Source organism: Equus przewalskii, chromosome 7 (genome assembly GCF_037783145.1).
Source record: "Equus przewalskii isolate Varuska chromosome 7, EquPr2, whole genome shotgun sequence".
Taxonomy (NCBI): domain Eukaryota; kingdom Metazoa; phylum Chordata; class Mammalia; order Perissodactyla; family Equidae; genus Equus; species Equus przewalskii.
Genome location: NC_091837.1, coordinates 45,020,738 through 45,309,095, shown reverse-complemented (window position 1 = coordinate 45,309,095; position 288,358 = coordinate 45,020,738). Strand labels below are relative to the sequence as shown.

The 288,358-nt window shown below is 39.2% G+C and overlaps 3 protein-coding genes and 2 long non-coding RNA genes across 20 annotated transcripts; 2 read left to right on the top strand and 3 right to left on the bottom strand.

Annotated features, from left to right (window-relative positions):
- Positions 1 to 2,509: 2,509 nt before the first annotated feature.
- On the bottom strand, positions 2,510 to 32,355 carry LOC139084831 (uncharacterized). Its single transcript, XR_011542619.1, has 5 exons — positions 31,374 to 32,355; positions 27,457 to 27,549; positions 11,844 to 12,040; positions 5,805 to 5,988; positions 2,510 to 5,214 (listed from the first exon to the last, which is right to left on the bottom strand). It is a non-coding gene; the product is annotated as an uncharacterized lncRNA (long non-coding RNA).
- Positions 32,356 to 66,493: 34,138 nt separating this feature from the next.
- Positions 66,494 to 85,340, bottom strand: LOC103559953 (myosin regulatory light chain 12B). The gene is made up of 4 exons (XM_008533793.2): positions 84,861 to 85,340; positions 73,461 to 73,656; positions 70,078 to 70,239; positions 66,494 to 69,196 (listed from the first exon to the last, which is right to left on the bottom strand). Exons 2-4 carry the CDS (start codon positions 73,639 to 73,641, stop codon positions 69,024 to 69,026), a joined length of 516 nt encoding a protein of 171 aa, XP_008532015.1. The 5' UTR covers positions 73,642 to 73,656; positions 84,861 to 85,340; the 3' UTR covers positions 66,494 to 69,023.
- A 4,761-nt stretch (positions 85,341 to 90,101) lies between these two features.
- LOC103559954 (myosin regulatory light polypeptide 9) lies at positions 90,102 to 99,252 on the bottom strand. Of its 2 annotated transcripts, none has more exons than XM_008533798.2 (4): positions 98,954 to 99,252; positions 93,755 to 93,953; positions 93,121 to 93,282; positions 90,102 to 90,595 (listed from the first exon to the last, which is right to left on the bottom strand). In XM_008533798.2, the coding sequence occupies exons 2-4, from the start codon at positions 93,936 to 93,938 to the stop codon at positions 90,423 to 90,425; spliced, it is 519 nt and encodes a 172-aa protein (XP_008532020.1). In that variant the 5' UTR covers positions 93,939 to 93,953; positions 98,954 to 99,252; the 3' UTR covers positions 90,102 to 90,422. The 2 variants fall into 2 exon arrangements, with proteins under 2 accessions (XP_008532020.1, XP_008532019.1); XM_008533797.2 differs by lacking the exon at positions 98,954 to 99,252 and adding an exon at positions 95,020 to 95,195.
- Positions 99,253 to 99,348: 96 nt separating this feature from the next.
- On the top strand, positions 99,349 to 258,092 carry MYOM1 (myomesin 1). Of its 15 annotated transcripts, none has more exons than XM_070629757.1 (41): positions 99,349 to 100,242; positions 108,225 to 108,319; positions 108,463 to 108,566; positions 128,895 to 128,945; positions 132,835 to 133,160; positions 150,919 to 151,059; positions 155,252 to 155,609; positions 156,066 to 156,223; positions 164,037 to 164,129; positions 165,751 to 165,839; positions 165,948 to 166,010; positions 169,631 to 169,795; positions 171,805 to 171,966; positions 178,424 to 178,565; positions 181,234 to 181,433; positions 183,221 to 183,277; positions 187,968 to 188,092; positions 193,559 to 193,742; positions 194,258 to 194,432; positions 196,495 to 196,616; positions 197,800 to 198,087; positions 200,001 to 200,197; positions 209,322 to 209,448; positions 213,009 to 213,193; positions 218,195 to 218,309; positions 227,944 to 228,100; positions 229,559 to 229,665; positions 229,789 to 229,833; positions 235,108 to 235,244; positions 237,385 to 237,529; positions 238,281 to 238,340; positions 238,633 to 238,700; positions 244,776 to 244,889; positions 245,589 to 245,676; positions 246,687 to 246,725; positions 246,816 to 246,921; positions 250,127 to 250,290; positions 252,497 to 252,533; positions 252,782 to 252,804; positions 254,368 to 254,423; positions 257,269 to 258,092. In XM_070629757.1, exons 3-41 carry the CDS (start codon positions 108,519 to 108,521, stop codon positions 257,557 to 257,559), a joined length of 5,208 nt encoding a protein of 1,735 aa, XP_070485858.1. In that variant the 5' UTR covers positions 99,349 to 100,242; positions 108,225 to 108,319; positions 108,463 to 108,518; the 3' UTR covers positions 257,560 to 258,092. The 15 variants fall into 15 exon arrangements, with proteins under 15 accessions (XP_070485858.1, XP_070485859.1, XP_070485861.1 ...); XM_070629758.1 differs by having other exon boundaries at positions 108,435 to 108,566; XM_070629759.1 differs by having other exon boundaries at positions 99,419 to 100,350.
- A 15,812-nt stretch (positions 258,093 to 273,904) lies between these two features.
- On the top strand, positions 273,905 to 281,572 carry LOC139084510 (uncharacterized). Its single transcript, XR_011541945.1, has 3 exons — positions 273,905 to 274,010; positions 278,717 to 278,864; positions 281,201 to 281,572. It is a non-coding gene; the product is annotated as an uncharacterized lncRNA (long non-coding RNA).
- Positions 281,573 to 288,358: the final 6,786 nt, after the last annotated feature.

Here is a 288,358-nt window from a genome sequence, read left to right as displayed (position 1 = left end):
CCACTTCAGCAAAAAGGCCCCCAGCAGTGAGCGCAGAGGAAAGACTAAGGCACTCAGGCCGGATGGTGGAGAAAGCCATTTATGGCTTAGGCCCTATCTAGACAGTTCTCCCCACTTCAAGAAGACTGTAGAAACCTCCGTCCTATTATACTTTGGGGCGGAGCTCAGAAATAGCCAAGGGAGTTCTGCGAGGGGCCAAGAGCCGTGGGGCAGGAAGCAGAGACTAGCTAGTTCCAAGGCAGGTAGTGAGGAATGTGGGCATTCATCAAAATCTTCACCAGAGTGAAGGTGAAACCTCCGTCTTAAAATCTACACTTTGAGCAGTTGTAAACAGGGATGGAGAATTGGTGACATAAGGAAACTATTTTTTATGAGTGGAGAGTAGGACACTGTGAAATAATAGAAAATATAAGTGTATTGGTCTCTGCTCCAAGTTCCTGGCACAGAGTTCCTAAAGTCTTGCAATTTCCTAAATGATAAGAGCAACAGGAGCATCTTTTGTCTTCATGTTTGGTCTTTAACCTGGTTCCTGACCCAGAGCTCCTAAATCCTTTGGAATTTCCTGTGGTGACAGAAGTGTCTTTTGTTCTAATGAGGCAACTCTTGATGGACTCCTGGATAGTTTCAGGACGGGGGCTGGTCACCAGAAAGACCAAGCCAAGATTAGAAGCCTGGAACTTTCAGCCCCACCACGCATCATCCAGGAAGGGGAGAGGAACTGGAGATGAAGTTAATGATAGAGCATGTCTAAGTGATGAGGCTTCCACAAAAATCCCAAAAATATGGGGTTGAGAGAACTTCCAGATTGGTGAACGCATCTACATGCCTAGAGGGTGACACCCCTAACTCGAAAGGGGTAGAAGCTCCTTGCTCAGAACCCTTCCAGATCTCACCCTTGTACCTCTTCATCTGGCTGTTCTTTTGTATCTTTTGAAATATTCTGGATAATAAATCGGCAGTAGTAAGTAAACTGTTTTCCTGGGTTCTGTGAGCCACTCCAGCAAATTATTGAACCCTAGGAGGGGGTCATGGGTACCTCTGATTTGTAGGCAAGTGAGACAGAGGGTGTGAGTAACCTGGAGACCTACTACTTGCAATTGGCATTGGAAGTGGGGGCAGTCTTGTAGGACTGAACCCTTAACCTCTGGGGTCTGTGCTAACTCCATTTAGTGTCAGAATCGAATTGAATGGTAGGATATCCAGCTGGTGTCAGAGAATTCATCGGTGTGGGAAAAAACCCACACATCTGGAGTAAGAAGTATTGTCTGTGAGAGTAAAGGAAAACACAATGTGTTTTTCCTAGACAGACACAACGAAGTAGCTCAACAGAAGAAAAATAAAAGGATAAAGGACCCGGGAGCTGTAGGAGAAAAAAGACAACTCTCCTGCGTTAGTTCCGGTGAAGACAAATTGGAAGTTGGCATAAGAAATTGCCTCTATTATCTGCAGTGTATTGCTTGTTTATATTAACTATATAGTAAGCTGTGGATAGTGCCGATTCCTTGGTGTGCATTCACTCCTGAGTAACTCCTTTTGTTGCTTTATTAAGTTCTGATTTAAAATCCCCTCCAGATATTTAATCTAGATAACTCTTTGGATCAAATGGCTCCCTCCCACTGTGAGAGCCAAGAAGATAGTTTCAAGAGTGGGAGGTGTAAGCAGTTCCTCTTACATTCTGCTGAGTTAGCCGTGTTTCTTTCTTTTCTGTGGACCATATGAGGTGCATGGTTGGAAGGATGGGTAGGCTTAGGAGCAGGTCTGCCGGTGTTGGGACAAGTTCACGAGCACGCCAGGCATCGTAAGGGTTGGGAATCCTTGAGAAGGGGATCACCACATTCAAATGTTATTGTGAAACCATTGAAAGAGAGCTGGCCTGTCAGTGAGAAGGCTGGAAATTAAAGCCTTGTTCTTTCACTTACTGAGTAGGTGACATTGGGCAGATTAAGCCTTCATAGACACAGGTATAGAAGCACCCTTCCTGACTTCCTCAAGGGGGAGGTGAGCCTGCACATGTTTGGAAACCATAAGCCCCATCTAAGCGCAATGCGTTGTTAAATAAGCCCACTCACAGGAGTGTATACTGTTTAGGGTTAGCTTGCCCTGGAAGTTGTATTTATTACGTAGTTTCCAAGAGCAAGGACCCATTCTCTGCTATGTGACACTCACGTGTACCATGTATGAATTAGCTGGAAATGATTCTATAATTGTTACCCCCAAAGGACAAATGCTATAGGTGAATTTTGTAAAACAAACTTTAAGCTTGTCATCTCAAACATTCTTATTTGGGTAAATAGAGAGAGGCTTACACAGGTTTACAAAGGATTTCACCATACAGTCGGTGCCAGCATCCAAAAAGATCTTTGCTGTCTTTACAAAGTGCTGTAGGCATTAGACTCTGCCAAAAGGAGGGTTCCCCTTACAGCATCACAGAGCTGGCAGCTCTCTGTCCAGTCTGAGGCCCGTTCTTTGCAGAGTCATGATGTTGTCAGGGCATCCAGAGGTGCATGGTTTCTCAGATCTGACTCACACTAATAAAATCACAAAAGATAGGTGCACAAAATGAAATATCAATTAATATTAATTGATTAATTAAAATAGAATATCAATTAATTGATAGAAATAACAGTGGGACAGATTCTCATGTTTGCTGATTGGCACATTCATTCCCTGAAGGCAAAACTATGAAGAAAGCTCCTTAAAGTCCTGAGCCTCCTTGCAGAGCAGAGAATCGGAACGAAGCAGGGGGGAGGCTGTGACTAGCGCCACTGAGCTGGGACAGCCGGCAATATCCACTTCCAGCTTGGGGTAACTCCATCACACCCATGGCGGGCCCCTCCCCCCTCCCTCTGAGGTGGCTAAATGAGTAGAGTAGGTCAGGGCCAGAATGTTTTTTAAAAGAAAATAGAAGATAAAAATTCCAGAATGCATTGTGTCTAGCAAGAGTAAGATTTGTTTCATGAAACTTTTGTTTCAATTACATAGATAGGTGGAAGGAAGGAAGAAAAGAAAGAAAGAGAAAAGAAAGAACTGGGTCCTATGTGAAAAAAATAATGTGTTTCTTACAGTAATTACTTTCCAAACAATGTATGAATGTTGCTTTGATGGAGACCCTGCCATCTTTTATTTATTTAATGAATATTTATTGGGTGCCTACTCTCTACCAACAACTCTTCTCATAGAGATTTCAGTGAGGGGGAAGATTCTGGGAGAAATAAAAGACAGGCAATAAATAAAAAAGCCAGGAGAGATAAGACAGCCACTAAATAAATAAAGTACCCATTGGTTTGCCCTTTTTTCTAGTCCCAATGTATCTGATGACACAGTCACTCTTCATATAGACAGCTTCAGAGAGGCTCATCCATTCCACCGTCCTGGCGCTGTGCCTGGCCTTCGAGCTGGCCTGCTCACTGACTCCTCGCCTCTGAGACAGATCCTTTGCACAGACGGCTGCTTTCAGCCACTGCCTGTCCTGTTTCCTATTCTATCTCTTTCAGCTCCTTAGGGTGCATACTGCCCACCTACATTCTTCAAATAGCCCTATCATTCTTTTCTCTAGTAGGATATCTAAAGATAATGAGGCAAAATATCGCATAAATGTACAACTTCAGGGCCTGAATGAAGAAAACTACAGAATGTGATAGCTGGAAGAAATCCTGGAAACTATCTTTTTCAACTCCCTTATTTTTGGGTGAAGAAATTGAGATCCAAGAAAACTGTGACTTGTTTAAGGTCGAAGTCATTCAATAACAGATCTGATAGTGAGAACCTAGATCTTAGCCCCCCATCCAGTCTTAGGGACTCTGTGTGTGCTCTGTCATTCTGTCATGCAGCCTGTCTTATGGACTGAATGCTTTGTCCCTACAAAAGTCATATGTTGATGCCCTAAACCCAATGTGATAGCATTTGGAGGTGGGGCCTTTGGAGGTAATTAGGGTTAGATGAAGTCAGGAGGGTGAGGTCCCCATGATAGGATTAGTGTCCTTACAAGAAGAGAAAGATCTCTCTCTCTCTCCTTCTCTCCCTCTCCCCTCATATGCATGCCTGAGGAAAGGCCATGTGAGCACAGCAAAAAGATGGCCATCTACAGGCCAGGAAGAGCGCTTTCACCAGGAATGAATAAGCCAGCACCTTATTCTTGAACTTCCTCTAGACCTATGAGAAATAAATTTCTGTTGTTATGACACCTAGGCTATGGTATTTTGTAATGGCAGCTCGAGCAGACTAAGACACTGTCTAAAAGAAAGTCTGACTGAAGAGAACACAGAGACTCCTTCTTTGTCAGGTTGTTAGATGCATCATCATTCCATTAGTTTATGGTTCCCTATCATAACAGGTGTGGGGGAAATTGATTAAGACCTTTTCATGATGAAAGAATGATGGACTTCTTATTATTCATTGGGATAAAATTTTTAAAGCATTCACACATAGTTTTAATAGAGTTTCCAATCTAGTAACTGATTTCCTTCCTTCCTTTCTTCCTTCTTTCCTTCCTTCCTTCATCCGTCTATTCACTGAACACTTACTGAGCCCTACTATGAACCAGCAGTGTTCTAAGTGATAGATCAGTGATTATTAGAAAATAAATCCCTGCCCTCATGGAGCTTCATTACAGCAGGAAATGATATGCAAAAGGCGTGTAAAGTGAGGGTGGGAATGATACAGGTCCATCATGTAGGGATGTTTCACAAACAAGGAGGTGGGTTGATTGTTCTGGTTAGAAGTTGTGAGGTAAGAGATCTACGGAGGGAAAAAAGAACATAGATTATATGAACAAGAAAAAAAGAACAAATCTAAACACATTGCTTTATATTTTGTTGAACCAGTCTCCCAGTCCTGAACATTTACCAAAGGGTATTTCTATGGAAACAATAAGAAAAATAAATATTAATTGTTGGAGCAGACTATAAACTCAGTTTTTGAGTCCAGAGTGCAGCCAGTCAAGAAGATTTCTAGTTGTGCTCAAAGCATCTTTAGACGGTGGAGTGAGGACAGCAGTGGCAATTTGATGGATTTTCTGATTTACAGTTTGAATGTTTTCTGGTGATGGTGTAGACATCAGAGCCACAGTCATGATTATTTCCCACAGCAGAACATGGAAGACACAGTCCAAACTGTTGTGGTGATGAGTCCTTTGAAGTTTACATCAGGTCTCCCAGCTTTGCAGGGCTTCGGAAGAAGGGCAGCTTCGAGACAACCTTAGATACCAACAAGGATCTGGGCAGTCGGGTTTTAGTTTTTGGTGACACCAAGTCAGGACGGTAGGAGAAAAATTGGAAATGTTAATTTGGAAGATTGCAGATATTGAAGGAAATTAGAAGAATTGAGATTTTGGTAAGGACTGACAAAATGTGCAAGATGGCAAGATCCAGCCCAGTTTACAGGTAGATAATAAAACTTCAAGGACAAGGAAGAGGACTCGAATCTGATAACCCACAAGGGTGGTTTATAGTTTCCCAGTGAAACATAAAATTTACCTCTATGGTCACCCCGCCACCCTTTTGATCAAGAATAATCAAAGAGAGATTATTTTTGTTTGCAAAATAAATCTAGTCTCATTGAGTTTGGCCTGATTATCTCCATAAATACGGCAAGAAGGGTAATTGGCCACATAGGCCTTTTTAAGTTTGCTTTGCTAGAGCTTTTCATTAGGAATCTCAGATTGGACTTTTAAAAGCCTCTCAAGCGTAGGAAGCCAAGCCAAGAACTTTCAATACTTATGGATTTGGGTGAATTCCTCTCTTCTTGAGGTCTCCAAAATATCCTAAGTTTCCTGGGCCCGCCCAGAGGTGACCTTCCTTACTCACCTGTAAGACTGGGTACTTCATAAGCCAGGCTGGTTTTTCCAAGAGGAATTTGTAGGCATTGACTCCATAAAGTCACCTTAGTTCCTTAAAACTGTCTGGATGTATTTGATTCCATGCACATCATTCTCAAATACGCCATTCCAGGCAAAGTCTTGGTTCTATGTCCCATGTTTCCAGTTATGTCCTGTTGTAGGGAGGAAGAGTCTTGCTCAACTTATGCAAATAATTATATTTCCATGAAAATAAGAATACTCAGAGTTTCTGAATTCTGGAGTAAATCAGGCAAAGAGAAAGATAAATGTTTCATTTCTGTTTACAAAGGTATAATCTGTTAAATTGTTATGTTACAGATAAGAGGAAAGAGAAAGAGATTCCTTAAATCCAGAAAACAGAACATTAAAGAAAACAGCAATGTTCCAAACAAAAGCCATAATTCTCCTTCGCCAGTTCATTTAGTCCCATGTAATTATTCCTTGTTCTGCTTGATCCTGGGTTGGTGGTTTCATGAACCCATCAGCCTGTCCACTAGAGTTCTGGCAATTCCTACTCAGGTCAGTGGTGTGATCACAAAGTCATTTAAGCAATGCCATCAGAAGCCTGTACCTCCAGCATAGTCCTTTTTATGGATCTCCCAGACAGCCCTCTTTAGTCAATGATAAGCATACCAGCCTATAGCTGATTGCAAAGGCTTTCAGGAAGCGTGAGAGTAAAACAATAACTCTTTGCAAATGACAAAAGACTTAAAATGGTCACAGGTAAAGATCTGATGAGAGTTCATTATAAAAAATCATGCATTTTGACAAGGAAATTTGGTTGCTTTGTGACATACAACATTTTAAATAATAACTGGAGATGTGGCTGATAAGGTTATACTGTTATTGTTTTTCTAATATCAGTCAAGGCAGTACCAGGACATGTCATAGACAGGATATTGACAAATTTCTAGGAATATTGTATAATTCTGAACTATTTATATTAATAATATTTACCCATTCAAATATAACCTAGGGAAGGTTAAGCTTCTCTTCATATTTGACGATGCTTTCATGCAATTAAATATATCAAATAAACCCAATTATTTTGAACATTTCTCTTTTAACAAGGTGAAAGAACAAACTCTTTAAAATTTTCCAGGAGGCCTCTGGGAAATTGCAAAGTCAATTTGAGATCAAGATTTCACGTAGGATCTGATTTTGGGAAGCAAAATATCAAAAGTTGTCAAAATGCCTAAAGGTTTGAAGACTTGATTAAATAGGATTGTAGGTCCCTGTGAAGCAACACTCAGTTACGTATTTAACCAATGAGATGATAAAAATCTCAAAAGTAAATATAGGAGGTAACATGATTATAAGAAGAACCTTAGCTCTTTTAAAAGCAAGAAATCTTGATTCTCTTAAATAATCAAAGACATGATAAAGACAACAGAGGGAATTATTCTAAGACACAGAAGCTTTGTTTCCCAGGTGGATTACTTAAAAGGTAAAGAAAACCCTTTTATGATCTCTTATTAAGAACAGGCCAATAATCCAAGGAAACTTTGCCATTTTAACAGAGAGAGAAAACTAAACTCTAGTTCTGTATTTGGGTGCTATTAATACTAAAGCTCATTCGTAAAAATCTTATAAATAAACCCATCCAACCTTAGGCAGCTTTGACCACCCAACATAAAATTGTTTTACAGAAACTTTCTACAACTTTTTATACCTCTTCAAGCTTTCTCTACTCTTCCATTCTCTCTCATTCTGGAACAACCAGTCATTTTATTTTAAAACAAAATCACTCTGTTTTTTTCCTTAACAAAAGCACATCCTGTATTCCTTGTGTACTTTTCATATGAACTTGCTTCCCTTTACTCTTATTATTTCCAGTAGTTTCATTTATATATATTGATTATAATTAATTTTTATCATTAGTAACTTTTCTTTTACAAAGAAAACTAAGTAGACAATTGTGAATTATATGTCGTATATCAGTATTCTGTAGCAGACCAGCAAGGTTTATGAATATACCATCTCAAATTTTATTCATCCTCATAATACAATTCTTCAATGTGGCAAAAAGAACATGCTTAGGGGCCCGCCCCGTGGCCGAGTAGTTAAGTTCGCATGCTCTGCTTCGGTGGCCCAGGGTTTCGCCAGTTCGAATCCTGGGTGTAGACATGGCACTGCTCATCAAACCATGCTGAGGCTCCATCCCACATGGCACAACTAGAAGGACCCACAACTAAAAATACACAACTATGTACTGGGGGCCTTTGGGAGAAAAAGGAAAAATAAAATCTTTAAAAAAAAAAAAGAACAAGTTATTACACCCAAATATCTTTAGTTTCTCTGTAAAAAAAAGAAACCAAAATTATGTAAACTTAAACTTATGTTGAATAATGAATATTTCAGGAGTTTCTTGCATAGAAATGATCTAGATTTTTAATGACTATCTATTTTTCTTAAGGTATGCTTTTTGCTGAGGAAGATTCATCCTGAGCTAACATCTGTTGCCAATCTTCCTCTTTCTTTTTTTTCTCCCCAAAGCCCCAGTACATAGTTGTGTATCCTAGTTGTAGGTCATTCTAGTTCTTTTGTGTGGGATGCTGCCACAGCATGGCTTGATGAGTGGTGCATAGGTCCACACCCAGGATCCAAACGGGCAAACCCTGGGCCACCAAAGTGGAATGGATGAATTTAATCACTCAGCCATGGGGTCAGCCCTTAATGAATATTAATTACTTGACTTAGTCTAACTCTAAGTTTGCAAGTCACTAAAAAGATTTTGGAAACTATTTTAAGGCATATGTGTTATAAAACAGAATTATTCTTGAAAAGTTCATGTATAAAACTGTTATCCCATTTATATTAACTTAGTACCTGTATTCTTAACAATCATGCTTGGAGTATTTATGAAAATTTCATAAGACATTAAACAAAGGTAGCCATCATCTCAAGTTATTTTCCTGTTAACTAATCTTCAACACATGCATTTAGGCAAGTATCAAAAAATCACAAAAGCAAAGAACCTAAAAAAGTTAAATACATGTTTGTTTTTTGTTGTGTTTAATATACATGAGATCAGGTATATCAAACAACTCATTTTTTATTGAATCTTTACTTGTGCTTTGTTCTTTTTTTTTTCTGGTGAGGAACGTTGGCCCTGAGCTAATATTTGCGGCCGATCTTCCTCTTTTTGCTTGAGGAAGATTGTCGCTGAGCTAACATCTGTGCCAATCTTCCTCTATTTTGTATGTGAGATGCCTCCACAGCATTGCTTGATGAGTGGTGCCTAGGTCTGTGCCCGGGATTCAAATCTGTGAACCCCAGGCCACTGAAGCAGTGCGCATGAACTTAATCACTATGCCACAGGACCGGCCCCTGTACTTTGCTCTTTAAGTTGAATTTATAATTTTGTAATCTTAAACATCTAGCAGATATAAATTTATTTGACTAGCAAACCCAAGTAGGATAAAATGTATGCTTGTGCTATGCTTAATGCTGATAACTCAGAAGACATACCTTTTTTATTAAACCAACTCATGTGAATTAAGGCTGCCCCAGGGAGAGAAGCCCAGGGCATCCTCACCTACATGCAAATCTGTATAACCAGATTTGTATCTAAAGTTATACGACCGCACAATAACCAGACCCCATCTGCACTGAAATCATTTAATGACTTTTTACATCATCTTTTCTTTTTCCCGTAAAAATAAGTCACGTACCCATGCCTTATAAATTTAGCCCTAACCCTCAATTCAGGGCAGCAGCTCCTCTTGCCTGTGGGTCCTGTCCCCATGCTATTCCGTACTATTCTCTAAATAAAAGAGCACTACTGCCAGACCTCGAGAGTCCAAGAAATCTTTCTTTCGACTCTTCGGCTCGCCGTCCCCGCATCACCAACAATATCAAAATAGTCTTATTTACCAAAGATTACCCAAATCACATGAACTTGAAAAACATTTGGGTTAGTCCTGATACTTCTGGGAGCATTAAGAATATTTAAATTTATATGGGTGTTGTTAGCTCTCTAAGCCAATTAGAACGGAGCTCCTTTAAGGGATTTTATAACTCAATTTGGCAATACCACCCACAGGTGGGAAAATATCACCTATATATAAACATACAGACAGATGCAAATAGAGATCTTATGGCTTTCAGTCTAAAATTTTAGCCATGAGTTAGGCATAAACACAGTAATACAAAATTCATCAGTTTACCTACGAATTGATTCTTGTCTTTGCTCCACTTTACATTTTTATCTGAATATGTTTCTGGAAGACGGGACAACTTGAGGTTACCTGCTCAATATGAGTGTCAAAACTCCCTGTCAGGGGCCGGCCCCATGACCGAGTGGTTAAGTTAGCACACGCTGCTTCGGTGGCCCAGAGTTTCGCTGGTTTGGATCCTGGGTGCGGACATGGCACTGCACGTCAGGCCATGCTGAGGCGGTGTTCCATATGCCCCAAGCAGAAGGACTCACAACTAAAATATACGACTATGTACTGGGGGGACTTGGGAAGAAAAAAAAAAAAAGAAGATTGGCAACAGTTGTTAGCTCAGGTGCCAATCTTTAAAACAAACAAACAAAAAAACTTCCTGTCAATATTTATGGGGGAGACTTAAGATTTTCTTTTGCCCAATTTGTAATCTTATGGAGGCTGTGGACCAAGTTTTAGGCAAGGGACTGAGGATACATCAAGCAGCTGTCTGAATGTTTCTGAAACTCATCCAAGTGGATAAAGTATCCAGTCTGTTTCTAATTAGTCTTTTTAGCTTCAAGTGGTTGCTTTTGGGGGTCCCTGAGTCCCTCAAGAGCTCCTGATATGGGGTAGGGCCTAAAGCTTGAGTGACTACAGGGAGATGAAGGGCTGGAGTAGGAAGGCAAAGGTCTGGCAGTGGTGAGCAGAGCGATGAAGGAGGTGAGAGTTTGAAGGCGGATGTATCGAAGGAGCTGAAGGGAAGATCAAAAGTGGTCAAAGGAGGAGGGGAGACAATAAGAAGGGAGAGATCTTAGAGGAGCCAATTGGGAGAGATCTTGTTTCTCAATGGTATCATTGAAGTTCCAAATTATCCTTAGTAAAATCATGCCAATAGGAATAGAAGAGGATAGCTAGCACCACAGTGGTGGGGCACGTAGTCAGCAGGGGTTGGAGAAGGGGGGAGGCTTTCAGTCAACTGAGAACTTTCCCCTAGAGGCAAGTAGGGAGAACAGAGAGGTCACCAAAAAAAGTTCAGGAAGGACTTGCAGCCCAAGAAGTATATTCCAAACAAAGAATCCTGGGCTCTAACTCAACTTCAGAGAGCACACTCATTCCAAATGTGACTTAAACCAAAAAGCTTCCTTATGGCTTAAACATGGACACAAGACATGTCCCCAAAGAGGGCACAGAAGATGCAGCTGCCATATCTAAAGACAGAAAGAAAGCAAGGACTCTCATTGCCACAGTAGTAAGAAGGGTGTTTAGGTATTTGTGTCTCCAATCTCCTACAAAGATGAGACATCTCCAGTCACAGACCCACTAACCCATGACACTGAGATGGGAATTCTTGGCACTACAAAGGCAATGAGGAAAGAGACAACAAGGATCCTTATGGGCTGAGATTATGTAGGATTAGGCATAAAATGAACCTCCTGAGAGCAACAATCTGTCGTGCCACACGGCAGGTGGAAAACTGGAGAGACTGGCCTCTCTGAATCCAAGCCAAGCTCTCAGGACACAAAGTCAGGTTGGAAGGAGAATCTCATCCAGTTTTCTTGGTGACCCACAGCAAAGTTTGTCTAAGTGGACACCAGTCTGACGAGAACTGTAAACTCGGTAGTCTGTGAGGCTGGCTCAAACAACAGACTTAGACGACCTGTGCCTGTGTTCTCCCCTGGGACTCTCCTCCTCCTGACAAGCAACAGCACAAAAGACTGAGACAAATGGGCAGGACACAATGGCTATCTATAACAAGCGTCATAATACCCAAACGTCTAGTTCTAACCAAAAAGTTTTCTCCTGTAAATCTAAAGTTTGAAAAGGCCCTTTTAGAAAAGGCAAGCAGAGTCTCTTACCACCCTCACTCGACTGGACCCTCAGCAGAGATCCTGGTGTTTGGTGAAAAGTGTGCCTTTGCCAGCTTGGTCAGAGGTCCTGGGATTTCAGCTGCAGTCTCTGGAGCAAGCAGGAGTCCCGACCATCCCATCCTCATCACCAACATGGCTGGAAGGAAAACTTTTCCTCTACCACTGAAGTTCAAATAGTCGTGGGCCTGAGAATTAATTGACAATAAACAGATTAACAGGAGAAAAGACAAGGTTATTTATATATGCACATGGGAGAGCTCATGAGGAGTAACCCACTAAACAGCCCGAGGTAAAGGTTTATATACCAACTGAGCGAAAAAGGGGAGGTTTCGGTTTCAATGGGAAAGTATGGAAGGTTCTATCAGACTTTTTGATGCTAATGGTAGCTGGATTTGCACTTCCCTGTGCTAAGGGTCAGTCTTCTCCCAAACTGGAAACTGTTTCAGAGGGGGCTCAATGGCAGTTGTATTTTTCAGAGGCTCTACTTAAGTTTAGATAATGTTTCTTTCTGTGGCTGCAATTGTTTAGATGTTTTAAGTTTAAAGTAATTTTCATACCACTTTGGTGGGTACTAACTCCTTCATTGGCTAGCTTTGTGAGTTGTATGATTGTTCTCTAAACAGGAACAAGAGTCATAGGCCACAGAGAGCTTGCTCTGAGAGAAGAGAACTCCTAGAGTTGAGAGCCCAACCACATGATTTCCAGGCAACTTGTCTAGCATAAATCATGTCAGTTGAGTTACCTTGGAAGTTGTAAACCAATAGCCAGATAAACACAGAATTCAAATAGATATAATCTCTTTAATTGCTTTTTCTCCCCAAATCCCCCCAGTACATAGTTGTATATTTTAATTGTGAGTCCTTCTAGTTGTGTCATGTGGGAAGCTGCCTCAACATGACCTGATGAGTGGTGCCATGTCCACGCCCAGGATCCGAACCCTGGGCCACCGAAGCGGAGCACATGAACTTAACCACTCTGCCACAGGGCCGGCCCCTCAAATGAATATCATTTTAATACCTTACAAGAGTTATGAGATCCTAAGAATAAGAAAGAATGTAGGAGTCTGGGGCTGGCCCCATGACTAGTGGTTAAGTTTGGCATGCTCTGCTTCAGCAGCCAGGTTCACAGGTTCGGATCCCAGGCACAGACCTACACCACTGGTCAGCCATGTTGTGGCAGCAACCCACATACAAAATAGAGGAAGATTGGCACAGATCTTAGTTCAGGGTGAATCTTCCTCAAGCAGAAAGAGGAAGATTGGCAACAGATGTTAACTCAGGGTGAATCTTCTTCAACAACAGAAACAACAACAACAAAAATAAATAAAAACTAGACAAAAAGAAAAGAATGTAGGAATCAAGCAAATTCAAAGTTCTTTGGAGAGTTAAGGAAAATACAATTACATATCTTAAGAGCCAAGGAAATGCACAAACCAATCAAGTGATGTGGGAGGGGTAGACTCCTCTAAGGCAAGAATCAGAAGTCTTGGTCTTGGGGGCTGGCCCCATGGCCGAGTGGTTAAGTTCGTACACTCCACTTCTGTGGTCCAGGGTTTCACACATTCAGATCCTGGGCACGGACATGGCACCGCTCATCAGGCCATGCTGAGTTGGTGTCCCATATAGCACAACCAGAAGGACCTATAACTAGAATATACAACTATGTACTGGGGGGCTTTGGGGAGAAGAATAAATTAAAAAAAGAAAATAAGATTGGCAATAGTTGTTAGCTCAGGTGCCAATCTTTAAAAAAAAAGTCTGGGCCTTGGGCTATTTGACCCATGCTCTCCCGAAATTAAGGCATGACTGACATAGCAACTGCAAATAGAATTCTGTTCCTCACTGAGAATTTAGTTAGCATCCTGGCTGAAATATTTGGTGATTATGCAACCTCAAGCAATAATTACATGGGAAAATCATAGCTTGAGTGGGAAATGCCTTGTAACCCCAAGAGCATTTAAGGGAACTAAACTCATGGTATTCGTATTGTTGTCTTAAAGAATATGTACATATTTGGTGTTTTATATGCTTGTTATGTTTTAAGATGATTGAATATTAGAGTAACTGCCTTGTAAATCCAATTTAAAAGTGCAAATGCCTAATTGACTCAGACTTGCGATTAAGTTTAAATCTAGAACTCAATTATTTCAGAGAACTTTACATTCAACATATTATAAGTTTAATTTAACATATCATATTTATAAGAATCATTTAGTGCTCAGGAAGGTTTTATTTATTGAGTCAGACAATTATTTAATGAAATCAAATGTATATTAAATTTATAAGTGCAGTATAAAAGATCCTAAAATATTTCATTATGTTTATAAATAGGACCATTTAAATCAAAAGTCTCTTTAAAGTAATTGACAAATTTGTTAGAGTTATAAAAATAGAATTTATAAGCTAGACTTAAAAGCCTAAGGAAGGGGGCGTCCCCCAGCTGCCGTTGCCCGCCCCGTGGGACTAGGGATTGCCGGAGATCTCGGAGAGGACCGAGGCGGGGGAACTTTCAAAGGCGGGTCCGGCGACCCGGAGGGGAAGCGCCGGAGCTCCGCCAGGCAGCAGACAAAACTCTCTGTCTGCCGGTAGCAGAGGGGCCACGCTGAGCATTCAGAGCTCCCGGCAGAGGCCCGGAGAGAAGCCCAGAGGGCGGGGCGACCCCCAGCTGCCGTTGCCCACCCAGTGAGGCTAGGGATTGCCGGAGATCTCGGAGAGGACTGGGGCTGGAGAGAGTTCCAGAGACCCAGCTTAGTAGCCTAGGGGGAAACCCTAAAGGCTCACAGAAGCCTTAGGGAAAGCCTCTGCACAGCACCAGTAGAAGGCACCCAGCCGCCAGCCACAAGGCTGGAAGACCCCAGGGCAAAAGCAGCATAGCTAGGTGTACTAACCACAGACTGTAGAAGATGCCAATAGCTCTCCTGCGACCCATAGAGGACAAGTGAGATTTGGTGGGTGCCGACAGCAACCGAGCGACAAATAAAAGTGATCCCACCCCTGGCCGCTGGAAAAGCCCATAACACCGTTGCAGACCCCAAGGAGAGAGCGCATCTAGGTGGGCAACAACAGTAGGCACCTGCAGCCTGAAGCCCCCCGTGACGGCCCCCACGGCAGAGGAGGGAATCCAAAGGGCCACTGTGGCTACGAAGAGGGGCCCAGGCCCAGTTAGCAACTACGGACAGGGTTCCTGGTTGGTGAAGTATAAACAGCTGCTCCCCCCACTGCAGCAGCTGAAACAAGTGAAAGGAGCAACTAAACTCTATCTCCATGCGGAGGCACAAATCAACATCATCAAGCAATATGAAAAAATACATTAAATCTCCAGAACAGAAAGAAAGTAACAAATACACAGAAAACAATCCCAAAGAAAATGAGATATATAACCTAAATGATGATGACTTCAAAACAGCCATCATTAAAATACTCACTGAGTTAAGAGAGAATTCTGACCGACAACTCAACGAGTTCAGGAGCTATGTCACAAAAGAGTTTGATACGATAAAGAAGAACCAAACAGAAATACTGGAAATGAAGAACACAATAGAGGAGATTAAGAAAAATCTAGATGCTCTGAACAGTAGGGCCGATAATATGGAGGAAAGAATTAGCAATTTGGAAGATGGCAATATAGAATTGTTGCAGGCAGAGGAGGAGAGAGAAGCAAGACTTAAAAGAAATGAAGAAACTCTCCGAGAATTATCAGACACAATTAGGAGATGCAACGTAAGGATTATAGGTATACCAGAGGGAGAAGAGAAGGAGAAAGGGGCAGAAAACCTATTCAAAGAAATAATGGCTGAGAACTTCCCAAATCTGGTGAGGGAGATGGATCTTCAGGTGACAGAAGCCAATAGATCTCCAAACTTTATCAATGCAAGAAGACCAACTCCACGGCATATAGTAGTGAAGCTAGCAAAAGTCAACGACAAGGAGAAAATATTAAGGACAGCCAGGCAAAAGAAACTAACCTACAAAGGAACCCCCATCAGGCTATCAGCAGATTTCTCAGCAGAAACTTTACAGGCTAGAAGAGAGTGGAATGATATATTCAAAAATCTGAAGGACAAAAACCTACAGCCGAGAATTCTCTACCCAGCGAAAATATCCTTCAAATACGATGGAGAAATAAAAACTTTCCCAGATAAACAAAAATTAAGGGAGTTCATTGCCACAAAACCTCCTCTTCAGGAAATCCTCAGGAAAACCCTCATTCCTGAAAAATCCAAAAAAGGAAAGGGGCTACAAAACCAAGAGCAGAGGAGATAAGTAGAAGGACAACAACAGAGAGTAGCAGCTCTACATCAGAACAGATTAAACCATGGGACGAGAAACAAAGGAAACTGAAGAAAACCGGAAAACAAGACACAAAATGGTAGTGGTAGGCCCCCACGTCTCAATAATCACTCTAAATGTAAACGGATTGAACTCCCCAATCAAAAGACACAGAGTGGCAGGATGGATCAAAGAACAAGATCCAACAATATGCTGCCTCCAGGAAACACACCTCAGCCCCAAAGACAAACACAGACTCAGAGTGAAGGGATGGAGAACAATACTCCAAGCTAATAATGAACAAAAGAAAGCAGGTGTCGCTATACTAATATCAGACAAGGTAGATTTCAAAGCAAAACAGATAAAGAAAGACAAAGAGGGACAGTATATAATGATAAAAGGGACTCTCCACCAAGAAGACATAACACTTATAAATATATACGCACCCAACACAGGAGCACCAAAATTTGTAAAGCAACTCTTAATAGAACTAAAAGAAGACATCAACAACAATACAATAATAGTAGGGGACCTCAACACACCATTAACACCAATGGACAGAACATCCAGACAGAAAATCAACAAGGAAATAATAGAATTAAATGAAAAATTAGACCAGATGGACTTAATAGATATATATAGAACACTTCATCCAAAAACAGCAGGTTACACATTCTTCTCAAGTGCACATGGAACATTCTCAAGGATTGACCATATTTTGGGAACCAAAGCAAACATCAATAAATACAAGAGAGTTGAAATAATATCAAGCATCTTTTCTGATCATAACGCTATTAAACTAGAAATCAACTACAAGAAAAAAGCAGAGAAAGGTGCAAAAATGTGGAGACTAAACAACACGCTTCTCAACAAACAATGGATCATTGAAGAAATTAAAGAAGAAATCAAATATTATCTGGAGACAAATGAAAATGAGAACACGACATACCAAATCATTTGGGATGCAGCAAAAGCAGTCCTAAGAGGGAAATTCATCGCAATACAGGCTCACCTCACTAAACAAGAAAAAGCTCACGTAAGCAACTTCAAACGACACCTAACAGAACTAGAAAAAGAAGAAGAAACAAGGCCCAGAGTCAGTAGAAGGAGGGAAATAATAAAAATAAGAGCAGAAATAAACGATATTGAAACAAAAAAGACAATAGAAAGGATCAATGAAACAAAGAGTTGGTTCTTCGAAAGAATTAACAAAATTGACAAACCCCTAGCCAGACTCACCAAGAAAAGAAGAGAGAAATCGCAAATTAATAAAATCAGGAATGACAGAGGAGAAATCACAACAGATACCAATGAAATACAAGAGATCATAAGAGAATACTATGAAAAACTATATGCCAACAAATTGAACAACCTGGAAGAAATGGACAAATTCCTAGACTCCTACAATCTCCCCAAACTGAATCAGGAAGAAATGGAGAATCTGAATAGACCAATCACAAGTAAGGAAATAGAAACGGTAATCAAAAACCTCCCCAAAAACAAGAGTCCAGGACCAGACGGCTTCTCTGGAGAATTCTACCAAACATTCAAAGAAGACTTAATACCTATTCTCCTCAAACTGTTCCAGAAAATTGAGAAAGATGGAGAACTCCCTAACACATTCTATGAAGCCAACATCACTCTGATCCCCAAACCTGACAAGGACAACACAAAGAAGGAGAACTACAGGCCGATATCACTGATGAACATAGATGCAAAAATCCTCAACAAAATTTTGGCAAACCGATTACAGCGATACATCAAAAAGATTATACACCATGATCAAGTGGGATTTATACCAGGGACACAGGGATGGTTCAACATCCACAAGTCAATCAACGTGATACACTACATTAACAAAATGAAAACCAAAAACCACATGATCATCTCAATAGATGCAGAGAAAGCATTCGACAAGATCCAACACCCATTTATGATAAAAACCCTCAGTAAAATGGGTATAGATGGAAAGTACCTCAACATAATAAAGGCCATATATGATAGACCCACAGCCAACATCATACTCAATGGACAAAAGCTGAAAGCCATCCCTCTGAGGACAGGAACAAGACAAGGGTGCCCACTTTCACCACTCCTATTCAACATAGTTCTGGAGGTGCTGGCCAGAGCAATTCGGCAGGAAAAAGAAATAAAAGGAATCCAAATAGGTAACGAAGAAGTAAAACTCTCGTTGTTTGCAGACGACATGATCTTATACATAGAAAACCCCAAAGAATCCACAGAAAAACTATTAGAAATAATCAACAACTACAGCAAAGTAGCAGGGTATAAAATTAACGTGCATAAATCAGTAGCATTTCTATACACTAACAATAAACTAACAGAAAAAGAACTCAAGCACTCTATCCCATTCACAATCGCAACGAAAAGAATAAAATACCTTGGGATAAACTTAACCAAGGAAGTGAAGGATCTATACAATGAAAACTACAAGACTCTCTTGAAAGAAATAGGCGATGACATAAAGAGATGGAAAGACATCCCTTGCACATGGATTGGAAGAATAAACATAGTTAAAATGTCCATACTACCTAAAGCAATATACAGATTCAATGCTATCCCAATCAGAATCCCAAGAACATTCTTCACAGAAATTGAACAAACAATCCTAAAATTCATATGGGGCAACAAAAGACCGCGAATTGCTAAAGCAATCCTGAGCAAGAAAAACAAAGCCGGCGGAATCACAATCCCCGATTTCAAAACATACTACAAAGCTACAGTGATCAAAACAGCATGGTACTGGTACAAAAACAGGTCCACAGATCAATGGAACAGAATTGAAAGCCCAGAGATAAAACCACACATCTATGGACAGCTAATCTTCGACAAAGGAGCAGAGGGCCTACAATGGAGAAAAGAAAGTCTCTTCAACAAATGGTGCTGGGAAAACTGGACAGCCACATGCAAAAGATTGAAAATTGACCATTCTTTTTCACCACGCACCAAAATAAACTCAAAATGGATCAAAGACCTAAAGATTAGGCCTGAGACAATAAGTCTTTTGGAAGAGAATATAGGCAGTACACTCTTTGACATCAGTTTCAAAAGAATCTTTTCGGACACTGTAACTCCTCAGTTGAGGGAAACAATAGAAAGAATAAACAAATGGGACTTCATCAGACTAAAGAGCTTCTTCAAGGCAAGGGAAAACAGGATTGAAACAAAAAAACAGCTCACTAATTGGGAAAAAATATTTACAAGCCACTTATCTGACAAAGGGTTAATCTCCATAATATACAAAGAACTCACACTACTTAACAACAAAAGAACAAACAACCCGATCAAAAAATGGGCAGAGGACATGAACAGACATTTCTCAAAAGAAGATATGAATATGGCCAATAGACACATGAAAAGATGTTCATCATCGCTAATCATCAGGGAAATGCAAATCAAAACTACACTAAGATATCACCTTACCCCCGTTAGATTGGCAAAAACATCCAAAACCAAGAACGACAAATGTTGGAGAGGTTGTGGAGAAAGAGGAACCCTCATACACTGTTGGTGGGAATGCAAACTGGTACAGCCACTATGGAAAACAGTATGGAGATTTCTCAAAAAGTTAAAAATAGAAATACCCTATGACCCAGCCATCCCATTACTGGGTATCTATCCTAAGAACCTGATATCAGATATCTCAAGAGTCCGTTGCACCCCTATGTTCATTGCAGCATTATTTACAATAGCCAAGACGTGGAACCAGCCTACATGCCCAGAAACTAATGATTGGATAAAGAAGATGTGGTATATATACACAATGGAATACTACTCAGCCATAAAAAAAGACGAAATTGGCCCATTCACAACAATGTGGATGGACCTCGAGGGTATTATGTTAAGCGAAATAAGTCAGTCAGAGAAAGACGAACTCTATATGACTCCACTCATAGGTGGAAATTAGTATATTGAGAAGGAGATCTGATTGGTGGTTACCAGGGAAAAGGGGGGGTGGGGGGAGGGTACGGAGGGGGAAGTGGTGTACCCACAACATGACTAACAAAAATGTACAACTGAAATCTCACAAGGTTGTAATCTATCATAACATTAATAAAAAAAATAAAAATAAAAAAAAAAAAAATAAAAGCCTAAGGAAGGATTAGATTGTGAGATGTGTACTTTAATATATTGAATGTTAATATTCAAATCAAATTTAAATTGCTTTTCCCTGCTTCCCTGAGGACAACCCAGAACTGATATTTTACATAAGTTGTTATGAAAATCATAAGCAATAACCGCCATGAAAGAATTCTGAAAACTCAAACATGCTCTGTAATATAAGGGTGGTGGAGATAGCAATTGGCTCTCCAGCACCCATTCTACTTCTCCAGGTGATCCCAGTTATCCCATCCCCTTGGAAACGATCAGTTAGGAAAAGGCCTCTTGTTGTGTCTGGTATGATTTCCAGGATTTCAGTGACCATCTAGTGGAAGGAACCAACCTCAGAATAAAGCCTGCACAAGGTGGAGGGAAGAGCAGAGAAAGAGAAGGAAGCCAAAGCACCAAGTGAAGATCATGCCTAGGGCTACTCGATCTCAAGGTTTCTTGTTATAATACATTTCTTTTTTGTTTAAATGGATCTGAATTATGGTTTCTTTTATTTACAGCCCAAAGCATCTCATGGACATAAGAGGTTATTAAAATTGATAGGGCAGTGCTTCCCAACTGTTTAAACAAGTAAGTAGCAGAGCTGGATTTGATTCCACTTACTAGTCTCATGACCTTGAGCAACTTGTTTAGCCTCTGAGCTTCACTTCCCCATAGGGTTGTTGCAAATATGAAGTAAAACAGGTAAAGTTTTAGTGTCAATTTCTTTTAACTCTAGGATGAGGACATTATTAGCATCTAGCAAATACAGTTCTTATGAGGATGAAATGAAAAGCTTTTTGATATTGATCTGGACAACGATTTTTTGGATATGACCCCAAAAGCACATGCAACAGAAGTAAAAATAGACAAATGGGATTATATCAAACTAAAAACCTTCTGCACAGCAAAGAAAACCATCAACAGAGCGAAGAGACAACCTATGGAATGGGAGAAAATATTTGGAAACCACTTGATAAGCGGTTAATGTCCAAAATATATAAAGAACTCAAACAACTCAACAGCACAAATAACCCAATTTTAAAATGAGTGAATGACCTGAATAGATGTTTCTCAAAAAAGACATACAAATTGCCAACAGGTATATGAAAAAATGCTCAACATCAGTAATCATCAGGGAAATGCAAATCAAAACCACAATGGGATATCAGCTAGCACCTGTTAGAATGGCTATTATCAAAAAGACAAAGGATAGCAAGTGTTGGCAAGGATGTGGAGAAATTGGAACCCTTGCACACAGTTGATGGGAATGTAAAATGGTGCAGTTGCTATGGAAAAAGTACTAAAGTTCCTCAAAAAATTAAAAATAGAACCACCATATGATCCAGTAAGCCCACTTCTGGGTATATATCCAAAAGAATTGAAATCAAGATTAGTATTCCCATGTTTATTGCAGCACCATTCACAATAGTTCAGATGTGGAAACAACCAAAATGCCCATTGACAGATGCATAGATTAAAAAAAATAGTGGTATATATATACACACAGTGCAATATTATTCAGCTTTAAAAAAGAAGGAAATCCTGTCATTTGAGTTAACATAGATAAACCTGGAGGATATCATGCTAAGTGAAATAAGGCAGCACATCAGACAAATACTGCATGATCTCATTTATGTGTGGAATCTAAAAAAGTCAAACTCAGAAGCAGAGAGTAGAATGGTGGTTGCCAGGGGGTGGGGGGTTGGGGAAATGAAGAGATGTTGGTCAAAGGGTGCAAAGTTCTAGTTATGCAGGATAAACAAGTTCTGGAGATTTAATGTACAGTGTGATGACTACAGTTAATAATACTGTATTTGTTGTGTATTGGTTTGATATGATTTCAAATCCACTTGTTTATGACTTCAGTGAAATTATTTTAATCCATTTGTTTATGGCAAAGACAGAAAAAGTTGTTTTTAGAAGTAAAGTTGTTTTGATGTAAGAATGAAGTAAGTTGTGTCAGGTGTCATCATTTCATCTGTTGTTGTTGATAGGCGCTCAGCAGCCCAGCTGCTGAGGGACTCCGCTGGGGGCTTATTGATAAGGACATGTGGAGAAGCAGCTATGACAAGGGGATAGTTACACTATAAATACCCAGAGTGTGTGAGAATTACTCAAGAGTGTTGGGTCTGGGCAAGGTGACTCTGCTGATCTAAATAGCTCTCTGAAGATCTGGAGACACTTGCTCCTGCTGTGGCCATGGCAACTCTTTGGTTGGCGGTAGTGTTAAACTGTGCAGCAGTCTCAGGAAGAGAAAGGACATTTGACGGTCCCTGGAGTGATAACCTTTGGAGCAGCCTGTCTTGCCCGCCAACACCAGCGCCTTCATTCCCTAGCAACGTGCTCTAGCAACAGGGGACTTTTCACTTTTGCCCTGGCAGTTGGAAGTCAGCTCTCGGTTGGTCAAGCCACCCCTCCCAAATACCTACTTATATAAAAAGGTATGCCTTAAAATAAATTTGGACTTTATTCTTTTCATCTTGCCTTGCCTGGAACAATAGTGTGATTAATCTATCATTGGTTTGGAATATGTATGTTATTTTTTTTTTTGGCTTATTAAGAGGCATTATTCAGTATGCTATTGGCTTGTGAAATTGTTATAACTCCTACAGTAAACCTGCATTAAATAAAATATGCGCAAAGACGAACTCAGCTTCTGAGCATTAATTTGCTGCCCCCTGAAACAAAACAGTATTGTATACTTAAAATTTGCTAACAGAATAGATCTTAAATGTTTTCACCACACAAAAAAAGGTAACTATATGAAGCGATGAATACATTAATTAGCTTGATTGTTGTAATCATTTCATCATGTATACATATATCAAAACATCACGTTGTACACTATAAATATATACAATTTTTATTTGTCAATTAAAGCTGGGGGAAAATGAAATCTTAGAACAGTGCCTGGTACATAGCCATTTTTGTTATCGATATTTCCAGAATACGAAAATGGACTGCAAAGACCCTAAGGGAGTGTGTCCCAACAGTTGGGCCTAAAGATGGATTTTTATAGCCTTGGACATTTGCTCCCACATCCCCACTATCACCTATCCCCCCACCAGGTCTGCAGGGGAGAATTTGGAGAATTTATGGGTCTTTGGAATACCAGTATTCTTGGAAATATTCCCCCAAGGGATTCTGAAGGTTTAAATCAGAAAAGATGGAGTTCCAAAAGTAGTTTATATCTCATTCCTCCTGGCAACGCTTATTCACATAGGAGATACGTAGAAGAACCCTACCCTAATCAATTCACAGTCCAGTGGAAGCAGAGACCTGACCATGAAGAAGTTCATTAGCTCACGCCAGGTGCTCGGATGGAACTCTGCAGAGTGCATAAGGGGGAACAAAGGAGAGAGAGGTGTTTCTTCCTGGGGAAGTCGTGAAATGACTCAGAGGTGAGGTGTTACTTGGGCTGCTGGTGGGATGTTGAGTGGAGGCTTTTGAGATTGATTCCTAGGGGTGGAAGGGGCGGAGGAAGAGCTTCAGCAGAGGAGGTGGGGATCAAGTGCAGTGGCTTTCAATGCTGGCTGCACATTAGAGTCACCTGGGGAACTTCTGAAAACTACTCATGCTTGGGCTTCACCCCAGAGCAGTTAAATTAGAATCTCTACAGGTGGGCCTAGGCATTACATGTTTAAAAAAAACTTTTCATATGATTCTAATTTGCAGCCAAGCTTGAGAACCAATGATCTAAGACTGAGGGTTAAAAAAAAAGGAGGGGTCATGGTGTGAGGCTGGAGAGCATTAAGGGGGAAATGGGTTTGGGTTGGCAAGACTGGCAGAAGTCACTTCTTGAATAATGATAAAACATGTCGTGCAGAAAAATAAAAAACATGTCGTGCAGGTAGCTTCGTTCCTGATTTTTTAAAAAATGAAATACCACTGGCCATAAAGGGGCTGCTTTCAAGGAGATGGTAGGGTGAGCAACTACGGTAGATATTTCATCTTTATTTATTGAATGAGTGAATAATCCAGAAGCCCAGTCTTTATAAATTAGGCTACTTTTAGGGGTCTCTTTAGAATCCCTACCAGTTTCTCCACTCTTCCAATGTCCCAATCAAAGATTTGGCCATCTTTGCAGTAATAGTGATCATTGAACAGTATACAGAATTTTGCTTATTCTAGAAAGACACTTTCTCATCAACCCCTAACCTTAGATGAGCTCTAGCTGTTCCCAATTTCAGCAGTTCAGATTTCAACCAAAGTATCTGAGTAATTGATTTTCTCATTTTGTTAACATTCCCCAAATCTTCTATGTCTAGTGTGTAATTTGAAGAAGGAGTTGGGCTTTTGAAGTGGTTGGCAGACGTCTTTTCTGATGAATATTTCAGTACGTCCAGTGGCCCTTCAAAATAGGCAGTTCTCTCTCTAAAGATTCATTCAAGTTCATGTGATAATTCGAAACAAAATGCTGCCAGATTTTGTATTTGCAAAAGCAACTGATGATACAATTCCAACAAATGGATTTGTCGGCTATAGCTGTTTTCTTTACTCATGGAAAGGATAGGCAACTGAAATCATAGGGCAGCCATGCGCACATGATTTAAATTCTTACACTGACTCTTCTAAAATCTAAATAAATTAATTGTATTTTGTTGGGTTAAATACAATATATTGCACTCCATCAAAGATTTTAGAGTAGGGTTGTCCTAATGGCTTCCTAGAATAGTCAATACTGATAGATAAAAGAAGTGCCTAAAGCAATTTAATTTATTTACAATCTCGTATTGGGTAAAGAGAAAAACCTGTAGATCTCTGTAATTCACAAAATCTTAAGGCATTCTCTGTTTTGTTGTTTTGGTTTTTTTTACTAACTACCCAATTCATACAAAAAGAAGAATATCTTCAAAATATAATCTGTAAACCTAGTGGGAAAATCTCTCCTAATTAAATACCAGATAGAAGATAAATTTATGGAATAGAAGTACTCTCTGGAAGGAGTAAGTCCAGGAGAGGAGTGAAATAGATAGGTAAATGCACAGTCTTTTTAGTTCTATGTTCATCACATTCTGCACTGTTTTCTAACTGTAGCTTAGTAAGACGTTAGCTTGTTCAGTAAGATATTAGCAACTGATATCTATTACTTTTTACATTTACGTTTCCTAATGTGTTTATTTGATATTTATCTGTATGAGATGTGAGTATTCATTCATTTATTCTTTTTTTCATTCATTCATTCATCCACTGAGGGTTTCCTTGCTTTCAGGGACTAATAAGACGCTTGATTAAGTTACAGTCCTATCTTGAATCACCTCACAATTTAGCAGGGAAGACAGACATGTAAATAAATCATTATAGGGCAGTGTGGTAAGGGCCATGAAAAAGATATTTTCAAAGAACTAACAAATTACTGGGGAAAGAGTAGTTAGTATTTGGAAATCAGTGTCAGTGGGTTCTTCACCCAAATCTATTTTTTCTCCGACATTGTCTATCTCAGCTAGGTTCATCATCATCCAGCCAGTCTCCCAAGCTGGGCATTGGAGAATTATCCTTGTGTTCTGGTTACCCATTGTTATGTAACACACCTCTCCAAAACTTAGTGGCATAGCAATTTATTACTTTCACAATTCTGCGGGTTAACTAGGCTCAGGAAGGTATCTCTTGTTGGATTCTCTCAGGGAATTAAAGTCAGATTTTAGCTGGGACTGTAGTCATCTGCTGGCTCACCTGGGTTGGACACCTAAGATAGCTCACTCACGTGGCTGGCAGGTGATGTTGGCTGTTAGCTGAGAGCTCAGTTAGGTGGCTTGGGCTTCTCACAGTATGAGAGCTGGGTTCTCAATCCAAGAGACCCAGGCAAACCTTCCTTTGACCAAGCCTTGGAAGTCATGTGGTGTCATTTCTGCCTCAGTCCATCAGCTTTAATGGACCATCCCAGAATCAATGTAGGACTACACTACTGAGCGGTCTGGTTTGTTGGGGGCCATCTTTAGGGACTGGCTGCCACATCCTGACTTTTTCCTCTCCTCCATTAACTTTCTAAGTCTTCTCAAATATCTCCCTTCCATCCCAACCACTAATGTGCTAGTCCTGCTTCTTGTCATCTCATACCTGGAGTATTGCAATAGCAATTTCTCCTCTCCACCTCAACTGTTCTCCCTAACTTCTATCTTGCTCCTTCCCAAAGATGATGAGAGAAATTATTTTATTTTATTATTTTTAGATAGCTTCTTTTGTTTTTTTTTTTGGTGAGGAAGCTTAGCCCTGAGCTAACATCTGTTGCCAATCTTCCTCTTTTCTTTTTCCTTTCTCCCCAAAGCCCCAGTACATAGTTTTATATCCCAGTTCTAAGTCCTTCTAGTTCCTCTATGCGGGATGCTGCCTCAGCACGGCGTGATGAGCATTGTGCAGCATTCACCAACCGGTGAACCCTGGCCGCGCAAGCAGAGCATGGGAACCCAACTGCTCGGCCACGGGGCAGTCCTGAGAGATTTTTTTTTTTTTATTTAAATAGACTTTATATTGAGAAATAAAATCTTTGTGAAGAAAGATGCATAAAATATGAAAGTACAGCTTTAAGACATTATTATAAAGCACACTTCCTATAACCATAAGAAATAAAATCTTGCCAGCAGCCCGGAAGCCCCCTCATGTCTGTTGCCAAGTCATACCTCTCCCACAGCCCTCCCACCAGAAAGAACTACTCTCTTGACTTTTGTGGAAACCAACTCCTTACTTTGTTTTATACTTTTACTACCTAAGTTCATCCATAAACAATATAGTTTAGGTTTGCTGTTTTAAATGTTTACATAAATGAAATTATATAGCATATAGTCTTTTGTGTCTGGCTTCTTTCACCCCAAATTGTGTAGATTCATTCATCTCATGCCTGTATCTGGGGTTCACTCACTCACTGTTGTGTGGTATTCCATTGTATGAATATACCACACTTTATTTCTTTATCTATTCAACTGTTGTTAGAAATTGGGCGGACCGATTCCTTCTGCTTTATTCTTCCTTCTCAAAATTGTTTCAGCAGTTTTAGTTCCTTTGCCTTCGCATATAAATTTTACACTAATCTTATCTATATCTACAAGAATCTTACCGAGATTTTGATAAGAATTCTGTCAAACCTGTATATCAAATTGGGAAGAACTAACATTCGTCTAGTTGAGTATCCCAATCCATGGACACAGGACGTATTCCATAGTGTGTGACTGAACTAGGGTGGTTGTCGTCTAAAAGTGTTTTCTCTTCTTACGTGGCCCTCTTACCTGGTCCTTTGATTAGAGAGAGCAGGCTGTTGTTTTGTCTGTGCCTGTTGGCCTTTCTGGGTTGGTGGCTTCTTGGCTCCAAGTCTTGACTCTCTGAGGCGAAAAACAAACCCAGGAAACTCACCACATGTTGTTCCCTGTGTATCAAGGTCCCTAATTTGTCTGCCTTCTTTTCTCCACTTCTGAGAGTTTTCTTATATGTGTTTTATATACAATATCCAGGATTTGGGGTTGTAATTGGTGAGAATATAGGTAAAAGTATATCTGCTCCCTATTTCCTGAAGCGAATATCTCTCTTCCATGTTTTTAGCATGTATTATAAATGTTCTCTAAAAATCTTGGTAGTGATATAAATTCCATTTTACAGATCTAATAATACTGGTAGGTGTCCTAAAAGAACCTTGTAAATTGACACTGTGACCTTGTATAACTGGTGAAATAAATCAGGCTAGACCCATATAAATTTGAAAATAATTCTACCCTTCCACCCTTGACCCCCAGCTGACCCTGCCCTCTTCAGCATCGTCTTCACCACTTCCCTTTTCTTCCTTTCTAGTCTTCTTCTCCTTCCCTCTCTGCCTCTTCTCTTTTCCTTTATCTCTTCTTTCCCAGGTTTCAATGTGGTCATTTAAAAAGCCGTGCCTGTGACGAATATACTCTCAGATACCCTTTAGAGGGCTTAAATGACAAACGATATCTGTCAGTGAACTCTGGAGATTTGTTCATGGCAGATGAGTATTTTTGTAGCTTAAAGGAAGGTTGTAAAAACCTCTACAGATTATTAGAATTTTCTTGTGGGAGTAGTAAAAGTTAGTTATGTGTGATATTTTCAAAGCACTGAAGGTTTTTAAGTCTGAAGTTGTATTTCAGGTGGGCCCCAACCTAATGACTTAGAATTCATCACTTCTTGTTGCTGAGTGTCATTTTCCCTTTCTGTAAATAGACATGTTCCTACCAACCATGTTCATGAAAGTCTGTGAAGCCAGATGCAAAATGGAATATGGTTAATATTCAACAATTATATTTCTGCCTGAAGCAGTGTCGGGATAGGGTATTGCACTCCGCCTTCTGGAAGGATTAGCAAGTAGCTGTTAGGATGAGCCCTACTAGATCAGAGAAAAAATCTACGAGTTAACCTGAGAAAATGGTGCATGTCCTACAAAGCATAATCTGTTTTTCCTTTTCACTCACTGTTCAAGTCTCAGGACACAACGTAGGCAGTGACGTGTACATTGTGTTTTCATCTATATCAATTAAATGGCAGATGTGCCCATTATGGCAAATCTTCTGAAACTAAATGAGGGAGTGAAACACAATGGAAATGTAAGGTGTGTCTTGATAGTCTTTAGTAGCATAAGTAAATCTGGTTAATTGTTAAACTTCAAAAGTTATTGTAGAATAAATTGACAGGCTGATAAATGCAAAACTCCAAACACTTAAAGATGAAAGAGACTTTCTGTTGGGCCAAATACAAGGAAATACATTAAGACTGGTAATCTTACATCATTCAATTCTGATCTTAACATTTACCCCTCACCATATTTTTACATATGATTGACAAAAAATGTAAAAGATCTGTAATGCCCAGTGTTGGCAAGGGTGGGAGGAAATAGGCACTCTAACACGTGGTTGGCTGGAGGATAAATTGGTAAACCTTTTATAAGGGTAATTTAACACAGTCTGCCAAAATTTAAAATGCACCTGTCATTTGATCTGGTAATTCTACTACTGGAAATTTACCTAAAGGGATATATTCGCAAAAATATGCCTATTTACACGCATAAAGAGATGTTTACTAGGGAATTAATTGTAATGACAAAATTCTGGAAATAACCCTAACATCCATTAGTGGAAGGCTGATTAAATAAATTATGAAGAAAAATGAAATAACATACACCTGTTAAAAAAGAATGAGGTAAATTCCTATGTTTCATGTGAAAGATCTGAAAATACATCAAGTGGAAAAAATCAAAATATGGACAGTATTTAGTATGAAGTCATTTGCATAAACATTTTAAAATCTATCTATATTTGCATAAAAATTTCTTGGAGGATAAGTAATTATTAGCACTAATTATTTTGGTCAATATAATCTAGGGAACTATGTCATTTTCTAGTGGAGTGGAGTCATTTTTAGGTGGAAAGGAAGACTTCATTTTGTATCTTTCTGTACTGTTTGAATGTTTTTTTACCATGTAATTTCTTATTTTTTTAAAAACTTGCCTCTCCCTTAGGGACAGGTAACAGTTCAAGATATTAATTCAAAGAGTTTATAAAGTTTAAAATTTTATAGTCTCATAATTTTAGAGTTGTGACACCTTTATCTCATAAATAAGAAAATTGAGGGCCAAGTGTTCAGGTGGCCTGGGCAAAGTGGTTGAGTAAGCTGGTGACAAGGGCAGGAGGAAAAGTCGGGTCCTCTGGCCCCTGGTCAAGCAACTGACCATTGCTCTCTGCTCCTTTGATGTTGTGGTCTCTGGGAAATTACTCCAAATGCACCTGAAATTTCAACTAATTTAGATCTCATTGTTAAATAGCCATTTCCTGAAAAATGTCATACATCATGTATATTAAACAATGGCTGCATAGTTATTAAACGTTTTTCATTTAATAATTTTGAAGCGGCCTCAATGCATTGAAACAAACAATCCCGTCCAAACTGAGGCCACTGCTGGTGGTCAGACACCTGCTTGATTTGCTGGCCCCTGGATATCCCTGCAACAGGCAGTGTGATATGTGGGGCCCCCACGGTGCCCACTGAGCACACCGAGTGAGGTGTGAGGCAGTACGGTGCACTGCACCAAGGGGAACAGAAATGCTCTTTGTACATCTTAATAAGCTAGTTTAGGTTAAATCTCACTGCTTTTTAAATTATTTTTTTTAGGGAGGCGTGACTTACATTTAGTAATGGGCCCCAGTCGTAAGTGTTCAGCTCGATGAATTTTCACATACACACAAACACACACACACACTCTGCAACCGATACCCAACTCAAGCACTCAGCAGGCTCCCCTGGGGGCACCTCCCATCAGTACCCCACAAAAGTAACACTATTCTGGCCTCTAATACAAAAGATTAATTTTCAGTCCTTCTCTATTAAAAATAAACCGAAAAAGCAGCCGATGCTGGTGGTGGGATGGATAAGGCAGAGGGGCCAAGAGTATTTTAATCTGTTCCATTTTTTTTAATCCTCTTATCTTTTAACTTATCTACCTTGTTCACTGTGTTCTTTTAAAAAATTATTGTGTGAAAGATCTTACATTTAATACATCTCTTCTAAAAAAATGTTTTTTGGGCTTCTCTTTTTATAGTTATTTGTGCTTGAACTTTTGGCATGCTCTAGAGATCAGAGAAAACTTAACAATGCGGAAGGAGGAAAAGCATTACAGAGGGACATTGATTTTTTTTGTCTTAAGTTCTGTTTTTCGTATCTGCTGTATTTCCCACTGCTTTTATTCGGAATCAATGCCTACTTTTATCTATTCACTAAAATGTGCATATAACATCTAAGAATAACACATATTGAAACATTATTGTTTCTTATTTAACAATTAAGAATAAATGCAGTAAGATTATAGAGTTTGAGCATAAAAACTTTAGGGACAAAGCAGATCCTAAAATGGATTTTGTTTAAAATTTGGGGATAATTACTCTGGAGACCCAAAGCATCAACATAAATGATGCTGAAATTGGACCCTACTCCAAAGGGAGTGTCTGGTGTGGGATACCAATGTGTTGGGGATGGGAGAGCTCCCAGTTGGGTACAGCTTAGCCTAAAGTTTCGGCATCTGGCTATCAGCTGACTGCATGTGAGCCCACCCACCTGGAGCAGATCCCCTCTGGGGATGTAGGGAAGTGAGTATTGAGAAACTCCAGCACCCTTTCAGCTGTGTTGAAGGAAGCTAGGAAATACTTACAGGAGGCTGGAGATGCCACTGGCAAAGACAGCTATGCCTCCTGCAGACAGTGACCCTGTCTCCAGACACGTAGGGTCAGAGAGCTAGGACTTGGATAGAAAAGCTCAGAAAATAATTGGATTCAAACTTCATAGAACATTGTAGCGAATGGTAAAGATCAAACTCACCGTTGATCTGGTGTAAAACTATAACATCAATCTTCAGTCTAAGTCCAAAATGTTGAAGCAAAACTGATAATTGATATGTATTTAAAATCTATGATTTTCCCACTGCACTCTACCCTTTAAATTACTCTTTACAAATATTTTTTTGACATTGTTTAACAACAAATACAAACATTCTGGGAGCAGCAAAAGAAAATCAGAATGCTCGTGTTTAGAGGGTAAAACCTCAGGCTGCCACAAAATGATATTTTGCTCTGGAAATGAGAATTACGAGGTGAAAGGCTAACGCTGAAATGCTCCGTCTTTTCACGTTGAGCACCCAAGGTGCCATGGGGTGCCTCGCAACAGGGAGGCAGAGTTCCTGTCTGGTTTCTGCTCTCACAGAGGTGTGGAGTCTCCCTGGATGAAGATTTGACTGCTGCACGGTTCGCATTAATCCCTGCTCTTCTTGCGAAGACTTCTGGTCAATTTCCTGTAAATTGGGGTTTCTGAGCTTGGGGCAAAACAAAGACTACAACTCATCTCTCATGACCTGAGTGGGCATTCAAATGAAAACCAGAATCCCCAATATCTTCCCCTGGGATTTACATTTTCTAGGAAAAGAAAAGAAAAATATCTGCCTACCTTTGCTCATCCAAAACATGGATATAAAGTGAAATCCTTCTGCCCAAAAAAGCAAAGCTACTGAATAGAGTTAATGAAAAATCAAATTGCCACAGTCACCAATCATGTTTTGGTACATCTGAGTGACCTGAAGGGGTAGTGGAAGTAATAGAAACAGAGGCACACAACAGGGAAGCTGCAATTTTGTCTTCCTCTCAGGAACGTGAGCAAAAAAGCAAGTAAGCTTGCTAATATATAAGCTTGTAATATATGACAGCTTTCTGGAAACTGAGACCAGTATTATAGTGTGGTGGGAAATGTCTACAACATAAGGGTCCCATTAAAACAAGGAGGGCAAAGGAAGGAAATTTTCATACTAAAGTGCAGGAGTCCAATTTTGAAATGAATATTTCTACTTCTGTGTAGCACTAAGCTGTGTTTAAGAAGGGTATTTTTGATTAGGGCTCAATAAATATTAGTTATAATTATTATATATATCACTATTATTCACACTAATCAGGCCTTTCAAATGAGCCAGACGGTTATAGTATGCCAGTCTGATTTCTTAGGAGATGGCTGTCTAGGGAGGAAAATATAAAAGATGAGAAAGATGAATATCATGCAATAAAATCCATCAGTAAGCTAGTTTCTGAAGTTTCCCTGAAGATCTATTTTATGTTGTAAAATGTCTTCATTCACTGAGTAAAAGTAGTTTTGGGTTGCCATAACCAACAGAGTTAGGCGCTGAAAAATAACCAGCAGCACAGGAGAGGTGCATGTAGCTAAATTTTAATTTTATAAATGATCCAGTAATTAGTTTCCAAAGAAAAATGTAAGCTTATATCTTCGGACAAGTAAGAGTCATTACTGTCAGCCTGGATTAGCAGTTTCCAGTAGGGGCACACGGGAGCCATTAAAAAGATGGGTTTTTCTTATTCTGATGAATCTATCCACCTAGTTTACAATTACATATTTTGTCTCCATCTGGGGATATTTGAACAGAATTTTGGGATAAAATGAAACACTTGTGAAGCTAAATCACAGAATATCCCCAAAAATGAAATGAAGTGAACAGAAAAGACAAAACACACAGAAAGCTGTATTTGAGGTCCCTCCTTCCCCACTGCAGATTATCAAACCCCACAGGCTTCACTTATCTTTTCTTTCCTCCATCTGGAGGAGAGTGGTGTGGCTACTAGGCAGAGACAATTGGCAGGTGAAGCAGAGGTGAAGAGAAGGAAATAAACGCCTACACTTTTCCTTGGTCAGAAGCAAAGGCTTCGTGGTTCTACCCTTAATTGGAGAGTAGCTAGAATCTAAGAATAAATATACTCTGTCAATAAAATGTAATGAATTTTGGCACAAGAGTTTTAACCCAAGGACAGCAAAAAGAGCAATGACCAGGTCCACCAATCATGAGAGCCCATGGCCCCTGCTGAAGCTCCTCCTCTTTTCTCACCACCTCCCTCATCCCCGTAGACACCAATAGTTGCACCCTGTCTGTCCCTCCCTTCTTTTTCAGTTAAAAAAGAAAATTCATGTTTTTACTGGGGACAAGTCCATCCAGCAAAAATGATGTTTCCAAGCTACCTTGGAGCTAGGTACTCACAGGTTTTAAATTCTGGGCAATTGGAGATAAGCTGAAGTGATGCATACAATGGGAAGGTACTTAAATGGAGTGGTATTCCCATTTTCTCTTCTTCTCTCTTTCTTTCCGGCTACAAAGCAGATGTGATGGCTTGAGCTAGGGTGACCTGGGACCACATGGTGAACTTGAGCTTGAGACCCTAACGCTGTGGAGTATCCTATCAACCATAATGGCCAGTGCAGACTTCTAAGTGACAGAGAAACAAACTTCTTTCTGCTTTAAATCACCATTGCTTTGAGTTTTCTCTCCTCCAGAAGAATCTAATTCTAGCTAATAGTTGCTCCATTCAACTTGTCCTTAGGAAATGGGAGAGAAGAGAGAACACAAAAGACTCAGCCTCAAATTGAATTTCTTAGGAGAAGACAAACAAGTCTCAGATCAATGTGAAAAAGAGAGTAAATAAGAATTCATCCACACTATGTCTGGGAAAATAGGAAATCTAGATGGTGCCCCACATGTTAAATAGTAAGATGGAGAGGAGGGTTGTATGAGAACAATGCAAAAACACTATGACAGAAAAAGAACAAGAACAAAAGATTAAATAAATTAAAACCTGAAGAAAAATTCCTACAAGAAATGTTTTGTATTCTGTGAAAAAATTTATAAATTCAATGAAACAAACAGTCAAAGATAAGCTAAGGCAACAGAAGCTGAGAGTACAATGTGTGGTAATTAATATTATGTGTCAGCTTGACTGGGCTATGAGATGCCCAGACATTTGGCCAGATATTATTCTGGGTGTGTCTGTGAGGTATTTTTGAATGAAATTAACATTGGAATGGTAGACTGAGTAAAACAGATTGCCTTCCCTAATATGGGTGGGCCTCATCCAATCAATTGAAGACTTGAGTGGAAAAAAATGTCTGTGTAAGAGGAAACAACTCTTGCCTTATTTTTGGAGCTGGGACATTGGTCTTTGCTGGCCTTCAGACTTGAACTGAAACACTGGCTCTTCTTGGGTCTTGAGCCTACTGGCTTTTGGACTGGAACTCAAACCATTGTCTCTCTTGGTTCTCAGGCCTTCAGGCTCTGGCTGGAACTATACATCAGATCTCCAACTTGCAGACTGCAGATCTTGAGACTTTCCAGCTTCCATAATGCATAAGCCAGTTCCTTAACTCTCTCTCTCTATATAGAGATAGATAGATAAATAATAGGTAGATGAGAGAGAGAGAGAGAGAGAGAGAGAGAGAGAGAGAGAGATCCTATTGGTTCTTTTTCTCTTGAGAACTCTGACTAATACACAATGCTAAATAAAACAATTAAACACCACAATGCATTATTAGAAAAATTGATTAGAAATAGCAAGGAATGGAACAGACATGGATAAAAACTAAATTAATAACATGAAGGAAAAGCCTGCAATAATCACAGAAAATGCAAAGGAAAAATACAAGGATATTTTAACAATTTTAGGAAAGAAATTAGATATAAAGTATACTATAATAATCTGACATCAGGATGATTGGTGTCCAGAATCAGAGGCTATAATAAATGGAATAGAAATTACACTCAAAGATGCTATAGAAGAAAAAATAATGAAACAATGCAAGAAATAAGTCTGCATATTGAAAAGGCTATCATGTTCCAGGACAAATTGCTTAAGAATAATCAACATTAAGCCATATTCTAAATAAGTTACTAAATTTTAAAACAAAGAATTCTCCAAGCTTCTGGACCCAAAACAAAGGTAATCACCTACAAAAGAGAAACATGGGGCTGGTGTCAATCTTTTCTATATCAGGGGAAGCTGACAAAACTGAGAGGGAAAGAGTTTGACTTGGAAATAGTAAACTGAATGACACTGCCTTTAAGTGTAAAGGCAACAAATATTTTGCACATGTAAGAATCCAAGAAATACAAAACTCATAAGCCGTTGATAAAACAAACAGACAGAACAAAACCTCTTTGATGAGTAAATAAAGCTAATCTGGAAATGAATCAAAATACAGGAGTATAAACAGAACAGTGATTCTCAAAGTGTGGTCCCTAGACCAGCAGGATCAACATTAGCTGGGAACTTGTTAGAAATGCAAATTTGGGACCATGATCCCAGAACTATTGAATCAGATACTCTGGGGGTGGAGTCCAACAATCTGTGTTTTAATAAGCCAACCCTTCATGATTCTCATGCACACCAAAGTTTGAGAGCCACTGGAACAGAGAACGTGGAGTTGGGAAGATGGCAGCACAGGACTGTGAACTCACCTCCTCCCACAGACACAACAAATATACAACTACCTGTGGAACAATTTCCTCCAAGAAAGATCTGGAAGCTGGATTATAAAAAGGCCCCTCAACAACGGACAACACAGACAGGGGTGGAAAAGACAGAAATATACCTATGCTGAGGGAAAAAACACATCCTAGCTGCAGCGCTTCACGACCAGAAGCTATCTCAAAGTTATGAAGCTATTTCCCGGGGAGAGGGGGATCTGAGTAAGGCTTCTATGCCACAATAGGCATCCCAGCCTTTAGATTCAGAGCAACTGAGATGAGATCCCTGGCTTTGAAAACCAACAGGGAATATGCCCAGAAAACTATTGAACTTCAGAGAAACAAAAACCTGCTCCTAAGAGCCTATGCACAGATTCATCTGTTCCAGAAACCAACACAAAAACGCAAGAAAAGTGCATAGCCCATTAGTAAAAGAGACTCAGAGCACACCTCAGAGAGGCAGGAGGTGCCTGCATCCACCCCTCCAGGGACTGAGACACTGGTGGTAGGCATCATTGTGACCTAGTTCAGTCATGCTGATGCAGATGCTGGCAGCTGCCATTGGATTCTTTGGTCTAGCTTGTTAGCACAGGGGTTTGCCCCACTCACTAGAGCACCAATTTAACTAAGCACAACCATGGCAGGCAGCCTGCACTGGGGACTGGCCCTGCCCACCAGTAGGCTCACAGGAAACTTGTGAGCCCATATAGGTGGGGGAGGCGGTGACCTCTGCAGAGGAGGGGAGTGGATCCCTCTCAGTGGGGCATGGGTGCAGGCTGTCCTGCATTGGTGGAGCATGAGGGCTCTTGGGCCGTGGGGCAAGTCTACTGCAGCCAATTTGTGCTGCTGGTCATCGTAAACAGCCACACAGGGGATCTACTCTGACTTCCAATGCCTGAAAAAATTGTGTGCTGCTGCATCTGGGGCTGGCCCCACCCATCTGCTCTCCTGAGAGAGCAGGCAAATAGCCAGTACTGCAGAGCTGCACCAGAGGCCTGCAGCAATTGTGAGCTCCTGAGCCTAGCAACCAGCCACACTGGGGGCCTGACTCACTTAACAGCAAAACAACAGTCTTTGTGTGCTGTTAGACCTTGCAGTCAGCCATTCCAGGGCTTGCCCCACCCAATAAAGTGCCCTTAGCAGCTGCACACAGCTGAGCCTTACAGCCAACTGGCCTGGGCACCAGTCTAGCTTACCCAACTACCTGCAGCAATGGCAACCCTACCACAACAGAAGGGAACGCAGCCCACATAGAGAACATTCATGGAACATTTGGCACAGATGGCAAGACGGGATCACATTGCTGGGCCCTATAAGTCATCTCTTACATATGGCTACATTCCCAAGATTGGGAGATGTAGCTGATTTACCTAATACATAGATATAAGCAAAGAGAAGTAGGCTCTTCTCTTTGAGGAGAGAAAGGAATATGTTCCAAATAAAGGAACAAGACAAATCCTCAGAAAAAGAACTAAATGAAACAGAGATAAACAATCTACCTAATAAACAATAGAAACTAATAGCCATGAGGAAGCTCACTGATCTTGGGAGAAGAATAGATGAACAAACTGAGAACTTCAACAAATAATTGGAAAATATAAAAAAGGACCAATCCAAACTGAAGAATACAATAATGGAAATGAAAAATTCAGTAGAGGGAATCACCAGCAGAGCAGATGACACAGAATAACAGATCAGTGATCTGGATGAAAGAGTAGAGAAAATCACCCAAGCTGAACAGAAAAAAGAGTTAAAAAGAACGAGGACAGCCTAAGGGACCTCTGGGACAGCATCAAGTGTACCAACATCTGTATTATAGGTTTCCCAGAAGGAGAAGAGAGAAACAAAGTGGTAGAGAACCTATTTGAAGAAATAATAGCTGAAAACTTCCCTAACCTAAGGAAGGAAACAGACATCCAGGTATAGGAAGCACAGAGAACACAAACAAGATGTATGCAAAGAGGTCCACATCAAGATAAATTATAATTAAAATGTCAAGAATTAAAGATAAAGAGCGAATCTTAAAAGCTGCAAAAGAAAAGCAACATTACATACAAAGGAAAGCTCATAAGGTTATCAGCTGACTTCTCAGCAGAACCTTCACAAGCTAGAAGAGAGAGGCATGATATACTCAAAGTGCTGAAAGGAAAAACTTATGTTCAAGAATACTCTACCCAGCAAAATTATCCTCAGAATGGAAGGAGAAATAAAGAGTTTTCCAGAGAAGCAAAAACTAAAGGAGTTTATCACCACTAAACCAGCTTTAAAAGAAATGTTAAAGGGACTTATTTAAGTGGAAAGGAAAGGATTACAAATAGGAATAAGAAAACTATCAAAGAAAAAAATCACTGGTAAACACAGATATATAGTAAAGATAGTAGATCAATCCCTATAAAGCTAATATGAAGGCCAAAAGAACTAAAAATATCTATTTCCAGGACAAGTGGTTAAGAGATACACAATGTAAAGAAGTAACATATGATATCAAAAACATAAAATGTTGGGGGGTAGTAAAAGTGTAGGGCTTTTAGTAAGAGGTCAAACTTAAGGGACTATCATCTTAATATAGATTGTTATTTACTTAGGTAATATATATGAACCTCATGGTAATCACAAACCAGAAACCTACAATAAATACATGTAAAATAAAGACAAAAGAACCCAAACATAAGTCTAAAGAAAGCCATCAAATCACAAGGGAAGAGAGCAAGAGAAGAAGAAAGGAACAGAGAGCTACAAAAACACCCAGAAAAATATAACAAAATAGCAATAAGCACATACTTATCAACAGCTGCTTTAAATGTCAATGGACTAAATGCTCCAATCAAAAGACAGGGTGGCAGAATGGACAGAAAAAGAAGACCCATATATATGTGCTGCATACAAGAGACAGACTTCAGACCTAAAGACACTCACAAACTGAAAGGGAAGGGAAGGAAAAAGATACTCCATGCAAATGGAAACAAAAAACAAGCTGGGATAGCAATAATTATAGCAGACAAATAGACTTTAAAAGAAAAAATTGTTACAAGAGACAAAGAAGGGCATTACATAATGATAAAGGGACCAATCCAACAAGAGGATATAATACTTATAAATATCTATGCATTCAACATAGGAGCACCTAAATATATAAAGCAATTGTCAACAGACATAAAAGGAGAAATTGACTGTAGCACAATAATAGTAGAGGACTTTAACATTCCACTTACATCAATGGATAGATCATCCAAACAGAAGATCAATAAGGAAACATTGGCCTTAAATGACAGATTAGACCAGATGGACTTGTAGATATACACAGAGCATTCCATCCAAAAACTGCAGAATACACATTCTTTTTGAATGCACATTCTCCAAGATAGATCAGACATTAGGTCACAAAACAAGTGTCAATAAATCTAAGAAGATTGAAATAATACCAAGTATCTTTCTGACCACAGCAGTATGAAACTGGAAATCAACTACAAGAAAAAAAGTGGAAAAGCCACGAATATGTGGAGATTAAACAAAATGCTACTGAACAACTATTGGGGCAATGGAGAAATCAAAAATACCTAGAGACAAATGAAAATGAAAATACAACATACCAAAATTTATGGGATACAGCAAAAGCAGTCGTAAGAGGAAAGCTTACAGCAATGCAGACCTATCTTTTTTTTTTTTTTTTTTTTTTTTTTTTTTTTTTTTTTAAAGTAATTTTTTTTTTTTTTAAGATTTTATTTTTTCCTTTTTCTCCCCAACGCCCCCCGGTACATAGTTGTGTATTCTTCGTTGTGGATTCTTCTAGTTGTGGCATGTGGGACGCTGCCTCAGCGTGGTTTGATGAGCAGTGCCATGTCCGCGCCCAGGATACGAACCAACGAAACACTGGGCCGCCTGCAGCGGAGCGCGCGAACTTAACCACTCGGCCACGGGGCCAGCCCCAATGCAGACCTATCTTAAGAAACAAGAAAAATCTCAAATGAACTATTTAACAATATACCTAAAGGAATTAGAAAAAAAGAAGAAAAAATGATGACTGAAATCAGTAGAAGGAAGGAAATAATAAAAATTAGAGCACAAATAAATGAAATAGAAACTAAAAAAATAGAAATGTCAATGAAACTAAGAGCTAGTTCTTTGAAAAGATAAAAACAATTGACAAACCTTTAGCCAAACTTACCAAGAAAAAAAGAGAGAAGCCTCAGATAAACAAAATCAGAAACAAAAGAAGAGAAATTACAATGGATACCACAGAAATACAAAGGATTATTAGAAAATGCTATGGAAAGCTACATGCCAACAAATTGGATAACTTAGAAGACTGGGATAAATTCTCAGAATCATACAACCTTCCAAAACCGAATCAAGAAGAAATAGGGAATCTGAATAGACGAATCACTAGTAAGGAGGTCAAAAACCTCCCAAAAAACAAAAGTCCAGGATCAGACACCTTCCCCAGAGAATTCTACCAGACATTCAAAGAAGACTTACTACCATCCTTCTCAAACTCTTTCAAAAAATTGAAGAGGAGGGGATGCTTCTTAACCCATTCTATGAGGCCAACATTACCCTGGTGCCAAAACAAGACAAAGACAATTTAAAAAAAGAAAATTACAGGCTAATATCACTGATGAACATCGATGCAAAAATTCTCAACAAAATACTAGCAAATCGAATACAGTAACACATTGAAAGGATCATACCGTGATCAAGTGGGATTTATTCCAGAGATATAAAGATAGTTCAACATCCTCAAATCAATCAACGTGATATACCAGATAAACAAAATGAAGAATAAAAATCACATGATCATCTCAATAGAGGCAGAGAAAGCAGTCAGCAAGATAGAGCATTTATTTGTGATAAAAACTCTGAATAAAATGGGGATAGAAGGAAAATAATAAAGGCTATGTATGTGTAGGGGAGGAAGACATTTCCTCTTCCCAAATGGGGGTTCGTCTGGCCGGAGAACGAATTAAATTCACATGAGACAGAATAGCAAGAGAAAATTAAACAAAGCTTTATGCCCGAAGGAAGAAAGGGCACCGAAGAAGTGGGGTGCACACAGTGGTTATATAGGTTATATACCCCCAAATGGGGTGTTTCACATGTGATTGAAATGTCCCTCCCACAATAGTCACAAGATTGCCCCGTCAGCACAGCGCTTGATGGACACAGCAGGTAGTGGTCTGCTGTGTCAGAGGGTGTAGCTGGAGGCAAGTCGATTGTCTGGAGCTGGGTGGTCATAGGTGAGCTCAGCAATCAGTTCCTAGCCTAAAGAAAGATGCTTAATCTTTAAGAAATGCCAATGTTGGGAGGGGGAGGGAAGTCAGTTACAGGAGGTTACCAGACTAGCACAATAAAATGCAGATTTTATGTCCTTGCCTTTGGTATTGATTAAGAGTTTTTAGAGAGAAGGTCATCGCCTCTCTTCTTCTTGGTACAGAGAGGGAGGCACCTTTTACAGATAGAGATTTACCTTACAAACGTAAATGTGTCCTAACAAAGGGCAAGTTCCATTCCTCAGAGCCTCCTTCCCTGTCCCAGTTTATCAAAAGCAATCAGCCTCAAATAATCCTGATGCCAAAGAGACATATCTTGGGGTGGCCAATTCCAGGTCCCCACATATGACAAACCTACAGCTAACATCATACATGGTGAAACACTGAAAGCTATCCCTCTAAGAACAGGAACAAGACAAGGATGCCCACTTTCACTACTCTTATTCAACATAGTATTGGAAGTCCTAGTCAGAGCAATCAGGCAAGAAAAAGAAATAAAAGAGATCCAAATTGGAAGGAAAGAAGTCAAACTGTCACTATTTGCAGATGACATGATTTTACATAAAGAAAACTCTAAAGTATCCACCAAAAAGCTAATAGAAATAGTAAATGAATACAGTAAAGTTGCACGATACAAAATTAACATGACAATCAGTTGTGTTTCTGTACACTGACAAAGAAATAGCAGAGAAATCAAGAATAGAGAATCTGTGGTTACAGAAGAGGTCATGGGCATTGAATCCACTTAAATAGAGACAGAAGTCTAAACAACTGAGTGAAATTACATTAAAGAAAGGGATAGAAAAGTTATAAAAAAGAGACACTAAAAAATATATATATAACTAACAAAAATTAGGAGATGGGGAGATGTGAAAGTAAGTCCAGGTGTGGTAATTTTTCATCCTTTATATGCAGAGTCAATAGATAGTGTCTAAATTTTATCACTAAAGAAATAGAACTTTGGTCTATTGAATAGATTCATGAAAAGTAACTATTAGAAGACTTAAAAGTAGACAGTAAGCCTTCCAAGTTACAGAAACAAAAGTAGACACAAAGCCAAAGTAACAAAAAGCATGAAGTAAATCAAAGGGTATATTAAAAAGATAAAATATAGGGGCTGGCCCAGTGTCGCATTGGTTAAGTTTGTATGTTCTGCTTCTCAGAGGGCTGGGGTATGCCGGTTCGGATCCCAGGTGTGGACATGGCACTGCTTGGCAAAAGCCATGCTGTGGGAGGCATCCTACACATAAAGTAGAGGAAGATGGGCATGGATGTTAGCTCAGGGCCAGTCTTCCTCAGCAAAAAGAGGAGGATTGGCAGTAATTAGCTCAGGGCTAATCTTCCTCAAAAAAAAAAATGTATAAAATATATTATGACAATTAGTATTAAATATACAACATATGAATAAGTATAAAAGTATTAAATACATAGTAAGAGAAAAAGAATCGGTGCAGATAAAAAATGATTAAATGCTATTTACAAGAGAGTTATCAGACACAAAGTTATTAAAAAATATTGAAGGTGAAAGATAGATCAATACATCCCAGGGGAATGAAAACAAAAAAAGAGAGCTGGTATGAAGACCAGTCAAGGATGAATTCAACAACAACCAAACTGAAGAAAGATACAGAGGGGAATTTCATGATAGTAATGGAGTGAAGACGTAACTATCATAAATCTTTATGGACCAAATTTCATATTATTAAAATGCATGAAGAAAAAAATTGCAAATGCAAAGACAATGGGAAAAAAAGACAATATTACTAGGAGTCATTTCCAATTCATCTTTGGAAAATAAATATGCAAGAATAGCCAGAAAATAGCAAGAAAAACAAATATGCAAATAACGCTAAAAAAGGACATTTGAGAGAGACTAGTTCTATCAGATGTGGGAGACTAGAATTGGCCACCCCAAGACGCTGTCTCTTTGGCATGAGGATTATTTTGGGCTGCTTACTTTTAAAAACTGCAGATAGGGAAGAAACTGAAAAGTAGAATTTACTTACCATTTGTTAAGAGACATTTACATTTGCAAGGGAAATCTCCATCTGTAAAGGTCTCTACCTCTCTGTACCAGGAAGAAGGGAGGATGACCTTATCTCTAGAAACTCTTAATCAATGCAGAAGGCAAGGACTTAAATCTGCATAATAATCTTACTCTTGTTTATTGTGCTTGTCTGGTAACCTCCTGTAACTGACTCCCCCCATCCCCAACATCCTCTTTTGTCTTTAGCTGAAGATGATATTTAAGGTGGTGGCTTTGGCTATTTTGGCGAGTTGCGTGAGCCTCTCCCATGTATACATGTTATAAAGCTTTGTTTAAGTTTCTCCTGTTATTCTGTCTCATGTGAATTTAATTTGTTCTCTGGCCAGAAGAACCCACAGCGGGTAGAGGAAATGTCTTCCTCCCCTACACAGATATTGGCATCAATTATGAAACTTCAATGATTGACCAGTAGAGTAGATTAAAGAGTCCAGAAATAGAACCAAAAATATACAAGCATTTTTAGATGATAAAAATCTGTGGGACAAGAGTGATTATTCAAAAAGTGGTGTTGGTTTTGTTGGCTAACCATTTAGGGGAAAAATAAGTTTCAATTCCTGCCTTATTCCAGACTAAATTCAAGACAGAATTTCATATAAAATATAAAGCAATCAAAGTGCTGGAATAAAATGTGTGTGAAAATTTTAAATATACAATTTTGAAGTGGAACTTCTAAGCAGAGCACAACACCACAGACCAAAAAATAAAAGCCATACATTTAATTTGATAAAAATGTAAGGTTTCTGTTTGGCTAAAAATCACATAAATATAGTTTAGAACAAGCAACAAATTTGGGGAAATATTTGACACACATGCTACTGAAAAGGGCAAATTTCATCAACAGAAAAACTTTTTAAAAAAGGTTTGATAAAATTGAGTTTGTGGAATGTGTGAGAAAACACAGTACCAACTCTTGAAAACTTTTTCTGTTTTGTTTTGTTTTTTAATAGCTTTGTTGAGATCTAGTTGAGATAGAACAAATGGCACATATTTAAACAATTGGATAAGTTTTACATATGTATAAACCTGTGAAAGCATGACACATGAAAATAATGAACATATCTGTCACCTCCAAAGTTTTCTTGAGTCTCTTTAATTTCTCCCTTCCTCATCCCCAGTCTCCAGGCAACCAGTGATTTCCTTTTCCTCTCTAGAGATTAGTTTTCATTTTGATAATTTTATGTAAATGGAGTTAGACGGTATACACTCATCGTTGTCTGGCTTTAACTCAGCATAAATATTTTGAGATTCATCCACATTGTTGTGTATATCAGTTCATTTTTTAAAATTGTTGATTAGTATTCCATTGTATGGATATTCTACAATTCGGCCATTCACCTGTTGATGGACATTTGGGTTGTTTTCAGTTTGGGGCTATGACAAATGGAGCTGCTGTGAGCATCAGTGTGCAAATCTGGTGTGGATATATGCTTTTACTTCTCTCGGATAAATACCTACGGCCTGATATGGAAGGATATCCAAGATACATTATTCATTAAAGATTATATATAGCATGTGTACTTTGGTCTCATTCATGTACATTTAAAAAATACATACAATTTTATATACACGTCAACACCAGTTTCACAGTTTGGCTGAATTCCAAATGGCTGGCTGTTAAAATCAATATTCAGTAAAATCTAAGACTGAAACAGATTATGTCATCGTACAATGAACTTCTGGGTTACAAGATTAAGTCTGAAATTCTACTTAAAAATTCAAATACTGGTTAAAAATTGAGTGGCCACATCTTTAAAGATTGCCATCATGATGCAAGAACAGTGATTCCATGATGGGTCAGCGGCTCCTGTGGTCATTGTATTGCACATTTGCAACAGGTCAATGGGCATTTTCTTTCAACTGGCACCTTTAATAACGTCTTTGTGTATGTGTGGAGAGCAGAATACAATTCAGGGAGTAGTTTTCCAGTAACCTGTTTCCTAGGAGAAACTTTGTACCTAAGATTAATAGATTAGGCAACTCTCCAGAATCTTTTTACTTCAATTATTGAAAATGGTTAGCAATCGATAGGGGTAATTTCAACAAGCTTCTGTTTAAATTTTTATTTCGATAGACTAAAAGCTATAAAGACTTGTCTTCTCAAAGTATTCTTGTAGAATCTTTTTTTAAAAATTGTGTTAAAATACACATTAGATAAAATTTATTGTCTTAACCATTTGTAAGTGTACAGTTTAGTGGCATTAAGCACATTCACATTGTTGCACAACCATTGTCACCATCTATCTTCAGAACACTTATTATCTTGTAAAACTGAAATTCTGTACCCATTAAATAATAACATCCCATTCCTCTTTCCCTACAGCCCTTGGCAACTACCATTCTACTTTCTGTCTCTAAGAAGTTGACTACTCTAGGTACCTCACATAAGTGGAATCATACAGTATTTGTCCTTCTGTGACTGGCTTATTTCACTTAGCATAATGTCCTCAAGGTTCATCCATGGAATTTGTGTTTTTGAATTTAGAAGAGTGAGAATGAATGTGTTTGGAGTAACTCCTTTCTCTCTATACTTCTATATAATCTCTATTATGTCTAAATATATCATAGTTATTGTTACATGAGATTTTGGAGTTTTCCTTCTTTAGAAAATCTGAAGTGACAACAAAGCTGACACTCTGCATTTGACTCATCTTTAGAAGATGTGAATTCTTTAGAATTCAAGATAGAATTTTTTTTCTTGAAATAATCATGGCCTAGCTAGAATTAAATTAACAAATAATTTTTTAAAAGATTTTTATTTTTTTTCCTTTTTCTCCCCAAAGCCCCCCAGTACATAGTTGTATATTCATTGTGGGTCCTTCTAGTTGTGGCATGTGGGACGCTGCCTCAGCGTGGTCTGATGAGCAGTGCCATGTCCGCGCCCAGGATTTGAACCAAAGAAACACTGAGCCGCCTGCAGCGGAGCGCACGAACCCAACCACTCGGCCACGGGGCCAGCCCCAAATAATTTTTAATAAAAATTTTAAGAGATATTTTGTTCACCCACTTCAAATTAGTCTTCAGATATTGGAATTTTGATACTCTCTAATTTCAATTATTATCCTTTGTACTAATACTTAACTTTTAGTAAAAATTTGTGTACTCAAAAGGATTTTTTATTCTTTCCTAACGTTATTAAACTCTGTCTTAATATTTGCATTAACTGTCAATTTATGGCCTTATTTAACTATTTGAAAATTCTTGATAATGGCTTTCGTTCACAAATTTAAAAGTTTTTACAACATTAATTATTCTAACATTTTTCTTTTGCAATGATAAATACAAACTTATACTTGAACAGAAAGAATTTCAACATAAAACACTTGGGGAGGATGTCGGCGACATGGCAGAGTGAGCTCACCCGGGACTCTCTCCCCTCCAATCTACAAACAAAAAGGAACAACTGAATTCCAACCAAAAATTCTAATAACACAGAGATCATCAGAGACCCACAGCAGCCAAACGATGGAGAGCGGAGAGGCTGGACCCACCCTCAGAGGAGCTAGAACGGGATAAGAGAGAACTTCACTCCCTCCCCTAGAGACTGGGATCACTGCTGCGGGTGAGGGAAGGAGTGGGGGAGGGGCTGCCCATCCAGGGTATCGTCCAGGACTCCCACTGCCTGAGCACCGAAAACCCTCTAACGGGGTAAAGCTTTCGCGTGGGGGGACCCCATCAAGCCATGGACCCAGGAAACCAGAGAGCGAGAGCTGATCAGAATCCAGGTCTGCAACGAGAGAAAGTGCCCCGCCTCCCCCAACCCATGCTGCACCCCGCCATCATGGCTGAAGGTGGAGGGCTCAGAACGTGTGGCTCTCAACACCCATCTAGTGGCGACAGGCTGTAACTGCAACCAAATAATAGTAGTATGCGCAAAAACCGCTCCTCTACCATCCAGCAATTTATAAAAGCACCAGTCCAAAAGGAAAACAATAAAAACACAGAATTAACTCCTGAGGACTTGGAAAGAGGTAAACTAAGTGAAAATGAGTTCAGAGTAGCTATCATCAAAAAACTCAATGAGGTAAAGGGAAATATAGAGAAACAAGTCAACGAGTTCTGGAGTCACTTCACAAAAGAGATTGAAACTATAAAAAAGAATCAATGAGAAATACTAGAGATGAAAAGTACAATGGATCAGATAAAACAGAATATGGATTCCGTGTTGACACCATAGAGGAGCAAATTAGCATAACTGAAGATATGCAGGCTGAATGGCTCCAGACAGAGGAATAAAGAGAACTAAGAATTAAAAAAAACTGAAGAAAACCTCTGAGAAATAGCTGACTCAATGAGAAGATGCAACTTAAGAATAATCGGAATTCCCGAGGGCATGGAAAAGGAAAATGGAGCAGAAAGTGTGCTCAATGAAATAATAGAAGAAAATTTCCCAAATCTAGGGGTTGAGGGAGAAATGTGTGTGGAGGAAGCTTTCAGATCTCCTAGATTTGTCAACGTAAAAAGATCAACTGCAAGGCATATAGTAGTAAAAATGGCAAAAATGAATGACAAAGAAAGAATACTCAGGGCAGCAAGGCAGAAGAAAATAACCTACAAAGGAACTCCTATCAGACTTTCAGTGGATTTCTCTACAGAAACCCTACAAGCTAGCAGAGAATGGAATGACATATTCAAAACTTTAAAGGATAAAAATCTTCAGCCAAGAATACTCTATCCAGCAAAAATATCCTTTAGATGTGAGGGAGAAATTGCATCTTTTCGAGACAAACAAAAGCTAAGGGACTTTGTAGCCAAAAGACCTCCACTACAAGAAATCTTCAAGAAGGCTCTCATACCTGAAAAAAGAAAAAAGGGAGAAAGGGGTCACAAATCACAGAGAAGGGAGACAAATAGTTAGAATCAGAATAGGATAGCAAATATTCAACTATAGCATTAGGACAAAGGGAAGGAAACCACCAAAGCAAAGACAATCTTATCACTCTAACCACAAACTCACAACACAAGTTGGAATAAGAGATGAAAATAATAATTTAGGAGGGGAAGAGGAAAGGGACTAAATCAGTCTAGGCCAAGTAAGTAAGAGACCACCAGAAAATGGACTATATTATACACGAGATTCTGAACACAAACTTCAGGGTAGCCACTAAACTAAAAAACAGAACAGAGACACAAAACATAAATAAGGAAAAATCTAAGAAACCCAGCATAAGATATTGCAGAAGTCAATGGGTAGGCTAAAACACACAGGACCAGAAACAAAGGTAACGCAGGAAAACTGGATAATGAGCGACAGAATGTCAGCATTAAGCCCTCATGCATCAATACTCACCCTCAATGTAAACGGATTGAACTCTCCAATAAAAAGACACAGGGTGGCAAAATGGATTAAAGAACAAGATCCAACAATTTGTTGCCTCCAGGAAACACACCTCAGCCCCAAGGACAAACACAGGCTCAGAGTGAAGGGGTGGAAGACAATACTCCAAGCTAATAGCAAACAAAAGAAAGCAGGTGTTGCTATACTTATATCAGACAAAACAGATTTCAAAATAAGGCAGGTAAAGAGAGAATAAAGGGCCAATATATAATGACCAGAGGGACACTTTATCAAAAAGAAATAATGCTTGTAAATATCTATGCACCTAACACAGGAGCACCAAAGTTCATAAAACAACTATTAACAAACCTAAAAGAAGATATAAAAAATAACACAATAATAGTAGGGGACCTCAACACCCCACTCACATCAATAGATAGATCATCCAGACAGAAAATCAACTAGGAAACAGTGGAGCTAAACCAAAAGCTAAAACAATTGGACTTAATAGACATATATAGAACACTTCATCCAAAACCAGCAGACTACACATTCTTCTCAAGTGCGCATGGAACATTCTCAAGGATAGACCATATGTTGGGGAACAAGGCAAGCCTCTACAAATTTTAAAAAATTGAAATAATAACAAGCATCTTCTCCAATCATAATGCTATAAAGCTGGAAATTAATTACAAGAAAAAAGCTGAAAAAGGCACAAGGATGTGGAGACTAAACAATATGCTATTGAACAAGCAATGGATCATTGAAGAAATTAAAAAAGAAATAAAAAAATACCTGGAGACAAATGGAAATGATAACATGCCATATCAACTTATATGGGATACAGCAAAAGCTGTATTAAGAGGAAAATTCATTGCAATACAGACACATCTTAACAAACAAGAAAAATCCCAAATAAGCAATCTTAAACTACACCTAACTGAATTAGAGAAAGAAGAACAAACAAAGCCAGCAGAAGGGGAGAAATAATAAAAATCACAGCAGAAATAAATGCCATTGAAACAAAAAAGGCAGTAGAAAGGAACAATGAAACAAAGAACTGGCTCTTTGAGAAGATAAATAAAATTGACAAACCCCTAGCCAGACTTACAAAGAAAAAAAGGGAGAAAGCTCAAACAAAATCAGAAATGAAAGAGGAGAAATAACAACAGGCTCTGCAGAAATACAACGGAGTATAAGAGAATACTACGAAAAACTATATGCCAACAAAATGGATAACCTAGAGGAAATGGATAAATTCTTGGACTCCTACAATCTCCCAAAACTCCATCAAGAAGAAGCAGACAATTTGAACAGATCAATCACAAGGAAAGAGATTGAAACAGCAATCAAAAGCATCCCAAAATAAAACCCCAGAACCAGATGGATTTCCTGGGGAATTCTACTAAACTTTCCGAGAGGATTTAATATCTATCCTTTTCAAGCTATTCCAAAAAATTAGGGGGATGGAACACTTCCTAACACATTCTATAAGGCCAACATCACGCTGATACCAAAGCCTGATAAGGACACCACGAAAAAAGAGAACTACAGGCCAATATCACTGATGAACATAGATGCAGAAGTTCTCAACAAAATTTTGGCAACCCGAATTCAGCAATTTATCAAAAGGATCATACATCATGATCAAGTGGGATTCATACCAGGAACGCAGGGATGGTTCAACATCCGCAAATCAATCAGTGTGATACACCACATCAACAAATTGAGGAATAAAAACCACATGATCATCTCAACAGATGCAGAGAAAGCATTTGACAAGATCTAACAGCCATTTATGATAAAAACTGTGAATAAAATGGGCATAGAAGGGAACTACCTCAACATAATAAAGGCCATATATGACAAACCCATAGCCAACATCATACTCAATGGGCAGAAACTGAGCACCATCCCCCTGAAAACAAGAATGAGACAAGGATGCCCTCTGTCACCACTCTTATTTAACATTGTACTGGAGGTCCTGGCCAGAGCAATTAGGCAAGAAAAAGGAATAAGAGGAATCCAAATAGGGAGGGAAGAAGTAAAACTCTCGGTGTTTGCAGACGACATGATCTTATATATAGAAAACCCCAAAGAATCCATTGGAAAACTTTTAGAAGTAATCAACAACTACAGCAAAGTTGCAGGGTATAAAATCAATTTGCATAAATCAGTAGCATTTCTATACTCTAATAATGAACTACCAGAAAAAGAACTCAAGAATACAATACCATTCACAATCACTACAAAAAGAATAAAATACCTCAGGGTGAATTTAACTAAGGAAGTGAAAGACCTATACAATGAAAACTATAAGGCTTTTCTGAAAGAAATGGATGACGACATAAAAAGATGGAAAGACATTCCATGTACATGGATTGGAAGAATAAACATAGTTAAAATGTCCATTCTACCTAAAGCAATCTACAGATTCAATGCTATCCCAATCAGAATCCCAATGACATTCTTTACAGAATTAGAACAAAGAATCCTAAAATTCATAGGGGGCAGCAAAAGACCCCAAACTGCTAAAGCAATCCTGAGAAAAAAGAACAAAGCTGGAGGCATCACAATCCCTGACTTCAAAACATACTACAAAGCTACAGTAATCAAAACAGCATGGTACTGGTACAAAAGCAGGCACAGAGATCAATAGAACAGAATTGAAAGCCCAGAAATAAAACCACACATCTATGGACAATGACAATGGAGAAAAGAAAGTCTTTTCAACAAATGGTGCTGGGAAAACTGGAAAGTCACATGTAAAAGAATGAAAATTGACCATTCTTTATCACCATTCACCAAAATAAACTCAAAATGGATCAAAGACCTAAAGGTGAGACCTGAAACCATAAGGCTTCTAGGAGAAAATGTAGGCAGCACACTCTTTGACATCAGTATTAAAAGGATCTTTTCGGACACCATGTCTTCTCAGATAAGGGAAACAATAGAAATAATAAACAAATGGGACTTCATCAGACTAAAGAGCTTCTTCAAGGCAAAGGAAAACAGATTTGAAACAAAAAAACAACCCACTAATTGGGAAAAACTATTTGCAAGTCATACATCTGACAAAGGCTTAATATCCATAATAGAGAAAGAACTCACACAACTCAACAACAACAAATCAAACAACCCGATCAAAAAATGGGCAGGAGACATGAACAGACATTTCTCCAAAGGAGATATACTGATGGCCAATAGGCACATGAAAAGATGTTCATTATCGCTGATCATCAGGGAAATGCAAAGCAAAACTACACTAAGATATCACCTTATACCCATTAGAATGACAAAAATAACTAAAACTAATAGTAACAAATGTTGGAGAGGTTGTGGAGAAAAAGTAACCCTCATACACTGCTGGTGGGAATGCAAACTGGTGCAGCCACTATGGAAAACAGCATGGAGATTCCTCAAAAAATTAAAAATAGAACTACCATACGATCCAGCCATCCCACTACTGGGTATTTATCCAAAGAGCCTGAAGTCAGCAATCCCAAAAGTCCTGTGCACCCCAATGTTCACTGCAGCATTATTTACAATAGCCAAAACGTGGAAGCAACCTAAGTGCCCATCAACAGATGACTGGATAAAGAAGATGTGGTGTACATATACAACGGAATACTACTCAGCTGTAAAAAAGAACAAAATCATCTCATTTGCAACAACATGGATGGACCTTGAGGGAATTATGTCAAGTGAAATAAGCCAGATAGAGAAAGACAATCTGTGTATGACTCCACTCATATGAGGCATTTAAAAATGTGGACAAAGAGAACAGATTAGTGGCTACCAGGGGAAAGGTGGGGTGGGGGGTGGGCATAAAGGGTGAAGGGGTGCACCTCCAACACGACTGACAAACAATAATGTACAGCTGAAATTTCACAAGATTGTAACCTATCATTAACTCAATAAAAAGTTTAAAAAACAACAACAACAACAACAAAACACTTGGGGAGATATTTCTCTCCAAATTTTATCTAGCATCATATGCTTAAAAGTGATTGTTCAGATATAAGCAACCAATGCCTTGCCTTGTTTGGATCATGGACGTTTCTATGCCAATTAGCTATGACGATAATCAATCAGAGATAGCTAATCTTTTCTTTAAAAGGCCAGACAAGAAATATTTTAGGCTTTGCAGGCCAGTCTCTGGGGCAACTACTCAACCCTGCCACCTAGTGTGAAAGCAGCCATAGACAATTATCTAAACAAATGGATGTGGTGGGTTGCAATAAAACTTTATTCACAAAAACAGAAGTGAAGCCAGATTTGGCTTGAGGGTGGTAAATTGCACACCCTCTGACCGAGATGATAGTTGATCATGCAGCAGACTGAGAGTGCAGGATTGACGCCAAGTTGGCATTTGACTATTTAATCTTCCAAAGGCCAAAGATCAAGACAAATAGCAGAATTTGGCAGAACACCGAGGCCAGGCTGGACTACGGAGCTTCCAGAATATATACCTATGGATACATATTACAAAACTTTCAGAAAGATAAATAATCATCAATCTTGGTGCCCTCGGGGGCGTGGAGAGGAAGGTAGAGTAGGGAGACTTGTCCTTTTTCTTTTACATCCTTGTTTAATCTGAATTTTTTATTGTGCATTTTATTACTTTAAAACAAAGTCAAAGAACACTTTTTCACTGAATGACTTGAGACACATAGAATCAAAGAGTTCGATGTTTTGTATCAAACAAATACTTGCAGTTGTGGCCTTTTCTTTTTTAAGTAGAAAATTAAAATTAGTAGATGTTCTGAAATTCTCTTGTATGATAATATGTGGCAACTCATATCAGGATAATAGGACTTAGGCTCTTTTTTGGCACACAGCAGTCATTGCAAGATCAACCTACAATGTCAGTCATGTGTTCAAAAGGCTATAAGAGGCATAAATAAGGAACTTATCAGGCTAAATAATATCAAAAGTCATGAAGAGGTTAATTTGGTATATTGGTTACATTTTTAGTCTTCTCTTATCACAGTGATCATATTCTTGACGACAGATTTCAGCCAAAAATGACTTTATTGGTGGCTGGCCCCATGGCCTACTGGTTAAGTTTGGTGTGCTCCGCTTTGGTGGCCTGAGTTCAGTTCCCAGGCACGGGCTCACACCACTTGTCAGCAGCCATGTTGTGGTGGCAAACCACATATAAAATAGAGGAGGATTTGCACAGACATGAGCTCAGGGCGAATCTTCCACAACCAAAAAAAGAGGAAGATTGGCAACAGATGTTAGCTCAGGGTGAATCTTCCTCATTAAAAAAAAAAAAAAGACTTTATAATTAATGATAGTACCATGATGTAAGGCAGAATATTTATCAACAAACCTTGGAGAAATATTAATGACTAAAGTGTCTTGAGTACTTATCATGAGCCAGATACTATGTTAAGTGCTTACAATAGATCATAATAATCAGTGCTCACAACATCCCTCTGAACTGGGCACTAATATTATCCCCATTTCACAGATGATAAAAACGAGGCTTAAAGAGGTTTACAATTTTGTCCAAAATGGTACAGTTAGCAACTTCTCAGATTCAAACCTAAGCATCTTTTTTGAGCCCTTCCCCTCATTCTCGATATTTGACCCAATGAGGAGAGGATGGAGTGGATAATTCAGAAAGCATTTCAAACTGGCTGTGGAGTGCACTCTATGACTTCTTAGGGTAAGGAGGGAGGAAGATGGGAAGAGTTGCAAGTGGCACCAGAGTTACCTCCTTAAATGTTATTGGCTTAGAATATTGATTACAGTCAGCATTCCATTTCTGACCAACTGTCACTTGGGTTTAAGGGGAAAAGAGTTACTGTAAAACTTGTTCAGGTTTTTACATTTTTTGGTGTTACTGGACATGCTAACTGCAGAGAAATTGTAATAAAAAAATCAACATCATCAGTTCAATTCCTCCTGTAACCTAAATGTTCTAATGCAGTGGAAACACTACAGGGTTTCTCAAAATGCTTGGGAATGCCAATAAACACACATTCAGAAGCAGGCTGAACTTGGGTGAGGGCCAGATGTGACAAAAGAAAAAAACAACAGGCAAGATCAGAAGGAAGTGATGAGTGCCAGAGCCAAGGAAAGAGGAGCCGGAATCTTGTCTGCAGAGTATGAAGTGACATGTGCAGTTGGCATGTGCAGCTGTAAAGAGGAAATAATGTAAACGTTTTAACAAGGAGGTTCTCTCATATCCTTGAAAGCCCATATTTGCCCTCTGAATAACCGAAGCCCATATAAAAATAACATTCACAACCAAGCCAGTAGTTTGCTGCAAACTAGGGCTGTGTGAGACAACCGGGCCAAGGAGACAGGAAGGTTAAGGGCCCAGGGATTCTGACAGCCCAGCAAGCTCTCGCCGTTGTGTTCGAATCTTCCTCTGTCTTTACTTTTTTCCTCTTTTTGGTGAAGTCTGGCTTCATGATTGAAAATAGAGTACTAAAACTTGTAAATAATTTACAAATTTTTATTTCCATTTTTCTTGTCCAAGTTCCAATTCCTTCAGAGCCTGGCAACTTTATGGTCATTTAATTAATCTGAAATTCCAACATAATTGGTATGTGCATGGTGCCATGTATAAAAGTGTAAACACCACACTCCTCACCAGAGGTTAAATTTGTTGGAGTGCTTAACCACTGTGCTTTAATGTCTCAGCCATTAAATGAAATAACACATATCCAGACTACCAAGTGTCCACCAAGAATGAAAGCACACTGTAACCCCCAGGCGCTGTGGAAATGTAAGGCATGGGATATAGCGCAGCAGCTTCTAAACCTACTCTACCTCAGAACTCCAGAAGGTTCCTCTCAAGCATATTCCAGGGCTCTTTCTCCAGTGATTCTGATTTGATAGGTCAGAATAGGAAACTCTTTTTAACAAGTCCGCCCACCCCCATCATGTGCCTGTGGGATTTGGGACTGGATTTTGAGAATCACTGTGTACAATTGATCATCACACCCTCCGTCCCAACTCATATCACCCAGCCTCACCTTTCCTCATTCCCCTGCCCAGAGCCCTTCCCTCTACTCAAGCAAATGTTGTAGATACTTCCATTCTTGTCTTCTACCCAATCTACGCCTTCTTCCATGTCATATTGGCTTGTCCTCCAACTTTACAACTACCAAATATATCCCCTCCTTTCCCTGAAAAGCATTTTTACTCAGTGCAGTGGGTGTAAATTGGGCATAAACTTTAAATTAGAGGGAATATAAAAAAGAGTTGGGAAGGCTATAAAGATACTAATGGAAAACTTTCAAATTGCTTAAATAGACATCTTGAAAAGAGCATTAAAAGTTACACAAGAGGATTGCTTTACACACAAGGGACTTCCACTTAATCCAGAAGATCTAACCCCCAACTGAGAAGGGACAGAACAACACGATTATGACATCTTAGGGACGCAATCATCCAAATTCTGACTGTAGGGAGCTCTGAAGTTTGCTAGTCTAAGTGTGGCCGATGAACCAGCAGCATCAGCTTCACCTGGGAGCTTGCTAGAAATGCAGACTCTTGGGCCCCACTCCACATCTTCCTTCTAAAGTAGAATCTACTTTTTAACAAGATCCTCAGGTAATTTGTGCGTACTTTAAGAAAAACTACTCTTCTGGACAAGATACTCAATACCTTCAACAACAATTACAAGAAAAGAAAGAGAGAAGAGAACATATAGATTAAAAGAGATTAAGAGATCTATCAACAGGATACAATGTAGGGATTTGTTTGGACCCTGATTTGAACAAACCAGCTGTAGAAAAAAGTTTTTTGGACATGACAGGGGAAATATGAACACATTGAATAGCATTATGTAACAACATTAAGGAATCACTGTCAAATTTTTAAGATAAATTAATAGTATTGTAGTTATTAAAGAGAGAGAGGGCTTATCTTTTAGAGATATCTACTTTAATATTTATGGATGAAGTGATGTCACATCAGGGATTTGTTTCAAAGTAGTCATATGGTAAGCGTTAAAGATGAAACAAGGTTGCCCATGAGTTGATTACTAGGTGATGCCCCCATGGGGGTTCTTGATATTATTTTCTGTTTGCAACGCTATCCTAACACTAAGTACCTGAAGTTAGATAGAATTTCACAATTTAAGGGCACAGTCCCCCATGAGACTAACCTCACTTCAGATACCAGCTAGCTCTAGGGTTCCCAGGTCACCCATGCTTCTGACCAACTGGCTACAAATTCAGGGATTTCCACTACCCCCTCAGAGTCAATAATTTGCTGGAATGACTCACAGAACCCAGCAAAACACTATACATTTGATTATAGTTTTATTATAAAGGATGAGATTCAGGAACAGCCGTATGAAGAGACATATGAGGCAAAGTCTGAAAGAGCCTCAAACGTGAAGCTTCCATGTCCTCAGGATGCACCACTCTCCTGGCACCTAGATATAGGATTACCAACCAGGAAGTTCCCCTGAGCTTCCCTGTCCAAAGTTTTTATTGGGGTTTCATCATTATGTAGGGATGATTGATTGAGTCATTGGCCATGTGACTGAACTCAATCTACAGCCCCCCTGCCATCCTAGGAAGTTGGAGTTTAGGCTGATATCACATGGCTCAAAGCCCCAACCCTCTAATCACATGATTAGTCTTTCTGTCCCTGTCCTGAGTCATATCATTGGCACAAATTCAAGTATAGTCTGGGAAGATTATATTATAGGGATTTGGCCTTACACATTTGTTGGAACTGGTTAAGCAGTCTCTGTAAGGCTGAGTCTTCTCACCTGACACTGAAGCTTGATGTCCAGATGGTGGACAGTTAGCTGGGAAGGGAAGATGTATGTAAAGTGAGGAAGACCAAGAACATGTTGAAACCCACAACACAAGCTGGAACCCAGAAGGACAGACTGAAACCTGTGTCAGTTCATTTTGCCTTTGGTGTGGGTGGTAAGGGCCCTTCCTCATGGAACTAAACATACACACTTTGTCTAGGAGTCAGAGAAGCTGAGGGAATATTCAGGGGAAGGTAGAGCAAGTCTAGCTGTTGTTCAGGTGGATGAGGTGAGTCAGCAGATCAGCAACAATGTATATGAGCTACAAAATGGCTGCTCCTTTCTGTCTGCCTTACAAATCTCACAAGAATCTCCCATGTGGCCCACCATAACCAGAAACATACGAGAAATGAAATTCTGGGAAAAGAAGTTTAGCAGAGCCAAGCTGATACATTACAAGGCCACCATACCTAATAAAAAGTAAACATTTATAAATCAATCAATCAATCAGTGCCTGGAAGTAGTTTTTTCTTCTTTTCTTTTTCTTTGCAGGGAGGGAAAGATTCCCCCTGAGCTAACATCTGTTGCCAATATTCCTTTTTTTTTTTTTAAACTCCCCAAAGCCCCAGTGCGTGGTTGTATATCCTAGTTGTAAGTCTGTCTAGTTCTTCTATGTGAGCCACCACCACAGCATGGCAACTGAAAGATGGGTGGTTTGGTTCCATGACTGGGAAGCAAACCCAGGCTGCCAAAGCAGTGAAAGCACCAAACTTTAACAACTAGGCCATCAGGGCTGGCTCTGGAAGTAATTGCTTAAGGGCCAAGCTACCTCACAAAGAAAACTGAGACATACATGGTAAACTCCATCCACCATTGGAAACGTATTTGTCTTGTCACCCTTTATGCCTTCTCTCCTCTAGTATAAGAGCATAAGATCTCCCACCAATTCTCCACCTGATCTGGATTCCATCCTTTTATGCTCTCCTAAGGATCATCCTGCATCAATTAATTTCTCATGTCTCTGGTTTAAACATATTCTGTTCTGACTCTATATCTTCAGTTTATTAAAAAATTTTTTCTCATGATTCTATAAATCTCTCTAGCAAACACTCTTTCTCTTTTCCATTACAACCAAGTTTCAAGAATGAAAAGTCTACTGGTGCTACTGTCGTTTCTGTAATATGATTTTGTTATATTATTTGAGAATATTCAATTCTTCTATAAATAACAAGTGAAAAACAAGTAGAACAACAGGTAAAACTCATAAAACATATTGAGGATGATAATAAATGTGTTAAGTTAGAAACCTGTTAAGTAAAACTTAAATAGCATAAACAGAGCATATGTCTGATGAACATGGATGAAAAGGATGTGCCATTTGTAGATAAGAAGGGATAGAAGGACCAAGTAAGCCTAAAATACTAATAAATCACAGATCACGTACCATCCAGAATGAGAGCTATGTCATCCCTAAATCAGCTACCAATTGGTGACAGCTATTCTTGACCTGTGACCTTTGCCCAAGACACACAGATGAATCTATAGCTCCTCAGCAGACTATTGGTGAGTTTCTGTGTGCCCAAGCTGCTTGTCCCTCCATCTCTTGGGAAGAGCAAGTGTGTGTTGGCTCCAGGCACCTTCAGTCTGTTGAGTCTCTTGCTCACCCTCAACTCTGCACCTTGTAACCACACCAGAAGCAAGGAATGATGATGATGACACAGAGATAGAGAGACAGAGAAGTTGTGGGTCTTCCACCCAACTTGCACTCTATCCTCAGTGTGACAACCTACTTCATCTCTTTCCCTTTGCTTATTGCTGTGTGTTTTAAGTTTATTCAATAAAACTTGTGATGCAAGCATCGTAATTTTATCTCAGCCTATCTATTTTATGATCTCTAAGATAGCCTGCCTGGCAGTGGGCTTGGAGGTAGAGTGACCAACTGTTCTGGTTTTCCCAGGACTTTCCCAATCTTAGCACTAAAAGTTCAGCATCCTGGGAATCCACTCATTCCTGGGCCAACAGGGACAGTTGGTCACATTATTTGGAGGCAGCAATTGCATCAAGTTCATTTCCTTACCTCTCCCTTACTTCTTCAGTGGTCGTAATCTGGTTTCCACTAACACCACTCTATCAAAAATATTCTCACTAAGATCGCCAGTTACTTCCATGTTGTCAAATCACATGGACACCTATTTTATTTCACTGAAGCAATGGGCATTTCTAATGCTTTTTCTTTCTTGAGACTCTTTTCTCTTAGCTTCTACCATTTCTCATGCATTACCTAGATGCTTTCTGGAGTTAATGTGGACTACATGGCCTTCAAGCACTTAAAATTCAAAAAAAGCTCAAATCTGAACTTGTCATTTTCTCCCCAAAAATCTTTCTTCCTGAACTCTCTACCTCTCACTCCTATACTGCCACCCACCCAGCTACTGAAGCCAGGAAGTAAATGATCCCACACTTCTCCCCATCTCCATATATCTGTTCCATGTTGGTTTCTTTCGGGCTTCTGGAACACTCACCAGCAGCCGCAAGTGTCCCACAAAATCAGGCTACTATGGTATCTACTTGCACTTTCTCCCTTCACTCTCCATCCCACCTGGCCTTACCCGTTAGTTTCTTTCCCTGTGTTAAGTTTGAACTACGTACTTACCTAGGCCTTAATCTGACATATGCTTGGATGCTGTCTGTTCATTTCTGCTAAGTTCCTTTCAGGTGGACCTGCAGTAACATCCTAAATTCCTTTTTGTCAGGGGAGGAAAATCCTAGAGTCACCCCTACTGTTGGTTTCACCTCCATTCTTCTCTTTTCCTGCAACTACTGCCTCACTTCACTATCTCATCCCTCCTTGGCTGAAGTGGTGCTGAAGCCACTCAACTGGTCTCCCACCTCTCATGTTTCCGACCTCCAATACATCTTCTTTACTGCCTTCAATCATCTTTGTAAAACACAAATCTTATTAAATCATGTCATTCTCTTGCTTCGAATCCTTTCAAATGCCTTAGCCTAACATTTAAAGCCCTACATCTTCCCTGTATACTTCCTATCCTGTCTCAGATTTTATGTTTCTGCCATACTGGCAATTTCCACTTCCTGATGAGCTGTGGTCATTTCTCATTTTATATATTATTCTTTCTGAAATGCCCTGTACTCTTCTCAACACCCACTCTCCAGCCACCAACCGTCAACAGCCCACACATTCCCACTCTCCCACATGGCCCAGTGGCAGACTCCCACACGCCCTTCCAGTCTCAAGTTCATCACCTCCTTGATCAGCACCACCACTAGTCTAGTTTGGATGCCCCTGGTAGATGCTCCTATGGGACCCTTGGCAAAGGTCACACTAACACTTAGACTATCACAATCATATATTTTTTAAAAAACAATCCATATTTCCCACTAGACTGTGAACTTCTTGAGATCTTACAACTCCACAGCTTGCATCTAACACAGCTTTTGGTCTATGGTAGGTTTGCATATATGTTTATTAGGGGAATAAATGAGTAAGCAACCTGATAAAGGTAAACTGTATGAGACATATACCATCTACATTCTGTCCTCTCACCCGTCTATTTATTCTGGGCTGTATGCAAAGAGGGAGAAGGGATCATGCTGGAGAATCTGGGAGGAACTGGAGAAAGGCCAAGATTCATGCCCTAGGAAACTAGAAGAGTGCTCATCTAGTGGTGGTGGCAAGGGGTGAACCAAGATGACTTAACCACAGCGTTATATCTATCTGGACGTTCAACCCGCTCTGGCTGCCTGAGGAGGGAGAGGAAAGAGGGTCTCCACAACCTACTTCTTTAGTATCTTCTTCCAATTCATTTGTCTTTTCAATCCCCACTACTCTAGCGTTAGTTCAGGTCCTTCCAAGAAAATAGACCTCCCGGCAACAGGGGCAGGAAGGTGTCATCAGGGCCCAGCTGACACAAGCAACAAGGCCTTCACCATCTCTTCCCCAGCACTGTTCCAGGAGCCCCCAAGCCCATGTATTCAGGAGCTATTTGCTTAGAGGGCAACATATCTTGGGCACTTAGACACCTCTGCCCTAAAACCATAGTGTATAGATGTGCAACATTGATCTCCCTTCAAACTGAGGTGACAAGTAGGATTTTATTCCTCTTAGGTAAAAAAAGAAATTACTTTAGGGGACTACTTTTTTATTTATTTATTTATTTATTTTTAAAGATTCAATTTTTTCCTTTTTCTCTCCAAAGCCCCCGGTACATAGTTGTATATTCTTCGTTGTGGGTCCTTCTAGTTGTGGCATGTGGGACGCTGCCTCAGCGTGGTTTGATGAGCAGTGCCATGTCCGCGCCCAGGATTCAAACCAATGAAATACTGGGCCGCCTGCAGCGGAGCGCGCGAACTTAACCACTCGGCCACAGGGCCAGCTAGGGGACTACTTTTAGATTTACCCAGTATTGTGGAATATATTCTTTTGTTATGATGATTACCAAATGTTTTAATTTCTAGTGGGAAATGCAAGCACAAGCTCCAAATTTTTAAAAAGAAAGTATTTACAGGGAAATTAAAAGTCTCCCTCTCACCCCTAGCTCATGGCTACCAAATTCCCACCTCAATAGCAACCAACTTCTTGTAGGTCTTTCCGGAGATGTTTGATGCATTTATGTCTGCATGAATACACATGTGTGCACTCACATGTGTTGAACACACACATTCTACGTGAATAGATTTTTCAATATGGTATGAACTCTATCTGAATTCCATTTTAAACTGAGGCCACAGATTTCCATATCCTCTTGTCATTCCTGTATGACACAATAAAGCACTTGGGGAAACGCACTTGGCCTCTGCCTGCACCACCCTGGCCACCACTCCCCCATGGCCTGCACTGTGGCTGCGGTCAGTCTGCTCGTTGGTTAGCATCTCATCCCCCAGTCAGCAGGTAACCCATTTTGCTGACTACCTCCAGTTTAGCCCAGATGCAAAGAAAGTAGAGCAACATCTTTGTATTTTCTAAATCAAACACCTCTCTTCAAATAAAAGAAAAATGTGCCCCAGAAGAGTTTCAAAATTGAGGTCTGTTTTGAAATATTCAAGCAAAGGAGCAAAGCGGTGAAGGTGACAGACATCTGGAACACAGGTGGTAAAAAAGCCAAAAATCACAACAAAAACCATATGCATACAAAGATGGATGTACACCAAAAGAAAAGATAAGCAAGAATGCTAACATTTTCAATCTCCATGATTGTGGAGGGAGTAGACATGCTTATTTTTCATCTCTTTAAAATGACCTTGGCTGTTTCCTCTTTGGAAAAATTTGGTTGTACCCATTTACCTTCCGTTTCACTTTATTCTCAGCTCTCAGCCAATCCTTCTAGCTTGAAGGGCCAGACTTGATTTGTGCATCTTTCCAATGTGATCATCTTGGACTGGCCGAGGGTTTGCCTTCATCCATTCCCTGAGGAGGTCACAATGGATTTGCTTCAGATCAGCCAGTCAACTACTATTCGTGGATTGCCCTCTCTGCATGACAAGCCCATTAAACAAAGGGAGCTTCCTCCTCTAGTTGGGTTGATGTTATGTGAAGAGGTTGGGACTGCAGATTCTTTTTGTCTTTTAACAGGAAAAGAAATAGCCAGACTCAACAAACAAATGCAGGACAAACAGTGATATGAATGTGGTATAGTTCAAGAAGGCGTGTGCTGCAAAATCTTCCTGGTTCTCTTAGAGCTGGGAACTAAGACCTGGAATGGGGGTAAGGAGAGAGGCTGACACACAAATCTTTTTTTCTTGGGAAGAGTTTCTCAGACTCACTGATTAAGATTTGCCATTATGATTGTTTTCTGAGAGTGCTCTGTTTATTCCATGAATGTAGGCATTGTTCTCTGTTTGCTTCTCTGTTGACAGATTCTTGTCTCTGTATTTACATTCAAGGTTTGTGCCTCAAAGGTGTAAAACCACTGTGTGGGGAAAGGAGGGAGGAAGGGTGCTGAACTCACGGGCAGTTTCAAAACAAAGGGGAAAAGCCTGATAAACTGGGTGAGGAGGAGGAGGACGTGGAGGCCAGAAAGAGCCTGGGGTGGGAGGCTAGTTCTGCCACCCTGGGCTGGATACCTCGAGGGAGACTGGAGAGACTAGGGCCTTAGTTGTCTAATCTGAGAAGTGGGAGTTTCTGTCTCAAGATACCTTTCAGCAAGTGGTCCCTGGTCTCAACTGTTTATAATCTGCTAGGAACCTAACAGACAATATACTGAATTTCTTTAACTGTCTCTAAAATAAGCAAGAAATATTGAATATTCTCAACATAGCTTTTAAATTCAAGATTTTTCTTTTTCTCGTGTTTGCTTGAGTTCTTAGCTATGTAATTGGCTGATATGAAGGCAAACGATGGTAGTGCTGAGAAAACAAGCATTATTGTCTGAGCAAGCATTTTTTTTTTTCTGCTTTTTCTCCCCAGGTCCCCCCAGTACATAGTTGTATATTTTAGTTGTGGGTCCTTCTAGTTGTGGCATGCAGGACGCTGCCTCAGCGTGACCTGATGAACGGTGTCATGTCCGTGCCCAGGATCCGCACCAGCGAAACCCTGGGCCACCGAAGCGGAGCATGCGAACTTAACCACTTGGCCATGGGGCCAGCCTCCTGAGCAAGTATTTTTTAAAAACCGTCTTTGACCTCTTCCGTGAGCTGTTAAGACATCAGCTGTAGCTCCAGCACAGCTACAAAGCACAGCTGTGTTTGGGATTCTGGTAAAAGGAGAGGACTAAACTTTGTTACGTGCCTCCAAAGTGCCAGGCAGTATAACACTTCTAGAGAGTAAGATCAGAATCTTCATATCACCCGCAACACTCGGGCATAATGTCTACTTCAATAAACAATAACTGAATAAAGAGGTCACATGTAAAAAGATAACTGGAGAAAAGTACATGAGCACAAACTCCTAAATGAGCCATTGTCAGTTTACACTCAGATTATTACAAGACGTGAATAATTTATTTACAGAATAATTTACAGATTTATTTTTGCTGTGCTAGTTAGCAACATCTATAAAAGGAAATATGCCTCGTCATCATGCTCATTCAGAATGAGTGTCTAAAAGGAAGTTTGTTACCCGTTGGAGCAAACTCAGCTGCTGTAGACATGGGAATGGTAAAAGATTAGGTTGGCTTCCTGCAAGATATGTTGAAACAGTTTTTTATATTTAAACACGCCCACTCATACACACCCCATGACGTACTTCTAGTATCCTTCTGCCAAAACACTTCAGGTCTACCTACCTCACTTTTGATCCTGATGGTGTTTCCAAGAGCTAGGTAGAGGCAGGGACAGCTGCTTTAGGAAGCTGTCCCACAGTCACTTGTGTTGGGGCTGATTTTAATAAGTCTGGATTGTGTGGCATATAGTGCATGTAACTGCTAATAGAAACAGCTCTCAACATTCTTGAGGTAGTAAAGATATTCACATATACAGCATGATTTTACGAAGTCTTTTCAGACATGACCACTGGCTCTGTGCCTTAGTCTTCTCATCTCTAAAATAGAAGTCATAATAATAACAATGACTTGCACAAGATGACCCAGTCTGTAAATGGAGGAATCAGGTCTGACAAGCCCAAAGCCCATGTTCTTCCTTTCAACCTAAGCACTTAACTTTTAAGTCATTACTTCAGTGTGAAAATAACCAGAGCATCGCTGAGATCCTGGCACTTTCCAGAAACTCAATAAATACTTGTAAGTGAATGAATAATTGATTGAATGAATGAATGAAAACAGCAGTGTAAAAAGGAGTCTAGAGATTGCTATCTGCATTTAGGGGTTCGTGAAATAGTATGAATTTCACTGTAATACATTTTGTCATCAATTATTTCCCCTTAAGAAACAATTCTGACAAAGTTACAGCGTTACAGGAACTAATGTTCTCTACATACTCATATTCATGCTTTATCACTCAGGTTCATTAGGGAATAGTTACTACAGTACTAAGAATAAGAGTGCCATCTAGTGACACTTCTAGTTATTGTCTCTCAAATTGCATATGACAACATCTCCTGTTCTGTTAATAAAAAAGATTCACCTAAGAGATTAAGTACAGAGTGTGACGTGTACAATCTGTGATCTTCACCATTCTTCTGTCCAAGAAACCTCTTCTCAAAATTTCATTATGTGATAAACTTTCACATCCTCATTCACATTTCCCAGAGGACATATTTACGGGGCCTATTACACCAGACTTTTCAGTAGTTGATATGTTCATGTTTCAAAGACTGTGTTTCTTATCTTTTAAGACATATCAATTTTGAGATGCAACATTGATACAATTACTTTTCAGGATAAACAATACTAAACATATACATTGATTATAAGACATCCTGTTTTCAAAAACATTAAAATGTTAAAAAAGCAAATTTAGAATCAAGAAAATTTATTATTTATTCATATATATATATGACTGAATTTAAAAGCTTATTTTTATGCAATTATTTCATCAGGAAAGATGATTCATTAAATGTATTATTAAATATCATTTCATTTTCATAACTATTAATGCTTTCATATATATGATATATAGCATACACAAATTTATAAATTAGAATTTTGGTCAGGCTATAGGTATTAATTATTTAATTAGGAAATTATAGGTTTAATGAGATGCACCCTATCATATTCAAAAAGCTTATAGTTGCTAGTCCTGGCTCAGACACTGTCTACTCACACAAAGTTGAGGAAGTCAGGTAACTTCTGTAACTCACTATTCTCACCTGTAACATGGGATAACGATATCTACCTTATCCACCTCCCAGAGTTTTGAGGATCAAATGCAATAATGAAGGCTTTTAAATCTACTCTATGATGGTAAGAAACTAGTGGTATTATTTCTAATAATTATTTTCCTGGGAGGGCAGGTTCCAGAGCTAGACTTTCTGGACTCAAATCACAGCCCTATTGCTTACCAGTTGTGTAACCTGGGAAGTCACTTGTCTACTCCTCAGTGCTTCATCTATAGAACAGGGATAATGAAAATACCTACCTCGAAGGGCAGTATGTAACATGCTTAGTACATAGTAAATATTCAGTACAGTTTTAACTACATGATCACACACACACATTCTCATGGCGATGGCCAAGGGACCAGTTTGTCAACTTAAGCAATCATCACTATCTAGTTCTCAAAAAAAGAAAAAATTAAATAGACAAGAGAGAGTTTTCATTGTCATCAGGAATATTTATTGGACACCAGAGAGGAACAAGTCCTAGCCTAGGTGCCGTTTGGTAATGGATTCCACAACTCTATACTCAGATGAAACAGAATGGGATATGTCAGGTCAATACAAGGCACTCAAGAAACAACTAAATTTTCCTTGTTTTTAATCTTGAAATCTTCTTCCCTCCTGATCTTTCAAATCTGGCTTTAAGCAGAGCAATATAATAAATGCAGGTAAAATGGTGCCAGAGAGATGGCAACAAGGCAGAGTTGGAGCGCAGCAAACAGGTAGGACAAGGAGAGGCATTTTAAAGCTACCTCCTTGCCCATTTCTCGAGTCCAAGGTGCCCTCATGTCTTGCCTGGACAACAGCCACAGCCTCCCAGCTGGAAGCCTTCTTGCCTGTCCTTTTGCCTCTCCGTTCTGTACAAAGCAGCAAGGTTGAGTTTTCAAAAACATGACTCACTTCTCTTCTCTACCCAAAGCCCTGTGATTCTGCACTTAGACTACACAGCAAATACCATCCTTATGTCCTTCTCTTGTGCTCTCCCTGTGCTCCTTCCAGCCATCCCCTTTGAGTGGAAGGCCTTACCCTCATCGTCACTTGGGGACTTCCTTCTTGTCATTCAGATCTCAGCTTAACGTTACATCTCAGAGGCCCTCAGCCACACTTGCTCAGTTGTGTCCCACAGTACTTATTTAATATGGTTTATTGATCTCTCTCACTAGAGAATGTGAGCCCCAAGAGGGCAGCTTTTTCTGTCCTGCCCATTTTTCCCAACACTTAACAACAGTGCCTGGCATATAACAGGGGATTGACAAATATTGGTTTAATGATGATGAAGATTATCCCAGTATGTTTTCCCTTTTCCTTAAACATACAGTCTCAGTGATTCCCACCTGGTTTTGACACTGCATGGTGACTTTCAGGTTGGAAGTGGAAAAGGGAGCCAGGTGTGGACCCTTGTCCTTGAGGGACTTGGACAGGGGCTTTCGCTTTTCTAAACTTCGGCTCTCATAAAAGCAAGCAGGACTACGTGCCCGACTCACCTCACGGGCCATGTGGACTAGGGATAATGTCAAAGCTCTTAGGCACTGCGGAGCACTTACTGGACCACGAGAGTGGAACTAAGTGCTCCCTCATTTTAAAGATGATAAAACGGAAGCCCAGAAAAACTAAGTGATAGCAAGTGACCAGGATTTGCCTACCACGCCAAGCTCCAAAGCACAAATACTAAATAAGATATAAATGCATTGATTTTAAGCACACAAAATACCAATGCAACACTTTTAAGAGAAGGAATAAGTATTGAACAACCTTGGTAAACATTTTTTTTAATGGATTTTACTTTAGGTTTTTCTCTTCTACTTATCATCCTGCTTGGCCTTGAGGATTCTAAACGAATTCATGGCAGCCTTGTCTATATGTTTTTCAATCCTTTCCTGCAGTCTACTCACATGAACTGCCTTCAAACATTATATTGCTTGTAATCTTTTGTCTTCTATTTTTCACCTGGATAGAATTTTCTGAAATTCCGTTCACATAATTAATTTCCCTAAAATTATTTTAAATTTCAATAATGACTACAAAATTATGTTAGAATGCAATGGAAATGTCTTAACTTTTAGGCATTTGGGGCTTTTCATAGAGACAGCACAGTGGTTCCAGCACTCTAAGTTCTGGAGTTAGGCGCTCTAGGCTGGAATCCCAGCTCTCAATTCCTAATAGTGACTCTAATCCATCACTCAGCTACTCAGAGCTCAGCTCCTCCACTTGAAATACAGGGCTAGTAAAAATCTATCTTACATGGTTGTTGGGAAGATTCAATGAAAATCCTCTAGTACAATGCTTTACCCACAGCAAACGTTCAATAATAACTATTCTTCAGAATTCTGCCTCACCCTCTTAGACTTTGAGATCAATAATATGTTGAATGTTTTCTCAGATACACTTTATATTTATCATTCAATAGTTTAAACATCTGACTTACTAGAAGTATGAAAAAACAAAAGCCATAATTAGTTTTTACTGCATAACTAATTTGTACTTAAAAGTTCTGAAGAACACTGTCCCATATATGTGAAAAATAAGTTTTACCATAAAATCTGAATTATATGAAGTTGAAAATCTGAAAAAAAAGGACTACTCCCAAACTACCACTTACTTGTTTCACTTTCCATTATATTCCATTTGAGTCAGCATAATCTTTATTTCAAAATAGCATTTTTATTATATAAAAATGTAAAAATCCAGCAAAACCAGAAATACCGGATATATTTTCCTGGGCTTTCACATTTGTTGATTTTTATTCGCAATCTCTTTTTCAACACAATTTACAACCTCATCCCCATTTGCAGTCTGATTATACAAGTGCTACGTGGCAGAAAGGTCTAGAATAAATACATGAAAAAAAAGAGGCAAAGCTGTGAAACTAAGATGCATGCAACAGGTCTATAAGGGTGGGGAAGAGTGTCTGGGAAATAACACAGAGCAAGATTAAGTAAATGCAAGGTTTTAGCTAAAGTTCTTTCAGTCATCTTTGTCTTTTGCTCCATGTTTAAGGATGCGCGTGAACTCAATGTAATTGAAATTTCCCTTCTTGTCAATAGGCGCTTCTCTGTACAGCTCATCCACTTCCTCGTCTGTAAACCGATCTCCCATTGTTGTCAGCAGCTCTCTCAGGTAATCCTCCTGAATGGTGCCTGGAAGGCAGCAGAAAGGAGTCATGAATACTTCCTGGCACTTTAATGTTCATTTCTAAAGGAAGTCAATCTTACAAACTATTTCAGAGTATCCACATTTATATGAACAAAACAAATCAGTGAACTAACTAAGGCAATATGTAACTATATCATTATGTTTTTCTATTACTTGTAGCATTCATTAATATTAGTTGAAATCATTTTAAAAGCTCAGTTAATAGATTACATGCTTACAAAATTAATTTGAAGCAAGTGGTTTCTAGGGGAGAGAAACAAAACCTTGTACTTCAGAGATACAAAAGAAAAAACAGGCAGTGGCCCAGAAAAAAGGGCAGTGCTGCCAAGAGCAAAAGCGTAGGAAGGGCACTGCAGTTCTGACAGGTAGAGATGAGGAAGCAGGAAGGGTGGTACAAGGTATATCTGAGGAGGTGATGTGGGTGGCTGAGGAGAGGGTCAATGGAGAAGAAAAGGGGAAAAGGAGAAGAGTAAGAAAAGTGAATAGCCAGGCTTTACACATTTTAAAATGAGGAAAAAAGCAAAACTAAGATTTTACTTGTAATAAGTTAGTTAACTAAATTTTTTGGTGAGATTTAAAGTCTCTTGAAGGAGTGGTTTTCATTGTTTAAGATACCATTTAACAGATAATTCTCCCTTTGGCTTTCAGGAAGCTCAGAACCAAATTTAAAGATTAACACGACAAACTGTACCTTTATGACCTATATACCTGTGACCCAGCCATTCTTGGTCATACCATCCTATTGTAAATGACAGTTTCCCTTTATTCATTTTTTAAAAATTTGTTTTTTACTAATCTTTTTCATTTCTTAAGAAGTGTTTCATATAGTCTGCAATGAGGCTGGGCATAAATAAAGAGCACTCACCAGTTGCTTCTTCATCAAAGCAAGCAAAAGCATTTCTGATGACATCTTCCGGATCTGTGCCATTTAACTTCTCACCAAACATCGTGAGGAACATGGTGAAATTTATGGGCCCTGGGGCCTCATTCATCATGGCATCGAGGTATGCATCAGTTGGATTCTTCCCTATAAGGTTTTACATTTTAACATTTAAGGACAAAGAACTAATTTCAATAAGTAAATATTTTGTTATTGTTGTGCTTCCTAACATATTTTTAAAGTTACATCATCATCACTGGAAACTAATTTTTCAATTAACTTGCATGAAGAACATTTTTAAAATTTACAATTTCTGACAGCGTAAAAAATCTTTGATATATCACTATAAAAATGCACGCTGTGCTTAGGTTGAATGTTCATTCACTGATACTTTCTGCAACTTTTCCTTCACTATTTTTCATTAAAAACAAAACAAATACCCGAAACTATGAACCAGGCAATGACAAATTATTACATCTTGAATTTTGATAACATTGAAGGCCCAACGTATATTTCAACACCAGTTATTTAAAAAATATAAATATCCATATTTCCAACTGTAGTACAGTTGCTCATGAATTATAAGCTTCAAAACTTTTATTTTTAAGGTGCTCATTTAAGCTAGAACTATTAGGCTGGTTTAGAATTGGGAGCTCATTTTGAACAATATTATATATTACTATTCGGTTGCCAGGCATCCACACATGCTGTTTACTTGTGTTGCTGAACTGCAGTCTTGCGTAGTATTGTTCACAATGAGAAATCTTGATCTAGGTTCCAACAGTGGTGAGGGAACTCCCCTTCCCTTGAATCTGGGAGAAATTCCCCTGGAATGGCCAGACAGTGGGAATAACAAAGGGCTCCTCTTTGTCCAGGCATCTGTGAGGTCCCCATGGTACAGGAAAGACAGCACTGAACAAAGGGTCTGGAATAGCAGGTTTGAATTCCAGTTCTGCCACTGGCTATGTGACCTGGGAGAAGGTGGCAGGTATCTAGGCTTTAATTTTTTTTCATTTGTAAAACAGACTGGTTAAATTTGGTATCTGAAAGGTTCCTTCTAACATTAAGTTTGTATGATTCTCCATGAAAAGAACATCTGTAAGTTAGATAATCACACCTAAGGAAATATCTCAATATTATATCCAACTAAGGGCAATGATAGGCAAATCTAGAATTCTGGCTCACATATAAGTTTTAACCCTGGGAATTGGGTGAAATTTAAATGCCAAGTTGGCGTCTGTCTAACTGCATCACAGTCCTCACTTGTTACACCTATTCAACATACCAATACAAAAATTAGCATAAAATTAATCTCAAGATTCACTGAATAAGTGAAAGTAGCTAAAAAGATCTACTTTTCTATGTTTGGATTTAAAACAACTCTCTTGCAGCAATTTTTTTTTGGGAAAAGTGTAACCCAAAGGTGTCAAGAGAACAAGGTACAAAAAAAACAGAACAATTTAAAATGAATTGGTTTAGGCTAAGCACCGAAATGGACCCATTCAAGGCATCTAATATAATTTGTTGATTTGAAAGGTAAATACGTCTCTTTTTTTTCTGAGGAAGATTAGCCCTGAGCTAACATCCACCACCAATCCTCCTCTTTTTGCTGAAGAAGACTGGCCCTGAGCTAACATCTGTGCCCATCTTCCTCTACTTTATATGTGGGACACCTGCCACAGCATGGCTTGACAAGCAGTGTGTAGGTCCACACCTGGGCTCCGAACCAGCAAACCATGGCCTGCCAAAGCGGAATGCGCAAACTTAACCGCTGGGCCACCAGGCCAGCCCAGGTAAATACATTTCTTTAACGGCATAGGGTTCCCCAAAATGGAAGGCCCCAAAGTGAGCCTCTTACTCTACCATCCCTCATTCATCCAACAAAAACTGAGCATCTACTATGAGTAGGGTATAGGCTTGAGTGTTCAATCTTTGTAACACAACCAAGTCCCTCAATTTTCCTCAGTGGTCTTCTTTAGTAGTGACCTGTCCAAAAGAGTACACTTAGTTAGCTACTCTGGGTGTGAAAAACACTGCGAATACAACCCACCTGCAAGTCAACAAATTAGATCAGTATCTTGATTCTACTCTCACTCCAAATAAAGGAAATGTTGCAAAATGTTAACAATTGGTGAATCCAGGTAAAGAATGTATGCATGTTCATTACACTGTTCTTTTAACTTTTTGTGGGCTTAAACTATTTCAAAATAATATTAGGAGAAAAAATAAAAATAAGATAGAGGAACAAAATCATGTTGTGGTTACTAAAAGAAAACAATAACGACTTCTCTCATTGCCCTCTGGCCTTTGAAGTGCCATTTCTGGCTAATAGTCAAGCACAACAACACTCCAGGGGCCGGCCTGGGGCCGAGTAGTTAAGTTCCCGAGCTCTGCTTTGGTGGCCCAGGGTTTCGCCAGTTTGGATCCTGGGTGCGGAGATGGTACTGCTCAGCTCATCAGGCCATGCTGAGGCGGCGTCCCACATAGTACAACCAGAGGCACTCACAACTAGAATCTACAACTATGTACTGGGGGGCTTTGGGGAGAAGAAGAAGAAGAAGAAAAACTAAGATTGGCAACAGATGTTAACTCAGGGGTCAATCTTTAAAAAAAATACAAAGAAACCCACTCCAGACTGCAGAGCCTAACTGTAGGCCACACCCACTTCCCCGCCCAGTCACTCTGGCCTATCCAGAACTCCTAGGCTTGCTACTCCTTTCTTCCCAACTGTAAAATCCGTGCTGATCCGGGAGACCAGGGACGACTTTCCCTCTCTTCCTTCTTTTTACGACCAAAACAGGTAACAACAACAAAATCATACAAGGAATAACAAATTAATACCCATATAAGCAAAATAACAAAGGGCAGTTTATGTTTGCTTTAAATCTTTACATTTTCTTTAATTATAAAAAAAATTATAAATAAAATTATGCAAGTCCCCTTCCCTGTGTTCCCTTTTCCAATAGCACTGACCTTCCTCCTCTGAGATAATCATTATCACTTATTATTGTCACTTCTTGTCTATAACTTGCCCTCAGCCTTTATTACTAACTACACTATATTATTAGCTACAGTTTTTGTTTGAAATTCTCCCATCTTGCCACCAAGCCATCCGTTGGCTATTCTCCCAGTAGATTTTAGCTAAGAGGAATGGAAGCCTGCCTGGCCAAGTACCTGCCAGGTCCCCACCCCTGCAGGCTTGTCCTATTATGAGTGGCCCATCCCCATATGGCACTTCCCACTCAGACATCTCTCAATAGGCTTTTGAGACAAGTAGAGGAGTATTTGTACATCACACAAAACATAATTCATATAACACTGAATTACTATTTTGGGGAAGCAGGGATATTCAAAATATAAAAGATTACCTAGAGAAGCAAGCATATCATGCAAATCTTCCTTGTCGATGAAACCATCTCTGTTCTGATCAATCATGTTGAAGGCCTCTTTGAACTCCTGAATCTGTGACTGGTCAAACATGGCGAACACGTTGGATGTTGCGCGCTGGGGGCGCTTCTTGGTCTTCGTCTTTGCCTTTTTGCTCGACATGGTGGCTGTTTAACTCTAGAGTTAAAAAGTAAATAACATAAAGCAAAAAAGAAGGCATAAAACATAAAGCAAAAAAAGAACTCCTAACACCTAAAGTTAGTAAGTAAAAATATCTTCATGTAGAACTGCTACTTCATTTGGATAGGAATAAATGTATAGGTAAACTTTCTTTCCAATGTGATAATTAAATGGCTAGAAAAAAAGCAGTTTTGAAAAAAAAGTAAGAAACAGAATAGAAATTATTGATGTAGCTTCCCCCCAAATTTCATGAAATCCATTTTTGTTAAGTGGGCATTAATTTTAAAATATGTAACAATAGCTAGCATTAACTGAGTGCTTACCATGTGCCAAGCACTGTTATGAAGGCATGGGGCTCCCCTAAAGAGAAGGCTCCCAATCTGACACCTTGCTTTTGTAAGAATCGTCCCATTTAATCCTCACAACAATCCTATGCAGTAGGTACTCTTTTTACCTCCATTTTACTACCAATATTGCCTAACCTCTTTGAGCCTCCGTTTTTTCAAAACACAGTTGGAAAAACAGGGAAGTTCACTCAATCCTTTTACAGCAAAACACAATATCTACTTCAATGCAAGTGAGAACTAAATGAGATAACATATACGAAGAGACTAGGATAGTCACTGTATATGTTCAAAAGACTCTCATCTTTAAAAAAATCATCAAAATCTACTCTTTAATCTTGCAACCCTTTTAGCTACATCCTCATTTCCCCTTTCCCTTGACAAAACTTTCAGAATAGCAGTCAAATACTCAACTGTCTCCATTTTCTCATCTTCCCAATCGCTCTTCAATTCTCTGTAATACGGCTTTGGTGGTAGCCTCCAACTCTACTGAAAGTCACCAATAACTTAAATGTCAAATAGAATGGACACTCTTTATTCCATTTTTAATTTGCAGTTTTAAATAATCCAAATCAATACAACATAAAAATATGTCAGCTTTGGAGTTAGAAAGTCCTGAGTTTGAATCTCAGCTCTGCCATTCCTAGCTATGTATAACCTCAGAAAACCTGTGGACACCAGAGTAATTTTTTTATCCAGTGTCTTATTCAATCTTCATTGGCCCTATGAGATAGGTACTACCTTGGTTAAAAAAAAAAAAATCAACAGCTCCTGTGTAGTAAAGAATTTAACCTTGTCCAAAGAGAGGTCTGGCCTTTGTCCTCTGCTCCTAGGAGGTAATGCGTAATTCCTTGGAATGTTCTGCCTGATATATGGAGTCTTGGGTCACACCAGATAGTCTAACGATGTGATTTGTCATGGGCGCTTTGGGTCATCTGTTATCAGCTTGACCTCTAGAGGGGCTGGAGACTGAGGTCAGCCATGGAGCAGTGGACAGTATCTACGTGACAGAGCCCCAATAAAAACTATGGATATCAAGGATCAAGTGAGCTTCCCTAGTTGGCAATACTCCATGCATACTGTCACACCTTGGAACCAGGAGGAGTCAATATTGTCCATGGGAGAGGACAACTGGAAGTTATGCAGGCGGAATCCTCCTGGACTCTGCACCATGCATCTCTTCCCTTGGCTGATTTTAATTTGAATCCTTTTACTCCAATAAACCATAACCATGGGCATAACGGCTTTCAGTGAGTTCTGTGAGTCCTAGCGAATTATTGAACCTGTGGGTCATCTTGGAACCTAAATTTGCAACTGATGTCAGAAATGCGGGTGGTCTTGGGGACTGTTCTCTAACTCTGCAGTCCTGTAGTGTGAAAGCAGATGACCAGCTGGGGCAGTAGTTGAACAAGGGAATTCTGGACCTAGTCTCTAGGACTTCCAGTCTTACACTTTTAATTTACATTGCTGACTTCCCTTTCTTCAACCTAAAAAATACCCCATTGGGTGTTTTAAAGTTCGGCTTAGTGATGTAGTTTTGCAGCACACCAACCATAGAGCCCTTACTCTAACATTCCAACTCGTTCCCATCCCCAGATACTTGTCCTGAAAAACTGTGAATTTTCTTCTCCTTCCTGTAAGCTAGCTTGTTATTTGACCTTAGTTATATTGAAGGTTAAATCAGAGACAGAATGTAATCCACTAGCAAGGCACTTGACTATGCTTTAATTCTTTTTCACATTCCAAAACTGTTGGATTAAAATTCTTTCTCATGCTAAAAATTCTATGAGTTCATTTCTTCAAGATACAATAGGTATAAAAGACAGTAAATATGAAGGCAAGAATTAGTTCTAACTCTCAGTATCAGCAAATTATGTTTTAACACAATCATTTAGAAAAACCTCCCAAAGAGTAAATATTTTTAAAAAAATGATCAGTCAATTGTATCATGCTAACCCTATGGCTAACCCAAAAGTATATCATATTTAAACACTTTTGGAGCTTAGTTGGAGTTCTCCAAGAAGCTGATACTAAGATGGGTTTAAACACGCAAGGATTTTTATTAGCGGAAATGCCTGTAAGAGAGAATGGGGAGAGAGCCCAGAAAGGCTAGAAAAGCAATTAGATGGTGAGACAAGTCTGACCTCGCAAGTGAAGGGAACAGGGGAGGAAGGCTGGTGGACGATAATTAACTGCAATTCACTAACTGGCTCTAATCAAAATATGTTACAGAGCAGATACAGGCTCAATGTAATAAAACCATAATTTCTTTTGAAAAAAAGTTAATTTTTTCCCTCTGTACTTCATTTAAAAACAATGCATATGTATATGGTACCTATAAAAACTACACACATACACACATGAAATAAACTATCAGCTGATAATAAAATACCAGCTGAAATGTAAGGCAAAGTTGTATCAGAGTAATCAATCTGAAGAGAACTCTGGCTCCAAAAGAAACTACCATCCTCTTTCTCCTTACCTTCTGAGACAAATATCTCGGCTTTCTCCACTTTCTCACTTCCCACTCACTTTCAACCCACCACAATCTGGCTTTCTTTTCTCTACTGCAACTGCTTTCAAATTGCCAAATGCAGTCTAAATCTCCTTGGCACACTCTGCTATATCTGACATCATCTTATCCCTCTTTTCTTCAGAGCCTCCACAACTATAGGACTTGGTGAACAGTAAAAATAACAGTCCCAAACAGAAAGAACACGCACAGCTCCCGACCTTGAAGACCTTACACTCTAATGAGGGAGACTCCTAAAGGTTTCTTTAGGAAAGACTGGTTTATATAAAATACCGTATACGACTTGGTGACACCAATTACTCTCTCTCAGTTCTCTTATTTCTATGACTGGTCCTCCTCCATTTTCTTGTCAGGCTTTTATCTCCTCCACTCACTTAAATATTCATGTTTCCCAGTATTCCTGCAGTCCGTGGCTTATTAAGTTTCTTTCTACTCTTTGCTTTCTTTGGCTGATCTCATCCACTCTCACTGTTCTGACAACACCTACGACTCCCAAGTCTGTATCTCCACGCCTGACCTTTCCCTTGAACTGCAGGCTCAAATATCCCGTGAAAGGCACCCATCTGGATATCCCACAGACACTCATAATCAATGTGTTGAAAACTGAATTCATTATCTTCCCCCTCCTAAACTTTCTCATCTTTCTGTTTTTTCTCAGTTAACAGCACCATCATTTACCCACTCACCAAGCCAGAAACCTAGGACTCATCCCCGACTCATCCCTCTCCCTGAGGAATCAAGCCTGCCTTTTCAATATTTCTCAGACTGCTCATCTTCCTCACCCCTCTGCCACCACCCTAAGCTGGGCCCTCATTAGCTCTGTGTAGAACATCTCTACGGCCAACTATGCACTCTCCTTGCTTCTTGGTCCCCTCTAAACTACCCTTTACATTCCAGCCAGAGGGGTCTGAAACATGAACATGACCTTATTCCCTTCTTAAAAACCTTCTTTGGTTCTCCACTGCCTATAGGACACAGCACAGGTTCTTAGCATGGCACACAAAGTTCTCCTTTCTGACTCTGCAGTGACCTTTCAAGAGTCTTCTCTAGCCGTTCCCTGCTTTGGACTTTTCCTCCAGCAACACCACAGTGCTTATGTGCCCAAGGCATCATGCACTTCCTTACCTTGTGTACTTTCCAGCCCCAAATGCCTAGGCCCAGAGAGAGAATTAAAGGTCTACTCAACTTATGGCTACTACCATTTACTGAGTGATTCATGCGCTAGCCACATTATGTGCATTATGTGTATTAAATTTAACAGGCCTGCTTTACAAACGAAGAAACTAAAGATCAAAGATATTAAATAACTTGCCCAAGTGGCAGAGCCAGGATTCAAATTCCATTTGTTAAAGGTTATTTCTATCTATATATTTTCTACTTTATATTAAATGTTCTTCTATTTTGAGCTTACCACAGAACTTTTTTAAAACTTTCAATGCTACCAATGGAATCCAACACTGATTTCTGAGCAGTACTTTCCTCTAAATTGAAATCCTAGACCAAATGAGTTTTCACATAAATTCCAACTACGCTGGGGAAGCCAATGTACAGAAGAGAACTGCATAGTGACATGAGAAGAGAATAAAATACGAATGGCACTCCCTGGAACTGTGCAATGTAGCAGCCCTGCTTTGGGTTTAAGCAAGTGGTAATATTTCCTATTAGTCATGGTCTTGGTTTGACATGAGAGGTAAAGGCTCGAAACCTTTACTTCTGACTGTCAAATTAATGTTTAACCTATAAATGTTAAAGGAAAAACCACCACCAAACTCTACCTTTAAACTATAGATAAAGAAGATATCCATACAGAACATAGCACATAACGTAATGAATAACCCTCAACAGCAGTAAAAACTTCATTCTTCTTCAAAATTTTTACTTTCTTATTTTTGTAAATTTCTAATACAGAGTGAACTAAGGTTATTGCAGTGTTCACAGAGGTTACAAGAAGGGCATGGATGTAGGATTACTGGTATTATAGGTGGTTGTGGTATCAACATATTTAGATAATAATCTGTTTGCAAAATCACCTGTAATACTGATATGCAAATCAAAGCATGGGCACCATAATCATTAATAAGCAGAAATTGCTTGTGAACTTCATCTAGCCTATATGGCTTCATTGGAAGCCTGGGAAAGATGCTCATGGAGCATATTCTGTCAGCTACCTGTGACTTCCTCAACATTCCTTTGACGTTTCTTCCTCTAAGTATCTTTTTTTGTTTTTCTGTTGAGGAAGCTTGGCCCTGAGCTAACACCTGTTGCCAATCTTCCTCTTTTCTTTTTTCTTTCTCTCCAAGGCCCCAGTACGTTGTTGTATATCCTAGTTATAAGTCCTTCTAATTCCTCTACATGGGATACCACCAGAGCATAGCTTGATGAGTTGTGTGTAGGTCTGCGCCCAGGATCCGAACCCGCGAACCCCTGGCCATGGAGGCAGAGTGTGTGAACTTAACCACTATGCCACAGGACCAGCCGCCCTTTAAGTGTCTTAAGTCAGGCAATTGCTGTCACCATACAGCAAGTAAATATGGCTCTCACAACAGTCAACCTTCCAGTTTCAGTCTTGGCTGCACATTAGAACCACCTTGGAAGTTTAAAAAAACTGATGGCCTAGATCCTAGTCCAGTCTAACTGAACTGAATGTCTATGGGTGGGGCCCAGGAACCTGTATTTAAAAATACACCAGGTGATTCCAATGTACAGGAAAGGCTGAGAACCACTTAGAAGACATTGGCTGGGGGCCAGCCCGGTGGCGTAGCGGTTAAGTGCGCACGTTCCACTTTGGTAGCCTGGGGTTCTCGGGTTCAGATCCCGGGTGCGGACATGGCACTGCTGGGCACGCCATGCTGTGGTAGGCGTCCCACATATAATGTAGAGGAAGATGAGCATGGATGTTAGCTCAGGGCCAGTCTTCCTCAGCGAAAAAGAGGAGGATTGGCAGCAGTCAGCTCAGGGCTAATCTTCCTCAAAAAAAAGAGAAGGCATTGGCTGTTTATGCATTTAGTTCTCTTTAGTTTTTAAAATCTGGTCACTATAGTTTGATGGAGATGCTGGAGACCTGTATTCTAATTTCAGGTCTGTCATTTACAAGCTGTACAACCTTTGGTCATTTTAGTTTTCCTGGGCCTCGTGTTCCTCATCTATAAAATAAAAGAGTTAGGTAGATCAGAAGTCACAAACTTGCAGCCACCAAACGAAATGCACCTGCAGGGAGGTTTGTCTAGTCCCCCCAGGGATGACCTTTTAAATGCTTCTTTAAATAAGTGAATTCGTTTGCCAACATTTAAAAAAACTGAATATTTTATTTTAATAAAAACAAATTTCAAACATCTTGAAAAACTGTTATGATAAGGAATTACTTGAGCAGCATTCCCAAATTCCTGTAGATGATGAATACTCAGGGAGCAATCCCCCTACTCCCAGCATCTTCCTGTCACAGCTGGCGTTCGTTTATGTAACTGCCTGGCCCCCGAGAGCATCTGAGCTTGTTCCCTAGCTATGGTGGTAGCCAGGCTCCAAGACGGCCTTCAACACTTCTCATGCCCTTGTGCAGTCCTTGCAACAGTGAAAAGGGTTGACCTGTGAAACCACAGGGGAGGTCAAATAATTTTCCTTCCACCCTTCTGAGTTCTTCGCTGATATCTTTGTAAAACAGACAGATTAACAAGAGAAAAACGAACCGAAGTTTATTAACATGTATACCTCATGTACACCTGGGAGATACCCAGGGAAAAGCCCACTCTCAGCGGTAGCTTAGAACTCCAGCTTAAATATCATCTTCACCTGAAGCCAAAAGAAGACAGGTGTGTGTAAAGGGGAGAGGCTCGTTACGGAAGGTTACCAGGAAAAACACAGTAAACAAGGGTAAGGCTTGTTATGTAGATTTAAGTCAGCACCTTCTCCATTGGTAAGAGTCTAAAGTTGTTTCCAGAGAGCAACCTTTGTCCTTCTTGGTAGAGATGAGAGGAAGGACACCTTTATAAATTTATGTCCTACTTTTAGGCAAATAGGGGGAGGCAGAGAGCTTTGCTCGAGTCTGCTTCTTCTCAATTGTCTTCAGCTCAAAATAATCTTTATGCCAAAGTGGCGTATTTCGGGGTGGCATAATTTTCTACTCTTCATAACGAATAGGATATTGCAACAATGATGGTGTGTGACTTTGTCATAACAGAAACTGCAGCTTCTGCCTTGCTCTCTCTCAGATCACTCAATCTGGGGGAAGCCAGCACCAGGTCACGAGGGCACTACCTACACAGCCCTATGGAGAAGTCCATGTGGCAGGTAAGTGAGGCTTCTTGCCAAAAGCTAGCACCAACTTGCTAGCCCTATGGGTCAGCCATCTTGGAGGTTGATCTTCCTTCAAATGATTGCAAACCTGGCCAACTCTTGACTGCAAACTCATGAGACCTCAGCCAGAACCACCCAGCTAAGCTATCCTGGAACTCCTGACCCTCAGAAACTGTCCACCGTTTTTTTTTAAGGTGCTAAGTTTGGGGGATAATTGTTATATAGCAAGAGAAAACTAATAAAGCCGCTGTGTTTCCTTGGCCTCTTTAATATTAAAATAGGGCAATACATTTATTTCAGAATTATAGCCACAGAATTTTAAAAAGCTTGAAGGGGCCACAGTCAAATGTGCAGTGGATAGGGAATTTTCTATTCCTGGTTAGAAAATTTTAATTCCTTCTATTTAGTCTCTCTCCAAGATCTGAGGGCTCCTTTTTAAACTGCAGCACTCACCCGATCCTCAATATTCCCATCACCACTATCCTATTCTTCTGGCTGATTCCCATGCTGATTTGCTAGTTCTTTTGGCTTCCTAATTAAGAGTTTCCTTCAAAGCTCTGTCCTTGAATGACTGTGCTTTTCTTAAGTACTGGCTGAAAAACTAGCAGCATAATGTTACCACTCAAAAGTGAGGTAAGTGGGGAGGGAGGAAGAGCTGGTTTTGTGAGCAAAGGGATGATAAAGAGTTCAAGTTTTAGCCAAGCTACAGTAGAACGGTAGTAGAGATGTCAGAGGCAGGATGCTTAGGTCTCCTTTAGCAAGGCTGATTTGTGCGTAGAGGCACAAGGTGAGGCCTGAGAGTGAGGAACACAAAATAGCAGAGCGCAGTTCTTGAGCTAAAACCCAAGGTCATTTCTGATTCAATTCTCATCTTCTCCAAGGTTTATCGGAATCTTTAGATATTTCTCATGGATTCCCATGGTCATTACCACAGTCAAGACTAATGTTTGTGCTAATTGGGAGGATCAAATGACTGGATACATGAGCAACAGTCTGAAAACAACAATCATAAAGAGAACTGAGTATATAATCAAGTTAAAATACTCCACAAAATTAACCTCATATACTTAATGACATATCATTGTTTTAATGTTGCATATTTAGGCAAATATATAATCAGTTCCATAAATTATATCTATTATTTCTTTTACAGAGCCAACTCAATTTTTACAGCTTTTCTCACCACCAGTTTAACTTTCCCTGATTATATGTATTTTAACATGTACCACATAGACTATAACGCTGTCATTTCTTCATTGTGGGTTTGATGATCCCAGTTGGCAGTAAACTTTCCATCCTTTGAACTCCTATATCATTTTCCCTTATTGCAGTGAAATTTATATACGGTGAAACGTACAGATCTTAAAAACGAGTATTTGTACATGTGTACACCCATGTAACCACCAACTCAATCAAGTTATGAATGTTAACATCACTCCAGAAAGTTCCCTACAAGTCAATCATCCTTTCCCATAGGCAACCACTGCTTAGATTTCTATCATCATAGATTAGTTTTGTCTTTGAACTTCTTACAAATGGAATTATACAGTGTACACTCTATGTGCCTGACTTCTTTCACTCAATATAATGTTTTTGAGATTCATCCATCTTGTTGAGTTTTTCATTCTTTTTTACTGCCAAGTAGTATTCATTCCATTGCCATGCCATTTACATATACATTTTTATGTCATTTAGCCTTTCTACCTTGGATTGCAGGGTCTAGTAGAGTGCTTTACACACAGCAGGTGCTCAATAAATACAAGTTAAGTGAATACATACATATGCTTCCTTCCTATCACAAACACAATTACATATACACATGTTCATTATAAGGTAGGTCCTAGATCTGACTCCCAAAATAAGGCTTTTCTTTATACTCTACCCATGGTTTAGTATCAACTCCACTGGACTCTTCCTTAAGAGATCCTTAACAAAATGACAGCCACCCCTTGTTCCATGGAAGAAAGAATACTAATAACAGCCAATAACTGAGTGTTAAATATGCACTAGGCACTGGTTTAAGCACTTCATATATTTAACATATTTAACACAACTTATGATATAGGTACTGTTATTATCTCCCTTTCTCAGATGAGAAAATTACGGCAAAGAGAATAAACAATTTGCCCGCAGCCACACAGCTAGAAAATGGTAGAGCTTAGAACCAGGATCTCTACTCAGGAAGTCTAGTTGCAAAGCTTATACCACTAGTCCCTAATATCCTTCATATAGGCAGTGGAAATTCTCTACCACGAAAATGTGGATAGCTAGTTGGGAGTAATAAGCAATGCCCCTGAATAGCTAAAATGTGGAATGAGGAAGGAAGATCCCAAAGTTGCTGGCAATGAAAATCATGCCTAGATATATGGTGTCTTTGAATCTTTGAGGGATAACCAGCCTCATTTAGGGGCTCTAAGTCCTCTTAACTTTCCTAACCCGAGGAACCCTCCCATGGGGATCTGTCCTTCAGAAGCTGCAGTTCATTTTGTCCAAACTCAGTCTCATAAAAGCATAAATAAGGGGGCCGGCCCCATGGCCAAGTGGTTAAGTTCGCGCGCTCCAATTCGGCGGCCCCGGGTTTCGCTGGTTCGGATCCTGGGCGCGGACACGGCACCGCTCATCAGGCCACGTTGAGGCGGCATCCCACATGCCACAACTAGAAGGACCCACAACTAAAATATACAACCGTATACTGGGGGATTTGGGGAGGAAAAAAGCAGGGGGAAAAAAAAAGATTGGCAACAGTTGTTAGCTCAGGTGCCAATCTTTAAAAAAAAAAAAGCATAAATGAGTATCAAGTCAACCATCACAGAAGCTGTTTCACTCAACAGAGCCTGAACAAACAAAAAGCTGTGTGCTTAGTTCTGAGGTCCAGAAGGGCCCACTTAACGCTTACAGAGAAAATGGGTAGCACCGCGTGCACCCCTCAAGTGACCTTGGGCAAATTATCTCACCTCTCTAGGTTTCGGTTTCCTCAACTGTAAAATGAAAGAGAATCTATAAGCTTCTTTTGAACTCTAAAATGCTATGATTCTTTTCTTACCAAAAGACCAACGTAATTCCATGTTAAACAAAGGCTGCCAAACTAATCCTCTGAACACCCCTTTCTTCATATTACTCCCTTAGTGAAGAATCCAAAATGACTCCCTAATGCCTCTTACGTAATGTTTCATTTCTGTCAAGTTTTCAAGACATCCATAAAAAGGCCTCACTTACCTGCCTACCTACCCTGATTTCCAATTATTATTCATTATAGCTCCATTCAGGCTGGTCTTCCCGCTGTCTCCTTTTCACACGACACAATTCCCACCTTTAGAGATTTTGGTCTTGTTACCTCCTACCACAGATCAGCCAGAAATACTGAGTTCTCCCTCCCAGGCTGAACCCAAGGCCTCCAGTGAGGTCACGATTCTTTTTTCAGGAAACCTTTCTTGATTTCTGTCATTTGTCTTTTTCTCCATTCAACACGAATGAACGAAATCTTTACAAGACGCAAAATACAGCGAAACACATAACTCCTATGGAAATCGTTACAGTTTAGCCTACAGTACCCATGGACTCCCATGACGGTTCTCTAAGTTTCCTTGGACACTGCATCTAAGACAAGAACCACGCACCAGTAGACTCCTGTACTGCCCAAAGCACCTAGCCCTGTGTACGGCACAGATTAGGTCTCAACACCCTAACCCAAGACCGGGCCCGCGAGGGCATGGGCTGGCAGCCGGGAGGTCCACGGCACCAGGTGTATGGAGCCACCCCGATGGCGCAGAGCTGGCCAATGCGCTGCCGGAGCCCCGGCCACCTCTTTCAGCGAGGCGTCTCCCCAGCCCGGCTTCGGCCGCCCTGGAGCTTCCCGGTCGCGGACAGGGCTTCCTCGCTGACCCTCCTCGCTCAACCAGACAGGTCCCGCAGCCCCCGACCCGCCCTGCCGCGGCCGCCTAGAGCGGGGTCCGGCCGCGGGCGCGAGGCTGGGGGCCCGGGGCAGAACAGGAGCGCCTCAAGGGGTGTCGCGCGCGGGGGCGAGGGCCACTCACCGCCGCCAGACACCAGAACTCGGCCGACGCTGCGGGAGGCGACCGGCGACGGCTACGAGCACTGGGCTGCGGAGGGACAGCAGCAGAGCCCGGCACTTCCTGCCTCGAGAGGCGGACCGGAAGGCGCACCGGAAGACGCGGCGGGATCCAAGTCGGGACGAGGGGTCGCGGCCGGGGCTCTCGCTCAGGCTGGAGCAGAGCCGGCTGTGGGCGCCGAGGGGCCGGGCCGCCGAGCGCAGCCCGGGGGCTAGCTGTCTTCCTCCGACTGTCGGATCTGGCGCGGCGTCCCCCACTGCGGGGCAGCCGTGGCCCCGCGGCCCGCCCTCCTCCCCCTTCCGCGGCAAATTCCCGCGGCCCTTCCGCATTCCCGGGCCGCCGGGCGCGGGGCTGGGCCTGGAATTCGACCCGGGCGGGGCGGGGCGGGGCGCGGCGTGATCCCTCAAAGTTTCGGGGTGCCCGGGGGCCGGAAGCCGCCCACCCGTGGCTGCTAGTTACCCAGTAACAAACGAAAATACAGCTCGCCTTGTTAAATTTGAACTTCAGGCAAAACAAGTCATTTTTTAGGGTACGTCCCACATAATATTGGGGAAAGTGGGCGGCGGCCGGGCGGACTCCTGAATGCCGGAAAACCTTTTCTTTTTTAAGTTGCACTCCAGCCGAATTGTATTTACTCCTGCTCCTCCTTTCTTACCCTAAGGTTTAAGGCGTTCCCAGGCCCCGGCCGGCCTATGATTGTTTCACTTTCCTTTCAACCACAAGAAAGTTTTATTCAAATTATTTGCTTTCCTTTGGGTCATCAAAGAGATGACAAAATTATGTAAGCACACACACACATACAAGCGCGCACACACATTATATAAAGCTCTTGGTCAAAACAAAGGAAACCACGAAGCTACATTATTCAAGTTTTGTTCTAGATACTGTGTGGCTGTAACCTTCAGTTTCCTCACCTTGAAATAATCTAGATGAATAGCACTATTTCTAGATAATGGAATACAGTCAACTTAAAGCAAACCTTCATTGAGCACTTGATTGCCTGACCGAGTGCCCGATGCTGGGGAAATGAATAATTCAGTCTCTTATATTCTAGAATCTTTGATCAGAAATTCCTAGGTGGTATGAACCACATGTTCAGCACTCTATAGCGGTAGCTCTTAAATAGTAGCACATAAGAAAAACCTGGAGGGCTTGGTAAAAGATTCTTGAGCCCCAACTCCAGATATGCAGATTTAGTAGGTTGAAGGTGGGGCAAGAATTTGCATTTCTAATAAGCACCCAGGTGATCCTGAAGCTGTAGTCCTCATCCGAGTAGCACTGTCCACGGTCCAGTTCATGACTGAATGTATTTTCTCAATAAAGCTTGAAAAGCAACTGCTGAGAAGTCACACCTGGTTCTAAAATATTTACTCTTTCCTTTAGCAGCAGTCGGCCCTTTGGTCCAATAGTTTAAATAATTTTTCTACTCATCAGATGATTTTGGCTTCTTAGCTCTTTGTCTTTGTCACAGTGCTCTTCCAAGTATGTTCTATTATTCCACAAGCCCTCACGCTGGCTACCTTAATTAAGATCATAGGTGAGATGCCCTGACTGTACTTTGACTTTGATGTCCATATTTAAGTTCCTGGAACTGTGCTTTCCACTGGTCACTAACCACACGTGGTGATTTAAATTTAAGTTAAATTTAAAATTCAGTTCCTCAGTTATATTAGACAAATTTCTAAGTGCTCAATAGCCATATACAGCTAGTGTTCTTACTGGACAGTACAGAGAGCATTTCTATCATCAGAAAATGTCCTACTGGATAGCACTGTTCCAAAAAAAATAATTCTAAGGTATACCGTTCTCTCTAGATTCAAGAAAAACATATTAATGAAAAGATGAATATCTAAATATCCATCACTTGGGAAATGGTTAATTATGGCACATTCCATGTCAAAGACAATTGTCATTAAAAAGAATGGTTAAAAAAAGGTAATATACTCAAAACAAAACAAAACAAAAAAATAGTGGCTATGCAAAACATGAAAAACAATTTCAGACATATTAAACTACAAAGTAAATTGTATATTCACTACAACTATCAAATGTATGTGGATAAATATGGAAAAGAAGTCGTGACACCTGCTATTCGAGCAGGCACACAGAAATCTAGGATAAAAGGATATAGGGACTTGGAAGTTCAAGAGGAAGTGGAAATGGGCTAAGCACCACTGGGAAAACTGGGCATTTCTCCCACATGGGATTTGCTCCAGCAATGTCTTTAAGGACAGCAAAGATGAAAACCAGGTTTCAGGGAAATTGCACACTTAAGGAAGACCTAAAAAAGACACAAACAAGTCTAGTATATCAGACCTACTCAGGAAATCTAAATTAACTATTTGAGCATATACCAGGTACCATGCAAACTGACATGCATTTTAATATATATTCTCATTAAATCCTCATAACAACCATTTAATATAATAAAATTCTAATTTGAGATAATCTACTATCAAACAACTATGGACCTTTCTCCTAACCTTTTACTTAATCTCCAACTATCATTAAACTCATATCACTTCACCTTCCCTTCTTGCAGAGGGAGAAATATCCATTTTTCTTTTTCTAAGGATAATCCTAAAACATGTGATCTAGGTTCTATCCCTTTCTATCTCCTGTGTAATTCATTTTGTTTCACTAATTGTTTTATTCTAGTTTGTCTTCTTTCTGTCTACAAACAGGCTTGAATCTCTATTCTAAAGACACGCCCTTTTATCCTGCCTTCCCTTCAAGCTTCTCTCTTACTGCCAAACTTCAGACCCCCCAGCTGGTAAATAGAACGAGAGTAACTACTATCTGAGTACCTACTGTGTCAGACCATTTAGCTTCAGTGTTTCTAATTTTCACAACAAACTTGGAGGGTATTGTGCCTGTTTTACAGATGAGGAAAATGACACTTAAGAGCGACCTGCCCAAACATGTAAAGGTAGCCAAATAACAGGTGGAATTCACTAAACCAAGTCTGGCTCTAAACCCACACTGCTCTCAATCACAAAAATGCTGCTTTATGTATTAATAGATTATGTTAGTATTCCATTTTAAAAATGAATAGATGTCAAGGGAGGTTAACAACTTACTTAAGGTTATAAAGCCATGACGTAAAAAAAACGGGATTAAAATCAAGTCGGCCTGACCCCCAAACCTAGGCATTGTTCACTCTCTCATGTTGCACTATGGATTCTGCACTCAAAACTCTTAACTGCTCTAGTAGAGGTGGCCAATGACTTGCCAAACTAGTGGTCTCATTTAAATTTTCCTATACTTTGATTTTCTTGTGGTTTAACACTAGTGTCTAACCTCCTCTCTCTTGGAATTCTTCACTTGGTTCCCATAATACTATTTTTGTGTCTATCCACCTCTCCAAGTCCTTTCATCGTCTCCTATCTGATCCTTCTTACAAATTGCCTGTACATCTCTAAGTCTAGGTGTTACACCTCTTGCTTGCTGTCCTTTCTCCTCATACCGTGTAGAAAATGGTTGCCTTTCCTTTTCAGAATTTGCTTTTATTTGTCTCATATAGTCTGGCTTCCTCTCTTTTTTGCCAGTAGCACCCATCAATTACCGCTGTCATTGAGTCAGAGGGTCCTTGATCAAATAAAATTTGGGCCCTGGAATCCAAATGCCAATATAATCATAAGCAGGTGGATAAGGATGATGCCCCCATTAGGTTGGTTTCATCAGAACTTTTGAAATGGTTTGCTTCAAATATGACTTTCATTATAGAGATTGGTTTTTCAGTCAAATCCAATGTTGGAGTAGGTGACTTAGCTTTTATTGGCAATCATCTAGCTTAAGCAAAGCCTACTTACTACGTAGAGACTATTACTAACTTAAGAGACATTTCATCCAAGGGAGACCATTCACTGTCCCTAATAGAGGCTGGTTCTTTGAGCAGTCTTGTGAAATGGGGGATACTACAAGGGATAATTTTAGTAAATGAAACCACTTTTTCTCTGAGTGGAAACAATGTTGTTTGTTCTTCACTGGAAATTTGATTAACAAAGCAGAAGTGATTATTTTTCAGTTGAAATGGAAATGCAATTCAACAAACAAGACTTTAACATCATGGCTATAGCCTGAACAAAGTACTTTGCTTAAACCACTGAATGGAATTCAGGAACATATATAAAGGACAGAGTTAAGCAAGGCGCTAGGATTCTAATCTTGCAGGGGGCAAGAACAGACTTGTTACTAGTCCTACTCCTGCTGTATAAAGCTGGCCTCACCAGCTTAAAGGATGGAGCTCACTATTCTGTTGAGCGTAAAGGTATGCTGCACTGAAGGCCATCAGTAATTGTTTACTGAATGAGGTAATGGTTTCTGTCCAAGGACAGTCTTGTTTAATAGCAGGATAAAACTTAAAGTAATTATCAATTATCTTCATAGGCTAAATGTCAACTCTTTCAACATTTTCCCCAATGTTTCAAGATCTTTCTTAAACTCATGAATCTTGGAAAGTCAGATTTTTGAAGCCCAAAGTGAGTAACTGTCTACCACTTCATCACCTCTGAAACAGTCCTGCATTTCTGCGAATAGCAGAAGTTATTTTTAGGATTGAAATAATGATCTCACTTTCCCAGGCATGTAGCTTCAGCTGTTTTGATTGTGGGCAGGTCAGGAATGTCCAAAACTCAAACATGGACTCAGGGTGAATCTCTGTATAAACAAACACAGTATTTCAACAGGGATTGTTGGGTTAAAGAGAAACTATATACGATAAAAAATACTGTACTGTAGTTCCAACACTTTGAAATACAATACAAAAACAGCTGTCTCTTTGGTAGAAGCATTCCTCAGAACCTTTGAGGCTGAAATAGTTTTAAAAGTTAGGACAAATTAAAATTATGCTCATGGCCTGGTCTGTAATTTTAAATGAAGTACAAAAGCTGAAAATAAATAAGGAGGGATGTTGGCAGGTATGTTAAACTTAAAGCTACCAGAGCTATTATACATATATGCAAATCCTACAAGAAATTCTTTTTAAAATTGGAAGACAAAGTGCAGGAAACCCGATCAAGGTAATTAAAATTGGCTTTCTTTGGGGGGGATGACTAGAGGAGATGGGAATGTTAGGAAAACTGGAAGGAGTAAGGCAGAGGTCTAAAAACCTTATTTTCTATGATTTGCCTCATCTGCCTTTCTTTGGAAGACGCAACTAAAACTAAGCCGTTTCTGGTAAATAAGAAATTTTAAACAAGCAAATTTTTATCATAAAGTTTAATTATGGTTCAGAAAAAATTGAGTGAATAACTTTCTCTGAAAAAATATATTGACTCTGTGCAGACTGCAGTTATTTTGGGGGGGGGCTGGTAAGTTAAATTACCCTATTTTCTATTCTGAAAATGACAAAAAGTCCCATTTCCAGTCTGATTATAGAGATGCACGTGCCCAAAATGGCTGAGAATAAATACAACAAGAAAGGCAAAAGCTGTAAAGCTAAGGGCATGCAATAGGCTATAAGAGAAAGTCTCAGAAATACCCAAAGTGGCAACAAGTAACGTTTGGCTGGAATTTGAAGTTCTTTCAGTCATCTTTGTCTTTTGCTCCATGTTTAAGGATGCGCGTGAACTCAATGTAATTGAAATTTCCCTTCTTGTCAATAGGCGCTTCTCTGTACAGCTCATCCACTTCCTCGTCAGTAAACCGATCTCCCATTGTTGTCAGCAGCTCCCTCAGGTAATCCTCCTGAATAGTGCCTAAAGAATAAAGAACTGGGGATCAGAAATATATACTACTCGGAGGATTAATTACAAGGAACATCTACACTTGACTAAACATGCCCTATATGTTAAGAACTATAAACATGCAAACATATGAAATATGGGATTTCCACATGCTTAAGCCACCCTCAGCAGACAGTTGCCTAGAAAATGCCCAGCTGTTTAGTGGCATTAACCTGCTGTGCTGTCATCTCCCTCCACATCCACCTCCTGATCTCTGGATAAGAAGGGCTAAGCCCAAGCCTAAACAAAAGCAGTAAAGTGTGAGTAAGGAATCTGTCTCATACGATTCCTTAAGGTAGCATGAATGGCCACTTATTCTACAAGCAAAAAACACCACAATCAATACCCCATCATAAACATCAATAAAGTGCTTCAGTGGAAAGAATACTGGAATCTTGAGGTCCAGTTTTAACAAGCTATGTTATTTCAGGCATTTCACTTTACCTCTGACTTTGATTTTTTTATATGTAAAATGATACATATATTTTTTTTACAAATCTAATTCAGATTTAATAACAAATACAGCCAGGCCAGGGTGTGCAAAAACAGAGTAAATATTTGAGCATTAGCTATGTCACAGACACTGGGCTTGTGAAGTGGTGAGCCCAAAGGTGTGCTTTCTACTCTCGATTTGAGATACTAAGGTTTCTTATAAAACACGACTGCACACTGGAATCACCCAAGGAGCTTAAAATAAAACAAAATAAAGAAGCCCAGATCCTACCCTTGACTTATTATCTGGTATTGATATTTTTAAAGGCTCCTCGAGTAATTTGCATGTGCAATTATGATTAAGAGCCACTAATGTACTAAACCAAAGGTGATAAATGATCCATTCAAGCATAGGTTTTGAAATTCATAAAGTAAAAAAAGAATAATCTGACAACTTCTTTATATGTGAAATTAAACTAAAAGATTGATAATCTATTTCCTATAAAATGAATTTAAAGAGATATGGTCAGTTCACAAAATAAACTCTAGATATATTGGGGGTTTTTTGCTAATCTTAGATTAAAAAAAAAAGTCCCTCAAATCTTAGACTTTTCGCTCGTAGAAATACATCCTCATTGCCAGCCAAGCCATTCAACTATCACATAAACTAATCACGAGGATGTATGTGCAAGGGACTGTGGAAGGTGCTAGAGGGGGTTACAAAGATGGGAATATAATGTTGTTGGAAAACACACAGCCATGACCCTGAGAGTGAGGAGAGACTGTGATGACTGGGAATAAATATACAACTAAAATAGAAGGTGAGATAGAGTATATGCCAGGACAGAGATAAATTAAATACTCTGGAGGTGGAAAGAAGGGAGAGGCTTTAAGTTCTCCTGGGGGCCAGGAGAAAATGGTAGGAAAACACAGGTAGGGCTCTATAAAAAACGTGACCATTAAAATGAGTTTGAAGAATGGTAAAGACATTTCACTCTTTAATGGTTTTATTCCTTTCTCTCAAAAAAGTAACACCTGCTCACAGTAAAAAAATCAATCAACACAGAAGTGACTTGAGGAGAAAAAAAGCAAGTCTCCTCTGTCTGCTCCTCCTCCCAGCCCTTTCAGAAATAACTGTCAAAGAGTTTTAAGAGGAGGGAGGAGAGGTGGTATGACAAGGAAGGCACAGAGGCAGAAATGGTGGAAGTTCTGACACCAATGCACAGAGGAGCTTGGAAGGAGCTTAAGAAGAGAGAGAGTAAAGGGTTACCTGAGTAGGCCATATGAGGCCACATGTGGGGAGCCTTCAGTGCCAGAGTGGGGAGACTATGCTTCCAACACCAGACTATGCTTGGACTATTTAAACTAGTCTAAGTAATACGTAACCAAAGGTGTGCCTTCCTTCTCAAAATACTTGCCATGTGAGTTATCCCCTTATGTTTTCTCTTATTACATGCACTTCTGCAAGGAATCAGGCAGTTATGTAGTTAACTTTTGGTGTTCTTTTGAGAGTTAACTCTATGCCAGGCAGTATGTTAAGCACTTTATATAAATTACCTCATTTAATCCTTACAACAACCCTATGAGATAGGTAATATTATTGCTCATTTTACAAATAAGAAAAGAGAGGCTTAGAGAAGTAACTTGCCTGAAATCACACGGCTATTACACAAAATAGGAATACAAAACCTGGGAGTCTGATTCCAGAGTGAAAGTAGATACCAGATTTAAACAATCTCAGGGCTGAGAGGTACCTGATAAACACAGGACTATACTGGTGTCATGGCCTATAGCAATTTACATTTTATCCAAGACTGCTCTGCTAAAAGTTATTCATTCAACACATATTTACTGCTTGCCTAACCCTTGCAGAATTATTCTAGTAAAGGAGTAACATAAGTTTTCTAATGAAGTTTCAAATACACCTATTAAATTGTAAATTAAATATTTAAGGGCAGAGGCAGTGAAGTGAGTAATATGGCGTAGAAGCCTGTTGAAAAAAAAAAACTGGTATGGTATAACTAAAAATTAAATCCCTTGCTAATTAAAGGTTACCTCAGACTTACCAGTTGCTTCTTCATCAAAACAAGCAAAAGCATTTCTGATAACATCTTCTGGATCTGTCCCATTTAACTTTTCACCAAACATCGTGAGAAACATGGTAAAATTTATGGGCCCAGGAGCCTCATTCATCATGGCATCCAGATACTCATCAGTCGGATTTTTCCCTAAATAAAAAAGAGGATTATAATTTTAACTACACCACAAAATGCATCAACCATTCATCATAGCAAATATTTTGACAAGAAAGATTATCATTTATACAGTTTGCTGTTTGTATTCATGACAGCGAAACTATTTGGAAAAAAAAGTCTTCTCAATGAATAGGGCCTGTATTAAGAGTCCGGAGATTGTATGCTATTCCATCGGGATATCAGGAAGACTACTACTACTCTCATAATCAAAATCAGTGTTTGCAACACACACACAGGGCTGGCCTCGAGCCCAATCCTGAGATCTGGCCAGAAATCTGCAGATGGTCCAAGAACCACACTTTGGGAAACACTGCTCCAGACTTCAAATCTTAGTAAACTAAAACATAATTTGAGGGGCTTCACAGAACTTTAAGACTTAAGAAATAAATATAAAAGGCATTAAATAAATTCTATCTAATATTTTAATATTAAAACTGAGCATTACCCAAGGAGGCAAGCATATCATGCAAATCTTCCTTGTCAATGAAACCATCTCTGTTCTGATCAATCATGTTGAAGGCCTCTTTGAACTCCTGAATCTGTGACTGGTCAAACATGGCGAACACATTGGATGTTGCGCGCTGGGGGCGCTTCTTGGTGGTCTTGGTCTTTGCCCTTTTGCTCGACATGGTGGCGGTTAAATCCTAATTAGGAAGGGAAATACAAGAAAAATAAAGATTAACCAAAAGTAAAATGAATCAACCTTCCTGATACGTTTGAGTTACTTAGAGATGTGTCTACAAACTATTTAGCGGGATAGTATCACTTGGCAAAAATCTCTCTCAACTGATCAATACTATTACTCATAGAACCAAATTACAAAGAGAAAAACCAGGCTCATGCTTTGAGCTTACTCATCCTTATCATGAAATTTAATAAACAGTCCATCACTAACTTCATATTCCAAATTACAACCAACATTAACTCAAAGCTCAGAGCCTATGAACAAGATTGCACGTCCCCAGTACTGCTATATAGTCTAATAAGGACCCGTAACCAAATCTACTGGTTTAATGATATAGGAAACAAGTAACAATAAAATGTAGGTCTCCTGGGGCAACAGTGCCAGTTCTATACTTCAGCGCTATGGGAGTACTGAGGAATACTAATTCATCTTCAACAGGTCTATCCTTCTGCAGCCTAGTCTAAACTAGCTGTCCCATTCTAAGGTGGACAGAAAGTAAGAAGGAAGACTAACTGATGGAACAGGTCTTCATCTTCTAATCTTTATTGCCAAATATCATTCTTCCACTTGCAACTAACATTTCCTACTGCACCTTCACTTCCGGAAATCAAAGTCACTCAACAAACATATTTGTTTAAAGGCTAATTGAAAAGTATAGAAAACCCTGGAGTTAATTCACCTATAATTCAGTTTTACAGATATTTTCACTTTAGCCAAATCAATTTCTTGCACAATTTCTTAGTCACTCGAAGTGACTAAGTCCTCTAAACAAAAAATCAGAGCACAACAGTTTTTAATGCAATTTAGTTTAAAAAAAGTTTTAGAAAACGTTTTAGGAGGTATGGAAGCTACTCTGCTCGCTAATAATCTAAATTATCCCTGTAAACCTTAAGAATAAAAATAAAAAGCATGTCTGATATTACCTAAAATGAAAAGGCAACTTTCCTTTCAACACTCAATCTTTAAAAGACTAGAAAAATTTAAGTTAAAAATCCCAGTTATTGGATAATAAAATTTTACCATACCATCCTTCAGGGCTGAGGTGTGATGGTAGTTTGCAAAACCTCTAATCAACAAGACCAAGACACTGTACTGAGTTATATTCTTCCAAGCAGATCTAAAATAGGCACTACTGATTTCATTCTCTGACCAGGGTAACACTTTTAAAGCTTACGTTCTGAAAACAACATTTAGCTATGACGTAGCAAAACAGTATGCCCTTGCTCTAAAAATAAGTCTGTGGACTGCAAAGAATGAAGGACTACCTAGATCTCAGCACTGCCAAGTGACCTTGGAATACAATGCTTCATACAAGTTTAAAATGTTATTTCTTACATTCTTTTCTTGATTACACTACATCACTCAGACTAAATTCAATTATGTAGATAATTAGAAAAGCGGTGCCTTAGATTTTTTTTTTAGCTAAATCTGTTCTCAGATTTTAGTCGGAAATTCCACAAAGGAGAGTCACAAATTCCAGTCCATCCAATCTAGCACTCTTTGGCAATACACTAGAATGTGCTGTTTGTTAAGACATACCCTACATGACACAGAAATTATGATATATATTCCTCCCTAATTTCCAAGAGTCCTTTAATCATCCTTTAGGAGGCTGCTTTTCATAATTTCTCTAAACCATTCATGAATGTGTATTTTCATACTGTGACACCTTTTGGGGGCAGTAAATCCCATTATTATCTAAACTACGTAGAGCTGCAATTTTCTCTTCTATTCTAAATGTAGTTTTAAAAACTACAAAGAGTTATGGAGTATATTATTCCTCCGTCTCTTAAACGTGCTCAAGGACTTGGAGTGAGAGGCTGAGAACTGATGAGTGGCACATATTTACCAGTCCATGTCTCTAATATTTTAGGCATGCTATGTCTTCGCAAACCAAAGCATGTCTTTAAAAATAGTCTGTTTCGTTTGACAACATTGTCTTCGCCTAATGATGCAGGAATGTTAGTTATTCTAAAGACAAAGAAACTGATGAAAAGTACAAGTCAAATGGTTGACACAACTGATTTTTTAATCTACAAAACCTCATATTAAATTTAGTGGGGGTTCTCTAAGTATCCTTAAAAATGCTTAGTTTGGGTTATAAAGTAATACATCTATATATTCAAGTTTTGATGTATTTCCTATTAGTCTTTCTTTTAATCAAGTACTCTTTAAATTTGTATATGCATTATAAAATAGTTTTTACAAGTTATAAAGGTTCTTTTTGGTCAGCACTGACAATGGTCTCACAGAGAACTTTTCTTTAGATCATTTGATACTTAATCATCAACCTTTAATTACAATTAATTACACTAATGCACATCAAATGCCACTAGTGTTGAGTACTATTTAAGAATTAAGAAATAGAAGGCAAGTGTTCTATCTTTAAGGAGCCTAAAATATAGTTGGGGAGGCAACTATAAAGAAATGAGATAATTGGTTCAATTTATGAAATGAGTCACATAGTTTTCATTCCAGAAGTATGACTCTCAAGTCAAAATAGTGTGACAAGAATGAAAAATAACTCAAAGGTGGTACATGATTTACAAATACTTTGAGTTCAGAGATCTTTGTTTCTAAAAGATTCAGCGGAGGGGGCGGGGGACGACCTTGAAAAAACCCGGTACCACTTAGAAGCTAGAAGACATCCTTAGAATTAAGTGATTTCAGATGTTAGCCTTAATTCTAACAAATTAAGGTAGTTAATTCTACCAAAAACTGGTAGCATAATGTTGGGCAAGTTACTACTTGGGCCTTCACTTTTTCAAGGAGGTTGGATTCTGATCTTCCAGTTAGTTTACATCCTACCAGAAACCTGGAGCCTTTCAGTAACAGGGAGTTCAGCTTCACAGTCAGTTGTTCCAAAATACGAAAAGTGTGGTTTATTTTTTTCCTACCAAACTAAAAGTATAGGTGGAATAAACACTAGTGTAGAGGGAGGCAGATCAGGAACAGTGCTATGATCCCAAGGAAGAGATCGCTTATGATATTGTCACTGTCCTCCTTGCTATTCTAGTTTGCCGTCCATTTTTTCTTTCCCCAAACAGGTGAGACTGTTAATTTCTCTCCATGCACAAGCCTTCAGCAAATGGACAACTCTCATATAAATTTAGAAAACTAGGGTAAAATAAAATTGCAAATACTTCATACATCAATGTCATATTCTTTATTTAGGATGGGAAGATTGCCACGTAGGCACCTGAGATTTCCAAGTTATGAGGATCGTCACTCATTCTAAGTTAGAGTCTACAGTCTATTTTTGGAGCATTTAATGAAAGATTTTTGGTGTGAAGGGATATGTGTTGTATGAAACTGGAAAGTAGGGACACTTACAGAGCAGGCTTCTATGAAACACAGAAGGATTTCAGATGCAAGAGAAAGTAAATGAAACAGTCAACTGTGGACAAGGAGATTTAATTTACAGATCCAAGGGAGTATAATCTTGTTTTCAATCAGGGGAGGGGAGTGTTGATGGCAATCAACTTACGGTTTTATTTTTAGCTTGATCAAATAGGAAGAGAATCATTCTGGGTTATAACAAAAGGACAGATGCAAACCATGTAAGGAAGATGTTAGACTACATTAAGTGGTGGGAGAAATGGAAAATAAAGAACCTCAAGGAGGCTGTCCCCACACACCAAGGGCAACAGATTTTTCAGAATCTCTAGATATTATGGTTTCATTTATAACACTGGATTAATCCATACTAATATTACATTAGATTACTCTAGTTAGAATCCTAGAGTCTAACATTTATAAAGTGGTAACAAATGTAAAATAATTTAGAGACTTTTTCTACAGAACCAATGCTTACACCGATAGTGCTGAGGGAAATATGATACATTATTTAAGGAAAAACTCCCATCTTAGCAAACACCTCCTAGCGTGACAGCACGTAGTATCTGCTTTTCAAATCTACTGCATTTAATCAACTCACTTTTTTCCAAGCTAAGTATACATAATTTTTTGATGCCAACCAGTTTTTTAAAAGTACATTTTCAGGTTGGTGCTTCCGTTCCAACTAAACCAAGTTTTCAATTGCTCCGCAAACTTCCGGTTGAAGGCAGGGTTAGTTCTCTTAGACTGCCACACCCAGAAAGTTCTTAGCATTCGACAAAGAAAACTAGATGTCAGGGTTCCCTTGCCAGTAAAGCCTCACTTTGGAAAATAAAATGCTTTTCTGGTTAAGTTTTATCAAAAGCCTTCCAGAACATGAAACAGAGAGTAATTTTAACAAGTATTCACTTTCTTCGCTTTTAGATATAAAACTTTTGCCAAGTCCAAATCTCAGCTGAATGCATATTTCTGTTGCAAAGTTCTGTAAAGAACTGATACATACTTTCATATACCTACTCAACTACTTTAAAAGGTAACACTTTGGTAAACTGACTTCAAGTTTCCATCCGAAAGGAACACGGTACTATATTGCGGAATTTTTCTCAAGCCGGAAACTAAACCCCAAACCCCTCGTCGTCCAAATCTCACTTTTTAAAAAAAAGTTCTAATTACAGAAATGGATACTGAGCTGAGGAAGTTGCTAATTTGAGTTGGTCATTCCTACTAAACGTAGCCACACAGCTGCAACAACAGCTGTAGCAGGGGGGACACGGGGCAACGGTTTTTGCGCAAACTCTCTTGAATCGGGCAAGTTTACGTTAGAAACTAAACTTAGTCGCGGAGTCAGCGCCGCGGGGGTCGGGTTTCGCGGGGCCGGCGGTCGCCCAAGCTCGCGGCGCCAAAGCTAAGCCACACTCCCCGAGCTCCAAGTTTGGGCAAAAGAGCGAAGTCCACGTCTGGGCACTTCTGGCCGTGGCCTTCGAATCCGGAACTCGGACTGGAAACCGAGGAACCGGCTGGTCCACCCGCCCAGGTGCGCCCCCGGCGCCGGGGGCCCGCCGCTGCCCTCCCCGCCGCCCCGGGGAGATGGGCCTCACGCGCCCGACCGCGAGCAACACTCACCCTGCACGGTCGCGAGAATGCGAGCACTTCAGTCAGCCCCTCGCCGCCCTCGCAGCCGCTATTACCAGCCTTCTATTCCCAAAGCCGCTAAAACCCAACACTTCCGGCCTCGGCTTAGCAAACCGGAAGGAAGCCTCGTCAGCGTTCTCAGCCAACATTGTGGGCCTGACTTAATGGAAAGGCGTCGAGGGGGGAAATTGCCAGTGTGCTAAAGGACGCAATTTTGACCGAGTGCACGGGAAGGAAGTATAAAGCAGGCGACGTAGAACAGAGAAGAATGTGTAATGGCTTGTTGGGTTTGGTCACTGAGTTTCGTCTTTTTTATACCTCGTCTTACAACGTAAGCTTTTCCTCCCCCCTTTCCCAGTGGCAAATGGGCGAGTCTGTCTTGAGGGCACATTCCAGGGCACGGCCAGGGGCGGGGCTCGTTAGCTCAAGTCCTTGTAGGGAAATCGCGGCGAGGGCAGCGCAGCCCACGTGACTGGCCCTCGCCCGGACCTCGAGCGCCCCGCCCTTGCCACCGCCCTAGCCGCGGGGCGGTCGGGCGCCTGCGCGTGAGACTCCCCTTTGGGTCTGGGTCTCGGCCTTGTGGGTCCCGCGGTGGTACGCGTACCGCAAGGGGAGCCCCTTGGGCCAGTGATTTGATCTCTCCATAGCTGTGTTATTTTATGGACTCCCACCTGTTCCACACAGGAGCAAATACTGTGAAGTCCCGAGGCCCCTCAGCCAAGCGGCCACTATCTTTTTGGCCCGGATGGATTTCCTGTGGTCACGAGTGGCTGAAGACTTCCTCCCTTTCAGAAACGTTTGCTGTTGTTTTTCCCACCAGAGTCCCTTTGACCGCGATTGACAAGGAGAGCCTGACTGGATCCGACTAGGAAGGAAGGCAGGAGACCAGCAACAAGAGCTTACTGACTATGCCCCTTGATCCCACTAAAGATGCAGACTTGCGGCTTGTGAAGTCGGAATAAAAAGTCGGGCCTGTTTTTTCTCTGCTTTTCTTGCCGAGAACAGCTTCAAACAAGGCGTCTTACTAAAGAAAGCACCCCCCGACTGTATTTTTTTCCGTCCAAAGTCTGGTGAGGGAGACTGCTGCTGGTCACTCAGCTCTCTGACCTCGTCTGTGAAAGGACTGAACTGGCTCCCATAACGCTCAGATCGTCGTCCCAGCACTGAGGTTCGGGGCCTGGTTTGGCTCACGTGGCCAGAATGGGTCTGAAGTTTGGGGTTTCCCCATGGTCCTCGCCTTTAAAGCCGCTCTCCCTTGAATCACCCTGCTGACAAGGAAGGTAAAAGCTGCAGTGTAATATACTCTGCATATTAATCAGCTACACCTTCAAGGACCTCAGGAGCATTTTGTCTCTCAACCAGAAACATATTCCAAAATTAGCTTAGAGGTAAAGTCACTGAACAATAAATAACTGCCCTAATTCTATAGCGTGGCTGAAACAAAGATGATTAGTTTCCCAAAATTCCTTGATAGTAAGAATCACTTGGGATACTAGTTAAAAACACAAATTATTGGGTGCCTCATCTCCAACCCACTGAAGCAGAATCGTCTAGGGCAGGTCCTGGTAAGCCATCCATTTAACTGGAGTCGAAGTGACTGTCCTGAAAGGTGGGGACACAGAGCTAGATGCCTTAGGGCCTATGGCTTAGGCAGTGACAGCTTAACTCCAGGTGGCAGAGTCGGGTGGGAGACTGCAGTGCCTTCTTGGAGTTTGGCTGGGCAGCAGGGCGAGCGGCCTGCAGTGCACGCACGCCTCCACAGAGTGGGGGCCTGCACCACCGAGAGCTCGAGCCTTCCACTGCTGTCTTCTCCTTCAGAAGGAAAGCTTTAACCCATGAGAATGAAATGGATAGTTGTTTTCCCCTTAGCTTGAAAGGGAGCAATAATATACTTTTGCTTCCAAAGTGTCAGATAATTGCCTTGTCTTCCTTCCTTCCGCGCAGTCAACAATTCCTAAACAGCAGCTGCATCGCCCAGAACGAAGGTGGATGCTGTGGTTAATGGTCTTTGTAATAGAACATAGTTGCTACCTCTGGGATGGGGCACTGGGTAAAAAGGGTCAAAAGACACAGGAGGTGTCAGGGAACAATTGTGGAACAGATCATTAGAGTGCAATTAGGTAAGGCCTGTAGAAGGAGCACACAGGAGGAAATAAACCTGTCTGGGGACTTGTGGAAAGTGTCCCCCAGAGGACTGTTGGAGAGCTGAGTCTAGAAGTCAGTGGGGAAGGAGAAGAGAGAGATTCTAGGCAAAGGGAGCAGCATGCCTGACTGGGGGTGAGCAGAGGGCCTAGCTGATTGAAGTGTAATAGGAATTGTGTGGTCCATGTTCATTCACTCATTTATTCATTCCACAACTACCTATGGGGTGTACAAGGATTAGCTAGCCAGTGTGGAAAAACACAATCTTGATAAAATGTTCTTCAAATTTCCATCTAGTGTTTTGATATTAAATTTTAATTGTTGGACCCACCACCAAGTCGTCTGACTCTGATGCCTCTGTCCTTCTGGACTGTACTGGAGATCTTTGCCTTCAGGTGACAATGTCCTTTCCACCTTGTCAATAAAAGTTTAGAGACTTGGGTTGTGCTTCAAATCCTTCCTTTAGCCTGAGAGCAAGTTACTCAGCTGATCTGAGGCTCAATTTTCTGATTGTAAAACAGGGATGACTACTGTCCTGCCTACTTTATAGAATTTTCTGACTGAGATCCTTTATATGAAAGTTTTTAAGTATAGAACAGTGGCTTTCAAACTTTTGACCGAAACTCATAGTAGGAAATTTATATTAGTAAGCAATACTTGACTACCTATGATAATTTATTCCATTTAACAATTTTAAATGCTCCTAAAGACCCACTTAATATGAGTTCATCATCCAATAATGCAGAGGTTCTCAGCTGGGGGTGACTTTCCCTCTGAGGGAACATTTGGCAATGTCTGGAGATATTTTTGATTTTTACAACCAGGGGGCTGTTGCTGGCATGTAGTGAGTAGAGACCAGGGATGCTGCTAAACATCCCTCAGTGTTCAGGACAGCGCTCCACAATGGAGCATCATTGGGTCCAAAATGTCAGTGGTGCCAAAGCTGAGAAAATCCTGCACTGCTTCCGGAGCTCAGAGTATGTACTATTCGATTATTTGGGGGTACTATAATTATTAAAAGGACGCTATTGCTCCTGCCTAAACATGAGGCTCTTTTTTTCTTTTTCTGAGATCGGATCTAAAGGGAGAAAGAAAAGGAACTCACAGTTACTATGTACCTATTATGTACTAAGTATTTTACATAAACACTTTTATCATTTAATTCCTTAAAAAACCCTGTGAGGTAGGTATTATTACTTCCATTTCACAGACTAGGAAACTGAGTCTCAAATACTTTGGTGACTTGCACATGTTACCCCAAAGGCAATAAAAGAGCCAAAATTATAACTCATGTCTCTGCTTGTCCAGAGTATAGAATGGAGGATGGGGGGCGGGGGGCAGTATTTCATATTCACATGTCCCTAACTCCTTTTATAGTGCCTAGTTATCCATGGGTGCCAGTAGATATTCAGTAACTGCCTACTTGTAAGTGCACGTAGCTATTAAGTGACCCAACCCAAAGCCCATATTTTATTTTATGATACTGTGTCCTCTCCTTTAGTCTAAGGAGAGAAACTCCTTAGCCAAACAACAAGGAAGCATAGCCCAATTGACCCTTGATATTTGCTACCTAAGTCAGTGATCTCCTAGTGATCACTTGCCATTTTTATTGCACGTAAGAAACTTTTCAGTGTTGAGACTGAGACATGACTTACGTTCTGGTTTTGACTACATAAATGGAATTCTAATTCTTTATATATGAAACAGGATCTAACAATTAGCATTAATCCAGAAAAACAGTAGGAGGAGCTCCTTTCATTTAAATGAAGTGAAGGTGTTAAAGTTAATCTGTGTGGAAATTAGTTTTAAAGCACCAAAATTACAAATAGTGTGTTAAAATGGTATTGAAAATTCTACATAAATAAATAATTGCTTTTTAAAAAAATTAAAAGTATTTTTAAATTCAGGGAGGATAAACAAATAAAAGGAATAATGTGGAAGTGAATTAAGAATGTTTGAGGAAAGTTACTACTTCCATACTAGTAAATTTGAAGAAATAAATTAGATAGATAAATGCTTAGAAAAATTAAAATACTAAATGAGATGCAAGAAGAGAGAATATAAATAGACCAAACAAAAAGAAGAAATAAGAATTACCTAGAAAATAACTTACCTGGCCCTGATAATTAATTGAAAAAATGCTGCTCCAATTGTTACAGACGAAGATTCCTAATACCATGAACTGTTTTGAAATATATAGCCTAACATAGTTGATACTAATAATAGTTTGTTAATGAATGAATGTAGTGATCAAATTACGTTTACTGAATTAATTTTATAAGGCAAATATTATTTTTAGATACCCCCAAATAAAACTAATTCCTGAAACAAAAATTAGAGCTGAAGCTTACTTCAACCAATTCTTTAGTTTTTAGTTTTCTCATCTGAAAAGCATCATAATAATAGTATCCACTTTATTCAACTGTTTGTGAGAATTAAGTGAGATAATCCATGTAAATTTCTTAGTGAGAAATTAACTTTGGTCATATTAAGGCACTGGCATTTGGGGTTTATACAGCAGTTATCCTACCCTGACTAATTAATATACCAATGCTTTGTCTGCTCAACTGGAGGAAACGAGCTGAATGGTCACACTTAAAATATTTTTCCTTCTCTCCAAAACCCCCCGGTACATAGGTGTATATTTTAGATGTGGTTCCTTCTGGTTGTGGCATGTGGGACACTGCCTCAGCGTGGCTTGATGAGTGGTGGTAGGTCTGTGCCCAAGATCTGAACCAGCGAAACCCTGGGCCGCTAAAGCAGAGTGCATGAACCCAACCACTCGGCCACGGGGCTGGCCCTTGAATGGTCACTCTTTAAATTAATGACCACAAACCTCAAGTGGGCCCTTGGTGCTACCTTGATACTCAGGACATTTCTTTCTTTTTTTTTTTCTGAGGAAGATTGGCTCTGAGCTAACATCTGCTGCCAATCCTCCTCTTTTTGCTGAGGAAGACTAGCCCTGAGTTAACATCCATGCCCATCTTCCTCTACTTTATATGTGGGACACCTAGCAGAGCATGGCTTGCCAAGTGGTGCCATGTCTGCACCTGGGATCTGAACTGGTGAACCCCGGACCGCTGAAGTGAAACGTGCACACTTAACTGCTGTACCACCGGGCCGGCCCCAGGACATTTCTCTACTCCTTTCATACTCTTGCTCTCTGGGATGTCAAGTTTTATCATTTCTATCTTCTCACACCTCCAACACCTTCACCTCCATCCTTGCTCTTGGTCAATAACCTTGTTTCTAAGTCACTGAGTAAAAAGTGACTCCCACCACCACATCTACCCACTGGCCAGCATCTGTCCCATATGTTGTCTTCTCCCTCCTCTTCCGTTAAAGAGAGAGGAACCCTCCTTGTTCCTATGGAAAACCAGTTCCTCCATCTGCTCACTCATGTTACTCCCACAATTCTGCCCTCTCCTGCCTCACCAAGTTCTCTTTCTGTATATATATTGGATTATTCCCAGCAACAAGTATGCTGTAATCTATTGCATAGGTGGCAGGCAAAATCATGGCTCCCCAGAGATGTCCACGACCTAATCTCCAGAACCTGTGAATATGTTAGGTTACATGGCAAAGGGGAATTAAGATTGCAGATAGAATTAAGTTTGCTGATGAGCTGACCTTAAAATAGAGAGATTATGCTGGTGGGCCCGGTGTGACCACAAGGGGGTTTAAAAGTAGAGGAAGCAGACAAAATAAGACAGAGGGAGATATGACCGTGGAAGAATGATTAGAGTGATGCAGTGTTGCTGGCTTTAAAGATGGAGGAAGGGGGGCCTTGAGCCAAGGAATGTGGGTGACCTCTAGAAGCTGGAAAAGGCAAGAAAACAAATTCTCCCCTAGAGCCTCTAAAAAGGAACAGTCTTGCTGACATTTTGATTTTAGCTCAATGAGACCCATGTTGGACTTCTAACCTGTAAGATAATTAAGTTGTGTTGTTTTAAGCCACTAAATTTGTGGTAATTTCTTACAGCAGCAATAGAAAATTAATATATCATATTACAAACAAACACAACAGAAACTCCTCCTCCCAATGCATTTTTGTCCTCCAGCTATTGTCTTATTTCTTTGTTCCCCTTTATCAAACTCCTGAAAAGCATCACCTGTGCCCACCAGCTCTAATTCTCTCTTAAACCTCTGTAATAAGGCTTTATTCCCAACAATTCCACCATACTTGTGCTTTTCAAGGTCACTTTCACGGTCCATTCTCCGTTCTCAATCAGATTTGATGGGATGATCACTCCCTTGCCTTGAAACACGTTCTTCTCTTGCTTCCAAGATGCTACACTCTCCTGGTTTTCCTCCTTTCTATTGCTACTCTTCAGTCTCCTTTGCTAGTTCCTCTTGATTTCCCCAATCCTTTGGAGTAGCCTCGGATTCAGTGTCTGACTCTCTTCTCTGTTATGTCAACACTCCTTCCCAAGCTGATCTTGTCCATTCTCTTGGCTTTAAATACTATTTATACACTGATCACTCCCAACTGTGTATCTCTGGCCAAGACCTCTGGCCTGTACTCCAGACTCATTTATCTAAATACTCACTTGACCTCTCCATGAGGATATCAATAAGCTTCTAAACCTTCATATTCCAAAAGTGATCTCCTAATCTTACCTCTAAAACCTGCACTTCCTGCCATCTTCTCCATCTAGGATAATGGTAATTTAATCCTGTAAATTGCTTAGGCCAAAGCCTTTGTCTTGTCTTTGCCACTTCTTTCTGTTTCATGAGCCTCATCCAACCTTTCAGTCAAAGTATCTCCAGGATCTGGGACAGAAACTAGTGTGAACCTATTGGTTAAGTACTTCAAAATATAGCAGACTTTGACTATGTCTTACTGCCTCTACTGTTACCATCCTAGTGCAAGATATCCTTTCTCAAGCCTGCCTTTTTACAGTAGCCTTCTAACTGGTCTCTCTACTTCCCGGGTTGTCTACGTTGTACTTCCACACAGCCACAGAGTGATTCATTTAAAACGTAAATTAGGTCATGTCATTGTTCTGCTCAACATCCTCCACTGGTGTCTTACCCAACTCAGAGTGAAAGCCAAATGCCTTACAATAGCCTCCAAGGCCCAAAGATATCGGACTCAGGGAACTTCTCTGATTTCTTCTCTTACTGCCTGCCCTCCCCAATTGCTCAGCCATATTGATCTTGCTGTTTCTTAAAGAATCCAAGTATTTCCCCACTTTAACACCTTTGATGTTCCTTCTGATTTCAATGATCTTTCTTCCCTCAACTCTCTCAAGTCTTCGCTCAAATATCACCATCTCAGTAATGCCTTCTCTGATTATTCTACTTAAAATTTCATCATTCGTCTTCCACCTCCAGCGTTCTCCTCCCTTGCTTTACTTTTCCCCATTACAGTTATTACCTCTGACACACTATATACTTTACATATTTATTTTGTTTACTGTCTCTATCCTCTACTAAATTCCATGAAGACAGGGTTTTTTGGCTTGCTTTGTTTACTGAAATATCTCTAAGGCCCAGAATAGTAATTAGCATGTAACAGGCACTCAATAAATAAAAATACATATTGAATGAATGAAGAGCTAGAAGGTAGAGTACAAGGGAAAATGGTAGAAATATGAGGCCAAAGGGGTAAGCAGAGATCGTATCCTGAATGGCCTCTAAGCCATGTTTCTTAAGGTCAGTAGGGTATCACTAATCTGTCCACTGGATAAGTATGGGATTAATATGATCAGAATTGTATTATTTTAAAATTGCTCTGATAGTGCTGAGGATTAGCAGAGGGTAAGCCTGGGAGAAGATGGAATCAAGATTTCTGACGGAGGGTAATGCCGATCACTGAAATAAGGAACATGGGAGAGAAATAGTTTGGAGTGTGAGGTATGGTAGATGTTAAGAAATGATAGTTATAGTGTTGGACATTTTGAGGTAGTGGATTAGAAGACAGTATGGAGGCATTTACCAAAACGTAGCACAGAGTCAAAAAGATAAATCTATAAAAGAGCTGTCAAAAGTCATGGAGGATATATTGAGATAATCCATTGTATATTTAATAGGAAATCCAGAACAAGATAAAAATGGGAAAAAATATTAAATGACAGACTGACTGAGAGTTTTCCAGAATTGAAAGAGAGTCAAAAATCTTCATTCAGGTTGAAAGTACTCTCTGAAAATGAAGCAGGAAAAATAAAAGTAAATCTATACCAAGTCACATCACAGTGAAACTTTAGAACATCAGGGGTAAATGGAAAATAGTAAAAACTTCCAGAAAGACAGGACAAATTGCCTACAATGGAACAATAATTAGACCAGCAGTATGCTTTCCTTCAGCAACAGTACATGCTGAAGGTGGGGCAGTAATATCTTCAAAGTGCTCTGAGAAGCACCACCCACTCCTCACACAATGTCATGGTCCTGACAACTCTCTAAAGAATTCTGCATGCTGGTCTCTCTAGACTCTCTCAGGTCTAGAGATTGATCTCCTTGTCTCTTATAATTCCTGAGGTGGATCACTAGGGGTCACAAAATTGGTTTCAAGGTCTTGAAGTATGTCCTGAATGGATGTTCTGACAAATAATTCTCTCAGCCTTTGGGACATCTGCCAAAATTCTGAGATAATATAAACCTCATGTTTAGCATCCTATTGCACTGAAAAATATTAAATTATTTTTTATTGTTCTCTACTTTTTCATGTATGTTTGATTTGCTTTCCAACCAGCTTTGTAAACATATCCTATATTACTTTCACACTAGCTAAGTAGAAGTTTTCGATGTCTACTTTTACAGTAAAGATAAAATAATGAATTATTATTGTTATAGAGCCAGGCACTCTGCTAAATGTTTTATTAACATTACTTCTGAGTCAATGCCCTGCAAGGTAGTTACTGTCATCTCCATTTTACAAATGAGGAACTTGAAGCTTAGAACCTTTAGCTTTAGTAACCTGTCCAAGGTCATATTATGGGAAAGAGAAAAGGCAGGAATCTGATGCAGGTCTGTATGACTTCAAAGCCTGAACTTTCATCCTCTATGCTATATCAACTGGTGAAGCATGCTAATTATTAATAAAAATGACCTGTGTTAATAATTTGGAGTGGGAATATTTACCCAACATGTTGACTTATTTCTTTGTTCTTCCCAGGAAAAGAAACTCTGTGGTCTCTTGCAGACTTTGCATTAAGACTTAATTCCATTGGAATTAGTGCCTTGGGAAAAGACTTGCTTTGCCAGCCACCTGTAAGTGTATTGTAACTTTTGATTCTGAATTCTTCTTTACCCTGGAGAAATAATGGTAAATGAAAGTAATGTATATGGACAGTTTCCATTTTAAATAACTTAACATTTGACACAGACACCTCCTTTTACATTGCTCCATGGAGTTCCAGTTTAGTAAAGTATTGAAGCACTGGTCTGGCAGCACCCAGTAATCCCTGAAATGTCAAAGAGCCAGAGCTGGAAGCTAAGTTTGAAGGACTTTACCAAGGTCAGTATTCTTCAGTGTCTTACTGTGTGCTACACAATTCATTGCTTGCTTCAGGAAGAAGAAAGAACCATGATATGAAGGTAGACATACTTCCCAAGAGCGTCTTCTTCTGTTTGTGTTCCCAGTACCTTGCACAGTGCTGGGTGTGTCATTTATGCTCAATAAAACCTAAGTTAGAACTGTAAACCATAATCAAGAACTTTGGGACACAGTTAATAGAAAAGAATGAGAGAGATTTAGGAAATGGTTAAATGATGAAAGTAGTCCTGTCTTGAAACACAGCCAGATGCATGTTGTCAAACTTCTGTATGGCTTGCTAGGTCCAGAATGAAAATTTTATTGGTACATAGGTAGTTGAGGTGACCAGATTAGCCATAGACAGGTTAGATCTTGTTTGGATCTGCAGGCCCAATAAAAATTATTGTCCAAGGCAGAGAAGAACAATGAATAAAATCTTTTATATTACTATATTAATACTTATGATAACTCTACTTAAATCCTTTTCATATAATATACCTCAGATGTTAATTAATATATACCTCAGATGTTAATTAATATATATGTATAATACATATTATACATGAAATTTACATTATGTACGTAAGAACAACAGTGTGTATGTGTAAACTAACATTAGCATCCTTGCCTAATATAAATTTCTTTACATGACTGTAAAACATTACAAATATTACAAAGGAACAAAATTCCAAACCTCCAAACCAGGTGATATTAGGTTTAAAAACAGGAAAATTGGCCAAGGAATGAAATATATTAGTAGAAATAGATTCAAAACTATAGGGCTCAAAACATGCCTTGCCAAGTGTAATAAACAACAGTGAAAGAAGTCGTTATTTATGAAATGCACTTGAAAAATAGACTATTAAAACTGAGAAAATAAACAGATTAAGATTTCATAGCATATATCACGATAAATTGCAGGTGAGTTATAGTTGAGCATAAAGCATAAAGTGTAATAGATTGAGTGAAATAGAATTATGTAGGTATCTTAGGGAGAGGAACATAAATTTTTAAAAATAGTTTTAACCAAGGTATCATTGTCATAAGTAAACTACACATATTTAAAGTGTACAAAGTGATAAGTTTTGACATACGTGTACACTTGTGAAACCATCACCACAATCAAGATACTGACCATATCCATCACCTGTGAGGTTTCCTTGGACTCATTTGTAATCCATCCCTCACGACTCCTCCCACTTCTCCCCTCCTCCAATCCCAAGTAACCACTAATCTGCTTTCTGTCACTATAGTTTGCCCAAATATAAGTTTTTGACTGGTGAAAGTGTTACTGATTATAGGATCAATGATTCCACTTTTATAAAAATCAAATGTAATGAAAAAAAGCAAGGAAAGAATTGAAATGGAAACACTTGGTGATAAATATGATATATAAAAGTTTGGTATCCAGAGTATTAAAAAATTAAGAGAAAGAATGTTTTATTCTGGCTTTTTTGATATCAAGAAACAGAGACAGTCCCGCTGGCTCAAGAAAAAGAATATGTGTTTTAGGGATATATATATGAACTGGATCTAAACTGGAGAGTTGCTGAAAACAGAGGTAGCTTGAGAGATTGACTTTGGTTTTTCTCTCATGGGCCAAATAGTTGTTCTCTGAGTGCACCTCTGCTTCTTTAAGCACATCTACTTTGTTTTCTCTCTACTAGCTGTCTTTCTCTGCTAACCTTAGTTTCTGGTCCCTCATAATTTCAGTTTGCCATGGCTCCTTTCACTCCAGATATACCGATGGCATCTCTTGGTTCAGCCTTTTTGACTTTTGCTCCTTCTATTAAGCATATTGACACTCACTGGTCCCAAATTCAAATTCTCAAGAAAGGAATATGATCAGCCTGGCTCCCCTTTTTGGCCCAGGGCATATACCATAGGTTGCTGGCCAGGATCCAAATGTTACCTTTGGGTCTGAAAAGACCCATCTCCTGTGGTCAGAAAGTGGGAATCACATGGTACAAAACATCAGCAGGTGCTGTGATCAGGGTGAGCGTTGAGTGCTCACCTGTTCAGTAAAGAGAATGGAGCCAGATGGAGCTGGGTTCAAATCCCAGCTCTACTATTTGCTACCTATGTGACTTTGGGTAATTTGCCTAACATTATTCTCTGAATCTTAGTTTTTTCATTTGAAACTTGGGGATGATAACTGCCTTGTAGGGTTTTTGCAAAAACTAAATAAAATAATATGTGTAAAGCATAATACAGTATTTAGCACACAGTAGGTCTCAATTAATGGTAGCTATTCTATTTTTAAACTGTTTTATTATATTACTGCATTAATAACAATCTTAAGAAAAATAATCAACCCCAATGGCAAAGATCAAAAGATGGCTCACACAAGAGGAAAACCAAATAGTTAGCTAACGTTGAAGAAAATGTCCAGCCTCACAAAGAATTTTAAAAATATATTTAAAAATAGCAATGAGATATATCTCACATCTGTTAAAGTTGCTAAAATAAATTAAATTATACATTCCACTATTGATGGGGCAATGAAGAAAGAGTGCATTCATATTTGGAGGTGGCATTATGGATTAGCCTAATTATTCCAAATAGCAATCTCACAAAACGTATCCTTCAATTCAATTTAATAGTCCATTTCTGGGGAAATAATTCCCAAGGAGGTAGTTGAAAAGGAAAACTTCTGTTTGTACAAAGTATTTATAGCTCTCTTCTTAATTCGGAGGCTTTCATCATTTTAGAACTGAAAGAGACTCAAGAGATTATTTTTCCTCTTGGCCTGCACATTAGAATCGTTTAGGAGCTTTTAAAAATACTCATGTCCTATGCCCAAATATTTTGAGTTAATTGTCCTGGAATATGGCCTGAGCCTGAGTACAGTTGAAAAGCTCCTCAGGTGATTCTAATGTGTAGCCAGGACCGAGAACCACTCTTGCAGTCCCACTCCGTTAGGGGAACTATGAAAAAACATAGCCAGGGTGGTTAAAAGGCCTCTGAAGGGAACACACACATCTTTATTGAAAGGATGTCTATGGAAAAAGTAGAACGTAGTGTGTACACATTGATGAGAAACAAGTGTGATAGTAGTGTGTCCGTTGCTGCCCTCATTGAGAGATTCCCAACTGGGACTGTGGAGTTCCACCTTGGGAGGGGCACACTTCTCCCTTCTCCCTTTTCTCCCCCCAGTAGGTTGCCAAGTCTCCCATCTCCATTGTGGGGTGTGGGATCATCAATGTACAGGACTGCTGAATGGTGGGCTGTCAAGCTGAACAGTGATGAATCAGAAGAGTCCATTTTTAAAATCTGTGGTGAAATATACATAAAATTTACCGTCTTAAAGTTCAGTGGCACTAAGTACATTCACATTGTTGTACAACCATCATCCATCTCCAGAACTTTTTCATTATCCCCCAACTGAAACTTTCTACCCGTTAAATAATAACTCCCTATTTCCCCCACTCTACCACCCTAGTCTCTGGCAACTGCCATCCTACCTTATGTCTCTATGAATTTGACCTCAGTTCCTCGTATAAGTGGACTCATATCTCACATATCCTTTGTGAATGGATTATCTGTTTAGCTTACTATCTTCAAAGTTGAGTCCGTTTTTGAGGATAAATCATTCCCTGTCTTTCTTTCTCCGCCCTTGCCCTTTCCCCCAAAGGCCCATTTCCTTCTGGGTTGAGGATCACCCCATCCCTTCCATTGCCCCTTGTTTTCCTGTTCTGTGGCTACCCTGCCTTTTCCCTCTTCTTTTTCTAGGGTCAGTCTTATCCAGTGAGGAGAGGAAAAGCTAGTTCTGTAAGCTGTGTCTGAAACTACTAAGTCTGAAGATTTGTTTTATTTGTTTATTTTTTCCTCTTTGTTTCTGCTTCAGTGTGGACTGGGGGGTGGCGGGAAGGGGACTCTTAGGGTATGAAAAAGAGAGACGAAGGAAACACAAAACATAAATTAATACTTGGAGACATACACCTGCCTCAAATATAAAAATGGTATCTACAATATTAAAAGAATTGAGGAAGTTGTAGAATTGTATCAGCAATAGTTTGTTTTAAGTGTGAGGGAGTATTATGTACTGGTTAACTATATGAACTCTGGATCTGGGTTATCTGAATTTGAATCCTAGCTCTAACACTTTTTAGCTGTGTGTCCTGGAGCAAGTTACTGAACTTCTCTGTGCCTCAGTTTTCTCATCAGTGAAAAGAGTATAATAATAATAGTACCTACCTTATAGATTGTTGTGAGGAATAAAGAAGTTAATACATATAAAGTATTTATAATACTATCTGGCAAATAGTAAGTACTGTGTAAGTTAGCTATCAATACTTTTTGGTCAGTGTTTTGATACTTCTGTTATCTGTCACACCAAATTTGGTTAACTAATTAAGGAAAAATAGATTTAAAAATTGAAGATAACATTATTCATAGTCGCCCCAAACTGAACACAATGCCAAGTTCATTAACTGAAGAATGGATAAATAAAACATAGTACATCTTCAATGAAATACTTCTCAGCAATAAAAAGAAACAAGCTGCTGAATCATGCAACAACATGGATGAATCTCAAAAACATCTTGCTCAGTGAAAAAACCCAGACACGAAAGACTACATATTATATGATTCCATTTGTGTGAAATTTCTGGAAAAGGCTGAACTATAGAGACAGAAAGCAGGTCAGTAGTTGCCTAGGTTGTGGACGGGACCAAGGATTAACTGCAAACTGGTACGAGGGAACTTTTTCTGGTGATGAAAGTGTTTTAAAACTGGATTTTGGTGATGGTTGCATAACTGTGTAAATTTACTAAATCTCATTGAACTTTATTTTTTTAATGGATGAATTTTTTAGTATGTAAATTATGCTTCTATAAAACTGTTAAAAAGAAATTTGAAATACATTGAAACTGGAGATTCAGATCTGTTGCTCTTTAGTTTGGTTCTCACTTAAAAAAAAGAAAGAAAAGAACTTTATTGTTTTTGTAAAAACAACATATGTTGATTGTTGGGAGACAGTTCCCCATGGGTCTGTTATGTTTCTGCACATCTTGCAGGCAAGGCTCTGGCTTCGCTTTGTTCCAGACTGTCTTTTCAGGGATATTTGAAGATGGAGAAAGTGTCTTCCTCTAGGACAAAAGGCAGGCATGCTTACTACCCAGTATAATAAAGAAAATGTCTGCCTCTGGAGCAAAGGGCAAGCATGCTTAATGCTGGTTATAATTATAAAATATTCAGGTTCCCTAAGCTCAAAGTTCCTCTCTTATAATGCAACCCAGTGTGTGTGTAGGTGTCACCTGGCCCTCTTCACGTTGCCCCGTGGGAGTTGAGGCTTGGCAAACCAGTGAAGAGTATGCTGACACTCTGGCTTCTGCTATTGCTGTGAGTAGTAAAGTCCTTTGACTAATTCAAGAGTCTTATGTCTTGTCAGCATCCATGAAATTGTAGCAGGCTAACTTGCTAGCTTGCAAGTAGGGTAAACCCTCTGACTCTTCATAGTTTTTTTTGTGTTTCTGTTGAAATCTAGATAACATAAAACTTACCATTTTAACCGTTTTTAAGTGCACAGTTCAGTGTCATTAAGTACATTTGCATTGTTGTGCAACCATCACCACCATCCATCTCCAGAACTTTTTCATCGTCCCATATTGAAACTGCATCCATTAAATGCCAGCTCCCCATTCACCTCCCCTAAGTCCCTGGTAACCACTATTTTACTTTCTGTCTCTGTAAATTTGACTACTCTAGGTACCTCATATAAGTGGAATCACACAATATTTGTCCTTTTGTGACTGACTTATTTCACTTAGCGTGATGTCCTCAAGGTTCATCCATGTGTGTGTCAGAATTTCATTCCTTTATAAGGCTGAATAATATTCCATTGTACCCTTCACAGTTCTTGAACTAATTATAAAAAAAGAAAAAATATAAATAGAGGAACAGGGTTTGGATAAGAAAGGTGAAGATTCTTGTGATGGAGGAGGGAATTGAGGAAAGGAGAGAGAGAGGGCAACTGGTAAAGAATAGAAATTAATTCCATTTCTGCAGCCACAAGTACAGCATTCCACAGAAAACCAAGGCCACTGTGGAATTATGCTTGTGCTTCCTGGTGACCTGGCATCTAATCTGGGGATCTGAGCAGGGGTTGGGACCCTCTCCCAGCAGCCTCTCTGCCGGTGCTGCACCATCATAGAGTTTTCCCTTTGCAGGACCAGGCGATGTCCCCAGCTGTTCTCCCCAGTCCATACCCTGGGCGAGAGCACAGATGGGCCCCTCACAGCCTGTGGATGCTGACGCAGGACACTGACTGTATTGGCTTAATTTTGCCATTGCCCAGATACAGGCAAAATTAGAGCCAGATCTAATTTTAGGTCTAGATCTAGTTCATCTAGTTTAGATCTAGTCCATTTAAAAACTAGGTGAAATTTGGCTTCTGATAAGAGTCTTAGGGCCCCCTCCTCCAGCCCTTTCTCACCGTCACCTCTCCCTTCTCCCCCCTCCCCACTGCTCTACTCATAACAAATCGGAGACTCTGGCCCGTCACACAAAGACTTAAAAACTCATAACATGCTGAAACATCTTTCCAGATTGTTTTCCTTGTAATAAAGATTAAAGTCATAAAATGACACTCTCAGGAGAGAGCATTTCAGGTGTGAGCTAGGAGGTAGAAGCAGACTTTTCGGAGCAAGGATTTATTTTATTCCCCCCAGGACTGCTCCACATAGGATGTTGTCAATCAGCTTATGAGCCAGGCAAGAAAAGAACAGCCACTTTTTGGATTGATAGCATGGTTATTAGAGCTAGAAAGCACCTTAGAGATCATCTGGTTCAAACCCTTTATTTTGTAGATGAGAAACAGAGCGAAACATTCCCCCCTTCAGAGAGGGGAAATGATTTTTCAAAGTCATTCAGTGAACAACTGGACTAGATGTCAGATGCCATGTATGTATACACACACACACACATATAATTTTTTGATTTGGGCAACTCTGAGATAGGAAGGAATCTTAAAAGAGCTCAACAAATAATCTAGTTAAGCTTTCCCTTCTGTTGAAACCATTTTCACTGAAGAAATATTGCTTAGAATTTGGAAGTTCTTGACCACAGGACCCGTGTCAGTCATATTTGCTTCCCTATACCTAGCATAGTGCTTCACCTAATAGGTGAGCAATGAGTGATGTATTAGATCTGCTCCTTTAATTCTTTTTGGTTTTGCTTTGTACAGATACAGCAACTAATCACATTTTCCTTTTGTACTGTGTTCATCATTTCACCTATCACATTGTACCATAGTTATTCTTAAGTAATCTTTGTCTACCTAACTACATGGTGGCTACTTTGAGGACATGAGTTAGTCACTTCTGGACTCTAGGACGTAGCACAGTGCCTGACACACGAGTAGGTTTTCAGTAAATGCTTTATGAACTAAACTGAGTAAATACAAGTCTTTCTTTTTCCATATTGTTGACATACGGGTTTTATTTGTTAACTAAAACCCCCACCAGCTTAAATAAAATGCTTTCTTGATTTCAGTTGGAATTTAGTTTCTCTTTTTTTGTTTACTTTTCATTTCTTTTTTTTTTATTGTGGTAACGGTTTAAAACATTATATGAATTTCAGGTGTACATCATTATATATTTCGATTTCTGTGTAGATTACATCATGTTCACCACCCAAAGACTAATTACCATCCATCACCACACTCATGTGCCTAATCACCCCTTTTGCCCTTCCTCCCTCCTCCCTCTCCCCTCCCCCGTTCCACCTTCCCCTCTGGTAACCATCGATCCAATCTGTTTCTATGTGTTTGTCGTTTTTATCTTATACTTATAAGTGAGATTATATGGTATTTGCCTTTCTCCCTCTGACTTCTTTCTTTTTTTTTCTGCTTTTTCTCTCCCAAATCCCGCCAGTACATAGCTGTATATTTTTAAATTGTGGGTCCTTCTAGTTGTGGCATGTGGGATGCTGCCTCACCGTGCCCTGATGAGCAGTGCCATGTCCACGCCCAGGATCCAAACTGGCAAAACCCTCGGCTGTCGAACGTGCGAGAACTTAACCACTCAGCCACGGGACCGGCCCCACCCTCTGACTTATTTCACTTAGCATGATACCCTCAAGGTTCATCCATGTTGTCACTAAGGGCCAAATTTGATCATTTCTTATGGTTGACTAGTATTCCATTGTGTATATATACCATGTCTTCTTTATCCATTCATCCCTTGATGGGCACCTAGGTTGCTTCCAAGTCTTCACTATTATAAATAATGCTGCGATGAACGTAGGGGTGCATCTATCTTTATGCATTTGTGTTTTCATGTTTTTTGGAAAAATACCCAGCAGTGGAATAGCTGGATAATATGGTAGATCTGTTCTTAATTTTTTGAGGATTCTCCATACTGTTTTCCATAGTGGCTGCACCAGTTTGCACTCCCACCAGCAGTGTTTGAGGGTTCCCTTCTCTCCACATCCTCTCCAATGCTTGTTGTTTCCTGTCTTGTTAAATATAGCCATTCTGACCAGAGTGAGGTGATATCTCATTGTAGTTTTGATTTGCATTTCCCTGAGAGTTAATGATGTTGAACATCTTTGCATGTGCCTGTTGGCCATCTGTATATCTTCTTTGGAGAAATGTCTGTTCAGATCTTTTGCCCATTTTTTAATTGGGTTGTTAGTTTTTTTGTTGTTGAGATGTATGAGTTCTCTCTATATTTTAGATATTAACCCCTTATCAGTTATATGAATTGCAAATATCTTCTCCCAGTTGTTAGGTTGTCTTTTCATCTTGTTGATGGTTTCCTTCGCTGTGCAGCTTCTTAGTTTGATGTAGTTCCATAGGTTTATATTTTCTATTGTTTCCCTTTCCCAGTCAGACATGGTACTTGAAAATATGCTGCTGAGACCAATGTGTTTTTTTTTTTTTTAAAGATTGGCACCTGGGCTAACAACTGTTGCCAATCTTCCTTTTTTTTTTTTCCCCAAAGATTGGCACCTGGGCTAGCAACTGTTGCCAATCTTTTTTTTTTTCTGCTTTTATCTCCCCCAACCCCCCTGTACACAGTTGTATATCTTAGTTGCACCTCCTTCTAGTTGTGGGATGTGGGATGTGGGATGCCGCCTCAACGTGGCCTGACTAGCAGTGCCATGTCCGCGCCCAGGATCCAAACCCTGGGCCACCGCGGCAGAGCGCGCAAACTTAACCTCTCGGCCACGGAGCTGGCCCCGAGACCAATGTTGAAGAGTGTACTGCCTGTATTTTCTTCTGGAAGTTTAATGGTTTCAGGTCTTATATTCAAGTCTTTAATCCATTTTGAGTTAATTTCTGTGTATGGTGTAAGATAATAGTCTACTTTCCTTCTTTTGCATGTGGCTGTCCAATTTTCCCTACACCATTTATTGAAGAGACTTTCCTCTCTCCACTGTATGTTCTTGGCTCCTTTGTCAAAGATTAACTGTCCATAGATGTGTGGGTTACATTTCATTTCTAAGGAATATTTCTTGTTTTTATTCCCTCATGCATAGAATAATGATTTACTACTAACTATTTCATCATCTACTGTAAAATGAAAATTGCTAGGTGGCTAAATATAATTTACACATTTATTTGGGCTTTTAGGATACACTGCTATCAGTTACACTCATTATTCCACACTTATAAAAATATTAATACCCTTACAGTTAGTTTGAAAAGAGAATATATCTACTTTGAAACTAGTTTCTTAAAAAACTAACTATAATTCTAGAAGAAAATATTTTCTGAAATTTCCAGACTTTTATAGTTATACACTTTTAAAAAAATTTTATTTTTTAATTGAGATTCATAATAGTTTACATCATTGTGAAATTTCAGTTGTACATTATTTCTTGTCTGTCACCACATAAGTGCTCCCCTTCACCCACTGTGCGCACGCTCCACCCACCTTCTCCTGGTAACCACTGAACTATTTTCTTTGTCTGTGTGTTTGTTTATATACCAAATACAAGTGAAATCATCTGCTGTTTGTCTTTATCAGTCTGGCTTATTTCGCTTAGCATAATACCCTCCAGGTCCATCCATATTGTTGCAAATGGGATGATTTTGTCTTTTTTTTATGGCTGAGTAGTATCCCATTGTATATGTATACCACATCTTCTTTATCCAGTCATTGGTCGATGGGCGCTTGGATTGTTTCCATGTCTTAGCTATTGTGAATAGTGCTGAAGTGAACATAGAGGTACATATGTTACTTTGGATTGTTGATTTCAAGTTGTTTGGGTAGATATCCAGTAGTGGGATAGCTGGGTCATATGGTATTTCTACTTTTAGTTTTTTGCGGAACCTCCATACTGTTTTCCATGGTGGCTGCACCAGTGTGCATTCTTACCTGCAGTGTATGAGCATTCCCTTTTATCCACATCCTCTCCAACATTTGTTGTTTTTGGTCTTGGTAATTATAGCCATTCTGGCTGGCGTAAGGTGATATATCATTGTAGTTTTGATTTGCATTTCCCTAATGGTTAGTGATATTGAGCATCTTTTCATGTGTCTGTTGGCCATCTGTATATCTTCCTTTGAAAACTATCTGTTTATATCCTCTGCCCATTTTTTGATTGGGTTGTTTGTGTTTTTTTGTTGAGTTGTGTAAGTTCTGTATATACTTTGGATATCAATCTCTTCTCTGATAAATGATTTGCAATTATTTTCTCCTAGATGGTAGATTGTCTTTCCATTTTGTTGATGGTTTCCTTTGCTTTGTAGAAGCTTTTTAGTCTGATGTAGTCCCATTTGTTAATTTTCTTTTTCTTTTTTTAAAGATTGGCCCCTAACAACTGTTTCTAATCTTCTTCTATTTTTTTTTCATCCCAAAGCCCCCCAGTACATAGTTGTATATTCTAGTTGTGAGTGCCTCTGGTTGTCCTGTGTGGGATGCTGCCTCAGCATGGCCTGATGAGCAGCGCCATGTCCGCACCCAGGATCCCAACCAGCGAAACCCTGGGCCTCCGAAGCAGAGTTCATGAACTTAACCACTTGGCCATGGGGCCAGCCCCTGTTAACTTTTTCTTTTGTTTTCCTTACCCAAGTAGACATGGTATTCGAAAAGATGTGGCTAAGACCAACATCAAAGAGTGTACTGCCTATATTTTCTTTTAGGATTTTTATGGTTTCAGTTCTTACATTCAAATCTTTAACCCATTTTGAGTTAATTTTTGTGGATGGTGCAAGATAATGGTCTACTTTCATCCTTTTGCATGTAGCTATCCAGTTTTCCCAACACCATTTATTGAAGAGACTTTCCTTTCTCCATTGTATGTTCTTGGCTCCTTTGTCAAAGATTAACTATCCATAGATGTTTGATTTTATTTCTGGGCTTTCAATTCTGATCCATTGATCTGTATGTCTGTTTTTGTGCCAGTACCATGCTGTTTGATTACTGTAGCTTTGTAATATGTTTTGAAGTCGGGGATTGTGATCCCTCCAGCTTTGTTCTTTTTTCTCAGGATTGCTTTGGCTATTCAGGGTCTTTTGTTGTTCCATATAAATTCTTGGATTCTTTGTTCTATTTCTTGGAAGAATGTCATTGAGATTCTGATTGGGATTGCATTGAATCTGTAGATTGCTTTAGGTAGTATGGACATTTTGACTATGTTTATTCTTCCAACCCATGAACGTGGAATATCTTTCTGTTTCCTTATGTCTTCCTCAATTTCTTTCAGTAATGACTTATAGTTTTCAGTGTACAGGTCTTTCACCTCTTTGGTTAAGTTTATTCCTAGGTATTTTATGCTTTTTGTTGCCATCGTAAATGGGATTATATTCTTGATTTCTTTTGCTGCTAGTTCATTGTTAGTGTATAGGAATACAAATGATTTTTGATTTTGTACCCTGCAACTTTGCTGTAGTTGTTGATTATTTCTGGTAGTTTTCTGGTGGATTCTTTAGGGTTTTCTATATATAGAATCATATCATCTGCAGGTAGCGAAAGTTTTACTTCTTCCTTTCCAGTTTGGATTCCTTTTATTTCTTTTTCTTGCCTAATTGTTCTGGCCAATACCTCCAGTACTATGTTGAATAGGAGTGGTGAGAGTGGGCACCCTTGTCTTGTTCCTGTTCTCAGAGGGATGGCTTTCAGTTTTTCGCCACTAAGTATGATGTTGGCTGTGGGTTTGTTGTATATGGCCTTTATTATGTTGAGGTACTTTCCTTCAATACTCATTGAGAGCTTTTATCATAAATTTTATCATAAGTTGGATCTTGTCAAATTCTTTCTCTGCATCTATTGAGATGATCATGTGATTTTTATTCCTCATTTTGTTAATGTGGGGTTTCACATGATTGATTTGCAGATGTTGAACCATTCCTGCATGTCTGGAATGAATCCCACTTGATTGTGGTGTATGATTCTTTTAATATATTGCTGTATTCAGTTTGCCAATATTTTGGTGAAGATGTTTGCATCTGGGTTCATCAGTGATATTGCCCTGTAGTTTTCCTTCTTCATGTTGTCCTTGTCTGGTTTTGGTATCAGGGTAATGTTGGCTTTATAGAATGTGTTAGGAATTGTTTCATCTTCTTAAATTTTTGGAATAGTTTGGGAAGAATAGGTACTAAATCTTCTTTGAATGTTTGGTAGAATTCTCCAGAGAAGCCATCTGGTCTTGAACTTCTGTTTTTTGGGAGGTTTTTAATTACTGTTTTGTCGGTGTCACGATCCAATGTACACACCAGGACAGATGCGGAGAGGGCTGATGGCCACTCTGAGTTTATTATAACCAGCGTTTCAATACATACATAGCTTACATCTGTTAAACATACACAGGTGTTCTGGACAATGTAATTTGCGGATTCCAAGAATTCTTAGTGATTTCTCAAGGAGCCCTCCCTCGGCCTCTGTTTGGATATTATCATGTTTTTGCTGTGCTCATATATTCTTATCTCGGAGCATGCAAGGCCTCCTAGGCAACAGCCCCTCCTGCTCCCGATATCGTATCTCCATCTGTGCCCCTGGGCGACTGTGCCTGGCTTAGGTTGCCTCCCTCTGGAGCTCTTACCTGTCTTTGGCTAACCAGCCTTCTCACCTCCAGGTCACAATTTCTTGGCAAGCCTTTTCCAGTGATTATTAACTTGTCCTGCGTCAGGGGTGGTTACATGTTTCAATCTCTTTACTTGTGATTGGTCTGTTCAGATTCTCTGTTTCTTCTTGATTCAGTTTTGGGAGGTTGTTTGAGCGTAGGAATTCATCCATTTCTTCTAAGTTATCAAATTTGTTGGCATATAGTTTTTCATAGTATTCTCTTATAATCCTTTGTATTTCTGCAGTATCTGTTGTAATTTCTCCTCTTTGATTTCTAATTTTATCTATTTGAGCCTTCTCTCTTTTTTTCTTGGTGAGTCTTGCTAAGGGTTTGTCAATTTTGTTTATCTTCTCAAAGAACCAGCTCTTAGTTTCATTGATCCTTTCTACTGTTTTTTAAGTCTCTATTTCATTTATTTCTGCTCTGATTTTTATTATTTCTCTCCTTCTGCTAACTTTGGGCTTTGTCTCTTCTTTTTCTAGCTTTGTTAGTTGCATTTTAAGATTACTTATTTGAGACTTTTCTTGCTTGTTGAGATGGGCCTATATTGCTATGTTTCCCTCTTAGGTCTGCTTTTGCTGCATCGCATAAGAGTTGGTATGTTATATTTTCATTTTTATTTGTCTCCAGGTATTTTTTAATTTCCTTTTTGATTTCTTCAATGATCCAATGGTGGTTCAATAGCATGTTATTTAGTCTCCACATATTTCTGACTTTCCTAGTTTTGTTCTTATGGTTGATTTCTAGCTTCATAGCATTGTGGTCAGAAAAGATGGTTGGAATGATTTCAATCTTCTTGAATTTATTGAGGCTTGCCTTGCTACCCAGCATAGGTCTATCTTTGAGGATGTTCCATGGACACTTGATAACAGTGTATATTCTGCTGTTTTTGGATGGAATGCACTATAGATGTCTATTAAGTCCATCTGGCCAAATTTTTCATTTAAATCTACTATTTCCTTGTTAAATTTTTGTCTGCATGATCTGTCCCTGGAAGTAAGTGGGGCATTGAGGTCCCCTACTATTATTGTGTTGCTGTTAATTTCTCCCTTTAGGTCTGTTAATAGTTCCTTTATGTACTTTGGTGCCCCTGTGTTAGGTGCATATATATTAATAAGTGTTATGTCCTCTTGGTGGAATGTCCCTTTTATCATTAAATTCTGCCTCTCTTTGTCTCTCATTATCTTTTTTAACTTGAAGTCTGTTTTCTGATAAAAATATGGTAACATCTGCTTTCTTTTGTTTGCCATTAGCTTGGAGTATTATCTTGATCCCTTCACTCTAAGCCTATGTTTGTCTTTGTAGCTGAGGTGCATTTCCTGGAGGCAGCATATTGTTGGATCTTGTTTTTCAATCCATCCAGCTACTCTGTGTCTTTTGATTGGAGAGTTCAGTCCATTTACATTTAGGGAGATTATTGTTATATGAGGGCTTAATGCTGCCATTTTATCTCTTGTTTTCTGGTTGTTCTCTGTTGCCACTGTTCCTCTTCCTTTGTATTTCTGACTGCCATTTCATTTTGTTGGTTTTCTGAGAGGGATTTCTCAGTTCTCTCTCTTTTTGTGAACTGTGACTCTGCTCTGGTTTTTCGTTTAGTGGTTACTGTGAGGATTGTATCAAAGATATTGGAGATAAGATAGTCCATTTTCTTATAGCCTTTTATCTCCATTAACCCAAGCAGATTCCTTCCCTTTCCTCTCCCCTTCTGAGTAATTGCTGTTGTACATGGTCCTGTTTTTAATTTTGTCAGTTTGTGGCTAAGTTGAAGTGTTTATCATTACTTTTGATGCTTTCTTTCCCTCTCTCTTTTTTTTTTTAAGATTTTATTTTTTTCCTTTTTCTCCCCAAAGCCCCCCAGTACATAGTTGTATATTCTTGGTTGTGGGTTCTTCTAGTTGTGGTATGTGGGACGCCACCTCAGCGTGGCTTGATGAGCAGTGCCATGTCCGCGCCCAGGATTCGAACTGATGAAACACTGGGCTGCCTGCAGCAGAGCACGTGAACTTAACCACTCGGCCACGGGGCCGGCCCCTCCCTCTCTCTTTTAAGTTGTAATTGAGCCTTTGCCTCCCTGTTCTGGTAGAGATCTGCAGGTTTCTGATCATGTCTGTCTATTTTTCTCCTTGCTCAGAGCTGTAGATCTTTGCCTTTTTGTTGCTGATGTGAGGGCATCTTTAATTATTTCTTGTAGGGGAGATGGAGTGGTGATGTACTCCCTCAGCTTTTGTTTATCTGGGGAAACTTTTATTTCTCCGTCGTATCTGAAAGAAAATTTCACTGGATAGAGTATTCTTGGCTGAAAGTTTTTGTCTTTCAGTGTTTTGAATATATCACTCATGCTCTCCTAGCCTGTAGGGTTTCTGCCAAGAAATCCGCTGAAAGCGTGATATGGTTTCCTTTGTAGGTTATTTTCTTCTGCCTTGCTGCTCCTAATATTCTTTCTTTACCCCAACCTTTTGCTGTTTTTACTATTATATGCCTTGGGGAGGGTATTTTAGCAATGATAAAGTTGTGCGTTCAGTTAACTTCGTTTATCTGTAAATCTGAAACCATTCCCATGTCTGGGAAGTTCTCAGCAATTATTTCTTTGAACAAGCTCTCTGCTCCTTTCTCCCTCTCTTTTCTCTCTGGGATCCCTATAATCTTTATGTTGCTTTGCCTAATTGAGTCGGATATTTCTCAAAGAATTCCTTTTTTTTTTAATCTTAGTTCTGTCTTCTCCTCCACGTGTAGAATTTCTACATTTTTATCCTCAAGAAGACTAATTCTTTCCTCCATAAGATTAGTTCAAGGGGCTGACCCGGTGGCACAGCAGTTAAGTTCACACGTTCCACTTCTCGGCAGCCCAGGGTTACCTGGTTTAGATCCTGGGTGCAGACATGGCACCGCTTGGCAAAAAGCCATACTGTGGTTGGTGTCCCATGTATACAGCAGAGGAAGATGGGCATGGATGTTAGCTCAGGGCCAGTCTTCCTCAGCAAAAAGAGGAGGATTGGCAATAGTTAGCTCAGGGCTGATCTTCCTCAAAAAAAAAAAAAGATCAGTTCTATTTCTTAATGATTCTAGGTTATTTATTTCATTAATTGTTTTTCATATCCAGAATTTCTGCTTGATTTATTTTTTATAGTTTCAGTCTCTTTGGTGAAGTGATTCATTTTATTGCTGAGCTCCTTGAATTGTCTTTCTGTGTTTTCTTGTAAGTCATTGAGTTTCCTTATGATGGCTATTTTGAATTCTCTGTCCTTTAGGTTGTATATTTCTGTGTCTTCAGTGTTGGTTTCTGGAGAATTGTCAGTTCTCCTTCTGGTCTGAATTGTTGCTGCAGTTTCTCATGGTGTTTATTGAACTAATCTTTTGTTGGAGCATTTGTGGTATTCTAAGGATGCAGATTCCCCCTGCTACCACTAGTGGGGAGCAGGAGCAGTGTTTCTGGCCCCACCCCATCTGCTGGAAGCTGTGAGGATATTATGGGTGCTTTCCCCAGCCTGGGATGTGTTCAGGCACTTATGTCAACCGTCCTTGTTTGACAGGGTTTCCTCACTAGTTAGGATCACTCTTTGGTGCCTCAGGGGTGCTCTGAGCTCCCCTTCCCCACCAGAAAGTGATCACCAGTGGACTCAAAGCTGCTGCAGCTATTCCTGCAGGTGCCCGACCCGTTCCCTCTTTGGGAGCGCTGCTGCACTGTGAGCACTTGTGCATGCCTGGGAAGTGTTTGTCCCAACATGAAAATCTGCTGAGGCCCCTATTTACAATCTGCAGTCCACAGGTCACTGTGCTTGGTGGATGGGGCTTCCTTCCTGGGACCTGAGCTATGGCTGCTCCTTTATGGCACAGGGGCATGGTAGGCTCTCTCTCTCCACCAGGAGAGCTACCATGAGTGTGGGCTAAGGGTTACCGCCTCCTTCTCTTAGGGTTGCCCCATTGTGTGTTTCCACTTTCTGAGCACTTGCACCAGGTTGGGAGAGCGTTCGTGTGCATTCACAGGGCTACCCAGGGAGAGCAGGGTGTGCTCACCTATCTCTGCCACTTCCTGGGGGGCCAGTCCATCCACCCTCAGATGTGTAGATGCGTATGTCTCTCTGGCATCCTATTGTGCTGTGTGGGCTTCCTCTGTTGGTCAGTGAATGTCCATTTAGTTGTAGTTCAAAAGGAAGAAAGGGGAAGAGACGAAGGGAACAGCTCACTCCACCATTGCTGATGTCACCTCACTTATACACTTTTTAAAAAGTATTTTGCATTAGATGATTTTTTGGGAAGCTTGAAATTAGCAGTTGACCAGCATTCCATTAAGTTTTCAGAATAATTACACATCTATAAGGGCAAGATGATTGACAGAATGATTATACATCTATGAGGGAATTGTGATTAAATCATAATAATTGATATGTATGAACCCAATTAAATTTTTCTTCTTTAATTTTAGTTTTATTATACAATACACCACTGTATGTGGTTTATTAGCTGGATAGTTATATTTTGGATAACTATGTGTTACAAAAGTTTGAACCCAGATCATGCTAGAGCAGAAAGATTACTTAGGAGACTTGGTCAGGTCTAGCTCATTTTTTTTTTTTTTTTGAGGACGATTAGCCCTGAGCTAACATCTGCCACCAATCCTTCTCTTTTTGCTGAGGAAGACTGGCCCTGAGCCAACATCCGTGTCCATTTTCCTCTACTTTATATGTGGGACACCTGCCACAGCATGGCTTAATAAGCAGTGCATAGGTCTGCACCTGGGATCCCAACTGGCAAACCCCAGGCCACCAAAGCAGAACGTGTGAACTTAACCACTGCACCACCAGGCCAGGCCCATAGCTCATACTTCTTTTGTCAAATCTTATTGTATATTTGTTTGAAATAAACTCTTTCGCTTTCACTGGGATCCTCAGTGTCAATGAATAAATGATATTTTCGTTTTTCCGCAAGTGTGTGTGGACTTCTCTTATTTTGCATTTTTAACAGAGATCAAAGTTCAGTAAATATTTTAATCTATTGATATTTGTAGCCAGTACATCTTGATCTAATACATAATTGTCTGTTACATAGGAAATACAACTAAAACTCTTCTTTGGAATAGTTCTTCCCTCTAACGGACATTATTGGCACATGGCTCACTCTATCTATCTGTCGTCTATACACACACACACGGTTAAATGGTTGAAAGGCAATATAGTATGAAATATAGGAGGCTGGGCTCTGTGTAGAACAGACCTAGGTTTGAATCTCTGTCACATTCTAGTTGTCTGACTTTAAAAATATTAATCTCTTTAAATCTCAATTTTGCAATCTATAAGATGTTTTTACATGTGCGTGATGATCAAATAAGATGCTGTAAAGCAGTTAGCATTAATGCCTGCATATAGGAAATGGTCATTCAATATTAGCTAGTACGATGATGATTCATATCTCTTATTTTTGTTTATTTTTCCCCTTTCCTGCTTCAAGAAGATTTGAAGCAACTTACCATGTTCTTTAGAGAAAAGGCTCACTGGGAACCATTCCAGTGGCTGGTGGGTAAAATTCAGAAGAACCACTGCCATTCTGTATCGGATGTTTAGAGAACAAATGGATACTTGGAGAACATAAAGCTTGGAAAATTCTCCTATGGATTCCAGACAGCTAAAATGTCCATGTGCACACTAACGGGGTGTGTATTTAGATAAAGAAATGCCAGGTTGAATGTGATCAGAACTAAGTGAAAAGCATTCTTTTATATACTTTGGGGAGCCCAGAAGCTGACCCTCAGTTATGTGTGGAGACCTATATTGCTCTTCAAAAACTTATTTCAAAATATCTAGTTTCTTATAAACAAAGTGTCACTGGAGGAAGGATACAGCAATGCACGACAAAAAGTACATGGGGTTTGGAACCCAAATATCTCTGAATGAATGGCATTTATGTCATTTACTAGCTGTGTGCTCTTTGGCAAATGACTTTGCCTCTTGAAGCCTCAGTTTCCTCAGCTATAAAATGAAGCTAGTGATACCTACCTTACAGGCTATTATGAGAACTAAATGAGATCATGTATATAAAGTGCCTATCACAGTGTCTCGCATTTGATAGGTCCTTAACAGTGTTAACTGCAGTTATCATCAAGAAAGGAATTGTACAGTAGACTACAATATTGGGTCTGTTCAATATTTGATAGATACAAGTGATCTGTACTCAGTTGATGTGATATCACTGTAATATCATGTCAGAACATAACCTGCTCAATACATATAATCTGAACAGTGAGCTTTTAAATTGCTACTATCAGTAATGATAGCTGACATTTACTGAGTCTTATTATACGGCAATCACTAAGTCAAGTGCTTTCTCTGCATTATCACATTTAATCTCCACAGCAGTCCCATAATTTGGATGGTATTATCCCCGTTTTATACAGAAGGAAAATGATGCTCAGGGAGGAGAAATAAAATGCTTGACGTTGCATGGCTATTAAGTGCCACCAATGGGCTGGAATCTAGGTCTGGTCTGAGTCCAAAGGGCAGGCTCTAACCACCAGGTTATACCACCTCTTAATTAGTTACAGGGTCCAAAAAACAAAGGAAGAGAATGTCTTGTTATGTAGACTGACCCTACTCTTGACTTTAGGAAAGATGAAACATGTTGCTTCTCAAAGGCTTTAGTTAATCAACAGGGAATCAAATATTCAAACTTGAAGCTATGACCTACTTTGAAAATTTTCCTGAAATGAGAGAAATGGTGAGTGTGTATCATCAAGCCAAAATTGCCACCACGTGTAACCCATTCCTTACTCAGTTTGCCTCTAGTTAGCCTCAAGATCTTTTCTCACGTTGTGTCTTTTAGATGTACTATACATGTGTTATGGGCAGCACATCCAGAACCATATCTTGGCATTAAAATTCCATGAAGTCCATTTTGGGAATCAGATTACTACACCTATTTTTAGCTCTCAACCCAAACCACTCTTTCCATTACTCTTTTAAATATCCAGTGATAAAGTGTTATTGAAAATCGCTCTTATAACCAAATAAAAATCCTACCTTTGGTTTAATCAGGCCAGACCCATAGACCAGCATTAATGTAATTACATTACAGAGGCAGCTACCAGCCAGTGCCTCTGGGCCTCTTGTTTTAGGACTACCCTCCCCATTTGCTGCTATATTTATCTGCCTTCTTGGCCATAAAAGGCTGGCTGTGTGGCTCTGACATTCTACTGCCTGACCACATGCATTATTTTTGAACTGGCCCCCAGGATCCTGTCTTTAGCCCTGCCTCTTAACTTTTTCTTGGATTCAACTTCTGTGGGCTTTTCATTCTCTCATCCAGCTCCACGGCCACGTCGGAACATTTCCACCACCATCACTCCTTTGGAAACTGGTAAGTGTAATATTGAGGCAGAAGACTGCACTTCATATTTTATGTGCTTAACAGCACTGCAGTGTGTGTGGTTTCTTTCTATCTTTTGAGCTCAGCAGCTTTCTCAAAGTGATGTCAGAATACCAGAGAAATAGGAAAGCGGAGCCCCTGGGAAGGAAGACAAGAGCAGCAGGGTGCCACTGTTTGCTGGCACAGCTATTCTCTCAGATGACTGTATTTGTTTAAATTAAGCTACTGTTCCTGGAACTATAAGGAGATAATGTGTGTCTCAGATGGAACTGTAAGTGTGAGTTAAGTACTCTTTCCAAGTTACAGTTCAACGGTTTGGTTGAAATCTAGAATGGGTGAGGTGACAGGAAATCATGTGTTTTCTCTGTTTCATATGCCTATGAGACTCCTCAATTACAAATTAGACCAAAAGGTGGTAAATTAACTTTGAAGTCTCTAGTTTTTAATTCAGTGATTTTTGCTCTGATGATGCCATGTAGGTAAGTGTCAGAGTGCCTTATTATCTTCCTAACCTGAAAATGGTTAATATTTAATGAAAAATGGTAAATGAAATGGTTAATATTTCAGTGGCAATGTAGATCCCTACAAAACCATCCTAAAGTTAACACTTTGTGTGAGTAATTTTAATCAGCTTTTGGCCTCTAACGCCTGTACAAAAGTTTCATGTCAGGATTACACCTATGGACTTAGTAGTTCTTCCTAAATTCCCAAATTATTTTCAGGAAGAAAATGCAGATCTTAAAGGAACAGAAGACAACCAAACCAGCTTTCCTCCCAACACGCTCTAGCTTTCATGTGTTGGGGATAATCTTGGCTTACTTGATGGAGAGAAGGTAGTTGTACCTTCGTTCCAGAGGTCAGAGCTATGACAACCAGCTGTTGACTTAAAGCCAAACCTTGTTTACTTGTGATACATTATCTATGTGCTTGGAATATTAAATGTTATAAAAATATATAAATGAGGAAAATAGAAACAAAAAGAGTGGAGAAAAGAATTAGGGCAAGATATTTAAAGATTTATCTTTAAAACTTAAAGATATTTAAACATTTTATTTTATTTTGTGAAAATAACAGCATTTCAAATCATCTGGGTTGTGAATTTAGCTTGTAATGTATTACCTAGGAAGGTCATTCATTATTTATTTGGACACCATCAAATAACATTTCCCCCCGCAGTGTAGTATGTATCACTACAGAAACTTATCTAATATCTTTATAACTGCCTAATATAATATACTTTTATATTAATATATTCCAACCTTTCTGATTTATGAAAATTTATCTAACAATTATTCATTACACATGATAATTATTTTGTATATTTTAGAACAGAAAATAGCAATCTATTTAAAGGTTGAAGAAAAGTTGCTTGCTAGTAGCTATTTTTTTCCTCTTGGGAAATGCCATGTAGACTGATATCCTCCATGAGCCCTAAGATAAATATTTCTGGAGTGAAGTTTGCTGTATTTTCTTCTCTATGGAATACATGCTGACTTTTAAAATCGTTTAAATAAAAATTAGATTTAAACTTGACAAAAAATATGGAAAGTTTAGAAGGATTCACTCCTCATTTACAATAAAAAAAAGAGATTTAGAAAAAACTGATTACTTTGCACCTAATTTTACTTGTAAAATTTAAAAATAACACTTCAGAACCTGCACAAAGGCATTAAAAATTGGAGGGAGAGGGCTCCCGTAAAACTATCACTTCATCCAGGGTTGTCAGCATGATTGACGGGCTCCGTGTCAGTGGACAAGTTATTCAAGAAAGCTAGTGCAGTATGAAGACTCCCCACCCTATGCTAAGCAAACATACCTTTGACTTTCAGTAGAACTGTTAGCTCAAGTTCATAATGCAAACTGCTACACTGATGGCTGATTTTCTTCTTTATGTAGGAAGACTAGTAGCATTCATATTCTCCATGGAGCAAATAATTTTTCTGGTTTGACACTATAGGTTTTTGAAGTGTTTGTGAGATTTGAGAGAGCTTGTTTTATGATAATATTACCTTACTCCAAGGTTCAGTGCTAGGACTTCCATTTGCCATCATTCTCATCTATTTTTTTGGCTTTTAAATACCATCTATATGCTGATGACTCCCAAATATAGGTCTCCATCCTGGACCTTTACCCTGTACTCCAAAGTCGCATATCCAGCTACTCACTTAACATCTCCACTTGGATGTCTGGCAGGTATCTCAAATGTAGACTGTCTCAAATCAATCTCCTATTCTTCTTCCATCCTGAGCTACTGCTTTCTTACACTCCTGCCCATTTCAGTTCATGGCAACTTCAGTCTTCCAACTACTCAGGCAAAAACCTTGGGGCCATCTCTCATTCCTCTCTGTCTTTCACACCCTAATTTCAGAACTTCCAGCAAGTGCTATTGGCTCTACCTGCAAAACATACAGAGTCTGAGCACTTCTCACCCTTCCACTGCTACTGCTAACTTCTCTAGCCTGGACTACTGCAATGGCTTTTGTATTCATTTGCTAGGGCTACTATAACAAAGTATCATATACTGGGTGGTTTAAATAACAGAAATTTACTTTCTCATAATTCTGGAGGCTACAAATCTGAGATCAAGGTGTTAGCTGGGTTGGTTTTTTCTGAGGCCTCTCTCCTTGGGTTGTAGATGGGTGTCTTTTTCTTGTGTCTTCACACAGTCTTCCCTCTATATATGTACGTATCTGTGTCCTAATTTCCTCTTCTCATGGGGACGTGGTCATATTGGATGAGAGCCCACCTTAATGATGTCATTTTACCTTAATTTCCCCTGTAAAGACCTATCTCCAAAAAGAGTCACATTTTGAAGTACTGTCGGTTAAGTCTTCAACATACGAATTTTGAAGGGATGTAACTCAGCCTACAACATCCTTCTAATTGGTCTCCTGGCTTTTACTCTTGTCCCTCAACAGTCTATTCTTCAGACATCAGTGAGAGTGATTCTCAGCTCAGAACCTTCCAATGGCTTCTCAACCTTCAGAAAAAAAGACAAAGTCCTTATAGTCACCTATAGGACCCTATACTATCTGCTCTTTCCCCCTCACTCCCCTCATCTCTCTGTCATCGTCCCCTATACCTCTCCCTGTACCCCCTCACTTCATGCAGGCTCACTGGTCTATTTACTATTCCTGGAGTACAAAGGTTCACACCCCAGTGCCTTTGCAATGGTCTTCCATCCGGATCACTCTTCCCCCCAGATATTCTCATGCTCAGATGTCACTTTCAAGCTCAGAAGCCATCCCTAATGAGGCTGTTTAAAATTGCATCTGCTCCCCTTTCCTGTTTTATTTTCCTCTATAGCATTTAGCTCATTCCAACAAACCTTATACTTATTTGTTTTCTCTATTGTCCATTTCCTGCAATAGAATATAAGATTCTATGTAAGGTTCTCAGAGCAGGGATTTTGTTTGTTTTGTTCATCTCCGTATTTCCTGTGCTGGAATAGTGCCAGGCTCGTTGTAGGTGCTCAGTAGTTATTTGCTGAATGAAAAACACATTGGCTGTACACAGACTCTCCATCATTACATAGTCTCCCAGATGAAGCCCCTATCAGAATGAAATGCAGGAAATTATAATATGTTTTATGGAAGGTCTGAGGAAAAAGCACAATAGCTAGAGTAACGAAACTTTGTAAAGACCTCCTAGATATTAAAAAAGAAAGACGAAGAAGAGGAAGGCACAATGACAGGAGGGAGCACATCTGGGCCATGAAGCAGGCAGTTTACTGAGTAACCATTTAAGCAAACCTTCACATCATTTTCCACTTTCTCTTTGGAAAAGATAAGAGTATTAATTTTTACACGTTGGTTTAGATGACTTGTTCTGTGGAATTTGTTCCTTAACAGTTCACTCAAAAATTGTTGCTTTCTTATAGATTGCCTTGTTCCCTCAAGGGCACGTGATGTCTCTCCCGTTTTATCAGAAATTCCACCAGCACTATGATCGCAGCTACCGCAACAAGGACCTTCGCACCACCATGAGCCAGTACCACCAGGAGAAGAAGAGGTCTGCCATCTACACTCATGGCTCCGCGGCCTACAGCAGCCGCTCCTCTGCCGCCCACCGCCAGGAATCCGAAGCCTTTAGCCGGGCGACCAGCGCCTCCTACCAGCAGCAGACCTCCCTGGCCACTCAGTCCGCCCTTGCAACTGCAGTCAGCCGGAAGGCGGCCTCAGCCTATGATTATGGCTACTCCCACGGGTATGTCAAAAGCATCCTTCCGACCTTAGGACAAAGGCGGATTCTTGGAATAACCCCCCCACAGCATGTTTTTCTTTCTTCTTAAATCTGGCAGCCCTCCATTTAAACCAGGTTGGGGGAAAGACCATGTGTTTGGGAGACCTGGGACTTAGGTCTACCTCTTTCACTTTGCCTTCTTTTTGAGTTTCACGAAGAGCTTTGCGGTCACACTGGGCTGTCTTTCTCGAATTGCCAACTGTGATATTGCTAGAAGCAGAGAAGTTTTGCCACAGGTTGCATTCGACATTAAGTGGCCGCAGAGCCAGAAAATATCATTTCAACACTCACAGCAGGTTTCCTGGCCCTCCGAATGTTCTGCTTAGATGAGGGGCCAGGATAAAATGTAAAATTTGCAGGTCACAGCAGCCCAAACTACAGCAGGGATGTGTTCCATTTTCTCACTATCTGAAAGCCAGTGTTAAAACTCGAAGCTATTATTGAAGCAGCAAATATTTTCTATAGCTGGAGCATTTTATAAAAACATGGCTCTATCTCAGTCAGCCTAAGAGTACCAGGAACAAACCCGTATTCTGGCAAAATTAGATTTATCAACCCATTGCAATGAGGGAGACCACACACTAGAGGAGAAGAGAGAGTGTGGATAGGATTCTAGGAAGAGTGGAGCTTACATGCAGGTCTGGTCTGCAAAGCAAACCCAGGGTCCTGTTTCTTTAGAAATAGTAAAGTTAAGGTAAATGTGGGCTGTTGTCTCCAGAAACGCCTTATGGGGAGCTCAACACCTGGGCTGGGAATCAAGGCTGCTTCTCTGTGTCGACAGCGACTGAGGTCCTCCAGGCAAGAGTGCATGTCTCGTTCTTACTGATAGCATTTCAGACAGCAGGCTCACTGGTAGTCTTAGATTTGGAGAAGAAAGTTTCTCAGTGAGTCTGTGGTCGCTCAAAGAACGAGGTTATCACAACACTTTACATCAGCAACGTCCCTGGGAGACGTTGCTTCCTGTGAACTTTGCAGGTGGCTGCTCTGTGTCTGTTGCTCCAGCCTGAAGAATGCTGGGTAGAAGGTACTTTCTCAGTCCAAGCCAATTTTTATTCTCTCAACATTCAGAATGAAATGGTTCATGAGGATTAAAAAACACACACAAGATACATGTGATTTCATTAAAAATCTATCTATAGTCCTCAGAAAGAACTGCTAAACTTCAAAGTGTAAAAATTTCTGGGCTGTGTGGTAAATAACCACCTGCTGCCTTGAATTCTCCTTTTCAAAGCATCAGGCATAGGTTGCATTTCATGTTAGAAACAAAATTTAATTTTAAGTCTTATAAAATTTGAGTCCACAAAATACCTGTTAGGGCAACTGGAGAAGGTATTTATTTCTGGGAATTAAAAAAGTTATTGAGGAAATAATACAGTGGTTCGTATGAGTAGAAGTGAGGGTGATTTCCGAAGGCAGAGATTCCTGAATCTTTGTGGGGTTTAAGCAGCACCTGAACTATGACTGTCCTTTCTTAGGCACTGACAGTGACCTCTTGGGAGCTTCTGCTATGTTCAGTAACAGAGCCAGAGTCTGCTGGGGTTTACCTGGAATGTATGATGACAACGTTCTGAAATTCCATTTAAAATGGAACAGGACCATTTTGCAATCTCATTTTCAGCCATGGGGTATTCATAAGGACCTCACATTGGCTGCAAATATGGAAATATTGTCACTGAGACAAATTCATTTCTTTTAGCACTTGCTTCAAATGAACTGCCTTCCAAAGGAAAGTTGGGAGGAATTAACACCATGTGTACACAACAGCATTATTTTGTTCTCCTGAAGAATGTTCCATAGATGCATTTAAGAGCCTCATTTAGGAAAGCAGCTGTCTTGTAATAGAGGAGGATTAAATATCCTCTATTAATATTAAATATTTAAATATCCATTTTTCTGGATTGTCTGTGCTGAATCTATAGAGGATGGGTTGTTAACTCCTTGTGTACTTATTTCATTTCCCCAATGCTATAGAGTCTATAGGATTTTATGAATTTTTACATTTAAGAGATTTTTACTTCTTCAACTCTACTGCTAAATTTTATGTTAAAATTATTTTAATTTTATACAAATTCTTCTTTTAACCACGTGTGCAATATTCATAAATATTCATAATCTGATATATCAAACATTAGTAATTGAATCTTTGAGCATTTTTATATTTTATTCAGAAAACACTTACTCTATATAATCTTTGAAATACTTAGCCATTTTAGCTATAAAGAGTCTCAGACAATAAACTTTCTATAGGAAATGAAGCTGTAATTATTTTTCTGTATTCAACCTCACATCTTGTTCTTTCCTGCTATGTATGTATTTATATAGGTAGCTAGGTATTTATTAATGCCTTGCTATATTTGAACGCTTTGGACTTCTTGTTAGAAACAAGTTGACCTGGAAACAAGGGAGGGGAAAAAAATGCCATATTTTTCCCTTTGTGTAATGCAACATAAAAGAAAAGAAAGCCAACCTAATCCTGGGGGGTATTTTAGTTTTTCTTTTTTTAGACCTGGAGCTAACAGGTGCAGATAATATTCTTTGAACATTTCAAAATCTTCGTACTTCCTTTAGGTTATATTTTCACTTTTTCAAAATGGATTGCCTGCTAAATGAAATATCTTTCTTTGGATTGCGAGTAGTGTTGTTGATTAAAACTTGTAGGGTTGGAAATGCAATTCTGTGGAATGTGTGTAAGCACTAGGCTTGATCTATTTTTAGCTTCTGCTTTGTAGTTAGATGTTCAGTGGTAAAGTGGAAACTATGGAGATTTATATGTGCTCAGGGCTTGGCTGACCTCAGTAAGTCTTAAGAACAATGGCTTGTTCGGCATCAGTGTGGTTATAGCACAGATCAGTTACCAATTGCATTCTGAGCCAAGAGTTATAAAATAAATTCTGAAAGGCTTATTCTAAATGCCTTTATTCTTAGTCACAGTGAGGAAAAAACCCCCTAAATTAAAAAAAGTAATTCAGGAAAACAAATGACACAAGATTATTGTTTTATGCTAGTAATTCACAAATAGTATCAGGGATTAAAGGAGAAATGGTACTCATGACCACTTTGCAACCATTAGGCAAGGGTTCTTAACCTCTGTCCATGAATAGGTTTCAACAGAGTCTCGGATGATCTGAAATTATGTGCAAAATTAAGCACAGATGAGAATTTTTTTGCTGAGAAGTGCCGTAGGTTTCGTCAGATTCTCAGAGAACTCAGTGACTCAACAAAAGCCAGAACCACTGCGCTAGAAAGTCTACGTATAAATACCATGTCTGGTATGTGTGACCTGAAAAATCTCTTTCTCAATTCCAATATTATAAAGAGTTAGGGTGAAATAAGGCAGACATTTACAGGGCATGTGGTATCATGGAAATCAGGGTACTTTCTTTTGACTAAGCTGACTCACACATTAAGATGGAAATAATAAACGGAACATTTTGTTATAATGAATAACTTTCAAAACCAGAGAACAACGCAACAGTTCTTGGGTGACAGAAGGATTTAGAGTTGTCCTTCAACCCTCTGTGGTAATGATAGACGACTGATTGTCTGTTCCTAAATAAATTAAAATTCAGCCCATATGATACAATTCAGCATAGGATTCTCTATACCACTGTATCTTTGCAAGAACCCTGAGAAGTAGAAGCCATTATCCTCATTTTAAAAATGAGAAAATTGGAGACCAAAGAGATTAAAAGACTTTTCTTCCTTACACTAAGAATAGCGATTTGAACCTCACTCCTACCCTAAGTCCTTTGCCTTTTCCACAGGTACTCCATGCTGTTATAGTCAGCAAGAACCCTTGACCACATGACCACCATGTGTGGTCTTGCTTGTTTTTCTTGAAGCATCAATATATAGTTTTGCATTATGCCTCCTTTTATTTAAGCCATTGAGCACCAAAATAACCAAGATTTAGAGCAAGGAACAATGTATGCAAGGGCACTAATTCTAAGAAAAAAAATCCTAGGGCATTCATAGAACATGGAACCTTACAGACTCTTTAACTCCTCACTTGGAATCAGACATAGAGACTCACAAGAGGCTCTAGAAGATGCCAGTTTGGGGATGAGAAAGCTGAGGCTGGTGTGACTTGCCCAGAGCACTCTGCTTACCTTTAAATTGTGCCCTTTACCGATGTTCGTGTGATGCTGATCAGCTGCCCTCAGTTGTTGCCCAGATAGTAACCTCTTTTCAAATTGCTAGTATTTGCAAAGAACATATTATGCTCAAACCAATTCTAATTCAGACAGAAGATACCATTGCTAAAAATAGAGACCACTAAACACAGAAACCTCCATCTTTTATTGGTGGGTCTGATTACAGCAGGGACTGCAGGGGACCTGAAAAATTGGTCCATCTCCCACCCCAATGTGATTTCAAAAGATGTTACCAAAGAAATATACTGTCTTGTGGATGTTTTTGTGTCTTGACTTCAGCTATGGGGATCAGATTGGTGTCAATTTTTACATAGCCATCTCCAGATTTTATAACATAATGGGAAGTAGATAATCTTTGGGGCAAAGAGGCCTGTGCTGATTTGCAGTTAGGCTTATGACTTTGGATAAGCTAGTTAGCTTCAGTTTCTTTATCTGTAAAATGAGGAAAATGGTTGTCCCTCAGGTTGGGAGGTCTAAAAGAGATCATCATTAGTTTAGTGTAATGGCTGGTACATGGGGAACACTCAGCGAGGTTTAGGTGTTGTTGTTCAATCATTCAATAAATATTTACTCAGTGCCTTCTGTATGCTAAGCACTGCCCTGGGTGCTAAGGATAAATTACATACAAAACTGACGAAGATTCCTGCCCTCATGGAGCATGTATTTTAGTATGGAGAGACAGGCCATAAACACTAAATTTAATAAAAAACACACTGAATTCTATATTATTCTAGAAGGTAATAAATGTTATGGAAGCAATAACAAATACAGTAATGTAACAGGGATCACGTATGTGGGGCCGAGGTGCAGGTTGGAATCTTAAATAGTGCTGTCAGGCCTCATTGAGAAGGTGATATCAGAGTAAAGACATGAAATAGCTGAGGGAGTTAACTATGAGGCTCTCTGGGGGAAAGGTACACTAGTCATCGGGAACAGCCACTGCAAGGTCTTACGGCAAGGAATAGCACTGAGGCCAGTGAAGGAATGGAGAAGTGAAGGAAAGAGTAAGTGGAGAAGATGTCAGAAAAGTAGTAGATGGAGAGGACTGATCATGTAGGGCTTTCCAGGGCATTGTAAGGACTTTTTATTCTGAGTTAAAGGTGAGGGGAAGCTGTGGCAGAGTTTTGAGCAGGAGAGTGTCATGATCTAACTTAAGTTATAAGGGGGTCACTGTGGCTGCTGTGTGGAGAATGGACTGTGGGGCACAAGCAGAAGCAGGTTACCCAGTTAGGAGGCTAATGCTGTAGGCCAGACAGGAGCAGATGCACAGTAAGAAAAGATGTGGGGCGCAATAGCCCTACTTTTGGATCTATTAGTTATTGCTGAATTCTTAATTCCACCAGATTTTTCACAGGGCTCTTCAGCTGCCTTAGCCACAGAGTTTTGAGGCTATGAAAAGACCAGTGTAGATTTTCTATATACAACGAATTTTCTGAGACTCTCTAGGCAAAATGGTGATGGTAAAACCATTTGCTTATTCTCCATTCCCAAAGATTCCAAGGAAGTACCTTGTTCTGTTGTTGGTGCTTTTTATGATATGAGGTAAGAAAAACACCGAAATAGCCACAATTATGTGGAAATTCAAACCCATCTGCAGATTCAAGTGGCTAAATCTCAATTACAAAAAATTATTGAACCAATAGACTGTTTTGGGAAATGAAGTTTGATTGGAAAGCTGCTGATATATCAAGGTTTTGTATTCTTACCTTTTTCCTTCTAGAAATAGTTCTCTAAATAAAAGTTTAATTATTATTATATAAGGAATAAGTACCATAGTTTCTGGGTAGCAAAAATCGATGCAATATTCTGGGTTTTGTCTTCCAGAATTTAAATACCAAGAAAACGATGAGTCACATTACTTCCTATATGGTGGGAGGAGGTCAGAGGAAAACCTCATGAGAGCAGAAAAGCCAGTTACTTCCTTAAAAGGCAGTTGATTTATGTTCTGAATCCCAAAGATGAACCCTGAGTCCAAGGAGATGGCCCTCATCATGCACCAGTCTCTGTTTCTCTGTGCTTTACTCTACATTGAAAATGTTATTTGTCAGGCTCTTTTGCAGGTTCAATTCAAGTTTGCATGATACACGATACCCCCAAAATGGCATTAATCTTCCATAGGCAGGTAAATCATGCTGTGAGAAGGAAGGCATGTCCTTTAATAGAGTAGGAATAGAATGAGTCAGCCAAAGGTGGAGGAAGGGCAAAGTGGTTACCTCCCTGGCCTCAGAGGTGAAATGTTAACTCTGTCCTGGGCTGGCAGGGCAGTGGGTGTAACTGAGCTTCCTCGCAGAGATCTCTGAACTCTGGAAGCCCAAGGGAGCCGTTGCAACAGGCTTGACCTTTTCCACAGCAACCATTCTAGAAGAAACAAGAGAAAGCAGGAGCACCTCAAATGAAGGAGATAACGTTCATGCAACATCTAGTCAGCCATAGTGACCATCCCCAAAGTGGGGTGGGAGGTGGGTTTCTGGGCTGCTTTGTAAATAAGTTAATAAGACTAACTTTTACAAACTCTGGACAATTTTCAGTCCGCAGACTTAGACTCTATAAGACGTCTCCTGATACTATTGTCAAGTGTCCTGTATAATATAATTTCCAGGAAATATGGAGTAAACTCTTTCACTTCACTTAAAAATAGGCCGTAATCTAGTCTGATTAAATTAATTTCTAAAATAGTCAGAAATTGATAAAAAACTGAAGGGTGTTTATAGGTAAGAACCATAAAAGAGTTAAATCTTTGGGTGCTTTACCCATCCATCCTTTCTAGAACACGTGACTGTTCTACATTCAAGTTGAGAAGCGGTTCAGACCACTATGGTATTTGTTTTTAGATCATGGCTATACATTAGCTGTGGAAAGTTACTGAAAAGGAGAGTAAAATGTTACTTGTCAGTGGGAATTTAAATAATGGAAAAAATAAAGCAATAAATAGAAGGAAAAAGTGTGATAATATTCCTATTTAAGTGGTTAAAAATTTTTTTAACTAAAAATGAGACATTTCTATGACTTGAGAGAGTGAAATAGAGGGGGGGAAAAGATAAGTATCAGGTAAACAATGCAAAAATGAGAGAGAGAGAGAAAATCTGAGGGATGGTTATTTATTATGATACTACATGTAAATTTCAAGGGTGATGTTGGTCAAACTAAATTCATGCTTGTATCTTATAAGAAGCTTTTTCTGCATAGTGTATTAGCAAAAAATGGGCTCTTTTCAGCCTCCTGCTTGTCCACTAACTTTGATGTTCTCCTGAAAGCTCCATAAGTGTTCATATTGGGAAACAGGAAAATCAAAAGGTCAGTAGAAAGTGTTGAGGCTGAGATGATACCCATATCAAAGGAAGAGCATAGAACAAAACTGCTCTAAATCAAAAATAGATCCAAAAACAACCTTTCCCAAGTCCCAAAGAAAGTATTGTTTTTCAAGTTTTGCAAGGGGGGAAATGTGGCCATTAGATAAGTAGAAATGAGAAAAGAGAATCAAACTTCAAATGCTTGTTCCTGATCCTCCAGGAGACTCTGAAGATGAAAGAGATGGAACTTCAGATACCAGAAACCCTGAGGAGGAGTGGCTGACTAAGTGAGCAAAGACAGCCAAGAAGGGCAGCTCTCTAGAAGCTGAACCATGGTTCACTAAAACCACTGCCTCTTCCTCCTTTCTGGTAAACAGCTGAGCATTTTGTTTATATGCAACAGTACTAGGTTGTAAACATATAGAAAGATGCAGTTTTAAAGGAAAATTGTTAGAATAATAAAAATGAATTCAACTCTTTTATGGTAAAGTCTAATGGCAACACATAGATAATTCAGCAATCACAATTGAGCTTTAATTTTAAGCTTTTGCACATACAGCTCATCCTGGGATGTCCTACTCATCCTTCAACAACTAGCTCTTCCACAAAGGATTCCCTCATAACACCAGACAGAAATTCTCTCTCAACATTGTGAATTCAAATTTTGTTTGCACTAGTCTTTCTGCTTATCTGCCTGCCTTCCTTCTGTCCTTTCTTCTTGAATGACATAATACATGTCAGGCCTGGTGTCATTTACTCTCCTACTAAATATAAAGCTCTCAGGAAACAAGGGTCTTTAATTTATCTTCGTATTCCCCTCCCACCCCAGTGTCAAGCACAGTATTTTGCACACAGTGGCTACTGAATTAGTTTTCTGTTGAATAAATGAAATTGCTACAGAAAGTTAAAAAATAAACCTGTGAAAATTTCATTGGTCCTCTAACATATAATGCAGTTTAAAAGGCTATTGTTTAATAATATTTGAAGTCAGCTTTCTCCCGCACTTTCTAAAATATCAGCTGGATTGTATGCTAAGTTTATGTTTAACTTTCTAAAAAACTACTGGACTGTGTTCAAAATGGCTGTATCACTTTACATTGCAGAGCAGTGTATTATAAGGATTCCAGTTTAGCCACATCCTTGCCAATGCTGGTTATTTTCTGTCTTATTTATTATAGCCATTCTAGTGGGTGTGTAGTGGGGTCTCATTGTGGTTTTAATTTGCATTTACTTAGTGACTAATGATGTTGATCATCTCGTTATGTGCTTATTAGCCATTTATATCTTCTTTGGTGAAATAGCTATTCAAATCTTTTCACCATTTTTTTAAATTGGAATTTTTTCTGCTTATTATTGACTTGTCAGAGTTATTTAAATATTTTATGTGCAAGTCCTTTATTAGATATATGTTTACAAATATTTTCTCTCATTCTGTACCTTGTCTTCATTCTGTTAACAGTGTCTTTCAAAGACCACAACTTTTAATTTCAGTTAAGTTCAATTCATCGATTTTTTCTTTTTGAATCATGCTTTTGGTGTTTGGCTAACTTGACACCATAAAGAATTTCTCTTATCTTTTCTTCTTAGAGTTTTATAATTTTAGCTTTTACATTTAGAGATATGATCCATTTTGAATTAATTTTTGTGTGTGCTGTTGAGTAGAGTTCTAAATTCGTCTTTTGACATATAGGTATACAACGGTCCCAGCACCGTTTATTGACAAGACTATTCTTTCCCCCGTTAAATTCCTTAGCACCTTTATCAAAAATCAATTGGCCATAAATATAAAAGTTTATTTCTGGACACTCGATTCTGTTCCATTGATCCTATATGCCTGTCCTTATGCCAATACCACAATGTAATTTTTTTTTACACCAATTTCCCTGGCTAAAAACTCCAGTACAATGTTGAATAGAAGCGTCAAGAACGAATAACATAGCCTTGTTTCCGATCATAGCAGGAAAGCATTTAGTTTTTCACCATTAGATATGATATTAGCTGTAGATTTTTCATAGATGGCCTTTATCAGGCTGAAGAAGTTCCCTTCTATTCCTATTTTGTTGAGAGGTTTTATAAAAGATTGGCACCTGAGCTAACATCAGTTGCCAATCTTCTTTTTTCCTTCTTCCTCTTCTTCCTGAAACCCCCCAGTACATAGTTGTATATTCTACTTGTAGGTCTTTCTGGCTGGGCTATGTAGGACACTGCCTCAGCGTGGTATGTTGAGTGGTGCCATGTCCACTCCAGGATCCGAACCAGCAAAACCCTGGGCCACCAAAGCAGTACGTGTGAACTCAACCACTTGGCCATAGGGCCAGCCCCTTGTTGAGAGTTTTTAACATGAATGAATGCTGAATTTTGTCAAATACTTTTTCTGCATCTATTAGATGATAGTTCGGTTTTTGTTTTTTATTCTGTTAATATGGTATATTATACTAATTGATTTTCAAATGTTAAATCAACCTTGCATTCCTGAGATAAACTCTACTTGGTTTTATATGTTGCTGGATTCAGTTTGTTAATATTTTGTGAAGGATTTTCACCTCTATATTCATGAGGGATATTGTTCTATAGTTTTCTTTTATTGTAATGTCTTTGTTTAGTTTTGATAACCAGTAATACTGGCCTTATAGAATGAGTTGGGAAGTGTTCCCTTCTCCTCTGTTTTTGAAAAAAGTTGGAAATGATTGATATTGTTTCTTCTTTAAATATTTGAGGGAATTTCTCAGTGAAGCCACTTGGGCATGGGCTTTTCATTGTGGGAAGATTTTAAATTACTAATTCAATTTCTTTACTTGTTATTGGTTTGTTCAGATTTTTTAATTTTTTCTTGAGTTAGTTTCCTTCTGCTTGTTTCATTTTTAATCTTTTTTTTCTAACTTCTTAAGGTGGAAGCTTAAGTTATTAATTTGAGACCTTTCTTCTTTTCTACTGTAGACACAAAGTTATAAACTTCCCTCTAACCACTGCTTTAGCTGTATCCCATAAATTTTGGTAGGTTGTGTCTTTGTTTCCATGTAGTTCAAAATATTTTCTAATTTCCCTTGTGATTTTTTTTTTTTTTTTGACCAATGGGTTATTTAGAAGCCTGGTGTTGATTTCCTGATGTTTGAAGGTTTTTAGCATTTCTTTCTGTTGTAGGTTCTTATTTAATTTTTCTGTTGTCAGAGAATATACTTTGTATGATTTAAGTCTTCATAAATTGGTTGAGGTTTCTTTGTGAACTAGTATAAGAGTTTAGAATGTGCCTGTTGTAGCAGCATATAATTGTAGCTTTAAAAAGTCTAGTCCAATAGTCTCTGCTGTTCCTTGGAGTTTTTAATCCACTCACATTTAATAAAATTACTGCTATGGTTGGACTTATGTCTACCACTTTTGCTATTTTTTCTGTATATCTCATGTTTTTTTTGTTCATTTTTTCCTTCTTTACTGCCCTGTTTTGTGTTAAATAGATATTTTTAGTGTAGCACTTAATTTCTTTGTTTCTTGATTTTTTATTATTTTCTTAGCAATTTCTTTAGGAATTACAGCCTACATATTAACTTATCACAATCTACTTCAGATTTATACTAACTTAATACTAGTAAAACATAGAAGTTTGTTCTAATATAGTCCCATTTCCTCCTATATCCTTTTATCTATTGTCACATATATTACAACTATGTATGTTGTACAACAATGCAGTGTAAGGATTGCTTTATGCAATCTATATCTTTTAAAGAATTTAGGAGAACAGAAATATATATGCATATATATTTACCCAATTATTTACTTTCTGGTGCTCTTCATTTTTGTGTGTGGATTCAAATCACTGTCTGGAGTCATCTCCATGTCATTTCCTTTAAACCCGAGGGATTTTCTTTAGCATTTCTTGTAAGGCAGATCTGCTAGCAATGAATTCTCTCAATTTTCGTTTGTTTGGGAACGTCTTTCGCCTTCAGTTCTGAGTCGTAGTTTTGCTGTGTATAGAATTCTTGATTGACATTTTTTCCCAGCACTTAAATTTGTCATATCAGTGCCTTCTGTGATGTATTGTTTCTGATGACAAGTCAGCAATTAATACATTGTCCCCCTGTATGTGATGAGTCATTTTACTCTTGCTGCTTTCAAAGTTTCTCTCTGGCTTTGGCTTTCAACAGTTTGACCATGATATATCTAGGTGTGTATCCTGTGTATCTCTATGCGTGTATCCTCCTTGAGTTTGTTGAGCATCATGGATCCATCAATTTTGGGGGAGTTTTAGGCCATTATTTCTTCAAAATATATTTTCCTGCCCTTTCTCTCTCTCCCTTATTATTGGCACTGCTGTTATTCATATACTGGTATGTTTGATTTTGTTCCACAAATCTCTGAGGCTCTTTTAATTTTTCTTTATTCTTTTATCTCTCTTATGTTTACATTAAACTATTTCTATCTTCAAATTCACTGATTCTTTCTTTTTCTATCTAAAATCTTTTGCTGAGTCCATTTAATAAATTTTCATTTGAGTTATTGTACTCTTAAACTCCAGAATATCCATTTGATCCTATTTTATAATTTCTGTCTCTTTGTTGACATTTTCTTTTTTTGAGGCATACTTTACTTTAAATCTTTAAGCATAGTTTCCTTTATTGGTCTTTGAACATATTTATAATTGCTGCTTTAAAGTCTTTGTCTGCTAAATCGAAAATCAGGGCCTACCTAGAGACAATTTTTATTTACTGCTTTTTTCTGTTGGTATGGGTCATAGCTTTCCTATATCTTGGCATGTCTCATAATTTTTGTGTTGTGGAAAATGGGATATGTTAGGTAATATATTGTAGCAATTCTGGATTCTGAATTTTTTTTCCCAAGTGTGTTGTTGCTATGTTTTGTTTTTGCCTGAACATATTTATAGAATCAGTCTACCTAGCACAATGTGACTGCTGATGTCTCTGCTGAGTTTTTTTTTTAATTATTGTTCTCATTTTTAAACCTGAATTCATAGGGATCACATTATGTTTGCATAGATTTGTGGTCAGTCAATGAATGATCAGACATTGTGCTCAAACATCTCAACCCAGTAAAGCTTCCAGTTTCTGGCTCTGTGTGTGTGTCAGGGAATATGTTTTAAAGTTCAGGTAATTTTTTAAGTATGTGCATTTGGGCTTTTCTTGCCTCTAGACTCTTGCCTCTTCTCTGCTCATGTACACAGGCTTACAGTCAGCCAATGATGAGTCGATAATTTGGGTCCTCTCTGGTTTTTCCTATACAAACGTGTGAAGAGTTTATGAAGGCCCCCCTCTGGTGGTCTTGTTTCTCAGATCTTCTGTTAGATTTCTGGCTAATTTGCCAGTTTGCTCCTTGCACCAACCACGATTACAACCTCAGGCTAACTGAGCTGCTGTCTTCCGTTGTTTGTTTGCCACTTAGATTGCTACTGTTTCCCACAATGCTGCTGGATGTGGAGTTTTATCATGCTCTTCTCCAAACAAAGTCAGCCCCCTCTGGCAGCAGACACTCTGGTTTTCATACCATACCCAACTTTAGTAGAACTACCTTATGAACCAAGCTGGGGGAGAAGGATGGGAGCAGATTGGCAGGAGTGTCACACAAACTCCCACTGTTTATACCTGAAGTTCAGTAGCTTTTTATAAATAACTACTTCTCAGTGTAGTGTAGCACTTTGGTTGATTTTCAGAGGCCTAAAAATGGGTTGGTTTTGACAGTTGTATTCAGTTTTATCATTGCTTTTTGAAAGAGGAACTGATAAACTACTCACTCCACCATCCTGAAAGTCCCACCTCTGCACTGGTTATTTTTAATAGCTCCTCAGCTGATTCTGATGTGAAGCTAGTGTTGAGAATCACCAAGTTTGGGTATAATTATAAGAGGATGAATCTTGATGTTGCTTCATTCAATAAACATTTATTGAACAGTGTCAGACACTAGACACAGTGCTGAAGATACAAAGATAACTGAGACTGTCCCTCTCCTACAGGGCTCATAGGCAGTAGGAAAGAGAGAGAGAGAAACCAATAACGCAGTATAACATGAGCATATAGGGATGGGTGATGCTGAGTTTGGGAGCAGTGTCAGCAAATGACAATGCTCACAGCCCATCAGTTTTCTGAAACATGTTGATAGGTTGTCAGAATATTTTTGGAAAGTAGTACAACCATTAAGCAGATCCATAGTTAACATTAGCATGAACGAAGTTACTTATCCTGGGGAACCTAGGACAATTTCCCAAAATTATATGGTGATTGTAAACATAACTTTAAGGAACACACATATTACTTTATGCAAAGTGTAATGAATTTTTTTATGCTTTATTTTCGACTGGACTGTGATGATTTCATAACCTTGATTTATGTGAATAAATTCAGGAATGGCAGCTTCAGAGTCGTTATGAGCAGAGTGACATGGTGTAATGGTGTCTACAGTGGGGAGTCCATGAAAGCAAACCATGGAGGTGTAAGAAGAAATATTAGCACTTCTATTTTTTAAAACATCAAATTTGGTCTTTAAGATTTTCTTATTGATTGACTGTTTCATAAATTAAGAATATTTATACAACAGTATATGCAAAGAACTTATAAATAAACAAATATATATAGGTGGCATGCCCCCAGTATTTTTGGAACAAGAATACTCAGTCACAAAAGTTGGAGACCACTAGTATAGTAGAAAGAACACTAACCTAGATGGGTGCTAGTCCTAGTCGACCCATCAACTTGATTTGAGAACATGGGCAAGTTACAAAGATGCTCCAGGTCTGCTACATCTATAAAATAAGAAACCTGGCGTAAATATCCCTGAGATCTCTCCCAGCTCTGGGATTCTGTAAGTGGTTTTGTTCTTTCTTTTCCTGTCAAGAATAGTTACGAAGTTGTAAGAGCAGAAGGTTATCTTTTGTTGATTTTGTTCAGTATTTGAATTGGATGCAGCTGTAAGCCTGTTTCTTTGTTCCTGGAATATTTCCAGAGTGCATTCTGTACCTTGGCTGCATCCCTTCTCTATGGTGCTGCTGGTCACAGATGTGATGATTTCATATGCACCACAATATTTTTTTAAATTCTGCTGACTTTAGACATATTAACAGAGGACATGACACAATTAATAGCAGAGTACAAAAAGAGGTACCTAGACACATTTGCAGGCACATGGTGCACACTGGCACACACAAATCAATCCTTACCTATTGCTTAATTTTATTGCTTTCATAAGTTGAAATTCAAGAATTTTCAAGATTTAAGCTGAGTACATGAAAAACATTAAATGTTTTAATAATTAAAAGGCTCACCCAGATCCATACATATCAAGTTTAGTATCTACTCAGAAACTGAGTTATAAGACAGAGGATTATTTTCAACATTTAGATACAACTAAAAGCCCAAGAGGCTAGCAAGCCCTGAATTAGTTCTTTCATTTAAGTTCAAAGAAATTTAAATTTTACATATTCTAGTTAACTCCTCTAAAAAGATTACTCAACTTTAAAATTTAAAAGAGTAAGATGTTAGAATTCAGTGTTCATAGATTATAACAAAATAATAATAATAATAATAAAATGATAGGTTTTCTTCAAATAATTAGTTACAGTGATTATCACATAGTCAATTCCTTAAAACTTTGTGTTTCTTTGATTTAGTTTTGTTTTCTATCTTCAGTAAATGAGTTAGCATTATAAAATAGTCTGTTGGCATAGTATTTTAGCATCTAATCCTTCTCATCCTTATTTTTATTAGAATTCAAGAGCTTGAAGAATCTTTAAAGAGCATAATAAAGATTTGTTTTTTCTAAATAAATTGGATTTTCTAAGTAATGCTATATAATACATAACATCATAATGCTTTTTATGAAGTTTGTTGTTCCAAATGAAATATGAAATGGAAACTGGTGATAATGCCATGAATCTTTACCACAAAGTTCAACTATTGAAAACCAGCTGCTGTAGGGGCTGGCCTGGTGGATAGTGGTTGAGTTTACACATTCTGCTTCCACAGCCCGGGGTTCTTTGGTGCAGATTCCAGCGCAGACGTAGCACTGCTCACCAAGCCATACTGTGGCGGCATCCCACATGAAGTAGAGGAAGATTGGCACAGATGTTAGCTCAGGGCCGATCTTCCTCACAAAAAAACAGAAAACAAAAAACCAGCTGCTGTGATTTATCTGTGAGAATGGAATAATCACATTCTGGCACAGACTATGTAATAAATGCATCTTTTAAAGATTTATCTTAAAGGGAAAATAATAGAAAAAGAACAACACCACAACAAAAAGAATGACAAATCGTAGCTGTTTTGATGTAAATAACATTGAAAAGATGAGCTCATGAGAATATGACTGTAGAAACTAGAATGAGAGTAAAGGGAAAAGAGCAAAAACAGAAAAACGAGAGAAATTAGAAAATGCAAAAATGTTCTATAACTAGAAAAAAGGAAACTCAAACTTGTTAATTAATTTTATTTTGTATAGTAATGGAATAAAGAGGTGAAGGAAAATAGCACTTTAAACTTAGACCCGCATAAGCACAGCCTGTACTTTAGAACCTGCTGGCGGTATAGGATGCGGTCGTTTTGCTGCTGCCTGGAACAGTCAGCCAGGAACAAATTTCACTAAGGCTTCCAATTGGTAACCAATCCACAAGCTGGAATTCAAGGTTCTAACCTTTGGTTTTAATGCTGATCATAGAATAAGAGTTAGATATTCACCCTGGGGGAAGGGGTAATTAGTGGAGGAGGAAGAATTTTGCCATTTCCAAGCTACCACTCCAGTAGCGGGGTTAAAGGCAGTAGCCCGCCCTTCTCCAGCAGGCCCAGAGCTGCTGCACCCCCTGAATTTCCTAGAAACCCTTACAGTTCTGTGCTACCTGTTTGGCAGAGGATAGGGGTACTTGCACTATTATGTATCCATTTTGTGCTATGTATGTGTTTGGCTTGTCTTCTGCTTTTGATTTAGGTAATTTCCTTTGCTTTTACAAATGCTTTCTTTTTTTTTCCTTTTTCTCCCCAAAGCCCCTCCGGTACATAGTTGTATATTCTTCGTTGTGGGTTCTTCTAGTTGTGGCAGGTGGGACGCCACCTCAGCGTGGTTTGATGAGCAGTGCCTTGTCCGCGCCCAGGATTCGAACCAAGGAAACACTGGGCCGCCTGCAGTGGAGCGCGCGAACTTAACCACTCGGCCACGGGGCCAGCCCCTACAAATGCTTTTTAAAGACTGGGAATTGGTTTGAGTGGTTTGAAAGATTTTTCTTTTTCAACTGGGCAGCTTGCTTTTCCCATGCCGCACCACTCACACACTTCGCTTTCTCTTCAAATTTTCTCTAGACCAGGGGTCTTTTTAATATTAACTTTTTATTTTGGAATCGTTTCAAATCTACAGGAAATTTAGAAGGATAGGACGGAGAGTTCCTATACAGCTCCTTATTGTGAACATCTTTCATTACCATGTAGACAAGGGGCTTTTAACCTGAGTTCATGGATTAACTTTAGGGAGTCCGTGAACTCCTGAAATTTGTGCCAAATTGTGTATGTTTGAATGAAAATGGATTTTATTTATTCAAGAACTGTGTAGATTAAGACTGTACTTTTAGTTTCATCGATTCTTTTTCTCTAGGGGCAATCTGCGCTCTCATGTTTTCCGCCTGCTAATACATTTTTTGGTTTATTAGAAACTATCTCCAAGTGCACATTTGCACCAGTGTGCATGGGTGGATTTTTGTGCACAACAGAACTGATCAAAGGGTTCTTTATCACACCCCTGTAATTTTCTGAGTTACTCGACACTGTGTGTTCACGTAAAATATATTAACTCTATTGTTTGATGAGTCCAGTGTTCCTGCAAATGGATGAGTCTGTCTATACTACATAAAGCCCTCAAAATTGAACCTGCAATGCCTGCATCAGAATTTCCTGGGCTCCTTATTCAGAAAATTTTGCAGTTTTATCAAGCCTGGGAAAGGATTTGGATGCATAATGTATCCAAACCATTTATATAGACTACCTAAATTTCCAAGGTTAACTTAACAGCAAAGGATATTTGGAACTGTTACAAAAGCCCTGCTCTGTTCCCTTGAGACTTTAAGGAAGATAAAGCCATGAAACTACTGTGCACCTATTTTTCTTTTGTCTCTGTACAGAGTGCATTATTTGAAGTCTTTCTCATTCCACTTTAGTTCTAAAGATAAAAGATAATTATAACATTAGAGATCTGGGATTCTATGAAACCTCCCCCAAGTTAAAACTTCTTTTTATAAGCATTTTGAATCTTTTAAGTGCATTTTTTGGTTATTGTCTAATATTAGGCATTTTGTTTCAGACTTACAGATTCCAGTCTGATGTTAGAAGACTATTCATCTGGATTGAGCCCCCAAACAAAGAGAGCCAGGAAGAGCCTTCTCTCTGGGGAGGAGAAGGAAAATCTGCCAAGTGACTATATGGTGCCCATTTTCTCAGGACGGTGCGTATGCATTTTCTTCCTGGCTTTGATTATTAGAAAGTAGAAAATAAATGTTGTCAGATAATAATAATAGCGGCTAACAATTACTGAGCATTTACTGTGTATTGGTTGAGAAAAGTCTGAGGAACCTTGCAACTCTTGTCTGAAGGAGATGTGTTCATTGTAAAACTCTTTGCCATCACATAGGATGGCTACATGACAAAAGAGAACGATTAGGAACTTAATTCTAATTATGTAACTTGTTGAAATTGGAAGTAGAGCATTGGATGCTAGTGGTTAGACACTATATAATCACTGTAAATAGAGCAGAAAGAAAGGTTCAAAACTATAAATTGTTGGGTATACTAAAAAAAAAAGTCAGATGGTATGTTTAGGTTAGATGGAAATTATCCTAGTTACCAAGGTGGTTTTAATTATTACTCATTAGAGAGAAAAAAATCTTGGATAACAGAGTAAGTAAAAGAATTACATCATAATTTGAATGCCTGGCTTTTATTTGTTGAATGTAAAATAGATTACTGTTTATTTTGAGGTAAACTTCAAACAAAATAATCACTAAATCATAAGACTATGTAATGCCAAATTTCTGTGTTTATAATATAAACTTTTTTTTGAACTGTAATAATATCCAAAGAAATCTTGTAAGGAAACTTGTCTGAGACACCATATTAAAGTTTAACGGGAACTTTCTGAGCCTTTCCTGTTTATTTTCCTTTGAATGGAGAATTAGTCACAGAGCTAAGGTGATACTCAAAATGAGGTCATCCTCTCAGGGCAAATGCTGTCAGGAAATTCAGTAGGCAATAATGTGGCTGTCATTTTTGGAGACCTACTTCTGTTTCCCTTGTGTGTTTCTTCCCATTCTTCTCTAACAGTTCCTTTTGGAATTGTTTCAGAGGCTAATGTCGTAATTGCTCTGAACCCAATTAGGAAGGTAAGGGGATAAATAATATTCTGTATTTAGCTTTTTGTTTGATATCTCTGATTTTTTTTAAAGTGAATTTTCCATTGAAGCGTGCTTGTATTGCTAATATGCCTGCCCAGACTTAACCTCTTCAGTTAGTTTAATATACATTCATATTCCTTATAGGAGATGGCTAGGCTAGAAGAGTGAAATATTTTATTTTCAACTTTTTTCCCACTCTGTTTTTTAAAAATCGTTTAAAAATCACATCAATTAGCATTAACCTGTATGGCATGTCTCTCCACCTGTGTGAGTACGAAATGAAGCTTCTCACTTTCAATGTCTTCTCCCTTCCCCACCAAACCATTTTGTCTCCTTGAGGCCAGTCTCAAGAAATGATAATTTACAAATTAAACTGTGATAAAAGAAAATGTGAATAAAAATTTATCTTCTAGGTTTTATTTCTGGTTCTCCTTTATTTTTTATAGAGAGCCATCTTCTCTGTTCTATTACTGTGTTGAAAGTAAATTCATAATGGTGTTAGCAGTGCTAACAATCTAAGAAGAGGATGGGAAAGAAATGAACCTGTGTTGAATACCTATTGTTTACTGGGAATCAGACTTGGTGTTTTATATAAATTATCTTGCTAAATCCTCAATACAGCCCTGGAGAGGTATTCATATATCAATTTTTGGACAAGGAAATCAAGTCTCAGTGACTTGCTGAAAGTTTCATGGCTGGTAGTGGAAGAGCTGAGAGTCCCCCTAGGACTGACCGATGCATTCTGCAATTACAGTGTATTTCTGGAAAATACCATTTCTTCTGGATGGCGATTGAAAATTCTACTTCTTAAACTCCGATAAATTGAGTTAACTTTGTGTAAGCAACTGGTTTTTGAGTTGAGATCAGCAGAGATAGTCAGAGTATTGGGGAGGTTTTAAATTCATTTAAAATGTGTAGTAGTGCATTTCTGTCAGCATCATGTTCTTGCTCTTGTACCCAGATTATAGCTTGGTTATCACTGACATGCACTTATATTCACTTAAAGGGGAGTGTCCGTGCTGTCCGGGTCAAAAATATTTTTTATATGAATTTGAGTTCTCATGTGAAATACTTACAGTTTTTCTGAGGTTTAGCTTATTTGTAAATGGAAAAGGCAAGGAGACTGTGACTCCATTCTGCCCTCTAGAGCTGTGTCAACATGTTCACTCTTGGAGGTAATGTGAGCTTAAACTTAAAGTTCTCTTAGAGTTGTCTCAACTCGGGGCAAGACTAGCACTGAATATAATCCATTATTATATACATTGCATCATATTACAAAGTTCATTTCAAATCTCTCTATTGTATATTAACCTCTGTAGAGAATTCCAAGGAGATTCTCATGATGGTTTGTTTTGTATTCACTTATTAATTCATTCATTTCCTATCTCACTCAAAAAAAAAACTATGTCAGGACACTAAGCTAAAAATATCTTCCATCTTTCTTCTTTCCTCTGAATTATAGTGAACATATTACTTATTTCCTTAGTAGAAACTACCTTATTAGTATTTGGAGAGAGAGAGATAAGGAAAAAGAAATTAAAATGTATTCACATGGTTTAGTAAGAAACAAAGTGGACTAATCTTGTCTACCAGATGTTTTAGTAATATTCCATGAGAAATTCCAAACTTGGGCAAATGTTGAGTCTTATTCCTCAGCAAACTACATGGATTCAGGGGCCAGGAACTTGCAAACACAATGTCAGTGTTTGCTTAAATTTTAAAGTAATTATTCTTATAAGAAAAGCAAATATACAGTTCTGCCTTAAGAGGTCTGGGGAGACTCAATTTCAAGAGAATCTTCAATATAATCAATATAATCCCTCACTGAAACATTTAATGGAGTTGACAACAAAGATATTGAAGGAAGTTAAAAATAATCCAAAAGTTTTTGACAGCACTAATAAATCATAGCACAAATTCTATCATAAGCTACTACATTAGGCATGGCACTTTTAGATGTTACCACTCACTTGCCATAATCATCAATTACGAATAAAAATATGTCATCTTTATAAATTTCACCACTTCAATTGCCAGTTGATCATTTCTTCTCATCAGAGCTGTGCGCAAGCACAAATGAAGATTGTCATATTAAATATGTGTACAGACGGTGCCCGACTTATGATGGTTCAACTTAGGATTTTTTGACTTTACAATGGTGTGAGAGCAATACGCAGTCGGTAGAAACCATACGTCGAATTTTGAGTTTTGATCTTTTCCTGGGCTAGCAATGTGCAGTAGGATTCTCTCTCATGATGCTGGGCAGCATCAGCAAGCAGCTGCTCCCAGTCAGTCACGCGGTCCTGAGGATGAACAACCTAAACACAACCATTCTGTATGCACACAACCATTCTGTTTTTCACTTTCAGTACAATATTCCAGAAATTACATGAGATATTCAACACTTTATTATGAAATAGGCTTTGTGTTAGATGATTTTGCCCAACTGTAGGCTAAGGTAAGCGTTCTGAACACGTTTAAGGAGGCGAGGCTATGCTATGTTGTTCAGTAGGTAAGGTGTATTAAATGCATTTTTGACTTATGACATTGTCAACTTGCGAGGGATTTATCAGAATATAACCCCATTGTAAGTTGAGGAAGATCTATCTATCTATCTACACACACACATAACCTTTATTATCTTGGGAAGAAACTCAGTAAGCGTAAGGATCTCATGCAAATTTGAAACTTATATATATGCAATAGCTCTGGGCAATGCATTACATCAGCTGAGTAATAGAATCCAGATCAACCACATAGTCACGTATCAGGATCACAGGCAAATAAACTATATTTCAGTTTACAATATCATCTTTTCTGGAAGGAAAGCCATGACTTAATCTTTTATTATAGACTCAATCATATTTAAACACACTAAGGAAACCAAGGAATTGACTTTGGGCAAGTTATCTAATTTCTCTGGGCCTTGTTACCATATATCTAAAATAGAAATGTACAGTTTACTTCATAGGATTGTTGTGGGGATAAAATGAGAAAACATATGTAAAAAGCACTTGGTAACCACCAGGGCCATAATAGATATTATTGTTGTTGTCATTATTTGTTAAGGTGATGAGCACTTCCATTAGAGGAGCGTTAGCTCCTGATTTACCAGGTTTTTCTATGTCAGGTTTTCTTTGGGCACAGTATATAATGTGTGAAGTCTGATAATTTGAACTTAGTAAAATTAGGCAATCTTATCACTGCCATCCGCCATATCCATATTTTGCTGTTATTATATTTTAGCCAAAAGCATGTCAGTGGAATTACAGACACGGAAGAAGAAAGAATTAAAGAAGCTGCTGCTTATATAGCCCAGAGGAATCTTCTTGCTAGTGAAGAAGGAATCATAGCATCCAAACAGGCCACAGCATCCAAACAGGCCACAGCATCCAAACAGGCCACAGCATCCAAACAGGCCACAGCATCCAAACAGGCCACAGTCTCCAAACAGGCCACAGCATCCAAACAGGCCACAGCATCCAAACAGGCCACAGTCTCCAAACAATCCACTTCCACTCTCCACCAGGAGGAGGTTTTGGAGAAGAAGTCAAGGAAGGTTGCAATTCGAGAAAAGGCAGAACAGCTGTCGCTAAGAAAAACAGTAAGAAAAGACAATTTAACATAACTTACAAATGTGGAAATGCGTATAACAAGTTGTATGTATGTGTGCAGATATAGACTGATTTGTTTCAAATGAAGAAAATGTGATCTTGTGGAGGAACAAAACTAACAAAAAGAAGGAGAAAGACATCAGAATATATAGGACGAAGAAAGACAAACAATAGTTTTAAACTCAGTGAAACTTTAGGTTCTACAGAAATTAAAATTCTGAAGAACCTTAAGAAATTCACTTTAGGGAAGTAAAATATGTTGTCCAGGCTTAGAATGTTAAAAATTAAATCATGTGTCTGTTTTAAAAAGAGGCCAGAGGAATGCATTGATCTAAATACAAAAGTAAGACTTCAAATGGAAAAATGATAACTTTGGTTTCTACTTGTTATTTTAGTAGCACAGGTTACTTTGATTTCATAATATTTTGATAATGTATTTTTTTCAGTTAGAAGAAACAGAGGCATTTCATAAAAAGTTAAATGAAGATAATCTTCTTCATGCTCCTGACTTTGTTATTAAACCTCGTTCCCACACTGTTTGGGAGAAAGAAAATGTAATATTACACTGCTCTGTATCCGGCTGGCCAGAACCTCGTGTCACATGGTATGTTATCTTCATGAAAACTACTTATAGAATTGATTACACAAAGTTAATTTACCTCTAGTGAAAAATTTAGCATATGCAAAAATCAGTGAAAGTATTTACAATTTTGTATAGGTTTTTTGAATAGTGAAGAAAGGAAGCTGGGATGAATATTTTATGTATGGGAAGAAAGAACAGTCTCACATGCATTATGATACTTTACAATCCTATTGTACAAATGTGTCTTTCTCTTATATAAAATGTGAAAATTTAGTCAACATATTTATATACAAACAAAATATGTCTATAACTGCTATGGATCATAAAAATTAAATTAATATTCATTTCCATTACAATATAGATATCATTTTGAAGCAATACTGCCTTTTAAAAAAATAATTCAAACCCAGAGGGCTCCATCTATACTCCTCACGAGAGCTAAGGTCTCAATGTGCTTTCTAAGCCAAACAAAAGAGGGAATTGGATGGGAGACGTTACTCAATGTGGGAACTTAAGAAACTTTCTTTCCGTAAAAAATGAGTACCCCCTTTCTCCTTCCATATATATTCTATTGCAATTGTCAATCATTGTGATCCCTAAACTCAGAACTTTCCCGTCAAATGTCATGAATGTCTGCCACAGAGAGCAGAGGTATGAAAACAATTGAACCGATTTAAGAAGACATTTTCAGTTTTATTCTCTGACCCAGGTATTTTGCATGCTGTTTTCTAATCCTCAGGAGTGGTGGTAAATGCACCCTCTGTCGCAGTATAGACCGTACATGGAATTGCATTGCCACCTGCAGAGTGCCTGCCTCCTTCTCCCTTCTTTTCTATTCTTTCTAATGTTGGTCAGACACCTGGCTAGCACTAATGGATGTGGCTGACAAGATAAACCCAGTTACCTGTCTAAGGTTATTCTTAAGGAGCAGGTGATGAGTTTTTTAACAACTTCACCTACTATATCAATCTGCCTGTGATAATATTGGATTTACTTACAATTTTTCATTTATAAAGGCTCTTCAGGGTTGTTGAGTTTGAAAACCAAAGAATTAAAACCATAGCCAGCTATATTATCAGGCTAATAATTTATAGTGAACAAAGATGAGAAATGTAGAAACATATTTTAATGAAAATGAAGTTTTAAAATCAATTTATAAGCCTTAAAGTATAAAAGTAAACTATAGTAAGTTAGGAGTCAATCCATCTTTGCCTCACCTTTCTCTGTGACTATAGAGTTGCACAATTTGGCCTATTAAAGGGACATGTCTTCTTGAAAAACTGATTACTTCCCACCTCAAAAAAATCCAAACTTTCCTATAGAAATGCATAAAGACTAACAAATTTTCAGCTTCAAAAAATGTTATTTGTTCAGTAAAAAATTCTTCTTCTTTCATGAGTTAAAATATACTGTTACTGAATGAGTAATCGGAGTCTTTAATCAAGTAGATATTTTTATTACACATTGTCCCCTCTGTTTTCCCGCTTTTTAAAAATTAAAGATGACTTTCAAAAGAACACAAAGTAATCTCTGGGAGATAAATATTAATTTCTTAAGCATTTATTTATCCTACGAAATACACAGCAACTAGAATACAAACCCAGCCACGTACCGTTGATGGTATTATTAAGCCAGAGTAATGTGAGTCCGCAAAGGCGGAGCTCCAACTCTGTCGGAGATTAAACTCCTTACATTGTATTTTCTTGGCCTAGAGAAGGAGTGATTTAAAAACAAACAAAAAAGATAAAACTTCCCCAGAAAAATATGAGATCACCAAACTGTTGACCCTGAGAATTCCAGTTAAATTGAAAAATAGAAATACTGTTAATTTTCGGTTAGCCTCACTAATGGAGCTTAGAAGTAGTACGATTGACCTCCCCCACCCAAGTCTTTCACATCAGCCTTTGAAATATTTATTTCATTTACATATGAATTTTATGTCCTAGAGTCTCATTTTAAACACAGAGACAAGATTGGTCTCAGAAACAATTGGGAGGCTGTTCATTTACTGGAAAAAGCCCTCTCCAGTTCCTGCACCCCCTTTAGTGCTCAGAGAAGGCAACTCTATTCTTTACGAAAAATTCTCCCAGGAGGGACAAGTCAGAGCATTTCACAGAAAGTCCTGTTGCCTTGCAAGTCAAGTGAAAAGTAAATATTAAAACAAAAGAACCAGTGGACAACTAAGAAAATAGTTAATTGTACTTCAGAGAGCAAGATTTGCCCCTGGATAAAGCTGAAATTTGGTCAATCAGCTAGCAGATAACTGAAAATTGGCTATGGCCATAAACAAGGTCAGATCTAGGTTTTGTGGGGGCATTAAGTTTATACAGTTGGGGGCACTCTTTACAAAAGCGAATTTAAAGTTGGTAGTATAAGTGAGACATGGAGCCTTGCAGGGACCCATGCTGGTGAGAGACCCGGAAACTTCAGCTTCGTTGGCTTCAAGGTAAATCCACCTCTAGGTGGATTTTAGTATCTTGTGGGATTAGTATACCTTCCTGGGTATGGTGGCTTTTTAAAAATAACCATTAAATGAAGCTCTGATTTACTTTGCAATGCTGGTACAGAGTACGCAATCTTCAGTAAGCCCCTCCCCATCGATGAACAGTGAACCCACAACCCGAGCAAGAACCAAGGTTGCTGGTGATTACTTTGCTGGCATTTACGCCTTTTTGGTACCCAACTGCATCTTTCTGGGCCTGACACTGAGTACAAGTATCAAAGAAGTAATTGGGAATGGCCTTCCTGAATAGAAGGTGGCAAATTATAGGAATAAGTTTGCGATGATGATTTGTGCAGTCACGCTGCCTCCCCTACCAGCAGTTAGGTCCTTAGGCATGGGTGCCTGGGGCCTGGCTCCCTTACAGCCCTTTCCATAGAGGGTTTGATTCCAAGTTTCCACTAGTCATCCTTAGGTCATGGAAGTCCCTGAGGCCTAATAAATGACTTGAACACACAACAGCTGCTCTTTGGCCAAGCCCACGTACTGACTAGATCTATCTAAATGGAATCTAGAGGTTACCCGGGGAGTGCTAAATGGCAGGAGTACACATCACTCATCATGGCCAGGTGCAGAGATGCTTAGGAGTGCCATCTTATTCCCAGCTCACTTTGAGAGTAGAAAGAAGCCTGCTTGGGTGTTGGGTCCAGTAGAAAAGTTCATTGCAGAGGATGATGCTGCACCACTACGGTATAGCTGGCCATCCTGGGGGAGAGCTTTGTCAACATAGAAGGAAAAATATATATGTGGTGAAAAAAACCAAAGCTGTTTTACTTAATAGGCTATATTTATATATTAACTTGTATAACAATAAACCAATAATATGGGTTTAAAGGGAGAGGAAAAATATTGTATTTGTTTTACTTGCATAAAGAAACTCTCAAAGGATGTGTAAGAATCTAAGGAGAGCAGTTAACTGTGGGGAGGAGCTGGGTAGAAAGCAGACAAATCTGATGAAGGACTGTTTCCTATGCACCCTTTATGCTTTCTGGTTCTTGGACCATATAAATGTATTGCCTAGTCAAATTTTTAAAATTATACCAAATAGAGGAGAGAAATTCTCTTCGAAATAGAAAAGCACTGAGTTAATTTTACACTTTTTTTTTAAGAGCCAGATTTAATTGGATTTCCAGCCCAAAGTCTAGATCACTTTTGGCAATGGAACTCTGGATTGTAATCTGTGGGGAGATTCACACAAACTCAGTGGAGCAATGTGTTGGTGTTAGTGAGTAGTGTCATTCGCTCACTCACTCAACACCCGTGTTTTCAGATCTATTTGTGGGTACTGGGCTAGATCCTCAAATGAGTCGCTTAAAATACATGTTTGGAATTCTTCACATTGCCGCTAAAGTCATTGTCATATAGACACTTAAAGAAATTTGTCTTCAGGCATGATAATAATTCAAAACCTGGGAGTAAAATAGTATGAGAAATATATCTTAGGAAGAGTCTAGAGATTTGGAGAAGTCTTATCCTAGTTTTGCAAATTATGAGAATTTATAAATTTCATAATAGAATTATGTACTGAATTTTTTTACAAGATTAGCGTTATTTACAATGTATTTAAATTTAGCAGTTACTACCATATTATCTTGGAAAAAATCTACATTTAAAACAATTAAAAATTATTTATAATTTATAATTACTTCCCAACAGAAGGATTTGGGGTTTTATTTTAGATTTGTCTTGTTTATTTATGTCCAAAATCTATCCTAATTGGATAAATCTCTGTCAGCTAATTGGTTTTGAAAGTGAGTAATAGCTATGTATTCAAAACATAAGGTTGGAGTCTAAGCAGCAATCACACTTGGGATGGGATTTCACATGTTAAAGATCATTTTGACGTGTTATTTGTTGATAGAAAAAAATTAGAGCGAAGCCTTTTTGCTTGACCATGATTTACACTGCCAAAGAGCTTTCACTGTAACCCCTTGTTATCAAAGTCAGTCCAATAGCCAAACAAACATTTGTTTGGTGGAATTGTGTGTGTTTTATACACATAAACAAAGAGTGTTATTCTAGAAATCCTAATAGTGTAATGGAAACTCATAAACTAACAGTTCATAGACTCTACACGAAAATGATAAGGAAAATGGTATACATCTGAATATTCACAAGAATTTCAGAAACCTTTTGACAAATAATCCCAGGGTGTGGATTACTCTCCAAAATTGGTTGATGACTGGCCAGTTTGGAATTTCACTTTCCAGAAATAACAAGCTGTGAAGCATATACAGAGCAGGCCAAAAAATCATTCATTTCTTCCCTAATACTAAAGACAGCCAATCTCAAGCTACTCCAGAGCTGAATGCCTAGGAGAATTCCCTGGAGAATAGAATTGACTCGCTTTCTAACTTAATCCTTGTTTGCTGCTTTAAAACGGGCTTTTCTTACACTGACATCCGGAGTTCCACAGGAAAGACTAGAAGCTCCTCAATGTGTTCTGTGTCATGTGTGTGTGTGTATTTTAAACTGATTTCATGTGTCAGGTGGTAATTAGAAAAGTCGTGGGTATTTAGCTGGGGGAAAGGCATTAAGGTGCTAAATTGGGTAGAACGAGGAAGGTGAAGCAGCCTTGGGAGCTGCAAAATACTCTTTTAACTCAAACTTTATGGAGATATGAACATTTTTGGTCAGAAGTCAAATCGACTGTCACTCAGTTGTTTGGTCAAGTAGCACATGCCACAGCCTTTGGTATGATACTTCTCTGCTTATGCTAAAAGGAACTGCTTAAAACACCCCAGCACATGAAAAACCTGAGCAAGAGGGAGCTTCTGAGTCAAGTATGAAATTACCTAAACCAATTTATTCACAAGAACATGCTGATTAACATGTTCTACCCTGTCATTCATCAAAACAAGAAATGTTCAAAATTAGGAGCGGCCAGGATGTTTCTTTGTACAGCCATCTCTGATCAAATAGTCCTGTCTGCCTGGAGCCCTGTGATGAGCTGGCTGTCTGAGGCTGCTCCCGGGCTGGCAGGAAACAGCTAGCAGTGGCTTCGATGGACAGGGTAGAAGGCCCACCTGCTGCGCAGCTGTGGTTCTTAAGCCGGTCCAGCCTTCTCATTTCACATCTGAGGGAACGGAGACGCAAACAGCCTCAACTTACTTTCTTTGTATGCACTTATTTTAAATTATCCATATCATGAAGTATGTGTTTGTCAGAACTCTGTTCCTTTGGCCAAAAATTATGAAGCTACAATTAATCTATTGTGTCATGTGATAATTCTGTTCAATCCAATTTAACAAACACTGAGTGCCTATGACTCATACTTCCTTGAGAATGGGAATAGAAGTAAATATGCATCAGACACAATCCCTATTATCAAGGCACCGACAACTTAGTAGAAGAGACACATCTCCAACCATAATTTGATAAATGCTATATCTTGCAACCTGAACCAAGTAACACTGATATGGAGAGGCAGGAACAATTAATATTGTGTGGGATTTCAGGGAGGATTTTATTGAGGAAGTTGCATTTGATCTGAACCTTGAAGGATGAGTTGGGATTTTGCTAGGTGGAGAAGGAGACTGATACATTTTAAAAGGTTTAGAAAATGAATGTATGTTCAGAGACATGGGGTGTGTGTGTGTGTGTGTGTGTGCACATGCCTGTGTGTGAGTGTGTGAATTAGGGAGAGGAAGGAACTGACTGAAGATTATCCCCTTTCTTTCTCTTTCTTTCCACCACTTTCCCTGCTCCCAAACCTCCTTATAACCATTTCCAGAAGTGTGGAGACATGAAATGCAGTTAAATAGAAAACAGTTGGAAAATGGAAGCATCACATGTTGTCAGGAGCCAGACTGCCTGGGTTCAAATCCCAGCTCTGCTAATCTAGCTGTGTGAGCTGGGACAAGTTACTTAACTTCTCCAGGTGTTGGTTTCTTCATCTGGAAAATGATGTTAAAAATAGTACTACCTTGGGGCCTACCTGTGGTCGAGTGGTTCAAGTTCTGTGCACTCCACTTTGGCAGCCCAGATTCACGGGTTCGGATCCTGGGTGCAGACCTACTCCACGCATCAGCCATACTTTGCAGGCATCCCACATACAAAGTAGAGGAAGATTGGCACAAAGGTTAGCTCAAGGCAAATCTTCCTCACCAAAAAAAAAAAATTAGTGCTACCTCATGTGGTTGTTGGGGTATTGAATTTAATAATCGATACATAAAGAACTCAGAACCTTGCCTGGCTCATAGTAAGTGTTCTGTGTCAGTTGTGGTTAGTATTGTTATTTACATTGTCTGTGCACGTAAGGTGGGATGTCTGAAAGGGAAACAAGTGAAATCCAGCTCCTCTTTTGGACAGACAATGGCTTAAGCAAAAAAGCCTGGTCTGGCACCATAGCCACTGGCTGTTGAGAATAGGAGGAGGTGGTACCACTTCTGGACTAGGGAGACAGTGTCTCAGGAGGGGCCCCTCCATGTAACCCCACCCTCTGAGGGCTGAGAGGCTTCACTAGGGATGGGACAGTCAGAAAAAGGGAATCTGCCAGCTTTTATTTGTCAGAAGTTTTCTTTTGTGATTGGTATTTTATGTTCTTCCAAGTCGAGAGCCATGCTTCCTTATGACAGAATAAAAGACTTAAATATAATGAGCTTTCAATACAATGACATTGTTTTTAACAACATGCAGGAATGTTCGTAGGAAGAATGTTTGCTTTCATCCTACACAGACAGCCAACAATAAAACCCCCAACACAAAGCCTTCCTCTCTGTTATATCAACAATTGGTCAAGGTTTTCTTTTTTTAAAGATCTTTTATTAAAGTATAACATATACACACAAAAGTGCATATTATATATATACACTTATGTATAAATGTAGAACTTTAATGGATTTTTGTAGATTGCATACATTCATGTAACCAGCACCCAAATCAAGAAACCAAACATTATCAGCACCCAAGATTCCTGCTTCATGTGCCCCCAGCCCCCAGGAAATCACTCTCCTGACTTCTAGCAGCATTAATTGGTCTTTTCTGGTTTTGTACTTTATGTAAAAGCAGTCATTATACTATGTATTCTTTTGTGTCTGGCTCTTTTCACTCAAGATTATGTATGCAAGATTCAACTGAATGATCAACTTCTTAAATGTAATTTTTATGATGGAGGAGAGGAAAGGATGTTCATCAAGAAGTTTTGTTGTATTTATAGTGCATTTTATTTAATCTACTGTAGATTTGCATTTGTTGAATAGATGCTGCTGCTGACCTCAATGCTGTGTTTACAGGTGTTCCTTCAAGAACAAAAATTGTGTCCATGTGTGTGCTTTTAATTATGAAGCTATTTCACACTTCAGCCTATTTCACCTAATTTCCATTGTCTCACAGGTATAAAAACCAGGTGCCGATAAACGTCCATGCAAACCCTGGAAAGTATGTTATTGAAAGTCGATATGGAATGCACACTCTGGAGATTAACGCGTAAGACGACATCAGGGTCCATGTGTGTTGCCCAGCAATCACTCAGGGAGGCTTCTCACTGCTCCAGTTAACAACTGCTCTGCCTGCTTCTTCTCACTGCAGCAGGAGCACAGTGGGGAACATTCCCTTTCCTTGCTTCTCTTGGTGCAACCTAAGAGTGATATGCATGGCTCATTCTTACCAAGCCCATGTTACCTCCCAAAGTGATCTTATGTTTGGATTTAGTCAAAGATGATGAGAAAAAATTAGTTTGTATCTTTTTGTTTATCCTTTTATATACTCAAGAGTTTTTCTTAGACATTAGTGAGAAAATAAGTTACATAAATAGGCATTTATATTCAGTTATCCTTTCAAAGCTCCAAATCAACATCATTGTCATACTCTTTTGCCTTTAATCAATAATAGCCATGGAGATTGGGGTGGGTGGCGCTGAAAGTAGACTGGACTAGGAGAAATTGTTCTTTCCTTCAGCTCACCAGGAACTGTGGGAAACTATGTACCCACCCCATCAACCTGTAGCTGGAGGCAGGGACGAACATGGGAATGTTTTTAAAGAAAAATTTGAAGGCAGAACCCACAACAAAATTCCCAAGTCCTCAAAAGTTTATCATGTTTCCTCATATGTTTTTGAAGTCTGTATGAAAAAGTTAAACAAGCTTCCACCATTTTCAGTTCACATAAAACCATGACTTGCTGAGATGTTAAAGTAAAATTTACATCATTCTGACCTCAAGAGATTTATAGCCTTCTTCTCAGATCAGAGCAGTTGACACAAGTGATGTTGAACTACAAGCAGAACTTTGAGACCCTGTGACATTCACTAAGCACTGACCCCCACCTAAAGTCACATCAATTCTGCCAGTCGGAGGTTCTACTGAGGCAGCCATGGTGATCGTTCTCTCCCTAACTCCGCTATTAAAGAAATCCCAATTTCTGTATTATAATTCAGAGGAACTTCCAAATGGCACGTCTTATGTTGTGCTGTGGGCTGAAACTCCCAATGTGGCCTGAACACTAGTGGAACTGAGGGATAAATAACTTATTTGTACTTTGAGGCTAGAACACAGAAGCATATATTAGATGACCTGGGTCTGGTCTGTGGCTCAGGGAGGCTGTGGGAGTCTCTAAGGAGAGGCTGTTTCTTTCTCTCTCTGTCTCCCTGCTGCCCCCAGACTCACTCTAAGGGAGGCCAGCAGGAAGTCTGTGCCTCCAGGGTGCTCCTGGTGGTTACTGCTACAAAGGTAGAAGACCAGACATTTGCTGCTCCCAGTGCTACTTAAGACCAGTTTATCATGGCGCTGTTCACACTGTAATTTATGTGCTTAGCATTTTGTTGACATTTTTGACATTTAAAATCAACGCAGGCTAAGGTCACAATGGACAATAGATGTTCTCCTCCCAATCTGTGCTGGGGCATGAAACTGCAGTAGATTTCTCGGACTATATAAAATCCCATGGCACACTAGATCAGAGACAGCTGGTAGTTTCATCAAGTTCCAAGAGCCATTTGTTAGCCAGTGATCTGCAGAGCGCTGTGTTAGTGAAGAGATCCTTGATGGAACAGCTAGCAGTTACAAAGTGTGCCACTTTGATAGCCACTCATTTCCATTCATTCTTTCAGATGTGACTTTGAAGACACCGCTCAGTACCGGGCCTCGGCAATGAATGTTAAAGGAGAGTTTTCAGCATATGCTTCGGTTGTGGTAAAGAGTAGGTTTGCTGGACTTGTTTCATTCAAATGCATTTTTTAAAAATTCTTCTCATTGTTAAAAAATAAACCATGATGCAGTTCACATGCATTTCTGCTTTCTTTTCTAGGATATAAGGGAGAGTTGGATGAGACTGGCTTCCATGCCAGGGTTTCCACCATGCCCCCCAGCTGTGAGTTTAAAAAGTTCTCTCTCTTTAAAATACAACATAATAAAGCTATTCTATAATGCTGAAATAAATGCATAATATATATTATAATATATGTTGGTATGTATACAATAGCTATCTATGGTTAGTTTTATTTTGTAGATTCTGTGGTTACTATTTTCTTTCTAAATATAATTGCTTTGTTCCGATTTCATAAAAGCCCAGATGTGCTGGGCTAAAATGGCAATTGCTTTCAAGTCTTTCTGTGTTAAACTGAGAAAGATCATTATACAAACCTGGGCAGAGTGATTCAAACACACACACACACATGCACATACACACATGAGTCTAGACTATATCAGAGCAGTCTTACTCATCCTTAAATATCCAGGTTAGTGTCACTTCCTTGAGAAATCCATGTTTGATCCCCACTGCCACGCCCATACCCCATCCAGTCAGGGTTAGGTGTTCCTGATGCGGCCACAGTACTTCCATCAGAGCATCTATCACAATGGACACTCTTAACTGTTATATGTATGTCTCTCCCTCTGGCCCAAGGGCCACTTGAAGGCAAAGCTGGACCTTTTATCTCTCAACCCCAGCACCAGACACAGCGTAGGTATTTGATAATCAATCAGTAAATAAATATATTAATTTATGAAGTGAAATTTGAAGTGATATCTAAATGCAAGTAAAGTATTAATATATTCTGATTAGTGAATTAGAAAACATTCTAATTTGTGAATTTGTGAACTTCAATCATTTCATCTATATCAGAACTTCTTTTCATGAGAAGCAATAAAAGTAAAATTCTATGGTTGTTCAAATAATTAGATGCTTACCATGGTCAGACTGAAAAAGGTAGTCAAACTCTAACTTCTTTTTTCCCAAACATTAAAAAATAAGTGGTAGTTTTGAAAATGGTTGAGGAAGATACTTTCTCATGGGTCAGTTTTTCACCTAACTGGTTAGTTTGATGTCTGTAGATGACCTACTTCATTTGACTTCATGGACTGGCTCCTAATTTTAATATTCCAAGTTATAATCATTAGATATCAATCCCATAGGTGGGAGGGCATGATGAGTGGGAGTGAGGGAGGAGCACATTCCAAGTCATGTCCTTCTCTTATACTTGATTTACATGGAGACACAATAGTTGGAAATTCTCAAACTGACTTATCTCCCTTTGTCCCCAAGACAGGCCTATCGATCATTCACAATCTTCAATAAGAACTGCTCATTCCCACTACCATATCACCATCCGTATTTCTCCTTTTTCCCTCTTCTCCATGGAGCCAGAGTCTGAAAGCCCAGCTCAACCTCACTCCTTAATCTTTCAGAGCTTCTCTGACTGACCCCTGATTTGAGTGCAGTTGCTCTCAACATAGAAAGCAGAGGACTCTTATTCATTCATTCAACTAATATATTTATTGAGCACCTACCAGGTGCCAGGTACTGATTTAGGTACTTGGAATATGCTGGTAAATATCATAGATAAAGCTCCTTGCCCTTGGTCCTGTTCTAATAGTTAATATTTATTGATCGATTGTGCCGGACATGATGCTAAGATATTTTTTATATGCATTGATTAATTTAATGCTCCCCCAAAGCTTACGAAATAGGTGCCTTTTTATCTGTGCTATGCCGATAAGGAAACAGTTTAGAGACTTTAAATAATGGGTCAAGACCACATATAGTGGTATAGTAGGGACTTGTAACCTGGTCTTTCTCATTCTAAACATATTCTAAACCAGGGGTCAGCAAATCCTTTCTATAAAGGACTAGATTGTAAATATCTTCGACTTTGTGAGCTGTACAGTCTCTGTCACAACTACTCCACTCTGCTACTGTAATGCAAAAGCAGCCATACACTGTAGGTAAATAAATGAGCATGGCTGTGTTCTGATAAAACCTTATTTATGGACATTGAAGTTTGAATTTCCTATGACCTTTCATGTCACAAAATATTCTCCTTTTGATTTTTCAACCATTAAAAAATTTAAAAACCATTCTTTTTTGTGTGTGTGAGGAAGATTGTCCTGAGCTAACATCCATGCCAATCTTCCTCTGCTTTGTACATGGGACGCCACCAGAGCATGGCTCGATGAGTGGCCTGTAGGTCCACACCTGGGATCCGAACCCTGAGCTGCCAAAGTGGAGCATGCGAACTTAACCACTATGCCACCGGGCCGGTCCCTTAAAAAATGTTCTTAATGGTACAAAACAGGAGGCAATCCAGATTTAGCTTGCAGATTTGCCAGCCTCTGACCTAAACCATGCCCTCCTTGTAACCCTTATCTCTACTCCATAAGGCAGTTTTGGAACCAGCCTCCCAATCAGCAAGATTTGATCAAGCCATTTTGCCTTTTGATCTCAGAGGAACATCATGACATAGAAGTGGGGCAGATGGGACACATGTTTCCAAGAGAAGTTATTTAACTGTTGGTTAGTGGTTGCCTGTGAACACAAATTCAAGGAGTACAATGTTTTGGTTGAGAGCACAGGTTCTGGACACAGCCCGCCAGTGTAAACCCTGGCTCTGTGGTGTGAACGTGGGCTGTGATTTCACGTCCCTCTGATGCTTTTCCTCATCTATAAAATAGAGATAATAGTGATACTTACCTGATAGGGTGATTGTGAGGCTTAATTGGGTTACTAGATATTAAACACTTGGAACAATACTTGGCACAAGGTGAACTCAATAAATGTTAACCTGCATTTTCAAGTTAATACTGAGAGGTCTTAGGAAGAGAAGTGAAATATGAGATAAAGGGCCTAAGTTTTAAAGTTGGCCAGTTATGAGTTTGAATTTCAATTTCATATATGATACCTTTGAAACCTTGGCACTAGCTGTATATTATATTTGTGAACTTCTGTATCCCCATATAAAGGAGGGAAAAAACTAATATCTATGCCATGGAGTTTTTGCAAGGATTAGATGAAATGTCAAATGCGAAGTGTCTGGCATGTAATAACCCATCAATAAATGGGCATTATTTTCCCAAGCCCTTTCCTATAAGAAGAGAGAAAATAAAACCTGGGAGAGTTTATGATGCAGGCATTTACTCAGTCTATAAAGAAGATATTTCTAAAAAGAATATTTCTAAACTTACAGTATTTTAAGCTCTTCCATTTTCTCCCATTTACATTTCTTCTAATATTTTGTTTTTACTCAGATCATTAAAGAAACTGAAGCAACTTACTGAAAAAATCCATTCCTATGAGTACTTGATACGGCTATTTGTCCCAAGAGTACAAGTAGTAGACTTTAAATGAACTCAGAATCTAAAATTAAAAAGTGCATGTAAGGCAGCCTACTATTTAAGTCTAAGCTAAATGTGGTCTTAACCTATATTTTATATAAGGCATAAAGCCGATCTTTTAAATTTTATTAATTATAATAGTAAAAATAAGCATTTAGCTTATCTGACCAATGAAGCAAGAATATCCGTACAAAGAATTTTCATTTCACATAATGATATATGTGACTGTGCTACATATTTCTTTTATGAGACTTAGTTTTTGCCCAGATAAATCATCTGATTGATCTTTGTTGTGACTTCTTTCTGCCTGTGCTTATTAAAATGCTGTATTTCTTTGATGATAAAATATAAATTACTGATGTTTGTTTTTGTTGTACCCAGTTGCTGTGACTCCTTATGGTTATGCGTCCAAGTTTGAGATCCACTTTGATGAAAAGTTCGATGTGTCTTTTGGGAGAGAGGGCGAGACGATGAGTCTAGGCTGTCGTGTAGTTATCACTCCTGAAATTAAACATTTTCAGCCAGAGATCCAGTGGTACAGAAATGGTGAGCCTCTATAATGAATTCTCACTTATGTTCTTATTTGCAGAAGGTCACAGACCGGGCTTGGCACCAGAGCATGAATGTCTATAAGACTGCAGATCTATTTATCAGAGCTGGCAGAATCTGGACGTTAGAGGGCATAACCTACTGGATATTAAAAAAGTTTTTACACATATATGAAAGTAACAGAAATTTCGTAATATATTTTTGGAGATTCTAATTTCTTATCACCAAGTAATATATGGAAAGGATTACAAAAAATGTATTTTCTTTTGTAAGTTGCATATATATTCATTGTGTTAATTTTATTTGGTAAAATAAAATGAAGTCCCATGAAGTCCAATGAAGACTATGGAGCAAGCCCATTGGCCCCCGGGCAGGGTAGGCAGTGGGCAGTGTGCTCACCAAGCAGTTGGCCTGAACTTCAGTTGTGCATGCAGGCACCTGGGGCAGTCTGGGGTACCACGGGATCCCGAGGTGATGAGTGGAACCAGGACCTGGGCCCAGAATGAAGCCAGGAATGGCAAAAGCAGCGGCAGCATTCATGGTGGACATAGCCCTAGAAGAAAGGAGGAGCTCCACGTGGGGGCAGCATAGGAACACATAGTGGGAAGCCAGCTTGCTTGTTCATCCCCAGAACTCATCTTTTTGAGATCTGCACAAATATTAACTCCCTGACCTGAGTGCCGTGACAGGAACTGCTGGCAGTCAGGCAGTAAATTTTGTCAGTAAAATATTACAAGATAAAAAGCATGTATATAGACATTGCAATAAAGCACTTAAGGCAGTTGTTAGAATTCTTTAAGGAGTTTGGAATCTCCGATTATGAAAACTGCCACAATGTTGCAAAGCAAATATCCACAGGCGTAGAAATAGAAATTAAGTTTAAAGATTGTCTCATTCAATTAAAAAGAACACTATTTTCATATGAAACTTTGGATGAAACAATTATTAACAAGGAAGATAATTTTTAAATTAATTTTTCCTCATAATTGAAAATACAGTGATAGAATGCATAAATAGGAATTTGAATTATATGCAAATCATGAAGTCATTTTTAGTTTCTTGTATGACCTCCACAAGTTACAGGACATGTAAGAGAAAACATTAAGACGCAATTATGTAAATTTATATTTAAAATTAAATTCAGACTTACATGAAGCTGATTTATATGAAGAGTTAAATCTTTTTAGAAAAATTGTCCCTGAAGAATCATCAGCTCTAGATACTAAAATTTTTATTTCGAAATAATTTATCAAAAAGTTAACATGATGTTAACTTCATAATACCATTATATAATACTATATAGTATAAAACTGTATACTATAACCATGTAACACTTAACAGCTGCAGTAATAGTTGTATAAGCAGAAAGATCCTTCTCAAAATAAAAAATTGTCAAAACTCATTTGTGACCTTGCATTTACAAGAGTGACTAATATTGCTCTCAATTATATTGATTTAAAATAAAGTTGCTAAAAGTATAAATTTGATGACCTAATAATTGAACTTGCAGAAAAGCAAGCCAGAAATATCTTATTAATCAAGATATCACATTAATAGAGGAAGATTGGCACAGATGTTAGCTCAAGGTAAATCTTCCTCAAAAAAAAGTATATATATAATCACATTAATATTTTCTGTATACAAAATATTATTTTTTGCAATTTTTATTATCCCTGTTACATTTTATAAGTAATAAACTATTTTTAGAGGAAAAAGCCTTATGTCTTAGTACCTTTAACTGTATTTTTTTTCTCTGCTTTTTGAACACAAGGCCTTGCAATTTCATTTTGCAGTGGGCTCTCCAGATTACGTATCTAGCCCTGGCCTCCTCACTCCTGGTCTAGTATTTTTACCAATATAAACATGAAAGAATGGCTCATAGTCAAAAAAATTTTGATATAGAAGAAGAAGAATGAAAAGAGAGAGAGGGAGAGAGAAGAGTGGAGAGGAGGGAGGAAGAAGGGAGTAATGGAGGAAAAAAATCAACTTACTTTTTTTTCCCCTAGGGGAACTTGTTTCTCCTTCCAAATGGGTGCAGACACATTGGAGTGGAGATCGGGCAACTCTGACATTTTCTCATCTCAACAAAGAAGATGAAGGCCTCTACACAATCCATGCACGAATGGGAGACTATTATGAACAATATAGCGCTTACGTCTTTGTTCGAGGTAAGACCTAGCAAAAAGCAGAACGTCCAAAAATATTTAGAACACTGAGGCCAAATCAAGCTATCCAAACTTGTTTTTTGTAATGATGAAAGAACCATTTGAAAGTTCTTTCAGATTATGTGAGATGAGGATATTAACTTCCAGTAAAATTAGACCTGCCTGATGTATAAAGGTTAACCCTGAAGCACCAACCCAAAGGTGACCAGTTTGCAGACTATGTTACTGTCACTAATGTCAGTGCTTTCCTCATCTTCAATGAGCCATCAGTGCAGTTCACTATAGGTGTTCGAGGAGAGATGCTAAATCTTAATGGTATGAAAAGCCATCTCAGTTTATGGAAGCTGCAACAAAATAATCGTGTGTTATTTGAGGACTTATTCTTTAATATCCATTTTGAGGAGCTAATTTATTATTTCATTGCAAGCCCTTTCTTTATAGCATTAGCTTTAATGAACTATGAAACAAGTGCTACAACTTAGTTTTTAAAACAAACTGTAATAGTTGATTTTAGGAGTCTTTCTTTTTTCAGCAGTGTCTTGAATGATTAGGTAGGTAAAGTGGGCATGCTATTTCTACATGAGATCCTAGAACATTTGGAAGTCCGTTAACACTTCCAGGCTACAAGGCAGTGTCCTGTGTTCTTTTATGTGATGTGAGGCAGGTGTGGCCACAAGAGGAGAAAGAGGAGAGGTCAGGAAAACAAGTTTATTATACTCACAGGTCCAAGAGACAGGAGGTGCAGCACACCGTGCAGGGCCACCTGGGGAAGCACCAGCATCAGTCTGTCATGAGGCTTCTGAGAGTCTAGGCCACAGTCTTGATTGGAGTTCCTGTGGAAAAGGCAAGGCAGGGCAGGATAACAGTTTAGGATTGGCTAGTGTGAATAATTTCCATGGACTCTAAGCTGTAGGGGCGGTGCCTAGTTGTCTAGTACCCAGCCCTGGGATGATTAAGGTGGAATAATATTTCCTCCTGGGGTGCATGGGACAGCTAGAGGAAGTATGGCTCTGAATTGGTTAGTTTGTAAATCAAAGGCATGATCCAGGCTGAGACCTTGGCTCTATCCAAGAATTAGCTGGCCCTGGGAGGGACAATCTCTCCCTAGCTGGAAAAGTTTTTAAGATGTCAAAACATCATAACATACAGAAAATAAAAATATAAACAATACAGGTAGACTTGCTAAATTTTTATCTCTTGTGCACTAAATAGAATCATAAACTCATAGGCATTTTGATCAAAGTGGAACTTTTGAAGTCACGCAGGTCTCCTTAACTTGGATCCACAGACTCCCAAGGGGTCTGTGATTACGACTATATTTCAGTATAATTGGTTTCTTTGGTAATCTCATGTATTCTATTTTATTTTATGCATTTAAAAGCATTATTCTGAGAAGAGGACTCTGGGCTTTCTTTACCAGTTTGCCAAAGAGTCTATGGCACAAATAAAGTTCAGACTCCCATTCTAGTCCAACGTCTTAATTTTAAGATGCAGAAACTGAAGTTCAGAAAAGTAAAGAGATTTACCAAAAGTCTCAGAGTTAGTTAGAAGCAGAATTGGGATTAGGATACAGATCTTCTGATGCCTAACCCGGGATTCTGCTTAGGGTATAGGCTAAGCTGCTGAAACAAAACAATAAAGGTTTATTTTTCTCCAGTGTTTATCAATCCAGAAGTAGGCAGGTTGTCCAGATGGTTCTACTCAATGCGGTCATTCAGCGTTCCAGGTCCCACCCATGTTGTTGTTCCACTGCCCACCTGCCTATGGTGCTTTCTGGTGTTCCCATCCCAGCCTATGGGGAAGGGGAGAAAAAGGAAGTGGAGGGGGAGATGCAGAGTTGCATACACCACTTCTGCAGAGTGAACACATGCACATATCTCACAATGAGGAAAACTGGGGTATCTGGTCTCTAGTAGGGCAGACATGTTTCCTGCTAAAGCTCAGGGGTTCTAGTACTAAAAGGAAACAGGAAGAGTGGATACTAGGGGCAGTTAGCAATCCATACCACACCAGTAATGAACAAAAACAAATGATCATTGAATTCTGCCATGAACCGGTGACTGATAAAGATATGTGAGTATCTACACCAACCGAAAAATGTGTCATACTTTCTCCTACACAAAAGCATTTGGGGAAAGGCAGATATTGCCAGGGGAAGAGAGCAGCTAGCCTTCTGGGTGAATTGCAGGGAAAATGGACACTCTGGAAGTTATCAGCTTCAAGTTTGTTAGCAATATCAGTATCAATATCAATATCAATTATCATCAATGTCAATATCAGTTATCAAGTTTGTTCAGCCAAACCACCTGGATAAACCTGGCTAGATGACTACTGATAAGCAAAGTCTGCCTCTGCTGTCAGTTTTCTTACTTGAACCAGAGAGGATCTCTGGTGACTCCAAAAATACTTAAGTATGCCTTGGGGATTCCTTCATGGACTTCTGGGAACTCTGACATAGTCTAGGACTTTTCTCACAATACTTTTCAGTGCCCCAACCCAGAATTGTGGCTCTCTGCAGGTTTAGGCGACTTCACATTCCTAATTAAAGGCAGGGCAAAGGGATTAAAATTTTAAATTTTTACTTAAGCTGGTTTTCAAATCCACAAAATAAGGAAATGGAAAAATTCTAAAATTTATCAGATGTTGATGTAAGAGAATTGAAAAGACAAATGGGAAAGACAAAATTGGAAAGACAGATTTCAGCAATCACATTTTGAATTTAACAACTTTTAGAAAAAGATTTTAATCATAAATTTATTTTAAATGATGTATTTTGGATTATTTTTTAAAAAATATTTTTGAGGTGTAATTTATATACCATAAGATTCAACCATGTTAAGTGGACAGTACTTTTTAGGATATTTATGAAGTTGTGCAACCATCATCCACAATCCAGTTTTCAAGCATTTCCATCATCCCAAAGAGATTTCTTGTGCCCATTCCCCAGTCTAGTCCCTAGGCCACCACCTATCTACTTTCTGTCTCTACAGATTGGTCTTTTCTCGACATTTCTAGATATAATACATGGTCTTTTACATCTGTCTTCTTTCATTGAGCATATTTTGAGGTTCATTATGTTAGTTGTTTGCTCCTTTTTACTGATGTCTAGTATTGCAATGTGTGGATATGCCTCATTTTGTCTATCCATTCACCAGTTGATGGACAGTTGGATTGTTCCTACTCTTTGGCTATTATGAATAATGCTACTATGAACATTTGTGTTCATTTTCATGGGCCTAAGTTTTCATTTCTCTTGGGTAGATATCTACAAGTGGAATTGTTAGGTCATGTGTTAAATTTATGTTTAACTTTTTTAGAAACTGCCAAAGTATTTTAAATGACATTTTATATGTTTTTTAAAACTGTATCCATTGAGCTGCATGAGGCAATTTCAATGCATTTTTTAGAGCCCTGGCATTTTTGCTGCTTAGAAAATAGTTTCTGAACCAGAACGATCAGTATATAAAGCAGCATATGTCTGCAGAAACACATTCCAGAGCTGCACACATTTGGCCTGGATTTTATTACATAGATAATATGTTCTCTGTGAAAAAATAGATACTATAAATGAGAAAAAAAAAGAAAAAGAGAAGTCATCCATAAGTCTACCCTCCAGAGATATCCAATGTTATCATTTTATTACATATTCTTCTAGACTTTTATGTATTCTCCCCACAGAAAGAGACAGAGGGAGAGAAATGATAAAGTGATAAAGGATGAGAAATAACATCATGAAAAAGAGTTGCAGATGACAGATAAATATATGAAAAAGTTTTCACTAGTAATCAAAACAATAAAATTAAAGTGATAAAACTTTTCAATCCATCATATTGAAAAGATTTAAAAGATTTTAAAATCCACTGGGATAAAGGAATGGAGAGACCAGCACTCCAGTACGTTGCTGGTGAGTGTAAATTGGTTTAGCTTTTCTCAGGGTGTTTTGCCACTGTGTATGGACAGTGCACATTTCCAACAATTCTAGTTCTAGGAAGATAGTAGACAAAGTTGAGAAAAATGTTTGTATTGGGAAAAACTAGAAGAAATCTAAATATCCACCAATGGGAGTTATAAGATAAAATATTATTGATGTGAAAATATATCAAGAAAAAACAATTTACATGAAACCATATAGTCCATACCGTTTTTATTTCAAAAACAATCACTTTTGAGTTTACAAATATAGAAAAAAATCTAGGCCAATATGTTAGTAGTAGTCATTTCTGAGTTGTGGAATAAAAAGAAATTTATATATATATATTTTAAAGGTTTTCTTGTTCTTTTCTTTTTTCTTCTTAAGATTGGCCCTGAGTTAACATCTGTTGCCAATGTTCTTTTTGTTTGTTTGTTTGTTTTCTTCCCAAAACCTCCCAGTACATAGTTGTTTATTGTAGTTGTAGGTGCTTCTAGTTCTACTATGTGGGGCGCTGCCTCAGCATGGCTTGATGAGCAGTGCTAGGTCTGCGCCCAGGATCTGATCTGGCAAAGCTCTGGGCCGCCAAAGCAGAGTGCATGAACTTAACCACTCGGCCACGGGGTCAATTATCATACAGGTTCTAGGCATGCACTACTTTTGAAATAAACAATAGAATTACTTACATTTTGAAAAAAGTTATTAATAGCTTGTGTCAGAGATCAAAATATAAAGAGTAACAGGCTAATCTTTGACCTAATTAATCAGATCTACAAAAAGTTTGGCTATTTGGAGAGTTGAGAGAAGGGCAGAGGCTAAAAAGAGGATTGGCATTGGCTGAATGGGAGCTGTGGGCCCGGCACTCTATAGCAGCTGCTGGAAGCCAAGAGCACAAGTGTGAAGTAACATAACACAGTATTTGGATTTGGCTTCTAGCAGCTGCTATACACAACTGTTTTTTGAAAGATTATCAAGCCCATCCCACGAATGACATATTCCAAGCAGTTTTATAAAAATGCTGAAAAATGGCTCCCTAAATGCTAGTGTCTGCCAGGCTGTTACAAGCAATGAATGTTCAGTGAACTAAACTCTGCTCTGTCAACTCAGGGGTTGCTGGTTGTTCCATTATTGACCTTTTAACAAAAGGACTAGAGGAGTTGCTAGCTGGCGAGAGGTTGCCAGCTGTCCCCCTCACAGCTGAGCAGCTTTCCAGCAGTATGTGAGGCCTGTTAACCTCAGCATCTCTACCTGCATTCTAGCTCTCTTCTACCTGCACCATCAGCAGGCCCACTCCCCCATCCAGTGCTGTCAAACCTGGAAGGAAAGAAGCTTCTCCCCACCAAAATGCTCATTTCCTGTTGTGTGGCATGCAGGGATTCTGCATTGTTCTTGACACCCGTTAGTTGGGTTCTCCCATAGCACTTATTCAGGAGATATTTACCTAGAGACACTTTACTTCAGCTTCATGGGGCAAGAAACTGTGTTCAAAACCAAAGTGACTTGAGCTCTTCACAGGTGATGCACACCTATTAACTTCAGCAGTATACAGACATCCCTGCTGCGTTATCAAATGTTTTAATAACTCAGAACAGTTACACAAGTGCACCTATAGGAAAAGAAAGCGTTTCTTCCGTCAACAAGAGCGTTTTCCCTTAAGTGTCTCCTACATGTCTCAACCTTCCCTCTTACTAATTCTAGTTATGAAAGGGTTGACTAGATGCCAGGAGGGATTGGCACATATGGATTCCCTCCCCCAGGGACTCTGCCTCTTAATGGTTCTCACTTAAAAGTCTCCTAACTGATTATTTTCATTCCCCTTCCTCTCCTCCTAGAAACATCCTGATTCACTAACTTAGCTTTGCCTGAAGACACACTGCTGAGGGGACCCACTGTCAGAGGATCCCATTTCCTAAACAGTCATGGTCCTCTGTTTCTCGTATAATCCTGGACTTTTACTAAATTCAGATAAACTAAACTCAAATGTAGATATTGCATCAGAATTCCTTTCGCAAGTATCTTCACTTTGGGTACAAACATTTGATTAGAATGAATGTTTTCCTTTCTCTTCCAAAGTGGTAGTGCCCAGCTTAGGGATGGGCAAAGCTTCATGGTGCTTATTCTCTTGTAGATGCATCCAGAAGGTGAGAGAAAAGTCTGTTTTTTCCCCTCTGGAGCCATTTGTAGTTTCTGAACACAATAAATATCTTAAGAACAGACTTTCTAGCACAATTAACATTAGACTTTTCCAATAGCAATCCCCAATATCGCCATATTTATTTTCTTTTAGAACATTTTGAGCAGGCAAGGGCCATGAGGCAAAGGTCACAGGTCATTTTCAGAGCCCTTTCTAACATAATGTTCTTTGTACTGACCGTGAAAAACACATTGTTATGTTGGTAAGCAAATTACAAGATTGAAGCTTTGCTTTACTGGGCCAAAGATGCGTCCACTATGGTGATGTGGTAAGAAATGTGTGCACTAAGACCTCAGCCCGCTGGGCTGACAGAACAAGTCCAAGAGGGTTAATGGGATCCTTCTGTATCTCCACAGATGCTGATGCAGAGATTGAAGGAGCCCCAGCCTCTCCTTTGGATGTGGTTTGCTTAGAGGCCAACAAAGATTATATCATCATCTCTTGGAAACAGCCAGCTGTGGATGGAGGGAGTCCTATTCTGGGATATTTTATTGATAAGTTAGTACTTTGTCTAACTTCAGTTAGAGTGATTTATCCATAGAGATGCATACTTGATTTCTCCCACCATTTCTAGGTGAAATATTTTCTTTGATGATCTCTCCTCCCTCTTTCTCTGTGTCTCTGTCTCCTTCTCTCTTTCTCCCTCTCTCTCTCTCTCATATATATATATAGTAATTGGGTCTTACACATTAATTATCTGGTGAGTTTATACAAGATAGACAACAAATTTAGATTATTGACCTAAATACATTATTGTCTGACTTAGTTGCTATTCAGATCGTTTCTCCAATTCTCTTTCCAGTTTTGAGTAATAAAATCTGATTGTAGAAACCACTAGGGACAGATGATCTGTGCCATGGTACCATGGTTTTGTACCAAGGTGTATTAAACCTAATATTTATAGCGATAGTAAATCTATGACTATTGGGCTCAATACCATCCTGAGGAATATTTATAATAAATTACATACTATATAATAGTACACTCAATGCTTTCATATTATTTCATCCTCTAGTAATGATGAACTGTGAAGTTTTAGATAGATTCTTTTTTATCCTTACAATTTCTGCCTGATTGTCTTTGGCAAATTTCTAAAGGATTTGAGAACTTTGATCAGTGAAACACCAGGGACAATCAGTACATTTTGTTTTCCTTTTGCCTTCGTCATAATAAAAACAACCATATTATAGCTAATATCTATAAAGCATTTGCCATGTGCATGGCACTGTCCTAAACAGTTCGCATATGTTAACTATTAATCTATAACCAGCCTTTGAAAGGTAAGTGCTATTATTATAAGTAGGAAACAAGTAGCTGGCCCACGGCCACATGCTAATGAGGAAACACTAAATTGCCTAAAGTCACACAGTGTAAGTAGCAGAACTAGAATTCAAATATCAGCCTGGCTATAAGTTTGTGTTCTTTCTGCTCCAACAGGCTGTAGAAGTCTCCAGAGCAGCTGCTCTCCACCTTTCTATCTGCCCACACAAGGGTTAGGAAGCACACTGTAGGATCACTAGGTCACCACGATAGTATCTGCACAGAGAGAGAGGAGACGGGACAGTCTGAAGAATTGTTTTAGCCCTCTGAGCTCCCTCCTGCACCCCACCCGTAGCAGCTCTAGAATTTCTACAAAGGAAAGATTTAGGGGAAAGTGGATGGAAGGCAGAGATTGAAGCCATATTTGATAGCACTTTATATAAAGTTGAGGAAAATGTCTCTTGTCAGTATCAAAAAAAAATGGAAGGGTGATGGTGAGGAAGCAAAGATAAACCCTTCACCCCAACCACGTTTGCACTGCCGTTAGCAACCCTTCCGCCATGAGAATCATTTGGGAATTACACATTTTGGACATAGAGCCATGTTAGGGAAGTGATATAAACTAAAAGTGCTGTGCTCTACTCATAAAAAATGACGCATTACTTAATCCTAATGCTGTATAATTCAGGCACATGGTTGAGCCCCTAAACCCTTGTTGGTTTGGCCAGTAGCATGATCTGAACTGTCATCTGTCTCCCAGGGTGTGACACTCCATCCCCAGTCACTAACTGCCATAAAAGCAGCCTATTAGAAATCAGAGGTTCCTGGGGCAGGCCCGGTGGCCAAGTGGTTAAGTTCGCACCACTTCAGTGGCCCAGGGTTTCACCAGTTGGGATCCGAGGCACGGACCTAACACCACTCATCAGGCCATGCTGAGGAGGTGTCCCACATGGCAGAGCCAGAAGGACCTACAACTAGAGTATACAGCTATATACTGGGGGGCTTTGGGGAAAAGAAGAAAAAAAAAGAAATCAGAGATTCCAAGTACTTAAACTTCCCTTGCCAGGCCTGGAAATTTCTCTGCATCTTGTCAATCTCATCTGTTAAGAAACAAATATACTATGGTACCCCCTCGCCTTTCCACTCACACAACATGGGGTAACCATCAAGTGAGCTCTTTCCAAGCTACAGTACAAGTAGGTATCTTTTAGAGTGTTAACTTTCTTAACAATAATCTCATTTTTTTTAAAGATTTTATTTTTTTCCTTTTTCTCCCAAAGCCTCCCGTACATAGCTGTGTATTTTTTAGTTGTGGGTCCTTCTAGTTGTGATATGTGGGATGCCGCCTCAGCATGGCTTGATGAGCGGTGCCATGTCCACACCCAGAATTCGAACCAGCGAAACCCTTGGCCACTGAAGCAGAGCACGCAAACTTAACCATTCGGCCCTGGGGCCGGCCCCCAATAATCCCATTTTTAAAAGAAAATGCCTAAAGTAGACAAATAAAGAAGTCACTAACAGTGGAATTGAAGACATCAGCCAGGGAGAGATTTGGAGGATTCTCCCCATGAGTCTCTCCACTGTAGAGACTGTACATATCTGTCTGCGTCTTTTTTTCCCCAAAGGTCCTCTGCTTATCACATGAGGTCCCTCAGCTGCCTGCTTTTAGTGAGTTCAAACAACATATATGTGTTCAGAAAGGATCTGACACTTCTTTCTGCTTGTTAAAGAAGACACATTGCAATTGAGTGGAACTGGGTGTCTGCAGTTAAATAACTAGCTGGGCACAATTGATCTGGATATTTTATAGAGAGAAGACCACAGCAAGAGGGTGGTTTGCAGCTTTGGAGCTAATAATTTAGCCATACTTCTTTTAAGATTTTGCTACTCACTCTCTTTCCATTAGATGTGAGGTGGGCACAGATAGCTGGTCTCAATGCAATGACACACCTGTGAAGTTTGCACGTTTTCCAGTCACTGGATTGATAGAAGGTCGTTCCTATATATTCCGAGTTCGAGCTGTGAATAAAACTGGAATAGGTCTACCATCTCGTGTTTCTGAGCCTGTAGCTGCTCTGGATCCAGCTGAGAAAGCTAGACTTAAAAGTAAGTACTTTTCATTTTTCAGGATGGTTCCTGAACCTTTTTTAAATAACTGTGATAGATGTCATTGCAAGGTTATTCCTCACCCTTCCACTAGAGGGAGAAGAGAATAAGAAATCCCTTATTGATCAGAAAATCCTAGGGGAACAAAAACCAAAACCAAAAACAAGTGTTTGTTTTTTGACTCATCTATTCTCTAAGGGTTTTATTTTATTTTTGTTTGATTCAGAAAACTTTGTCTTGTTAAACTTAGTTCCAGGAATTGTGTTTGAAATGAAATAAGAAAACCAAGAGCCTGGAGAGCATTTTTATTCATTTTGTTAGCACACTCCAAATATACTTTTCCTTCTGGTTCAGTTTTTAAAATTGTAAGGTAAATTTTTTAACCTTGAATTTATCCCTTATAGCATTAATATGTCAACACAGTGGATTTCTTTATATGAAAGGAAAGACACATTTACAACATTGTATCTGATACTTACTTGAGTTTCCACATTAGACAGTCAAAAATAATCTTTTCATATATTTAGCCTCCAAATCTCAGTATGAAAACCATGGTATATGAATTGTGCTCCACATTTGTTTCATGGGACCCCATATGGCATCCTTAATAATAGGGACCATAAAATGACCTTAAAAGAATTGTTGGAAATTAACGTTTCAGTATATATCAGATTTCTCAACTTTGGCTGTATTGACAGTTTAGGTCAGATAATTCTTTGTTGTAGGGGGCTATCCTGTGCATTGTAAGACGTTTAGCAGTGTCCCTGGCCTCTACCCACTGGATGCTGATGGAACCCTCCCTTCCCCCCACCGTTGTGACAATCAAAATAGTCTCCAAACATTACGGAATGTCCCCGTGGGGCAAATTCACCCTAGTTGAGGATGGCCGGTCTATGCCATATTCACAGTGTTGTTCTTTACCTTAAGTATATATAGTGGCATCATAAAAATCTAAGTAAAATGATGCCATCTTTTCTATAGAGACTTTTCCTAGTCAGCCTCCTTGATTGGTCTCCAATCACTTTCATCTACCGTCCGACTTCCCTCCCTCTTTCCTAATTCCATTTCATAGTTTCATTTACTCCTCTTTTATAAATTCCAATTAAAATAAAATTTGTTTGAATTGACAATAAGTTACCTTGTTCATCACCTTTCCATTTTTGCACAAAGTCCCTGGTGAAAAGTTCCTTGATTAAAAGAGGAGTTGAACCATTCTCTTTTTCTGATATCTATGGGAACACAGAAATGAATTTCCCCTTCAACTTTATACTGTCTGTCTCATCCATTTTCCTGACTCAGAATCTAAACTGCTTTCCTTCGTAGAGAACACTTTTCAAAATATGCTGGAAAGAAATTGCTTTTGTTGAGCTTAACTGCAGGATCAGCACCCCTCTCCTCTTTCATCTTCCTTATGACAGATAAATAACTACAGGGCTTATAATTGTTCCAAAAAGTTTTCTCCCAAATCCATGCTATCTCTTAAGAAGGAACGAGAGAGCCTACATTTTTCAGGAGATCCACATTGAACAGTAAGTGAACACAGGTTATTTATCTCACTTGTGAAGTACAATTCTGGAAATGTCAACTCAGTCCAGGCGGGTCCTGGGCTCTAGCCGATAGTGAGTCCCTTGAGGACACAATACCATATATTTGCTCAGTAAGATTCAATAGGACAATACATAAGTAAACTAGTACCAAACCCATCTGTGACTAATCTAGACAGCATATCAGTGCAATTGAAACTGCATTTGTGAATGTTTGTGATTTTTATATTTATCTCTGTTCAGGCCGCCCTTCAGCACCCTGGACTGGACAGATCATTGTCACTGAAGAGGAACCTACAGGTAAAAGCTACGTTTTCCCCAGATACTACTGCCAATGTTTTGCTATGTGGTTTACTTTTGTTGTGGAGGGAGACTACAATGCATATTATTTAATATGTTTTGGAAAGAACATTCTGAAGTATGTGGAGATCATGAAGTAACTCATGTTGTTAAAGGATCACTTTTTAAAAAAACTTTATTAAGGTATAATTGAGATACAGTAAACTTCATGTCTGTAAAATGTAAAATTTTATAAATTTTATATGTGGATACACCTGTGAAACCATCACCGTGATCAAAATAATTAACATATCCATCACCCCTAAAATTTTCTCATGCCACCTTGTAATACCTCCCTCCTACCCCTTCCCCATCTCCAGGCCGTCACTAATCTACTTTCTGTCACTATAGTTTCTGTTGTCCACAATTTTAAATACATGGAATGATACTCATTTTTGTCTGATTTCCTTGACTGAGCATAATTATTCTGAGATTTATCCATATTGATGCATGTATCAGTTTATTTATCCATTCATCATTGAAAGCTTCTATGAACATCTTTGTTAAGTGTTTGTGTGGACATATGCTTTCATTTCTCTTGGATAAATACCTACACATTGAATGGATAGGTCTTATGGTAGGTATATGTTTAATTTTTAAAGAAACTTCCCACTGTTTTCCAAAATGGTTGTACCCTTTTACATTCCATCCTCAGTATATGAGAGTTCTGGTTGTTCTACATTGTCGCCAGTACTTGGTATGGTCAGTATTTTCAATTTTAGCCATTCTAGTGGGTGCATATTGGTGTTTTATACCATAGTGTTATTTCATAGTAGGTGCATAGTGGTCTCAATTTGCGTTTCCCTAGTCATGTTGAGCATCTTTTCATGTGGTTATTTGTCATTTTTGCATCATATGTGATATCTCTGCTAAATCTGAGTTCACTCAATATTTTTCCTGGTTTTTTTCTAGAAATGTTATAGCATTCACTTTTACATTTCAGTCTATGATCCATTTCAAATTGATTTTTTCTATATTGTCTGAAGTAGGGGTCTCAGTTCTTATTATTTTGGATATAGCTGTCCAATTATATCAGCAATATCTATCGAAAAGATTATCCTTTTCCCATTGAATTGCCTTGGCACCATTGTCAAAATCAATTGATTGCATATCTGTGGGTCTATTTCTGGAATCTCTATTGGTCAATTTTATTTTCTCTATACCAATACCACACTTTCTTGATTACTGTAGCTTTTATATAAGCTACATATTTTTTTTATTTTTAAGGCTTCATAGTTTTGAAATCAGGTAGTATAAATCAGCTTATCAATTTCTACAAAAAAACCTGCTGAGATTTCTGTTGAGTCTTTTATATCCTTAATGATTTTCTATCTGCTTTTTCTATCAATTATTGATAAAGTAGTGATGAAATCTCTGACTAAATGGTGGATTTATCTATTTCTTCTTGTAGTTCTACCAGCTTTTGCTTCATGTATTTTGAGGCTTTGTTATTAGATGCATAAACGTTTTTATTGTTATATCCTCTTATCAATTAACCACTTTAGTATTATAAAGTGACTTCCTTTATCCATGGTAATGTTTTTTGCCTGGACTCTACTTTGTCTGATATTAATATAGCCATTCCAGCATTCTTTTGATTAGTGTTAGTATGGCATATGATTTCCATCCTTTTACTTTTAGCCTATGTGTATCTTTATATTTAAATTGTGTTTCTTGTAGGCGGCCTATAGTTGGATCTTACTTTTTTATGCAATTTGGTAATCTTTGCCTGTTAATTGGGGTGTTTGACCCATTTACATGTATTGTGATTATTGATATGGTTGCATTTAAGTCTACTATCTTGCTATTTATTTTCTATCTATTCCATCTGTTTCCTTCTTCCTCTTTTTCTACTTCCTTTTGAATTGAGTATTTTTGTTATTCCATTTTATCTGTGTTATCTTATTAGTTATAACTCTTTGTTTTGCATTATAGTAGTTTGGAATTTATAATATACAACTTATCACAACCTACCTTCAAGTAATATTATATCTCCTCACTTGTGGTGTAAGAACTTAGAAGAGTATTATTCCATTTCCCACTGTAAGCCACGGTGCTGTTGTTACATACATTTTATTTGTGTGTATATTATAAGTTGCACAAGATAATGTTATTATTGTGGTTAGAATAATCACTTATCTTTCAAAGAGATTTAAAAAGTAAGAAAAAAGTTTTCAATATTCACTCACATTTTTACCGTTTCTGTAGCTCTTTATTTCTTTGTGTAGATCTGGATTTCCATCTAACATGCCACCTAAGGCATTTCTTTTAATATTTCTTGTAGTGTAGGCCTGCTGGTTATGAATTATTTATTTTTTTATGTCTGAAAGAGTCTGCAGTTCATCTTTGTTTTTGAAATATATATTCACTGGGTATAGAATTCTAGGTTGACAGTCTTCCTTTCAGTACTTTAAAGAAGTTGGTCCATTGTAGTGCAGATCTGCTGTCATTCTTATCTGTGTTCCTCTGTATGTAATGTATCTTTTTTTTCTCTATCGACCTTCAAGACATTCCTTTTATCGTTGGTTTTAGAAATTTGATTATGATGTGCATTTGTATTGTTTCCTTCATATATCTTGTGCTTGGGATTTGCAAGTTCCTTGAATCTGTGAGTTTGTAGTTTTCATCAGATTTGGAAAAGTTATCACCGTTATTTCTTTAAATATTTTTTTCTGTATGCTCTTCTCTCTTTTCTACTTCAGCAGCTCCAATTTCTTGTCACTTGAAACCACGGCTCACTGGTGCTGTGTTCATTCTTCCTTTCAGTCTTTTTTCTTTCTGTGTTCCATTTTGGATACTTTCTACCACTGTGTCATTAATTTTACTATCCTTTTCTTCTTCAGTCTGTAACCTGCTATGAATTCCAGCTAGTGGGTTTTTTTCATCTTACACTTTGTAATTTTTATCTCTAGATGTTAATTTGTATCATTTTTATATTTTCCATGTCTTTAATTAACATGTTCAATCTTTATTCTCTTGAACATATGGAATATGTTTATAATAACTGTTTGTATATCCTTGTCTACTAATCCTATAATCTGCGACATTTCTGGTTTTGTTTTTATGGTGGATTTTTCTCCTCATTATGGGTTGTATTTTCTTGCTTCTTTGCATACTTGATAATTTTTTATGAGATGCCAGACATTTTGAATTTACATTATTTGGTGCTGGATATTTTTGTATTTTTATAAATACTCTTGAGCTTCATTCTAGGGAAACAATCCTTTCAAGGCTTGCTTTTGTTAAGTGAAATCAGAGCAGCCTTTAGTCTGGGGGTAATTTGGCCTCACTGCAGAGGCAATACCCTTCTGAGTACTCTACTGGATGAACCATGAATTAGGAGATTTCCACTCTGGCTGGTGGGAACATGAACTCTCCCAGGCCCTATGAGAGCTTTGAGGATTGTTCCCTCCAATTATTCCATGTGGATTTTCCCTGGCCTCAGGTGGTTTCCTCATATGCATGTAATCAGTATTCAGGTGAGCACTCCAGAGGGACCCTCTGCAGATCTCTGAAACCTCTCTCTGTGACTCTATCTGTGGATACCTTCCCCTCTCCAGAATTCCAGCTTCTTCTCCTCTACTCAGGGAGACTGCCAGACTCTACCTGGGTTCCTTTCCCTGAGCTGCTGCCTTGAAACTGTCTCTAGAATGTAAGCTGGGACAATGGTAGGGCTCACCTAATTTGTTTGCCATCTATCAGGATTCTTTATCCTATGCTGACTAATGTCCAAGGTCTGTAAACAGTTGTTCGTGTATTTTGCTCAGTCTTTTAGTGGTTTCACATGGACAGGTCACTCCAATGTCAAGAACTGAGGAGGGTCTAAAATTTTATCCTACTTACAAGCTAATAAGTTTCATACCACAGTTTCATAGGTGCTGGTGAAAGACAGGAGAGTCCTGGGTCAGAGACAAAGGGTTTTATGTTACTCACAGCACAGCAGGCAGCATGAGCTTCATGTTCTCCTTGGTTTCCCTTGCCTCCCCAAGTACCACAGAGCGATGTGGAGAGCATAGATGGTTGCTGCACACACAGTAGATTTGTGTCACAGCTGAGAAACCTTGCACTTGGGAAACCTCAATCTTAGAAGGGGGCTGCTAACAAACCTATCCGAACTTTCTCCAGAGAAAGATTGTCTTTATTATTCTGGTCAGAAAACAAGTCAATTCTCTGCCCTAGAGGATATACTATCTCTGTAGTCCCAGGCTGTTTGTTATCCAAACATCCTTGAAAAGATATTCTGGAAAAAAAAAAGCTGATAGAAGATGTGCAGAAAACCATTCAGAGTTGTCTCCCAACACCAGTCCTGTTACTCCCTCTTGTCCAGAAGCAGAAGTAGAGAATCACATTTTAAATTGCATTTGAGAACTATGATTCCACTCCTCTTTATAAAGATAGAAAAGATAACTTGTGTCATTGCTATTGTTTTTCAGGACTAATAAGGAAATTAAAATTGTCGAGCAACGAAAGTAAAATTATGGCTTTGAAAGAATGAATGAATGTTTTGGGAAGAATTTTAGAGACAAGATATTTCTTTATATTGTGGAGCAGTAATTAACTCCTCCTCCAGTAGGAGAGAAGCATCTGTGACCTCTGAGTATCATAGGCTTCCCCGAGTGTGTGCTCCTCACTTTTCCTTGTTGTTTTTCAGAGGGTATTATTCCTGGGCCCCCCACAGACCTCTCTGTCACTGAGGCCACCCGAAGCTATGTGGTGCTAAGCTGGAAACCCCCTCGCCAGCGTGGCCATGAGGGCATTCTGTACTTTGTGGAAAAGGTAAGACTCTGGGATCAACATTATTACCCCATGCCACTTCCTAAAGATTTCTTTAAAGAAGAAATTAAATTTCCATTGTGTCCTGAACTCTTTAAACCCTTATAAACTATGAACAATCTCCACCAAAAAATGTATATCACACATAACTTTGCCTGAAAGTTCAGGGGATTTGTGGATCCTTCAGGCTCACCCTTAGACTCCTAAGAGGTCCACAGACTCCAAATCATAACCCCTGTAGGATGAGAGATGTTCCTGAAACTGCAGATTGCCTGTATGGCAATGTTTTCTAGAGACTTTCTCTGTCTCCCTTGCTCTAGGAATGGCTTTTCATCTCTCTTTCACTTGTCCTTCTCCAGCAGGGAGTGAACATCAATGAGGATAGATGGTGAGAGGAATAGAAATTACAGTGCTTTCTAATGGCTGGGAAAGTTGAAGAGGGAAAGGCCTCACATGCTGCCTCGCGCTTAACTAGCACTACTCTAAGTGCAGGTGGTGTGGTATGGTCAGGGATTATGAAACAACATAAAATACTGGCTGGTTCTTTCTGTCAATTATCTTAAAATTATATTGTAATTATATTATTTTAGAGAGGGCAGCATACAATGAAAGCCTAAAAGGCATGGAATGATGAGAATTACATGAAATCTATCATATACCCATATTTTACGGGAATCCTAATAAGTATTTATGCCCAGAAAATGTAGAAAAGCCAAGACCTGGACAGGATACTATTTGGGAGAACTGCCTCAGCTGTAAGTGCAGACACGTAGGAGAACCTGCCAGGCAAGGCATGGGGCTCTAGGGTGGAAGAAGTCCTTGGCCAACAAGATAATTGATACTGGAAAAGGGCATTTAAAAAGAATTTGCCTAAAATGTGATTCACCCCTTATACGTTGTTGGTGGGAATGTAATTGGTCCAACCACTATGGAAAACAATATGGAGGTTCCTCAAAAGATTTAAAATAGATCTACCATTTGATCCAGCAATTCTGCTTCCGGGTATTTATCCAAAGGAAATGAAAACAGAATTTAAAGGAAGCCCTCAGGAAAAGAAGTTGGATACTAGCTATGTTAAAAGGTAGTACCAGGGGCAACTCCACATCTTCAAAAAATACATGGCATGGGGGTGCGAGGAGGGGGGAGATGAAAAAAGTAAAAGGATTTCAGTGACATATAGGCACTCCCATATTTATCACATTATTCACAATAGTCAAGATATGGAAACAACCCAAATGCCCACCAACAGATGAATAGATAAAAAAGATGTGGTACATATATGTGATGGACTGTTATTCCCCCATGAGAAAAGAGGATATCATCCCACTTGTGACAACATGGATGGACGTTAGATGTTGTGCTAAGTGAGGTAAGTCAGACAGAGAAAGACAGGTACTGTCTGATACCACTTATATGTGGATCTAAAAAAGTTGAACCTGTGAAAAACAGAGGAAAACAGTGGTTACCAGGGAATGGGGGTGGGGGAATAAGAGTAATAGTGTTCAAAGGTACCAGCTTGTAATGAATAGTAAATAAGCCTTGGAGCTCCAATGCACAGTATAATGAATATAGACGATGGTCTTGTACTATAATTATTAATAAGTATTGCTTCATTGGCAATCATATTACAATACACAAATGTATCAAAGTAACATGTTGTACACCTAAAACTTACACAATGTTACATGTCCAATTTATTCAATAAAAATAATTAAATAAAATGAGGTTCATAATCCATTTGTTAGGAAAGTTTTGATTAGAATATAATTTAAAAAATGAAACAAAAGTAAGTTTATCTTTATGTGAGAATATTTACATTTTTATTGGCAGCTATGTACCATTTTTTTAGAACAATAATAAAACAAGTGTTTGTACTTTTTTGTATATATTTTTTTTTTACAATACAGTGTTATTAACTATAGTCACCATACTGTACATTCCATTCCATGATTTATTTGTTTTATAACTGGAATTTGTACCTTTTGACCCCTTTTACCCATTTTTCCCATCCTCCTGCCTCTGGCAACAACCAATCTGTTCCCTGTATCTATGAGTTCAGTTTTTTTTTGGTTTTTTTGTTTGTTTGTTTTTAGAATCCACATATAAATGAGATTACACAGTATTTGTCTTTGAGACAATTTGTATAAAATTGTATGATAGCTTGATAAAGGGTCATTTACTGTACATTTTACTTTCATAGCAAAATCATAGAAAAGGTCTTTTCTTTTTTTTTGCAAAAATTTTATGGAGCACAATTAATTTTCCTAAAAGCCTCTCTCTTTTATCCTTAATGCTATTCTGATTATTCAATTTCAAAACACCTATTGGGTTGCCTTCCCTGACAATTATTACAAGAGAATAGATATCATAGGTATATAGGTGTGTGCAAACATCTGCAAAATAGGTGAAAACATAAAAGCAATATGCAACTATTTTTATGGCCTTTTAATTATTTCAAATCAGTGGCACTTAAGAAAATTATACTGGAACTGAAAGTGCTAGGGTCTGCGGTTTCCCTTTATTAATTACTGTCCTTTGATAAGAATGTTTAGTTCATGTCTTTGAGGAGCATGCCTCACTTCCTTCTTATCCCTAGCAAACTGGTAACAATAAATGGATCATCTCTTCAGTGTGCACTATGGACATCTTCCAAGAGAGTCTGATTTTACCAAAATAATATTAAAAATTTATATCTTTATTAATTTTTATATTTTCTAGCTATTAGCCTCAAATAAAATATAACTTGAGTAGCATTCTCAATTTTTAAAGAAAATTTTTCTCTATTTTTTTAATAGACGGCAAGAGTAGAGTGATAACTGTTCACTTCCTGGGGTGTTTAATGTACACCCCCACTGAATCCTTTTGAAATGTTCCACAGGAAGAGGCTTCTGAAGAAACTCTGCGACAGTAACTACCATCTTTCCTATAACAATGACACAGTAGCAACCTACTACTGAGGCATTTTCTTCAGAAGAGTCAACTTTGGTTTCTGTTGATCATTTCCTTTGGTCACATAAACTCTAATTTCTCCAGAAAAGTCAGTAACTTCCCTAGACCTAAATACATGATGAGTCTTGATTAAAAATTTAAGTATTCTTCTACCAGCGCATCTCTTAGTATGGAACAGAGGGGACATTTAAGGGTACAGCGTGAGTAGAGAGGCCGGTTCGGATACAGCTGACACGTACAGCACGCCCAGGATGTTGAAGTACTGGGGAAGCAGAACATGTCCAGAGACCTCGGGCACATTTACAGAAGAACTATCCAAATGTCAAACCGTTCCCCCGAGCTGAGTCTCAAGTTATTTCTTATGAACCACTTCTGAGAACATTGACCTTTCTAAGGGGAAATGTTTCACACGCTTGTCCTGTGGCGAGTTTCCGTCCCCAGAATGTTCACACCACGGCTGCGCTGCCTTTTCAGTTACCCCTGTGCTTACGCTTCTTCACAGAACTTTTTACCTATGATTTGCGTGCACATAAAGCATGGACTTGCCTGTCATGGCTACAGGCTTACAACCAGTTGTACAATGTCCGTGAGACCTGAGATGGTTGAAATTGAGGGGTTTATTAGCAAGGGAAGAAGATGAATCAGGTTTCCACACTCCCAGCCCTCCAACCTGCTGTGTTCTTTCCAGCCCCAAACTTTTTCCTTAGTTGTTTTACTTCTTGGGCTCTTCCTCTCATTCCCCTATCAAAAATCTGGTCATGTCAGAGACAAGGACTGTATTACTTCATAGCTCTGTTTCTATCAACAAGAATGAAAATAGCTGATGTTTACTATGGACCAGGCACTGTTCTAAGCACTCGACACATGTTAACCCACTTAATTCTTACAGTATCCCTATGAGGGAAATACTTTTATTTTCATCATGCCTATTTTGTAGATGAGGAAATTAAGGCATTGATAGGGTATATAATTTGCCCAAGGTCCTACAGCTACTAAGAGGCAGAGCTGGGATTTGAACCCAGGCAGTCTGGCTCAGGTGCATATATCCAACTGTTACACTTTGCTGCCTTTCAACCTTCTCAAACCTAAGTCTTCTCTGGAACTTTGATAACCACACAATTCTCCACAACACCTACTTCCGAACACAGTTGAAAGAATTAGAGAGTTACAATGGTGTATAAAGTTCTTAGCACAGTGAAAGGCAGCTATTGTTTTTCTTATGAAAGTATAAATGAGTGATGATTGCTTATGTGTTCCCCAGGGCACAATATGTCAAAATGAATCATAGCCATAAACTAAAGGATTAAAGGTCTGGGAGAATTTTATCCCTCCATGGACAGCAGGTTGATTGTTTAAGGAAAATTTATCCTCTCTACCCTCCCACACACACAACTGCCACATTATCATATAAAGAACTGCAAGGGACTTTAGAGTTACCTTGTCAAATCTGCTTATCTTACAGACATAAAACTGAGACCAGGAGCTCTCATGTGACTTTCGCAAGGTCATGTAGTTCATTACTAAGAAATCTAGGACCAGAATCGATGCTTCTGGGGTCTTTTTGCAGGCCACATTGCCTCCCATTTCAAGTCAATGAAGATTATGACCAACAATGTACCAGTAAATTTATGTTCCCCAAACTGTATCATTCTTGACACTGGTCAGTCTATCACAAGGTTTGGATTCCTGAAAAAGTCTCTTGAAACTGTTCAAAAGTTCTGTAGCACAATTGCTTGCACTGACCTTGGACAGGGTCAAAAATTAGAATAGGAGGGAAAAAGGATTACTGAAGACTGCCAGTAATTTTCATTTTATGCTATTCTCTACCAAAGCTCGAATATACAATTCTAGGCTCTGAAGTATAGCAGTGAACATGACAGCTCCCTGAACCCATTTCATTGGAATTTACTTTCCAATGGAGGAGACAAGAAATAAATAATTTAATTTCAAGTAGCAATAAGTGTTTTGAAGAAAAATAAAGCAGGTTAAGGGACACAGAGTGGTGGGAAAGGAACAAAGAACTCTTAGATTGGTGATGGGGAAGGGGTGATCAAGAAGGCCTTTCCGAGGTGGTATTATTTGAGCATAGACCTGAATTAGGTTATGAATCACTAAATAACGTTCAAAATAATACAGTTTATAACAATGAAATGAAAATTTAACTATCTAACATAGCATATTAAATTTAATTACCTACACTAAGAATTAGAAACGGATCTGATCCCAAACTATCTTCTAAATAAATTAAGGACTTTTGTAAGTAAATCGATGATCTTATTTAGTTAATAAAGGAAGTGAAGTATTAAAGTTGCATATTTGCCCAACAATACAAAATCCAAAGCCATATTTGGATTTAGATAATCCTATGGACTTCAGATGCTCCATTCCCCATTTCCTCCAAATCTCTTCTCCAGTCCAACTCACATAACATGTCTGATAAATAAAACTACAAGATGCCTGTCCTGGAGTTCCCGTTTATCCTTGGTATGCTTTCAATGGGTTTCACTGTTCTGGCTGCAGTGTGACGCAGAAACAGAAAACTGGCAGCGGGTGAACACAGAGCTCCCTGTGAAGTCGCCCCGCTTTGCTCTGTTCGACTTGGCCGAGGGGAAATCCTACCGTTTCCGCGTCCGCTGTTCTAATTCAGCAGGAGTTGGTGAGCCCTCAGAGGCAACGGATGTGACCGTGGTAGGGGACAAACTTGGTAAGTGTAGAGTTTAGTCGAACAACTGTAAACTTATTTTACTTCAATTCAAGAGAAGAGCCAAAGTAAGAATCTCATTAGAATATATATATATATATATATATATATATATATATCACGCAGAAGTAAAAATGGTGACATCCTTCTTTCATATTAAAAATTCAATTGATTACTTGAGTAATACATTAAACAAAAATTCATTGTTATGAATTTATGAAAAGTAAACTTGAAGTTATGAAAAGTAAACTCCTCCAGGAGTTTCAACAGTATTACTAATGTATTTTTTCTGGAGTGGGTTGGTATGTTCATGGGTGTTTAGTTTTTCATTATGCTCCCAAACTAACATATTTACTTTTTAATTTTCTGCCTTAACAAATATATTATAAAATAAAGCAGTTGTATGTTGGACATGACTATTTGTATAATATGTGTATATGTGTGTGTCTGTGCATATATGATAAGCATGTATTTTTAAAACCACCCTGAATTTGATCATCATTTTCTTCTTTTCTCAGATATCCCTAAGGCCCCAGGCAATGTCATCCCAAGCAGAAATACAGATACATCAGTGGTAGTTACATGGGAGGAATCCAAAGATGCTAAAGAGCTGGTCGGGTACTACATAGAGTCAAGCGTTGTTGGTTCCGGCAAGTGGGAGCCCTGCAACAACAACCCCGTGAAGGGCTCACGGTAACCGCACTGCGTGTGTGTACTGGGGGGGGCCTTCCGACTCTAGAGCCGCAGAAGCTGCCAAGAGGAAAGGTGACCATGGACCCATACAGCGGCACAAACATCCAAGGGAGGGAGATTTTTTTTAAAAACATTATACTCTAAATATCTAAATGAATTTAAAATTAAACGTAAACATTTACTTATGATGTTAAACACTTAGAAACACATGCCAGCCATGATAAGGGTTCATTTTATAGCTTTTTTCTGATTCTTTTCTTTTACGCTATTTGTCCTTCTTACCCCTCTGTTCTGGTGTTTAATACCCAATGTGATACTAGCTTTGAAGGATCTGATAGACTCTAGCTAACATAAATTACCCAGGTATTTTAAATGAACAGAAAAAAGTATCAACACTTTACAAATTCTGAATCAGCATAGTTAATCCCAGTGCCAAGGAGACATAAATAACACCAAAACAAGGGCATTCAGAATACTTTGCCACCTCTTTATATCTGCTTCTAATGTGGGGAGGGTTATTTTTTCTTGCTTTCAAATATTTTATCAACCAGCTTTGCAAGTTGATGGTGAATTCTGGCCAGCACCCAAACTCTGAGCCTCTTTTGATTTAGGACCAATCTGAGAAGGGAATCTCTCCCCAAACATTGTCAGACAAGCTTGTTAAGCACCTTCTGGCTTAGCCACTTCTAAGTCCAAGGACCCTCATAGGATGAGTGGTTCTTTTGCAGAACATGAGAGAATAGAGACAAACCGATTAATGGGAGAAGGCAATATGTTTTGCAAGAGATTCACTTGGTGTGTTTGTGGATTTCACTTTTACTCTGAGTTCCCAGCGTTTTCTTGGGGCTATTTAGAAACATTCACAGAGCGTAGGCAGAGTCTGCCTTTCCACAAACGTTTCGGAGCTGCTCAAAGGCAGGCACCATTTTTTATTCATCTTGGTATTTACAATACCTAGCTCAGGGTCTGGAACACTGAAGCATTCAATAAATATTCACTGCGCTGACCTGAAGGCCTGGCCTAAATTATGGTTTCCTTTATGAAATATTTAAACATGCTAATAGTAGTAGAGTCATAACTCTGGTTATAGTCCTTAGGAGGGATTAAAATGTTATAGTGATTCATGAAACAACTATTTATAGCCATAATAGCTATTAAAACATGAGGTTGTTTTATGTGTGAAACTGCCCCTGGATTCACACCCATTATTGGATCCTTATATCTCAATGGTAATTCTGGAATCCATTTTTCACCTTATTTTCAGAGTCTAGTGTTATTTCTCAAGTAATTGTACCTTCCCTGGCATGCAGGGGGGCAGTGACTTGGTCTCTGTGACAAGGAGCAGCTCATGCCTCACAGCCATAAGTATATACCCGAAATAGCCACTAATAATATTATTAATACCACCTATTATTTATTAAGTACCTCCTGTATGCCAGGCCCTGTAATATGGCCAATGTTTACACAAAAATTAGTATGTATCCATTATTATCCCCATTTTACTGATAAGCATGCAGAGGCTCAGAAATGTTAAGGTCCTTATTCAGGGGGAAACCAAGACTCCTCATTGTCTGGCAGAGTAAGTTTAAAAATTTGCCTTAGCTGCCTTCTTGTCTAAAGCACATGTTACCTGGATCTCTGTACATCTTTTTCTTCCTTTTAAAAAAATGAATCACTTTCATAAAGCAAGATCATTCAGTTAAGATAACAATCATCTTCTCTAATTTTCTTCCTAGGAAAGTTTTTTTCCCCAGTTTTATTGAGAAATAACTGACATAAATGATTGTATAAGTTTAAAGTGTAGAGCATGGTGGTTTGATTTACATATTTGAAATGATTACCACAGTAGGTTCAGCTAATATCCATCTTCTCGTGTAGATACAATAAAAAGAAAAGAAAGAAGAAAAGAAAAAAGGGAACAAATTTTCTCCTTGTGATGAGAGCTCTTGGGATTTACTCTCTTATTGACTTTCCTGTATATCGTACAGCAGTGTTAACTATGGTCATCATGTACATTACATCTCTACCTAGGAAAGCTTTTACAAACTTTCTTTCCTTTTAGATTTACTTGTCATGGATTAACTACTGGTCAGAGTTATATTTTTCGGGTCAGAGCAGTTAATGCAGCTGGACTTAGTGAATATTCACAGAATTCGGAAGCGATTGAAGTAAAAGCTGCTATTGGTAAGTTCCTTATGCATAAGTTTGTAGGGAAAAAATGAATTTTTCTAAATTGCAAAGGAAGATACCATCCTCTCCAGAAATTGTTTAAAGCTTCCAATATTGCTTGATGATTCCATCCTTAGATGATCATTTTCTCTGACTCCAGGTGACATCTAACCTTCCATAGCTGTCATTTTACAGATCCTCATCACTGTGCATCCATAGCGTTTTCAGCTTCACAAGTCCAAGTTTCCTCAAATATTTCCCATTGTGTGAAACTCCATTTTAACCTAGTCCTCATCCTGGGAATGTGAAGGGCCATCGAATTCCATGAAGTGGTATATCTCCCATAACACAGATCATCTTGTACCTAAAAGCCATTTCATCTGTGACAGAGCCTGGCTTGTTTTCACTAACAGCACATTAACATGCTTTTTATAAATTCCTTTAAAATTAATGCAAGACACATGTGGTTGCTTAATCATATGTTTCATCTCTGCTTGCAAAGTAACCAACAGAATAAAGCCAGTAATAAAGTAATTATATGTATGTACTTGACGTACCTCCCAATCTTAGATAAAGCAGGGAGGGTATCCAGGTAGTTCAAAGCCATAAAAATGAAATCTGTGATATAGTAACACATATTCAAAGAGAAAGATTATTTAATATCAATTGTCTTCAGTTAGCATTCCATATTACTTTTGAACATTCTTTGTAATGTGGACAATAGTGAACATGTTTATTTAAGGTTGGGAGGTACAGACCATTAATATTTCAGTAATGTACATAATTCTAACTGTGATGAAATCAAAATCTTTAATGTTATGTCTCTTGTGCATTTTATGTTCCTTTTTTCCCCCATTCCATTGAATAATAGGGCTACGCCTTTCAAGAAATGTCTGAGATTTGCTTTTTCTTGTATATACTTGGGTTCTGCAAATCAAAATGGTTCCTGTTCTGTCTGTGTTTTTTGTTCTCATTTCTTCTTTTTCCAGAAAATGGAGAAGTTGAAATGTTTCGTTGTTGTAAATTATGTGAAATGTATGCTTTCCATATTTCTTGCAAATCCAAGTGATTTCTGTTAAACCAAGATTGTTTTTGTTCTGTTTGTGGTCCTAATGTGTTCCTCTTTGTTCTGTTAAATAAGAGCAGTTTATACTGTGTCCAGGCTCAAAGTGTTTCTGTTGTTATCTGGTGATTGTAGGGGGAGGAGTGTCTCCAGATATGTGGCCTGAACTGAATGATACACCTGGTGGACTAACAGACTCCAGGGGAGGCATGCATGAAACCTCCCAGCCAACCTTTAAGAAAGATGCTTTGCTTGGTAGCAAACTTAACAAACCTTCACTACCCAGTAGCTCTCACAACCTGGGCCAAACAGAAGTGAGTAAAGTAAGTGAAACAGTTCAGGAAGAACTTACCCCATCACCACAGACAGCAGCTCTTAAGGGGAAAAGTAAGTCTGACCCTCTGACAAAGAAGAAGGATATAGGTGAGAGTTGAAAGAGTAAAACTGTTTCATCTGTCTCCATCAGTGTCCTCACTTCTCATTGTCTAGATCACATCCTTCCATCTGTGCTCACTTTCATCAATATTTATTCTTAATTTTATGTGTTTTCAGCTATCCATTTGCAGTAATATTGTTTAATGAGTTGTAAAAGGAATTTTGTATGATTTGGCTTTTTTACATAATTCATTGTGCTTAATGACAATAGAATATTCAAAATGATTTGGCAATAGAGTTCTTTTTGGTTTCTCAGGCAGACGCACACCTTTGGCCTCATTTTGCTGAGAGAATTGGAGATGAGAACAGGAAGCATTTGATAATCATAGCCTATCAAACAGGCTTTTGAACTATTCATGTTCAGTACATGTATAGGAAAAATATTTTATAACGATGTGACATTTTATCAAGATCATAAGTATTAAGTTCTATTGTTCATCCTCAGGTTTTCAAATTCCTCTCACATATAATTCAGATAAATATAAGTAATATTATCTCTTTGAGTTGCCATGGAAAGTTTAACGGTACTATAATCACATATAGCTATATTCTGTGATATATGATCTACATTCCTAGAACTGATTTATTTAAGACTATCAATAAGCTAAGAATTTTCTTACTGGGATATTTGGTACTTGTGGCTTATGTATTCTAAGAGACAGTGTTTTCCTTCTCAAATAAAAAGAAATAATAAGCATATACTCTGATAAATTATCACATGCCTCCATCCATCCCCTGTTTTTACCCCCAACTTCTGTCACCTTCTCTATTGCTTTTTGATGTCTTCATTTGTCCCTTCAACTCAAGATCAGATGGATGTTCATATTCAACATTGAAATGGGGAGAGAGAGAAAAAAAAGAAAGCTGTTTTAATATGTAAAGAATGAAGGAGGTTGGTGAGATGGGGAAGAGAGAAACAAATGTATTTTATTTAAAAATCTTTATTGTTCTGAGAATCTTTTGGAGTAACAATGAATAGTTCCTTTATCTCTGATAATCCAAATAAATATCAAGAAAATTCTTTTTAATATTATTGCATATATAGATGAATTTCTTTTCATCACCTCACCCTCTCTTTCTATATCAAAAACTATAATTTCAGTAGTTGAGTGAAAAGTTGATTAGCAAAGTCACGTAAATGAAGGAAAACTTTTAAAACATCCTCCAAATATTTTTCTGGCTAGGCACTAATAAACATGGTGACAGTTATATAGTATTTTGTGCTATATAAATAATATTCCAACATCAGGTTAAAAATAATGTGACAAAAAGTATTATATACTAAGGGAAAATCACATGACAGAGTGTGCCTATTTTTAAAAACAATTTTTTTAAAGGTGGCATTTAGCTGAGTTTCAGAATAAGATTTTTCCTGTGTGTAGGCAGAATCTGTATGATTGTAAGGTCTCACAAGTGTACGTGTGCCTGAATGGTGAAATGCTAACTGTTTGGAAATACATGGAAATTCTCAAAAGCGAATTGAGGAAGAAGTTGATATACATATTACCTTTTGCTCAGGGAGCAAATAAAAATAAAACCACACAAAGAAACAAACAAAAATTTACATCTTGGGGAAAATATTTCTTCTTATGGGGAATAGAATCATTTTCTAACATATTGCACCATCTCGCTGTTAGTAGTATTTCAAAACTTATTCCTTCCTGGAAGTGGGGGGCAGGTTCTTTTTATCTTTGGAATAATAATTGCAGTGCACTTTTTACTGTGTGCCTGTTTTCCTTCTCATACGCCAAATCCGATGCCAAGTTACTGATCAGTGTCGTGTTTTACTTTTATACTGCAAGACCTAGTACCCTCATGCATGGCACCAATGAAACAAGTTTAATGTATGTAGAATCATAGATGCATTTCTGTCTACTCACGAGCTATTCATATTGCAACAGCGGCACCATCTCCACCCTGTGATATCACTTGTCTTGAAAGTTTTCATGACTCAATGGTTCTTGGATGGAAGCAACCAGATAAGACTGGTGGGGCTGAAATTACTGGCTATTATGTGAACTATCGTGAGGTAATTGACGGGGTACCAGGAAGATGGAGAGAAGCCAACATCAAAGCTGTCAGTGATGAGGCATATAAGGTAAGCGTAGACCTTCTGTAGTGTGGAGTGTCATGTGTCTGATGAGACTCTTATGCAGACACATGCATACGCCCAGCACCTTGTAAATGATTCATGTCATTTCATGAATGTCCATTGCCTGCAATAACAAGACTTTTGTGAAACATATACAAGAAGAAATAGAATAGTTTGGCTGACCAGGCAGGATATATGTTTTCTGATTCATACACATAAACATAATAATTTCTTAGCATATTTACTATGAAATGTATACTTATTGTGAAAACTAACATTTCTTACAAAAATTAACTTACAAAATATCTGTAGCCAATATGCTACTAGCTTTAAGAGTTTCAGAATCCAAATGACTCTGGATTTTTAACTTTCAATGTCCAAATCACAAAGAATAAAGGGACATGGGCCTTATGGCAGACTCAGCTTGCTGCCTGTGAAGTATCCTCTGTCATAATGGCTCTGATGGCCGCAAAGGGGCACTTCACATGTGTCCACCCACAAGTTTCCCTTCTAGACGTAGGCCTTCACTGAATACCCACCTCAGAGCACCTGAGGGGTCTCACTGTTGCCACAGCTGATGGCTCCCCTCTTTAGAGTATCATCACTAGACCAAAGTCACCACCGCCAACACTCACAGAACCCCATGCCATGAGGACGAGAGCAGGGCAAGGCCCAGGGAATGGTGCTTTCCCCAACTCAGGGCCACACTCTTTTAACTTAACACTTCAAATTTATGAAGTATCACACACATACTGAGAATACGTAAAACAAAATTGTATTTCTAAGAGTCTTCCCTGTTAGTGCATGTAGCTATGATTTCATTACTATATGGTATTCCTTTATATAACCATCTCACAGTATACTTTTCCATTCAATTATTGATTGATATTTGGGCATTTTTGCATTTTTAGCTATATCAAACAATATAGCTATGAACATTTTTGTACATGTCTGGTGGCACATATGTGCGCTAGTTTTTCTGGGTTATTATCTAAAAGTGGAATTGCTGGGCCAGCGAGTCTTGTTTATCTTCCACTTTACTAGATAATTCTCTGCTGTTTTTCTAAAAAGTATGAGAATTCCCATTGTTCCACATCTTTTTAACATTTGGTGTCTTCACACTTTGTTTTAACAATCTGATTGTCAAATAATTCTGAACATCTTTTCCTATGTATATAGTCCATTTTTTTAAAAACATTTTATTTTTTTCCTTTTTCTCCCCAAAGCCCCCCGGTACATAGTCGTATATCCTTAGTTGTGGGTCCTTCTAGTTGTAGCATGTGGGACGCCGCCTCAGCGTGGCTTGATGAGCAGTGCCATGTCCGCGCCCAGGATTTGAACCGAAGAAACACTGGGCTGCCTGCAGTGGAGCGCTTGAACCCAACCACTCGGCCACAGGGCCGGCCCCTATAGCCCATTTTAAAATCTTCTTTTATAGCAAGCCTGTTCAAGGTTTTTCCCCGTTTTTCTAATGGGTTTTCTTATTGACTTGTGAGATTCTTTATGTATTTTGAGTATAAATTCTTAGTGGCTATGTAAATTGCACATATCTTCTCCCACTCAACGGCTAGGCTTTTCCTCTCCTTATGGTGAACTACACTAATTTTAGTGTCAAATTTATTGTAATCAGATTTACCAACATTTGCTTTGTCACAATAATTTCTGTGCCTTCTTTTTTTTTAAGAAATCCTTCCAGTTCAGGGATTCTGAATGCCACGGTCCTAGCTGTGTGACCTAGGGCCAATCACTTAACCTCTCAAGATGTCATCTTCCTCCTCTGTAAGATGATCTCATATGTCCTTACAGCTTGACAATAATATCATTATGAAAACAAGGAAAGAAATTCCTTCTCTATCTCAGGATCATGGAGATGTTTTACTAGATTATATTCAAGAAGCTTAATAGTTTGCCACTTACATTTAAGTCATTAATTCACCTATCAATGCTGTGTATGATGTCAAGTAAGGGTCAAAATTCATTTTCCCTCCTATGGATACCCAGTTGTTGAAGCATCATCTATTGAAAGTTTGTCCTTTTCCGCTATTCTGCTAGCTATCTGTATCATATGTCGTTTCCTTGTATGCATGTGTCTGTTCCTGTGCTCTCTATGCTGTTTCACTGTTCTGTCTGTCTACCACCGGGTCAGTGCCACACTAATTTAATTATTATAGCTTTATAGTACATTTGATAACTGATAGATCAAGTTCTCCCAGTTTGTTCTTCTTATTCCAGGGCCATTCTTAGCCCTTTGCATTTTGATATAAATTGTAGAATTAGGTCAAGTTCTACCAAAAAGCAAAACAAGCAAAAGAAAATATAACAATAAATAAAATTAAATTAAGCTAAAATATATTAGAATTCTAATTGGGATTGCATTGAATCTATAAATAAATTGAGGAATAATTGACGTCTTTAAAATATTGTCTTACAATCCATGCACATGATATTTTTCTCCATTTATTTTGCTCTTCTTTAAAGTCCCTCAATAAAGTTTTATAATTCTCTACAGAAGCCTTGCACATCATTTGTTATTTATTTATAGGTATTACATGTTTGCAGTGTTATGTTAAGTAGTTTATTTTTATATCATTTTTTGTTGCTGGAATAGAGAAATATAACTAATTTTTATATATTGATTTTTGCATGTCATTGTTATACATAATTTTTTGCTAAATTTTCTTATAATTTTGATGTTACCTATGAGTCATTTTTGATTCTCTTTATTTATAGTCATATCATCTTCAAATGATAGTTTACTTCTTCCATTCCAAATTTTGTCTTTTACCTCATTTTCTTACCTTACTTTCTGCCTAGAATCTTTGGCACACTATTGACTACAAGTGGTGATGTTGGTCATTCTAGATTTGAGCTTTATCTTAAAGGTAAACATTTCAACATTTCACCATTATGTATTACATTTGCTATCAGCATTTTAAAGACATCTATTATCAGCTAAAGGAAGTTTCTTTCTACTCCTAGTTTGTTAAGAGTTAATTAAAATATCAAATGTATTTTTCTGGATCTATTGAGATGATCATATGACTTTTCCCTTTAATTTTAATGTGGTGTATTCTATTAATTGTCTAATGTTAAAAAAATATATTCCTGGGGGCCCGCTTGGTGGCATAGTGGTTAAGCTTTGGCGGCCAGGGGTTCACAGGTTCGGATCCCCAGCATGGACCTAGTACCACTCATTAAGCCACGCTGTGGCAGCATACCACACAAAATAGAGGAAGATTGGCACAGATGTTAACTCAGCAATAATCTTCCTCAAGCAAAAAGAGGAAGATTGGCAACAGATGTTAGCTCAGGGCAGGTCTTCCTCACACACACAAATATATATATATATTTTGCTTGGATTTTGCTTGCTAATTATTGTTTAGGATTTTTGCTTCTATGTTTATGAGTGAGATTATCCTGAGACTAGAATTAATTTGATACCAACACCTGACAGGAAATGTACATAATGGGAAAATTTCAGGATAATTTCACTTTATTGATCTATAATTCACCTATAAAATTCACCCATTTAAAATGTTGCTTTATGTATTTTGAAGTGAAGCTGTTAGGTGCTCCCCAAATGACTTTCTGTGTCACTAACAATACGTTTTCCCTTAAAGTCTATATGGTCTGTTGTTCATATAGATACACTGGTTTTCTTTTGATTGGTGTTTGTATGGTGTATAGTTTTCATCCGTTAACTTTCAATCTTTCTGTAACTTTATGCTTTATATGTATCTCTTAAAAATAGCATAGAGTTGGATTATTTTTCCTACCTGACAGTCTTTGTCATTTAACTGGAATATTTAATGTTACTACTGAGTACTTTTTTTTAAAAAAATCATCTTATTTTGTGCTTTCTATTTGTCCTACCTGTTCTATGTTTCATTTTCTGTCTTTTCTTGACTACTTTTGAATAGTTTTTTTTTCTTTAATCATGTTCATTTTTTCCCTACACTACCTTGAAAGCTATAGATTATGGATTTCTGTGTTTGTTTTTGGTGGTTTCTCTAGAAATTACAATGAGCAAACTTAACAGAGTCTGAAGTTATTCCATGGCTTTACCCTTGCCTCAGAGACATAAGAGCCTTGAAATACTTTAACCTATTTATTTACACTATTCCCAACTTGTGTGCTATTGTATGTGTGTATTTTAATTCTTTTGTTAATCCAAAAGCATAATTATTGTTTTACAGAGTCAATAATTGTTTAAATTTACCTACACATATTTAACATTGTATTTGCTTTTAATTCTTCATCTTTAACTTTCCATCTGAGATTACTTTCCTTTTGCCTAAAATAAATATTTTAGAATTTCCTTTAGTGAGGATATTCTGAAGGCAAATACTCTTTGTTTTGTTTGTCTGAAAATGTCTTTTTTTCTCATTTTCCAAAAATATTTTCTTCTGGGAAAAACCTTATATAATGGTAGTTATCTCCTTTCACACTTTGAAGATGTAATTCCACTATTTTCTGGCTCATTCTTGCCACTGACATTTCACCTCTTAGTCTTTTTTTTTTTTTTTTTAAAGATTTTATTTTTTTCTTTTTTCTCCCCAAAGCCCCCCGTACATAGTTGTATATTCTTCGTTGTGGGTCCTTCTAGTTGTGGCATGTGGGACGCTGCCTCAGCGTGGTCTGATGAGCAGTGCCATGTCCGCGCCCAGGATTCGAACCAGCGAAACACTGGGCCGCCTGCAGCGGAGCGCACGAACTTAACCACTTGGCCACGGGGCCCCTCAGCTCTTAGTCTTTTTGCTCATTTGAGAGTAATTTGTGTTTTTTCTTCGAGAGCTTTTAATATTTTCACTATCTCTTTGGTGTGCTTCAGTTAAAATATTATGTATCTAGTTATCAGTTTTTTTAAAAAAGTATCTGGCTAGGATTTGTCAGGAAGGAGGGTTTTCAATCTGTGATTTGGTTTTTTCAGGAAGATCTTTCTGGAAAATTCTAAACCATTATCTCCTAAAATATTGTTGCTGCCCCATTCTCTCTCCCCTCTTCTTCTGAAACTCTAATTGAACATATGTTTGACATTCTCACTCTATCTTCCATGTCTATTATCACTATTCACTCTTTCCCATCCTTGTGTCTTTCTGCACTACGGTCTGTAAAATTTCTTCTGACTTTCTATCAAATTCTCTCTTCTTTTGCATCTAATTTCCTGTTAGACACATCAATTTTTTTTCTCATTGTATTTTCCATTTCTTCTAGGTCACATTTTACATATTTTATAGTTTCTATCTCCTTCAGATATTTTAAATTTGTATTTTATGTTTAAAACATAATAAGCATAGCTGTTTTTATAATCCATGTCTGATAATTCCACCATCTAATATCTTTGCAAGTCTGTGTCTGTTATCATTGGTTTTGTGGTCTGGCTTATGGTGTCTTATTTTCTGTGCTTGGTTATCCTTGATTGTAGGCTGCTCATTGTCCTTAAAATATTATTTGCTTCAATAATTTGAGTTCTAGGATGGAGGTACCCTTCTCTGGAGAGGATCTGCATTTGCTTCTGCAAAGTGCCTGATGATACCACCTGTTCAGTTCTTTCTTAAATCAAGTACAAGGCTTTAATATTTTTGGACAGTCAGGTGATGTGAATGTACACTGAACATCTGAATGTTTATCTCTGATTTAACTTTAGCCTCAAGAGTAAAGCCCTTTGGGGTTCCAGCTTAATGTGTAGAGGGTTCCCTTTTATTATCCCCTCTTAGTTTGGTTCTGGGCTTTGATTTATATGTCTGCCTCTTTGCAAGACCATCAAAATTTCCTCTACTGGCAAATATCCACAAGGCAAAAGCCACTCCTGTGCTCCATTTATCTCTCTTTGTTCCCTATTTCCCTTCATTCTGGCCTGACAATTCTGTAATTGACAGTAATTTGATGCTTTAGGAAAGATTTTTAAAGATATTTTTACCTAATATTTTAAATTTTTTCAGCTGGAAGATTAATCTGAATAGCCTAGCTCACCATTACCAGAAATAGAAGTCCCATGCCACAACATTTCACCTAAGCTTAGGGTGACTAAATTTTTCAGTTTGCCTAATATTCTCCCAGTTTTAGCACTAAACGTCCTGCATCCTTGGAAACCCTGTGGCCAGGAAAACTGCAATGGTTGGTCACACTACAGGGCCCCAAAGCAACCCTGGCACCTGAATAAGGTACTTTTAGATCATGGTTTCCCCTTAATTAAAATAGAATTTCCTTTCTTAAAGGGAGTGTGTGTGTGTTTAATCAAAAAGGGTGTTTATATTATTCTGTTACTAAAACACATAGCCATTATATTCTACTTATACCCTAAATAACTGGCAAGATAAGCCCTCTTGTGGATGAACTTATGCCTTCATGATCAAATCAGATGTAGCCTGGATCATGGATATATATTTGTCTTGGCTTAAATCATACAATAGGTAAACTTTGTTAAGTCAGCTGGTTCCATTAGTATCTCCATTTATTAAGCATTTTTTTTTTTTAGGAAGATTAGCCCTGAGCTAACTACTACCAGTCCTCCTTTTGCTGAGGAAGACTGGCCCTGAGCTAACCTCCATGTCCATCTTCCTCTACTTTATACGTGGGACGCCTACCATGGCATGGCTTTTGCCAAGCGGTACCATGTCCGTACCTGGGATCCGAACTGGCGAGCCCCAGGCCACTGAGAAGCAGAACATGCAAACTTAACCACTGCACCACCGGGTCGGCCCCTGTTAAGCATTTTTAATGTTCAAAGGATTGGTTATAGTGTATGGATTTTTTCACAGTAATATATTCCATTATTTCTATTTTGCAAATGTTTTCACATTCATTATTTTATCACATATATTTACCCTCACAACAACCCAATTCCTGCTGAGGGATATAGAAAATATTAGGTCTCTCACTAAGCAACAGAAACATTACACAATTTGATATTTTGATTCCTTGCTTAGTATTCATTTAATTTTCATCTTACATTCATTAGTTTTCTGTTGCTGCATAACAAATCACCACAAGCTTTGTGGCTTAAAACAACCCATGTTTGTTATATCACAGTTTCCACGAGTCAGGCGTCTAGGTACGGCTTAGCTGGGTCTTCTGCTTAGGGTCTCATATGGTGCAATCTAGGTGTCGGCTAGGCTGCATTCTCATCTGGAGCTTGAGTTCCTCTTCCAGTGTCATTCAGGTTGTTGGCAGAATTCAGTTCCTTGCAGCTGTATGTGTGAAGCCCTCAGCTCCTAGACGCTGTCATTCTCTAAATTTGAGTGGCTAGGCAGTTCACAAAATGTCATTTGCTTCTTCGGGGCCACAGAACAATGTTTCAGGAAGGACCCAAATCCCATTTTGAGTTCCTATCTGATTCAGTTCATTGCAAAAACTCACTCTTTTTTCCTATGTGTTTCTCCTTTACTCTTATACTACTGTCACACTCACAACATTTCTCTGACACCAGCTGAGTGTCCCACAACTTACCTCAATTCTGACACTGTCTACCTGGAGATAGAATCAGATCCCACAGGCGAAGGGCTCAGTCCCACAAGACTACCCCCACCCCCGCTACAGATGCCAGTCCAAGTTGTCACCTATGCTTCTGACTGACCAGCCATAGATCAGAGGTTCCCATGACCTCCTTCTTGGCTTTGATTAATTTGCTAGAGTGGTTCACAGAACCCAGAGAAACATTTTACTTACTAGATTACCAGTTTATTATAAAAGGATTTAACTCAGGAACAGCCAGATGGAAGAGATGCATAGGGCAAGGTATGTGGGGAGGGGCATGGAGCTTCCATGCCCTCTCCAGAATGCTGGTCTCCTAGCATCTCCACATGTTCACCAACGCAGAAGCTCTCTGAACCCTGTTGTTTGGGGGTTTTATGGAGGCTTCATTGTACAGGTATGATTTGGTTAAATCATTGGCCATTGGTGATTGAACTCAATCTCCAGCCCCTTTTCCCTCGCTGGTGGTCCAGGGGTGAGGCTGAAAGTTCCAACCTTCTAATCATGTGATTGGTTCTCCTGGCAACCAGCCCCCATCCTTAGGTTATCTAGGAGCTTCCCCAAAGTCACTTCATTAACATAACAAAAGACACCTTTATTGCTCTCATCATTTAGAAAATTCCATGGGTTTTAGGAGCTCTGTGCCAGAAATGGGGATGAAGACCAGATACATATTCTTACTATGAATCACAGTATCGCAGTCAGGCCCACCCAGGATAATCTATCTCCCTTTTGATTAACTCTAAATCAACTGATTAGGGATCTTAACTGCATCTGAAAGATGGTAGTTCCCCCTTATCCCTGGGGGATACAGTCCAAGACCCCCCAGTGGATGCCTGAGGATAGTACCAAACCCTGTATATACCATGTTTTTTCCTACACATATTTAAGGTGCGACAGCAAAACTATCACAAATTTCTTTTTTCCTTCTTCACAGAATAGAAGATTCATTCTTAACGTGAATCTTAGCAACCTCAACATATGATTTTTTTTTCTTAAGTCGAGAACTTTCACCTTTTCACTTAAAGGAAGCACATTATGGATTCTCTTTGGCATATCTGAATTGCCAGCATTTCTAGTCTTGTGCTTTAGGGCCATTATTAAGTGAAGTAAAGGTTACTTGAATGCAAGCATTGCAATACTGAGACAGTCAATCTGGTAACCGAGACAGCTACTAAGTGACTAACGAGCTGTAGCGTGTATATGCTGGACAAAGGGATGATTAGCATCCTGGGCGAGATGGAGTGGAATAGCATGAGATTTCATCATGCTACCTAGAACTGCACACAATTTAAAATTTATAAATTGTTTATTTGCAGAATTTTTCATTTAATATTTTTGGGCTGCAGTTGACCATGGATAATTGAAAGCATGGAACATGAAACCATGGATAAGGGGGGACTGCTGTATCACTCCTTCTTTGCCGTATAACATAACACAATCACAGGACTGATATTCCAGTACCCTTGCCATATTCTATTGGCTAGAACAGGTTACAGGTTTCACCCCATACTCAAGGGGAGGAGATTACAAAAGGGTATGACTCATTGAGGGTCACCTTAGAGTATGTCCAACACAGGAGTTGAATAAATAAAATGTTGAACAGCTAGAAAAAAGAAACCTGAAACATTTACTATCTGTGATGTCCATGTTGCAGATTAGCAACTTGAAGGAAAATATGGTGTATCAGTTCCAAGTGGCAGCCATGAACATCGCGGGGTTGGGAGTGCCGTCAGCAGTAAGCGAATGCTTCAAATGTGAAGAGTGGACCATTGCTGTTCCAGGTAAACTATGAAAACTGTCTCAGCACTAAGGCTCAGAGTTTCTTCCAATAGAACCTACAACTCGGAATTAAATTTAAGTACTACGTAGGAAACTTCTAATGGAAATGAATTCTCTTGGCCCCTCATGTTTACATAAAATATTTTTAGAATACTATTAAATAACAGGTACCAGTATAAAACTGAGTATAAATTTCTTATTCCTATATTCCAAATAAATTCTAGAGCCTCCATAGCTTAGCCTCTGCATGCAGTAGGATTGTCAGAAGCACACAATTTGAGTTCCACACGATCATTTAAAAGGAATTTCAGTTTTCGCTTGCGCTTCTTAAAGGCCGTTGAAGGGCACCAATTCATATCCCTCAGCAAAATTTCTCAAAAAACTTCTTCCTGCACTCCCTAGTTCTCATGCATTCTCCCACTGCTCTTGAATCTCTCATTTTTCAACCCCCCAAAAACCTCTCTGTCCAGACCCAGCCACTGTGGCTTCTCTCTCTTGTTGTCTCCTCCTCCCTCACTCCCACTCTTCATTATGTTATGTAGGGGGACTTAAAATGCCTGCCTAGCCTTAAGTCCTGGCCTCTCTCCACTTGCCTCTCCAGTCCTTTCTCTCTATGTATGCTTTTTCCCAGCTTTGCATCACAACAAAGATCCTGGACCCAGACTAGAAATACTCTCCTTTGGAGGGTGTCATGTGGGGGTTGGCTGGGCAGAGAAGAAAATGGGGAGAAAGCAGAAACATTTACCTATGCTTTCAAGTCTTGTACAGTTACAACACTGAACAAATTTAAAAATTGAATACAAACAAATTTACTAAGCCATTAAGATTCAAACTAGCAACATTAATGTATCTGGTGGATGGTTTTATTTTGCTTCTAATGGTATTAACTTCAGAGACCCAAATACTTTAGTGCCACAGGATGACTAAATTCTTCCAATTGGGTTTGATATTCAACATGTAGAACAACTGGTATGAACCAACATCAACCACACCCAGCCACACTGGGCATACTGGGTGGACCCAGCCCTGCCCCCAATGCCACACCTTGCCTTTATTTGAAACCTTAGTGCCCTTGGAGAACCATCATTCTGCTTTCACTTAGGGAGCTTCCATCTGCATCATTTCACTATCAAGTGCGAATAAAAGATTACAAGAGAGACTCAAGAGAAGTTCAAGTGCTCGTTCAACTTCATTAAATACAAGAAGCAAACACAGTGCCTTTCTTTGCACCTCCTTGAAGCCAGTTGACATTTCTTAAGTTTTTTCTGCCATCTACACAAAAGTGGATCTATTTTTAAATTCTTGCAATTCCTGAATAAAGTTAAAATGTGAGTGACTAGAGGCTAAGAAATTCTGAGCAGGCCTGTGGAAAATGCTTCTTTTGTTTTGTTTTTTTGTTTTTTTTGGGTTTTTTTTTTTAAGATTTTATTTTTTCCTTTTTCTCCCCAAAGCCCCCCGGTACATAGTTATGTATTTTCAGTTGTGGGTCCTTCCAGTTGTGGCATGTGGGATGCTGCCTCAGCACGGCTTGACAAGCAGTGCCATGTCCATGCCCAGGATTCAAACTGGCGAAAGCCTAGGCTGGAGCACGAGAACTTAACCACTCGGCAACAGGGCCGGCCCCTGGGGGGGTAGTTTTGAGGAAGACTGGCTCTGAGCTAACATCCATGCCCATCTTCCTCTACTTTATAAGTGGGACACCTGCCACAGCATGGCTTGACAAGCGGTGCGTAGATCCAGACCCGGGATCTGAACCAGCAAACCCTGGCTGCTGAAGCAGAGCTGGGCCGGCACCAAGAGAATGTTTTAAAAGAAAGAGATACAGTGGGCAAAAGAGGTTGCAGGGTGAGTGCTCTTAACTCAGAAGTGAGATGAATGGGGCAGTCCTCCATCCCCATGACCTCTCGTTTCTCAGATTCACCCTTCACTTACTGAGTAGTGTTGGGCAAGCCATGAATCAAGAAAGCTCTTATAGATGAGAGCATTAAGAATGTTTTGTCCTCCCTTTGTTTTACAGGTGAAGAAACTAAGTCTCAGGTTAAATGATATTCAGAAGGTCACACAGGTAGTAAGTGGCAGTTAGGATTGGAAACCAGGTCTTCTTATTCTTAGAGGAGAAGTGCTGGGAAGCAGCAGAACAGAGTTCCTCCTCTGTAAAGCACCTCTTTGGCTTCTGAGGATGACAAGAAAAATGGTCATAAAAGCCCTTTGCAAAACAGAACATGCCACACTGTTGTAAGGTATTGATGTTATTATTTAAACCTATTTCCACAAAAGACGTCATCAGAAGACAAATATGACTCATATTTGTGACTGTTAAACCAAGGTGAGGAGGCCAACAAATATTGAGCTATCAATTGTACAACGACAAATTGTACAATGACAAAGCATGGCATGATAGAATCTGTGCTTGTAGTTGGCTTACGGGCCACCGTGAGTCAATTCAGGTGATTTTGATTGGTAGTTAGAAATCAGTTGTTATTTAAAAAAAAAAGGAAGGAAAAAAGAAAATGAATATATCATCCACGTAGCAGCTGGTGGTTATGCAGAGATGCAGGCAATCACTTAGTAGTTTGGACTCTTGCAAGAGTGCAAAGAGCACACAAGGTGAGGAGAACATTCTGGCTTTCTTCCTGAACAGGTTGATAAAGTTACGGTCATGCACTGCATAATGACATTTCGGTCAACGATAGACCACGTATACAACAGTGGTCCCATAAGATTAGGACCATATAGCCTAGGGATGTAGTAGGCAATACCATCCAGGTTTCTGTAAGTACACTCTCTGATGCTCTTAAAATGACGAAATCTCCTAACAACGCATTGCTCAGAAAGTGTCCCCATCGTAAAGCAACACGTAGCTGTACTTGTCTTCTTTGAACTTTCTGTTAATTGTCTTAAGGATAAATGAGATAAATGAATGTAAACTAGCTGGCAGTGTTTAGCACAGGTTCAGGACCCATGGAATTGATTGTATTTATTCTGGTGAAACTTCTTTGTAAATCATAACTGTAATTTGTTTTTATACCTATATGGGATATATGCTTTACTGGAAAGATTTCCCTCCAGTGGGGAGCTATTTTGTAACATACTGCTTTTTTCCTTTGAAAGAAATATTACTGTCTATATTCATATGCCATCAAATAGAGTTGCTTTCTTCATCCAAATTGGAGATTTGGGGGAATTTTCAGATTATCATCCAAAAATAATCCTAAACTGAATCTGCAACCAAATTAAACTGTTCTGATAAAAGGTGAGGAACACAGGCCTGAGGACAGACTGGAGGCAAGCTTTCATCCAGCCACTGAGGGCATCCTGAACTGGCCTTCACCACCTGCTGCCCATAAAGGGTCTTAATAGGTTGATGTAGAGCCATTGAGGAAACTTGATACGACATGACCACAAAATACCTATTCCCATGGAAATGTTAGATTTTTCAAAAGAAGAACACCAGCATCAGATTCAGCTTTAAGACCTTAAATGTGGTTTTAGACTTACACATATTTGAGATTTTCACATATTCATGCAGATTTTTATGCATTGGTCTCTCTTTCTTTCTCAGGACCACCACACAGTCTCAAGTATAGTGAAGTCAGGAAAACCTCCCTGGTTCTGCAGTGGAAGCCTCCAGTCCACTCTGGACGGACTCCCGTCACTGGTTACTTTGTGGATATGAAGGAGGCCAGTGCCAAAGAGGACCAATGGCGCGGACTCAATGAGGCGGCTATTAAAAACAATTACCTGAGGGTAAGAGGGTGCTCATAGTTTGAGAAACCTTTTTTTAAAAACAAAAAAGTCTCTTCTAATAATGTTAACTTTAAAGTTAGCAAGATAAAATACAACATCTCTGCTTTGCTCTGTTTCTTATATTGTGCTCCTGGTAAGATTCCATTTGGCAGTGGTTGGGGTTTGGGGAAGTTTCTGAGGCTTAAAAAAATTTGGTTATGTTTAACCTGAATCCCTTAGCTTAGCTTTGGAAAACATCCACAAGCTTCCTCCTATCCCTTCTTTCCATTGCTTTCACTTACCCACCTGACATTTTTGTTAATCACAGTCTTAAGATGTTACTACTTACCATCCCCAAAAGATGAATTTCTCATTCTAACCTCTAATTTTTTTTGACGGTGGTGTTTGATTTGAAGGTGCTGTATTTATAGAGTTCACACCAGTAAGCCTTCAACTGCTAGGTGTTTTGAGTCACACCCTGTCTCACTTCACCTGCTCCCTCCTGGTTGCGCTCACTTATACTCTCAGAGGCTAGTGGAGTGGGTTGACTAAGCTCTTGACCTTATCCATGTCATTGCCTTTCAGATTCTTCTAGAGTGTTCTAATTGAACCAATTTCTGTCTCTATTACCAAAAACTGTTTTGCTATAGCCTCTGAATCTCTCACTTGTACCTGCAAAGGATTCCTGGATCCAATCCCAACGTGTGTGTGTGGAGCCTTTCCCTCACCAACAAGCGGTTCTTGGACACCAGCAGAGTGTCTGAGAATTCAATTCTGAAACTATCTACCAAAAGATAGAGACAGGTTCCTCGGGCGGGTAAATGTCTCAGTCCCACAAGACCACTCTCCACTTCAGACACCAGTCACAACCCCAGCTTGTTACCTGTGCTTCTGACCGACTGGCTATGAATTAGAGGTTCCAATGACCTCCTCCAACTCAGGATGCCAATCACAAGTCCAGTTTGTTACCTGTACTTCTGACTGACTAGCTGTAAATCAGAGGTTCCCATGACACTTCTTTGAGTTCCATTAATTTGCTAGAACAGCTCACAGAACTCAAGAAAACCCATTTACTTACTAGATTGCCAATTTATTACAAAGGATATGAATCAACAGCCAGAGGAAGAGATACATAGGGTGAGGTCCTGAACAAAGGTGCTTTTGTCCGTTTAGAGCTTGGGGCCCAGCACAGTGGCACGCGGAAGCATTCTGGTTCCCCAACATGGAAGCCCTCCAAAAAAGGGCCAACGAGCTGTCCTTTTGGTTTTTTATGAAGGCTTCATTATGTAGTCATGATTGACTGAGTCACTGGTCATTGGCAGTTGATCCAACCTCAAGCCCCCTTCCCCTCCTCAGAAATCAGTGGGTGGGACTGAGGGTTCCAATCCTCTGATCACATGGCTAGTTCTCCTGGCATGGTTCCAATCCTCTGATCACATGGCTAGTTCTCCCCTTGAGTGGAGTCCAAAAGTCATCTTTATTAACATAAGACACCTTTATCACTCTCAACACTTAGAAAATTCCGAGGTTTTGAGAGCTGTGAGTCAGGAACTGTGGATGAAGACCACATATATATTAGAAATATATTTTGATCATCTGAATGACGAAATATATATTTCTTATAAATCACAATATTGCAGTACCAAATGGAAATCTCAAAAGAATGTTTTCCCTTATTGTCAGCAGTGGCATCTGGAGACCCTGAATCCACAGTAGGGCCTCCGGAACTGGGGGAAATGTGATTCCAGATCCTATTACTTAGAATGAAGTGTGGCTTCACCACAGTCATCCAGAAAGCTGCATACTGCATTCAGTGTGCAGCCCTATCTGTTGGCAGAATAGGCCACTACCTAGAGGATGGGCTTTGGAAGATATTTAGAGTATACCTGGTCTAAAAGATCTCTCCCATCAACCTACCACTATGGACTAAAGTCCTTACCATCTGTCAGCCACTCTCTGGTGTTAAGGCATTTACGGTTCCACCCAAAAAATATAAATATATCCTCCAGGAGAGATGACCCTTAAACCGTTACACCTAACATGCCATTAATTCAACTTAGCATATGCCAATGAGCTCTCTAGACCCTAAGAAAACCCTGAGAAGATAAGCAAGGTCATATTTCATGGGGAAGAGAAAAGGGCAAGGAAGATTGAGCACTTAGGATGCTGTTTGGCTTTCCAAATAAGTCAGGAGGCCTCTAGATTCAAAGAAACCCCCAAAGGACAGTGTAAAATAAAGGTTGGACACATCCTGGTTGGTGGTGGTGTGTGTTTATGGGCAGGATGATTTCCAAATCCTCAGTATGCCACAGCACATGATCCCAAGAGCTGAGGTTGGACTTGACTCAGGTAAAGCAAAACAAGGGTGAGAAGCCAAGCATAGGGGACCAACAGCCCAGAAAGAATGGGCAGAAATTAAAAATAATAGAGTTTAAACATATCAAAGAATGGTTAATGTCACTCGTTTAAAAAAAGAAAAGGAAGAAAAGCAAATTTAGGGTAGAGAGAGAGAAACAACTGAGGTTGAGTGTACCTCACAAACCAGCAGGTGAATTTTCTGTAAGGAAATGATCTTAGAGTTGTCCATAGTTTTTCAAGTAAAAATGGAATTATTGATATTTCCTAACTATAAAACTGACACATGCTCATGATGAAAAATTCTAACAAAAAGGCATAAAGAAGAAAAGTAAAGATGTCCTATAACCCCCATACCCATTTTGATGTATATTTGCTGTTCCAGATGTCTTATATTCAGAAAAATTTCAAGCTTGAAATGGAGAAAAATGTTAAAAAGTTTAGTCTGGTAAACTTAAGTGAGGATAGGAGACATAGCTCCACAAACGGGAGGATTTAGCAGCGGGAACATAATGAGCTGATTGGTTTCTCTGGGAAGAACCCCGATTCACTTCAGCACCAAGTGTCCAGTGGTTCCTAGAGAGAGTTAAAGATGCATTTTTGTTCTTGTTAGTGCCATCGAGTCGATTCCAGCTCCTAATGACCCTGTGTACAGCAGAGCAAAATCTTGCCCAGTCTTTTCGGGCCAGCCTCTCACCTTCCATCATATATGAGACAATGCTCCGGTTCTATTCGTAAGGTTTTCATGGCCAGTTTTTTCGGAAGTGTGTGGCCGGGTCTTAGTCTGGAAGCTCCACTGAAACCTGTCCACTATGAGTGACCCTGCTGGTATTTGAAATACCAGTGGCATAGCTTTCAGCATCACAGCAACACACAGCCACCACAGTATGACAACCAACAGATGGGTGTGATTCCCTGACTGGGAAATGAACCTGGGCTGTGGTGCTCACCGAAGAATCTTAACCACGAGACCACCAGGGCTGGCTTAAAGATGCATTGCTTTCAACCAAAAGGTTTTAACCAAACAGAGCTCACGCTTCCTCATTCTCCTTTTTTATTGATAATTACTGCCTGGTGAGACAATGTGGTGAGAAGGGAGTGAATAATTGGAAGGGATGGGGGACATGGATGGATAAGGCAAGGGAAGGCAATTCCTTCCAAAATTGTAGGGAAGGAAAAAAATCCAAGAAAAGGAAAATAGATGTGCATAGTTTATGCATCTCTGGTGCTTTGAGGCTAGTGGTCGTGGCCTCTGTGGCGATGGAAGAGTGAAGGAGCAGTCCTGTCACCCCCGAGACCAGACACCAGGATGTAAATTCACTTCCTGCACCGTGTTGCAGAAATCTGATTCACAGCCACATGTCACCTAAGTGGGCAGGTGCAGATGTGGCAGGCACCTGGAAACTTGTCTATTTTTATCACGACAAGGAAATGTTTTTGTTCCTTTCTGTAAATCCACAGTTGCCTGGCATTATTTCTAAACATAGACTTTAAATACATCAAATTCTATGCATTTAGCCTGTGCCAAAATTCGAGTTATTTTACAACCTGAATCTATTTAAAAAATGTATTGGCTCTGGTGAAAGCTATCACTACATAAATAGTGACATTCTGGTATCATAAACACCGTATAATTAAATTAGACTAAATTATCTAGAAATTAGATTAAAAACCTAACATTAATACATATCTCGTTTAAATCCGTGGTCACAAACACTTCACTTGATTGAATAAATGTATACTAGCTTTGTTTGATTTAAATCGTATTTTGGATATTGATCTCCATCACAGCATTATGGGAAAAAATTGTGCCCTCTCTGTGTAATAAATTCCTTCTTAAAATACAATATAGCTTTTAAAAGTCACGTTTTAAAAAGCAAAAGATTATTTTTGGTAAAATATTAACAGTATTTATAATAGCAATGAGACTGTGCTGAACCCAAAGAAAGCCATACAGAAATTATGAAGTGGGACTATCATTTAAAGACATATTATAAATGTTTTTTACACCTCTTGTACTCTTATAACAAACATCTTCTTGATTATTGAAAATGCGATTTAGAATTTGAATATGTTTTGATTATTCACAAATTACTAAAATTTGCAATCATGTTAATTGCTTGTCTATTTAGTGAGAAATAGCCATATTAAATTTATAGGGACACTTTTTGTTTTTGCTCTAGTGCTTCAACATGCTTTTAAACAAATGGAAAGCATCCATGGTCCATGCTTGTAATTCCCCTCCCTTGCCAGGACTTTTATCAGAAATTATTCACAGAATGTCTCAAGAGGATCAGACCAAAAAGGCAGCATCTATGCTCTTGTGAGCACTTTGCATTTTGTCTTTTTGACCAAAGAATAGGTGGCCAACTCCTTTAAAGTACACCTATACCACTCTCTTTATTTCTGATGCTGGTGGCCATCAAATTATCCAAAAAAGAGAGAACGTCTGAGTTGCAAGAGATCTTAGAAAGCCCTTGTGTACTTACAGGTGGTCCAGAGAGAAGAAAGTCTAAAGCTAAAGCCACACATTTAGTCTTTGATAGAATCAGGTTTAGACTGAAGTCCTGTGCCCTTTGTGCTCTATAACTAAGTCGTCATTACAGAGGAAGAGCACTTCCGTTTAAACGATACAATTGCCCGTCACTTTCATACCTCTTCTTCCAGGTGCAAGGCCTCAAAGAGGGTGAAAGCTACGTGTTCCGTGTTCGAGCCATAAACCTGACTGGAGTCGGGAAGCCGTCTGACCTTGCTGGGCCTGTTGTGGCAGAAACTCGTCCAGGTGGGCTTTTGCTTTTTCATTAAAAGTGATCTCATTTGTGTAAGATACCAAAGTAACATTCAACCTCACTTTCTATGCTTTTCCTCATTTTCAAAATTATTGATGTACGCTATCTGCGTAATTGATAAGTATGACCTTAGGACATGATAATCATTTACTGAATCACAGGCACCTCAGGACAGGGGTGAGCTAGGTTTGAAGTGGTCCAGGGCTATTCTGGTTCATCTCTAAAATCGAGGACGTTCTTGACCAAATTATGCTTCCTGGACCGACTGTTTCAAGCATACATTCCTGGGACATTATTCTTATTATACTGAGGCCATTAAGTATGTAAAAATATTTTCCCAGTCGTAGGGGAATCTGGAACAGCCCAGTTAGCAAACGTGATCCTTAAACAAAAGTAGAATTTATGTAATTGTAGCTATTAAGTTAAACCAGGGGTCAGCAAACTTTTTCTATCAAGGGCCAGATAGTAAACATTTTTGAGTTTATGGCCGCATGGTCCCTGTCTCAATATTCACCTCTGCCGTGGCGCAAAAGCAGCCATCAACAATACATAAACTAGACAGCGTGTCTGTGTTCCAATAAAACTTTACTGTGCATGTTATATGCATTATATATTATATGTAGTATAAAATTTGAATCTTAAGTAATTTTTATATCTTGAAATATTAAGGGTTTTTTGTTTTTTTAAAAATGTAAAAACCATTCTTAGTTTGCAGGCTATACAGAAAGAGGCAATGGGCCAAATTTAGCCTACGGGCCATAGTTTGCTGACCCCTGGGTTAAACTAACAGTGGTCCTAAATGAATGCTATACAGCTGGGGCTGCTCTCAATTCCCATTTTCAAGAGATGCCATGATTGGACTAAGGAAGACAGTCGTCCCTTTTGTTACAAGAACAAAGTTAACAGTGTTCACTGCACAAACAGTTTCAGATCATTATATAATAATTCATTTTGTCATTTACTCTCTATCCCTTTTCAAAGTTGTCATATATTTTATTTCATAAAAGTTGCATAAAAGAAATCACTGGAAACAAGAGAGGATGAAAAAGTATTAACCAGTCACTTTAAATTTATATTCATTCTAGTCCAAGCACTTTCACTTTAATCCACCCCATTTCAAGATTAAAATAAACAAAGAGCAGATACATAATATTTATTTTTATGATGAGAAGAGAATGTAAACATAGAAAACTCTGCTCTCTCTACGTGTTACCTGAAAAGTGTATCAAATATACCCTTTGAGGAAATATCTGCCCTTTTCACGCTATTACTTCATAACCTGCTTTCAACTACTCTTATAATTACCCTCTAAGACCTGGGTGTGACTAAAGTGACCTTATACAAAAATGTGGCAGGTGTCTGGAGAGAGTACCACATCTCATATGAGTACCCTTTGCAAAATTTCATGAGAAAACAAAAAAGTGCTGGGAACATATAAGCCAGGTCAATGATACCACACGAAGACACCAGGACACATATTCCTATAGAAATCAGACCCCTCAGTTGCCAACTGAGAGGAAATAAAAGGTGCCAAATGGATATGCAAAGGCACCCAACTTCAGAGTCTACCCTTGTAAGAACAACACTTAGATTACTATAAAAGTAAACTCTTAACCTAGCCATTGATAAGTTAAAAGCACCATGTAAGCAGTGGATTTCAAATCTGATTGACTAAAGAAAGCTTAAATTGATTTCTTATTTTCTCATCAATAGCCTCAGAATGGCAGGTGGCCAGGCATGACATTAACAAAGCCATCACTATGGAAATTTTACCACCAGAAAAGGATCTCCTGGTGAGCTACTGGGCAAGAGTTTTATTTCACTAATTTGGAATAAGGCACCAAAGTCATTTTTGTGGCCATTCCATTCCCAAAATATAGCTACAAACCAGAGCTGCAAACATCGATACACTAACTATACCAGATTAACCCATTTACTGGCTCACAGCCTAGGAAAGAATCCCAGGATGCACAAAGTCCAAATGCTTTGTCATGAAGGAGCGCCAAAACCCAGGAGATTCTTGGACTTGTTCCATATGCAACAGGCACATTCGTTCTTTCAATATGTATTTCTTAAGCACCTACTATATACCAGGTGCTGTATGGGCACCAGGAGTAGAATAATATGACATCATCACTGCATACCAGGCTTACAATCTAGTGGAAAAGCCAGAGTTTACAACATGATATAATGAGAGCTATGATACATGTGTGTAGGAAATAGGCTATAAACTAGGTTTTAAGGTTTTATAAGTCCCTATAAAAATTTATATGTAGCCTAAGGTTGTCTATATTTATTAATTTTGTTAAATACAAATATTTCACTTTTACCCAGATATTTATTTTATGTTAGAATGGATAGGGCACGGGTAGGGAGCCATGTTATCAATTTCAAGATTCAGAATGTGAAACTGGATTGCTCTTTCAGAAGAACAACGTCTTTTGGAATGCATTATTAAAATTTCAGGTAGAAAATAAAGCTTATCATGTAACAGCAAACCTCAAATACATCTAACAAGATACCTCAAGTGTAATTTGAATTCCAGTTAAAAGTTAACCTAATCCACCAGCGTTTGTAGGATCGCTAGTCTCCCTTTAAAGTCGATGGATGTGCAAGCAGATGTCTAATGCCGTCGGCACTGCCACAAAGTCTAATCATGCTGGTAATGAGGATCCAGAAAATGAACTAAATATGCTGTACTTTACCAAGAAATGTATTAGCTAAAAAAGCCTATAAGAATATGCTGCAAAATATTTAGTGTAGATTTGTTGGTACATAAAAGACGCTTCTATTCTTGATATTTGATATTTTTCCAACAGTGTCTGTGTTGATTGCATCAGGCCTGGGGTATAAGTGGAGGCAAGGTGAGCCAGATCAGACAGAGACAAGAGAGAGAACTGCCAAGGTGTGGCAGGTGATCTGGAGGGCAACAAATAACTGGTGGTACAGGCTGCAGATAGTCTTACCAGAGACCTAGCAGGAGGCAGGAGAACCCCGACATGAGGCAGAGTCCCAAGCAGGAACTGGGTTGCTAGAAGTTAGGACTTGGTCACTAGGAGCAAGGCAGGTTAGCACACAGCACCGGAAGGAAGAATGAGCTGGGATTAAATTGATGACCTACTAACCAATCCCAGTTTCTGAAAATTGGCTGGTGCTAGAACCTGGTAGGGCTGAGAATGCAAATGTATGCTCAGTGGCCTAGTGGTGGAGTCTCGAAGGATCTGAAGCAGGAAGCCAGGCTGACTATTAAAGATCAGCTTAACTGGCTAACTTGGGAAACTACACTTGTATTTGCTTACTAACTGTTCTCCTTCACCCATTAGAACAGTAGTTCTCAACCTTGGCTGTACATTAGAATCATGCCAGGGACTTTTTGAAAATACTGACTCCACTCTAGACCGATTAAATCAGAACCTCCAGGACGGAGCCTCGGCATAGGTTCATTTTTGTTTGTTTGTCTAGCTCCTTGGGTAATCTCGTGTGAAACCAGGCTTGTGAACTGTGCATTAGACTATGGGCTCCTTCAAAATAGGAACTGTGTCTTTTCTCTCTATATGCCAAGAGTCTAGTACCTAGTGTAGAGTAGTCATTTATTAAATGAAAATAATAATGAACGACTACCATGTTTTGGCCAGTGAATGTAACTGTTTTATAACCACAGCATGTACGCTTAACTCTAGATATCTCATAATGAACGCCCTGGCTGTGAAGGGTGAGCTGAGAGAGAGGCTCAACGGGGGCTGGATGTGGACACCACAGTAGTGGATCAGCCAGCAGTCCTCGTGTTAAACACAGAGGAGCTCAGTCCAAACGTGACCGATTACATTAATTCACTTCGATCTGCTTCTATTCTGTCCCAGTCTCCAGTTTTTAAACATCACGCTGGCATGCATGCATGCACAATGGAGAAGGATAAATAATTAGAGCTTATAAAAGTGATCTAGGGCCAGCCCCGTGGCCTGGGGGTGAAGTTCCACGTGCTCTATTCAGCAGCCCAGGTTCGCTTCCCAGGCGTGAACCTACACCACTTGTCGGCAGCCATGCTGTGGCAGCGATCTACCAACAAAACAGAGAAGGATTGGCACGGATGTTAGCTCAGGGTGAATCTTCCATAGCAATAAAAAGTGATCTATTAATGCTGATGCAAAAGACCAAATTATATGAGAAAGAATTCTCATATCAGATTACGAAATGTCTGGGAAGATGAACAGTTTACTGTAATTTAATTTCAGCTTTTAAATTTCATCCTTTTTTAAAAAATCATTTTTTGGAGAGGAGAGAGAAGTGGGACCCAGTTAATTTCCAAATAGTTCATTTTAGCTCTGGGCCATACCTTAATCCGTTCAGTACTAGGGGTAGGAGCAAGCCTGTAGGGACCATTAAAATGCCATTCCACACAATCCAGTATTTCTCTGTGTCCATATTAAGGATTTGTTTAGGGTTGAGGCAGCTGACTAGAGACAACTCTTCTTAAATCCTTTTCAGACCAAAATAATCTCTTTCACTTTCTATAGCTAAATCTCTTGTGCTCTTAGCTGAATTCTTCATGTTCTTGAGCAGATTCAAAGGTCATTCTCTAAGTCCTGACAAATTTTGGTCCACTTTTCCAGCACAACTCTGTGGAAAGGTGGGATGGCCTTTCATCCAGATGAGAATGTCCACAGGGATTCCTTTATTTTGACAGCAGAACATCAAACTTGCTGTCTGCTGGTTAAGTATCTGAACCAATTTGATCGTACATTAATTAACTTTAGAGAATGTGGCTCTTTAGACATTTATGAGTTGAACCATGAATTTACAGCAGCTCAGTGCTTGGCAAAAACTCAGGCTGTGGAAGACTCTAAAAAGAAAATCTGAGGATGTTGTAGCTACACCTTTTTACTCTGACACTGCACCAGGTTCATCTCCACAGGCATTGTCCTGGGGATTAGCCTGGGGCCTTTTACAAACGCTCTCATTACATTGTGCTTGGTTTTCCTGGAGCATTTATAAAAAGAATCATCCATCTGAATATCATATATCTTTTGTAAAATTGCAGTAGAATTTTTTGCCCACAGTGTATCCGGGACCCACTTATTTAGGGACTTCCACTGTTAATTCCTCTTAGATTTTAATATGTGGAAAAACTGGCCCTTCCAGATTAACATATTTACTTCCTTTATTATACAAAGATCTACAATCCAACATGTCCTTCCTTTTCAGATATAAGAAACCCTGAGCTTGTTTTTTAATTGTTTTGTCCACTTTTAACTTTCCAAGAGATGTCTTTTGTTTTAAACCCCTCACATTTACTCTTTGTTGTCCTAAGTAGTCTTTAAAGTATTTTCCAAAAACACCTTTTTCTCTATTTGTAAACCCAGAATGCAGGAAGAGTCTACCTTTTTTCCAAAGGCAACTTCAATTCAAATTCCCTTTATTGGTATTATTGTAAAATACTTGGTCTACTAAGTCACTCTTTAAAACACCTTTATTCAAAGAACTATGTTAATAAATTAAATTAAAACTAAACAGTAACAGAAGGCTTTGAATTTGCAAAGCCATATTGAAGGAGTGTGATAGCATCAGCATTGTAATTCATGTGACAAATAAGGGACAAGCTGTAACTTATTGCACTGATCATTTTAAGTCAATAACCTTGTCATATTTCCACAGTGATATTGTTTAAACTGAATTTTTTTCTTTGCAATATTATGTTGACTAAACATTATTTTCTAATGGGAATTGTTAGTGAGCTGAAGAAATATGCTTAAATAACTAGTCTTTGAATTATGTTCAGTGAATGTGATTTTTCAAATGCTTGAAATTGTGGTTACTTTTAGAGTGACGCTTTCAGCCTGTTGACAGCATCATTGATATGTCAGGGAGGAGATCAAGCTTTGGATTCGGAGTTCTACAAAATTTAGTAGAAAACTCACTGCAACTAGGATGTTTTCTTTTTTGGTACTTTTATTTCATCTTGTCTGCTTATCAGAATATTGGTGTTATGTGTAAGCTTTCATAAGACAAGTTCCAATAAAATACACATTGCAATTCTAAGCTGACATTTGTCTTTAACATCTATTTTTTTCAGTCCAGTCTCTGGTACAAATAAATATGGAAGACAAAATCCCAGCCCTTGTAGAATTTAACCCTATTCTTGATAAAATAAACAAGCAGTGCAACTTTTTGAAAAATAAAAATCTAATCAAATACTCATTTGATTTTTAAAACTGAAGTGTCAAATATAGTTTTGATTATTTTTTAATTTTTTCCCTTTATTTGAATAAGTCAACCAATAGCGCCCATCATCGCCACAATTATGTGCATAAATGGAAGAAATGTTCATGCCTCTCTTTTCTACCCACTGCAGATATTGTCTACAGATACGTGCTGATTTGACATGGTTCATCAGGGAAAGTTTCACAGATGAGGAAAACTCTCTCAGACACTAGTTGACATTACATCTAATCCCTACTTTTTATTTTGTCTCTCCAGACAATTACTTAATTTCAGATTTTATCCTAAGACTTTAAAAAAACTACCACTTTCTTTTCTAAAAGTAAAAATTATTATATTTGTTACATTAGGACCCAGCTATAACGTAGTGATGTAAGACTCACAGGTTCAGGTGAAAACACATATATTGCCTGGGACTTAAAAATAACATCTTTTGTTCTCTAAGTACTTTACAAAAATTGCTTTTCCAGAGTAATTCAATGAGACAGCTCTATATTCTTCTTTCAGTAACTGAGGCAATTGAAACAGCAACTAAGCAGGGTTTTCCTATTCTCCAAGTTGCTTGGTTTGGAACCAAATTTGGCCATTCAGAAACTTGAACAAATTGTTTTAAATACCTAGTTGTTCCATTTACCTGAGAATTTCCTGCCTGAGCATCAATACTTTAAAATTTCACTTTAAGACTGATGAAAATTCTCATAAAATAGATTACACACTTCAGTACATACTTTTCAACCTTCTCAAATGCAGTATACTTAATCTTATTTATCTTTTCCTCTGTGATTCACATCATAAGTATCAACCTTATGTATTGTACAGTGATATCTTCTGGGGTGAGGAGCCATCTGTCCCTTTACTAAATAATGTCTTTGTGCCTGCTTTTTTCATTTTCTGCCTCCTCTCCTGCTCTCATTTTCCTTATTCTCAGTGTGCTTGCTGATAGTAGCTTCTTACTTCCCTCTCTTTTTTTTGGTTTAATCTACTGAGAGAAACCAACCAACTAGGCTTGTTAGAATCATCTCAAGCTAAGTATAAATGCATTCCAAGTGACGGTCTATGGAATTCTCCAGTGAGTGTCCAGGAATACTAGCGTGTGGACTTTGTCACTTCAGCACTGGCTCTTAGAGGCTTGTTTTCCTTACTTCTTGGTTTTGGGCACGGTTCCAAATTGGTGAAGTGTTACAGCACAAAGGTTATCTATGGAGTTGAGAGAAAGGCTAAGCTAATTCTATTATTCATGTTCTTCCTGTTTCGTGACTCCTTTGCAGAAAAGTCAAATCTTTCACTTTAGTAAAAACATCAAGATTCTTAACCTAAGCAATATTTTTTCTGTTGTAAATTTGAGTCATACCTTTAATAAATAAACATAAAAGATGATTGATTCACTTCCTTTTAAAAGATATTACAGATAAGACAGTGAGTGATTAATATGAACAACTGTCATGCCTCCAAAATAGATATTATGCAAATAGCAAGAAAGGTTTAGTCAACTTCCATCACTTCTATTCTTTCCTCTTCATAACAATACAGATATACAGATAATTTGTGAGCTGTCTTCTCTCTGTGACTCAGCCAAGCTAATTGTGTATGGGAACACTGTCTAAGCCTCAGCTTGCTTAGGTGTTAGTCTTTTCTTAAGTTTTAATAAGAGCATGTGTTCACTGTGTTTCATACAGCAATGGATTGTGAGGATTAGTCATGTGTTATTGGGAATAGAAAGAAAACATGGTCTGCAACTTCCAATGGACTAGGCACAGCCCTTTAAAAGTCATACAGGGTAGACATTTCTCTGAAGGAGCAATTAAGTCTTTAATTATTATTTCCTTTTATCTATATTTTATGCTAAATATGAAAATATCCCTTTGTTTTTTAAAAATCTCCTAGAACGAGTCTTCTCTATGCTTTCCATGTGTTAAAAATCACTTTTTGGAAGTTTATAATTGAAGCACACACTGCCATCAATAAGGACATGAATTAGATCAACCGCCAGGCTTAGGAACCAAGTCTCACGTGTCACTGCTCACTATTTGAGCGCTTGTTTTCTTTTGGCCTTTCCCTGAGTGAAGTGTTACAATTTTTTTCCCCTGACAAGTTTTATTGGACAGTAGGCCAGCATGCTGGCTTTTTACAGTACAATCTAGAGAGAAAAACTTCAATCCCTTGGGAAGTATCCATTGGAAGATTTTTTCTGCATTTTTAAAAAGAAAGCTGCACCTTTCTGAGATTTCGCATAATGTGTGGAAATAAACCAAGTTTAGACTGGTAGTTGAATGCATGTCAGTTTGAGCAGAGCACTTTGTCTTTCAAACTGGATTTAGGGGTAGATGTGAACATTTTATATGCTGTTACAAACTCGCTTTGAATTGCTGTTTCCAGATGTAGGTGCAATTTAAAAATTTTTTTTGCTGAGGAAGATTCACTCTGAGCTAACATCTGTTGCCAACCTTCCCCTCGCTTTTTTTTTTCTCCCCAAAGCCCCAGCACATAGTTGTATATTTTAGTTGTGAGTCCTTCTAGTTCTTCTATGTGAGCCACTGCCACAGCATGGCTACTGACAGATGAGTGGTGGTGTTCTGCACCCAAGGAACCAAACCTGGGCCGCCAAAGCAGAGTGTGCCAAACTTTAACCACTAGGCCATCAGGGCTGGTTCAGGTGCAATTTTTTATAACTCTCAAAAATAACAGAACTCAAAACATTAACTGAATTGTTTTATTTTAAAATACAAATACAAATCTTCTTCAAATATCTGGATCTCTTGAAATTCATTTCCATTTAAGTTTCCACACAGTTCAATAGCAATCGTTTCTGGGTTGCAATTGTTCTAATCTAGAGGGGCATCTTTAGATTGGTTCTCATCAGCAGAACACGTTTCCATCTATTTCTCCATTCTTAAATGATTTACCAACTTGAACATGTGAATATAGACAATTCTTATTACCTCTACTTTCTCCTCTTCAATTTCCCTTTGGTTTCTTAATCGCTTATCTATCCTTTCCTGATGACTAGTTGGATATGGGTGTTATTGAGGCAAAAGTCGTGAATTAGGTCTGATAATGACCATTCAGTTTTCTTTTTTCCTAAGACTGCCCTGTCCCTCTTTTTTATGATCAACCCACTCCCATACTGAATCATCAGTCATGTCAACTAATTTTTATTCAGCCCTGAACAAACAATACTGTCCATGGTGTTGGCTCTATCTAAGAAACATGGCACGTTCTTTTAATTCCATGTTACAGTATACAAGTTGAATAGTAGAGCAGGATTGTCAGTCGTAGTGAGCAATTGAGGCTTTTCCCTTGCACAAGCTCAAGGCCCTGCTTTAAGGCTAGAGTAAAGGATCCCAAGGTAAGGAATTCTTAGTTGGTTGATATTTACCAGGAAATATCAGCGCCTCATTTTTGATCTTCTAGGAACCAAGGAGGTCGTTGTAAGCGTGGATGATGATGGAATCATTTCCCTGAACTTCGAATGTGATCAGATGGCTCCAAATTCTGAGTTCACCTGGTCCAAAGATTATGTATCCACTGAAGACTCCCCACGATTAGAAGTTGAAAGCAAAGGCAACAAGTACGGACAGTTTCAATCAAAATAATGGGTTTCCTTTTCATGATAGAAGGATGAAGTAAGCTCTTTGCTTTCCATTTCAAATACTTGGTTTAAGAGGATGAAATCACACATATTTTATATCTGGTAATATAAAAAGTAATAACCAGTATAAACCTTAAAAAATAATCCTTGTAAAGTACTTTTCTCATTACTTCATTTAAAGTGCTTTCTCGTATATTATCTTATGATGTTAGAAAAGTTTTGATTGACATAAAAGTGAGCTTTAAAGATGATTCTCATTATTCTACAAAATTTTTAAATCTTAAAATAATGGAAAGGGTGGTTATGAGGAGGGAATAAGGAAGAACTTGCCAATTGCTCCTTCAAGTTGTGGTAAATTAAATGGATTAGGTATAATCTGTTCTGCTTTTCTCGACACCACATATGAGTGACACAATAATGCCCTTGAAAGAACTCTATATGGGAAGCATAGAGTAGCTGAGTTCTAGTCCCAGCTCTGCCAGCAGTGCTATGGGACCTGGGGAAGCTTTTAACTTCATAGACTTTGGGTTTCTTTTTCTATAAAATGGGAGAGAGTGAAGGGGATTAATTTTATCATCTGTTACCTCCTTTCAGCCCCAAGATTCTGAGTTTTCTTTTCACCTTGCCTTACTTATCAAGCTTTATATCTTTATAGTGTCAACCATATTGGATTGTATTTGGCAAAACAAAATATTCCTAAATATTATTTCTGTTACAAAGAAGCTCAATATATCTCAAAAATAAAAGAAAGAAATAGTAATTTTGTTGGAGAATGGCAAGGAAATACTGAATATAATTAAAAGATGTTTTACTGTCACTATGCTGTCAAGTCCTTGAAGTAAAACATAAATTTGGTCAGAGAAAAGACAATCAAACAATAAATTTTTCTTCCAGTTTGTGCACTTGACTAATATTGAAATGTTTGGCTGAACTTAGACACTGACTAGCAATATGACTTACCAAAGTTAGAAAACACAGTGAACTAGACCAAACAGATCTTGTCCCTAAAGGCACACAGTGGAGGCATACAGATAATGAAATAAGCAAAAGCAATGCAGTATGATAAGCTCAAAAAAGGGAAGTGCAGAGGATGACATAAAAGAGGCACCTGGAATGGCTAACAGCAAGTTCTGCCCTGTGGGGCGAAAAATTTTCAGGCTCCCCAGCGAGGGCTGATCAGCCAAAAATATGCAACAAAGCTTGGAGATGGGAGATTTGTGCCAGCTCCCCTCTCCCATCACCATCACTCCCTAGGAGCAGGTCCGGAAAGTCTTCCCAGAAGCAGCACAAAGGAGTAGCAGTAGATCAGCAAGCCAGATAGGAGCAAGTGCTCCAAATGAAGGGAGTAGCATGTGCAAATGCCTAGAGACAGGGCAGGGCACAGGTCCACAGACCTCACACAGCCTCATTTCCTATAAAAATATTCTGTTTCTGAAGGACGAAAATGACCTTCAAAGACCTTGGGACGGAAGACTTGGGCATTTACTCCTGCGATGTAACAAACACTGATGGAATAGCGTCAAGCTACTTGATAGATGAGGAAGGTAAGTTTAAAATCAATTCATTCACAAGTCTAATGCTGTTTTGATTTCTCAACTATTCTCTAGGATCAAATGACTTTTGTTTTAGTAGCTTAAGGTTTAATTGTTCTCTTTTTCTCCCTACAGAGTTGAAACGTTTACTTGCTCTCAGCCAAGAACACAAGTTCCCAAGTAAGTGTCCACAATACAGTCAAGAGTTTAGCAATCCTACTAGGTGGCAACTTCTAGAATAGGTCAGATGACAACTCTGACAGGATTGGGAGAAGAGGCTCTTGAGAACATGTAATGGAACATACACTGGGAGCTACAGGTGCACTTTCTAGAAGCGCTGCTTTTATCTTTACCATTGTTTTCAAGAGATACAAAGAATACTAACATAGAAAATATATCCCATACTCTGTTACATAGAGAGATGTCAGGTTATATACGTGTAACAGCTGAGTAATTAAGTTTCTTCACTTTTTGCCTACATATTTTGGAATCATATTTTATATATATATCTTCCAGATACATTATTTGTATGCCTTTTAGGCAAAAAATCTCTTACTAAGTAATTTAATGTTAATGCTTAGTAGAAGAATCATACCTCTAAATAAAGACAATCTGAAGATATTACCTGCCATTTTAAATTCCTGGAAAATAAGCTAAAGATGCGTCGGTCAAAAAAAGAATTTCTCTGAAGTATCTATAAACTCTTTAATAAAGCGCTTTCCACATAAAGGATTAAATTTCACAGTTGAAAACTAAAAAAAAGAGAAAGAAGTCTGAAATGACTCTCGGAAAGTTCCACTGGTCTGATAAGATCTTGTGCCATTGCTACCTATTGGCCAAAGTAGTGGATTATCCAGAAAGTCATACCCTAGAGAAAACAAATAGAAAGTGATAGCACGCACTTATTCTTTTAAATCAAGAATTTTTTTTCACTTCTTAATCCCTAAAATATAACTCCTTCACTAATACAGGAGTTTCAGAAACCCATGAAAATATACCCTGACTCCAGACTATAGCCAAAACTTTGTATATTTGTACATGTGCATTTTTCTAGGGAGAAGGGCCTCTGGCTTTCCTGAAATTCTCAACAGAGGCTGTGATTAAAAATAAACACTACTCTAGAACCAATTGCCTGACTTCTCTTCCATTCCCAAGGAATGCTTGTTTGATTGTGGGGCTGAGTATTAGTGACTATTGACCTCAGCTGTAATGTTCTGGAAACCAAATTCGTTCAGCAAAGCAGCACAGTGGGGTGCCTATGGGGTATGAATGTAGAATGCAGAATTTCGGAAATCTAGGGGACAGCCATTTCTCGTCTGTGTGCTTATTCACCATAAAACTAGAAAAGGAATACCATGTGTCCTTAAAGGTTTTTTTTTTGATTATATGAAAGGTAGAGGTTTGGCCTAGACTTTCCTTGTTCTGTATTTTGACCCACTCTGTGAACCTAGGCAACTCATTTCAATTTCCCTGTGCCTTGGTTTCTTTTCTAGAAATGGCTGTTGTAATAGTTTATAGCACCTACCACATAGAGATGCTGTGAGAGATAATCACCAAGGTATTGATTGATCCTTGAACTCTTCAGGAAAAATATAAATATTAATCAAAACAGAACAGTCATCCTAGAAAAACGCATTTGCAGGAGAGCTGTCTGCAGGCCACAGAGGATGCTCTCCCTTCACGTTCCCGGGGCTGTGAGGTAGGGGGTAGAGGAGAGGGTCACTGTACTGAACACAGCCAGAGCTCGAATAGACAGGCAGACCCCCTAATGTTTACACCGTCTGCTCTCGAATGTTGGTAGAAATGGAGAGAAACGGCCGCATCCGTTAATCTAGTCAGTCAGACAATAAACGTTGACAAAGTTTCTAGGCAACAGCTAGTCCAAAAAACATTTATATTTAGCTGAAAGGATGGAAATGAGAGAAAAATGGAGTGTTACTGTTGAGTTGGAAATGTGCCCAAGCCTCCCTGAAATTCAGTGATCATACAGCCTTGAGGATAGTAATTGCCGGATGTCACTGTCATTTATGCTGAGACATTTTATTTTTCATAGACATAAGCACTCTAGTTATTGGTTCTAGGAGAGAGGGAAGCAGCAAAGTCAGGTGCCCCCCCCCCTTTTTTTTTTTGAGGAAGATTAGCACTGAGCTAACATTTGCTACCAATCCTCCTCTTTTTTGCTGAGGAAGGCTGGCCCTGAGCCAATATCCATGCCCATCTTCCTCTATTTTATGTGGGACGCCTACCACAGCATGGCTTACCAAGCAGTGCCGTGTCTGCATCCAGGATCCGAACCAACAAACCCTGGGCCGCCAAAGCAGAATGTGCGAACTTAACCGGTGCGCCACTGGGCTGGCCCTCAGGTGCCCTTTTATTAGAGACCTGGTGTGGTGTTGAAGTGGGTGCAGAGAGAGAACCCCGGAAGGTGTTAAAAACTCTGACGTGCAAGCATCAAACCTCCTAACCCAAGGGAGTTCTCGTCAGCCCACTGGAGCAGCATTTTAAACATTACAGCTCCAAATCCGCCAGGTTACTCATGAATATGTCAGAGATCTGATGATAGGGTCGAAGCAGCGTATCGAATTTCTCAATTTATACTTGCTTCTTCTTAGTAAATGTTGACACATAATTCATTTTCTTTGAGATTTTGTAAGGTTTTAAATGGTCTCATTTCTTCTAGAGCATAATAAAGAGTATAGTGTTCCTTTATCCCTTGGCACAGTAAATTCTTCTATTTTAAGCTGTTTTCAAAAATATTTTGAAAACCACTAAACATATGCCTTAAACCTACAAATAACGTATTTTGCTGGAGCAAATTAACTGCCAGAGCAAAGAGCCTAAAGAAATTTAGGGCTGAGAAGAAGGAAAAAATAAAAATACATTAAGCTAAAAATAGAAAATAGCCTAGCCTGTCTTGCCAGTGTTGATACTGAATTGCAGTGTAGAAAGGCAGCTTATTTGCATTTATATTTATTCTCTCAAGATCTCAAGGTACTTTGAGGGGGATGGTGGGAGGTATACTTTGGTATTGTCAACATCCTGCATGTCTCTTCATTTGTAGACATTGGTTATTATCCCACTTGCAGACATATACTCTATCTGTGCAGATATACACAGCACATATACATAAATCATATCTATTTGATATGTCCTCTTAGGTGTCAATATATTATATTTACAACTGGTAGTTATATGATGTTTTTGAAGCAATTGGAGGAGGAAAGAGGTACCAAAATATTAAGACCCAAATTTATAGAGCACTTATTATATGACAGTCTATTTATAGGGTGCTTAAATGGGATATGTTATTTAAACTCCACAATGACCTTAAAAGGGTCAGTACTATGGTGATTTAATTTTAGAGATGAAGAATGTGGGGCCCAGAAAATTTAAATAACTAGACCGGATGTATACACAGCTGGTACCTGGGGTTCAGCCCAGGTGGTGTGACACTAACCAGGGCATGGGCTGTTTCTGTGTGTGCACCTGTTGTTTGTCACCACACCCTCTGTGGTGATTCCTGGTGGGCAGCGTTCCCTAAACAATGTTCCTTACTCAGACAGGATGGTGAACATTAAGGCAGCTGGAAGCTTCCAGGAGGTCATGCCCCTGCCCCTCCATCACCACTCTGGCCCTTTTAGGCAACTGTATCACTCATGTATTTAGATACCCCAGAATGAGGTCTCCAGACTTTTCTAGATGAGATTCTACTTTCCACTCCCCTCAAGACTTACTTGTAGCAAGCAGGAGCATCCTAAAGAGAGAAAGCTTAGCCTCTGCTCTCACCACCCTGGGGTCTCTCCATGACCTGCTTTACTCAGACATGCTCACACTGGAAAACCACTAGTGTTCTTCAGAGTAGACAGCTGGGACCAAGAGGAGCATAGAATAGAGGGAATAACCCTGGTCTCAGATCTGCTACCCAGATGCATGACTAACCTTTCCTCGGGTTCAATTTTGTCATCAGTATAACTAGGGGAGGAAGACAACTAACCTTTCTTGAGTCATTATCCACATTGTCTTAGTGTATTCTGGTACTATATTCACTCTTCTTGGTGGCCTTGGAGGCAGATAATATCCGTATTAGCAAGTGAGGAACACAAGGTTTCAGGAGGAGGTACCTGTCAGAGATCATGCTGTGACATCAGAGGTCTCCTGTCCACCGTGGGACGTCTGAGGCTCCTTTATCTCTGCATTGAAATGATTCTATCACTGAGTTTTACAGTGAATATACAACAGTGCAAATGAGAAGCATTTCTTAAAGCTTGGAAAGGGTAGTTTTAGGATAAATACGAAGAAATATTAATGTACATTTGGTACAAGTTTAAAATGTAGCATGTGCTGAAATTTTGAGATAGGTTTAAGAACAGTATAGAGAAGGCAAAGGGTGATGATTTTCCCTGAAGGAAGCCGAGGACTACCAAACTTTGAGAAACGACCGCGCTTTTCTAGAGAGCATGCCCCGGAGCCACCTCTGACCCAGCCCCGTTGGTTGGAAGAGCCTTTGGAGAGAACGTTTTCAAGTTACAAGAAATTTAGAAACTGGTTTTGAGAGATGTCAGCCAACTTTTAAAATTTTACTCAGACTCAAATGGCTCAAGTGATACAGGTGTAAATCAGAGATACCATATGGTTCCTTAACTTTCTTTGTGAGGCAAGCCATGCTGTATTTCAATATAGCTTCTCGATAGCGACTCGCTTATTTACCTCTGAAAAATTTTGCTTGGTCTAAGAGCTTAAATGAACGGGCATACCAGTGGGATGGGTAGGGTTCAAATGACAAGCTAGTTCATCTTGTGGATATATAATCAAAATTAGTGCTTTTTTAAAATTCATTTTTTAAAACAATTTAAAGAACCTCCAAAGTAAGTTAAATTGTTAACAAAAATCAAATTTAACTCCTTTCCAAATATTTTGAAGTAATGAAGAGCATAGACTGTCAGAGCTGGAAAATGTCTTGGCCAATTAGGACATCAGTTCAATTCCATTCATTCATAAACAAGTCAAATGAAGCCCAGATATGTGAAGTGACTTGCTTAATATCACACAGTTTGTTAGTAGGTGACATTGGATTAGGCTTCAGCTCTCCTGGGCCCAGCCCAAGACTCTTTTCTTCACACTTTGTTCTTGTCTCTAAATAAACCTAACCAAAGCCAGAGTAACAAGTCACAGCAGTTAGCTGAAAGACCCCTAGAGGTAAGTTCATCTTCCTCATTTTTACAATTGAGACATCTGTCACTCAGAGAAGGTGAATGACTTGCCCAAAGTGACAGTCAAAATTAGAATCCAGGTCTTGGTTACTCAATATCATGCTCCACACTCTCACTGCCTCCAGGCTTGGCAAGAAGCAAGGTGTTACATCGCCATTTGGATTGTGTGTTTTTTCACTTGTTGGAAAAAGCTATAGTGATACAATTGGTTTACCAATATAACTACTATTTTTATTTTTCATAGCTGTCCCAGTTAAATCAGAGTTGGCAGTTGAAATTTTGGAGAAAGGCCAGGTCCGGTTTTGGATGCAGGCTGAGAAGCTATCTGGCAACGCCAAAGTCAACTACATATTTAATGACAAGGAAATTTTTGAAGGGCCGGTAGGTTTTATACTTTTTAGATTTCTAAACGTATCATTGTAGAATGTACTGATTGGAATGCAGATAAGTTGTTATGAAAACCACTGGACATGGGGTGAGGGTGGTTTAAATCATTTCACATGTGAAAAATGTAGAGGAAAATATAGATTGATTATATCATATCCAAACTGGGACACTTTTGAGCATGAAAAACGGTGCTAGTAGTAATTTCTCCAGGCCAACAGTCACAAACCCAGATTGTCGCAGGCAGATCAGGAAGTATATTCACCTGTGAACATGGAGAAAGCACAGGCGACAGCAGCCTTCCCTGAACTCACACACTCACATCGGAAACCCCAGCAGGGACTTGGTTCTTCATATGGAGGAAGTGACCTGTATTGTTCCAATGACTCAGAAAAAATGCTGTAAAAATATCTTTCATTGCTTTTCTGGTTAAAAATGTAATACATCCTATTGTAAAAAACTTTAAAGACTCAGAAAGGACAAATCACAAATTCTTACAACTTTTTCATGTACATATTGGTGTATACTTTCTGGTCTTTTTCTACTCTTCTGTGTGTATGTCTATTCATGTCTTATTTACATAGGTGATTGTGTATATCTCTATCTACTATTTTCTTTGCTTTTAGAGTAAACAGAGTTTTTATAGATAGGGTTACAACATCTGTGCTTTATTTGTCCTCCCCAGATATCAGTAGAGCCAGAATCAGGCCAGTACCCAGTGTACAAAAGAGCTTGAGTTTAGGGGCTCTGGCTCTTACCTGTGCTGTCATGGGTGTAAATGGGAGCCTAAAAAGATGGGGGAGAGGTGTGGTTTGTGGCCTTTGTTAACAACCTGGTCTCCTTTCATCGAGGTATGTTTTCAAAACATTTGAGGATTCATTAGTGATGGGGAGAATGAGTAACATAAATAGCAGAAAAGTATGCAGTATGTTCCTTTTCAACTCATATGGTAACTGTGTGTAGAGCCAGAACAAGTCACACATGGGTCCACTGTGGCCCATCTCCTCCCTATTTTCAAAATATTCTCCTCAACTTCTGTGATCACTGCCTGGCCAGTGGAGAGGAAGGAAAAGCATTGTTGGCATCACTCTCTGCTGCCACAGCCAGGGAGGGAGCACTCATGCACACGTGTGGTAGACACCCTCCCCTTCATGCGCTCACACACACTTGCATGTTGCTGTGCACACACATATAAACTCAGGCTCTAAACTTGAAGAATTGTCCATTGTCATTGCAATTGGTTCTAATCGTACTATTTCACTGGGTGGAAATTACTGTCTTAGGTCAGGTTCCCTAGAAGGAGAGTCTGAAATAGAGTTTCTTCTTCAAGTGACTTTTGGGGGAGTACTCTCAGGAGTAGGGGGTAAGGGAAACACGCTAGGGGAGGAGAAAGCTAGGAGAAATGTGGGCTCGGTTGGAGACTGGCTTCCCACAGGGGAAGCTCCGGGGCATGAATTGCAGCACAGAATTGATCCCAGACCTGAGCCTTCATTCTGTGACGTTTTATAGGAAAACTTCATTAATTCAAATTCATTATGGAACTTGTGCTTGTATGCCCAGGGACTAAGATTTCTCTTTACACTGAAGAAAAAGTTGCCTAAGCAATATGATAAAATAAGCACAATCTAATAGGGCAATTTGAGCTCATTAGGAGAAACTGGATTTCAAATGCTTTGGAAGCATTTTTATTCAGATAATCATTCAGCAGATATTTATTAATTGCCTGTTAAATACCATGCGTATGCTAGCTGCTAGGGATATAGCAATGAATGAGACAAATGCATCTGTTATGCTGCCTCTAGTTTTGCGTTATTCTGCTAATTAAAACTAATGTAATCTGGAAGGTAAAATGGGAATCTAAAAACAACTTTTTGACAACATTTTGTGACTTGGGATAACAAAACTTTATCTTTAAATAATTAAATTTCAGACTTTTTAGTAATCAATTCTGGTCAAGGTCATATATCCCATATAATATTCTCCTTTTCCTGGGTACAAAATTTTGAAACCTTGCTCATCTAAAAGAATGTTAAGGAATTTTATCAAAATTATGATTCTTTGGAGTTTGTGGTTATTTGATGAGGCTTATTGTCATCACATCTACCTCACTGATTTCTTTTTCCTTTTCACATTGAAGAAATATAAGATGCATATTGACCGAAACACTGGTATAATTGAAATGTTCATGGAAAAGCTACAGGATGAGGATGAGGGAACATATACTTTCCAGCTTCAAGACGGAAGAGCAACTGGCCATTCTACTCTTGTTCTCATTGGAGATGGTAAGGATTCTGTGGAACATGAACTGGAAGACTTTGCTGCTCCCTTCAATGCAAAAACCCCATGGCACAAAAGTGGTCACGTGGAAAGTAGTAGGAATTGTTTCCTGATTGGATTCCAATATTTGAAATCCAATTTTCAGTTAATTTTTTCCATAGTATTTCATTTCATAGAAATGAAAGTTAATTTAAAAGGAAACCAAATTTATCCCTGGCCCACAGGCATGACTGTACTTAAATGATCTCATATGTAAACAAGTATTTATTACTAAAATTCTCCAGCGAAGGAGATTGCAATACAACCAAGGCTGTATATGTGTCTCAGAAACAAACTAAGATGCTATCTTATAATGTGTACTTACTTTAACTTAATTTAAGAAGAAAAATATGCAGAAGTTGTGCATGCCAAATCAATTAAACATATGTTATAACTATATTGTGTGTCAGCTTCCATAGCCATTGTGGAAACCACCAAGATTTAAAATGTGGCATTTAACAAAGCAATGGCAAGGCTGGCCGAATCTCTATATTTGCAATATCCAAAACTATTTCACTATTTCCCAGCTTTATGACCTTGAACAAGTTACTTAACCCTCCTAAGCCTATTTATTTGTCTGTGAAGACTGAAAATGAGTAGAGTGGTCATGATGTATGAGTGTTATAATAATGAACATAAATCACTCAGCACAGTGACTGGCATGTACATTTATATCCCTCCACTCAATTTCATACTTCTTTGTTTTTCAATTTTTAGTTTATAAGAAGCTCCAGAAAGAAGCTGAATTCCAGAGGCAAGAATGGATCAGGAAACAAGGTAAAATAGGCAATGACAAAAGAGGAAAGCTTCAATTTCTTGGACTAAATATTCAAAGATTATTTCCATAATGAATTAAAATGAACGTTATTGCTTATGTCAATAATGCACTGGTAAATAAAAAATAATTGAAAATATTTATTATTAAATGTGCATCCATTTAAAATATTCAAACACTAAATCTTGAATTTTTAAAATTTCACTTCAAATATAAATCTCCTTAGGATTTAAGAATGAGCTTTGATTTTGCACTTGTGATTAATAGATTGCTGATATCATTAAAATTTTATAGGTCCACATTTTGCTGAGTATTTGAGCTGGGAAGTGACTGGTGAATGTAATGTACTATTGAAATGCAAGGTAAGAAGTGGATAAATGTTTAATATTTGATACAAGGGAAATAAAGATAAAATAGAATGTGAGAAGAGAAAGATCAATTTTTCATCTCTGTTTGAACCCAAATGGTAAGCGAAACATCCTTACTGTTGAATGTTACTGTAATTGTTGCTTTGTAAGGTACATTTAAAATAAAACAACGTAAAAATGTGGGAAAGCGAGATGGTCCTATTCATTACCCACACCCTCGTTAATAAAGGACAGACTCTTTTTTTCAGTGAAGACCTTTTTTTTTAGAGCAGTTTTAGGTTCACAGCAAAATTGAAGGGAAAGTACAGAGTTCCCATATACTGCTTGTCCCCATATGTGCATAGCCCCCCCCATTATCAATATCCCACCAGGAGTGGCGCATTTGTTACAACTGACAAACATGCACTGGCGCATCACAGTCACACGAAGTGCATCTTTTACTTTAGGGTTCACTCTCAGTGTTGTGCATTCTGTGGGCATGGACAACGGTACAATGACACATATCCACGATTATATGGTTTTACAGAGTATTTTCACTGCTCTAAAAAGCCTCTGTGCTCTACCTGTTGATCTCCTTGCCCCCCACTTTTTAAATTACTAATTCAGAAGAATCTCACATTGTCTTTGTTTCAGGCCAAACCTGTGTTCTAAGTGGTAGATCTATCCCAAAGTCATTCCGGCTACACATTTTTCCATGGAAGTTTAGCAATTTCCTATCCAAATTGTATGACTGGCACAACAATACCTTTGAGTATCGGCCAGCTCTGCTGCTGGTTCTGAAACCACTGTGCTGAGGGGAGAGGTTAGTAAAGAGTCTGTAGCTCACAACCAATTGTCTTATTAGCCTTTGGAAAGATTTAGGAAAAAAATTCTGTATTGCCTTCTAAATTATTTTGTACCTCAACCTATGGTGTTGTTCACCTGGGTGAGTCATCAAAATGTTTTGGACAAGGAAGTGCTGGCTGAGGTTGGAGTGTGAAGGTCGTGATGACGTACGGTGACCCCAAACTAGAAGCACAGATTTGGCCTGGGGAATGCAGTTGTCGTTATAAAAGCCAGAACGCAAGCGACCAGCCTCTTCCACGTCTGAGGAAATTCAGAGAAAGAGCAGTCTACCAGAAATGTGTAAGAAAAATAAATTCCAGGCTTTTCCTCTCCGAAATTAGCAAAGCTTCTTAAAAAACAACTTCTCAGGCAGTAGGTAACGCCCTCACTGCCTCTCTCCTCCTGGCTGTCCACTGCTGTGTGGCCCCCACCACTTTCTCCTCCACACTCCCTGCCCTGTAAACCATCCATTTCCCAGAGGCCCACACGTTCGTCCCCCTTTCTATACTACCCATTGCACTAGCCTTCTGGGAGGTGAGCTCTGCTGTCCTGTTCTGATGGCTTTCCTCAGGAAAATCACCTCCTTACCCAAATTCTGAGTAACCAAGGGAAGCCTAAAAATATGATATGAATATTCATACATTATGCATTTATGCTGTTCCAATGCCTGGAACGGCTGCCTTCTTTCAGCTTCTCTGAAAAAATGCTTTCTCAAGGCCCAGCTCAGTCATCTCCTCTGTAACGCCTTCCCCTTCTCAGGCCAGGTAGAATGAACCTTCCTCTGTGCTCCCATAGCTCTTTGTTTCATTATTATAGAAATTTCTGTACATTTAGCAATTTAAATATTTGTTGTAATTCATGGAGTATGTGCAGCTAAACATTCAAACTTGCAAGACCATCATGGGCCCAGTTGGAACTATTCTATTCAAAAGAATATAGGACAAGAACCACAGCTTGTCTGCAAGGCACTGCTAGCTGTTCCTCTCCTGCAGGAGTCCTCATTGGGAGCTATTCCCTTCACCACCCCAAGATGACAGCTCAGGTCAAGGAGACAAGATCTACCTTGGTCAGGTGCAGGAAGCACCACGGCTTTAAAAATACCTCATGCCCCAAAGAGTCACTACCTCTTGTAACTCCCTAGGCAGAGCTTCCAGGGTCCGCACAAAGGACATGCCCAAATTACGAAAGTCAATATACTCACGGAAGCCCAAAGTTATGGAGTCCATTTCTAGTCCTTCCCAGTCCACATGCAGCTTCCAATCAGGGATCATTTTTATCATAAACAGTGTTGTCCAGTAACAGTTACTTTCTGTAATTCAGGAACCAGTTTACAGGATCATAAAGAACATTTGTGTGTATTGGTTTCACTGTACAGTTACCAGTTTTGGTTCTTATGTTAATTTATTAACTGAAATTTTTTAACCTTTTAAAACTTTCATATCCTTGTTTTTAATGAGATTAAACATTTTCTTCATCTGTTTGTTTTGTAGTTGCATTTCCTCTTTGGGGAATTGTATGTACATTTGTCCAGTTACTCAGTGGGGACTTAGGGATTGTTTTCTTGATTTGTATGAAGTCTTTACTTTTCCATACAGTTTTAACTACACAAGAAATACATGAATATACTCTTCTTTGTAAAAAATTCAAACATTGTAGATAAAGTTCAAGATCCCTTTAACCATATGGCCCATTTGAAATTTATGCTATGATATGATGTGTGGATATAGGATTTAAATGAGTTTCCTCAAAATTGCTAAGCAATTAATTTATTAAACCATATTTGGTGGATGTTAACTAAACTTACTGCAGTAATCATTTCACAGTATATACATACATCAAATCATTATGTTGCATACCTTAATTTATACGTTATATGTCAATTATATCCCAATAAAACTGGGAAAAAAATTTTAATTTTATTGAGGTCATAATAGTTTATAACATTGTGAAATTTCAGTTGGACATTATTATTTTCTGTCACCATATATGTGCTCCTTTACCCCTTATGCCCTGCAACTCCCTTCCCCTCTGGTAACCACTAATCTGTTCTCTTTGTCCATGTGTTCATTTATCTTCCATATATGAGTGAAATCATGCCCTATTTGTCTTTGTCTGGCTTATTTTGCCTAACATAACACTTTCAGGGTCTATCCATGTTGTTGCAAATGGTACGATTTTGTCTTTTTTGTGGCTGAGTAGTATTCCATTGTATATATATATATATATATATATATATATATATATATATATATACACCACATTTTCTTTATTCATTTATCAGTCAGTGAGCGCTTGGGTTGCTTCCACGTCTTGGCTATTGTGAATAATGCTGCAATAAACATGAGGATGCTTTCAATTCTTTGGATAAATACCCAGTAGTGGGATAACTGGGTCGTATGGTATTTCTATTTTTAATTTTTTGAGAAATCTCCATATTGTTTTCCATAGTGACTGCACCAGTTTGAATTCCCATCAGCAGTGTATGAGGGTTCCCTTTTCTCTACATCCTCTCCAAAATCTGTTATTTTTTGACGTGATGATTATAGTCATTCTAATGAGTATAAGGAGATATCTCAATGTAGTTTTGATTTGCACTTCCCTGATGTTTAGTGACATTGAACATCTTTTCATGTGCCTATTAGCCATCTGTATATCTTCTTTGGAAAAATGTCCATATCCTCTGCCCATTTTTTATTGGGTTCTTTGTTTTTTTGTTGTTGAGTTGTGTGAGTTCTTTATATATTTTGGAGATTAATCTCTTGTCAGATATATGATTTGCAAATATTTTTCCCCAGTTGGTGGGTTGTCTTTTTGTTTTGTTCCTGGTTTCTTTTGCCTTGCAGAAGATCTTTAGTGTGATGAAGTCCCATTTGTTTATTTTTTCTTTTGTTTCCCTTGCCCGAGTAAACATGGTATTTGGAAAGATCCTTCTAAGACTGATGATGTCAAAGAGTGTACTGCCTATATTTTCTTCTAGGAGTTTTATAGTTCACATCTTACCTTCAAGTCTTTAATCCATTTTGAGTTAATTTTTGTATATGGTGAAAGATAGTGGTCTACTTTCATTCTTTTACATATGGCTGTCCAGTTTTCTCCGCATCATTTATTGAAGAGACTTTCCTTTCTGCATTGTATGTTCTCAGCTCCTTTGTCAAAGATTAGCTGTCAGTAGACGTATGGTTTTATTTCTGGGCTTTCAGTTCTGTTCCATTGATCTGTATGTCTGTTTTTGTATCAGAACCATGCTGTTTTGAGTACTATAGCTTTGTAGTATATTTTTAAGTCAGGGATTGCAATGCCTCCAGCTTTGTTCTTTTTTCTCAGGATTGCTTTAACTATTCAGGGTCTTTTGTTGCCCCATATGGATTTTAGGATTCTTTGTTCTATTTCCATGAAGAATGTCATTGGGATTCTGATTGGGATTGCATTGAATCTGTAGATTGCTTTAGGTAGTATGGACATTTTAACTATGTTTATTCTTCCAATCCATAAACATGGAATTTCACTCCATTTCTTTATGTCATCATCGATTTCTTTCAATAATGTCTTATAGTTTTCATTGCATGGGTCTTTTATCTCCTGGTTAAATTTATTCCTAGATATTTTATTCTTTCTGTTGTGATTGTGAATGGGATTGTGTTCTTGAGTTCTCTTTCTGTTAGTTCGTAATTAGAGTATAGAAATGCAACGGATTTTTGTAAGTTGATTTTGTACCCTGCAACTTTGCTGTAGTTGTTGATTATTTCTAATAGTTTTCTGATGGATTCTTTAGGGTTTTCTATATATAAAATCATGTTGTCTGCAAACAGTGAGAGTTTCACTTCTTCCTTACCAATTTGGAAACCTTTTATTTCTTTTTCTTGCCTAATTTCTCTGGCCGAAACCTCCAGTACTGTGTTAAATAAGAGTGGTGAGAGTGGGCATCCTTGTCATGTTCCTGTTCTCAGAGGGATGGCTTTCAGTTTTCCCCGTTGAATATGATATTGGCTATGGGTTTGTCACTTATGGCCTTTATTATGTTGAGGTACTTTCCTTCTACATGCATTTTATTGAAATAGGTATACCCCTTCTATAGTCATTTTATTTCTTATCATAAATGGATGTTGGATGTTGTCAAATGCTTTCTCTGTGTCTATTGAGATGATGATGTGGTTTTTATTCCTCATTTTGTTAATGTGGTTTATCACATTGATTGATTTGCTGATGTTGAACCATCCCTGCATCCCTGGTATAAATCCCACTTGATCATAGTGTATGATCCTTTTAATGTATTGCTGTATTTGGTTTGCCAATATTTTGTTGAGGATTTTTGCATCTGTGTTCATCAGCAATATTGGCTTGTAATTTCCCTTCTTTGTGTTGTCCTTGTCTGGCTTTGGGATCAGGGTGATGTTGGCCTCATAAAATGTGTTAGGAAGGGTTCCATCTTCTTCAGTTTTTTGGAATAGTTTGAGAAGGATAGGTATTAAATCTTCTTTGAATGTTTGGCAGAATTCTCCAGAGAAGCCATCTGGTCCTGGACTTTTATTTTGGGGGAGGTTTTTGATTACTGTTTCAATCTCTTTACTTGTGATTGGTCTATTCAGATTCTCTCTTTATTCTTGATTTAGTTTTGGGAGGTTGTATGAGTCCAAGAATTTATCCATTCTTTCTAGATTGTCCAATTTGTTGGCATATAGTTTTTCATAGTATTCTCTTATAATCCTTTGTATCTCCGTGGTATCCATTGTAATTTCTCTTCTTTCATTTCTAATTTTTTTAAAACATACTTCCCCTCCACATTTATTTGCAAAGCTTCTTTTATCTTTTTAAAATATTTAGATATATATTGGGGCTTACTCATTCCATTCCTTTGATAAAGCCATTTGTTTTTGTGACACAGACTAGATTTTAATCTGATGGGATTTGTCTTCCTGTGGTTTTCTGATTTTTATTTTTATTTAAGTCTGCATGTTAGTATCTATGCATCTGTTTTTTATTTTCTTGTCCACCAGATGATTTTAAAGTCGATTTTTACTGCTGGAAATAGAGATACTATTGATTTAGGTTTATTCACTTGTATCCACTTTATTCTAAGCTCCTTATCAATTAAAATACCTTTCAATTGATTTCTTAAGAAACCTATGTCTTCTGACTCAAAGTTCAGTGCTTTTTCTTCTATCTAATGCTACATTGAGAATTGTTTAGTTTTATAAAAGTAGCATTCCCTTGTTTCAAGAAGTGTAATTATGGTTTTCCTTCTAGGTGGCAAATATTAAGAAGGAGACTCATATTGTATGGTACAAAGATGAGAGGGAGATATCAGTGGATGAAAAGCATGACTTTAAGGATGGCATATGTACCCTGCTTATAACAGAGGTAGGTGACTCTAAATGTGAAATGTAACATATTAGTTCTGTACCCTACCAAAAAACAGAGATTAGATTCTATATTCCTTTGCCCTGGGCATTTGTAATATCTTCTAAGTGCTCTGAAGATTCATGCCCTGATGTCACGCAAAAAAGCAAGCTGTAGGGACACAAAAGCTTCTCTCACCTTTGTGATATGCATGGATTTGTCAGATATCCAACCAATATTGGCTAGACACCACAACTTTTGTCTCTCTGAGCTCCTTTGTTTCATAGTTGAGTGAGTGGCAGGGCAGCTAAGTGGATTCTTCTTCGTTTGCTCTTAAGCCTCATGATAACTTGTTCTCTAAAAGTACAGAGACAATCAGACACAGTATTCATTTAAGTATAGATTTGTACCTACTTTTTGTCTAAAAGAGCATACCTTTCAAATATATAAGATTGTTAGCTTTTAATACGAAGGCAGAGTGAAGAATAAGGACTTTAAGTCTCAAATCAATTATCCTTAGAGGGTGAAAAACCAGGACTGCTGGCTGGTCAAATGATGATGGATAGATTCACCTATGAGTTGTTCATTGCTCACATGGCTAGGTGCTTGTTCAGTGTGTGTTTTGATGGCAGTTCTATAAATCACAGGGCCTTAAAAATGCAAACATCATACTCTGAGGCTACAATAAGCTGCAATGTGGTATACCTATTCCCCCCTTAGTTTTCCAAGAAAGATGCTGGGATTTATGAAGTTATCCTGAAAGACGACAGAGGAAAAGATAAGAGCAGATTGAAGCTTGTGGATGAAGGTCAGTCCACCACCTGCTGGGGTCTATTTTGTGTGTTCTGTATACAGATTACCAGAATTCTGAGGGAGGCTGAGCCGACAATTGAAGTTATGCTGATTTTGTGTCCACAAATTTTGTTTAATTGAAATTTCAGCAGAGTGAATGACTGTTTTATTCAAAAATACTTCACTTTTAGTCTTCCTAGAAATTAGAAGTGTTCTTTTGATCCTCAGAGAGTTTATAGTCCAACTAGGGGTCTGTTTTCAATATAAATTATCATTTTTGTTTCAACCCTATAAAAAATGTACCAGGATCAAAACTTACTGTGAATAGTGTATCGCAAAATAGTCTACTCTTAAAAGGTGGCAAGAAAGATTTATATATGAAACTCGAAGACTCTCAGGTATTCGTAGAGCCGAGAAAACAACTTCCATTTTTTAGAGACTACTAAGGACAAATATATCATGATAATGAAAACCTACAGGGGACCCCAAACTTCCAATTTCATTCCTGAACAAAATCCTTAAGTGTTGCTAACAAACAGCAGAAGCCTGACTTTGATTTCACCCTCCTGCTCCTGGTGGAGGCAGGACTAAATGTGTTGATTGGCAAAAAGCATTAATAGGCTGAGAAATGTCATGAAACTAGATGGTTAATTCATTATGAATTGATGACACAGCCAAGAAAACTTCCTCTAATGTAAACTTGGCTTCCTGGGGCTTAAGAAGAAGAGAAACCTTAAACCAAGAACCTTGGAAATTTCATTGTGACTATTTCTCTAGAATGTAAATATAGTGACAGTTACAGAGAATTAGAGGGAAAAAATATCAAAGTAAGAGCAGGGATCTTTTAAAACTTGATAAAAATTGAGTTATTCCCTCAAAGAGCACTTACTATTCAACAAATTCACCTTACGACCACTACCATTCACCAGACGGGATATTTTTGAGAGCACATACTGACAGTTTGAGATTTGACCTTACATTGAGCATTTTTAGGCTAAAGCTTTATCTATGAATCTCTATCCACAGCCTTTAAAGACCTGATGAGTGAAGTATGTAAAATGATAGGTAAGTTAAAATATTCTCACCACAACAATGCTTCATTATTCGCCTGGATGGGCTCACAGGTGTATGAAATATACTGTTTTCTTCGTTCAGCTTTGTCTGCTACAGACCTGAAGATCCAGAGCACAGCTGAAGGCATCCGGCTGTACTCTTTTGTTACTTACTACCTGGAAGATCTGAAAGTTAACTGGTCCCACAAGTAAGTAAAGGGGAACTTAGTTGCTGTGTAGAAACTCTTTCCCCACTTGGGGGATAAACAACAACCCTCTGCTACTCTCGGTAAGGAATCTTCTTACTTCTCAGGTCTGATGTTGATAGCATGGGACAGAAGTACCCAGGCCATTCCCTTAGTGTGGGGTCAGCATTTTCTCTCAATACGTGCATGGTGAAGCTAGTGATGGCTTAGAGCATCTGTCTTTATGATCTGGGAAGTATAATTCATAGACATCTCTTGAATGTAACCTCCACCTCCAGGTCGTCATGCTCGGGCTCTGTCTGCTTTGCTAGGCATCAAGAGCCAGATCCCTATCCTCTCTTTCTACACACAGCTATCCCGTGCTATGGTCTGGAACAAAACTGAAGCAGCTTGCACCAAGAGACACCAAGTTTCCTTCAGTGTGAATTAATGGCCATTCACCAAGGAAACCTAATCCAGAGGAAAGCCCAAGTTTGTCATTTTTGTCTTTTGTAGCAATTGACATAGTCGGGCATTAGCGTGTGTCTTGTCCACCCTCGGAAGGCTTTGGAGATCTCAAGATGACTTTAGGAATATGTGTTTGAACTGGATTGAGCCTGGAGATCTGTTTTATCCTAGGCTTTTATGGAGCTATAGAGGGCTTCTTTTCAAATTCACTTCTAGGATTCCAAGAGCTGAAATAGGTTTCTAAGTCAAACCATTTCTCCCATTTACGCTTTTGACAGGGTCCTTAAACTCTGTGCTTCCTTGAAATTTTCTGAGCTGAAAGAGAACAGCAGCCTGGCATAGCATAGAAATCTGTTGGAGCATAGCCACCTTCAGTCCACTCTTAGGATGGGGTGGACATTCATTCCCAAAGTCCTTATGAGCCCCGCTGAGCAGTAAGTCACTGTGGCGTCCCTGGGCGGAGGCAGACAGCAATGTTTATTTCTATCTTCCCTTCAGTGGGCATTTACAACATTCTGGGCACTGCTCCAAGCCCTTTAGATGTATGAATTCTTTTAACATTCACAATTCTGTGAGGTAGATGCTCCTCACGGCAGTGATGAGGAAGCTCAGGCTTGGAGAGGTGACTTGCCTGAGGTCACACAGCTAAGTGGTGGGTGGAGGGCTGAGCCCAGGCAGCCTGGCTCCAGAGCCCCCTCATCATGGCACTACCCCTGTGTTCAAGTTGTATCAAAAGTCTAGATTGAACATTTAACCAGAACTGGGTCCCATAAAACAGTCATTTAGTGTTTTCTTTATAATGACTTTATTGTTATGTAGAACTGTGTTTTTGTTATTATTTTTATTATTATTCATTTCCTGAGTTCTAAAAGAAAAATGAGAACAAGTGAAATTCCAATTTTAATGCTTGAGGTTTCATTCCTTTGTTCTATTTCTTTCAGAATACATTTTAGGAAAGTAATTATAAGTTAAAATAGATCAAATTCTAGGAAATTCCTCTGTGACATCTAGGACATTCTCATATATCAGTCTGAAGACTAAGAGAAGATAAATTAATTGAATCATCAATCAAAAAGCTTTACATAATCTCTAAAAGAATTACTTGTTCTAAAAAATTAGAACATTGTGTTTTGAGGAAACTGCTATTAGACTAGCAAGGCGTAAACTTCTTACATTATTGAGTCTAGTCCGCTAAATGAGTGTTTTGTGTATCCATGTGCTTATGAAAGATTCAGGAATCAAAGATTGATTGTCTTCACTGTCTTTATGTAAGTACGTGGCATAATGGGAACAAACTTTGAAATGGGCTTTAGTCTTTTCTTTGCTCCTATCTTCCCTTGGATCCTCCCTTGCATTTTCTGAATCTCAGTTTTCTCTCATGTAAAATAGCAGCAGTAATACCTACTCTATCTCCTAACACTGGTGGACCTAACACTGGTGGACCTAATGAAATTAATGGCACTTTGTAAACCATGAAGTGCTTTCCAAATGTAAGGTACTGTTATGCATGGGAGCCAGAGATTAAAGAGTGCAAAACAGATTTATTATAGCAAAGCAGAGAACCATCTGTCTTTCTAACTCTCTAAGACATGTATATATTGCTCAGGCTAAAGTCTATGGTTACAGATGGTTTCTTTTACCCAACATTTTACAGCATTTTTAATTTTTAATATCTTTTAAAGGATGTAGTATATAAGAAAAATGCTGAACATTTATTTGAAAGCTGGAACTTTTTTGGTGGATATTTTTGTTTTTCTATGTTTTTTAAAGTTCATTTGGTTTATTACAACTTCAAACATAACACATGCTTGTTTTAGAAATTATATTTATAATATCACATAATAAATTAGAAAAAGTTTATAATGTGATATCATCTATAATTTTCCTAGCCATAGTTTAAACATTTTGGGGTACTTCCTTCCATTCTTTTCTCTATGCAGAATTGTTACTATAATAAAGTAGTTTTGTATACTACCTTTTTTTCTTATTTCCTCACATGTTTGCAAACTCTTCATAGAGTTTCTTTTAACATCATTGAGAGTACATCTACTACTACCTTTCTCTTACTTCATCTATAGCAGTAGCATTTCTAGACTGTCAGATCACAAAACAAAAGGTTCTATTTGCTTTTATTCTCTTGCAAAGAGTACAATGCATGTGCTGCTCATGACCTACTATAGAACATGTAGGCAGAACCTCACATCCAGGGACAGAGAAGGTACCTCACTGATTTTGGCAGCAACTCTGCTTTTCATTTACTCTTGGCCTTACTACCAAGTGCATATTTACATATGTTTTAAATAGCTCTGTAACCATATATGTCAATAGACGTCCGTCACAGATGAGCCTCCTTAAACCTGTTTTTGACTAGCTTATAAAATCCAATTTATAGCCGTATACCATCTGCATGAAATATGTAGTAATATAATGTGTAGTTTGGCCTTTTTGCTGAAAAGATTCCCTTAGTCCTACAAATAAATACCCCAGCAAAAACAAAGACAATACCACTGAGAAGTATTGGTGTTGCAATCAGCCCTGGGCTCCAGACAGGTATTGAGAGTTAAATGTGAGACTGTCAGACTCCCACCCCCACCCCCACTCTGGGCCTTGGAATCTAAGTTCTGTGATTCAAGATCCATAATTTCTCTGAAGCAGAAGAATATATGTGGAACCCATGTGGTGAGACCTCCAATAAGAGACAAAGTAAAGATCAGCTCTAGATGACAGCAAACAATAACGATGTTTTTTTTTATATGAACAGCGGGACTGCTATTAAGTACTCAGACAGAGTGAAGACTGGGGTCACCGGGGAGCAGATCTGGCTGCAAATCAATGAGCCCACTCCAAATGACAAAGGGAAATATGTAATGGAGCTCTTTGATGGCAAAACTGGACACCAGAAGACAGTGGATCTTTCTGGACAAGGTAAATGGAAATTCTGCAGATTAGAACTTACTATAGAGGAGCAGGCTCTTTAGAAAGAATGAAAGATGATAAGAGGTCATTACAGTTGACTCTTGAAAGGTGATTGGAGATTTTAATAAAGCAGTTTAAATTCAGCCGTGGTGGTAGAAGCAAGACTTCAGTGGATGGATAATCAGTTAAAAATATAGTGGAGACAATAAACATGGAGAGAAAGCACTACTCTTTCAAGATGCTTACAAGAAGGGCAGATTGATTTGCAGTCATTTGAGTAAGAACAAACACTGAAAAAGAGTAGTTTTGTGGTGATTGAAATTCAAGCATGTTCACAGAACCCAGGAAGGCAGTTGAGTTGGAAGGATTGAAGATGTGAGTAAAGGGGAATAATTGGTGAATGCCAGTTCTGAGGAACGAAAGGTTGGAGGTCCAGGGCAGGGGCGAAAGTGTTGGCTTTGGGGAGGAGCAGGGATACCTTTTCTTCAGAAACCAGAGGGGAGTAAACGTGAATAAGCAAAGACAACTAATGAAGAGAACAGACGCAAGTTGAAAAAGTTGGATCCTTACGGCCTCAGATTTCTCGGTTATCTTCTGAGAGAGCAGGGGTTCTAGAGAGAATAGGGAAGGAGAGAAGAAAGTAATGAGAGATATGGACAAAAGGTTTCTACCTAAGAACACAGCAAAAGGTGATGTGCAACTAGTAATTAAAATTTAAAATGTTAAAAGATGCACAACCATAAATTAAAAATTAACTCTGTGCCACTTCTCCCTCTCCCGGTACTAGACACGTCATCTTATTTCCTAAAGAAATAAAACAGCTATATGAAGTTACTAAAGGAGATTGTGCGCTGACTTTTTCTTCCACTTCTTCCTATGTTAAAAGGCAATCTAAATGTGCAATAACTCTTAGCGTTTTTAATCCTGAGAGAGTAGATTCAGAATATGGGGGCAGCCTTTCAACCCTGTCTTGAGTTGTTTTGTGCTGAGTCCCCGCACCCTCCCCCCCACCCACCCATTGTGACTGGAAAGACTCGCTGAAGGCTCTCTGAGGGAATGGGAGTGGCTGCCCCCAGGGACTGGGACTCTCCAGGCCACACTGTTCCTGAGTCCCGTATGTGCGGTGGTAGGGGACTTCTTCTGCAGTCCATCTGACACTCTGAGACACAGTAGAAAAAGGGAAACAAGGAGTGGGTAGATAATTTTAAAACTTTTAAAAAATTTACTTTTACTCTGGCCCACCAAAGCTTGTTTAACAGCCCCACTCTCAAATCCCCCTTAGCAAAAGGCTGTGGGTTGTCTTCCAGCCTTGACACTGCCACCAAACACAGATTGGCTCAGCTATGCCTGTCTCCTTCTTAGTGTGGCGTGGGCAAAGAGAAGAGTGCCGAGCTCTTGCCTGGTTTAGCCTAATTAGTCTGCCTCCAGAGACTTTGAGGCTGACTTTATGTGTATTTTTCCTGTCTGCAAAAGGAGGGGGCTCGACTAGCATTATGTAAATGTTTCCTAGATATAAATATAATGATGCCTGGACCACAGAGGGGCTTAAATACGAGGTGGGAGAGATTTCAAAATGAAGCTGTCTTTTCTCCTGAAGTTTTCAAAGTGGCTTACTCTGCAGGCCCAGGAAAAGAAAAAAAAACAAAAAACCCATTTTAGAACTCTATAGCTCTCATTTCTTCGTCTCACTCATCTTTTATCTCATCTCCTGCACGACATAGAAGCATTGCTTCAGGCGCATGCTGTGATCGCAGTAACTCCCTGTGCTCTTTACCACAGACAGGCCCCATAACATAGAAACGTGTACCTGTCTAGCGAGCAGGCTACGATGTGTGGGAGGAGTTAAAAAGAGAGAAGCTTTCTTGATGCTCAGGATGCTTATTAGACACCAGCCTTATTTGAAACAGACCTTTATTCCCATTTTGTCTTTGGCAGAGCTAATCTTTGCCTTTCTGTTTGAAAGGTTGAAGGTCTCTCACTGAATTGAGAGCTTCTAAGATCCACTATGTCATATTTTCTACCTAGAAAGTGTTTGCTTCTCTTGTTAAGTCCGTCAAGTTGTAGAGTGAACACACAGGCACAGTCTTATTCAAAGTTAGCTTAGTCATGTCTGGGCAGATCACATTGACCTCAGGTTGTGAATTTTAATCAGCCCACGTGTGTCCTCAATTCTGGGTGAGAAGAAAATTCTAACTTCTCTTTTTTTCTCTTAAAGCATATGACGAAGCCTTTGCTGAGTTCCAGAGATTAAAGTAAGTCCTTTTTCCCTGGAGAATGCCACTTGCGTGCACTAATGTCTCTGGAATTGTGTGCTGCTTCCCCATCTGAGTATCAGAGAGGGTCTTTCATTTCAGCAAGGGCAATAAAAACTGCTCTTCCCACTGCTTTCTTAAGCACCAAAATGTCTCCGAGGCAATGAAGTGCAGTCAGGTTAGCTACTTTGAAGTAACACTAAAACAAAATTCTTCTTTCTTTGTATGTTTGTTCGTGTCAACCACAGACAAGCTGCCATTGCCGAGAAAAGTAAGTAAACCCCCTTCCCGTTTGCTCCTGGCATAGTTTCAAAATATAACTTTTATTTTGCTATTATGACTAGAGATAGAGGAGAATGGAAGTATTTTTTCTTTCTTTTTTTTTTTAATCTTACGTGTTCTACATATGTTTTCATTTAGTCTCTTGAGTAAGAAGGTCTATGAAAAGAAAGTCTCAGGTTACAGTATAAGAACATCATCCAGTTCTTGACTTGAGCTACCACCCAGACTTCCTGAGAGATCTCTAGGTTGCAAATCACACAATAGATTGTTAACAACTTGCAGCAGGCACAGTGTGTCAGAAAACTTCATATACATTAAAGAAAAGAAGAAAGATGAAACTGTAAATTTGACATCAGGTAGATCACTGTAACTGGTCCCCCAGTAAGTACTCAGGTGTTTTCCTAAGAGCCCCTGCAGTGTAAAAGATGCCAACTAAGGACTTCCTTCCTCCCCTCCATTCCCCTGGACACAGTCTGAGTGAACAAACACCAAACTGTCAAGGCTACATACCCAGAAATGTGCTCACTACTGACTTCTATCAACTGTTTGCTTCACACATATAGAGATTTCCAGAAGATCTCAAGGTCTTATAGGATGCCAGGAGTCACAGACTAATCCGTCAGAATAATTCAGATTCTTTCTCGGTATGGGAGGTAGAATTTGAAAATTGTTGAGGGTTGAAATTGTAGAGTCAGTCCTGAGCTGGAATGGAAGGGAATTAGGATGAAGAGTGAGAAGTGAAGTCGTCCGTCCGCCTTTCAGTGGCTCCAGGTCACTCAGGGTGGAATTTTTAACCTTTGACTTGCCCTGCTTTCCTCCCTCCTTTTCCCTCTTTCCCTCCCTCCACTCATGCCCCAGGTTTGTGAGGCTGCTACTAGTGGTAAGTGAGGCAGATGCCAGCACCAGGGGTGTGACACACCCAGAGCACATGGCTTGGCCTGGGAGTCAGCCCTGGGTTTCAGCATCCTTCCCGCACCTTGGCCCTCAGCTGGAGGTCTTTGTACTCACAGCCATAGAGAGGGGCCCTGCACAGCACTGCCAAGAACTACCAGGAGGCAAGAAAGGGAAGCTCTCTAGGGAGGGCCTCAAAGAAAGCCCATGTCTGCACGAGCCTCCAGATCTCCCTGGCATGTAGCCTCCAATTATGCAACCTTTTTAATCGCAGGGAAGCCCATAAAAGAGGCCAAGCTGGGCTTGGAGGCGGTCCTTAGAGATCTGCTCTGCCTCCTCAACTGAGCCTCAGTGAGCTGCAGAAGGGCCACGGCTGAAAACAACCATGAAGAGTGTAGGGCAGGTCTTAATACAACAAAACAATCTCAACCTGATAATTTAGGTACAGACAGAGGCACCTGTGCACACGTAATATGCTGTGAAGAAGGATTAACATTCAAAATCACTGGATTATTTTCTTATCTTGCATATTGAAAACAAGTATAAAATAATGTAAGGAGAGGAAAACTAAATTGGAAGATTAGTTTTCTGGGGTGGTTTTGTGTGTGCGATAGCTCATGCTCATCATTTCAGTGATTAACCAGAAATCGTATGCTTGCAGATCGCGCCCGGGTGGTGGGCGGTCTCCCTGATGTGGTCACCATCCAGGAGGGCAAGGTAAGCATGGACTGCTGTCCCCACTTCTTCCACACTAGGAATGGGTTCTAGTGCCCCAGAACTTGATCCTTCTTTTAAGATGCATCCCACCATCTTAGGCTTATGCCGTGGCTGCTTGTGCTTGACTTCAGAATAGCCAGATACAAGGTTGCGAATGCAGTCAGTTTTCCAATCATCTTAATGTTTTGTAGGCAGGCATCAGGATGCAAGTTTGTCTGATGTGGGCATATGTAGACCACTTAGTCTCTTTCCAGAGTTGCCCTTTAAAATCATGAGAAGCAGAAAATGTTCTATCATAACTATACGACAAATGTAGTTGAAGAAAGAAGCAACCTCTAGCACCTAGTAAAAAATGGGCTGTCCTATTAAATACCTCACCTTGGAAGGAGAACATGCTGCTCCATGAATTTCTAGGGGCTCTATTTCAGTTGAAAATTGATTTCTTTCCATTTGGTTTTAAACTTTTATTTCCTGGCCCCATAATATTCCCTCTGAAAAACAATGAACATAATTTTTACCCTGGATTCACTTTCTTCATCCCTATGTTTCATTAGAATAAGTTTGATGTACCAGTCTTAGGAGGAGAGGTACTTGTAGTGCAACAAACCTTTTCCCACCTCAAAAGGGCAATGAAGACACAGGATGGGCGATGAGAACTAGCGTGCTAAAACAAGGCACATCCGAATGCTTTAGTGAGAGGTGGGTTTCATCCAGCTGCGTGTCTTCGTGGGTGGAAAATATGACCACAGTTGGCTTTAAGCTCAACCACTGTAGGGTTGCTTTTGTTTTTAAACTCTATTTTCATTTTCCTCATCTAACGAGGTTCAAAATATTCATCTCTACTGGGGGTCATGGTAAGAATTGAGAGAGAGAAGGTATGTGAAACCACTTTGTGATCTCTAACTCAAATCTAAATTATGGATAATAGTTTTCTGTGACACATAAGGTCTTTGGGAATTTTGTTAAAAGGTTTAACTGCTAAGTTATCACAGTTTCCAAAATCATATAGTTGGTCCATTTGGATAACTTTAATGGCAATAGTTTGACTCATATTTTTCTTGCTGAAATGTGTTTGTAGAATCATTCAGTAAGAAATGCTAATTAATCATGGAAGGAAAACAGATTTCTTAGTCTACCCAATTTTAAATGATACTCTTACAAAAGAGGTAACAATTGATCAGATAAGACCCTTTAAAGGATATTTAGAAGGAAATTCTTTTCCCTGGATAATGTGAGCCCTAGTTCTTTTCCTTATAATTTCTGGATTTCAGTAAGAAAAAAATGCAAATTGGAATTTAAAATGTGAGGTAAATTCAACATCATCGACCATCAGGGAAATGTAATTTAAAACCATAATAAAATATCATAACACATCTATCAGAATTGCTCAAATAAAAAATAGTGACAACAACAAATGCTGGTGAGGATGAGAGGACCTGAGTCACTCATACATTGTTGGTGAGAATGTAAGCCAAAATTGTACAGTTTTTGTACAGGAAAACAGTTTGGCAATTTCTTAAAAAATGAAACGTGCACTTACCATATGACCCAGCAATTGCGCCCCTGGGCATTCATCATAGAGAAATTAAAACTTATGTACACATAAAAACTTGTATGCAAATGTTCGTAGCAGCTTTATTCATAATAGTCCAAAACTGGAAACAGCCCAGATGACCTTTATGGTATAGACAGACCCTGGCACGCTGCTCTGCGACAGAAAGGGACAAACTATTGATACATGCAATAACTTAGATAACTCTGCAAGGAATTATGCGGAGTGAAAAAGACAATCCTAAAAGGTTAAATATCATATGATGCTGTTTACATAGTGGTTTAGAAATTACAAAATTTTAGAAATGGAAAACAGATTATTGGTTGCTAGGAGTTAGGAATGAGGTTGGGAGGTTGGAGGTGGGGGGGAGTGGGTGCATTATAAAGGGCAACACAGAGATCCTCGTGGTGATGGAAATGTTCTGTATCTTGACAGGGGTGATGGTACATGAACCTAGACAGGTGATAGAACTGAACAGAACTAAACACAAATGAGTACAAGCAAAACTGGAATATCTAAATAAGGTCAATGGGTTGCATCAATGTCAGTGTACTGGTTGTGATATTATACTATAACTTTTTTAAATGTTACATTGGGGGAAACTGGATAACGGTACATAGGATTGCTCTATGATTTTTTACAACTGTATATGAATCTACATTTATCTAAAAAAAATTCAGTGAAAAGTAAGGTAAAGTAAAACTATAGACCTAAACTTTGATCTTTTAAAACAAGAGGGTTTCAGCAGAGAATATAATAAAATATTAGGAAATAGGAATACATTTTGGTAGAGCACCTTTGCAACTGCAACAGATGGGGTAGGGTTTGCGGGGAGAAATAAAATGAGGAAGACGGAATTTGAAAATTAGTCACATTATCCGAAGCAGCTGTTCGGAGTCTGCTGCTGGGCACTGTGAAATGAATGAAATGCAAAAGCAAGCAGGTGGTGATTATGGCAATGAGATTTCTCTACTGAGACAGAGTCCAAAATGCCACATTAGAGCAAAAGGCATGTATGTGCTTAGTGGAGATGGGAACTGGACGCAAACTCCTTCAGGTGGTTTTGATGATAAGCCTTCCCGAAGCCAGGAAGCTGAGGCCTTAAAGAAACCTACTGAGGTTTGACTTCAGGCTGTAATTCACACAGGTGCTTACACATACCACTTTGAAACCCTGATCTGGAAGGTTTGTATTTATCCTCCATCGGGTCGTGCCAAACCACCAGAAGGATTCTTGAAGTTGGATTATTATATCTGATATATCTCCTTCCCTCCCATAAAACCTGTTCTGCAGGCGCTTAATCTCACTTGCATCGTGTGGGGCGACCCGACTCCGGAGGTCTCCTGGTTGAAGAACGAGAGGCCCCTGGCCTCAGATGACCACTGCAACCTCAAGTTCGAGGCCGGCAAGACCGCCTACTTCACCATCAGCGGGGTGAGCACCGCAGACTCCGGCAAATATGGGCTGGTTGTGAAGAACAAGTACGGCTCAGAGATAAGTGACTTCACTGTCAGCGTGTTCATCCCGGAGGAGGAGGCGAGGATCGCCACCGCGGAGGCTCAGAAAGGCAGCAAGTCCAAGTGAGCGGAGAGCGCCGGGGGGCGTGCGAGGAGAGCTGCACGGAGCTGCCTCGTGCTGCGTGTGTGCAAATGGTTTGGGTTACGTGTGAGGGAGTCATCATGCTTTCTGCTCCCCATTTTTGTGCTGGCTTCGGGGGGAAATTGTCAAATCTTTTATTCACATGAAAAAGCACCTAGTAACAACATTTTAATAGTTTTTATTTATCTACAAATTATGTGTTAAGAAAATACCACTGGTCAAACAAACATTAAGAAACAATTTTAAGGAAAAGGCCAGAATAAAGTTAGAGGGATGTTGAGTAACGGTCAGAGAGCAGACGAATATGATGTGGAGCAGAGTTTGGATGTGGCTGGACTTTTGCTGGTAAATTCTCATGGATTGTGCTTATACTTCAGCATCCTGTACAGAGGGAGACAAGTGGAGCCAACCAGTATGTTCCGTGTGATGTTATGATAGTGATGTGCGTTCTGTTGGCGGTCTTGCGATTTGGAACCTCCTCGGTATTAATAAACGGTCCTCACACCTTTCCCCCTCGCCATCAGTGTTTCTCTCATTCTTACTGTTTGGCTGTTCAGTGGGGTGGCCTCTGCTGCGTCTTTCTCACTGCTTGTTGTAACACGTCTCCTGATTTAAATTCCTGGTTAAAGCAGTGGCTGGTTTACGAAGGTGTAGCATGATCAGAGAAGTCACCCGAGGTCAATTAAGGTTCAGGGATGTGAAATTGCTCTGTCACTGTGCATCTGGGAGCTTACCAGACAATCAAGTAGATTCCATTGTTAACATACCCAAAGTAAATGAACATAATGTGTCAGTTAAGGATAATAAGATGGTGCGGGGTCTCTAACGCTAGAATTGGGGACTAAGGACCCACAACTAAGAATAAACGGCACTAAAGAACCTTCATTCTAAGTTCAGAGAACTGCCAGGTTTGGGGCCTGTGCCTCCTTGCAGGGCTTGCTGACAGGCAGCGTGCTGCTTTAGGAAATTTTGTCCTTCCCCCACCCCTACCTCCAACTACTGCATACACACACACATACACAATCACACACCACTGGAGGAAACAAGTAGTGTTGAAAGGAGGTTCCCCATTCCTTCCTCCTGCCAAGGGTCAGGGATGGGCAACAGACTCCTTTATACAGCTTGGAGGGGCGCCTACACATCCTCTCCTTTGCAAAGTTTGGGGCTGGAAATTTTCTCTCATCTGACTGTTGCTGCTTCCCTTGTCCGGCCGAGTGTCCTGTGCTGCTGCCAGGCAGGAGTGCGATGCTGCGCCCTCACTAACGGGCGGGCAAGTTAATGGTCTCCCTGAGGGTCAAGGGGACCCCGCAGAGGGCCACTGACCTGAGCAGTCTGAGGTTCTCCCTCCCTCAGCAAGAGGGCTCCCTGTGGACAAGTGTACCCAGGAGGAAGGTGGACACCAGCAGGGGAGCCAAAGAGAGGAGAAAAGGGTGAGGTAGGGGTGGATCTGCATGCCGAGGAGCTGAGCAGGTGAGAAGCCCCTAAGACCCTCGACAGAACCCCAAATGTGCCCCTCGTAAGAACAGCAGCAGCGTTCCCAGTGTTGGGAGAAGGGAGGGGGGGACTGTGTGTGAACAGAACCTGCCACCCATCCCCCAATTCCACACCACTGGAGCCCAGACTGGGGTGAAAACCAGAGAGATTTTGAATCCGATGAAAACAAAATTTTAAAACAGTGTGTTCTAAATTCTGAAATTCTGTGAAAACTTACAAAATCAAAGTGTGCTCTCACTAAGATCCTTGCCACGCAGCAAAGAGAGACTTGGTGGAACACAGTGGCACTAAGAGAAATGGCTTTGGGATTCAGAGCTCTATAAGCTAAGACTTCTCAATAAAATGGTTGTAAGAATTATTTCAGTCATTATAATGACCAGACTAAATCAACTGTAGCATAATTTGATGGCTTAGGTAAAAAGCTGCGTTTCCTACAGGTTAGAACTATACATCTATCGATTCAATGATGCTGAAGGTCCTTTTAACTCATAAGAATTCATGAATCAATGACCTGCTAAATATGAGGATCATACTGGAGCACAGAAAAGACTATTCAAAGTTTAGTTTTATAAAATTAATATTCAATATATTAAAGCAATAAATTTAAAAATCTACATCTTCCTACATCCTTGATATTTGGCTTTAAAATCTCATTTTTCTATTTAAAAATCTAGCCATTGAAAAAATTAATTTTAAGGGTGCTTTAATAGCATAACTAAGTTCCCTTTAACTTGTGAAACTGTGTTTATAAATTAATATATTTCCTTTCCATTTTAAGTACTGCTGTTGTCTGACTTAACAAAAAGCTTCAAGAAGTTAGACAACTTTAATTACCTATGTACCTAAATATGGAACATTTTGAGTTCTTGTAAACATTTTCATCTTTTTTATAAACGTAGACTCCAACATAAAATCACGCTTAAGTAAACAATTTAAGTTAGAATCACAAAGCCGAGCTATTACTAGGATAAATCATCTAAAACATTACAAGTACATAAAAATCAAGTATGTGCAGACTCCATAATGCAAAGACACTAATTTACCTAGATGTAAGCCCTGAGCTTGGGACTGGAGTTTTAACATCCATACCAGAATGAGAGACGTGGACTCAGATTGTTTGGGAGGGAAGCTGCTACCAAGATCTCTGTACAAAGCTACACAAAGGGTAGGTTGGTCAAAAAAAATGGGAATATTAAAAATATCACCAACTGACATGGAGAAACTACACTGAAGCTTGCCATCTGCCTGGAGGTGGTTCTGGGTAGAAAAACAAAGTTAATGGATTTCTCAAGCCAGGACTGCATGCTTGTGGGGTCCAAATTTACAACACGACATAGTGCAGGAATCCTGAGCCAAGAGTTCCCATAAAAGTGGCCAATGTCTGGGACCCCAGAAACACACATGTAAAACTACACTACAAGGGACTTCTCTGTCTGCTCACAAAGCATAACTGTTATGGAAATTGTCCTCCCACCATAAACAACTAGAAAACCAGGCAAAATATACACGGAAAAGCTTTTGGGGGCATTGGCTAGTAGACATGCAGGACTGTGATCCTGGATAGAGGGGAAGCAGTAATAAGAAATCTGTGATGGTGCCAACTTGGTGCCCAGACAAACCGTTCAAGCTGCAGTTCAGCCAGGGGCACCCAAACAGAGAGAACCTGTCAGTTTCGTTGAGTTGAGGAGATAGAGATCGAAGTTCAAGGAGGCTCAAGTGGCTAAAATTTGTGGGAAAGAGTTTTCGAGAGAAGGGAGTTACACAGAGGAGGAGCGCTGGCCTGCTGCGAAGGTTCTCAGGCTGAGCTGTGCTCTGTGAGTGCTGGGGAAAGGGCCACCAGGAAGCAGAAGGCCAGGCAGCTCCTGGAGCTCACATAGGCTGGGAACCGTTCTCATCCCTGAGAGCTGGAGTGAAAAGACGTTGTATTACAGGCAACATCAGAGTCCTCAGAAATTTCTCACCCTAGTAGTGGGGCTAAATTAACCCCAGACTAAAAGCTGCTCTGCATCCACCCTAACAAAGCTTAAAAGCAAGCCTCAAAAAGATCAAATATCTGTGACAACCTAATAGTGTGTCCGAACAAAGTGCAACACACTTTAAATGAATACGTTATCCAACAGTGCGAAATTCATAATAGCTGCCATCCAGTCAAAAATCAGAGGCATACAAAGAAGCAGGAAAATATGACTAATAACCAGGAAAAAAGTACATTAAAGATAAATAAGTCCTGGGGATGTATGTGCAGCAAGCTGACGAGAGTTAACAATACTATACTCTATATTTGAAAGCTGCTAAGGGAGTAGATCTTAAAAGTTCTCGTCACAAGAAAAAAATGTGTAGCTATGTGAGGTGATGGATGTTAACTAAACTTATTGTGGTGAGCATTTCATAATATATACGTGTATCAAATCATTATCACGTGGTACACCTAAAACTAATACAATGTTATATATCAATTATAGCTCAATAAAATTGGGGAAAAAATATACACAAATATGAAAATATCAAGAATAAATCCTTATTAATTTAATAGTATTTGAGCAGATAATGAAAATTCAAAATAATTTTTAGTTAACACTATGTAACCCCAACAGCAAATGTAATCATAATTTCAATAAAAGATACTTAAATATCTTTTGAAATATGATGAACTATGTGTATTTCAGTAATTTGTTGGTGGGTTGGAGATATATAATGAAATGTCATTGCTATAGTTTTATGATCATTAACCTGTTAAAGTTAGATCTCTACAATCTAACAAAATAAACCATACTTAGAAAAAAACAGAAAAGTACATTAATAAAAACAAACCCAGAAATGACAGAGATGATAGAATTAGAAGACAAGGACCTTAAAACATTGATTTAACTATATTGTATATGTTCATGAAGCCAGAGGAAAGACTGAGTATATTAAGTAGAGAATGGAAAAATACCAAGGCATATCATAATGAATTTGCTGAAAAACATTGATAAAGAGAAAATCTTAAAACCAGCCAGAGAAAAAGACAAATTATGTACAAAGGAACAAAAGTGATAATAACACAAGACTTCTCATGAGAAACTATAGAAGCCAGAGGATCGTGGAGCAAGACCTTTAAAGTGTCAAAGGAAAAACAAACAAAAAACTCTCAACCAAGCCTTCTCTACCTACTGAAAATATTATTCAAAAATTAAGGCAAAATAAAGACTATCTGGGGGCCGGCCCTGAGGCATAGTGGTTAAGTTCAGCGCACTCTGCTTTGGTAGCCTGGGTTCACAGGTTTGGATGCCAAGCAGGGACCTAGGCCACTCATCAGTCATGCTGTACTGGTGACTCACATATAAGAAACAGAGGAAAGGGCTGGCCCCATGGCCAAGTGATTAAGTTTGCATGCTCTGCTTTGGCGGCCCAGGGTTTTGCCGATTCAGATCCTGGGTGCAGACATGGGACCGCTCATCAAGCCATGTTGAGGCGGCATCCCACATGCCACAACTAGAAGGACCCACAACTAAAATATACAACTATGTACTGGGGGGATTTTGGGAGAAAAAGCAAAAAAAAAAAAAAATAGAAGAAGACTGGAACAGATGTTAGCTCGGGGCTAATCTTCCTCAGCAAAAAATAAGTAAATAAATAAAGACTATCTGACAAGCTAAAGCTGAAAGATCTGCTACCAACAGATCTGTAATACAAGAATGTTAAAAGGAATTTCTTCAGACAGAAGGCAAATGGTATCCGATGGAAATTTAGATCAATAAAGAATGAGAAGTGGCAGAAGCAGTAAACACATGAGCAAATATGAAGTACATTCTTCTCGTTCTTAGTCTCTCCTTCTTGCTCCTGATGCACCTCTGCCAGAGGCTCTCTGGTCCAGCCTCATACTCAGAGCCTGCACTCCCTCTGTGCCAACCTCAGCCAGCATGAGGGGCCTCAGGCTTCAGTGCCAATCCCATCAGAGGTGCTTCGTGGGAATAGATGCAGGCCCTGCCACTGATAACACATGCCTTCCCTCCATTCCTCTAGTCTCGGGAAGTCCCACCCTACCCAGGGCTGGACCACTCAAGAGGCTCTTGTGGCGTCTGTGTGAGAGTGGTGGCCGAGAAGATAAGGACACACAGAGCAGAGAGATATTTAGGAAGTAAAATGGACAGAACGTGGGTGTGGATTGGAGAGGGGTTGAAGGAGAAGGAATTCCTCAGGAGGACTCGCCTACCTGCCGGCAGGCTTGAGCAACTGGGTGCATGGTTGTGTCCTGTGTAAGGGGAGCAGTCTGAACACAGAGGAGAAGGGGGGAGGTGGGGGTAGCATCATGGCAAAATTGTGAGTCTATTAAGAACTTCTGGTAAGAAATTATTACTTTCAAAAGATGTCAGCTACAAAGAGTCCTGACTGCAAGAGACGGAGGCAATAGAAGATGATTGACCAGAAAGCAACAGAGGACGATGTTTAAATGATTACTGGGGTTGAACTGGATTCTTCGGAAAATGAAAGAGAAAGTGTGAGTCAAAGTATTGGGAACTCTGAATTCTCACACTATATATTAAAAACAAAAACCTTCCCATCTTTGTAGTGCATTAATAAATCTACATTAGGGCAGCAAATCTTTTACAATAGACGAATTAAAATCCAGTTCTCTCAGGCATAGGATCAGGAATTTTCTTTACTGCTTTGGCAGTTACCAGAAGACTTCTAGGTACTGTGTAGCACTCGTGGTACAAACTAACATTGTGTTGTTATGAGAACAAACTGGATGTTCTGTTTACTTCTAAGTTTCCACGCTGTCACCTGAAAAAAATGATTTATGGATTAATAGTACCACTGGCACGGTCTCCAAAGTGTTTCTTATGTTCAACTCTATGGCTCTGCTTTGTTTATCCACAGCAAGACATTTAGGTAAAATACACAGCTTTTATGGAAGATTACAAACGTGAAACACAATGACCGTCACATCACGTCTTCAGTTATTTGCATTCTGACCTCTACCTCGGGGCTTTAGAGATGAAGTTATATAAGAAAAGTCTTAGATCATTTAAGACGCTTCTGAAGAATCAACTGAAATATGTACATCAAAATCTCAATCTCTAAAACTTAGGTGAAAGTTTCCAAAATTACCTAGCTCACAGTTATTAAGATCTAAGCGATTTTTCACAGCACTTTTTGTTTACACACTTTATTGTAGTCTAGTGACAAGAAGAGATAATAATGCACTACTTGTCACAAGGCTCACACACATGCTGTGGGTACCCAGAGACGGTACCTGCTCCCTACTATCCCCACTTAAGGGCAAATATTTACACTCTGAAAAAGGGAGAGAACAGCACACAGCTAAGTTTCATTTAAAACCCTTTGGCAATAAAATACACCCTGCTTTGAATAAATCGTGACAGTAGAGGTCCCCTCCCTGATCTTGAGCTTCTATGGTCTCCTCTCTCCTCTCTAGTCTAAAAAGGACAAGGGCATAAGCTTACAGGAATGGGACTCCAGCCTGAAGAGTTACTAGTGCCCATGATATTCACAGGAAAGTCACCCACTCCTCTTGCCACAGCTGGTTCTAAGTCAGGAGAAAAGGTGCCACTTACGGAAGCCACATCACTGGGACTGGTCAAAGCGAAGAGTCTCCTTTCAGAGACCAGGAGATGTGCCCTTGAATCAAAGTGTTTCACTATGTAGATTCTATTTTGATCACCCCAGGGTTGATCTTAGTTATCTAAACATACCTCCCTACTGAGAATGCCTGGTAGCTGCCCACAGAAGGCCTCTCCAAGATCTCCGGTCCAACTGCAGTAAGTGTTCAGACCTTTGTTGATAAATAATTTAAAGCAAAATAAGTCAAGAGACTAGGAGAAGTTGAAAAAAAAACCCAAACACACATTACTTGAAAGGCTTATTATAGTAGTATGCTATAGAGGTACAGTTGTATATTATTATGATTGTATTTTGATATATTATATATTTATATATTATAAAGAGATACAGTTGTATATTACTACTATAGTTATATTGTATTATAGTTGTGTATATAGAGAGACACATGATAAAGATTAGGGGACTTGAACTCTCAAAAAACTGTACAAAAGCTTTAAAATAGTATGTCATTTGCACTGCTCCTCATTTCTATGGTGACCAGTTACAGAAATGCAGTGTGTCCCTTGTCAACACAGGAAGTTTGTTATAAAAACATCATTCAAAAGAAGAGTCAAACTCTGGGAACTCAGTTTAGAATGAAATGGAAAAAAGAATCATGAAGCGTTTACTTCTGTCACCTTTATAGTATTTTATGTAGAAATGTAGGTAAGTCCCTGCAAAAAAAAAAAGTAACTCAACTCACTTCCGCTGTGACCTCTTGCGTGAGTCCCTCAGAATTCCACCCTGCTATAGCGCGAGTGTCTATCTACGAGCACTGGAGGTATCCATCCGCCTGCACAGAGGCGCGCATTAATTTCACTCGTCAATTTCACGCCTCTTCCACCCAGCTCACCTTGAATAGCTGGCAAAGGGTCCGCTAGGCATGTAAGGTCTTAACATGAGTCAATGATCAGAGATTTCAGAACTTCTCAATACTTGACTTCTGGCATAAAACATAGGTCAGTTTGGCTATTATTGTTATCTCTCATTTATTCCTTCAACGAATATTTATGGAGCAAAGATTGTGAAGACGCAAAGAGGAATCAGGCGGGGATTTATCCTAAGGATGCTTACTTCTAACTGATGCAATGACTGGAATATGGAGAACCATAATCCAAGCAACAAGTTCATAAGGAAGATGCAGACAACATACTGTTATCTGAGCTCAGAGGAGGGAGGCAATGCTTGCTCTATAGTGAGGCAAGAATAAGATACAGAGTCAGAAAAGGCTTTGTGGAAGTAGAAGCATTTTATCTGAGTTTTGATGAGCAGGTGGACTTTAGCCATTTTGAAGCTGAGTGGAGGGCTATTTCTGTTAGAAGTTACTTGGTGCCATGAAGGCCTCCCAGGAGCAGACCAGTCTACACAGGAGTGAGCTGGGATAAACACTTCTGGAGAAAGAAGGCATCTATCAGAATTTCTTCCCTCTTTGTTATGGCCTGATCTGTATCCACCAAAATTCGTTTGTGGAAGTCCTAGGCCCCAGTACCTCAGAATGTGACTGCATTTGGAGACAGGGCCTTTAAAGAGGCAATTAAATTAAAATGAGGTCACCAGGGTGAGCCCTAATCCAATATGACTGGTGTCCTTATATGGAGAGATTAGGACACAGACAGGTTCACAGGGGAGACCACGTAAAGACACAGGAAGAAAATGGCAATCTCCATGCCAAGGGGAGAGGCCTCAGAAGAAACCAACCCTGGTGACACCTTGATCGTGGACTTCTAGCCTCCACAACTGAGAGGAAATAAAATTTCTGTCATTTAAGCCACCTAGTCTATGGTCCCCATGGAGACTTCAGACATTCCCATGGTTTGGAGCTGGTTTGGTTTCCGGGCTCCCTACTGCTCCAGCTTACAGCTCAGGCCAGATGTACTGGTGGACCACTGTGATGGGCCATCTCACCAGCATGCCCTGACTCATGAGGTAGGCAGGTGGCAGAACCCAAACACAACAATAAAGGCAGCAATAAACACCTCTTGAAGACCTACCAGTCACAGAGCACTGTGTCTAGCACTGGGTCACTGGATTAGTCTGCTCAGGCTGCCATAACAAAATACCATAGAGTGGGCAGCTTAAACAACAGACGTTTACTTTCTCCCAGTTGTGAAGGCTGGAAGACCCTGGTCAAAGTTGCGGCTGACTCGGTTGTGTTGACAGCTCTCTTCCTGGCTTGCAGATGGCCACCATCTCACTGGGTGTTCAATGGCCTTTCTTTGGTGGGTACGCACAGAGAGTTCAATCTAGCTCTTTCTCTTCCACAAGGCCACCAATCCTATTGGATTAGAACCCCACCTTTACCACCTCACTTAACCTTAATTGCCTCCTAAAAGTCTTGTCTCCAAATACAGTCACACTGGGCGTTAGGGCTTCAACATAGGAATTGTTTTGGTGGGAGGGACACACAGCAGACCATAGCATCATCTGATGTTTGTGTTGCAGCTAATTAATCAGTAATTACAGTATGCCAGAGACCAGTCTAAGCACTTCCCACACTGAATTGTCTCAATAAGCACATAAGGAAATACTGTTATTGGACTGCGTTTCCAGATGAGGAAACTGAAACACCAAGAGAGACCTTTGCCCAGGCCACACAACTACTAAGTGGTGGAGCCGGGTTTTGAGCCGAGGCATTTAGGCTCCAAAGCCCATTTTCTTCATGGTTAATTATACTCAGCTGCCTCCCAAATTAATGTAGACAGACTTAGTTTCATAGTCTTCAAGGTATGCCAGAAGCCTTCCTATCCTCTCAACTTTGCAGGGGAACACGCAGGAGAGGGGAACCACTGGGCATTGTGGCAGACTGAGCTGCTGCAGGAACATGCCCTCCCACATAACGTACATCTCCCACGTAAGCATACATTCCAAACACACAGAAATGCTGGTTAAAAATGTTTCCAGTACATTTAGAGCATGGAAGAAGAAAGAGAAATCTTTTGAATGTAACGTTCTTGAGGGCAAAGACCTTATTTTCTTCGTTGCTAATTCTCTAGGGTTTAGAATTGTGCCTGGCATATCAGCAGGCATTCAATAAATAGTTGTTGAATGAAAAAAAGTTTAAGGCTTGGAAATTAACAATAAACTCAAAGCTAAAGTAGGGTGCAAGAGTAAAATTGAATGGATAAAGAAAGTATTAGAACTTGACATAAGCTTTAGGAGTTGGGAGCTGGGGTTTTAATATTCGCACATCAAGTGTTCATAGATCAAATATATGATGTTCACACACGTCAAAATATGAAGCCACTAACCTCTGTGAGAAGAACCCCCTGTATAAGGCCGAGGAGTTGTCCCATCTGTGAAAGAGATGCAAGAACACTCCAACCAGGCAACCAGTCTTGAGAACCACAGGAAGTTGACCTGTCTTCCCTGTAATTTATCTACAAAACCCGAGGAAGTTGGGAGTCTCAGAAAACAACCACCACCACAGATGAGCTCATAGGTAAAAATTACAAACCACCAGGAAATGAACCACCCCAAGGAAAAAATCACAAAAGAGATTATTTCCATCTAAGAACTAGAGTTATAGAACAATATGAAAGAATGTTTAAAATAATTGTCTTTAAAATATTGAAACAAGGAAGAAACATAATCAATAAGGCAGGAACAGGATATTATGGGGAAGAAAGATGAAATTCTGGAAGGATTATAATATTTATGACTGCGTCAAGAACCTTGCTTGTGCTTGGGGTGATGTCACCAAGGAGTTTATGAATAGCATCAGGAAGAAGACGCTCAAGAGGTTCGTCCATGACTTCAAAGGATTTACCAAGAATGAGGAGGTTGCAAAAACCAATAAGGCTGTGGCTGAGATGGCACACAACTTTAACCTGGGTGTGGATGAGGATGACACTGAGGAGCTCCTGAAGGCGGTTCCTGAGGAACTGACTAATGAGGAGCTCTTGGAACTGGAACAGGAACACACAGCTGAAGAAGAGGCAAGAGAAAAGGAAACTGCAGGAGAAGAAAAAGAAGAAGAACCCCCAAGAAAATCCCCAATGAAAAGCTTAGCAGAAGCTTTTGTATGGCTCAACACACTCCTTAAAAAATTTGAAGGGGCCAGCCAAGTGGTGTAGTGGTTAAGTTCACATGCTCCACTACAGTGGCCCAGAGTTAGCGGGATCAGATCCCAGGCACAGACCTACACACCGCTCATCAAATCATGCTGTGGCAGCATTCCACATACAAAATAGAGGAAGATTGGCACAGATGCTAGCTCAGCAATAATCTTCCTCAAGCAAAAAGAGGAAGATTGGCAACAGATGTTAGCACAGGGCCAATCTTCCTCACCAGAAAAAGAAACTGAAAACATAGACCCGCCAACACTGAAAGGTTTTCGTCAATAGAGAAGAATGTTCGTGGAGCATCTTCTGCTTACAAGAAAATCTGTGATAAAAAATAAACACACCAAGCAGACCACAATGCTCATATTTCTGAAAAAAATAACACCTCCTCAAGAAGAGCCTCAGGCAGGTCCTTCAGGAGGTATTCCAGAAGAAAGCATTGTTATCATAGGATATGACAGCTCCATGCACGTTATTGCCCCTGAAGACCTTCCAGTGGGACAAGATGTGGAGATGGAAGACAGTGATATTGATGATCCTGACCCTGTGTGGGCCTAGGCTAGTATGCCTGTTTGCATCTTAGTTTTTAACTAAAAAGTTTAAAAGGAAAAAAAATTTTAATGGAAAAAAGTTTACAGAATAAGGATATAAAGAAAGAAAATATTGTTGTACAGATATACGTGTTTGTGTTTTAAGCTGTGTTATTACAAAAGAGTCAAAAAGTTTATAAAAATTTTCAAGTTTATAAAGTAAAAAATTACAGTAAACTAAGATTAACTTATTATTGAAGAAAAAAACTTTTTTTATCAGTTTAGTGTAGCCCAAGAGTACAGTGTTTGTAAAGTCTCCAGCAGTGTCCTGGGCCTTCACATTCTCTCACCACTCACTCACTGACACCCGGAGCAACTGCCAGGCCTGCAAGCTTATTCATGTAAGTGCCCTATACAGGGGTACCGTTTTCTACCATTTTTACTGTACCTTTTCCACGTTTAGGTGCATAAATACTTACCATTGTGCTACAACTGCCTACAGTATTCAGTACAATAACATGCTGTAGAGGTTTGTAACCTAGAAGCAATAGGCTCTACCAGAGAGCCTGGGCGTGTAGCAGGCTATACCGTCGAGGTTTGTGTAAGTGCACTTGTTACTGAAAGTTTGGTCTCTGAGCCAGGTGCTGATCCAAATAACGAGAACAGAGTCTTGGGTGAAAAGGAAAAATAGCTTTACTTTCTTTGCCAGGCAGGGGGAGCAAGCAATGGCATCATGCCTTAAGAATTGCTGGCTCCCATTAAGAAACGAGTATGGAGTTTTTAAAAGCTTGCGAGCAATATGGCTGCTTGTAGGGAGTTGGGAGCCTGTGACCTTGCTGGTCAGCGCTGTGAGGCTGTTTGCAGGAGGGGCATGGGGGTCAGAGGGACATGCGATAAGGAATACACAGATGGCTGTCCTTGGTTGTCTGCCTCCATGGTGGATGGTGGATGTTGGATTTTGGTGCCAGGAAGCCAAGGAGTTGGGGCCTGGGAAGCTTCTGTTTCTTGCCATTGTCTGGACATCAGTTTCCCTGTAATAAACTTCAAGGACTCCTGATGAGCCAAAACTTTAGTGTGAGGCCACCTGGGCTTTAACAATTTGTAACTTCTATTTGGTTGTGAAGCTCAGGGAGTCAAAGGTTAAAGAAACAGATATTGACATATGAGTGTAACTAAAGAAGCAGGGAACCGGGATGAGGGCTTTTGGTTTTAATCCCACATGGGCTGGGTTCAGTGTAGGGGAGCTGATGTCAGGGCCGGTACTAACTAAAAGCCTGTAACACACTCTGTGATGTTCGCACAGTGACGAAATTGCCTAACAACACATTTCTCAGAACATATCCCCATCATTAACTGACACATGACTGTACTTGGAATTAAAAAAAAAAAAAACTCAGTGGACAGGTTAAACATTTGACTAGAGGGAGAAGTGAGGGAACGGAAGAAAGATTGGAAGAAATACTGCAGAATTCAGACTCGAGATATAAAAAGGAAAACCATGAAAATCATTTCAGAGACCTGGAGACTAAAATGAGAAATGCCAGATCAATTGAAGCAGAGTTCCAGAGAAGAGAGTAAGAAGAACACCAAATAGCACTACTGAGAAAAGGATGGAAATTTTTTCCATAATTGAAGATATGTGATGAAGCTCCCTGTATCATGACAGGATAAGTAAAAAATAAATCCATAGCTAGGCCCCTCAGAATAAAATGCAGAATATCAAAGACAAAGGGAAGATACCAGAGCCACACGTGTGGATAAGACCCGGCTGTCGAGAAAACTGCAGCAGATGTGGAGAGCAGGTACTGGCCAGTGTGCGCTTCCTCTTTGTCCATCTTTAGAAATTTTGGCTTCAGTGGGTGAAGAGAGCACTGCTTCTGCAGGGGAACCAGAGCTCTGAGCTGTCAGTAAGGGGAGGTGGATAGATTAGGTGCAGAAACAGCTAGACTATCATTCTATTACAGTCTCAGGAACTACCTCAAATACAGCAATTCAAAGGACTGACTCTGAAGTGATGCTAATATATTGTTTGTAATTCTATTCACATTTCTTTCAACTCTAACCCTGTTTCAGTTTTGGGTAGATGCCCAAGCATTTTCTTCCTTTCTTTTTTGAGGAAGGTTGGCCCTGAGCTGACATCTGTGCCCATCTTCCTCTATTTTATATGTGGGACACCTGCCACAGCATGGCTTCATAAGTGGTGTGTAGGTCCACACCGGGGATCTGAACCGGCAAACCCCCGGGCCACTGAAGCGTAGCACATGAACTTAACTGCTGTGCCATCAGGCCAGCCCCGCAAGCATGTTCTTTATTAAAGATAATTAAAGCATGAATCAATCAGTGAACAAGTTTCGTTGATCAACACCATTCGTTTATTCAAAAAATATTTGCTGAGTATCTACTAAGAGTAAGGTACTTTGTTGAAAGTTTTAGAGTTAAGAGCCTTGAAGACATACAACAGGACAATGATTAATGGGTTTGAACTGGTTTAGACAGGATGATCCAGACAGAGGTTTAGCAAGTGCAAAGGCCCTGGGGCAGGTCTGCATCTGTCATGTAGATCAGTAAGTAGATCAGTAAGCCTGGAACACAATGATTGAGGAAATGTGTGGTACAAGTCAGAAAGGGAAGCAGGGGTCAGATCACATGGGGCCATATAGAGTGGGGAAAGGAGTTTGGACTTTATTCTAAATCCAATGGGAACCTGCTAAAGAATTTTAAGAAGAAGAACAACGTAAGTTGATTACTTTTTTTTAAAGATCATTCTGGGTGCTTAGTGGAGAATAGATTCAGAAGGGACAAAAATGATAAAAGGCAGAAGGAGTTAAATAGTTCTTCCACCAATTCAAGGGCAAATTGGTGACAGCTTCAACTAAAGTTAGCAGTAGAGATGGAGACAGGCGAACAGATTAGAGAGATAATTTGAGAATAAAGTTTTGTTGATGCATTGGATATAGTGAACGAGGGAAAGAGAGAAGAATCAAGAGTAACTTCAAGACTTTGGCCTGTCCACTGGAAGGGTGGTGGTACCACTACTTGAGATAGGAAGAAATGGGGAGAAACAGGAAAACCAAACATCCCATACTGGACATGTTAATTTTGAGACACCTATTAGACCAACAAATGATTATAACAGATAAGAAGTCAGATAAAGTCTGTGGTTCAGCAGAGAGATCGTGGGAGAGATGGATATTTAAGAGTCATTGGAGTACAGACACTACCAGCAGCTGTGGGCTTCCGAGAGAGAACCACCTCTGGAAAGAAGGAAGCGAGGAAGAGAGAGCCCTGGTGCACACGAGAATTTAGAGTTCCAGAAGAGGAGGAGGATCCAGCAAAGGCAACTGGGAAGGAGTGACTTGGAAGGTAGGAGGAGGACTAGGAAGTACCAGGGAGGCAAAAGAGAAGAGCGTTTGCCTGCTCCAAGTAGAGGGGTCAACTGTATCAGATGAGGATGAAGTTGTCGTTGAGCTTAGTTTTAGTGACAGAAGCCTAGGAGTGGACTTGAAAGAAAATGGAAATGAAAAAGAAAAGAGTACAGACAATTATTTGAAGTAGTTGTTGTGAATGGGGAGTAAAGAAATGAGATGCTAGCTGAAGAGGGCTTGAAGTAAAGTGAGGAGATCTCTAGGACGATAGATGAGCTATTAAAAGATGCTGATGAGGCTGACTGAGTAGAGAGGAGAAAGTGAAGATGCAGACGGAAGCCCTGGAGTAGACGAGAAACGATGACCTCCAGAGCACAGGGGGACATTTGGCTTTGCTTGGACAGGAACCTTTCCCTTCTACCTTAATAAGCAGAAGACAGAGACTAGGAGCAGAGACATAGGTAGGTAATGGTGATACAATGAGGAGGTTCCAATCTAATGTTTTCACTTTCTTCATGAATTATGAAAGTGAAGGTACAGAAGGAAGATGGAAGATTGGATTAGTTATTGAAGAGAGAAAAAGGGATGATACAAATATCTTAGCAGAAAATGTGTTAGGGTTTCCAGAAAGTGTCAAGGGTCCATTTGAAATCTGTGTCACGTGTTTAAGATGAGACTCACCAGCACAGTTGTGCAACTTTCTACAGTATTCAGTTGCACAAGTGTAATTATGTTGGAGGATGGAGCTTTGCCAGATGAGTCAATGGAGAGAGAATGGAGAAACAGAGTTAAGGGTGGCTGGCAAGGAAGTGATTATAGAATTGGACCGTGGAGTCTAAGCCTGGGCAAGAAGGATGAGAAGAATATTTGAAAAATGACGTTCAATGCACAGATAGTCCCAATGAGATAGAAACATTTGGAATTGAGGCATTTTGGTAAGTAGGCCGGAAGGCAATGTATCATGGTCAGAGAGTGGAATGCTTAAATTTGGGATTTCAGAGAAATTTTTTCCCCTAGCCTCCACTTATGAGTAGGCAGAGTGATTAGCAATCTATGGAATGAGATTCCAGAGATAACAAGAAAGGTTCGTTGTCTTTGCCTTGCCCAGAGCATATCTCCTTACTGCCTCACAGTTGGCAGAAATTATATAATTAGAAAACTATTACTCCATCATCAAGTGACTTCCTATTAAAATGTAAACTCTGTGGGAAAGCTGACTGATGCCGACCAGGACGAGGGAGGAGGGACACCTCGTTCCATCCTTCCAGTAAGTGTTTAGTAAGCATCTCTCAGCCGCAGGCCCTGCACGGCTAACTGACCAGCGCACGCCAACACTGCCCCCAACTTTGTGTAACTGACGGTCTTGCGGCTTCATCCAGGTGAGAATTAATTTATTGGATTATTTCCAGAGAATAGGTTTCTATGTGGGAGAGAGCAGACATAGTGAGCACCGGAACCAGAATGTTTGGGCCTTCACAATTTGCCTGGGCCTGGCATTGTTTGCCTAAAATTAGAGCATCATTAAAAGTTTTGTAGAAGGGAATAAAAAGCAGAAATATGGATCAAAAATCTTTAAAATGTTTGCCCTTAGACACAGAAATTCTGCATTAAACAATTTATCACAAGGAAACAGAGATGATGTACTAAGATGTTTGGATAAGAGTGTTCATCACAATATTATTTACAATATCAAAACACGAAAAACAATTTTAAAACTAAAAACTAGATTAGTTAAGAAAACTATAATAATACACTGAGGGAGGGCAGTGCAGCAATATTGATTGGCATATTGCCTAATTGGAAAAGAAAGTGCATTTCCTTTTCTTAAATTTAAAATCACATAAATAAATGCAGAAGAAAAAAGATAAAAGGCCATATATCAAACTGTTAACAACTGTTGTATCTATAGAGTGGGATTATGAGTGATTCTTAGTTTGTTTTGTCTTTTCTTTGTCCTTTACTATGTTTTTGTATGAAAGCCAGACTAAATGTGAGTATATTTAGTCATCAAAGAAAATATCCATATTGATTGTATTTCCTAGCTGTGCAAAATATATTTATCAACCAGCCTCAAAATTCTACCAAAAGACTTAATTAACTTTAACAAATAAAGCTTTTAATTCACAATATTTCTTCTGACAGCGTCTATCACAGAGAAGCAGTTGACTCAAACTGAATTACTTGATTATAAAAGAAATGATTCTTGTTGGAAAATAATGATTCTCATGAATAGACAAGAGGTACAATGTTCTTTTTATAATATATAGTTTTTCCAATAACCAAATTATCCTACTTTGGAAAATGTAGTACATGCAGTAGCTCAAGCTTGAAGAGAAGCAGTATTTTAAGGCTTGGCAAAAATAGTTCTGGCATCTTCCTGGAGTCAGAGTGGCAACATTGCAAGGAGGAAGTCACAAGGGATCATTGCAGTGGCCGCCATGCATCGTGCCGGACACAGGAAGCAGCAGGCTGCCCTGTGCTCTGCTGCCTTCTATCTCATTTCCTGTGCTTCTGCTTCAGACTCTAAACAGACCAAGAAAGGGAAGGAGGGAGAGAACGGTGGTCAATGAAAGTGAAGGTGGAAAAGCAGAGACGATTTAAACAGAAAGAGAAATGGGAAGACAATAACAGTTATTGTATCCCCATTGGAATGAAGGAGAAAGGGCAATTCATTTATTATAAATAAGACATTTGTTTATTCATTCATTCTCTCAACAAACACAGACTAGGGCCTCGCAATGGCCCCGGCCTGATGTTATGACAAGAAAGAAAAGCATCTTTCCATCCAGGTGAACACGACCAGACCAGTATTCTAAAATGTACTTTTCATTATTCCTCTGTACAAAAACTTCATGACCTTGGCTTGTGACCTCGCTCCATGAGCTTGGTTCATGATTTTCCAACCCATGAAATCACTTTTTCCTCCATGTTGCTCAGCCAGATCCTAACTTCTTTGCCGCTTACCTGTTCCATGAAGTCATCTTTAACTTTTCCCTCCAGGCCATGTGACTATTTCTTTGAACTCTCATTTCATTTATAATGGTATTATATTTACAGGTTAGAATGAAATTATTCTCTGTTTGTGTGTATTTTCTACTCAGTTTATAAAGTGGGTCTTGTGGGTCCCTCACACTAATCAATATGGAAATTGACGTGTGGTAAATACTGATTGGTAAACATACCATCTTGGTAGACATTTAGTTTGTCCTTTGGTAACTAAGAAATAAGACAAAGTAGGTTATGATCACTTGGTTATAGCAAGGATTCATAGAAATGTGTCGATTTGTTATTCATTCATTCAATGAATATTTGTTGAAGATTTAGTCATTAGTAAGATACATTCCCTCGCTTTCTGGTTGCTTTGCTTGTAACCAAAAGAGAGGAGTAAAATTATGAATGGAATAGAAAAAGATCGGAAGGTAAGCTAACGAATACTTGGCTAGAGTCACCCGTGGCTATTAATGTCGCCTTCTGCACAAAAACATGTGTGTTGGGTATATGTTTACTTAGGCAAATTCCGAGAAGCACCTTACACTCTGAGGGAGGAGGGCCGGAGAGGACGAAGTGCCTTATTCTTTTCGGGTTCTAACACAGGAACAAATCCCAGAGAGACTGATATTTCAAAACTAAAGCTAATCATAATCAGGCTCCTCCATATCAACAATACCAAACATTTACTTAGCATCTCTGTGAACTGTGAACTAGGCAACATGTGTAGAGTAAAACCATGAATACAACATAGACCCTGCCCATGAGAAGCTTAAATGTCCCAATGGAGAGAGAGAAGAACGTCAACCTTAAGTTTGCTAGCAGCAACTGGAGGGTTGTGCAGGTATTATTCATCACACAAAAGAACACAATCTTACCAGTAACTCCTCTCAAACACACCCTGGCCTAAAGAATATAGAAGTGTGTCTTCATTTTCCCATCCAATCACCCTGCAGTTCACACAGATCCCGTTCCATTCAGATGTTCTTAAGTCCCTTCAACTTCTAGTCTTCAACCCTCTTCTCTTCTTCCTTTACATTTCTGGGATCTTTTCTACCCCTCTGCCCTCCTCCCACGGGAACCCTAGGACACTGGGCGTTGTCCCAGGCCCCATTGTGCCAGAACAGTCATAGGCCCCTACTGGGCATAGGTCTTTCACATTCAGTCTACAAGGCAAGCAAACCTTTCTTTTGCATGTTGATGCCATCTCTAATCTGTGAGTGACATTGAAAGGAAGGGGGCCAAAGAGAAGAAACATCCTATATCCTGCAGCATATCCACAACTGAATATAATTTAAAGAAGAAATGTTATTGAAAAAGTGTGTGTTTTTTAGAAATAACTTTGGCTCTGAGAAATAAAAACCCAAAATAAGAGGCTTGTCTTCCCTCTTACGTAAAAGCCCACACGTAGGCATCCAGTCCAGGGTCCACTCCATGAAATTCCTAGGGACCCAGCTCCTTCTAGCTCACTGATCATCATCTCTAGGATGTGGCTCTGGTTCTCATGGCCCAAGACAGCAGCTAGATCTCTTGCCATCATATCCTCATTCCAGACAGCATGATAGAAGTCAAGGCAAAAAGAAGAGACAAGGGATACAGCTCAGTTGTCTTCTGAGGAAGTTTCCCAGAAGTCACCACAGAACAATCCCACTTATATCTCTTTGGTGAGAACTTCATCACCTGGTTATTCCAAGATATAAATACGCCTAGGAAATGAAATCTTTTCTGAGTGGCCATGAGCCCAGCTAAAAATTGGGTGTCTTTCCATGGAAGAAGGAGAGAATGGATGTTGTAGGAGGACTAGCTTCTCAGCCACAAATAGCAAACAAGATGCTTTAGGAGTAAAAAGTAAAGAAAGATCAATTTAAAAATCAGGAGAATCAGAGATCATTTTACAAAAGAAAGATGGGTCTTTGAAGTTGTAATGTTGGAACTGGTGGAAATGGAGAGAATGTAACAGGTAGAGTGAATAGAATGAACAAATGCACAGAAGTGGGTAGTATACTTCCATTCATTCTTCCATTTCCTTTATTCATTAAATTTAAAAATATTCTTTATGATGGAACTTTTCAGCCATGCATAAATGTCGAAAGAATAATATAATGAACCTTCAAGGCTCATCAACAATTTCAACAATTGTCAGTACTTTGAAAATGGTCAATGAATATTTATAAAGTAGGCTTTTAACTAAGAATACAGAAAGGATTAAAATGCAATGGCCCCAAGGAGCTTATGGCATAGTGGGTATGTCCAAGGAAGTAATTCATCAAAGGAAATGAATGGACGTTTGGTGAAGTTGGGTGGAAATGTTGCAGCAGATGTAACACATGTTTTAATTCTCCACTGTGTTCCAGTCACTGAGTCGGAGAAACTTGGATGAAAAGCTCCCTGTCAGTCCTGTAGGTGTTTACAGTCCTGCAGAGCTGCTCACGGTCTAATGGAAATAAGTAGCTACAAATCATGGAAGGCCTGGACCATCATGCCATAGGATAGGAACTTTATTCAGGCAATCAGGAATTACCAGAAGTGGTTGACCAGGAAAATGTCACGTTAAATCTTAGTTTTTGGAAGATAATTGGTACTGACACAAGGGATGGATTGCAAAGAGAAAAAAACAGGAAAATGGTTAGCAATTGAAAGTGAATTTTGGGGCTGGCCCAGTGGCGCAGCAGTTAAGTGTGCACGTTCCGCTTCTGTGGCCGGAGTTTGCTGGTTCGGATCCCAGGCACAGACCTGTCCACTTCTTGCCAAGCCATGCTGTGGCAAGCATCCCACATATAAAGTAGAGGAAGATGGGCACGGATGTGAGCTCAGGGCCAGTCTTCCTCAGCAAAAAAAGGAAGATTGGCGGCAGATGTTAGCTCAGGGCTAATCTTCCTCAAAAAAAAAAATGAATTTTAAAACAATCTGAGTAAAGGGAAAAGAAAAGAGAATTAACATATTTGATGTCTACATTGTGCCACACACATATTAGGCCCTTTACATATATCATGCTTACATTAATCCTCATGACAGCTCCAGGAGGTAATTATCACCTTGATTTTCAGATGAGGAAGTGGAGGCTCAGAGAGTGACTTTACCTGGGCTCTATTCCTAGGTCACAGTGGAATCAGAATTCGAATCTCTTCTGCTGGCCTCCATACTTCCAGCTGCACTCCATGCCTCCAAGCCCAGAACTAGAGAAGTAGCAGAAGGAATAGGAAGGAGGGCACAGATATGAGTATGCTCCCAAAGAACAGAATTTGGTGAGTAATTAGGTGGCATGGGTGGGGAAGAGGAGAGGACAGGAGGAATCAAAGACAACTGAAGCCTCAGCCTGAGCACTGAGGAGATGGTAATAATGTGTTTACCTGGGATACACAAGACAGAAGAAGCAGAGTTTGGGGAACAGGTAATGCATTTGAATTTGGATGTGTTGAATTAGAATTGATGTTTAGCAAGCAACGTAAACTTGGCTGTAGGTGAGCAGCAATTGTCTCACACTTAGAGTTAGAGGGTCATCAGTGACCTCCTTGGGAGCAGGGACCTCTGCAAAGCATGTGGCGGGTGGGAGTAGGACCACAGCGGGCCAGGAAAGAATGCAGATGTGCTGGCAGAAGCACAAATGCATGCTCTTCCCTTGAGAAATTATCATTGAAAAGAAGGAAGGGCTAGGATAGAAGCAGGACGGGAGATGCACAGTTGGAAGAAAGCTTTTCTTTCTAGAATGAAGGGTGTCGGTCTGTTTGTGAGCAGAGAGAACAGTGCTGTGGAGAAGAAGCTAGGCTACGACAAAGAAGGACGGTTTTCCTCTGGGACAGGAGGGAAGGAAAGGAGGCCAGAGTGAAAGGAGAGAGAAAACGTGAAAATTGCATTTCTTGATATACTTGGGCAGGTTTCTGAGAGGTAAGATGATAGATGCAATAGAAGTGCAAGGGTGTGCTATTGCTGGAGGAGAGTGGGAAAGGTTTGGAACAGGATACATAAAGGATCATCAGGTGAGGCGAAACAGCGCGGACCTGAGCGGGCACTGGCGCGTGTGGAGCACAGCTTTGTCAGCAATGTGGAATGTGGCGGCCGAGGAGCAAAGCACGGGGAATGCAACGCTGCCTGGACCCTGACTTGGGAATCGAGGCTCAGGGGGTCTAGGGTGATAGGAAGACCTTAGCTAAAAAGAGGACTGTGGGCCCCAGACAGCGCTGGCAGCCAGTGGAGCCAGGCAGCCGAGGACACTTCCTTGAGGGGAGAAACTGCACCTAATGCCTCATGATATCTCCCAGCTCCTGGCACATAGTCACTTCTCCTTAAATATTTCATCACAAATGAGAGAGCTGAGTATAAGATATAAAACCTCAAGAAAGTGTCTACTGCATAATACAGACAGACTCAGGGGAACAGAGCTCGCTTCAGGCCGAGGCAGTCCGGGCAGTTGAGAGAATCCTATGCAGTGTAACTTCCTCATGGTTTCTTTCCCCCGCTGGTGTTTTGCCTTTCTGCCCTTTCTTTTATGACTTTATTAGAGTTATTTAACCCCTCTTCTTTGCATCTAGCACTGTGTCTTGTGTCTTGCACAAAGTAGACATTTAATGCATGTTTACAGAATTGAATGCAAACCAAGCCATGACTGGTATTTTGTGGTGGTTGTTTATCTTTTGGGAGCATAAAGCCTGCTGAAAACAGGAATTGCTGTTCTGCGTGCAGTCGCCGATCTGTCTTGCTCATTTTACAGCTACCTGGGCAGCCTCGGTCCAGTCCCTTTTAGCTTCCATTCATTCCTTCCATGCTCAGCTGGCCTTGAAATAAGCACCCCTAACAGCATACTGGCCCCGGTGCAGCCCAGCCTCAATCCTGCATGGCATTTCGCATCCTGCCTCCTCACAGACAGAGCCCTTGCCCTCTCTGACTCCTTCCCAGGACACTCAGTATTGCCTTGCTAGATCTGGCTACCTTCCACGAGGATTTGGTCTTTGCTCGGACAGTCATGAATAAGTACTTCTCTCTGTTCCACCCAACCCTGGCCGTCTGCCAGGGGCCCACCTGCACAGTTTACCCATTTCAGCAAGCAGGAACTAGACCAGACCTGTTGATAATCCTCAAAGCTTTTAAACGTGTTATTTTGGAATTCGCTGACTACTTTTCCACAACAGAGGCCCTTTAAGAGGTAGTTTAGGGGCGTTAGACAGTCTAGGTGAAGCTACCAGTACTCTGACAGCCATGCAAGGGAAGCCAGATCGGAAGCGCTGGTTTCTATGTCATATATATATTTTTTAACTTTTCAATAAATCTTTATCCCTGAAAGCTAAATAGTATCATAACTTCCTTTCTTTCCTAAGTAGAAATGCCTGCTAGTACGATTGAGGAAAGGTAGAACAGAAGATATTTTATAAAGCCAGTTGAAACTGGTGGACAGTTAGCCATTAATGGTTAGGTAGCTGGTAACTCAAGTTTTTTTGGCAACTATTAATTGTAGCTTTTAGTTGTTCACCAGCCCACTGTTAGCTGTGCTGCTTAGGCAATATCTTATCTGACTCCCACTAGGTTCCTGATGGATAGCATCTCCCTGATGCTTGGGTCACCATGGTAACTGATGAGTGTTTTTCAGGAACTAAGAGTCAGCCTCTGTCCAGTTCAGACGGGACAAGACCGCCAACCCACCAACTGTGCCTGCTCAGGTGTCCAGTAGGTGAACTCCTGACTTTAGGGAACTAAACATTCCACCCTCGGATCATGCTAATGCCACCGTTTTGTGACCATGCATCCTGTGAAGAGCCATGAAGCCTGGCTACACTTGTGCAGATCAACAATTACCTCACTCCTCCTTGCCTCCAACCATCTGTCACCATACTTTAGACCACTTTGCCAGATTATCCCATAAATATCCCTAATCCCCATTTTTTGGAGAAGCAGATTTGGGATTTGTTCTCCTGCCTCCTCACTTGGCTGCCTTGTGAATAAACCTTTTGTCTGCAGCAAACTTGTCTTGGTGATTGGCTTTTTGTGGGATGGGTAAAATTAACCTGGTTTGGTAACATAGTCACCAGGCTAGACCAAAAATGTGGACCTGCTGCTTCTGACTGGAACAGAAGGTAACCTATATGATTTCTTACATCAGATTATACCTCATCTCATTGAATATTGCAATGTAGCTGGGGCCTTATCCATGTGATTAAGCTGAATCTATTCAAATGAGTCTTGCTACACATAATCAAAAGTTCTTTGTTTTGTGCTAACAGTATGACTGATTAAAAGCCATTTGGCACAAAACTAAGTCCTTCGTGTATGTAAATTTTGCTCCTCTGGTGACTCTGTTATCACTATTCCCTTGTAGGTCAGCAAGCGAAATCATTTGAAATGTATGGAACCAGGAATTCATTTTTCTGGTATTTTCTTACCTAGGTTGCATAAGTTCTTTACTGCAACTATCTTATTTTTGTATGAAATACGTTTTTAAGTGTTTCCGAGTTGGGGCGGCACTTTGGTGTAGAGTACGTAAAGTAATACTTAGAGCCGATGGGGCAGTTCAGGCTCAGGTTATCGTCCCCATTTTGTAGATGAGGCAAACTAAGACTCAGGGAGGTGAAGTACTTTGTTCAAGGTCATATGACAGAAGTGCAGGAAGAGTGGAACCTGGGTATCTCAATGCCTTGCCCTAATTACTTTCTCTGCCTGGCTCAAAAGGGGCTCAAAGACAAAACCCACCTTTGTTAGATGAATACATGACTTGCTGTTAGAGTATAAGGAGAACATGTACCTTGACTAGGATGGCAGGTGGAAATGTCAGCTGCCCCGAGCAGCTAAGGATTTCCTCTATTATGTTGCTATGAAAAAACTCAACTTCCCATGAACTTCCCCCAAAGAGTCTAGCACTATTTCTGTATCATTTGAGGTGAGTGAAAGCTTTGCCTCAGAAAGGACAGAGGAAAAGCGGGAGGGGCTGAAGTAGAAGATAAGAATCAGGCAAAAGACTTGTTCTGGAGTCCGGCTTTCATGGTTTCATGGAGACAGATGGCAGCTGTCTATAAAATATGCTTGCAAGTCCTCCTTCCTTCTTCATTTTGGTTTGTTGTTACAACCGGAGTTAAGTTTTCAGCAAATGAATATATAGGATCATATTTTCACTCTGAGTATTGGCATAATTAAAGCAATGGGATGCCTTACAAATTTCCCTGTTCACGTTACTCAAGAAAACTTTTTTCTGTGAAGCATGTTTTATTCTATTTTTCTGGGTTTTAATGCAGAGGCAAGAACGGTACAATCCATTTCTCCAATAATAACAGCTCCCGGTATAATGTATTTAACCAGAGTTAGCCTGGAGCAGTTAATGGAGCAGGGGAATTATCTTCATTCTCCTTCCGTTTTGTATTCCACACCTTCCTTTTGTGCATTCTGCCTGGAGCCCACTTACCTGAAGCTGGTTCCTGGTCCCTCGGGCTTTGATGCTCGTGTCAGGCTTGTCTCCCACCACAGCCCACCTATTCCCAAGAACCAGCCGCCTCATGACGTCCCTGTTCTGAGCTCCATTCCCTCAGTGTCCTCCAAGCTCAATGATGGAACTCCCAGTAAAAAACACTAATCCTTTTTGAAAAACACATTTTGTTTTAAAAAAAGCTCCCAGTGCTAAATCTGGGATCCACAGTAGGGACCATGTTTTAGGGGAGCAGGGTCTTTCAGGATTCCAGCCAAGCTGCCCCCACAGAGCCAACTGGTTGCTGGTAAACAGTGGCGAGGACCCTGCCCAAATCCTCTGACATAGAGATCACCTCACTTTGCCAGACGCAGCCAAGAGACAGCATCTTTCCACATGACCCAGACTAGAACCTCCAGGAAAAAAAAAAAAAAAATGCTGCACAACAGGAACGACTGAAATTCAAGGAAGCAAGAACTGAGAGGCAAAAGGCCTGAAGGGAAATTAAGTGCAAGGTTAAGAGAAAGAAAGATATCTGCAAGGACACATAACCAAAGGAAACTACATAGAACTGTATGTGGAAATAAACGTCATGGAAGGAAACTTTGGACAATGACTGTCAGGTGAAATTAGGAGCAAGCAGGAAATAAAATGAGATGCTTCTGAATGGTTGCTCTCTGATGAGATGAGCGTAATTTAACTGGACTAGATTCTCTAGAATTTCTGGTTCACATAACGCAAGGATAGATGCTCAGTCATGATCTATTTAATGCCGAAAACCCTAGGTTAACCTATTTAACCTTTGAAAAGCCCTATGCTTTTTTGTCTTATTTTAAACTCAGACTTGGTGGGTTCTTTCATTTTTGTTGTCAGTTTGTTTCTTTGTACTATTTGTGAGATGTTAAAAACAGACAAGATTACCATCTCCCTAGAAATTAAAAATCACTTTTATGGTTGAAAGCGGAAGGACATTGCTTGACCTAGCAAGGCCCCTCTTGGGGCTTAAGAAGTTTTATTTTTCTCTCCCTCTCGTGCATTTTTCAGGATTTCTTCTGTTTACACTGATGACTACAGATATTAAAAGTTTCCTATTTCTGTATTCCTAATGATTTGAGATGACATTGTTTTCCTGATTTATAACATTTTAGTAGAGCAAAGCAGAAAACAACGTATGGGAAAAAACTAAGTTTTGCAAGGGCGTTATGCGAGGTTGAACGTGTAGGATGGTCCATTTCTCACATGTGCTATTTGAGCTTATATATTGTGGTGGCTGATGATACGGGCTCTGGAGCCTGCAGCCTGGGGCAATGGCCACTTACTGACCGTGAGACATTTAAGCAAGTTACTTGATGTTTTGGGCATCAGTTTCTCGTCTGTAACATGGAGATAATAATAATGCCTACCTCTTAGAGTTGTTGCAAGGATGGTGTTAATATACATGCAAAGCACTTACTGAGACTGTGCTTTTACCATTATTCAATAAACTATAAACTTACTTAGAGAAGCCACAGAAGACAGAGCTAATGCCCATTTGAATGCTTAGGAAAAAATCTTTTAGGTAAAAATGTGATTTAATATATATTTTAATGCTCTTTACGACTGTGTAAAAAATCAATTTCTTTTGCAAGTTACTTGCAAAAAGCCCAAACATGAAATGCTAAACAACAGGGTTAAGACAGAGGCTCTATTTGGCTTAGTGAGTAGCTAGAACTAACATATATTTAGCACCAGCTTCTAACAAAGAGCAAGTTTTAAGAAGCAAAATGTTAGTCTTCACTTTATAACTCGTGCTCAAAGTAGTAGGCATTTGTCATTTGGTGGCTGCCCAACATCCAAATCCCTTTCTTATGTTCAGGGAAGCCTCCACTATATGAATCCGGGTGGGGAGAGCCAAAAGAGACCCTGCCTCATTTCCCTCTCTTATTTCTGTGCCATGTAGAGAAACTTCCAGGTGTCCAACATATGTGAGCTAAACTGAAAATGTAAACAGGAAGAAGAGCAGTTTCACAACCAGGAAAAGCTACACACTGAGTCACACGTTTATGCTCTCTTCCCAACCAGCCCCACTGTGATTAACTGGGTACCTTTGGGCAAGTCACACAACTTGCTCAGTTAGTTACTAGTTTCTACATCAGTATATATCAAATGCAAATGAACCCACTGACCTAACTGGAGTGATGTAAGGATTAATCAGTGAATGAAAACTAGCTGGGGATATCTATATAAAATTGTATTTCTATTATATACTAAAAGATAAAATATGTTTAACTCACAAATACTTATCCCGTTATAAGTATTTTTAGATTTGTTTAGTTGAACTCCTAGAAATTTCTATACTATATATTATTATAAACATTAATTTATTTTTTCTTCATACACTATGGAAGTATAATAAATTTTTTTCATGTGTCCAAATTCCATAATTCCAGCTTCTGGACATTTAGGAAATCTTTCTTCCTCAATCTTCCCTTTTATTTAATTGAGAATGTATTTAATAGTTACACCTTTTTTGGCTTTAATTAAATTTTATATTTCCTACGCTATTATTCCATATTCTTTGCTCTTGTCTCTTTTAAGGGGCTTCTATAAATTCAACTCCCATGTTTTTTTCTAAACAGATGCATTGCTTACCCTTTTGAGAAATGTGGATTAAAAATTTCCCATGACTCCTGTAATTATTATTGCAGTCTGCTCCAAATGTTTCAACCCAGCTCTCCTAAATGTGTGATCCAAAGTTGAAGAAGCCAACTTGATTTTTTAGCACATGTTTGCACACATCCACCACGTTCAGAACACACACATCCATACACAGCACTTCTGCTTTATGCTTCCCCCCCACCACTTTCATCAACCTTTGAGACTTTGGCAAAGAGTAAATCACAGACACTAAACACAACAGACCAAATCCCCCATCTGTGTGTGGCTCTCCAAAGCCAAGGTGATTTATGATGCTAAGATTAAAAGAAATATCACTGCTGTTCATTGATCTGCCCACCATTTTATGGCTTTTCCCAATGAAATGAAACAGGAAAACATTTAATTAGAAGTGCACTAAATTTAGAAGACATAAGAGTCTTTAGCAACCTTTTCAATTAAATATTGCACATGTGGGAGAGACACAGATGTTCTTCACTTCATGCAATGTTATTGGATGCTCCTGAAAATCTGAACACGAAAGGAATTTTTTAAGTGAAGCTTGATTCTTTTTAAAATCTGTCTTGAATCTTGTTTTAAAAAAAGGATCCTTCTGACATGTAAGGAATAAGTCATTCTTTTATCCTATTTTATCAGCACAGAATTTAGCTTAGAACTAAAACTGCATTGAGCTTTTACAAATTTGTTTATTGAATTAAAAAATACTTATTAAGCATTGTCTTAGTCAGTTCAGGCTGCTACAACAGAATACTCTGCCCTGGGGGGCTTAAACAACAAAAATTTATTTCTCAGAGTTTTGCAGTTGGGAGTCCAAGATCAGGGTGCCAGCATGATGGAGTTCCGGTGAGGGCCCTCTTCCTGGTTTTCAGAGAGCTGCCCTCTTGCTGTGTCCTCACCTGGTGAGAGAGGGAAAGCTCTCTCCATTCAATCTATAGCAAGCACCTACTAAGTGCCAGGCACAGTGCTATCTGCTGGGGCACAGTGTAAACAAAACTGACGAAGTCCTGCTCTGATGAAGTGTTCAGTCCAGCAGGGAAGACAAACGACAAGCAAACAAGCAAACAACCACAGAAGAAGATAAGCAGGATGTGAGATGGAGAGTCATGAAGGAAGCAATGTTAGAAAGGGCCATCAGGAAAAGTCTCTCTGAGGAGGGGCCACGTGAGCTGAAGCTGAAGACTGAGAATGAACCAGCATGTGAAGAGCAGGGCAAGGGCATTCACGTATGACTTGAGGCAAGAGTCTGTAAGTGCAGAAGCAAAGAAAGGCCCCAAGGTGGGCTTTTTGTTGGACCTGGGTTTGTCTGGTACCCACAGGGAGGAAGGTTGGAGACAGGTGGAGGCCAACATCTCAGTTCAGTGTTCTAGTCTCTTGCTTTCTAGAAAGATGTTGCTTAAGATGGCATCTTTGAAATATGGTAGTTGTATTAACCTGATGTTTGTGTCCCCACCCCCAATTCATACATTGAATCCCAACTCCCAAGGAGATGGTATTAGGCAGTGGGGGCTTTGGGAAGTGATTAGGTCATGAGGGTGGAGCCATCATGAATGGGATTAGTGCCTCTATGAAAGAGACCCAGAGCTCTCTCTTTCCACCATGTAAGGATACAAGAAGGCTGGCCCAGTAGTGTAGTGGTTAAGTTTACATGTTCCACTTCGGCAGCCCATGGCTCACCAGTGCAGATGCTGAGTGAGGACCTACACACTGCTCATCAAGCCATGCGGTGGTGGCATCACATGTAGAAAAACTAGACGGACGTACAACTAGGATATGCAACTATATACTGGGGCTTTGGAGAGAAAAAAAAAAAAAAGGATACCAGAAGTTGGCAGTCTGCTACCCAGAAGACAGTCCTCACTAGAACCTGACCACAGTGGCACCCTGATCTTGGACTTCCAGCCTCCAGAACTATAAGAAATAAATTTCTGTTGTTTATAAGACCCCTCGTCTATAGCACTTTGTTATAGCAACCCAAACAGACTAACAGTAGTGTATCTTCAGGAATTTGTAGGTTATGGAAGAAAAAGAAGATGATTTATACTTGTATTTCTTCCCTTGTGAAGCTCAGATGCCATAGGGTGGGGGCTGCGGGAAAGGAGGTGGTAACAGAGGCATACTTTAAAATAATTGTAATAACGGCAACCATCTCTTGAGGGCTCGCTATGGGAGATTCCAAGGGATTTACATTATTATCTCATTCACCATTATACCAAACTGGTGAAATGGTATACCCACTAGAGATGTGCTCAGCTACAGGTAAGAGAAAACCTCAATGACAGTACCTTAAATAGATGGAGAGTAGGGGTCGTTTTCTCATGTAATAAGAAGTTCCAAAATATACAGTGCAGGGCTGAGAGAGCTGCCCAATGCTACTGACAAGGACCCAGGATCTCACTATATTTCTGTTCCATCAACCTTAGCATGTTGGTTTTCATTTTTTGTTTGTCCCCTTATGGTTGCAAAATAGCTGCTACAGCTCTAACCATTACATGTGTGTTACTGGCAGAATAAGGAAACAAGCAGAAAAGAAACAACACTATCTACAGATTTCCAATTATATGTTACTGGTGATAACTGTAACCTATTGCCAATTCTAGCTGCAAGAGAAGCTGGAACACAACATTCTATGTTTTAGAGCCCTTATAGCAGTGATAGACAAGAGAGAAGGGGGTTAGAAATGAAGACCAGGTCGGCCAGCCA

Coding starts and splice junctions, on each gene's coding strand:
- LOC103559953 (XM_008533793.2), bottom strand. CDS start 73,641: ATGTCGAGCAAAAAGGCAAAGACGAAGACCAAGAAGCGCCCCCAGCGC. Junction 70,240..73,460: donor TGATATGCTTGCTTCTCTAG/GTAATCTTTTAT, acceptor AAAACCTTATAG/GGAAGAATCCAACTGATGCA. Junction 69,197..70,077: donor CTTTGATGAAGAAGCAACTG/GTGAGTGCTCTT, acceptor GCTGCCTTCCAG/GCACCATTCAGGAGGATTAC.
- LOC103559954 (XM_008533797.2), bottom strand. Junction 93,283..93,754: donor TGATATGCTTGCCTCCTTGG/GTAATGCTCAGT, acceptor TTTTTTATTTAG/GGAAAAATCCGACTGATGAG. Junction 90,596..93,120: donor TTTTGATGAAGAAGCAACTG/GTAAGTCTGAGG, acceptor TTTATTCTTTAG/GCACTATTCAGGAGGATTAC.
- MYOM1 (XM_070629757.1), top strand. CDS start 108,519: ATGTCAAAGAGCCAGAGCTGGAAGCTAAGTTTGAAGGACTTTACCAAG. Junction 193,743..194,257: donor CGTGGTAGGGGACAAACTTG/GTAAGTGTAGAG, acceptor TTCTTTTCTCAG/ATATCCCTAAGGCCCCAGGC. Junction 198,088..200,000: donor GACAAAGAAGAAGGATATAG/GTGAGAGTTGAA, acceptor ATATTGCAACAG/CGGCACCATCTCCACCCTGT.